We start from the raw sequence: 257,927 nt of genomic DNA on the forward strand, positions 1-257,927 counted from the left end.
AAAAACTACCTCAGATCTCAATCTCTCCTCCGTCAGTTTAAAGCCATTCCTCCTTGTCCTGTACATGTCCTGTGCCCATCCATAGTTTTTCCTGGGTCACTGTGTGGGATGAGTCACTGGGAGCTGCTCTCTGAGTGGTTCTTCAAAATGATGAAAGCAGGTAATGTATGACACTGTGTACCAGACAGCTTGAGTCATACCTGCTGCACTAACCTGCTACCCTGCTTTAACACAGGGAGAACTACAGCAGCCCAGTAAAGTAAAAAAAAGGCATTTTCCACTTACAGGCAATAAATCAGCTCAGTTGTGACCTGAGGGCACTGCTGCTTGGCAAACATAGAATCATAGAATAGGTAGGGTTGAAAAGGACCTTAAGATCATCTAGTTCCAACCCCCCTGCCATGGGCAGGGACACCTCACACTAAACCATGCCACCCAAGGCCTCATCCAACCTGGCCTTGAACACCACCAAGGATGGAGCACTCACAACCACCCTGGGCAACCCATTCCAGTGCCTCACCACCCTCTCAGTAAAGAATTTCTTCCTTATATCCAATCTAAACTTCCCCTGTTTAAGTTTGAACCTGTTACCCCTTGTCCTGTCACTACAGTCCCTGATGAATAGTCCATCCCCAGCATCCTTGCAGGCCCCCTTCAGATACTGGAAGGCTGCTATGAGGTCTCCACAGAGACTTCTCTTCTCCAGGCTGAACAGCCCCAACTTTCTCAGCCTATCTTCATACGGGAGGTGCTCCACTCCCCTGATCATCCTCGTGGCCCTCCTCTGGACTTGTTCCAACAGTTCCATGTCCTTTCTATGTTGAGGACACCAGAACTGCACACAATACTCCAAGTGAGGTCTCACTAGAGCAGAGTAGAGGGGCAGGATCACCTCCTTCGACCTGCTGGTCACGCTTCTTTTGATGCAGCCCAGGATACAGTCGGCTTTCTGGGCTGCGAGCGCACACTGAAGCCAGCTCATGTTCATTTTCTCACTGACCAGCATCCCCAAGTCCTTCTCTGCAGGGCTGCTCTGAATCTCTTCTTTGCCCAGCCTGTAGCTGTGCCTGGGATTGCTCTGACCCAGGTGTAGGACCTTGCACTTGGCATGGTTAAACTTCATCAGGTTGGCATCAGCCCACCTCACAAGTGTGTCGAGGTCCCTCTGGATGGCATCCCTTCTCTCCAGCGTATCAACTGAACCACAGAGCTTGGTGTCATCGGCAAACTTGCTGAGGGCGCACTCATTCCCACTGTCCATGTCACCGACAAAGATGTTGAACAAGACCGGTCCCAACACCGATCCTTGAGAGACACCATACTGGTTTTAATTTGACAAAAGCAAGCTTGTGTGGATTTTGCTTCCAGCATTGACTGCTGCAGTTCCTGTGCCGGTAGCAGAGGTCATGTCCTATCTGTTTCAGATCTGAAAGGTTTCAGGCAATGCTTTGAAGAGGTTTTAACCTCACTTTTCAGCTGAGGTACAACCTGCACACGAACAAACTCCAAAGTGTGAATTTTGGAATGAATTTTGTAGTTTTCTCCATCTGATCTGCTGATCAAGCAGGCTTTAGGACAGGCAGGTAAGCCTGAGTGGGGCTGAGACCCCAAGAGAGTCACCAGCACCACCACATGTTGCTTCTCAGCTTTCCATTAGTGCTCTGTGGCCGAGGCAGCCAACAGCACCTCCAGGAATTGGTGACAGACCCTTCACAACCAGTCCTCTTGTCCCCACCTCTGACCAAATCCCAGGTATTCACCACACAGTGCTTCAATAAGGAAGTTCTCACCCTCCAAGTCACAGCAGCAACAGGGCAGAAAGAAAGCTGGAGCAGCTCTGCTCTGGAGACAGGCTCAAAGAGCTGAGCTGGTTCAGCCTGGAGAAGAGAAGGTTTCTTGAGGGGATACCTTAGAGCAGCTCCAGTGCCTAAAGAGGCTACAAGAAACCTGAAAAGAGGCTTGGACAAGGGCCTGTAGGGACAGGACAAGGGGGAATGGCATTAACCTGCCAGAGGGGAGACTGAGAGATCTGAGGCAGAAGTTCCTCCCTGTGAGGGTGCTGAGGTGCTGGCACAGAGTGCCCAGAGAAGCTGTGGCTGCCCCATCCCTGGCAGTGTTCAAGGCCAGGTTGGACACAGGGGCTTGGAGCAACCTGCTCTAGTGGAAGGTGTCCATGCCTGTGGCAGGGGTTTGGAACTGGGTGAGCTTTATGGTCCCTTCCACCACAAAACACTCTGGTTCTCTGACAGGGCGCCGCGGGGTGGGACTGGCTGGGCTGGGCGGGACGGGGCGGCACCGGGAGCTACAGAGCGGTGGTGGAGCAGTGTCGCAGTCAGAGAGGCAGAAGGATGCGGGAGGCACGGTTCAGGGACCACTTCTGGGTGAGTGGGGTCTCAGCAGGTAGGGGGGCAGTGTGGTAGGACCCAGCCGGAGCCGGGGTGCTCACAGGAGGGCCGGGGGTTGCCACTTTGCTTTGGTCAGAGCTGCTTCAAAGCCACCTTCATGCTCCCGTGGTGTTGTTGCTGAAGGCTCGGGGCATTCCCAGGCAGGCATTCCCTATCCACGCATGTCCCAAGATCCCTGGCTTTGCAGCCCGGCCTGTCCAGCTAAAATACACTCGATGGAGCTGCCGAGCTGGGGGAAGTTGCTGCTGGATTTGAGGTTTGATAATATTAATTTGATGAACTTCTTAGAGACACTACGGCCAAAAAGTCTCCTTTGATGCAAACTAATCCTGGATAGGAACGAGTTCCTCAGTGTGCTGCTGCCAAATTGCAGAGGAAAAGCCACAGTTCAGGGAAAACCACAATTTATTCTTTTGATTCTGAGCATTGCCTTTGGAAATGGAGAAGTGCAGAATCCCCACTTAGCTGCTGCACAGCCCTGGCACTGTGGCTGCTCAGTTCCTCTTCATGTGTGAGCCTTCCAGGAAACAAATGACAAAATCTTATCTTTGCAAGGTTGAAAATCCCCACCTGTGAATGGCCCACAGGGTTTCCCAGATTTCTGGGAAGAAGCTCCCAGTCTTTCCAGGGCAGGGAGAAGGTGTGTGGGTCCTGGGAGGAGTGGGTGCCAGGTTTGGGGGTGCTGATGAGGGGTAAATGCAGAGCACCCAGCTTGTGGAGCATCATTAGCGCGTTATCTAGCACATCATCATCAGATACGCAAAGCCCAAATGAGTATTGACTTGGAGAATGAAGCCAGCTTTGTATCTGGCAGACGTTTCTCAGCTATTCCCACAGTGCTCACTTTGCTTCGCAAATGTGAGGGAGAGGAGGGATTTGAGGGTGGTGGCAGCACCCCCCAGGCTGGGGAGAATAACCATGATGCTATGAAGATGTGGATTGTCATGCTTTGTTGGAGCACTGGATTGAAGTAGAGGTCCTCGCTGCAGGGCTGGCTTTGGCTGGCGCTGCCCAGCTTGTTCCTCTCTAGCTGCAGCAGGGTGCTTTCTAAAGGAGAATCTTGGAGCAAGGAGAAAATACCAGGGCAAGAGGAGTCCCAAGCCCCCAGGATGAGGAGGAGCTGGAACATTGCATTGGACGCTTGCTTCTGCCTGACCCCCTGTATTGCAAACGTGGCTACATCCTGAATAATGCCCAGTGCTTGCTGAGCCCAAAGCTATTGGTGCTGACATGGATTTTGCTTGGCTTTTAGCGTTTTCCTTTCCGAAGCTTGTGTGCTTCAACAAGCCCCCCTCCCCCCAACAATGGAAATGTGCTTGGGGCAGAAGCTGGAGTGGAACATGATGGATGTGACTCAGTGGAGAGAGGGAGGCCCTGCTGTGGTTGATCTGCCCATGGAAACGGCAGTTACCACCCCATGCAGTCTTCACACCATGGGCCAGTGACTGTGCATCAGCTACAAGGGCTGCGGAGGGACTGGGGGGAAAAAGAGACGGACAGAAAACCCCAAATTTAGCTGAGGTGCAGAAGGCTGCTCATCCACCTTCTGTTTGCTGTTTAGTGCTGTGAGAGCACAAACTTCCTCCTGCAGTTTTTGCTCTTAAGTTACTTTGCTTAAGCAAAAATTCAAGGAGAATTCTTTGCTGAAGCAAGTGATTGTGCAGTGGTCAGGACAGTCCAATGGGAAAGCGGAGATTCTGGGGAGGGCTCCAGGGCTGGGATGCTCCAACTGATGGGACAAAGTCTGAAAAATAACCAAACCCTGCAAAAGCTGAGCAGGGTTTGGTGTCGTATCTCCCAGCTTTGAAACAAACCTGGTTGTGAATGGCAACAGCTGAATTTCTCTTGGCAATGAGCTGCAGCCTCCCTTGCTCTATCAGGGTGGCAGGGCTGTGCTTCAAGCCTATTTAGGACTGATTTAGCTTTAAACTTCATTAGTTCTGTTCTTTTCAGTGGTGTGCATGTGTCTGTCTTTTCCTGCACAGCAACCTAGTCCCCACCAAAGTCCATGGTGTGATGCTCATGATGTGCTGCATTGGGAAAGCACATGGCGACTTGGCTCCCTGCATACCAGTTTGCTCATGCCCTCAGGTCTCTGCACAAGACGATAAATTCCCTTAAATAAAAGGTTTTTTTCTTTTGCATCCTCCTGCAGCTCCTGCTTACCCAGGAGCCAAAGTCCAGAGATGCCTGCAGCTACACATGCATTGCCCTGAATGCCCCCGCTTGCATGATGCAGCCTGTGCTGCCTGCGAAAGAGCTGTGGACACACCAAAGACCGTGTTTGTTTCCTCTTGCCCTGCATGTAGTGATTGCCATGAGTTGAGCAAGTGTGGGCTTTTGTTTGCATTTGTTTTTGCAACCTGCTGTTCTTCTTTCAGTTTAATCATTTTCTTGGAAAGTGCCTGGTTTTCCACAAGCCTGCTCTTGCAGAGTATTTCGGGTAACCCAGCAGCAGAAATTTGGGTTTCATCAGAGGACTTTGGTCCTGTAATAAGAAAAATAGACATTATGATAACGCTAAAAAAACCTGCTTAAAGTCTGGTGTATTGGCTCACAACTTGCCACTTGGAGAGTGGATTTTTGGTCATTTTGCATTCAATGAGACAAAACCACTGCTCTGCTCTCTGCAGTGTATTTAGCAATGCTACAACAATCCATAGCTCAGGCAAGTCATCTGCAGTAAAAACTGCACTGACATATTTAGTTTTATAATAAAGCATATGTCAAAGTACCTGAAAATACTTATATGCTCCGAAATGCATAGGAAATAACTATAGCATCTCTTTTTGCAGTGGCACAAAGGAAACATGGGGGAAAGAAATGCTTTGCCCCTTGCTGCAGAGCAAGGGAGCATTGATGTGTGCAAAGGAGCCAGCAGTTCCTCCCTGTGGCCTCTCTACCATGGGCTATGGATGGTATTTTGTCAGTGCTGTGACAGTGCATGAGATTCTTTCAGCCCTGTTTAGCTGGCTGGGGATAAACTCCCTTTTCTTGTGTCCCCTCTGCTAGCCCCAGGCTCCTGGGTTCATCACCCTGCTGCTGAGCCCCAGTATGATGCTGGCTGCACCATTTCACTTCCCCTTGCTCCTGCCTGTGCTTCTTTAAATGGAGCCTGGCCTGGCAGAGTTTATCAGCAGTGTTATGAAACCCTCAGGTCGTTGTTTGAAAGGAACAAAGTGGGGTCTGTGAGAAGAAGCAGTTGCATCAAAGTGGAATGGTCCATTGCTCTCTGTGTCTCTGGGATGAGTAGGATGGGTGTGTTCCCCTATGGCAAGGAAATTTCAAATGAAAAATTATTAATCAAAAAGCTGCTTTTCGCTGTTCTGAGCTGGGTGACTTTACAGTCCTATTGCTGCCTGCGGTGAGTTTTGTCTGTCCTGTTGTACCCACCTAGTCATGGAACAGGGAAGAACTGCAACCTCTTGCACTCTGCACCCTGCAGGCACCAGCACAAGGTTTCATTTCATCCCAGCCGTATCTGCAGGACCCTGAGTGATTCTGAGGCTGTGCTGACTGTGAGCAAGAATAGCACAGCCATTTATTGCTGGACAGCACTTCTGGCTACTAAATTAGTCGCTCAGCTTCTGCTGCGTTTATCTAAGCAAGCGAGGCTGAGAAGAAAAGCTCTGGACCCCTCACTTCATTTCTGGGCCCCTCACTACAAGAGAGACATTGTATAAGAGAGACGGTGCTGGAGCGGGTCCAGAGAAGGAAAATGGAGCTGGTGAAGGGCCTGGAGCACAAGTGTGATGAGGGGTGACTGAGGGACCTAGGGTGTTCAGCCTGGAGAAGAGAAAGCTCAGGAGGGACCTTATTGCTCTCTACAACTGCCTGAAAGGAGGTTGTAGTGAGGTGGGGGTCGGTCTCTTCTTCCAAGGAACAAGCAATATGACAAGAGGAAATGGCTGCAAGCTGCACCAGGGGAGGTTTAGACCAGGTATTAGGAGAAATCCTTCCCTGAAAGGGTTGACAAGTCCTGGAACAGTCTGTCCAGGACAGTGGTGTTAGAGAGTAGTGTAGGGGAGAGGGACCTGGGGGTCCTAGTGGATGGCAGGATGACCATGAGCCAACACTGTGCCCTTGTGGCCAAGAAGGCCAATGGCATCCTGGGGTGTATTAGAAGGGGGGTGGTCAGTAGGTCGAGAGAGGTCCTCCTTCCCCTCTACTCTGCCCTGGTGAGACCGCATCTGGAATATTGTGTCCAGTTCTGGGCCCCTCAGTTCAAGAAGGACAGGGACCTGCTGGAGAGAGTCCAGCGCAGGGCAACTAAGATGATTAAGGGAGTGGAGCATCTCCCTTATGAGGAAAGGCTGAGGGAGCTGGGTCTCTATAGTTTGGAGAAGAGGAGACTGCGGGGGGACCTTATTAGTGTATATAAATATATAAAGGGGGAGTGTCATGAGGATGGAGCCAGGCTCTTCTCAATGGCAAACAATGATAGGACAAGGGGTAATGGGTATAAACTGGAACACAAGAGGTTCCACTTAAACTTGAGAAGAAACTTCTTCTCAGTGAGGGTGACAGAACACTGGAACGGGCTGCCCAGGGAGGTTGTGGAGTCTCCTTCTCTGGAGACATTCAAAACCCGCCTGGACACATTCCTATGTAACCTTATCTAGGTGTTCCTGCTCTGGCAGGGGGATTGGACTAGATGATCTTTTGAGGTCCCTTCCAATCTCTAACATACTGTGATACTGTGATACTGTGGTGGAGTCGCCATCTCTGGAGGTGTTTAAAAGAAGTGTAGATGTGGCATTTAGTGACATGGTTTAGTGGTGGATTTGGTAGTGCTGGGTTAAGGGTTAGACTCAATGATCTTAAAGGTCTTTTCCGATCTGAACTATTCTCTGATTCTTTGATTCTCCCATGTCACTAGCTTCATTGGGTATGTGTCTCGAGGAGGTTTTCCGTGTTGAAGATGAATGCCAAGCTCAGCAGCTAGCCCTTTAGCTGTGAATCATACAAGGTCAAAACATGACTTCAGGTCCCCACTAAAGCATTTTAGCTCTTTTGCCTGTAAGTACACCAAAATCCAGAACATTACAACAGGCACACAAATTCCTTCTCCTCGTCAAGTCCATTGGGAGGATGTTTCAATCCTAGGCAGTGGATTGGGAAGGGGGGCTCCTCCTGCTGAGCCCTGCAGGCTCAGGAAGCATCAGCTGCTGCTTTGTCACCTTGAAATCATCTGTTTGCTGTTTCCATGTAGTTTCCTCTAGAGAGCACGTGGGCACTGAGCTCTGCCCAGTGAGAAGCACCAGGACAGCCGTGTGCAGGGGCGCAGGGTGGGAGGAGAGATGCTCGTCCTCCTGGATCCCTCTGGTTGGGGAGGCTTGGTGCAACTCCCCATCCTCCATATCTGTCTTTGGCTCAGTTTATTATGTCTTTAAATCTTGTCCTCTGTCCCCATGGCTCTGTGCTTGCCACGTTGCCCTTCCTCTTTCATTGCTCCCTTCATGTCCTGCCTTTAGGATGTCCTATGGGCAGTCATGCTTTCATTCTTTCCATGCCAACATCTGCCCACAAGGGTGCTTGCTGTGAAGGCTGGTTTCAGGGCATATAAACCTGCCCTGCTCCTTCTAGGCCAGGAGCAACTTTACTTCCTGGAGGTAGCTTTTTTGGAAACTTTCACCGGCTCTGTTACCTCCCATGTTTCATCTAACACACTGCACTATGAGGGCTGGTCCAGCCTTGGGTGCTTAGGAAATAGAATCATAGAATCACAGACTGGTTTGGGTTGGAAGGTTCCTTAAAGCTCATCCAGCTCCAGCCACCTGCCTTTGAGCCTTTGGGTGCCCTGACACTCAGTGATGTGGATCTGACTGTTCTAGTCAGTGGTTCTCCACATCCATTTTATTTCCTGTGAAACCAGGGATAGGAAGACAAGTTAGGATGTTCCTGTACTTTGCAACTGGAATGAAGACTGATTTCAGTGTAGATGTGTTTCCTTTTTCTCAGGCCCCATTAGCAAAGACATGATGCAAGCTTGAGGACTGGTTGTGTGTTTATCAGCAATAAGCCCATTTTGGAAGGATGTTTGCAAAGAAACAGAAGCTGTTCTGGTTTCTGCTTAGGTCCTGCTCCACAGTTCTCTCTTCCCATGCATGCCACAGATGGAGAAAAGCTGATCTGGGATACGCGGGGATTTCCTGCAGGTCCCACTCCACCACATCTACATTTCACTTCTTGCTTTCTGGCCACTGGCATTCAAATCCTTGACTCCTTAGGGAAGTCCACATGATTAAATCCTTCATTTATTACAAATACCAGCCCTGTTCCTGCTCTTATCTTGCACCAGGTATAAACTCCTGATAAATCCCCCCTTCTGCTGTCCACACTTTCACACCAGTTCTCTGCATACTCTCACCCTAGCTTCAAAGCATTTCCTGAGTCTCTCTCTCCTGCATTATTCCTCTTTAGGTTTCTTAATAACTGTTTGTGGCTTTTGCTTCCTTTCCCTGAGTTTCGTATCTGCTTCTACCATTGCTTCCTTTCTGCAGCTTCTTTCCCTGTATTTTTTGTTACGATGTGTGCTGTTCTATGCAACATTGACTGCTGCTCTTTGCAGAACACTACAGGTAGCATCTGCTCAGCTCCTCATCTGCTTCAGGCTTCTTCCAGAGCATCTCTTTGTATTATTATAGCACTTAGGAAGCCTGCTCTTGCCCTAAAGTTTCCAGGTAAATCCTAAAAGGCATTTAGGACATAGGGCACAACCCCATTTTTTGTATTAAGGTGCTTCCAGGCATGGGTATGAGGAAAGAATGGGATAGAATTAGGCAACCTTCGTCCTAGCTCACCTACATCATTGCTGCATGTATATATATATATGTATATAAATAAGCATTAGTACAATATATGGTTTTAAGAAGTTTAACAATGCTTTCCTTCAAATTAGAAGGAAAGCATTGATCCGTCAGAAGTCTATATGAAGTGTGAGTGGCACTGTGGGGCTGAGACGGTTGGAAGATGGAACTTCTTCCATCTTGGAGATGGAGATATCTACATTTCACCAATCAAGTCCGTGGGTGGTGGAGGCAGGACCTCTCCATGGCTGTGATGTTCTGGGGGGAGTGAAGAAGCCATTTGTGATGTATTGGAGGGCTTACAGCAGTGGTGGGGGAGAACTTGTTACTTAGGGAAATGATCTTTGCAGTGGTGTTTTGAACTGATGTGTGGGTCAGTATTGCTTTTTGGAAGGCCAAAGAGAAAGCTGTTGCAGGACCAGCCATTGGGTGCATCCCTGCATTACTGTGAGGGCAGAGAGAGTGCAAGAAGCCCATAGCTCAGCAATCCTGAACTGAAAAGTCTGATAAATTAATCTCCAGCCCAGCTATATATATACATACATATATTTGTGTATGTATATTATTATATTATATATATACACATACATATGTATGTGTGTATATATATGTATATATTAAGATATAGCTATATATACATACATACATATATATATATATCTCTACATCTAAAGACTTGTGGGGCTTTTATTGTTTGATTTTATTAAGTTAAAGCTGACAGCTAAAGTCCTAGGAGGAGATGCCATGTCTCATGAGACCAGCTGTGCTTAGGCCAGGAGGAAGCAATGAGATGTGGTGGTAGAGAACCGAGCTCTTCTGTTTTCTTGAAGTCATAGAAGTGCCTTGTCTAATATTGCTACCATTGTTCTCATTCTGGAGCCTTTCCCACCCCTCAAAGAAACAGATCTTATTTCATAAAGAGGCACTTGCACACTTGCTCCCAGCTGAGCCATTGCTTGTGCAAATGCTGCTTGAGGTGGCAGCGCCCATGGGCTGCACTGACCAGGGTGTGACTGCTGTTCTTGTGTTTTCAGAGTACAGATCTGACAAGCACAGTTGGCTATGACAGCATAATTCAGCATCTAAATGATGGCAGGAAGAACTGCAAAGAGTTCGAAGACTTTCTGAAGGAAAGGTATGGAACTGTCTTCGACAACAGGCTGGGTTGAACCTGGGAAGTGGGTGGTGGCACTGCTTCTACTCATGTATTCCCAATCGGGTTTCTGTCGCTTTGTCATGTCCACTATTTTTTATGTTTTAACAAGTTTTAACATAAAACACCTCTGGTTTTTGACTGATGAGGAACTTAGGTTCTTATGCTGTCCTTTCACTGCATGGCTTGGTACTCTTGTATGAAGTCCATCCAGACATGGACTAGATGATCACATTTTGAACCGTCTATTAAAAAGAAAAGAGGAATCAGGAGCAGTTTAATAATTCAGTCTTACATGCTGGATGTGTTTGCAGCTGCTGGTGGCCTGCCCAAGGCCACACGCTCTCCAATGAAGTCCACCTTGCTGTTCAGCTTGCAGAAGATCCTTGACATAGGAGAGGCATGGCTTTGTTCTGGATTTGTACATCATAGACAGCCCATACAGTTTATGTTAAAAAGAAGTAGTAGACTAGTTAGTGCATTTATTAATCAGAGGATATGACCTAAGTAGAGGTTCTGTGGAAGGCATAACAGAGATGGTCTGGCCATGTATTTTGAGTTTATGGTTCCTCTGGTTAGCAACGGCTAATGAATAGTGTTGTAGAACAATCCTGAATTAATATAATTTTTATACTGAGAACTGGAGAAAACAAACCTCTAAATACAAGACTTCGTAGAAACCAAGCCTGGAACAAAGGTAAGGGGGATGAAGAGGAGAACCTGCTGTTAAAAGTGTCTAATGCACATACATTATCTAGGCTGTAATCCCACATTCCAGGAAAATTTTGGCTTTCAGGCTGTCTGGGGAACCATCCACTGAACTCCAGGAATTGTGTCCCACTCAACCATGGCAATGGAGAGAGTGCAAAAACTGTGCTGTGTTCCTCTTTGCTGTTGAAGGAGGTTCCCACTGAGGTGTCTAGCTAGGAGGAAGTTAGAGGCAGGCCTTGGACTTGCTACTGGCATCCCTCTCTGAACATGTACCAGCTCTTCATGTACAGCCCAGCTGTTACATGGTCCCACTCATGGAGAACACGGTTGTTAGATTTGATGCTTTGCCTCAAAAGGAAGTTCATGGGAATATTGTTAAATAGAGGAAAAAAATCAATTTAGAATATTTATTTTTTCCATTTTCCTACAAGCTTTTGTTTTTTTAAGAGTTAAGTTAGATGAAGCCCACTGCTGAACTCTAGAAATCAGTAACATAGGCATCTGCATCTGCGCTAGAGATACAGGCATTTTAGGAAACTACTTTATCCAGTAGACCTTGTAATGCAAGTCTTTAGCCATGCTTGTTTCTCTCCATTGACTGCAGACAGCTAGGGTAGCTTGACTAGATGGAGTTATCTGCATTTGACTAAGACCTGGTTGTCTGTACAGATTGCAGCACAACTGCAGAAAGCTGGTTGTTCTTAGACTTCAACACATAGGTTTTCTTTCCCACCAGCTCTTTCTTCCAAGAGAGGAGGACAATACAATCTCTTGAAGGTGTTATTTATGTTACTGCACAAGGTGTGGCCACTTTTTCGGGTGTTATTCCTAACAGGCAGAAGAGAGTACCTATTGTCTTGTTCTAAAAAGAGCTGAAATGGCCCAGCTGAGCTTTGGAGTGCATGTATGGTGTCTGAGTGGTATTTGAGGTGCCTAATCTCTTATGATTTAAACTACATTTGGTTTGAATCAACCAAATCAGATTCAAAAGCACTTTGTGAGGATGGAGCGACATACACTGATGGCCGAGACACGGAAAACTTGTGTTCACACAAGCCTAGCTCACATGGGAAACTGAGCTAAAAATTGCGGAGGCAGTGGCTCCATCTAGCCACTAGCTGCACTGGCTGCCTCATCCTCCACCTCCTGTGGAGGTGGTGCTTGCATCTATTGGCCATAGGGAGATGGGCAATGCATCGGGACCACAGACACAGCAAAGCAAAATGTTTTCACTAGAAGGCTGTTGTAGCAGGAAACAACAGTCTTCCTTCAGCCAACTGTCCACAGTTGGTTTGCAGCAGACGGAGAGGGTGTTAAGAGTGAGTCTTGGCTCGGCCTGCAAACAAGTATCACTTTCTGAAATAAGAACTTCCTCTCATTTCAATCTTTCCTCAACAGGGCAATAATAGAAGAAAAATATGGCAAAGAGCTCATTAACTTGTCAAAGAAGAAGCCCTGCGGACAGACAGAACTGAAGTAAGTTCACAGTCCCATATATGTTTTGCTTTTATGGGTGTCCTTATTTGGAAAAATGAAGGAAGGAGGCTGTGAGAGACAGAAGAGTGTTGAAATGTGATTGGAATTGCTATCAGAGGATGATCTGAAATTGGTCTGTGAATGAATGGTGCACAGTTGGGTTGCACTGTGCTGATGATTGAGTTGGGCTCCACCAAGTTTCCACCAGCCGTAGGCTAATCAAAGCAGTGTGGATACTCAGGCAAGATGTGGAGTGGTAGTTCAGCAAAGGGAAAAGGATCGTGAGACCTTGGGTTTGCTCCTGACTGTTTTGTGGTCAGAGGGAAGTACAGGTACTTCCTTGACTCAAACCATGTAAATCTGCAAAGCCCAGTGTTACCACGCCGCAGAGATCCTGTGGCCACTGCAGTCGGCTTCATGACTGTATCTCCATTTCCCCACCAACTCCTGGCACCTTCTACTTCCTGCTTTGTTTCTGTACTGTATACATGCCTTGTCTGATATTCTCTGATCATTTATTTACAGTTCTATATTGAGGTGTCACATAAAATGTTTCTAAAATCTTTATTGCACAATCTTAATAAGGAGAAAAGTTCCTACAGTTCCAACCACTGGCCAGTACACCATGCAGAAGGTGTTCGTATGTCCCAAATGATACTTTTAGGACATTGCCTGAAATATTTGTTATGAAACTCAGAACTGTCAATAGCATCCAATGTTCAGAAAGATCTAAGGCAGATCTCAAACCAAGTAAGATGTGTTGTATTTGGTGAGAGGGAAAAAGCCAGACGTATAAAGAGGCTAAATAAACCTGCTTCAAGCTGTCTTGGCCCATGTTAAATTGGGGACAGGCTATTTAGTTTGAGAGAGGTGCTCTGCTGATGCTTGAACCTGACTGTGCTTTCCCATTCTCTTTTATTTGTTTTTCAGCACGCTGAAGAGATCCCTGGATGTTTTCAAGCAATGTAAGTAATTCTTCATGTTTGCCAGGACACTTGGCAGTGCCAAAGCCTGCTAGTTTAATAAAAAATTAGCAGAGAAACTTTCAAATCTGTCTGATGCTGGAGTTAGGCGTAGGCTGGCCTTCTGGCCCAGATCATCCCTTTGGCTCCAGAGCATGTGTGGGAGAGGGACCCATAGAGCATCTTGCTGGGGATCTTTGTGTCCTTTTGGGGCAGGCTGCGCTCAGAAGTCACCCTTATGTTGTACATCAGAAGCTGTGCAACGGAAGCTCATCTGGAGTTTCCTGGATTGTCTTGCCTTTTCATCTTCCCAAGTAACGAGTGAAAGGACAAGAGGAAATGGCCTCAAGCTGCACCAGGGGAGGTTTAGATGGTTATTAGGAAAAATGTTTTCCCTGAAAGGATTTTCCACCACTGGAAGAGGCTGTCCAGGGCAGTGGTGGACTCACTGTCCCTGGAGATGTTTAGAAGATGCGTATTTAGAGGTATTTAGAAGATGTGGTGCTCAGTGACATGGTTTAGTGGTGAACTTGGCAGCGCTACAATAATGGCTGGATTCAGTGATCTTAAAGGCAGGTCTTTTCCACCCTAAATGATTCTACAATTCTAACTGGACCATCTACACGATGATGCTTTGGCCACCTTACATTGTCCCTCCATTTCCATGTACGCAAGGCGGGCAGCATCCCTGCGCCGAGGGCTGGCACTCTGCTCTCCTGTGCTGAGTCCACTCTGCCCCAGCCACATTTGCCTGCTGCCCTAACCATCAGTGAACCTCCCCAGCATGGCTCTGCTGTTGAAGCAGCTGGCTATTCATAGCTGTGGGTTTGAAAAAGCTCTGGGGCTTGAATCATGAGCTACACTTCACTTATGTCATTTGATGAGCTTGCTTGGTGCCCTTCTACAGTATGACTAATTCATTTTCAGCAGGATGAGCCTGAGATTTTTTTAGAGTGTTTCTGTGCCACAAGTTGACTGTCTGAAAACCTGGGGCAATGCTGCCCTCAGAAACCTGTTTCAGGGTGCTGTATGTTGAAGCCTACCTGAATTCACTGAGGTGAGGGGCAGATGTGGCTGTGCTTGCTTGATACCAGTTTTCTTACACTGAAAAGCAGGCCCCAGCAGGACTGACCCAGGAATGACCCAAGGCAATGTTGCTCAGATGCCGCTTCAAATGTCCTGCTCCTTTTATATATTTCTGCACAGCGATGTGTGATACGGGGTCAGTATGATGTCAGCTACAACAGTTGATTTGTGGAAAAGAGGTATATTTTGGATATGTATATACTCAAATTTCTTTTCTTTGCAGAGATAGACAATGTGGGACAAGGTCACATCCAGCTGGCACAAACCCTTCGGGAAGAAGCAAAGAAAATGGAGGAATTCAGGGAAAAGCAAAAACTGCATCGGAAGAAGGTCAGGGTGTTGATCCATCACTATCCCTGGTGATGGATCCTGGCTCATGTCTCCCAACATGCCCCAGCCCCCTGTGTGCCCCAATGCTTGCTGCTGCTGAGAAGTCCTGAGCTTCTTCCTCTATGTTGCCACCCCGCTGCTGAACCAGCAACCTCTGACTTCCTATTTCTGACTGCCACATCTTCTCATTAGAGCGCCTTTTGGGGCCAGCTATTGCAGGGGCTCAGTTCCAGAGACACCAGCCTCAACCACGAATGGTCTTAAAGCATATATATATAAACATATATATATCTCATATATATAGTGTTGCCTGATCTCCATAGGGTTTGCTAAAATTGGCAAGCCTTTTAACCTCTTCTGGCTTGAGATTCCTTTCTCTAGAAATTGAGGGAAAACTGCCAGAAGTTTGGACCTAACAGAAGGGAGTGGGCTTCCCAATTTTTCCAGATTCTATGGAGATGATATGGTACTATATATCGGTGGATTTCATTCGTAGAGTTCTTTGGCATACACAAGTGGATGCTTAGATAGAAGCATAAAAGGTAGGTTTTGTGAAGATGCTGTAGGTGGACATAGGTCCTTAAAGCCATCTCAGTTTGGCCTGTGCCTCTTCCTTTCCTAAGCCATATAGTCTGTCCTGGAGCTTTGATGGTCAGTGATATATTGACTCTGGCTCTGTTGTTTTCACAGATAGAGCTGATAATGGAGGCGATTCACAAAACCAGGAATCTGCAGTACAAGAAGACCATGGAGGTAAAGCAAACATGCTGCTCTTTCTTGCTATATGGTTTAACACTGCTAACACACCTGCACATTGCTGGGGCAGTCTTAAATATGAGGGTCTTCCTCTGCTGCAGCTCATGCAGACACGACATTAAGAGTTGCAGCAGAGGAAGACCGTCACATTTAAGTCTGCATAGCGTGCTGTGAAAAACTGAAGAGTACACCAGGGACAAGGCTGGTAGCAGCCTTGCAGTTGGATAAGAGTGATTAGATGTCAAGGACAAGATTGCTATGAGCTTTTCATGCGAGATGAAGAGCAGCTGGTCTTGTGAGGTCAGTTTTCCTCAAGCAGCAGGGCACTAGGGCCCTTGTGTGCTGTCCCTTGCTCTGCGGGCAGCCTGTGGCCACCTCTTCACTTGGAGGCTGTTTTCCTCCAGAGCTACCTGCATGAGCTGTAATAGGGATTCACTGCTTGCTAACATGCTCCTGCCCTTTATGCTGGCTTTCCTAGGCCAAGCGGCTCTATGAGCAGCGCTGCAGGGATAAGGATGAGGCAGAACAAGCTGTGCACCGCAACGCGAACATGGTTACACAGAAGCAGCAGGAGAAGGTATGGAGTGGTGGGTGGCCATGGGACAGGAGGAGGAAGGGTGTATGTTCTTGGAGCTGTCCTGCTCCATAACTCTTCTCTCAGCTCTGGCTTTGGGGGTGAGATGAATGAGCTGGTGATGTTCTCCAGCTGGGCTCTCCAATAGCTTTCTTCTCTCTCCCATTTTTGGCAGCTGTTCCTCAAGCTGGCTCAGACAAAATCATCTCTGGAAGACTCTGGTGAGTGTGGAAATGCAGGGTTTGGAGAGTGAGGGGAGTGGTTTCTGGCGCAGGGGTGTGTGAAGCCATGGCATGGCTCTTGAGTGAGCTCCAGCTCTTGGGTCAGGGCTGGCTCCTCAGAAACTCATGCTCAACATACCAGAGGTGGAGAAGCCTTCACAGCCCTACCAAGCCCGTTCCCACTGTTTCCCTGTGGCATGACCCTCCACCTTGCTGCGCAGCTCTGCATCTCCTTGCAGTGCACAACCATAGCTAAGCTCACACGTTACTGCTGCTTTCTTCCTGACGTCCCTGCCAATTCAGGCTTCATGTATGGTCTTCTAGCAAGGGTCTTTTTAATCAATGTTAATCAGATGAGAGTGCGATTTCTCTTGCAGACAGGAGTTACCAGCAGAGCGTTACCACACTGGAGAAGATCCGGGAAGAATGGCAGAAAGAGCACGTCAAAGCTTGTGAGGTAAAGGCCCCCAGACACCTTCACATGGCAGTGTGGTCATCTGGATGTCCACTCCTCACTGCAGGGGTCCGGGATGGTATAGATTTGCCTTCTGTGTGTTGCCCTGGCAGTGAACCAGCAGGATGTGTTGCAGCTAACCCTGTGTATGTCTCATGCTTGGCTTCTGGATTTAAGGTCCCACCACTTCAAAATTTCCACTCTTTTTTGTTTTAATTTTAATTCTACCATCTTTTAAAATTAACAGAGTCAAATTAGGGACATTTTACCCATTAACCTGCTTGCGCATCTGGTGTGGTCTTATACTGAACAGCCTTGGTCACCTCTTGGTACTCAGTGACTTATGTACTCAGTGACTTATGGCCAGTATGTCCTTACAGCCACACCACCACCTAGCAGACTCTGAAACTCTGAAAGACTTTAAATGAGTTTGCAGCGGAAGGTGCTGGCACACTGGGATGCAAGCTGGCTGAAGCAGTCTCCATGTGAACCCAGTGTGCCAGCAGCCCTTCACCATGTATCTCACATGGTAGCATGGGAACCCCTCTGAGCAGATGTATCAGCCTAAAGCAGACTGCCTCATAGCAAAATGGTATAGCCAGGACTTCCCGCAAGTGCTGGAGAATTCCAGAGCTAGTGGCGAGAGGACTATGATGCTGCTCTGCTGCTGACCTGTGTCTTGCAGCCGTCTGTGATATGTAACTGAGGGTTGAAGGAGGTGATCCTGCCCCTCTACTCTATTCTCATGAGACCTCACTTGGAATATTCTATACAGTTCTGGTGTCCTCAACATAAAAAGGACATAGAACTGTTGGAACAAGTCCAAAGAAGGATCACATGAATGACAAGGGGGCTGGAGCACCTCCCATATGAAGACAGCCTGAGAAAGTTGGGGCTGTTCAGCCTGGAAAAGAGAAGGCTGCATGCAGACCTCCTAGCAGATTCCAGTATCTGAAGGGGTTTTACAAGGATGCTGGAGAGGGACTCTTCATTAGGGACTGTAGTGACAGGACAAGGAGTAATGGGTTCAAACTTAAACAGAGGAAGTTTAAGTTAGATATAAGAAAGAAGTTCTTTACTGTGAAGGTGGTGAGGCACTGGAATGGGTTTCCCAAGGAAGTTGTGAATGCTCCATCCCTGACAGTGTTCTAGCCCAGTTTGGACTGGCCTAACTATTCTATGATTCTATAGACAGGGACTGCAGCGGTTTAGGATTTATGCCATGTCTTCTGCAAGCTTGCAGCCTTCCCACTCCCAGCTGTTCTGATACCTTCCCAAGCTACTTCTCCTTAGACCTCTATTTTAAATTTTTGTTTTGAAATGGAATTTGCTGTCTGTGTTGTGTGGTATGTCAGTGCCTCAGTGCTGGTGTGCTTTCCATGTCAGGAGTCTCTAGAAGCCTTTATGATAGCGGGGTGTAGAAAGCAGTTTTACTTCCACAGATGGATCTCATGGAGGTTTTCCCCTCAGTGTGTTGCAAAGGTTATAAATTATAACAATTGCATATATACACGTGGGATGAAAGGCTGTCTTTAAGGGAAATGTGTAAAGGTTTATGCAATGGAGCGATACCAGACAGCACATTTCAACAGACTTTGGTTTCAAGCTGCTTGGAAAAGGGATGGTAAGGAAAGGGAGAAAAGGCAAACCAGTCAAGATATTTTGCTTTCAGATATCCCCAATGCTTTTGTATTGCTCCACAGTTGTGGGAGAGAAGTCAGCTGGGACTGCAGGACCATGGGGTACCTAGGGAACATGCAGTGCCTTTAGGAAGCTGGCTTCGTCTCCACAGAGGTAGTGGTGTGCTGAGTGACCCCTTCCACATCGGTCCTGCAGACCTTCCTTGAGCTTAATGCTCATCTTTGAAATATCTGGTTGTGTAAAGGGATGACTTCTTCTCTGGACAAGGTCTTTTCCATCCTAGTTGGTTCTATGACCATGGCTACCGTGTTTCCTGTAGAAGAGCAACATCACTTGCTCCTTGCTGTTGATGGTTGATCAAAGATCAACCAGTGATCTTTGTAGTGGGATGAAAAGAGATCAGAATAGAAGACATATGTTTGCTTCTTAAAGATGTTAGGGCTGTTTTGTCTGTGTCGTTTCAGTTCTTTGAGACTCAGGAGTGTGAGCGGATCAACTATTTCCGCAATGCCCTCTGGCTTCATGTCAACCAGCTCTCCCAGGACTGCGTCCAGAATGATGAAGTATGTCAAAGGAAAATCTTCATATTTATTTTCAGAAAAGAAAACCCAGTTTGCTTTCCTGTGCTGTCTGATTTGAGTTGTGGCCTTTAATCAGCCACCAGACACCAGCATGAGTGTGCAGGCAGGTTTTGGCCAGAGCTCTTACAGATGAGGTTTCCTCTGGGATTCGCATATTTTTTGAGGGTTGTGAGGCCCTGGCACAGGTTGCCTAGAGAAACTGTGGCTGCCCCATCCCTGGCAGTGTTCAAGGCCAGGTTGGACGGGGCTTGGAGCAACTTGTTCTAGTGGAAGATGTCCCTGCCTGTGGCAGGGGGTTGGAACTGGATGAGCTTTAAATGTCTCTTCCAAACCAAACCAGTCTGGGATTCTATGATTCCCTTACCACTGGAGCTTCTGTCCATGTCCTGAGTGAGTACTGGGCTTTCTCCCATGTGTGAAAAACACTTGAAAAGACCCTCCTGTTTTTTGACCTCATGTGCAAAAATGCTTTTGATTTCCCTTTCATAGAAATACGAGGAAATCCGCAAGAGTTTAGAACTGTGCAGCATTGAAAAGGACATTGATTTTTTTGTAAATTTACGCAAAACTGGAAGTTTGGCACCAGGTAAGAGCTCAGTGCAATCTCACAGATTAGTGCTGTCTTCCTTGTACTTCTCTTGGAGCTGCTTCTCTGAAAAGCATCAGTTTGGATGCAAGAAACATTGATCTTGCAACATCCCTCCTTTCATTCTCTGACAGGCAACACTGATCTCTGCCACTCTTGACCAGCTCCTGAAGATAATCTCCTCTTCTTGTAACTTTAAATTCATTGATCAGACATTTTCACAGGAGGGGACTTAGCAGCTGAATGTTGGTATGACAAAAAATTAATGGCTTTAAAAGATCTGGACTTTACTATTGTTAACTTTTTTAGCTCCTGTTGTTTATGAAAACTACTACAATACGCAGAGAAATCCAACTCCTGTGAGAAGTCCAGTTCCCATGCCTATATCAAGGTAAGGGACACAACATGTACAATTATGTCGTGGTTTAAGCCCAGCCAGTAACTCAGAACCATGCAGTTGCTTTCTCACTCCCCCAGCTTCTTACTCCCCCCGCTCCCGGAGGGATGGGAAGGAGAATCGAAAGAATTCCGAGATAAGAACAGTCCAGTTAGTAAGGTATAATACAAAACCACTACTGCTACCATCAATAATAATAATGATAAGGGAAATAACAAGGGAAGAGAAAACAACCACTCACTACCTGCCTGCCGATACCGAGCCTGACCCGAGCAGCAATCTGGGCCTTCTGGGTAACTCCCCTCAGTTTACATACTGGGCACGATGTGCTGTGGTATGGAATACCTCTTTGGCTAGTTTGGGTCAGGTGTCCTGTCTCTGCTTCCTCCCGGCTTCCCCTCCTCCCTGGCAGAGCATGACACTCAGAAAGTCCTTGTTCAGAGTAAACATTACTTAGCAACAACTAAAAACATTGGTGTTATCAGCATTGTTCCCAGGCTGAAAGTCAAAAATACAGCACTGCACCAGCTACTAAGAATGAGAAAAATTACTGCTACTGCTGAACCCAGGACAAATTGCAATTGCTACTGGAAATAATACTCACCCAGAAAAAAAAAAAAAAAATAGCAGAAAAAAAAAAATAAAATAATGAAAAAAAAAAATAGCAGAGTTTGTTGCTTTCAGTCTATAGAGGCAGTTGCTTTCTCTTACCTGGTTTCATTTATGACAGTTGCAACTACACTTCCAGTTGCTTGAAGGCTTGAACTGGGGAGTATTAGAGGAAAATATTTCCCATGCTATCAGTTCACACAGCAGGAGTTATGCCAATGTGCTGCCTAACATAAGCTGCTTAAGAATCCCTTCCAGCCCAATCAAAGGATTTTGCTTCCCATTTGGGGGTCATTTCTCTCTTCTCATGATTGGGAATTTTATTCTGCAAGGGCTTTTGGTGAGGGTCTGCCCATTTTTTTCTTGTACTCAAGCTATTTTAGAAGTCCTTTGCATGGAGGTGAAGGACTGCAGTATTCAGACAGCTGAAAAGCAAGGCAGCCTGGGGAATACTGAATTTCATGTCTTGCTCTCTCTCGGAACTATCTGAGCTCCCTTGCAGAAGAGTTCAGTTTTTGGTGACAGAATGAAGCCTCCTGGTCTTCCCTGTATGGTTCTCCATGTGTTCTGTTTAACTGAGGAGACTGGATTAGTTAAAAGCGTATGTAAATAGAGGAAGGACAGGGTGAAGGATGCTTCTGCCCAAGGGGAAGGTGAGGAGTCAGGGCCAAAGAGTCATGCTAAAGATGAGTGTGTCAATTTGGCTGTGACATTTGGAGAAGACTAATGTCTAATTATGGCTTCATGATGTCTCACTCTGGGCAAAGGCATGTAAAAAGGCATGCCCTGAGGCTCACTTGTGAATGTGTCCCCAGCTTAGAGCTTTTTGGTCACTTCTTCCTCTCCCCTACCGTATCAGCTTTAATTCCTATGTCTGCCAATTTGGCTGTTGGTGGTGAGCCTACCATGATGTGCCTTGGTATCAGGTCTCCATAAAGCCCAGGCTGGCCAAACCTCTTGCCATCCAACCAGCTCTGGGAGGGCAGTTGAGGAGCCCAGAGCCAGGGCACTGGGAGTCCCACAGCCACGCAGATCATCAGCTCTGTGTTTTCTTCTGTGCAGGAGGGCACCTCTACCTACCCCAGCCAGTGCGTCAGGTGAGTTACTTGCTTTATGGGGTTTCTGGCTCCACAGAAGAACTCTGCTTTTGCTCTTCCCAATCAGATCATGAGCTTCAGCTGTCTAACGGGAATGGTTTAGGTTAAGCTCCTGCTCTAAGTCTGGTCCCCACTGAAAGATGCTGGGAAGTTGCACTCTGACTTTGGAGGCAAGGTTTCACTCGAGAAGTTCTGATCAAAGCCCTGTATGTCAGCATTTCTGAAGCTGAAGGATGTCCAAGCTTAGGATCCCACCAGTCTCTACAGTCTGGGCCCTCTGCTGGTTCAACACCATGAGATATATAATTCCCAGTGCCACTTTAGTAGTGGAACTTGGTAAAATGTTCAGCAAATCAAGACATCTCTTTCAGCCTCACCCACCATTGCCTCCCATCCATTTAACATGGGTAGCCAGTGTTTCTGTAATGTGTAGAGTCTTGTAATGAGCACTTCACATAAGCAGACCTAATTTTTTTGTGCTCTGTGTTTCAGGTGAGCCTGATTATGCCACAGTTGATGGCTACAGTTTGATTCATCACTAATGGCCACAGTAAGTACTCATACTTGATGAAGATAGCATTTAATATGAGATATAGCTACACAGAGGAGAGTCAATGGTGAAAGAAAGGCCACAGGTTAAGGTACGAAAATCTGAGGCGACCAGCTAGGAGTTATGAGCACGTCAGCCCTCCCATCTCTTACCTGAGCTAGAGCTGTGGTTTAGATACTGTTGATCCTGTTTGTAGGTACTCCAGGCAGAAGACACTGTTGGTCTGGCTAGTGTGGTGGTGTTTCCAGTTACTCCCAACCACGCAGAGCTGCTCCGTTTCAGCAAAGTATTTGAGGACTGTGATAATTATTTGTACATTCAGAATGTACCTATTAAAAATCTGTGCCTTTGATCAGCCAACTGTTTGGACAGATATCCCATCTTCACACTCAGGGGAAGAAAAGGAATCTAAGCGATGGACCCAGATGCAGGGGTGATCTGTGTCAGAAAAAGTATTTGATTTGAAATTCTTCTAAAGTGCAGCCACCTGGAAGGGGCTGGAGATAACCAAGAAATCATATGTGCTGAGGAAAGTGCTGCATGATGCTTTGGAAAATTGGTTTATGTTTAGGGCATATGTATCCCACTCATATCTCAGGTTAAGCTTTTCCCCGTTTCTCAAATTCTTCATTAATGGTGATTAAGCTTGTAATTTAGTTTTAATTTTGGCCATGTATCTCAGTGAGCTCACTTAAAGGAGCACTAACAATAGACTGTGTGTCTGGCTTAGCTGTAGATGTGCTCCAGGCTTAAGTGCTGATACTGGCAGCTGATGAGCATTTTGCCTGGTGCAGCAGTCCACAGCCCAGCTACCCAGTGAGAGGCTGGGCTGCCACAAACTTGCACCCTGCAGTGTTGCTGAGGATCTGGAGAAGTTGCTCAGCTCTTCAACCACCTCTCTAATGAGGCGCTTGAAGATTTTTAAGTTCATGATATAGCTTGTGCCTGGTAGTCTCTGCAGACCCTCACTTGATTGACATCTGGTAAAGAAGTCCCTTGGACTTGTTGTGACTATTTATCACTGGAGATAAACCTAGCTACTAATGTTGGGCTGGAGCCCTGAAATTCATTTTCTGACCATATCTCCTCAAAGTTCTTGCTTTTTTTCTTTCCCTACCCATGATCATGACTTTGATTCAGAAGCTCATATGCTGCTGGTCTCTCTCATATCCTCATGTGCAGTATTGCTTAAGAAACTCCTCAGTGCCTTATGACACAGGGACGTGGAAGAAGGGGAAAAGCATTTCGTTCAGCTGTTTAAACCTGGTGCCAGGTGGCTAACTTTGGAGCAACAGGATTTCCTGATATATGATGTTCTTCAAGCAGAATCTGCATGACTTCCGTCCATGTCTAAGACAAACAGTCCCTGGAGCTTTTACTGAATTTCCTTGTACAGAGAAGATGACACTGAGCTTAAACATCTCCCCTGCTGCATTACAATGGACCATGCAAAGTGCACATCCAAGGAATCAGCTGTCCATTTTCATTTCTGCAAGACCAAATGTACAAATATTCTGCTGAAGGACCCTGCTGTAGCCTTTGTTCTTCAATACATATTTTAAGGTTAAGTTTCAAGACTTGTGTGCTGGCTATCTTTCTTCTAAAGTATTTCATACTCACTTTTTGCCTGGGCTAGGGCTGGTACACTTTCAAAGCACCCTAGGATGTTCAGGTTCCTTCTCCTGAAATGAAGCCTACAAGAGCATATCCTTCCTATTTACTCAATACTGCAACAGCCCTGGGACAGAACACATCAAGACTTTAGCCTTGTCCTGGGCCCCTAGAGTCAGGCTGAGTTTCCTCACAGGCCTCTCTAGAGGGGTCTGTCCTCCTCCCAGGCACCCATAGAAGTGCATGGTCCCCCAACAAACCCTGATAACCAGCTGCACAGCTCCTGCCTTCCCCCTACAGACAGAGAGGCCACAGCTGCTTTAATAAGACAGAATAAGAAGAGGGATTCAGATAGCATGTAAATCTTATGTCCCTTCAGATGCTGGGCACCCTGCCTTTAGGCAGAGATAGAGATTTCCCTTTTTGGCCCTATGAGCTAATACATAAAGCATCACAAGAAAACAGCATTATTCATGAAGGAAGTTCACATGAGAATTTCTTGCTGCATTTCCAGTTACAAGCAGGGCCAGACGGCTGTGTAAGGGTCAGTACCAGGGAGGAACTGCCCGCAGACCCCTGTTACCATGAGATGGCCAAGCTCATCCTGCAGCCACAGGGCTTGTGCAGTGCAGACCAGCCCTGTGCCTGCTCAGGGGATCACCAGCTCCATAATGTGCGATGGGTTCCTGGTCAGGATCATCTCTGCCTTGACCCATGCACAATGTACCTTTCCCACAGGTATTATAAATTACAGATGATGTTGATAAAAAGAGTATTCTGAAGCCAAAAATATGAGGTCTAAGAGAGTGGACATTACCTGTTTAACATCATTAGGTCCTTCAATTCAATGTCTTCTGCAAGGAGGGACTGAGCTCTGCAGGGTCTCATCCATGTGGGGACTGGTTGAAATCACTTCTGCTCCAGTGGGGCTTGGCCTTGGCTCCAGTGGTGGCTCCCTGTGGACAGCAGAGCAGCAGGGCATGGATCAGAAGGGTCAGTGATGCCTGGTCCCCCAGGCTGAGCCAGGAGCCCCACTGTGGCTGGAGATGCCTCAGGCACTGCAGGCCAGGCTGCCCTGCTCCAATGGCATTTCCAGGTCCTGATACTGCAAAAGTAGAAAGAAGAGACCTCACACTCCCCAGCCTCAGTAGTAGGGGCTTGGTTTCTTACCTCACTTTCCCCCTAGAAACAGCTTGACCTCCCAACAGACCCTTATACAGCCACCTGGGCTCTTCCCAGTGTCCTATGGAGGAACCCCACCCCCGCCCTCTGGGGCCTTATAGGAGAATCAGGCCCCTCCACAGGTCTGTATAGGGGAATCGGGCCTCCTCCTAAGCTCGCATAGATGAGCCTCACCTCCCTGCCAGTCCTTATAGGGGAAGCCTGGCCACTCTCTTATAGAAAAGTTTGGTTTCTTCCCTGGCTCCTGTAGATGATCCTGGCCTCCCATCTGGTCCTCAACAGGGAAACCTAGCTTCCTCCCAGGCTCCCATGGAGGCGCTTTGCCTCCATACAGGTCCCCACTGGCACTTAAAGGATCGCCTGTCCTCATCCCAGACTCTTATAGAGGAGCCTGGCCTCCCCACAGGATCCTACGGAGAAGTCCAGCCTCCCCCGCGGCTCTTTCTGAGGAGCTTTGCCTTCCCATACAAGCCTATAAATGAGCCAATCCCAAGGCCACTCTGCTCCTGACAGGACATCCCGCCCCGCCCAGGCCGGGCCCCGTCGCCCATGGCTGCTTTGCATCCTGCGCCTTACGTAGCTGCTGCATTGCTGATTGGATGGGAGCTAGCGGGGGGGTGTGTCAGCATTGCATTGCCTGTTTCTCATTGCTGTGTCCTAATGCCTGTGTGACAGCTTGTTGTCCTCTGGGTGTCCTTCAGGAGTTGTGCCTCCAAAACCAGAGATTTTGGGATATTTTTTTTCCAAAAAAAATAGCCAGGCATGTTGTGGAGGTTGCTTAATGCCTTTAAACTGTTAGAGGGGAGACTGAGATGAGATCTTACGCAGTTCTTCCCTGTGAGGGTGCTGAGGTGCTGGCATAGGGTGCCCAGAGAAGCTGTGGCTGCCCCATCCCTGGCAGTGTTCAAGGCCAGGTTGGGTGGGGCTTGTAAAAGCGTGCTCTAGTGAAAGGTGTTCCTGCCCATGGCAGGGTGTTGGAACTGCATGAGCTTTAAGCTCCCTTCCAACCCAAACCAGGCTGTGATTTCATGATTTTACTTGATGGCAGCGAATGGCTGGAGCCATGCATAAGATCAGAGCAGACTCTCCCTAGAAAGGGCAGGTTTTATCTTTTCTTAAACACAGACTTCATTAGCACCGTGCTCATTCCCTCTTAAGCTGACACCACTGATACTGCACGCAGCAACGAGGATGATACTCCTGCAAAGGAAGTTTTTTTGCATGTTTGGTGACAAATTTATCTTGCAAACTACTGTTTGAAGACAGAATCTTGAAACCTTGGTACCTAGCTCTACTTCTACCTGAATCTCTTAAGCTTAATAATCCTCGCTGTGACACATTCTTCTGAGGTAGTGTATGATCTGTATTTCCCAAGTCAATGTACATGATTTGGGTGGTGGTGGGGTAGATGTGCAAATACATGTTCCTATATTATCAATCCTGTAACTGTGCGATCTGCCAGATGCTTGTCTGCCCTGCGATGCATGTTTAACACTTGAATTTCTCGGACTTTTCTAGGCCCTCGCCAGGATTTAGGGTCTTGCTGCAATGATTCTGCTACCTGATAGGAGGTTGTGAGGTGGGGGTCGGTCTCCTCTCCCAAGTACAAAGTGATAGAACAAGAGGAAACAGCCTCAAGCTGCACCAGGTGAGGTTTAGACTGGAGATTAGGAACAATTTCTTCCCCTAGAGGGTTGTCAAGGACTGGAACAGGCTGCCCAGGGCAGTGGTGGAGTCACCATCCCTGGAGGTGTTTAGAAGATGTGCAGATGTGGCACTCTGGGACACGGTTTAGTGGTGGATTTGGCAGCGTACGGAAAACGGTTGGACTCAGTGATCTTAAAGGTCTTTTCCAGCCTAAATGATTCTGAGATTCTAATCAGACCCTTTACAACATGGTGCTTTGGCCACCTTACATTGTCCCTTCATTTCCATGTACACATGGTGGGCAGCATCCCTACCCTAAGGGTTGGCAATCTGCTCTCCTGTGCTGAGTCCACTCTCTGCCTCAGCCATGTTTTTCTGCTGCCCTGACCCTCGGTCAACCTCCTTCAGCGCAGCTCTGCTGTCGAAGCAGCTGGCTATTCATAGCTGTGTGTTTGAAAGAGCTCTGGGGCTTGAATCATGAGCTACACTTTGCTTATGTCCTTTGATGAGCCTGCTGGGCTGCTGTGCTGTGGTACTGCCACTCACTTTCAGTAGGATGAGCCTGAGATATTTTTAGCATCACTTTTTCTGTGCCCCGGGCTGACTGTTGGCTAACATGGTGCGACTCTTTGCTTCAGGTTGCTGTGTGTTGAAACCTGTCTGAATTCATTGCTGTGAGGAACAGGTGTGACTGTGCTTGCTTGAATAAATTCCTGATACCAGTTTTCTTACACTGAAAGCTGGGCCCCAGCAGGACTGATCCTTACACAGACAATGCTGCTTGGATGCTGCTTCAAAAGTCCTGCTGCTTTTATATGTTTCTGTAAAGGGAAGTGTGATTTGGGGTCAGTTTGATGTCAGCTACAACAGTTGATTTGAGCAACGGAGTCTTTTAATGTATGTGTGTGTGTGTATATCTATATGTAAAGATTTCTTTTTTTGCAGAGATACACAATGTGGGACAAGGTCACATCCAGCTGGTGCAAATACTTTGGGAAGAAGCAAAGAAAATGGAGGAATTTAGGGGAAAGCAAAAACTGCATTGGAAGGTCAGAGTGTTGGCTCCTGGCCCGTGTCTCCCACCATGCCCCAGCCTGCTGCGTGCCCCTGCGTGCTTGCCGCTGCTGGGAAGTCCTGAGCTCCTTCCTCTACGTTGCCACCCCGCTGCTGAACTGTGCAGCAACCTCTGCCTTCCTTCTTCTGACTGCCACATCTTCTCCTTTGGGCACCTTTTGGGGTCAGGTATCGCAGGGGCTCAGCTCCAGAGACACCAGCCTCAACCATGAATGGTTTTAAAGCATATATACCTATCTCTCATATATATAGTGTTGCATGATCTCCATAGGGTTTGCTAAAATTGGCAAGCATTTTAACATCTCCTGGCTTGAGATTCCTTTGTCTGGAAATTGAGAGAAAACTGCTAGAAATCTGGACCTAGCAGAAGGGAGTGGGCTTCCCAATTTTTCCACGCATGTCTGCCAGAGTGTTATGAAACTGAACCATAAAAGGAAATAAATAAATAAGATGAATAGGTGTACAAAATCAAATACGGGGAGATGTAAACAGAGGCGGGATAGTTAGCATGTAGGATACATGTGTCAGGCTGTAAACCTTGGAGTACCCTACCAATGGGGAAACGAGGGAACTTGCTGACAGTATAGGAAATACAAATCATAGCTCAGCTTTTGCTGTGTGTGCCTACTTGCTAGGACACCCGTTTTTGCAAAAACGATAATTAAAAAAAACCCAAAACACGATAATAAGTAGCTGCTTCACTGCTGTGTCTACACTGAACTTGCACAGTAAAAGTTTTTATTTAGAGAGTATTTCCCACAATTCGGGGGCTTGTTCGGGATCAAGTCATTGTTGAGGGGACCTCTGCCTCCGAAGGACAGGGCTGAGGTAATACAAGTTTATCAGGCTTTAAATCTTTACGTAATTGTCAAGGGGTAATGGGTGTAAACTTAAACAGGGGAAGTTTAGTTTAGATATAAGGAAGAAGTTTTTTATTGTGAGGGTGGTGAGGCATTGGAACAGGTAAGTGTGGAAGGAAGGACGAAAGCGATAAGTGCTCCATTCCTGGCAGTGTTCAAGGCCAGGTTGGGCAGAGTCTTGGGTGACATAGTTTAGTGTGAGGTGTCCCTGCCCACAGCAGGGGGGGTGGAATTAGATGATCTTAAGGTCCTTTCCAACCCTAACTATTCTATGATTCTATGTTAAGGAACCTTTCTTACAAGAAGAGTCTGATTATGCAGCATGCTGAGTATGCCGGGAGTGTGAGAATTGTAAGAGGTCTCCCGAGGGACTGGGGTCGGGATCAACAGTGAAGCAGGAGGGAGAAATTCTACCCCTCCCCACAGTTCACTTGTTCCCCTTAAAACCAACAAACCAGAAAATTAAGGGAAATGCTGAGGAATGTAAGGCGTGGGATCCTATAAAGAGTTTACCCCCTCCATATGATTCCCCCCAAATAGTTTATAACGCCCCACCTGAAAATCCTGATGAGTGGGAGGTGCAGCATCTGCAGCTGTGGTGGATGCAGTGCCACTGGGCTCAGAGAAGCCTGCCCATGCTCAGATCACTGTTGTGGGTGTACACTCATGAGATGGTGCAAGGGCAATTGACACAGCCCTCTGGAAAGAAGCTAGCTCTGCACCACTGCTAGCACCCTGCTGGCACAGGAGTGCCAGGGTGAGGTGCACTGGGCAGAGGGGATGTCCAGGGCTGACATGGGATGGATGAATATGTCAGGTCAGATCCAAGATGCTTTGGCAGGGCTGACTGTGTGAGAGGTGCCTCCCTCTGCTGTGGCTGAGCCAAGCCAGCAGTCTGAATCCCTCACTTTCAGAAACAATAAATTCTCCCAAAGATCTTATGAAAAAGAGGGAAGCTATCAATGGCTTACAGTATTTCAGGAAATTTGGCTCTCCAGTAGAAAAGCCTGCTCCACAATTTGCTGTTTGTATTTTTGCAGTCAAGCTGTACCCCAGCCACAGCTCCAAAAATGCTGCTCACCAGCAGCTCCATGCAGGCACAGCACACTTTGCACACATAATCACACATACATGTGGAGCCATACATCTAATCACACGCATGTGCACGTGTAATCACACACTTAATCAGGCACACTGAAATTACTAAACCAAAGGATAACTGTTTCAGGAGTAAAAGGAGAGAGATTTTCAATGAGACGCGTTTTTAATTCACATTTTTGAAGACACTACCTTGAATTAAATAGTAAAACAATTCAAGAGCAATTGTTATACATTCCTGAAGCAGGAAGCAATTTGCTAGAGAAAGATCTAACTGTACCACTAGGTTAGAAATTAAAAATTACAGGGATCAAATTTTGGTTTCAATGGCTCTATTAATGGGAACAGGATGAAGAAAATACAGACCTAGATGTTTGAGTAAAAGAAGGAATTCAACCCTTGCCTAGAAAATCCTAGGTATATCCTCTTATGAAATGTTATTTGAACTACCTTACATGAGTGAGGTTGGTGAAGTTCCGCAGTTCAAAGCCAACGATGTTTTTCTTTAGAACTGTATGCTGGGATTGTTGTCTTCCTTCTATTTTCTCAGAAACAAAAGACTGAATTCCCAGCTCCACTGTTGGAATTCATGGTTCATATTGTCCAACCGGGAGAGTGGGTCCTGATCAAGACCTGGAAGGACTCAATAACAACCTCACTGGGAGGGCCCATTTCAGGTACTGATGACCACTGGAACTGCTGTGAGAACTGCCAAAAAAAGGTTAAACACATTACACTAGGATCAGAGGACCAGTGGAACTCCCATCTGAAGACAGGCAGTGGCAGGTACGATCAACTAAGAACTCCATGTGTATTAAGATAAAGAGACAATAAGCATACATGCCTGCTTCTGAAACTTTGCAAAAACCTGTATAAGAATATTTTGTATTTCCTGTATTTGCTGTGCTGAAAACAGGTTTTGGGGAATATGTGGAAGATCATAGTCATAATGAACTCTTATCTAGTAAGAATTCAAGGGAAAATTTGGAACAGGAAGCCCATTTTGACCAAATGAGAGGGATGCTCGGATACCCAGTCAAATTGTGGATAAATATTACTAATGAACAAAATTCACAAACTATCCAATTTGACACCTTTCAAGTACTTGAGTGTGAAGATCTAAAAGAGCCAAGAAAGATAAGCAGTTATGACAAATTTTTATGCCCAGAGTAATATCTCCAACCATACTGAGGATTGCCTTGTCCTGGATGGAGTGATGTTTGGTTTACAACTGCCTTTAATGGGTGGATCTCATCCCATGCTTAGGAACAATCTCTAAAAAAGTAAGATTACAATATTTAAAGGTCATTTAGAACCTGACTGTGGGGATTTAAAGCATGGTCCTGTAGCACTTGCCTTTGTAAGTGCTGGTGGGGAAGTAAGCCAAGTTGATGGCTTAGGGGCAGATGTGGCAGGAGGGGATCCAATGCTAGATTTAGAATTGTGGTTTAGGAGCCAAACAGGAAAGAATGTGGCCAGACTGTGGACATTACAGTTCCCCCCTTGGTAGGGGCGTGAACTCCACCAAATAATCCTAAAGTAGTGAAGATAATTAAAATTCAAGATTTGGAATACATGTTTGAAATAGAAACAGGGTACAAAAATACAAATGCCTGCGTAGAATGGGTCAAATATACAGTGAAAAGTTTAAATAGAAGCAATTGTTACGCATGTGCTTCAGGACAGCCTACAGCAGAGGTAGTCCCTTTTCCGTTACGATGGACTTGAGACCAACAGGCAATGGTATGCATAATCGCACTGTACCAGAGAAGGCTGCCTGGGGAAACGAAACCTGTCAGTCCGTCTCACTCTTATTCCCTGCTATGCGGGACAAGAACATCAGGGTGCCTCCTATTTTCTTCACAGCCTCTGGTAACCATACAGCTTGTGCCTCACAACAGGGTATGAATGCTACCAGGTATCTAGGAGAGTTAGAGACGTGCAGATCTACTAAATGTGACTGAGGACGTTGCAGGAGACTACTCAGCTATAAAAATTCCAAGAGCAGACTTATGGTAGTATTGTGGGGAAAAAAAATCTAAAGGCCACACTTCCTCTGAACTGAAAGGGATCCTGTGCAACTCTTCAACTGGCGATTCCATTTACTCTTGCATTTGAGAGGAAAACAAACTCCTCAGGGTATAAAGAGAAGTATTTTAGGAACAGCTTTTGACTAAAGAATCTATATTGACTCTATTGGACTCCCTCAGAGAGTTCCTGACGAACACAAAGCTAGGAATCAAATAACAGCAGCAGGGTTTGAAGCTTCTTTTTTTGTGTGTGTGTGTTTTGGTAGGTGTCCTGGGTTCAGCAGCAGCAGTCAATTTTCTCCTTCTTAGCAGCTGGTGCAGTGCTGTGTTTTTGACTATCAGCCCGGGAACAATGCTGATAACACCGATGTTTTCATTGTTGCTAAGTAATGATTACTCCGAGCAAGCACTTTCTCAGTCTTATGCTCTGCCAGGGAGGCGGGGAAGCCGGAAGGAAGCAGAGACAGGACACCTGACCCAAACTAGCCAAAGAGGTATTCCATACCACAGCACATCATGCCCAGTATGTAAACTGAGGGGAGTTACCCGGAAGGCCCAGATTGCTGCTCAGGTTGGGTATCAGTCAATGGGTGGTGAGTGGTTGTTTTCTCTTCCCTTGTTATTTCCCTTATCACTATTATTATTGATGGTAGCAGTAGTGGTTCTGTTTTATAACTTAGTTACTGGACTGTTCTTATCTCAGCCTGTGTGAGTTACATTCTTTTGATTCTCCTCCCCATCCCTTCGGGAGTGGGGGCAGGAAGAAGTGGGGGAGTGAGCGAGCAGCTGCGTGGTTCTGAGTTCTGGCTGGGCTTAAACCACGACAGTTCTTGTGGCACCCAATGGGAGGCACGAAGGGTTGAGATAATGACAGATCTGACCAGAGTATGTCTAATCGTATCTGTGATAAACATTCATTGTTTCGGATTAATAGTCACTCGTTCAATGCTGATTTATTAGCTCTCAAAGTTGTTGCTCTTAATCTCAGAGTTTCAGCATGTTGTACCTTACTAACAGCCGGTATTTGCTGTTTTTGTGTTTATCAGCTGGGAGGCTTGAGCTAAGGTTCTTGTTTCACCGTACTTCATGGTAATGACATGTAATACAATAGACTCACTGATCATGAAGCTTGTCTGGCTTGCATTCTTAGTGTGGTCATCACCTATGTACTTTGGGAGGTATATAATGGAAGTGTTTAGCAATTACATATCTTATTTTCCTCCTCGGGTGGTCAACCTGTGAAGGAGACGTTCCCTTACGCCCCCTGCTCCACTGCCAGATTATTTACAGACGCATTTGAGAGTTCTGAAGGCTTTGGATGGCCTTTGAATACCCTTGAGACCTGCCTGCTGATAATGATGGGCATCAGCATGTTGGCACACATACAAAGCGTGTTTTACCCACAGCCCTACCACGCTGGGAATGGTCCATTTTGTCTGACCTCGAGAGTTAAGCAGGTTCAGGTTTGCATCTGTTCTAGGGGTAGACAACGATATAGGAGGACCACCAAGAGATTTTTACCAAAGCTGGACAGTCATGAGTGGCAGGGTGTGTGGGACAGTAAGGGCACGTATCTAGTCCAGTGGGCCCCTGCAGTGCTTTGGAAGCATCAGAGATGGAAGGCAGCTATATGGAGTCCCTTATGACAAGCTGCAGAAACTGTTGAAGGACAGGGTGAATCAAGTCAGTTTGCTGAGGTGAAAGCCATCCAGCTGGCCTTGGACACTGCTGAACGAGAAAACGACCAGTACTTTATCTACGTAATGATTCATGGATAGTGGCAAATGCCCTGTGGGCGTGGTTGCAGCAATGTAAGCAGAGCAACTGGCAACACAGAGGTAAACCCATTTGGGCTGCTGCACTGTAGCAAGATATCACTGCCTGGGTGCAGAACCTGGTGGTGAAGGTACGCCATGTAGGTGCTCATGTACCAAGAGTCAGACCACTGAGGAGGACCAGAACAACCAACAGGTGGATAAAGCTGCTAAGATTGAAGTGGCTCAGATGGACTTAGATTGGGAACAAAAGGGTGAATTATTTTTAGCCTGGTGGGCCCATGACACCTCAGACCATCAAGGCAGACATGCAACATACAGATGGGCTCATGATCGAGGGGTGGACTTGACAATAGACGCTATTGCCCAGGTTAGTCACGACTGTGAAACGTGCTGCAATTAAGCAAGCTGAGTGGTTAAAGCCTCTCTGGTATGGAGGATGATGGCTGAAGTACAAATGTGGGGAGGCCTGGCAGATTGACTATATCACACTCCCACCAACCCGCCAAGGCAAGCGCCATGTGCTTACCATGGTGGAAGCAATCACCATCGAAACATATGCTGTGCCCCACGCCACTGCCCGTGACACTATCCTGGGCCTTGAGAAACAAATCTTGTGGCAACACAGCACCCCAGAGGGAACTGAGTCAGACAATGGGACTCATTTCCGGAACAAAATTATAGACACATGGGCCAAAGAGCATAGCATTGAGTGGGTATATCACATCCCCTACCACGCACCAGCCTTTGGGAAAATCAAACGGTACAATGGGTTGTTAAAAACTACACTGAGAGCAATGGGTGGTGGGACTTTCAAACATTGGGATACACATTTACCAGACGCCACCTGGCTGGTCAACACTAGGGGATCTGCCAACAGGGCTGGCACGGCCCAGTCAGAACTTTTACATACTGTAGAGGGGGATAAAGTTCCTGTGGTGCACATAAAGAATCTGCTGGGGAAGACAGTCTGGGTTATTCCTGCTTCTGGTAAAGGCATACCCACTCGTGGAATTGCTTTTGCTCAGGGACTCAGATATACTTGATGGGTAATGCGGGAAGATGGGGAAGTCTGATGTATACCTCAAGGGGATTTGATTTTATCAGAAAACAGCCAATGAACTCAATTGTATGCTACTGCCTGCTATGTAGCACTTCTATAGCCCACCAGCTAGATGTGTTTAGGTCACTAGTGACTGGCCCTGACTTCCCTCTGACCATCATCCCAACAAAGAATGAACTTCAATGAAACCAGACAAGTTCTGCAGTCATCAGCAGGCAACAATCTAACACTGCACACCGTCTCTCCTGCTCTGAAAAAGTGTTACAAGAGATGGAGCCCAATATCATGGAATGGATGAATTCAGCAGCTTTATCAGAATTGGTCCATGGACTAAGGAATGATACCTCTGTGTGTGTGTGTGTGTATATCTACATATACGAGACAAAAGCGGTGGTATATTGAAAAAATGTGGGATCTGGGCATGATATGAATGGTATGGAATAAGGGGTGGATATTGTCCTGGGTTCGGCAGTAGCAGTCATTTTTCTCCTTTGTAGCAGCTGGTGCAGTGCTGTTTTTTGGACTTTCAGCCTGGGAACAACACTGATAACACCAATGTTTTCATTGTTGCTAAGTAATGTTTACCCTGAACAAGGACTTTCTGAGTGTCATGCTCTGCCAGGGAGGAGGGGAAGCCGGGAGGAAGCAGAGACAGGACACCTGACCCAAACTAGCCAAAGAGGTATTCCATACCACAGCACGGCATGCCCAGTATATAAACTGAGGGGAGTTACCCAGAAGGGCTAGATTGCTGCTCAGGTTGGGCTGGGTGTCAGTCAGCAGGTGGTGAATGGTTGTTTTCTCTTCCCTTGTTATTTCCCTTATCATTATTATTATTGATGGTAGCAGTAGCAGTTTTGTGTTATACCTTAGTAACTGGACTGTTCTTATCTCAGCCCATGAGAGTTACAATGTTTTTATTCTCCTCCCCATCCAGCCAGGAGCTGGGGGAGGAAGAAGTGGGGGAGTGAGCGAGCAGCTGCGTGGTTCTGAGCTCCTGGCTGGGCTTAGACCACGACAGTAGGTTACAGTCAATAGAGATGTTGATTGGATAAATTATATGCATTCTAATCAGCAAAGATTTATAAATTATACCCGGGATGCAATAAAAGGAATTGTAGCAGCAGGATCACATGGAAAAATAGAATAGTTTTAGATTAGGTATAAGGAAGAAGTTCTTTACTGTAAGGGTGGTGAGGCACTGGAATTTGTTTCCCAAAAAAGTTATGAATGCTCCATCCCTGATGGTGTTCAACACCAGGTTGGACAGAGCCTTGGTTTGTGGGTAGTCAGGGTCCGGCGGACGGAAGATACCACGATGTACGGAAAGATAGGGCCCCTCCTCTAGTTAGAATAACGCTGTAAGCGGACGGAGGTGACGTCACATATCTCGGGTATATAATGCCATGTCACGTACCAATAAATGCCATTTGCCGTCCACCACATTGGTGTCTGCAAGCTAATGGTCCAGTCGGCCAGGGGTGGGCCGTTGCACCGTTCCTGAACCAGGTTGCCACGCCTACCAGAGGCAACAAGTGGTGCCGAAACCTGGGAAATTGCCTGGACGGGTGAACGACGGCCGGAGCGGCAGGACCAGCCTGGCGGGGAGGACGCTCCCGGACCCACAAGGAGTATGGAATCCATTGTGAAGGTCGTATCCAAAATACATAAGCAATGGGGTATTGATTGCAAGCCCAGAGATTTTACTCTCGCTGTTGCGAGGCTTTTACAACTCCGGGCCATCGACCAGCCGGTGGATATTCTCCACCCGGAGGTGTGGGACAAATGCACCAAGGCTTTAGCCGAGCAGACTATGTCCTCGGGCTGTGGCAGGTACCTTAAGTCGTGGGGGAAGGTTGTGCAAGCCCTGCGGAAAGCCATACATGAGCAGGACACCTGGAAGGTGGCAAAATCCTGCCTGCGAGACACCCCAAAACTGGGGGTTGGGGTGGCCACACAGACTTTACATCACACCCCCCCCGACAACTCCGGCTCTTTCGAGTCTGTAGAATTTCGAGAGGGCGACACACCTCCTCATTTTTCGAGCCCCGATCTGTTTCTGGATAAAAAGAAACCACCAGAATCCTTCTGGGGAGGGCTGCCTGAGGACGCTGGGGTTGCTGCGGGGAGAGCGGAGCCCGGAGAGGGTTGGGTCGTGCCGCTGCCCTATGCGCCACAAGATGGCGCCGAGCAAAAAGACGGAGGGCGGGGCGAGGACACCCTTGGCGGGAACAGGGAGGAGAACACGAAGGAGACCAAAGGCGGAGGCGGCTGGAGCGAAGGGGGAAGCGCAAGCAGAGGGGCAAGCGCGAGCGAAGGGCGGAGCGCGAGCGGAGTGGGGAGGGCGAGCGAAGGGCAGAGCGTAAGCAAAGGGCGGAGTGCGAGCGAAGGGCGGAAAGCCAATTAGAGTAGCTACCCGCAAAAATGCCCTTGTAGGGCAAGTACCCCCCCGATAGTGGGCGGGACGAACCAAGAGGGAGGAGCGGACCAGGAACGAGGGGCGGGCAAAGGCGGGGGGAACGGCCCGCCTGCAAGGGGAAGGAACGGCCCGCCCACAAGAGAAGCGGGTGGGGCCAAAGCCCGGCAAGGGGAAACCGGACACCGGATACAACCGGTCAGTCGAGTTCTGATTTCTGAATCAGACACTGGCTGGGGATCAGACAGTAGTTGGGATAAGTGGCTCACAACTGGCCCAAATTTAGAGTGGCCAGAAAAGGAGATAAACAGAATTAAGGGCCAAAATATCCCCATCCAAATTAAAAAGGAATCGCGAGGGGAGGGGGTGCCTCTCACGGACTGGAGGAAAATACAGATCGAGTGTGCCAACTGGACCCCATCAACCGCGTTAGCGTTTCCGGTCCGAGTGATGGAGGGGGGACAGAGGGTCCACTCACCAATAAACCCTAAGGATATACAAACAATTGTTAGAGCAATTGCAGATAAAGGCCTTAATTCTGCCATAGTCTCTACCCTTATGGACGGTGTCTTCGGGGGAGACGATATGCTCCCGTTTGATATAAAACAAACCTGTAGATTGATTTTTGACGGGGCGGGGATGATCATTTTCAAACAGGAATGGGAAGACAATTGTGCTAGACAGCTAGCCCAAGCAGTCAGGGCAGATCATCCGTTGCATGGCTCCAGCCTGCAGCGGCTGATGGGAACAGATCCAACAATGATTACCCCCAGGCGTAGGCCCAGGGCCTGCGGCCTCACGAGGTAATGATAACCACTCGTGCAGCAAGAGAAGCCATTCGCACAGCATCTAGAGTTATTGTCAAGCCATCGCCATGGGCCACAATAAAACAAAACGAAAGCGAAAGATTGTGGATCATCAAACATCCCAGTTTGTGGATCATCTCCAGGCCGCGGTTCACTCTTCAAACCTGCCGGTGGAAGCAAAAGGCCCGGTTGTGGCAGAATGTTTATGCCAACAGTGCAATTCAACAACAAAAGAGATTTTGCGATCACTCCCGGTGGGGTCAAGTATTGCAGATACGATCAAGCATGTCACTAAGGAAGAACATTTAGCCCCAATTCAGGCAGCTGTTCGTACCACAGTGACCAACATGATGGCATGTTTCAAATGTGGCCAGGCGGGCCACGTTGTAAGTAATTGCCCTCTGCCCCCCCCACGCCAGAACAGGCCCAGAGGACCTTGTTGGGTCTGTGGCAAGAAAGGACATTTTGCTAAGGACTGTAGATCCAAACAGGGAAACGGGAGGGGGAGAGGACACCCGGGCCGCAATCAGCCCTCTCCCACATGGAACGTGAGGCGGCCCCATTATGCCGACCCCAGATGGGGTGAAGCGCCCCTGAACCCGCTACCCCCTCGAGAGGCAATCAGCTTTGCGGTTCAACCAGTAACCCCACCAAACCCGTCTCAATCTCAGGAACAACAAAGACCACCCTCTGGGGGTGGGACCCCAGGGTGGCCCTGGCGGTAAAGTGTGACGATCCACCAGTGGTGTGGGGGATCTGCTCCCTCTTCAATGATATTGACAATACCACCATTAGTGTCCCCTTTTTGATTGACACTGGAGCAGATGTCACAGTCATTCCGGAGACAGCTTGGCCCCCACATTGGAAACTGGAGAATGCTCCCATGGTGGGCGGAGTCGGAGGACTATCCCAAGCTCGAAGGAGTGTTCGATTGATAGCAATTACACTTCATACCGAAAAAAGGACCAGAGAAAACTATTACCCTCTTCCCATATATTATGTCAGGGGTTCCATCCCTATTGGGAAGGGATGCCCTAACCCTATTAAATGCCAGGGTGACAAATTTACCGTGAGGGCCACTGCTGCACACCCACTCCCACCAATTAAACTGACTTGGAAATCATCTGACCCAGTATGGGTTGAGCAGTGGCCCTTGTCGAAGCCTCGAATGGATATTCTCCTTGAATTAATTGACCGTGAATTACAATGAGGGCACCTAGAGCCTTCGCCTAGCCCTTGGAACACTCCAGTTTTTGTTATACCCAAGCGCACGGGGGAGGGGTTTCGCCTCCTTCATGACCTGCGCGAGGTAAACAAAACAATTCAGCCACTGGGCCCAGTCCAGACGTTGTTGCCCATGAACTCAATGATACCCAAAGGGCAACCCTGTGCCATCCTTGATATTAAGGACTGTTTTTTTTGATACCCTTACATGAAGAGGACAAGGAATGGTTTGCTTTTTCGGTTGTGTTCCCAAACAGTCAACGCCCCAACCTACGTTTCCAGTGGAAGGTGTTGCCTCAAGGGATGATCAACTCACCCACCACCTGCCAAATCACAGTGGACCGAGCGCTGGCACCGGTTCGGCATAGTAATCCTACCGCCACCATCATCCAATATATGGATGATATTTTGATAGCCGCGCCATCAGGAGGTCAAGTAGATCAACTGATACCGTTTCCAAAACTTTACAAGCAAATGGATTTGAGATCGCAAGCACGAAGATAAAAAGGGGACCATGTGTGACCTTTCTGGGAGTGGAAATCACAAATTTCTATATAACTCCGCCCCAAATAAAGATTAATCGGGACATCAAAACACTCCATGATATGCAACAGCTAGTGGGGTCCCTACAATGGCTCCGTAACATTGTCCTGGTCCCCCCAAACATCATGGCCCCTCTGTATGATCTCCTGAAAGGAAAATACCCATGGGAACAAAAGGTTTTAACGCAAGAAGCGATGGACTCTCTTGACTTTATCGAGCAACAGATATCGTCAAGCACACTTGCCAGATGGAACCCGGATGTGCCACTTGAGTTGTACGCGCATTTCACAAAGGGAGGAGGAGTGGGGGCACTAGCCCAGGGACCCCCTGAAAAAGCTCACTCAATACAATGGGTAGTCCTGGGAAAACCGTCACGTGCATTCTCCCCAGGAGTCGAGTGCCTTGGAAACCTCATCATGAAAGGCAGAAGACTCGCCTTAAGACACCTAGGTATCGAACCCGCCAGGATATATCTACCCTTCTGCAAACAACTCTCAACGCAATCAGTGGCGATCTCAGAGCATCTAGCTATAGCCGTCGCCGGATTTGGCGGAGAAGTCCAATATGCCGCGAAGCCCCCCTGGACCCAAATGCTGGCGATTATTGACATCGACCTTCCGCAGAAAATCATGGATCGGCCTCAGCAGGGACCAACGGTCTTCACAGATGCATCCTCAATGACTTCAACCGCAGCGGCTGTATGGCAATCAAAAGAGGAATGGCACTGCATAAAAATGACCGACTACACACTTTCTGTTCAACAGCTAGAAGTGGCGGCCGTGGTGCTGGCGTGTGGACTGTTCCCGACGGAACATCTCAATGTAGTGACTGATTCAATGTTTGTAGCCAAACTCTGCCTAGCCATGTTGGGGCCCAGCATGTCAGTATCCTCAACAGCTCTTATGTTGGAAGAAGCACTTTTCTCCCGGAAAGGCACTATCTCAGTTGTCCACGTCAATAGTCATGACCCAGTTAAGGGGTTTTTTCAAATCGGCAGTGACAAAGCAGACACTGCTGCGAGAGGTCTATGGACACTAAGAGAGGCCCGTCAGTTACATGAGTCCCTCCATATCAGAGCCAGAGCGTTGGCAAAAAAATGTGGACTTTCAATCGCCGACGCGAAACACATAGTGGCGACGTGCCCCCATTGTCAAAAAGCACCACTGTGGCCCAGCAGAGTCAACCCCAGAGGCCTTAAGGCCTCCGAAATACGGCAAACAGATTACACATTTTGTCAATTGCTGAAACCTCGAGCATGGCTAGCAGTGACTGTGGACACATACAGCGGAGTAATCGTTGCCACGCAGCACCTTAAAACCAACTCCAAAGCCATTGGCTGACGGTCATGGCGTGGCTTGGCATTCCAAAACAGATCAAAACAGACAATGGCCTGAATTTTATTTCTAAATCAGTCCAAACATTCGTTCAAAAATGGGGTATTACCTTAACACACGGTATTCCATATAACAGCACAGGGCAGGCCATAGTCGAGCGAGCAAACCAAACTCTGAAATCCAAATTAGAGGTATTAGCAAAAACAGAAGGTTTTACTAACACCATCCCCCCAGGAGACCAAGCCCGTCTATTGGCAAGTGCTCTCTTAGCACTAAATCAATTCCCCAGGGGAAAGGAATTAAATAGCCCTACCCAAAAACACTGGATCACTCAAGCATTAGAAGACGGCCCATTAGTGATAATCAGAAATGAGTTGGGACAATGGGAACATGGGTGGAGATTAATCCTGACAGGATGGGGATATGCTGCCGTCAAAAAAGACGGCCAGGTCAAATGGTGTCCAATCAAATCGATTAAACCAGATCTGAAGGGCGAAACTAATGAAAACTGTGAGTTTTTGCTTGCAGGACCGGTTCATTGGGCACCCTCATGACCGGTACTTCCCGCTACCAGAAGGGGACGATGAGCTAACGAACTTCCCATCCACACCAAAGAGCCCTACAGCGACTGAACGCCCCGTGCCGCCAAGACGACGACACCACCGAACGGTCCCTCGCAGACGAGTGCCACGGTACTTTTGTGTGATTATAATCCTGGGACTTGTTACGATGGGAAAGACGGAATCAGGTCATAATCCCCACCAGCCGTTTGTATGGACATTGTACCAATTAAGACTCCAATGTTGCCATACAGAATGTGACAACGTCAGGGGCTCCTAGCTTTGTGACCACCCTGTGCCAACTGATACCTGCAATGTCCCGCTCAGAAAGGAAGACATATTATTTTTGCCCTAGTTCCAATCCAGGAAAAGGTTACTGCAACTACCCCGGGCACTATTATTGCGCGTATTGAGGCTGCGAGACGATTGCAAATGCGTGGATTCCAGAGCCAGGGAAGGACCCCTTTTTGAAGGTATCCTGGGCTCCTTATGGGTGCAAACCCCCACCAATAAGTGTAGGTGAAGGACTCACACTTCCCTCCCCCCACGCTAGATCGACATCTTATGGTACAGGATATTGTGAGCACCTCTATTTGAATGTAAGTAATCCCCAGCATCCGAATTGGCTCTTGGGAAAGATTTGGGGAGTTCGATATTACGAGTCAGGAAAAGATAGAGGTGCCCACATCCGTATTCAAAAGACACTGATCCCGAATGATCCACTGCCAGTAGGCCCTAACCCAACATTTGCTGGTGAAACGATTCTACCAACCCCTGATCGAAATCATATAACCGAAAAGATAAATGAACCAGACATACCAACAACAAAGTATGCTACCGCATCTACAACAATACGCACCACAGTGAGGACACACACCAGTAGAATCCCTTATGAAGATCCTTTTTGGAAAATGATACAAGCCAGCTATCAGGTAATGAACAAAACTAATCTGGCCCTTACAGGGCACTGCTGGCTATGTTTCTGGATAAGACCACCCTATTATGAGGCCGTAGGAATAAGTAGCAAACCCATACAAGCAAATGGCACTAACCCGCCTCAATGTATGTGGAGTACAGAAAAACAAGGCATAACGCTAACACACGTGGTAGGAAATGGCGTATGCCTGGGTGCTGTCCCGAACAACAAAAAACAGCTGTGTACTAGTAAAATACAAGATAATACCACGGCAAAGTGGTTAATACCAGTTAAAAACACCAAATGGGTCTGCTCCAATATCGGAGTTATGCCTTGCTTGTCCTTGGACAATTTTAACGCATCTGTGGAATACTGTATCCAAGTATCCATAATCCCCAAAATATTCTATCATCCTGAAGAGTCTGTTTACTGCACGCACACTGCCTCAGAACATCATCTGTCAAAACGAGAGCCCTTTACAGCAATAACAATAGCAACTCTATTACTTGTGGGAGGTGCGGGACTAGGTACAGGTGTAGCATCCCTAGTTCAGCAGAGTCCAGAATTTAATGCCTTAAGGATAGCGGTAGATAAAGATTTAGCTAGAATTGAACAATCGATAACTGCCTTGGAACAATCAATCAGGTCTTTATCTGAGGTAGTTCTACAGAACCATAGAGGTTTAGACCTAATGTTCTTACAACAAGGAGGAGTGTGCGTTGCGTTGCAAGAAGAATGTTGTGTATATGCGGATCATACTGGAGTAGCAAGAGACACCACGGCGAAATTGCGAGAGGGTTTAGAAAAGTGGAAAAAGGAACGAGAGGCACACCAAAACTGGTTCACATCCTCGTTTACTCAATCCCCATGGCTGACTTCTTTGTTATCTACCTTGATAGGTCCGATCGCTATGATACTACTGACACTGGTCTTCGGACCCTGTATATTAAATAAGCTCGTGTCGTTTGTTAGGAGCCGGCTTGAAACGGTTAACATTATGTTAGTAGAACGCCGGCAATTGCTTTGATGTTGTGTTTAGCTAATGTTACCTCAAGTTCTTTTACCTGAAGTTATTTATATCGACAAATCCAAACCCCCGGGGGACCTTCTCGGACTTCGTCACCCCTTCTTACCATGTGGCCTGGCCCCCTACGTGGTAACAAGCGTGTGCCTTTAAACATCGAAACACCCGAACCTTATGCTGGGTGAGGGAGACGAAAGACTCATCATAGTCAGGTCCACGTTGCCTGTGCGGGGACGCGCGCTAGGGTTGAGTCCGTCACCTCACACAGCAGTAATGCCTCTCAGAGTTAGTTTGTTGATGGTCTTCCCAGGGCCCATGGATTTGATCTGAGACACAAAACTTTCAAGAGATCCTGTTTTCAGCTATGCTTGTACTTAACATTTCCTTTAGTCATCCCCAATCTTACCTCATTGCTCCGATTTACCTCCCGGTTACCTCGCTTAATGTGCCTTATGTTTCCTATTCGAGTTTGTAATATATAGTATAACGTTATTTACGGTACAAAGTGATATTAGGTTCTTTAATACATTTTTATCCAATAGTACAATATATGTTCTTTAAGCTTGTTACATTTTAGTCAATATAGTTATGCATAGGGAGGGGGGAAATGTGGGTAGTCAGGGTCCGGCGGACGGAAGATACCACGATGTACGGAAAGATAGGGCCCCTCCTCTAGTTAGAATAACGCTGTAAGTGGACGGAGGTGACGTCACATATCTCGGGTATATAATGGATGTCACATACCAATAAACGCCATTTGCCGTCCACCACATTGGTGTCTGCAAGCTAATGGTCCAGTCGGCCAGGGGTGGGCCGTTGCACCGTTCCTGAACCAGGTCGCCACGCCTACCAGAGGCAACATTGGTTGACATAGTTTAATGCAAAGTGTCCCTGCCCATGGCAGGTAGGTTCGAGCTACATGAACTTAAGGTCCTTTCCAACTCTAACTATTCTATGATTCCATGATGTTAGTGGAAAAGGAGGAGTATACATAATGCTAGAGAACAGGTGTTGCACATTTATTCCAAATAATACAACACCAGATGGAACCATAACCAGAGCCTTACAAGGCCTCACTACCTTGGGAGAAGACTTGACTGAAAATTCGGGGATATTTGATTAACAGCTGGTTAGAATCCTGCTTTGGAAAATGGAGAGGAATAGTAATATCAATTTTTACTTCTCTAATTGTAGTAGCAGGTGTATTAATAGCTATAGGACACTGCAAAATTCCATATATAGGAGAACTTCTACAAGTTCTTTACTGTGAGGGTGTTAAGGCACTGGAATGGGTTGCCCAAGAAAGTTGTGAATGCTACATCCCTGGCAGTGTTCAAGGCTGATCTATGATTCTATGAGTGAAACAACTTTGTCAAAACAAATGCTCATGGGACCACCACTCTACTCTGATAAAATGCTTTAGATATTAAAAAAGAAAAATGAAGATTATTTGAACGACTTATCTTCAGAAGGAAAATGTGAAATTATGTTATCCAGTGTTGTTTTCGCGTAAGTGGGGATGGGTCTTTGCAATATTAAGGCTTTACAATGTTACAGCTTTAAGATCAATGTTAAGGCTTTGCAAGATTAAGATTTTTCAGAACTGGGGCTGGGACTAAGTTACTAAGGGAACAAAACAAGGGGTTTGAGATACCATAACTTAGAAAGACACACTCTGTGGTTAAAGACAATGTCATCTCTGCACAAAAGATAAACTCTGTGGTTAAAAAGAACACTTTTTTTGTATAACCTATAAAACTAAGCAGGTGCAGGTTGGTTAAACAGTAAGTTGGGGCACCACATGTCTGCCAGAGAGTTATGAAATCGAATCATAAAAGGAGATAAATAAATGAGAGGAAGGGGCCTACAAAATCGAGTAAGGGGAGATGTAAACAGAGGCGGGACACTTAGGATGCAGATTATATATGTCAGATAGGCTGTAAACCTTGAAGTACCCAACCAATCAGGAAACAAGGGAGGACACTTGCGGACGGGATAGGAAATATAAATCCTAGTTCTAATTTTGTTCTGTGTGTCTAATTGCTAGGACACCCCTTTGTGCAAAAACATTAATAAATAGCGGCTTCACTGGTGTGTCTAGCCTGAGCTTGAGTTTTTATTTAGAGACCATTTCTCACAACAAGTGCATATGCACATGTGGGATGAAAGGCTGTCTTTCAGGGAAATGTGTAAAGGCTCATAAAATTGAGCTATACCAGACACTATACTTTGAAGACTTGGGTTTAAAGCTGCTTAGAAAAGGGATGGGCAGGAAAGAGAGAGAAGACAAACCAATCAAGACACTTTGCTTTCAGATATCCCCAATGCTTTTTTATTGCTCTATAGTTGTGGGAAAGAAGTCAGCTGGGACTGCAGGACCATGGGGTACCTAGGGAACATGCAGTGCCTTTAGGAAGCTGGCTTGGTCTCCGCAGAGGTACTGATGTGCTGAGTAACCTCTTCAACATTGGTCCTGCAGACCACCTGAGCTTAACGCTCATCTTTGAAGTACCTGGGTGTGTAAAGGGATGACTTCTTCTCTGGACGAGGTCTTTTCCAACCCAGTTGGTTCTATGATTCTATGACTCATGGTTTCAATGCTTCTTGCAGAAGACCAACATCACCTGCTCCTCGCTGTGGACAGTGATCTTTGTACTGGGATGAGAAGAGATCAGAATAGAAGACATATGTTCACTTCTTAAAGATGTTAGGGCTGTTTTGTCTGTGTCATTTCAGTTCTTTGGGACTCAGGAGTGCAAGCGGATCAACTATTTCCGCAATGCCCTCTGGCTTCATGTCAACCAGCTCTCCCAGGACTGAGTCCAGAATGATGAAGTATGTCAAAGGAAAATCTTCATATTTATTTTCAGAAAAGAAAATGCAGTTTGCTTTCCCGTGCTGAGTTGGGTTGTGGCCTTTAATCAGCAACTAGACACCAGCATGAGTGTGCAGGCAGTGTTTGGCCACAGCTCTTACAGATGAGGCTTCCTCTGGGATTGCCATGACTTTTTTGAAGGTGGTGAGGCCCCAGCACAGGTTGCCCAGAGAAGCTGTGGCTGCCCCTTCCCTGGCAGTGTTTAAGGCCAGGTGGAAGGGACTTGGAGCAACGTGTTCTAGTGGAAGGTGTCCCTGCCTGTGGCAGGGGGTTGGACCTGGATGAGCTTTAAGGTCATCATTTTTTTAGCCTCCCATCCCTTTAACACAGCTGACCAGTATCTCTGTCCTGTGTAGAGTCTTGTAAGGAGCACTTCTCATAAGAAAACCTCATTTTTTTGTGCTCTCTCTTTCAAATAATAAAAGAGAGTCTGGTAATGCCACAGTTGATGGCTACATAACTAGATGCTGTTGATCCTGTCTGGAGGTTCTCCAGGCAGAAGACACTGTTGGTCTGGCCAGTGTGGTAGTTTTTCTATTTACTCCCAGCCACACAGAGCTGAAGTGCTTCGCTGTTTCAGCAAAGTATTTGAGGACTCAGATAATTATTTGCCTATTCAGAAAGTGCCTATTAAAAAACTGTCCTTCATTAATGGTGATTAAACTTGTAATTTAGGTTTAATTTTGGCCATGTCTCTCAGAGAGCTCACTTAGAGGAGCAGCAACAATATGCTGTGTGTCTGCCTTAGCTGTAGATGTGCTCCAGCTCTTCAACCACCTCTCCAATGAGGGGCTTTCAGATTTTTAGCTTCATGATATAGCTCGTGCCTGGTAGGCTCTACACACCCTCATTTGATTGACATCTGGTAAAGAAATCCCTTGGACTTGTTGTGTCTATGTACCACTGCAAATAAACTTAGCTACTAATGTTGGGCTGGAGCTCTAAAACTCATTTTCTGATCATATCTCCTCAAAGTTCATGCCTTTTTTTGTTACCATATACAGGATCATGGCTTTTATTCAGAAGCTCATGTGCTGCAGGGATGCTAGTCTCTCTGATGTCCCCACGTGCTGCATTGCTTAACAGCTCCTCAGTGCCTTATGACACAGGGATGCAAGATAATGGGACCAGCACACAGTTCAGCTGTTTAAACCTGGTGCCAGGTGACTAACTTTGGAGCAATGGGAGTTGCTGATGTCTGACGTTCTTCAAGCAGAATCTGCATGACCTCAGTGCATGTCTAAGCCAAACAGTCCCTGGAGCTTTTACTGTATTTCCTTGTACAGTGAAGATGACCGTGAGCTTAAACATCTGTCCTGCTGCATTACAACGGACTGTGCAAAGTGCACATGCCAAGGAATTGGCAGTCCATTTTCATTTCTGAAAGACCAAGTCTACAAATATTCTGCTGAAGGACCCTGCTGTAGCCTTTGTTCTTCAATATATATTTTAAGATCAAGTTTTGAGACTTGCGTGGTGGCTATCTTTCTTCTAAAGGATGTCATACTGACTTTTTGTCTGGGCTAGGGCTGGTACACCTTCAAAGCACCCTAGGATGTTCAGATTCATAAACTTACGAAGTTTAACCATGCCAAGTGCAAGGTCCTGCACCTTGGTCAGAGTAATCCGAGGCACGGCTACAGGTTGGGCAAAGAAGAGATTCAGAGCAGCCCTGCAGAGAAGGACTTGGGGGTGTTGGTTGATGAAAAGATGAACATCAGCCGGCAGTGTGCGCTCGCAGCCCAGAAAGCCAACTGTATCCTGGGCTGCATCAAAAGAAGCGTGACCAGCAGGTCGAAGGAGGTGATCCTGCCCCTCTACTCTGCTCTCGTGAGACCTCACTTGGAGTATTGTGTGCAGTTCTGGTGCCCTCAACATAAAAAGGACATGGAACTGTTGGAACAAGTCCAGAGGAGGGCCACGAGGATGATCAGGGGAGTGGAGCACCTCCCGTATGAAGACAGGCTGATAAAGTTGGGGCTGTTCAGCCTGGAGAAGAGAAGGCTGCGTGGAGACCTCATAGCAGCCTTCCAGTACCTGACGGGGGCCTACAAGGATGCTGGGGAGGGACTCTTCATCAGGGACTGTAGTGACAGGACAAGGGGTAATGGGTTCAAACTTAAACAGGGGAAGTTTAGATTGCATATAAGGAAGAAATTCTTTACTGAGAGGGTGGTGAGGCACTGGAATGGGTTGCCCAGGGAGGTTGTCAATGCTCCATCTTTGGGAGCTCATCAGCCAAACCCCCAAACTCTTTCTCAGGGCTGCACCATCTGGTCTCCCTCTATTTGTGTTTGTGCTTGGGATTCCTCTGACCCATGTGCAGGACCTTGCATTTGTCCTTGTTGAACTCCATGAGGTTCATATGGTCTCACCTCTCCAGCCTGTCTGGGTCGCTCTGGATCCCACCTCTTCCCTCCAGCCTGTCAATAGCACCATACAGCTCAGTGTCAACAGCAAATGTGCTGAGGGTGCACTCGATCCCACTGTTCATGTTGCTGACAAAGACATGAAACAGTGCTGGTCTCAGCACCAACCCATGAGGAGCATCACTTGTCACTGGTCTCCACTTGAACATCGAGCCCTTGTCTACCTTATCCTCTGAGTGGCCCATCCATCAAATTGGAGTTTCTCTCCAATTTAGAGACAAGGAATTAAGAGGAGTCCAGGTAGATGGTGTTAGTTGCTCTTCCCTTGTCCACAAATGCCATAACCCTTTCATAGAAGGCCACCAAATTGGTCGTGTGCAATTTGTAGGTCAGATTAGCTGTGTTTTCATGCATGTGGTGGTTGCCTTAAAGGGAATATACAGTCAGCTTCAGGAGAAAATGCTGCAAAAGCCATTGTTTAGTAACTTCAGTAAAACTCACTCTTGTAAGACTTCTTCCAAAAGCATGTGTAAGATTTTTGCATTGATGGACAAAACTAATTTTTTTTTATACTCTTACATATTTTATACTTATTCTATAGAAGATAAGTATACTTAGATAAGATACTTGTATCTTTTATACTCTTATATTTTTTTTATACTCTCCATTTTTAATTAAGGTGTTAATTTAAAATCTTGCTGACTCTGGTATTGAAGCCAGCCTGTGTCTTCTAATAAAATAAAATCCATCTTGTAATGAAATGCTAATTTGTGGAATTTCAGCATAAAATGTTAGCTATTTCAAGGCATGATTAACTGCACATTTCACTTTGATTAACTTGCAGGAATGCACAGAAGGTAGCAGGCAGGGTAAGAGGCAGTATTTTGCAGTATATGCTATTTCCTTAATCTCAGTGTAAAGGATTATTTTATTCATATGCATTCTGATTATGGAATCCACAGTCATGCTTACTGCCTGCCTCTGAAATAAAGGAGGTGATGTTGCTATCAAGCTTATGCTGTCAAAGCAGGTAACATGAACTTCTCGGTAAATTCTTGAATTTCAGTATTGTCTTTTAACACAATTTCTTATGTGGCATGACTTTAAAGCTGTCAAAGTACTTCAAGCTATTTTTTTATGAATACTTAAACACTTAATTTTCTTCACCCTGTTTGACTGTGAGACTAAGGAAAATTGGCAGGGGATTGCCAGGTGGAAACTAGCCTTCTCCAGCAGCTTGCAAACTGAATGGAGTTCTGTTTCTATCTCCTCTTTTCTTGTATCGTGTTGTTGAGAGAAGCTGCTGGGATGAAATTAAGGTGACATCTGCTGTTGGCCTCTTCTTGAGGTGAACCACTCAACACCTCATGAGATGCTGCTTTCATTGATAATTGCATCCGTGGTGCATTTATACATGAGGTGTTGGGGGAATACCAGACTGCTGGGATAGCTCCCTGATAGCTACTTGATAGAAGCATCACTGTTCCCAGACTGGCTGTCTAGAAATGTTGAAATAGGATGAACCTCATCCTGTCAGCAATACGGAAAGGGTGTGCCTCTTCAGAGTGCTGCCATAGTATTTTAGATGGTGGTCTTGATTTGTATGAATAATGTGGCCCTTGAAAAGGCTGCTTGCTCTTGCTGTCTAGTAATGGCACAAGAAGTTCTGGACAGGCTGGAGAGACGGGCTGTGGGTGATTGTAGGAGATTCAACAAGGCAAAGTGTCGGGTCTTGCACTTGAGCCACAACAACCCCATGCAATGCTCCAGGCTTGGAGAAGAGTGGCTGGAAAGCTGCTCATGGAAAAGGACCTGGTGGTGCTCATTGACAGAGCTGAACATGAGCAGCTTGTGTCCCAGCAGCCAAGAATGCCAATAGCATCCTGGCCTGTATCACCAATAGTGTGGCCACAGGGCCAGGGCAATGATCATCCCTCCTGTACTGGGCTGTACTGTAAGGCTGTACCTCTAATCCTGTTCAGTGACAGGCCCCTCACTACAAGAGAGACATTGATGTGCTAGAGCGGGGACAGAGAAGAGCAATGATGCTGGTGCAGGGCCTGGAGCACAGGAGTGATGAGGAGTGGCTGAGGGGCCTGAAGTGGTTTAGTCTGGAGAAGAGAAGGCTCAGGGGGACCTTACTGCTCTCTACAATGAGACAAGGAGGCTGTGTCTCTGAACCAACAACTACCAGAAAGGAGGTTGTGGTGATGTGGGGTCAGTATCTTCTCCCCAGTAGCAAGTGATAGGACAAGATATAATGGCGGTGAGCTGCACCAGGGAACATTTAGACAAGGGATCAGGAGAAATCCCTCCCTGAAAGGGTTGTGAAGCCCTGGAACAGGCTGTGCAAGACAGCAGAGGAGTGTATCATCCCTCGTGGTATTTAAAACCGTGTAGGTGAATCCCTTAATGATATGGCTTAGCGGAGTCCTTGGTAGTGCTGAGCAATGGTTGGACTTGATGATCTTATAGGTCTTTTCCAATGTCAATGATTACATGATTTGATAAGTGCATGGTCCCCCAACAAACCCTGATAACCAGCTGCACAGCTCCTGCCTTCCCCCTACGGACAGAGAGGCCACAGCTGCTTTAATAAGACAGAATAAGAAACAGATAACAAGATACAGATAGCATGTAAATCTTATGTCCCTTCAGATGCTGGGCACCCTGCCTTTAGGCAGAGATAGAGATTTCCCTTTTTGGTCCTATAAGCTAATACATAAAGCATCACAAGAAGACAGCATTATTCATGAAGTTTGCATGAGAACTTCTTGCTGCATTTCCAGATACAAGCAGGGCCAGACAGCTGTGTAAGGGTCAGTATCAGGCAGGAGCTGCCCATAAACCCCTTGTTACCATGAGATGGCCAAGCTCATCCTGCAGCCACAGGGCTTGTGCAGTGCAGACCAGTCCAGACCAGCTCAAGGGATCACCAGCTCCAGAATGTGCAATGGGTTCCTGATCAGGATCATCTCTGCCTTGACCCACACACAATTTACCTTTCCCACAGGTATTAGAAATGACAGATGATGTTGATAAAAAAGGGTCTTCTCAAGCTCAAAGTACAAGGTCTAATAGAGTGGACATTACCTGTTCAAGATTGTTAGTTCCTCAACTATGACGTCTTCTGCAAGGAGGGACTGAGCTCTGCAGAGTCTCATCCATGTGAGGACTGGTTGAAATCACTTCTGCTCCAGTGGGGCTTGGCCTCGGCTCCAGCAGTGGCTCCCTGGGAGAGCTCGGCACCAAGGCAGGGATCAGAAGGGTCAGTGATGCCTGGTCCCCCAGACTGAGCCAGGAGTCCTGCTGTGGCTGGAGGTGCCTCAGGCACTGCAGGACAGGCTGCTCCACTCCAATGGCATTTCCAGGTCCTGCTATGGTGCAAGTAGAAAGAAAAGACCTCACACTCCCCATCCTCAGTAGCAGGGGCTTGGTTTCTTACCTCGCATTCCCTCTAGCAATAGCTTGACCTCCCAACAGACCCTTATACAGCCACCTGGCCTCTTCCCAGGGTCTTATGGAGGAACTCCACCCCCATGCCCTCTGGGGCCTTATAGGAAAACCAGGCCCCTCCACAGGTCCATATAGGGGAACCGGGCCTCCTCCTAGGCTCCTAAAGATGAGTCTCACCTCCCTGCCAGTCCTTATAAGGAGAGCCTGGCCCCCCCCTACCCCCGCTGAGCCTTATATAAGAGCTTGGCCCCTCCACAGGCCCACATAGGGGAACCTGGCCTCCTCCCAGGTTCTAACAAATGAGTCTTGCCTCCCTGGTTGCCCTTGTTGAGACAGTCTGGCTTATATCCTTAGAGAGGAGATTGGATTCTTCCCTGCCTCCTATAGATGATCCTGGCCTCATATCCATTGCTCAATATAGGCACCTATCTCCCTACCAGGCTCCTATAGCGGAGCTTGGCCTCCACACAGATCTTCATAGAGGATGTTGTCAAACCACAGGGTCTCATAGGAGAACCGATCCTTATCCCAAACTCTTATAAAGGGCATGATCTCCCCACAGGACCCTACGGAGTAGTCCAGCCTCCCTCCCGGCTCTTCCCGAGGAGCCTGGCCTTTTCAGGAGAGTCTGCATATCAAATGACCCCACACCCGCCCCGCTCCCGGCTCGAGACCCCGCCCCGCCCAGGCCAGTTGCGTCCTTCCATGCATTACGTAACCTCCGCCCTGCTGTCTGGGCGGGAGCGCGCAGGGAGGGATATCAGCCCACCCCCTTCTTCTGCCCCAGGTGCCGTGCCCGCGGCGTGGTGGTGCCGCTGGGTGTTACCATGACAGAGGCCGTGAGGGGGCCCCCCCAAGGCCAGCGCCAAAAGTAGGCCCAAGCTACTGGATAGCGAGGTGACGGCAGGGAGTGGCTGCGGGGGAGGTTCCATTGGCTCTCGGCCAGGTTGGCACCAGTGCCTGCCGATTGTGGCGGGTCCGGTGAGCTTAGAGCAGCGCAGAGGGATCTGTGCGGTGGTTACACGCCGTGGGGCGTTCGTCAGGGCTTTATCTCGAGCTGGGGGCTATTCCTGAGTGGGTTTAAAGCCACGGAGAGGGTGTCAGCTCCAGGCCGTGTTTGTCTGTCTGCTGCTGGAAGCAGTTAGATCGGGGGGTGTGTGCCTATCTAAAAAGACATGTCCCATCCCTGATCTAAGTGTCAGGTAAGGCTGTGATTCCAGACCAAGTTTTATTTAGTGGGCAGGTAAAGACTGAAGGGACTACCCATCATAGAAGAGTAAGTGTGTCATTGTTTGTTTTGATTCAGCCCCATAGCATGCATGAGGCAGTCACATCCTAAGACTGCTACTTGGGAGAATCAGTTGCCTGCAGGAAAGGGGGGATTCACTGGTGACACCGCCGCCCATTTACACATGCATAGAATGACTTTGGTGGCAAAGAATGACTTTTCCCTGGCAATGTCATATGTGGAATCCATATTTCCTCAGTGTTACAATGACCCATTCCTGATATTTTTGTGGCTATTATTTTGCTCACCTCTGTTAATACTGTGTTTTGAGGGTGTCATTTGAGGCTCAGTCACATTAAAGGACTTTTGAATTCCCACACCTCAGAAACAGGCATAATCTGGTGAAAAGCTGAATTTCTTGTGAACTGTGAGGAAGGCTGCTCAGCTGCAGAGCTGCGAAGCAGTGGAACGAAGCCCAGGGCTTCCTGAAGATAGTAGCCCCAAAGTTAGCTAGTCTAGCATGAGTAACACAGGGAGGAGGCAAAACCAGTGAGCCCAGAACTGCTGAAGATAAGCCTGTGTGTATGTTGGTGGGAAGCACTCGGGTCATATAGAATCCCAGACTGGTCTGCACTGAAAGGGAGCTTAAAGCTTATCCAGTTCCACGTTCCTGCCATGGGCAGGGACACCTTCCACTAGAGCAGGCTGCTCCAAGCCGCATCCAACCTGGCCTTGAACACTGCCAGGGATGGGGCAGCCACAGCTTCTCTGGGCAACCTGTGCCAAGGCCTCAGCACCCTCACAGGGAAGAACTTCTGCCTAAGAGCTCATCTCAGTCTCCCCTCTAGCAGGTTAAAGCCATTCCCCCTTGTCCTGTCCCTACAGGCCCTTGTCCATTCAAATATTTGCAGATCACTAATGCCTTCCCACTTAGTTTACTAATTCTGCTTAGTTTACTAATTCCTGGTACCTAGGATAGTCAGAATGTCTTTCCTTTTCCTTTCTAATGCCTCCAGCCTGCTGGCTCCTTCCGCCGAGGCTCTTTGAGCTCCTTTCCATTTATCACTCTTGTTGCAAACGGAAGGCAGATGCTCACTCCCATCGCCTGTGTTATGTTTTCCTATACACTGCCCAAAACTGCATTGCCTGTTCCTCGGTGCTGTGTCCTAGTGCTTGTATGACAGCTTGTTGTCCTCTGGATGTCCTTCATGAGTTGTTCCTCCAAAAAAAGAGATTTTGGGATACTTTTTCCCCCCAGTAGTAGCCAGGCACGTTTTGGAGGTTGGTTAATGTCTTTAAACTCACAGAGGGGAGATTGAGATGAAATCTTAGGCAGTTCTTTCCTGTAAAGGTGGTGAGGCTCTAGCACAGGTTGCACAAAGAAGCTGTGGCTGCCCCATCCCTGGCAGTGTTCAAGGCCAGGTTGGAGGGGGCTTGAAGGAGCCTGCTGTAGTGGAAGGTGTCCCTGCCCGTGGCAGAGGGTTGGAACTGGATGAGCTTTAAGGCCCCTTTCAACCCAAACCAGGCTGTGGTTCCATGATTTTAGTTGATGGCAGGACGCGGCTGGAGCCATGCATAAATTCAGAGCAGACGCTCCCTACAAAGGGCAGATTTTATCTTTTCTTAAGCATGTACTTCGTTAGCGCCGTGCTCATTCCTTCTTAAGCTCACAGCACCGATAATGGATGCACCAACGAGGATGGTACTCCGGCAAAAGAAGTTTTTTTACATGTTTGGTGACAAATTTATCTTGCAAACTACTGTTTGAAGACAGAATCCTGAATCCCTGGGTACGTAGCTCTACTACCTGAATCTCTTAAGCTTAATAATCCTCGCTGTGACACATTCTTCTGAGGTAGTGTCTTATCTCTATTTCCCAAGTCCATGTATATGATTTGTGTGGTGCTGCTGTAGATGTGCAAATACACATTATCAACCCTATAACTGTGGTATCTGCCAGAGGTACTTCTGCTCTATGATGCATATTTAACACTGGAATTTCCCAGGCTTTTCTAGGCCCCGGCCAGGATTTAGGACTGCTATGATTCTGCTACCTGCAAGGAGGTTGTGGGATGGGGTCACCATTCCTGGAGGTGTTTAGAAGATGTGTAGATGTGGCACTTCAGGACATGGTTTAGTGGTGGATTTGGCAGCACAGGGTAAATGGTTTGACTAAATGATCTTAAACATCTTTTTCAACCTAAATGATTCTACGATTCTAATCAGAGCATCTACAAGATGATGCTTTGGCCACCTTACATTGTCCCTTCATTTCCATGTACACATGGCAGGCAGCATACCTTCCCCGAGGGCTGGCAGTCTGCTCTCCTGTGCTGAGTCCACTCTTTGCCGCAGCCACGTTTGTCTCCTGCCCTGACCCTTGGTGAACCTCCCCAGCACGGCTCTGCTGTTGAAGCAGCTGGCTATTCATAGCTGTGGGTTTGAAACAGCTCTGAGGCTTGAATTGTGAGCTATGCTTTGGTTATGTCTCTTTATGAGCTTGCTGGGGTGCTGTTCTGCAGTATGGCCACTTTCAGCAGGAAGAACTTGACTGGTTTTTAGCATCACTTTTTGTGTGCCCCAGCTTGACTGTCTGCTAACCTGGGGCAACTCTTTGCTTCAGGTTGCTGTGTGTTGAAACCTGCCTGAATTCATTTGTGTTAAGGGCAGATGTGGCTGTGCTTGCTTTAAGAACTTCTTGATATCAGTTTTCTCACACTGAAAGGTGGGCCCCAGCAGGACTGACCCTTACAGAGCTAATGCTGCTTGGATGCTGCTTCAGAAGTCCCGCTGCTCTTATATGTTCCTGCAAAGGTAGGTGTGCTATGGGGTCAGTTTGATGTCAGCTACAGCAGCTGATTTGAGCAACAGAGTTTCTTCATGTATGTGTATATTTCTGCAAGTAATAGAGGAGCCGAAAAGGAGAGGTGCCATGCTTGACCTCATGTTTACCAACAGGGAGGGGCTGGTTGGAAATGTGACACTCCAGGGCAGCTTTGGTTGGAGCGGTCATGAGATGGTTGAATTCGAGATCCTCAGGACAGTAAGAAGAGCTTGCAGCAAGCTTGCTGCCCTGGACTTCAAGAGGGCAGACTTTGGCCTCTTCTGGAACCTGCTTAATAAGGTTCCATGGGATATAGCTCTAGAGGGATGGGAGTCCCAAGGCTTTTGGTTTATATTCAAGGATCACCTGCTACAAGCTCAGGAGTGTTGTGACATGACTAGAAGAAAGTGCAGCAGGAGGGCCAGGAATAAGTCCACCTCCATGGATGCAATAATAAATCCACCTCCATGGATGAAAAAGGAGCTGCTGAGGAAACTTAGAGGGAAAAAAAGGCTTATAAATGGTGAAAGCAAGGACAGGTGGCCTGGGAGGTATACAAGGATGTTGTCTGGGAAGCTAGGGACCAGGTTAGGAAAGCTCAGGCCCAGTCAGAATTAAACTTGGCTAGGGATGTTAAGGGTTAACAGGAAGGGATTCTATAGGTACGCAGCAAATAAAAGACAGACCAGGGACAATGGAGGCCCCCTCCGGAAGCTGTCAGGAGAACTGGCTACCCTGGATTTGGAGACTGCTGAGGTTCTTAACTACTTCTTTGCCTCAGTCTTCACTGGCAAATGCTCCGACCACACCACCCAAGTCTTGGAAGACAGACGCAGGGAGTGTGAGAATGAAGACCTTAGGCCCACTGTAGGAGAGGATCTGGTTTGAGACCATCTTAAGAACCTGAAAGTGCACAAGTCCAGGGGACCTGATGAAATCCATTTGCGGGTCCTGGAGGAGATGAAGTTGCTAAGCCACTGTCCATCATATCTGAAAAATCATGGCAGTCCAGTGAAGTTCCCGATGACTGGAAAAAGGGTAATATAATTCCCCATTTTCAAGGAGAAAATGAATGATCTGGGGAATTACAGACCAGTCAGTCTCACCTCTGTGCCTGGCAAAATCTTGGAGCAGATTCTCCTGGAAGGAATGCTAAGGCACATGAAAAACAACAAGGTGGTTGGTGACAGCCAGCATGGCTTCACTAAGGGGAAATCCTGCCTGACCAATTTGATGGCCTTCTATGATGGGGCTACGAAACTGATGGACAGGGGCAGCACAGTTGATGTCATCTACCTGGGCTTGTGCAAAGCCTTCGACACTGTCCCACATGACACCCTTGTCTCTAAATTGGAGAGACATCAATTTGATGTGTGGACCACTCGGTGGATAAAGAACTGGCTGGATGGCCGCACGCAAAGAGTTGTGGTCAATGGCTCAATGTCCAGCTGGAGACCAGTAATGAGTGGTGTCCCTCAGAGACGAGTGTTGGGACTGGTCTTGTTCAGCATCTTTGTTGGAGACACGGCCAGTGGGATTGAGTGCACCCTCAGCAAGTTTGCTGATGACACCAAGCTGTGTGGTTCAGTTGATATGCTGGAGGGAAGGAATGCCATCCAGAGGGACCTTGACACGCTTGTGAAGTGGTCTGATACCAACCTTATGAAGTTTAACCATGCCAAGTGCAAGGTCCTACACCTGGGTCAGAGCAATCCCAGGCACAGCTACAGGTTGGACAGAGAAAAGATTCAGAGCAGCCCTGTGGAGAAGGATTTGGGGGTGTTGGTTGATGAGAAACTTAAAATGAGCTGGCAGCGTGCACTCGCAGCCCAGAAAGCCAACTGTATCTGGGGCTGCATCAAAAGGAGCATGACCAGCAGGTTGAAGGAGGTGATCCTGGCCCTCTACTCTGCTCTTGTGAGACCTCACTTGGAGTATTGTGTGCAGTTCTGGTGTCCTCAACATAAAAAGGACATGGAACTGTTGGAACAAGTCTGGAGGAGGGTTATGAAGATGATCAGGGGACTGGAGCACCTCCTGTATGAATGTAGGCTGAGAAAGTTGGGGCTGTTCATCCTGGAGAAGAGAAGGCTGTGTGGAGACCTCCTAGCAGCCTTCCAGTGTCTGAAGTGGGCCTATAAGGATGCTAGGGAGGGACTCTTCATAAGGGACTGTAGTGATAGTAAAAGGGATAACAGATTAAAACTTAAACAGGGGAAGTTTAGATTGGATATAAGAAGGAAGTTCTTTACTGTATGGTTCCCACTGGTATGGGTTTCCACAAAAGGAAGTTGTGAATGCTCCATCCCTGGCAGCGTTCAAGGGCAGGTTGGACACAGTCTTGGGTGACGTGGTTTAGTGCGAGATGTTCCTCCCAGGGAGGGTTGGCACTAGATAATGTCCTTTCCAACCCTAACTATTCTGTGATTCTACGGACAGGAACGGTAGATGCTGAGGTTTTATCCCATGTCTGCTACAAGCTTGGAAACAGCAAGTGATAACAAGTGCATATGTATATGCTGGATGAAAGGCTGTCTTTCACGGAAATGTGTAAAGGCTCACGAAATTGGGATATACTAAACATCAAAGTAACAACCAGACTGGAAGAGCCCGTTTCAAGTGCTGTTGACCACTGAAACTGCCATGAGGACTGCTGAAAAACGTTGGACACACTACACTCAGATCGAAAGAGCAGTGGAACTCCCATCTGAAGACAGGGAGTGGCATGTACAATCAACTAAGAACCTCATGTGTATTAAGAGAAAGAGACAACAAGCATACATGCCCGTTTCTGAAACTTTGCAAAAACCTTTGTAAGATTACTTTTTATTTTCTGTGCTGAAAACATAGATTTTGGGAAAATTTGGAAGATCATAGTGATAAATCTATTAGGAATTCAAGGGAAGATTTGGAACAGGAAGCCCATTTTGACCAAATGAGAGGAATGCTAGGATACCCAGTCAAATTGTGGTTAAATATTACTAAGGAACAAAATTCACAAACTATCCAATTTGATGCCTGTCAAGTACTTGAGTATGAAGATCTAACAGAGCAAAGAGTTGAGCAGTTAACAATAAAGACTTACGCTTTTAATGGGTGGATCTCACCCAATGCTTATCGAAAATCTCTAAAACATAAAATTATGATGCTTAAAGGTAATGTAGAACTTCGTAAAACCTATGAAGCTACGCAGGTGCAGATTATTTAACAGTAAGTTGGGGTACCACATGTCTGCCAGAAAGTTGTAAAATCAAACCATAAAGAAAATAAATAAATAAGAGGAAGGGGCATACAAAATCAAGTAAGGGGAGATGTAAACAGAGGTGGCACAGTTAGCACATGGATTATATGCGTCGGATAGGCTGTAATCCTTAGAGTACCCCACCAGTGGGAAAGCAAGGGAGGGAACTCTCTGTGTGCATAATTGCTAGGACACCTGGTTTTGCAAAAATGTTAATAAATAGTGCCTTCACTGCTGTGTCTAGCTTGCTTTTAAGTTTTTATCTGGAGACCATTTCTCTGAACAACTGCATGTGTACACATGGGATGAAAGGCTGTCTTTAAGGGAAATGTGTAAAGGTTTATGAAATTGAGCAATTATCAGGCTGCACATTTCAACAGACTTGGGCTTAAAGCTGCCTGGAAAAGGGATGGGCAGGAAAGAGAAAGAAGACAAACCAGTCAAGACACTTTGCTTTCATAGATCCCCAATGCTTTTTTATTGCTCCATAGATGTGGGAGAGAAGTCAGCTGGGACTGCAGGACCATGGGGTACCTAGGGAACATGCAGTGCCTTTACGAATCTGGCTTCGTCTCCGCAGAGGTAGCGGTGTGCTGAGTGACCACTTTGGCTCATCTTTGAAATACCTGGTTGTGTAAAGGGATGACTTCTTCTCTGGACGAGGTCTTTTCCAACCTAGTTGGTTCTATGATTCTGTTACTTGTGGTTTCAATGCTTCTTGCAGAAGACCAACATCACCTGCTCCTCGCTGTGGACAGTGATCTTTGTACTGGGATGAGAAGAGATCAGAATAGATCTGCTCTCTTCTTAAAACAGTTAGGGCTTTTTTGTCTTCGTTGTTTCAGTTCTTGGAGACTCAGGAGTGTGAGTGGATCAACTATTTCAGCTATGCCCTCTGCATGTCAACCAGCAATCCCAAGACTGCGTCCGGAATGATGAAGTACATCAAAGGAAAATCTTCATCCTTATTTTGAGAAAAGAAACCCCAGTTTGCTTCCATGTGCTGAGTTGGGTTGTGGCCTTCAAACAGCCACCAGACACCAGCATGAGTGTGCAGGCAGTGTTTGGCCACAGCTCTTGCAGACAAGGTTTCTTCTGAGATTCCCATGTTTTTTGAGGGTGGTAAGGCCCTGGCACAGGTTGCCCAGAGATGCTGTGGCTGCCCCATCCCTGGCAGTGTTCAAGGCCAGGTTGGACGGGGCTTGGAGCAACCAGCTCTAGTGGAAGGTGTCCCTGCCCGTGGCAGGGGGTTGGAACTGGATGAGCTTTAAATGCCTCTTCCAACACAAACCAGTCTGTGATTCAATTCCCATGTCTGCCAAGAAGGCTGTTGGTGGTGAGCGCACCGTGACATCCCTTGGTATCAGGTCTTCATAAAGCTCAGGCTGGCCAAACTTCTTGCCTTCCCACCAGCCCTGGGAGTGCAGCTGGGCAGCCCAGACCGAGGGCATTGGGGGTCCCAGAGCCATGCAGATCCTCAGCTCTGTCTTTTCTACTGTGCAGGAGGGCACCTCTACCCACCCTGACCAACGTGCTAGGTGAATTACTTGCTTTATGGAGTTGCTGGTTCCACAGAAGAACTCCTGCTTTTTCCTCTTCCTAATCAGATCATGAGCTTTAACTCTCTAATGGGAATGGTTTAGGTAAAGCTCCTGCTCTAAGTCCGGTCCCCACCAAAAGATCCTGGAAAGCTGGACTCTGACCTTGGAGACAAGGTTTCACTAAGGAGAAGTTCTGATCAAAGCCCTGTATGTAGGCATTTCTGGAGGTTAAGGATGTCCAAGCTTGGGATCCCACCAGTCTCTGCAGTTTGGGCCCTCCACTGATTCAGCAACATGAGCTATGTAATTCCCAGTGCCACCTTAGTGATGAAACTTGCTAAAATGCTTTGGTTGTTCAGCAAATCATAGAATCATAGAATCAAGACATCTCTTTCAGCCTCATCCACCATTGCCTCCCATCCTTTTAACACAGGTGGCCAGTGTTTCTGTCTTGTGTAGAGTCTTGTAATGAGCACTTCTCATAAGTAGACATAATTTTTTTGTGCTTCCTGTTTCAGGTGAGCCTGATTATGCCACAGCTGATGGCTACATCACTAGATGCTGTTGATCCTGTTTGTAGGTCCTCCAGGCAGAAGACACTGTTGGTCTGGCCACTGTGGTGGTGGTTCCCGTTACTCCCAGCTGTGGGAGAAACATTGTTGTTCTTGCATAATTGGGGATGGGGCTTTACAATATTAAGACTTTCCAATCTTAGAGCTTTACGATCAATATTAAGGCTTTCCAATATTACGAGTTTTCAATACTGGAGATGGGCCTAAGATACTAAGAGAACAAAACAAAGGGTTTGAGATCTAGTAACTCAAAAAGACACAATCTGTGGTTAAAGACAGTGTCATCTCTAGATGAAAGATACACTCTGTGGTTAAAAAGAATACTATCTATGTACAGTCTATGAAACTAAGCCAGCGCAGGCTGGTTAAACAGTAAGTTGGGGTACCACATGTCTGCCAAAGAGTTATGAAATTGAACAAGAAAAGGATTATGTAGTTAATACCGATGTGGTTCATAAATAAGAAGAAGAGGTGTACGAAGTCGAGTAAGGGGAGGTATAAACAGAGGGGGGACTGTCAGCATATAGATTACAAGCACTGAATAGGTTGTAAACCTTGGAGTACCCAACCTGTGGGGAAACAAGGGAGGGAACTTGTGGACGGGATAGGAAATGTAAATCATAGTTCTGCATTTGCTGTGTGTGTCTACTTTCTAGGACACCTGTTTTTGCAAAAACATTAATAAAGAGCTGCTTTACTGTGGTGTCTACCCTGAGCTTAATTTTTTACCTAGAGACCATTTCTCACAGCAGCTGCACAGAACTGAAGTGCTTCTCCGTTTCAGCAAAGTATTTGAGGACTCAGATAATTATTTGCACATTCAGAAAGTGCCTATTACAAATCTGTGTCTTTGATCAGCCAACTGCTTGGACAGATATCCCATCTTCACACTCAGGGGAAGAAAACGATTTAGGCGATGGACCTAGATGCAGGTGCCATCTGTGTCAGAATCTTTTGATTTGAAGTTCTTCTAAAGTGCAGCCATCTGGAAGAGGCTGGCGATAACCAAGAAGTCACACATGCTGAGGGGACTGCTGCACAATGCTTTGGGAATGCTGGCTTATGTTTAGGGCATATACATCCCACTCAGATCTCAGGTTAAGCTTTTCCCTGTTTCTAAAGTCCTTCATTAATGGTGATTAAACTTGCAATTTAGGTTTAATTTTGTCAATGTCTTTCAGGGAGCTCACTTAGATGAGCAGCCAACACACGCTGCGTGTCTGGCTTAGCTGTAGATGTGCTCCAGATTGAACTGCTGATACTGGAAGCTGATTTGCATCTTGCCTGGTGCAGCAGTCCACAGCGCAGCTACCCAGTGAGAGGCTGTGCTGTCACAAACTTGCACCCTGCAGTGTTGCTGAGGATCTGGAGAAGTTGCTCAGCTCTTCAACCACCTCTCCAGTGATGGGCTTGCAGATTTTTAGGTTCACGGTATAGCTCGTGCCCGCTAGACTCTGCACACACTCATTTGATTAACTTCTGGTAAAGAAGTCCCTTGGACTTCTTGTGACTATATACCACTGGAAATAAAGTATTATTTAAGGTATTATTAATGCTGGGTTCGAGCCCTGAAACTCCTTTTCTGACCATATCTCCTCAAAGTTCATGCTTTTTCTGTTACCATGTACATGATCATGGCTTTGATTCAGAAACTCATGCTGCAGGGCTGCTGGTCTCTCTCATATCCTCACGTGCAGCATTGCTTAAGAAGCTCCTCAGTGCCTTATGACACAGGGATGGAGGATAAGGAGACCAGCACACAGTTCAGCCATTTAAACTGTACTCGCTATCTTTCTTCTGAAAGATGTCATACTCACTTTTTTGTCTAGGCTAGGGCTGGTACACCTTCAAAGCACCCTAGGATGTTCAGGTTCCTTCTCCTGGGAGGAAGCCTACAAGAGCATACCCTTGCTCATCCTTTACTTCCTCTTTGCTCAACACCAGGACAGCTCTGAGACACCAAGACTTTAGGCTTCCCCTGGGCCCCTAGAGGCAAGCTGAGTTTCCTCACAGGCCTCTCTAGAGGGGTCTGTTCTCCTCACAGACACCCGCAGAAGTGAAGGGCCACCCAACAGACTCTGATAACCAGCTGCAGTGCTCCTGCCTTCCCCCCTAGGGACAGAGAGGCCACAGCTGCTTTAATAAGACAGAATAAGAAGAGGGATTCAGATAGCATGTAAATCTTATGTCCCTTCCGATGCTGGGCACCCTGCCTTCAGGCAGACTTAGAGCTCTTCCTTCTTGGTCCGATGAGCTAATACATAAAGCATCAAAAGTGAACAGCATTATTCATGAAGAAAGTTCACATGAGAACTTCTTGCTGCATTTCCAGTTACAAGCAGGGCCAGGCAGCTGGTGTAAGGGTCAGTATCAGGCAGGCACTGCCCATAAAACCCCCTGTTACTATGAAATGGCCAAGCTTATCCTGCAGCCACAGGGCTTGCACAGTGCAGACCAGCCCTGTGCCTGCTCAGGGAATCACCAGCTCCAGAATGTGCAATGGGCTCCTGGTCAGCATCATCTCTGCCTTGACCCACTCACAATTTACCTTTCCGACAGGTATTATAAATTACAGATGATGTTGATAACAAAAGGTCTTCTTAAGCCAAAAGTACAAGGCCTAAGAGAGTGGACATTACCTGTTCAAGATCATTACGTCCTTGACTACAATGTCTTCTGCAAGGAGGGACTGAGCTCTGCAGGGTCTCATCCATGTGGGGACTGGTTGAAATCACTTCTGCTCCAGTGGGGCTTGGCCTCGGCTCCATCGGTGGCTCCCTGGGGCAGCTGAGCACCTGGGTAGGGATCGGAAGGGTCAGTGATGCCTGGTCCCCAGGCTGAGCCAGAGTCCCGCTGTGGCTGGAGATGCCTCATGCACTGCAGGACAGGCTGCCCTGCTCCTGTGGCACTTCCAGTTCCTGCTACAGCACAATTAGAAAGAAGAGACCTCACACACCCCATCCTCAGTAGTAGGAGTTTAGTTTCTCACCTCACATTCCCTCTAGCAATATCTTGACCTCCCCACAGACCTGTATAGAAACTCCTGGCCTCCTCTCAGGCTTCTATGGAGGGACCTCTCACACACACACACCCACCTCCCCCAGGGTCTTCTAAGAGAGCCTGGTCCCTCCACAGGTCTGTATAGGGGAACCTGGCCTACTCCTAGGCTTCCACAGAGGAGCCTTGTCTCCCTCCCAGTGCTTATAGGAGGAACCTGGACACTCCCTTACAGAGGAGTTTGCATTTTTCCCCAGCTTCTAGGGATGATCCTGGCCTCTCATCTGGTCCTCAACAGGGGAACTTATTTTCCTCCCAGGCTCCTATAAAGGAGCTTGGCCTCCACACAGGATTTTATAGAGGATGCTATCCCCCAACAGGCTGTTATAGGAGAGCCAATCCTCATCCCAAACTCTTACAGAGGGTTTCATCTCCCCACAGGATCCTACGGAGCAATCCGACCTCTCACCCAGCCCTTATTGAGAAGCATGGCCTTCCCATAGGAGCCTATATCTAAACCTACTCGAAACCCGCTCCCCTCCTGAGAGGAGACTCAACCACGTCCAGGCCACGCCAGGCCGCGGCACCCATGGCTTTGTTGTGTCCTTCCTGTGTTGTGTCCTTCCTTACTTCACGTCACCTCCGTGCTGCAGACTCCAAAGCAGCGCGCGGGGGCAGTGTCACCCTCTACCTGCTTCCGTTTGCAGCCGACTTGGCCGCGGTGTGGTGGTGCTACAGCGCTTGGCCATGGTGGTGGCTGTGAGGAGGCTCTGCAAGGCCCGTGCCAAGTGCAGGCTCAAGGTGCGGGGGTAGGGAGGGGACGGTGGGGAGCGGCTCAGAGTGAGGTTCTTCCGGTCCTCGGCCGGACTGGCTCCGCTGCTCCCCGGTTGTGGTGGGTCCTGTGAGCTGAGAGCAGCGAGGAGAGGCCTCTGGGTTTGTTACACGCCGTGGGGGTGTTCGTCAGGGCTTTGTCTCGTGTTCAGGGCTATTCCTGAGTGGGTTAAAAGCGGCAGAGAGGGTGTCAGCTCCAGCCCGTGTTTGTCTCCGTGTTTGTTTGTGTGCTGTTGGAAGCAGTTTGATCGGGGGGTGTGTGCCTATCTAAAAAGACATGTCCCATCCCTGGCAGTGTTCAAGGCCAGGTTGGATGGGGCTTAAAGCACCCTGGTCTAGTGGAAAGTGTCCCTGCTCTGATTTCAATAGTTTGTGGAATGATCTGAACTGAACTATCTTGCCTCAGAGCCGGGTCGGATTGGAAATGTTTCTCTTTATTGCCTAACCTCTTCCATGTTGTACACTGCACCACGGAGAGTGGTGCCAGTGAAGTCCTGGCTGTCAAAGCCCTTTGAGAATAAACTGGTGAATTAATTGACCACTTCTGTAAAACAAGGGTCAGATCTAAGTGTCGGCTATGGCTGTGATTGCAGAACAAGTTTTATTTTGTGGCTGTGGTTCCATGATTTTAGTTGGTGGCAGGGCATGGCTGGAGCCACGCATGAAGTCAGAGCAGACTCTCCCCACACAGGGCAGGTTTTATCTTTTCTTAGACACGAACTTTGTTAGCACCGTGCTCATTCCATCTTAAGCTGACACCACTGATACTGCATGCAGCAACAAGGATGGTACTCCTGCAAAAGAAGTTTTTTTACGTTTGGTGACAAATTTATCATGCAAACTACTGTTTAAAGACAGAATCCTGAATCCCTGGGTACATAGCTCTACTTCTACCTGCATCTCTTAAACTTAATAACCCTCTCTGGGACACATTCTTCTGGGGTAGCGTATGAACTCTATTTCCCAAGTCCATGTACATAATTTGGATGGTGGTGGGGTAGATTTCTTTCTATATAGTCAATCCTGTAACTATAGGATCCACCAGAGATTTCTGTGCCCTGTGATGCATTTTTAACACTTGAATTTCTCAGACTTTTCTCGGCCCTGGCCAGGATTTAGGGACTATACTGCAATGCTTCTGCCACCTGAAAGGAGGTTGTGAGTTGTGGGTCCATCTCCTTTCCCAAGTACCAAATGACAGGAAAAGAGGAAACGACCTCAAGCTGCACCAGGTGAGGTTTAGACTGGATATGAGGAACAATTTCTTCCCCTAGAGGGTTGTCAAGCACTGGAACAGGCTGCCCAGGGCAGTGGTGCAGTCCCCATCCCTGGAGGTGTTTAGAAGATGTGCAGATGTGGCACTCTGGGACACGGATTAGTGGTGGATTTGGCAGCATAGGGTAGATGGTTTGACTCAATGATCTTAAAATTCTTTTCCAGCCTAAATGATTCTACATTTCTAACAGATCATTTGGCCACCTTACATTGTCCGTCCCTTCATTTCCATGTACACATGGTGGGCAGCATCCCTACCCTGAGGGCTGGCACTCTGCTCTCCTGTGCTGAGTCCACTCTCTGCCACAGCTATGTTTGTATGCTGCCCTGACACTTGGTGAAACTCCCCAGCGTGGGTCTGCTGTTGAAGCAGCTGGTTATTCACAGCTGTGGGTTTGAAACCTCTCTGGGGCTTGATTCGTCAGCTACACTTTGCATATGTCCCTCGATGAGCTTGCTGGGGTGCAGTGCTGTGGTATGGCCACTCACTTTCAGCAGGATGAGCCTGAGGGTTTCTTAGCATCACTTTTTGTGTGCCCCAACTTGACTGTGTGCTAACCTGGGACAACTCTTTGCTTCAGGTTGCTGTGTGTCCAAACCCGGCTGAATTCATCGGGGTGAGGGGCAGATGTGACTGTGCTTGCTTGAAGAACATGTTGCTATCAGTTTTCTTACACTGAAAGGTGGCCCCTAGCAGGACTGACCCTTACACAGCTGTCATGGTTTAAGCCCAGGCTGTAAATCAGAACCATGCAGTCCACTTCCCCCTCCACCTTTCTTCCCTCCGCTTCTGGAAGGACGGGGAGGAGAATCAAAAGAATGCAGCTCCCACGGGTTGAGATAAGAACAGTTTAATAACTAAAGTATAACACAAATCACTACTGCTACCACCATGATAATAATGATAAAGGAAATAACAAGGAAGAGAATACAACCGCTCACCAACCGGTATCTCGCCCCCACCCCACAGTGGTCCAGCCCTTCCGGGCCCTCTCCATTCTACATCCTGGGCATGACGTGCTATGGTATGGAATACCTCTTTGGCTAGTTTGGGTCAGGTGTCCTGTCCCTGCTTCCTCCCGGCTTCTCCTCCTCCCTGGCAGAGCAGGAGACTCACAAAGTCCTTGGTCAGGGTAAACATTCTGACCCACAACTGAAAACATCAGCTTTATCAGTATTATTCCCAGGTCGAAAGTCAAAACACAGCACTGCACCAGTAGAAAAAATGACTGCTACTGCTAAACCAGGACAATAGCTCATGCTGCTTAGATGCCGCTTCAAAAGTCCTGCTGCTTTTATATGTTCCTGCAAAGGTAGGTGTGCAATGGAGTCAGTTTGATGTCAGCTACAGCAGTTGATTTGAGCAACAGAGTGTTTTCCTGTACGTGTATATATATATCTATATTTGTATATATAGATATATATATATGAAAATTTCTTTTCTTTGCAGAGATATATAATGTGGGAGAAGGTCAGATCCAGGTGGCTCAAACCCTTTTGAAGAAGCAAAGAAAATGGAGGAATTCAGGGAAAAGCAGAAACTGAAACAGAAGAAGGTCAGCAGGCTGTTGATCCATCACCATCCTTGGTGATGGATCCTGGCTACTGGCTGGTGTCTCCCAGCATGCCCCAGCCCCCTGCGTGCTCCCAGTGCCTGCCACTTCTGGGAAGTCCTGAGCTCCTTCCTATATGTTGCAATCGTGCTGCTGAACTGTGCAGCAAACCTCTGACTTCCTTCTTCTGACCACCACATCTTCTCCTTTGGGTGTCTTTTGGGGCCGGCTATCGCAGGGGCTCAGCTCCAGAGACACCAGCCTCAACCAGGAATGTTCTTATCTCATATATATAGTGTTGCGTGATGTCCATAGGGTTTGCTAAAATTGGCAAGCCTTTTAACCTCTTCTGGCTCAAGATTCCTTTGTCTGGAAAATGAGGGAAAACTGCTGGAAGTTTGGACCTAGCAGAAGGGAGTGGGCTTCCCAATTTTCCTAGATTCTGTGGAGATGATACAGTACTATATATTGGTGGATTTCATTTGTAGAGTTCCTTTGCATAGACAGGTGGAGGCTTAGCTAGAAGTATAAAAGATGGGTTTTGTGAAGATGCTTTAGGTGGACATAGGTCCTTAAGGCCATCTGAATTTGCCCTGTGCCTCTTCCTTTCCTAAGCCACATAGTCCATCGTGAAGCTTTGATGGTCACTGATGTATTGACACTGGCTCTGTTGTCTTCACAGATAGAGCTGATAATGGAGGCGATTCACAAAACCAGGAATCTGCAGTACGACAAGACCATGGAGTTAAAGCAAACATGCTGCTCTTTCTTGCTACATGGTTCAACACCGCTAACACACACGCACAGTGCTGGCGCAGTCTTAAGTACGAGAGTGTTCCTCTGCTGCAACTCCTGCAGACACTACATCAAGAGTTGCAGCAGAGGAAGATCGTCACGTTTAAGTCTGCATAGCGTGCTGTGAAAAACTGAAGAGTACACCAGGGACACGGCTGGTAGCAGCCTTGCACGGTTGGACAAGAGTGATTTAGATGTGAAGGACTCTATTGCTATGAGCTTTTCATGCGAGATGAAGAGCAGCTGGTCTTGTGAGGTCAGTTTTCCTAAAGCAGCAGGGCACTGGGGGCCTTGTGTGCTGTCTCCTGCTCTGCGGGCAGCCTGTGGCCACCTCTTGGAGGTTGTGTTTTCCTCCAGAGCTACCTGCATGAGTTGTAATAGCAACTCATTGCTTGCTAACAGGCTCCTGCCCTGTTTGTTGGCTCTCCTAGGCCAAGCGGTTTTATCAGCACTGCTGCAAGGATAAGGATGAGGTGGAGCAAGTTGTGCCCCACAACCCAAATGTGGTTACACAGAAGCAGCAGGAGAATGTATAGAGAGGCGGGTTGCCTTGGGACAGGAGGAGGAAGGGTGTATGTTCTTGAAGCTCTCCTGCCCCGTAACTCTTCTCCCACCTCTGGGTTTGATGGTGAGATGGAATGGCTCACTACGATCTCTGGTTTGTCTTCAACAGTGTTAGCAATGCATATCATCTCTCCTGTAGCTTTCTTCTCTCTCCCATTTTGGGCAGCTGTTCCTCAAGCTGGCTCAGACAAAATCATCTCTGGAGAACTCTGGAGGTGAGTGTGGAAAAGCAGGCTTTGAAGGATGAGTGATTTTTTTGAGGGGAGTGTTTCCTGGGGCAGGGGATATGAAGCCATGTCATGGCACTTGAGTGAGCTCCAGCTGCTGGGTCAGGGCTGGCTCCTCAGGAGCTCATGCCCAACATACCAGAGGTAGAGAAGCCTGTGTAGCCCTACCAAGGTTGTTCCCACCATTTCCCTGTGGCATGACCCTCCACCTAGCTGCGCAGCTCTGCATTTCCTTGCAGTGCACATCCATAGCTGAGCTCACACATTACTGCTGCTTTCTCCCTGACGTCCCTGCCAATTCAGGTTTCATGTATGGTCTTCTAGCAAAGGGTCTTTTTAATCAATGTTAATCAGATGAGAGTGCGATTTCTCTCAAAGGCAGGAGCATTACCATACTGGAGAAGATCTGGAAAGAACTGCAGAAAAAGCACGTCCAGGCTTGTGACGTAAAAGCCCCCAGACAACTTCACGTGGCAGTGTGGTCCTGTGGATGCCCACTCCTTATTGCAGAGGTCTAGGATGGCACAGATCTGCCTTCTCTGTGCTGCCCTGGCAGTGATGCAGCAGGACGTGTTGCAGCTAACCCTGTGTGTGTGTCAGCTATCCGTGATTTGTAACCAAGGATTGAAGGAGGTGATTGGGCTCCTCAACTCTGCTCTCATGAGACCTCACTTGGAGTATTGCGTAGAGTTCTGGTGTCATCAACATAAAAAAAACGTGCAGCTGTTGGGGGTAGTCCAGAGGAGGGCAACGAGGATGACAAGGGGGCTGGAGCACCTCTCATATGAATGCAGGCTGAGAAAGTTGCAGAAGAGAAGGCTGTGTGGAGACCTCCTTTCAGCTTCAAGTATCTGAAGGGGCCTACAAGGATACTGGGGAGCGGACTCGTTGTTAGGGACTGTAGTGAAAGGACGAGGGGTAATGGCTTCAAACTTAATAAGGGGAAGATTAGGTTAGATATAAGGAAGAAGTTCTCTACTGTGAAGGTGGTGAGGCGCCGGAATGGGTTGCCCAAGGAAGTTGTGAATGCTCCGTCCCTGGCAGTGTTCAGGGCCAGGTTGGATGCAGTCTCACGTGGCATGGTGTAGTGCGAGGTGTCCCTGCCCATGGCAGGAGGCTTGGAACTAGATGATCTTAAGGTACATTCAAACCCTAACTGTTTTATGATTCTGTGATTCTATGGACAAGAACTGCAGAGGTTGCAGTTTTATCCCATCTCTGCTGCAAGCTTGCAAACAGCAAGTGATAACAAGGGCATATGTACATGTGGGATGAAAGGCTGTCTTTCAGACTTATGAAATTGAGCTATACCAGACAGCACCTTTCAAAAGATTTGGGCTTAAAGCTGCCTGGAAAAGGGATGGGCAGGAAAGAGAGAGAAGACAAACCAGTCAAGACACTTTGCTTTCATAGATCCCCAATGCTTTTTTATTGCTCCATAGTTGTGGGAGAGAAGTCAGCTGGGACTGCAGGACCATGGGGTACCTAGGGAACATGCAGTGCCTTCAGGAAGCTGGCTTTGTCTCCGCAGAGGTAGTGGTGTGCTGAGTGACCCCTTCCACATCGGTGCTGCAGACCTTCCTGAGCTTAAGGCTCACCTTTGAAATACCTGGGTGTGTAAAGGAATGACTTCTCTGGACGAGGTCTTTTCCAACCTAGTTGGTTCTATGATTCTATGACTCATGGTTACTGTGTTTCTTGCAGAAGACCAACATCACCTGTTCCTTGCTGTGGACAGAGATCTTTGTAGTGGGATGAGAAGATACCAGAATAGAGGAGACTTGCTATCTTCTTACAGGGCCGGTTTGTCTGTGTCGTTTCAGTTCTTTGAGACCCAGGAGTGTGAGCAGATCACCTATTTCCGCAATGCCCTCTGGCTTCGTGTCAGCCCACCATGACATGCCTTTGTATCAGGTCTCCATAAACCCCAGGCTGGCCTAACCTCTTGCCTTCCCACCAGCTCTGGGAGTGCAGCTGGGGAGCACAGAGCCAGGGCATTGGGAGTCCCAGAGCCACGCAGATCCTCAGCTCTATCTTTTCTGCTGTGTGGGAAGGCACCTCTACCCACCCCAACCAGCGTGCCAGAATTACTTGCTTTATGTTGCTTCTGGCTCCACAGAAAAACTCTGCTTTTGCTCTTCCCCATCAGATCACGAGCTTTAGCTGTCTAAAGGGAATGGTTTAGGCGAAGTCCGGTTCCCCCTGAAAGATCCTGGGAAGCTGGGCTCTGACCTTGGAGACAAGGTTTCACTAAGGAGAAGTTCTGATCAAAGCCCTGTATGTAGGCATTTCTGGAGGTTAAGGATGTCCAAGCTTGGGATCCAACCATTCTCTGCAGTTTGGGCCTTTCCCTGATTCAACAGCATGGGCTATATGATTCCCTGTGGCACATAGTGATGAAACTTGCTAAAATGCTTTGGTTGTTCGACAAATCATAGAATCATAGAATCAAGACATCTCTTTCAGCCTCATCCATCACTGCCTCCCATCCCTTTAACACAGGTGGCCAGTGTTTCTGTCGTGTGTAGAGTCTTGTAATGAGCTCTTCTCAAAAGCAGACCTAAGTTTTTTGTTCTCTCTGTTTCAGGTGAGCCTGATTATGGCATAGTTGACGGCTACATCACTAGATGCTGTTGATCCTGTTTGTAGGTTCTCCAGGCAGAAGACACTGTTGGTCTGGCCACTGTGGTGGTGTTTCCCGTTACTCCCAGCTGTGAGAGAAACAGTGTTGTTTTTGCGTAATTGGGCATGAGGCTTTACAATATTAATACTTTCCAATCTTAGAGCTTTAAGATCAATAGTAAGGCTTTGCAATAAGAAGAGTTTTCTCTTATTAAGGTCTGGGATTAAGTTCCTAAGGCAACGAAAGAAAGGGTTTGAGATATACTTACTTAAAAAGACATGCTCTCATGCTCTGTGGTTAAAGTCAGTGTCATTTCTAGATGAAAGATACACTCTGTGGTTAAAAAGAATACTATCTATGTACAACCTATGAAACTAAACCGGTGCAGGCTGGTGAAACAGTAAGTTGCGGGAAATATTTATACCCAGAGTATTATCTCCAACCATGCTGGGAATCACCTTGTCCTGGGTGGAGTGATGTTTGGTTTACAACTGCCTTTAATGGGTGGATCTCATCCAGTGCCTAGGGAAAATCGCTAGAAAGTAAAATTATGATGTTTAAAGGTCACATAGAACCTGACTGTGGGGGTTTAGAGTGTTGTCCCATAGCACTTGCTGTTGCAAGTGCTGGAGGGGAAGTAAGGCAAGTTCATGGCCTGGGGGCATATGTGACAGGAGGGGATTCAATTGCTAGGTTTAGAATAGTGGCTTGGGAGCCAAAGAGCAATGAATGTGGCCAGCCTGTGGACACTAGCATTTCTCCATCGGTGGGAACATGGACTCCACCAAAGAATCCTAAGATAGTAAGTGTAATTGCAGTTAAAGATTTGAAGTAGATGTTTGAAATAGAAACAGGATATAGGAATACAAATGCCTGGGTAGAATGGGTCAAATATACAGTGAAAATAGAATAGTTTTAGATATATTAGCTGAAAAAGGAGGAGTATGCATAATGCTAGGGAATACGTGTTGCACTTTTATTCCAAATAGTGCAGCACCAGAGGGAACCATAACCAGAGCCTTACAAGGCCTCACTACCTTGGCTGAAAATTCGAGAACAGATATTTCATTACAGGATGGTTAGAATCCTGGTTTGGAAAATGGAGAGGAATGGTGGTACCAGTTTTTACTTCTCTAATTGTAGTCGCAGGTGTATTAATAGCTATAAGGTGCTACATAATTCCGTATATAGGAAGACTTGTACAATTTCTTCTTGAAAAAACTTTGTCAAAGGAAATGCTCATGGGACCACCACCACCCTACTCTGATAAAATGCTTTAGAAAAAAAAAAAAAAAAAAGGAAAAAAGATGATTTGGATGACTTATCTTTATACCAAAACCGTGAAATTACGTTATCCAGACTGGAAGTGACATGTGGGGCAATTCTTTAAAGAAAGTACAAAACCCAAAACCAGTATAAATAAGAGAAAGAGGAATTGTGAGAGAAACAGTGTTGTTTTCACATAACTGGGGTTGGGGCTTTGTAGTAATAAGGCTTTCCAATCTTAGAGCTTTACGATCAATATTAAGGCTTTCCAATATTAAGAGTTTTCAATACTGGGGCTGGGGCTAAGATCCTAAGGGAAGAAAACAAAGGGTTTGAGGTCTAGTAAGTCAAAAAGACACACTCTGTGTTTAAAGCCAATATTATCTCTAGACGAAAGATTCACTCCGAGGTTAAAAAGAATACTCTCCATGTACAGCCTATGAAACTAAGCCAGCGCAGGCTGGTTAAACAGTAAGTTGGGGTACCACATGTTTGCCAAAGAGTTACAAAATTGAACCAGAAAAGGATTATGTGGTTAATAATGATGTGGTTAATAAATAAGAGGAAAGGGCGTACAAAGTCGAGTAAGGGGAGGTATAAACAGAGGGGGGACCGTCAGCATATAGATTACAAGCACTGAATAGGTTGTAAACCTTGGAGTACCCAACCTGTGGGGAAACAAGGGAGGGAACTTGTGGACGGGATAGGAAATGTAAATCATAGTTCTGCATTTGCTGTGTGTGTCTACTTTCTAGGACACCTGTTTTTGCAAAAACATTAATAAAGAGCTGTTTCACTGACGAGTCTACCTCGAGCTTAATTTTTTACCTAGAGACCATTTCTCACAGCAGCTGCACAGAGCTGAAGTGCTTCTCCGTTTCAGCAAAGTATTTGAGGACTCAGATAATTATTTGCACATTCAGAAAGTGCCTATTACAAATCTGTGCCTTTGATCAGCTAACTGCTTGGACAGATATCCCATCTTCACACTCGGGGGAAGAAAAGGAATCTAAGTGATGGACCCAGACGCAGAGGCTATCTGTGTCAGAAAAAGTTTTTGATTTGAAGTTCTTCCAATGTGCAGCCATCTGGAAGAGGCTGGAGATAACCAAGAAGTCATATGTCCTGAGAAATGTGCTGCACAAGGCTTTGGGGATGCAGGCTTATGTTTAGGGAACATATATCCCACTCAGGTCTCAGGTTAAGCTTTTCCCTGTTTCTAAAGTCCTTCATTAATGGTGATTAAACTTGTAATTTAGGTTTAATTTTGGCCATGTCTTTCAGGGAGCTCACTTAGAGGAGCACCAACAATACACTGCGTGTCTGGCTTAGCTGTAGATGTGCTCCAGATTGAACTGCTGATACTGGAAGCTGATTTGCATCTTGCCTGTTGTAGCAGTCCACAGCGCAGCTACTCAAGGAGAGGCTGTGCTGCCACAAACTTGCACCCTGCAGTGTTGCTGAGGATCTGGAGAAGTTGCTCAGCTCTTCAACCACCTGTCCAATGACGGGCTTGCAGATTTTTGGGTTCACGGTATAGCTCGTGCCCGCTAGACTCTGCACACCCTCATTTGATTAACTTCTGGTAAAGAAGTCCCTTGGACTTCTTGTGACTATATACCACTGGAAATAAACATAGTTATTAATGCTGGGTTCGAGCCCTGAAACTCCTTTTCTGACCATATCTCCTCAAAGTTCATGCTTTTTCTGTTACCATGTACATGATCATGGCTTTGATTCAGAAACTCATGTGCTGCAGGGCTGCTGGTTTCTCTCATATCCTCACGTGCAGCATTGCTTAAGAAGCTCCTCAGTGCCTTATGACACAGGGATGGAGGATAAGGAGACCAGCACACAGTTCAGCCATTTAAACCTGGTGCCAGGTGACTAATTTTGGAGCAACAGGAGCTGCTGATGTATGATATTCTTCAAGTTGAATCTGCGTGACTTTAGTGTATGTCTAAGCCAAACAGTCCCAGGAGATTTTACTGTATTTCCTGAAGCCATGAAGATGGCAGTGAACTTAAAGATCTCTCCTGCTGCATTACAACGGACTGTGCAAAGTGCACATGCCAAGGAATTGGCAGTCCATTTTCATTTCTGAAAGACCAAGTCTACAAATATTCTGCTGAAGGACCCTGCTGTACTTTTTCTTCTCACATATATATTTTAATATTAAGTTTTGAGACTTGCGTGGTGGCTATCTTTCTTCTAAAGGATGTCATATTCACTTTTTTGTCTAGGCTAGGGCTGGTACACCTTCAAAGCACCCTAGGATGTTCAGGTTCCTTCTCTTGGGAGGAAGCCTACAAGAGCATATACTTGCTCAGCCTTTACTTCCTACTTGCTCAATAGCACGACAGCTGTGAGACACCAAGACTTTAGCCTCCCCCTGGGCCCCTAGAGGCAGGCTGAGTTTCCTCACAGGCCTCTCTAGAGGGGTCTGTTCTCCTCTCAGACACCCACTCAGAAGTGAAGAGACTGAGAAGAGACCCTGATAATCAGCTGCAGAGCTCCTACCTTCCCCCCTAGGGACAGAGAGGCCACAGCTGCTTCAATAAGTCAGAATAAGTAGAGGGATTCAGATAGCATGTAAATCTTATGTCCCTTCCGATGCTGGGCACCCTGCCTTGAGGTAGAGTTAGAGCACTTCCTTCTTGGTCTGATGAGCTAATACATAAAGTATCACAAGAAAACAGCATTATTCATGAAGAAAGTTCACATGAGAACTTCTTGCTGCATTTCCAGTTACAGGCAGGGCCAGGCAGCTGGTGTAAGGGTCAGTAATTAGGCAGGAGTCACCCATAAACCCCCTGTTACCATGAGATGTCAAAGCTTATCCTGCAGCCACAGGGCTTGCGCAGTGCTGACCAGCCCTGTGCCTGCTCAGGGAATCACCAGCTCCAGAATGTGCAATGGGCTCCTGGTCAGGATCATCTCTGTCTTGACCCACTTCAGAATTTACCTTTCCCACAGGTGTTATAAATTACAGATGATGTTGATAACAAAGGGTCTTCTCAAGCTCAAAGTACAAGGCGTAAGAGAGTGAACATTACCTGTTTAACATCATTAGGTCCTTCAATTCAATGTCTTCTGCAAGGAGGGACTGAGCTCTGCAGGGTCTCATCCATGTGAGGACTGGTTGAAATCACTTCTGCTCCAGTGGGGCTTGGCCTCGGCTCCATCAGTGGCTCCCTGGGGCAGCTGAGCATTTGGGTAGGGAACAGAAGGGTCAGTGATGCCTGGTCTCTCAGGCTGAGCCTGGAGCCTCGCTGTGGCTGGAGATGCCTCAGGCACTGCAGGACAGGTTGCCCTACTCCAGTGGCATTTCCAGTTCCTGCTACAGCACAAGTAGAAAGAAGAGACATCAGACTTCCCAGCCTCAGTAGTAGGGGCTTGGTTTCTTACCTCACATTCCCTCTAGCAGCAGCTGGTCCTCCCAAAAGACTCTTATAGAGCCACCTGGCCTTCTCCCTGACTCCTATGAAGGAGCCTTTTCCTCCACCCCCCTCCACCCCTGCAGCATTATAAGAGAGCCTGGTCCCTCCACAGGTCTGTATAGGGGAATCTGGCCCCCTCCTAGGCTCCTATAGATGAGCCTTGCCTACCTTCCAGTCCTTTTAGGGGAGCTTGGCCTCCTCCCAGGCTTCTATGGAGCAGCCTGCCCCTCCTTACCCGCTGTGGGTCATTATATGACAGCTTGGTCACTCCACAGGTCCGTAGAAGGAAACTGGGCCTCCTCCAATGCTTCCATAGATGAGCCTTGCCTCCCTGGCCAGTCCTCATAGGGGGAGCCTGGCCACTCCCTTATAGAGAAGTTTGAACTCTTCCCCAGTTCCTAGAGATGATCCTGCCCTCCCATCCGGTCCTCAGTAGGGGAACCTATCTCCCTTCCAGGCTCCTATAGAGGAGCTTGGCCTCCCCACAGTACGTTATAAAGGATTCTGTTCCCCCACTGGCGCTTGTAGGAGGGCCGATCCTCATCTCAAACACTTATGGAGGGGCCTGGCCTCCCCACAGGATCCTAAGGAGTAGTTCTACCTCTCACCATGCCCTTATTAAGGAGGCTAGCTTTCCCCTATCTGAGCCTGTATCTGAGCCTACCCCAAGCCCGCTCCCCTCTGACACGAGACCTGCCTCACCCAGTCCTGGCGGCCATGCCCAGGCTCCCAGTTCTGTGTTCTGCGCAGGGTCCTTCCGTGCTCACGTAGCTGGCGCTCTGCTGACTGGAAGGGCGTGGATGTGGGCGGTGTCAGTCTCTCCCTGCTTCCGCCTGCAGTAGCCGTGGCCGCAGCATGGTGGTGCCGCAGAGCATGGCCATGGCGGAGGCTATGAGGGGGCCTCGCAAGCCGGCGCCAAGAGCAGGCCCAAGGTGCGGGGGGACGGCGGGGATAGGCTCCGGGTGAGATTCCCCCGGTCCTGGTCCTCGTCTGGGCTGGCTCTGCCGCCTCCAGGTTGTGGTGGCTCTGGTGAGCTTAGAGGTGCACGGAGGGGTCTGTGGGGTTGTTACACACCATGGGGGCATTCATCAGCACTTTGTCTCGTGTTTGGGACTATTCCTGAGTGGGTTTAAAGCGGCGGAGAGGGTGTCAGCTCTAGGCCATGTTTGTCTCCGTGTTTGTTTGTCTGCTGCTGGAAGCAGTTAGATCGGGGGGTGTGTGCCTATCTAAAAAGACACATCCCATCCCTGGCAGTGTTCAAGGCCAGGCTGGACAGGGCTGAGCGCAACCTGGTCTAGTGGAAGGTGTCCCTGCCTGGGTTTCAGTAGTTTGTGGAATGATCTGAACTGAACTGTCTTGCCTCAGAGCTGGGTCAAATTGGAAATGTTTCTCTTTATTGCCAAACCTCTTCCATGTTGTACACTGCACCACAGAGAGCGGTGCCAGTGAAGTCCTGGTTGTCAAAGCCCTTTGAGAATAAACTGGTGAATTAATTGACCTCTTCTGTAAAACAAGGGTCAGATCTAAGTGTCAGCTATGGCTGTGATTGCAGAACAAGTTTTATTTTGTGGCTGTGGTTCCATGATTTTAGTTGGTGGCAGGGCATGGCTGGAGCCACGCATGAAGTCAGAGCAGACTCTCCCCACACAGGGCAGGTTTTATCTTTTCTTCAACATGGACTTCGTTAGCACCGTGCTCGCTCCCTCCTAAGCTGACACCACTGATACTGCATGCAGCAACAAAGATGGTACTCCTGCAAAGTAAGTTGTTTTACATGTTTGGTGACAAATTGATCCTGCAAACTACTGTTTGAAGGCAGAATCTTGAATCCTTGAATACGTAGCTCTACTTCTATTTGAATACCTTAAGCTAAATGATCCTCGCTGTGACACATTCTTCTGAAGTAGGGTATTATCTCTATTTCCCAAGTCCATGTACAAGATTTGGGTGGTGGTGGGGTAGATGTGCAAATACATGTTCCTATATTATCAATCCTGTAACTGTGGGATCTTCCAGAGGTTCGTCTGCCCTGCAATGCATGTTTAACACTTGAATTTCTCAGACTTTTCTCGGCCCTGGCCAGGAGTTAGGGACTATACTGCAATGATTCTAGCACCTGAAAGGAGGATGTGAGGTGGGAGTCCATCTGCTGTCCCAAGTACCAAACGACAGGACAAGAGGAAACGACCTCAGGCTGCACCAGGTGAGGTTTAGTGAATATTAGGAACAATTTCTTCCCCAAGAGGGTTGTCAAGCACTGGAACAGGCTGCCCAGGGCAGTGGTGGAGTCACCATCCCTGGAGGTGTTTAGAAAAGGTGCAGATGTGGCACTTTGGGACACGGTTTAGTGGTGGATTTGGCAGCGTAGGGTAAATGGTTGGAGTTAATAATCTTAAAGGTCTTTTGCAGCCTAAATGATTCCACAGTTCTAGTCAGAGCATCTACAAGATGATGCTTTGGCCACCTTACATTGTCCGTCCCTTCATTTCCATGTACACATGGTGGGCAGCATCCCTACCCCGAGGGCTGGCACTCTGCTCTCCTGTGCTGAGTCCACTCTCTGCCGCAGCCACATTTGTCTGCTGCCCTGACCCTTGGTGAACCTCCCCAGCATGGCTCTGCTGTTGAAGCAGCTGGCTATTCATAGCTGTGTGTTTGAAACAGCTCTGGGGCTTGAATCGTGAACTACACTTTGCGTATGTCCATCGATGAGCTTGCTGGGGTGCTGTTTTGCAGTATCGCTGCTCACTTTCAGCAGGATGAGCCTGAGGGTTTTTTAGCATCTGTTTTTTTTGTGTGCTCCAACTTGACTGTGTGCTAACCTGGGACAACTCTTTGCTTCAGGTTGCTGTGTGTTGAAACCTGGCTGAATTCATCAGGGTGAGGGGCAGATGTGACTGTGCTTGCTTGAAGAACTTGTTGCTATCAGTTTTCTTACACTGAAAGGTGGCCCCTAGCAGGACTGACCCTTACATAGCTCATTCTGCTTAGATGCCGCTTCAGAAGTCCTGCTGCTTTTATATGTTCCTACAAAGATAGCTGTGCTGTGGGGTCAGTTTGATGTCAGCAACAGCAGTTAATTTGAGCAACAGAGTCTTTTCATATATGTGTGTGTGTATATATGTATGTATGTATATTTGTGTATATCTATCTATATTTCATGACACTTTCCTTTCTTTGCAGAGATAGACAGTGTGGGACAAAGTCACATCTAGGTGGCACAAACCCTTTGGGAAGAAGCAAAGAAAATGGAGGAATTCAGGGAAAAGCAAAAAATGCATCAGAAGAAGGTCAGCAGGGTGTTGATCCATCACCATCCTTGATGATGGATCCTGGCTCCTGGCTGGTGTCTCCCAGCATGCCCCAGCCCCTTGCATGCTCCCAGTGCCTGCCACTTCTGGGAAGTCCTGAGCTCCTTATTATATGTTGCAACCCTGCTGCTGAACCTCTGACTTCCTTCTTCTGACCACCACATCTTCTCCTTTGGGTGTCTTTTGGAGCCGGCTATCGCAGGGGCTCAGCTCCAGAGACACCAGCCTCAACCAGGAATGGTCTTAAGCCATATATACATATATCTCATATAGTGTTGCATGATGTCCATGGGGTTTTCTAAAATTGGCAAGCCTTTTAACCTCTTCTGGCTCGAGATTCCTTTGTCTGGAAAATGAGGGAAAACTGCTGGAAGTTTGGACCTAGCACAAGGGAGTGGGCTTCTCAATTTTCCTAGATTCTATGGAGATGATACAGTACTATATATTGGTGGATTTCATTTGTAGAGTTCCTTTGCATAGACAGGTGGAGGCTTATCTAGAAGTATAAAAGGTGGGTTTTGTGAAGATGCTTTAGGTGGACATAGGTCCTTAAGGCCATCTGAGTTTGGCCTGTGCCTCTTCCTTTCCTAAGCGACATGGTCCATCGTGAAGCTTTGATGGTCACTGATGTATTGACACTGGCTCTGTTGTCTTCACAGATAGAGCTGATAATGGAGGCGATTCACAAAACCAGGAATCTGCAGTACGACAAGACCATGGAGGTAAAGCAAACATGCTGCTCTTTCTTGCTACATGGTTCAACACTGCTAACACACGCACAGTGCTGGTGCAGTCTTAAGTACGAGAGTGTTCCTCTGCTGCAACTCCTGCAGACACTACATCAAGAGCTGCAGCAGAGGAAGACCGTCACATTTAAGTCTGCATAGCGTGCTGTGAAAAACTGAAGAGTACACCAGGGACATGGCTGGTAGCAGCCTTGCACAGTTGGACAAGAGTGATTTGGATGTCAAGGACTCGATTGCTATGAGCTTTTCATGCCAAATGAAGAGCAGCTGGTCTTGTGAGGTCAGTTTTACTCAAGCAGGAGGGCACTGGGGGCCTTGTGTGCTGTCCCCTGCTCTGCAGGCACCCTGTGGCCACCTCTTCACTTGGAGGCTGTTTTCCTCCAGAGCTACCTGCATGAGCTGTATTAGCAACTCATTGCTTGCTAACAGGCTCCTGTCCTGTTTGTTGGCTCTCCTAGGCCAAGCGCTTTTATGAGCACTGCTGCAGGCATAAGGATGAGGCAGAACAAGCTGTACCCCACAACACAAACGTGGTTACACAGAAGCAGCAGGAGAAGGTATAGAGAGGCGGGTTGCCTTGGGACAGGAGGAGGAAGGGTGTATATTCTTGAAGCTCTCCTGCCCCATAACTCTTCTCCTAGCTCTGGGTTTGGGGGTGAGATGGAACGGCTGGCAATGTTCTCTAGCTGGGCTTCAATATAGTTGGCTCTCCTGTAGCTTTCTTCTCTTTCCCATTTTTGGCAGCTGTTCCTTAATCTGGCTTGCACGAAATCATCTCTGGAAGACTCTGGTGAGTGTGGAAATGCACGGTTTGGAGGGTGAGGAGAGTGTTTCCTGGGGCAGGGGGTTGTGAAGTCATGTCATGGCTCTTGAGTGAGCTCCAGCTCTTGGGTCGGGGCTGGCTCCTCAGGAACTCATGCCCAACATACCAGAGGTGGAGCTCACTTGAGAGCCATGCCATGGCTTCACACCCCATTTCCTGCTTCTCACCATTTCCCTGTAGCATGACCCTCCACCTTGCTGCACAGCTCTGCATTTCCTTGCAGTGCACATCGATAGCTGAGCTCACACGTTACTGCTGCTTTCCTCCTGACGTCCCTGCCAATTCAGGTTTCATGTACTGCCTTCTAGCAAAGGGTCTTTTTAATCACTGTTAATCAGATGAGAGTGTGATTTCTCTCAAAGGCAGGAGTTACCAGCAGAGCGTTACCACAGTGGAAAAGATCCGGGAAGAACAGCAGACAGAGCAAGTCAAGGCACGTGACATAAAAGCTCACAGACACCTTCACGTGGCAGTGTGGTCCTCTGGATGTCCACTCCTGGCTGCAGAGGTCTAGGATGGCACAGATCTGCCTTCTCTCTGTTGCCCTGGCAGTGATGCAGCAGGACGTGTTGCAGCTAACCCTGTGTGTGTCTTCGGCTTGCCTTTTGCATTTAAGGCACCAGTACTTCAAGGTTTCCACTCTTTTTTTGTTTTTATTTTTCCTTCCACTACCTTTTCAAATTAACAGAATCAAAGCAGTGACATTTTTGCCCATTAACTTGCTAGCGCATTTGGTGTGGCCATTATCCTGAACATCCATGGTCACCTCTGGGTGCTCAGTGACTTAAGGCCAGTGTGTCCCACAGCCACGACACCACCTAGCAGACTCTGAGACTCTGAATGATGTTAAATGAGTTTGCAGAAGGCGGCGCTGGCACACTGGGGATGCAAGCTGGCTGAATCAGTCTCCATGTGACCCCAGTGTGCCAGCAGACCTTCACTATATATCCTACGTGGTAGCATGGGAAACACTCTGACCAGATGTATCAGTCTAAAGCAGACTGTCTCGTAGCAAAATGGTCTACCCAGGGCCAGCAAGTGCTAGGGACGTCAGAGCTGGTGGCAAGAGGACCATGATGCTGGCCTGCTGCTGACCTGTGTCTTGCAGCTGTCTGTGATGTGTAACCAAGGGTTGAAAGAGGTGATGCGGCTCCTCTACTCTATTCTCCTGAGACCTCACTTGGAGTACTGCATACAGTTCTGGTGTCCTCATCGTAAAAAAAACGTGCAGCTGTTGGGGCTAGTCCAGAGGAGGGCCACGAGGATGACAAGGGGGCTGGAGCACCTCTCATATGAATGCAGGCTGAGAAAGTTGCGGCTGTTCATCCTTGGAGAAGAGAAGGCTGCATGGAGACCTCCTAGCAGCTTCCAGTATCTGAAAGGGGCCTACAGGGATGCTGGGGAGGGGACTCTTCATTAGGGACTGTAGTGATAGGACAAGTGGTAATGGCTTCAAACTTAATAAGGGGAAGATTAGGTTAGATATAAGGAAGAAGTTCTCTACTGTGAAGGTGGTGAGGCACTGGAATGGGTTGCCCAAGGAAGTTGTGAATGCTCCGTCCCTGGCAGCGTCCAAGGCCAGGTTGAATGCAGTCTCACGTGGCATGGTGTAGTGCGAGGTGTCCCTGCCCATGGCAGGAGGCTTGGAACTAAATGATCTTCAGGTACTTTCCAACCCTAACTATTTCATGATTCTGAGATTCTATGGACAGGAACTGCAGAGATTGAGGTTTTATCCCATGTCTGCTGCAAGCTTGCAAACAGTAAGTGATAACAAGTACATATGTACATGTGGGATGAAAGGCTGTCTTTCAGGCTCATGAAATTGAGCTATACCAGACAGCACCTTTCAAAAGACTTGGGCTTAAAGCTGCTTGGAAAAGGGCAGGAAAGAGAGAGAAGACAAACCAGTCAAGACACTTTGCTTTCATAGATCCCCAATGCTTTTTTATTGCTCCATAGTTGTGGGAGAGAAGTCAGCTGGGACTGCAGGACCATGGGGTACCTAGGGAACATGCAGTGCCTTCAGGAAGCTGGCTTTGTCTCCGCAGAGGTAGTGGTGTGCTGAGTGACCCCTTCCACATCGGTGCTGCAGACCTTCCTGAGCTTAAGGCTCACCTTTGAAATACCTGGGTGTGTAAAGGAATGACTTCTCTGGACGAGGTCTTTTCCAACCTAGTTGGTTCTATGATTCTATGACTCATGGTTACTGTGTTTCTTGCAGAAGACCAACGTCACCTGTTCCTTGCTGTGGACAGAGATCTTTGTAGTGGGATGAGATCAGAATAAAGGAGATTTGCTCTCTTCTGACAGATATTAGGGCTGTTTTGTCTGTGTCGTTTCAGTACTTTGAGACCCAGGAGTGCGAGCGGATCACCTATTTCCGCAATGCCCTCTGGCTTCATGTCAGCCCACCATGACATGCCTTTGTATCAGGTCTCCATAAAGCCCAGGCTGGCCTAACCTCTTGCCTTCCCACCAGCTCTGGGAGTGCAGCTGGGGAGCACAGAGCCAGGGCATTGGGAGTCCCAGAGCCACGCAGATCCTCAGCTCTATCTTTTCTGCTGTGTGGGAAGGCACCTCTACCCACCCCAACCAGCGTGCCAGAATTACTTGCTTTATGTTGCTTCTGGCTCCACAGAAAAACTCTGCTTTTGCTCTTCCCCATCAGATCACGAGCTTTAGCTGTCTAAAGGGAATGGTTTAGGCGAAGTCCGGTTCCCCCTGAAAGATCCTGGGAAGCTGGGCTCTGACCTTGGAGACAAGGTTTCACTAAGGAGAAGTTCTGATCAAAGCCCTGTATGTAGGCATTTCTGGAGGTTAAGGATGTCCAAGCTTGGGATCCAACCATTCTCTGCAGTTTGGGCCTTTCCCTGATTCAACAGCATGGGCTATATGATTCCCTGTGGCACATAGTGATGAAACTTGCTAAAATGCTTTGGTTGTTCGACAAATCATAGAATCATAGAATCAAGACATCTCTTTCAGCCTCATCCACCACTGCCTCCCATCCCTTTAACACATGTGGCCAGTGTTTCTGTCGTGTGTAGAGTCTTGTAATGAGCTCTTCTCAAAAGCAGACCTAAGTTTTTTGTTCTCTCTGTTTCAGGTGAGCCTGATTATGGCATAGTTGACGGCTACATCACTAGATGCTGTTGATCCTGTTTGTAGGTTCTCCAGGCAGAAGACACTGTTGGTCTGGCCACTGTGGTGGTGTTTCCCGTTACTCCCAGCTGTGAGAGAAACAGTGTTGTTTTTGCGTAATTGGGCATGAGGCTTTACAATATTAATACTTTCCAATCTTAGAGCTTTAAGATCAATAGTAAGGCTTTGCAATAAGAAGAGTTTTCTCTTATTAAGGTCTGGGATTAAGTTCCTAAGGCAACGAAAGAAAGGGTTTGAGATATACTTACTTAAAAAGACATGCTCTCATGCTCTGTGGTTAAAGTCAGTGTCATTTCTAGATGAAAGATACACTCTGTGGTTAAAAAGAATACTATCTATGTACAACCTATGAAACTAAACCGGTGCAGGCTGGTGAAACAGTAAGTTGCGGGAAATATTTATACCCAGAGTATTATCTCCAACCATGCTGGGAATCACCTTGTCCTGGGTGGAGTGATGTTTGGTTTACAACTGCCTTTAATGGGTGGATCTCATCCAGTGCCTAGGGAAAATCGCTAGAAAGTAAAATTATGATGTTTAAAGGTCACATAGAACCTGACTGTGGGGGTTTAGAGTGTTGTCCCATAGCACTTGCTGTTGCAAGTGCTGGAGGGGAAGTAAGGCAAGTTCATGGCCTGGGGGCATATGTGACAGGAGGGGATTCAATTGCTAAGTTTAGAATAGTGGCTTGGGAGCCAAAGAGCAATGAATGTGGCCAGCCTGTGGACACTAGCATTTCTCCATCGGTGGGAACATGGACTCCACCAAAGAATCCTAAGATAGTAAGTGTAATTGCAGTTAAAGATTTGAAGTAGATGTTTGAAATAGAAACAGGATATAGGAATACAAATGCCTGGGTAGAATGGGTCAAATATACAGTGAAAATAGAATAGTTTTAGATATATTAGCTGAAAAAGGAGGAGTATGCATAATGCTAGGGAATACGTGTTGCACTTTTATTCCAAATAGTGCAGCACCAGAGGGAACCATAACCAGAGCCTTACAAGGCCTCACTACCTTGGCTGAAAATTCGAGAACAGATATTTCATTACAGGATGGTTAGAATCCTGGTTTGGAAAATGGAGAGGAATGGTGGTACCAGTTTTTACTTCTCTAATTGTAGTCGCAGGTGTATTAATAGCTATAAGGTGCTACATAATTCCGTATATAGGAAGACTTGTACAATTTCTTCTTGAAAAAACTTTGTCAAAGGAAATGCTCATGGGACCACCACCACCCTACTCTGATAAAATGCTTTAGAAAAAAAAAAAAAAAAAAGGAAAAAAGATGATTTGGATGACTTATCTTTATACCAAAACCGTGAAATTACGTTATCCAGACTGGAAGTGACATGTGGGGCAATTCTTTAAAGAAAGTACAAAACCCAAAACCAGTATAAATAAGAGAAAGAGGAATTGTGAGAGAAACAGTGTTGTTTTCACATAACTGGGGTTGGGGCTTTGTAGTAATAAGGCTTTCCAATCTTAGAGCTTTACGATCAATATTAAGGCTTTCCAATATTAAGAGTTTTCAATACTGGGGCTGGGGCTAAGATCCTAAGGGAAGAAAACAAAGGGTTTGAGGTCTAGTAAGTCAAAAAGACACACTCTGTGTTTAAAGCCAATATTATCTCTAGACGAAAGATTCACTCCGAGGTTAAAAAGAATACTCTCCATGTACAGCCTATGAAACTAAGCCAGCGCAGGCTGGTTAAACAGTAAGTTGGGGTACCACATGTTTGCCAAAGAGTTACAAAATTGAACCAGAAAAGGATTATGTGGTTAATAATGATGTGGTTAATAAATAAGAGGAAAGGGCGTACAAAGTCGAGTAAGGGGAGGTATAAACAGAGGGGGGACCGTCAGCATATAGATTACAAGCACTGAATAGGTTGTAAACCTTGGAGTACCCAACCTGTGGGGAAACAAGGGAGGGAACTTGTGGACGGGATAGGAAATGTAAATCATAGTTCTGCATTTGCTGTGTGTGTCTACTTTCTAGGACACCTGTTTTTGCAAAAACATTAATAAAGAGCTGTTTCACTGACGAGTCTACCTCGAGCTTAATTTTTTACCTAGAGACCATTTCTCACAGCAGCTGCACAGAGCTGAAGTGCTTCTCCGTTTCAGCAAAGTATTTGAGGACTCAGATAATTATTTGCACATTCAGAAAGTGCCTATTACAAATCTGTGCCTTTGATCAGCTAACTGCTTGGACAGATATCCCATCTTCACACTCGGGGGAAGAAAAGGAATCTAAGTGATGGACCCAGACGCAGAGGCTATCTGTGTCAGAAAAAGTTTTTGATTTGAAGTTCTTCCAATGTGCAGCCATCTGGAAGAGGCTGGAGATAGCCAAGAAGTCATCCGTCCTAAGAAAAGTGCTGCACAAGGCTTTGGGAAACTGGGTTATGTTTACGGCATGTACATCCCTCTCAGATCTCCGGTTAAGCTTTTCCCTGTTTCTAAAGTCCTTCATTAATGGTGATTAAACTTGTAATTTAGGTTTAATTTTGGCCACGTCTTTCAGGGAGCTCACTTAGAGGAGCACCAACAATACACTGCGTGTCTGGCTTAGCTGTAGATGTGCTCCAGGCTTAAGTGCTGATACTGGAAGCTGATTTGCATCTTGCCTGTTGTAGCAGTCCACAGCGCAGCTACTCAAGGAGAGGCTGTGCTGCCACAAACCTGCACCCTGCAGTGTTGCTGAGGATCTGGAGAAGCTGGTCAGCTCTTCAACCACCTCTCCAATGAGAAGCTTGCAGATTTTTAGGTTCATGGTATAGCTCGTGCCTGCTAGACTCTGCACACACTCATTTGATTAACTTCTGGTATAGAAGTCCCTTGGACATGTTGTAAATATGTACCACTGGAAACAAACATAGTTATTAATGCTGGGTTCGAGCCCTGAAACTCCTTTTCTGACCATATCTCCTCAACGTTCATACTTTTTCTGTTACCATGTACATGATCATGGCTTTGATTCAGAAACTCATGTGCTGCAGGGCTGCTGGTTTCTCTCATATCCTCACGTGCAGCATTGCTTAAGAAGCTCCTCAGTGCCTTATGACACAGGGATGGAGGATAAGGAGACCAGCACACAGTTCAGCCATTTAAACCTGGTGCCAGGTGACTAATTTTGGAGCAATGGGAGTTGCTGATGTATGATATTCTTCAAGTTGAATCTGCGTGACTTCAGTGCATGTCTAAGCCAAACAGTTCCTGGAGATTTTACTGTATTTCCTGGAGCCGAGAAGATGGCAGTGAGCTTAAAGATCTCTCCTGCTGCATTACAATGGACTGTGCAAAGTGCACATGCCAAGGAATTGGCAGTCCATTTTCATTTCTGAAAGACCAAGTCTACAAATATTCTGCTGAAGGACCCTGCTGTACTTTTTCTTCTCACATATATATTTTAATATTAAGTTTTGAGACTTGCGTGGTGGCTATCTTTCTTCTAAAGGATGTCATACTCACTTTTTTGTCTAGGCTAGGGCTGGTACACCTTCAAAGCACCCTAGGATGTTCAGGTTCCTTCTCTTGGGAGGAAGCCTACAAGAGCATATACTTGCTCAGCCTTTACTTCCTACTTGCTCAATAGCACGACAGCTGTGAGACACCAAGACTTTAGCCTCCCCCTGGGCCCCTAGAGGCAGGCTGAGTTTCCTCACAGGCCTCTCTAGAGGGGTCTGTTCTCCTCTCAGACACCCACTCAGAAGTGAAGAGACTGAGAAGAGACCCTGATAATCAGCTGCAGAGCTCCTACCTTCCCCCCTAGGGACAGAGAGGCCACAGCTGCTTCAATAAGTCAGAATAAGTAGAGGGATTCAGATAGCATGTAAATCTTATGTCCCTTCCGATGCTGGGCACCCTGCCTTGAGGTAGAGTTAGAGCACTTCCTTCTTGGTCTGATGAGCTAATACATAAAGCATCAAAAGTAAACAGCATTATTCATGAAGAAAGTTCACATGAGAACTTCTTGCTGCATTTCCAGATAGAGGCAGGGCCAGGAAGCTGGTTTAAAGGTCAGCATCAGGCAGGAGCCGCCCATAAAACCCCTGTTACCATGAGATGTCCAAGCTCCTCCTGCAGCCACAGGGTTTGCGTAGTGCTGACCAGCACTGTGCCTGCTCAGGGAATCACCAGCTCCAGAATGTGCAATGGACTCCTGGTCAGCATCATCTCTGTCTTGACCCACTTCACAATTTACCTTTCCCACAGGTGTTATAAATTACAGATGATGTTGACAACAAAGGGTTTTCTCAAGCCAAAAGTACAAGGCCTAAGACAGTGGACGTTACCTGTTCAAGATCATTACGTCCTTGACTTCAATGTCTTCTACAAGGAGAGACTGAGCTCTGCAGGGTCTCATCCATGTGGGGACTGGTTGAAATCACTTCTGCTCCAGTGGGGCTTGGCCTCGGCTCCATCAGTGGCTCCCTGGGGCAGCTGAGCACCTGGGTAGGGATCGGAAGGGTCAGTGATGCCTGGTCTCTCAGGCTGAGCCTGGACTCCTGCTGCGGCTAGAAGTGTGTCCGGCACTGCAGGACAGGCTGCTGCGTACCGGTGGCACTTCCAGGTCCTGCTATGGTGCAAGTAGAAAGAAGAGACCTCACACTCCCCATCCTCAGTAGCAGGGGCTTGGTTTCTTACCTCGCATTCCCTCTAGCAGCAGCTTCACCTCTCCAAAGACCCTTATAGAGCCACCTATCCTTGTCACAGACTCCTATGGAGGAGCCCCCTTCCCCAGCCTCCTATGACCCCGGGGCATTATAAGAGAGCCTGGCCCCTCCACAGGTCCCTATAGGGGAACCGGGCCTCCTTCTAGGCTCCTATAGATGAGCCTTGCCTACCTTCCAGTCCTTTTAGGGGAGCTTGGTCTCCTCCCAGGCTCCTATGGAGCAGCCTGCTCCTCCCTACCCCCCCACAGGGCATTATATGACAGCTTGGTCACTCCACAGGTCCGTAGAGGGGAACCTGGCCTCCTCCAATGCTTCCATAGATGGGCCTTGCCTCCCTGGCCAGTCCTCATAGGGGGAGCCTGGCCACTCCCTTATAGAGAGGTTTGGATTCTTCCCCTGTTCCTAGAGATGATCCTGGCCTGCCATCCGGTCCTCAGTAGGGCAACTTAGCTCCCTTCCAGGCTCCTATAGAGGAGCTTGGCCTCCCCACAGTACGTTATAAAGGATTCTGTTCCCCCACTGGCGCTTGTAGGAGGGCCGATCCTCATCTCAAACACTTATGGAGGGGCCTGGCCTCCCCACAGGATCCTAAGGAGTAGTTCTACCTCTCACCATGCCCTTATTAAGGAGGCTAGCTTTCCCCTATCTGAGCCTGTATCTGAGCCTACCCCAAGCCCGCTCCCCTCTGACACGAGACCTGCCTCACCCAGTCCTGGCGGCCATGCCCAGGCTCCCAGTTCTGTGTTCTGCGCAGGGTCCTTCCGTGCTCACGTAGCTGGCGCTCTGCTGACTGGAAGGGCGTGGATGTGGGCAGTGTCAGTCTCTCCCTGCTTCCGCCTGCAGTAGCCGTGGCCGCAGCATGGTGGTGCCGCAGAGCATGGCCATGGCGGAGGCTATGAGGGGGCCTCGCAAGCCGGCGCCAAGAGCAGGCCCAAGGTGCGGGGGGACGGCGGGGATAAGCTCCGGGTGAGATTCCCCCGGTCCTGGTCCTCGTCTGGGCTGGCTCTGCCGCCTCCAGGTTGTGGTGGCTCTGGTGAGCTTAGAGGTGCACGGAGGGGTCTGTGGGGTTGTTACACACCATGGGGGCATTCATCAGCACTTTGTCTCGTGTTTGGGACTATTCCTGAGTGGGTTTAAAGCGGCGGAGAGGGTGTCAGCTCCAGCCCGTGTTTGTCTCCATGTTTGTTTGTCTGCTGCTGGAAGCAGTTAGATCGGGGGGAGTGTGTGCCTATCTAAAAAGACACATCCCATCCCTGGCAGTGTTCAAGGCCAGGCTGGACAGGGCTGAGCGCAACCTGGTCTAGTGGAAGGTGTCCCTGCCTGGGTTTCAGTAGTTTGTGGAATGATCTGAACTGAACTGTCTTGCCTCAGAGCTGGGTCAAATTGGAAATGTTTCTCTTTATTGCCAAACCTCTTCCATGTTGTACACTGCACCACAGAGAGCGGTGCCAGTGAAGTCCTGGCTGTCAAAGCCCTTTGAGAATAAACTGGTGAATTAATTGACCTCTTCTGTAAAACAAGGGTCAGATCTAAGTGTCAGCTATGGCTGTGATTGCAGAAGAAGATTTATTTTGTGGCTGTGGTTCCATGATTTTAGTTGGTGGCAGGGCATGGCTGGAGCCACGCATGAAGTCAGAGCAGACTCTCCCCACACAGGGCAGGTTTTATCTTTTCTTCAACATGGACTTCGTTAGCACCGTGCTCGCTCCCTCCTAAGCTGACACCACTGATACTGCATGCAGCAACAAAGATGGTACTCCTGCAAAGTAAGTTGTTTTACATGTTTGGTGACAAATTGATCCTGCAAACTACTGTTTGAAGGCAGAATCTTGAATCCTTGAATACGTAGCTCTACTTCTATTTGAATACCTTAAGCTAAATGATCCTCGCTGTGACACATTCTTCTGAAGTAGGGTATTATCTCTATTTCCCAAGTCCATGTACAAGATTTGGGTGGTGGTGGGGTAGATGTGCAAATACATGTTCCTATATTATCAATCCTGTAACTGTGGGATCTTCCAGAGGTTCGTCTGCCCTGCAATGCATGTTTAACACTTGAATTTCTCAGACTTTTCTCGGCCCTGGCCAGGAGTTAGGGACTATACTGCAATGATTCTAGCACCTGAAAGGAGGATGTGAGGTGGGAGTCCATCTGCTGTCCCAAGTACCAAACGACAGGACAAGAGGAAACGACCTCAGGCTGCACCAGGTGAGGTTTAGTGAATATTAGGAACAATTTCTTCCCCAAGAGGGTTGTCAAGCACTGGAACAGGCTGCCCAGGGCAGTGGTGGAGTCACCATCCCTGGAGGTGTTTAGAAAAGGTGCAGATGTGGCACTTTGGGACACGGTTTAGTGGTGGATTTGGCAGCGTAGGGTAAATGGTTGGAGTTAATAATCTTAAAGGTCTTTTGCAGCCTAAATGATTCCACAGTTCTAGTCAGAGCATCTACAAGATGATGCTTTGGCCACCTTACATTGTCCGTCCCTTCATTTCCATGTACACATGGTGGGCAGCATCCCTACCCCGAGGGCTGGCACTCTGCTCTCCTGTGCTGAGTCCACTCTCTGCCGCAGCCACATTTGTCTGCTGCCCTGACCCTTGGTGAACCTCCCCAGCATGGCTCTGCTGTTGAAGCAGCTGGCTATTCATAGCTGTGTGTTTGAAACAGCTCTGGGGCTTGAATCGTGAACTACACTTTGCGTATGTCCATCGATGAGCTTGCTGGGGTGCTGTTTTGCAGTATCGCTGCTCACTTTCAGCAGGATGAGCCTGAGGGTTTTTTAGCATCTGTTTTTTTTGTGTGCTCCAACTTGACTGTGTGCTAACCTGGGACAACTCTTTGCTTCAGGTTGCTGTGTGTTGAAACCTGGCTGAATTCATCAGGGTGAGGGGCAGATGTGACTGTGCTTGCTTGAAGAACTTGTTGCTATCAGTTTTCTTACACTGAAAGGTGGCCCCTAGCACGACTGACCCTTACATAGCTCATGCTGCTTAGATGCCGCTTCAAAAGTCCTGCTGCTTTTATATGTTCCTACAAAGATAGCTGTGCTATGGGGTCAGTTTGATGTCAGCAACAGCAGTTAATTTGAGCAACAGAGTCTTTTCATATATGTGTGTGTGTATATATGTATGTATGTATATTTGTGTATATCTATCTATATTTCATGACACTTTCCTTTCTTTGCAGAGATAGACAGTGTGGGACAAAGTCACATCTAGGTGGCACAAACCCTTTGGGAAGAAGCAAAGAAAATGGAGGAATTCAAGGAAAAGCAAAAAATGCATCAGAAGGTCAGCAGGGTGTTGATCCATCACCATCCTTGATGATGGATCCTGGCTCCTGGCTGGTGTCTCCCAGCATGCCCCAGCCCCTTGCATGCTCCCAGTGCCTGCCACTTCTGGGAAGTCCTGAGCTCCTTATTATATGTTGCAACCCTGCTGCTGAACCTCTGACTTCCTTCTTCTGACCACCACATCTTCTCCTTTGGGTGTCTTTTGGGGCCGGCTATCGCAGGGGCTCAGCTCCAGAGACACCAGCCTCAACCAGGAATGGTTTTAAAGCATATATACCTATCTCTCATATAATAGTGTTGCATGATGTCCATAGGGTTTGCTAAAATTGCCAAGCCTTTTAACCTCTTCTGGCTCGAGATTCCTTTGTCTGGAAGATGAGGGAAAACTGCTGGAAGTTTGGACCTAGCAGAAGGGTGTGGGCTTCCCAATTTTCCTAGATTCTATGGAGATGATACAGCACTATATATTGGTTCCTTTGCATAGACAGGCGGAGGCTTAGCTAGATGAATAAAAGGTGGGTTTTGTGAAGATGCTTTAGGTGGACATAGGTCCTTAAGGCCATCTGAGTTTGGCCTGTGCCTCTTCCTTTCCTAAGCCACATACTCCATCGTGGAGCTTTGATGGTCACTGATGTGTTGACACTGGCTCTGTTGTCTTCACAGATAGAGCTGATAATGGAGGCGATTCACAAAACCAGGAATCTGCAGTACGACAAGACCATGGAGGTAAAGCAAACATGCTGCTCTTTCTTGCTATATGGTTTAACACTGCTAACACACACGCAGAGTGCTGGCGCAGTCTTAAATATGAGGGTCTTCCTCTGCTTCAACTCCTGCAGACACTACATCAAGAGCTGCAGCAGAGGAAGACCGTCACATTTAAGTCTGCATAGCGTGCTGTGAAAAACTGAAGAGTACACCAGGGACATGGCTGGTAGCAGCCTTGCACGGTTGGATAAGAGTGATTTGGATGTCAAGGACTCGATTGCTATGAGCTTTTCATGCGAGATGAAGAGCAGCTGGTCTTGTGAGGCCAGTTTTCCTCAAGCAGCAGGGCACTGGGGCCCTTGTGTGCTGTCCCCTGCTCTGCGGGCAGCCTGTGGCCACCTCTTCACTTGGAGACTGTGTTTTCCTCCTGTCCTGGGTTCAGCAGCAGCAGTCAGTTTTTCTCCTTTTTAGTAGCTGGTGCAGCGCTGTGGTTTTGACTTTCGGCCTGGGAATACTACTGATAAAGCTGATGTTTTCAGTTGCTGCTCAGAATGTTTACCCTGACCAAGGACTTTGTAAGTTTCATGCTGTGCCAGGGAGGAGGAGAAGCTGGGAGGATGCAGGGACAGGACACCTGACCCGAACTAGCCAAAGAGGTTTTCCATACCACAGCATGTCATGCCCGGGGATGTAACTGGGAGTTCCTCAGAAGGGCATGTCCTCTTCTCTGTCGGGCTCATTTCCGGCAGGTGGTATCGTATTCTCTTCCTTGTTATTTCTCTTATCATTATTATTATTGGTGGTAGCAGTAGTGATTTGTGTTATACCTTAGTTACTGGACTGGTTTTATCTCAACCCGTGGGAGTTACATTCTTTTGATTCTCCTCCCCATCCCTCTGGTTGGGGGGTGAGTAGAAACTGCATGGATGACTTGCCGACTGGCTTAAGCTACCAAGCAGCAGGGCACTGGGGGCCTTGTGTGCTGTCCCCTGCTCTGCAGGCAGCCTGTGGCCACCTCTTCACTTGGAGGCTGTGTTTTCCTCCAGAGCTACCTGCATGAGCTGTATTAGCAACTCATTGCTTGCTAACACGCTCCTGCCCTGTTTGTTGGCTCTCCTAGGCCAAGTGCCTTTATGAGTGCTACTGCAGGCATAAGGATGAGGCGGAACATGCTGTACCCCACAACACAAATGTGGTTACACAGAAGCAGCAGGAGAAGTTATAGAGACGTGGGTGGCTATGGGACAGGAAGGGTGTATGTTCTTGGAGCTGTCCTGCCCCATAACTCTTCTCCCAGCTCTGGCTTTGGGGGTTAGATGTAAGGGCTGGCAATGTTCTCTAGCTGGGCTTCAATATAGTTGGCTCTCCTGTAGCTTTCTTCTCTCTCCCATTTTTGGCAGCTGTTCCTCAAGCTGGCTCAAATGAAATTAACACCAGAGGATGCTGGTGAGTGTGGAAAGGCAGGCTTTGAAGGGTGACGAGAGTGTTTCCTGGGACATGGGGTGTGTGGCCATGGCATGGCTCTTGAGTGAGCAACAGCTCCTGCGTCAGGGCAGGCTCCTCAGAAACTCATGCCCAACATACCAGAGGTGGAGCTCACTTGAGAGCCATGCCATGGCTTCACACCCCATTTCCTGCTTCTCACCATTTCCCTGAAACATGACCCTCCACCTTGCTGCGCAGCTCTGCATTTCCTTGCAGTGCACATCCATAGCTGAGCTCACACGTTACTGCTTCTTTCTCCCCCATGTTCCTGACAATTCAGGTTTCATGTACTGCCTTCTAGCAAAGGATCTTTTTAATCAGTGTTAATCAGATGAGAGTGTGATTTCTCTCACAGGCAGCAGTTACCAGCAGAGCATTACCACAGTAGAAAAGATCCTAGAAGAACGGCAGAAAGAGCACATCAAAGCTTGTGACATAAAAGCTCACAGACACCTTCACATGGCAGTGTGATCCTCTGAATGTCCACTCCTGTCTGCAGGGGTCTAGGATGGCACAGATCTGCCTTCTCTCTGTTACCCTGGCAGTGAAGCAGCAGGACGTGTTGCAGCTAACCCTGTGTGTGTCTTAGGCATGCGTTCTGCATTTAAAGTCCCACCACTTCAAGGTTTCCACTATTCTTATGTTTTTATTTTTCCTTCCACTACCTTTTCAAATTAACAGAATCAAAGTAGTGACCTTTTTGCCCATTAACCTGCTTGTGCGTTTGGTGTGGCCATTATCCTGAACATCCGTGGTCATCCCTGGGTACTCAGTGACTTAAGGCCAGTGTGTCCTACAGCCATGATACCACCTAGCAGACTCTGAGACTCTGAACGACTTTAAATGAGTTTGCAGCAGAAGGTACTGGCACACTGGGGATGCAAACTGGCTGAAGCAGTCTCCATGTGACCCCAGTGTGCCAGCAGCCCTTCACCATGTATCTCACATGGTAGCATGGGAACCCCTCTGAGTGGATGTATCAGTCTAAAGCAGATTGTCTCATAGCAAAATGGTCTAGCGAGGACCAACAAGTGCTAAATAAAAGGAAGAAGTTCTCTACTGTGAAGGTGGTGAGGCGCCGGAATGGGTTGCCCAAGGAAGTTGTGAATGCTCCGTCCCTGGCAGCGTCCAAGGCCAGGTTGAATGCAGTCTCACGTGGCATGGTGTAGTGCGAGGTGTCCCTGCCCATGGCAGGAGGCTTGGAACTAAATGATCTTCAGGTACTTTCCAACCCTAACTATTTCATGATTCTGAGATTCTATGGACAGGAACTGCAGAGATTGAGGTTTTATCCCATGTCTGCTGCAAGCTTGCAAACAGTAAGTGATAACAAGTACATATGTACATGTGGGATGAAAGGCTGTCTTTCAGGCTCATGAAATTGAGCTATACCAGACAGCACCTTTCAAAAGACTTGGGCTTAAAGCTGCTTGGAAAAGGGCAGGAAAGAGAGAGAAGACAAACCAGTCAAGACACTTTGCTTTCATAGATCCCCAATGCTTTTTTATTGCTCCATAGTTGTGGGAGAGAAGTCAGCTGGGACTGCAGGACCATGGGGTACCTAGGGAACATGCAGTGCCTTCAGGAAGCTGGCTTTGTCTCCGCAGAGGTAGTGGTGTGCTGAGTGACCCCTTCCACATCGGTGCTGCAGACCTTCCTGAGCTTAAGGCTCACCTTTGAAATACCTGGGTGTGTAAAGGAATGACTTCTCTGGACGAGGTCTTTTCCAACCTAGTTGGTTCTATGATTCTATGACTCATGGTTACTGTGTTTCTTGCAGAAGACCAACGTCACCTGTTCCTTGCTGTGGACAGAGATCTTTGTAGTGGGATGAGATCAGAATAAAGGAGATTTGCTCTCTTCTGACAGATATTAGGGCTGTTTTGTCTGTGTCGTTTCAGTACTTTGAGACCCAGGAGTGCGAGCGGATCACCTATTTCCGCAATGCCCTCTGGCTTCATGTCAGCCCACCATGACATGCCTTTGTATCAGGTCTCCATAAAGCCCAGGCTGGCCTAACCTCTTGCCTTCCCACCAGCTCTGGGAGTGCAGCTGGGGAGCACAGAGCCAGGGCATTGGGAGTCCCAGAGCCACGCAGATCCTCAGCTCTATCTTTTCTGCTGTGTGGGAAGGCACCTCTACCCACCCCAACCAGCGTGCCAGAATTACTTGCTTTATGTTGCTTCTGGCTCCACAGAAAAACTCTGCTTTTGCTCTTCCCCATCAGATCACGAGCTTTAGCTGTCTAAAGGGAATGGTTTAGGCGAAGTCCGGTTCCCCCTGAAAGATCCTGGGAAGCTGGGCTCTGACCTTGGAGACAAGGTTTCACTAAGGAGAAGTTCTGATCAAAGCCCTGTATGTAGGCATTTCTGGAGGTTAAGGATGTCCAAGCTTGGGATCCAACCATTCTCTGCAGTTTGGGCCTTTCCCTGATTCAACAGCATGGGCTATATGATTCCCTGTGGCACATAGTGATGAAACTTGCTAAAATGCTTTGGTTGTTCGACAAATCATAGAATCATAGAATCAAGACATCTCTTTCAGCCTCATCCACCACTGCCTCCCATCCCTTTAACACATGTGGCCAGTGTTTCTGTCGTGTGTAGAGTCTTGTAATGAGCTCTTCTCAAAAGCAGACCTAAGTTTTTTGTTCTCTCTGTTTCAGGTGAGCCTGATTATGGCATAGTTGACGGCTACATCACTAGATGCTGTTGATCCTGTTTGTAGGTTCTCCAGGCAGAAGACACTGTTGGTCTGGCCACTGTGGTGGTGTTTCCCGTTACTCCCAGCTGTGAGAGAAACAGTGTTGTTTTTGCGTAATTGGGCATGAGGCTTTACAATATTAATACTTTCCAATCTTAGAGCTTTAAGATCAATAGTAAGGCTTTGCAATAAGAAGAGTTTTCTCTTATTAAGGTCTGGGATTAAGTTCCTAAGGCAACGAAAGAAAGGGTTTGAGATATACTTACTTAAAAAGACATGCTCTCATGCTCTGTGGTTAAAGTCAGTGTCATTTCTAGATGAAAGATACACTCTGTGGTTAAAAAGAATACTATCTATGTACAACCTATGAAACTAAACCGGTGCAGGCTGGTGAAACAGTAAGTTGCGGGAAATATTTATACCCAGAGTATTATCTCCAACCATGCTGGGAATCACCTTGTCCTGGGTGGAGTGATGTTTGGTTTACAACTGCCTTTAATGGGTGGATCTCATCCAGTGCTTAGGGAAAATCGCTAGAAAGTAAAATTATGATGTTTAATGGTCACATAGAACCTGACTGTAGGGGTTTAGAGTGTTGTCCCATAGCACTTGCTGTTGCAAGTGCTGGAGGGGAAGTAAGGCAAGTTCATGGCCGGGGGGCAGATGTGACAGGAGGGGATTCAATTGCTAGGTTTAGAATAATGGCTTGGGAGCCAAAGAGCAATGAATGTGGCCAGCCTGTGGACACTAGCATTTCTCCATCGGTGGGAACATGGACTCCACCAAAGAATCCTAAGATAGTAAGTGTAATTGCAGTTAAAGATTTGAAGTAGATGTTTGAAATAGAAACAGGATATAGGAATACAAATGCCTGGGTAGAATGGGTCAAATATACAGTGAAAATAGAATAGTTTTAGATATATTAGCTGAAAAAGGAGGAGTATGCATAATGCTAGGGAATACGTGTTGCACTTTTATTCCAAATAGTGCAGCACCAGAGGGAACCATAACCAGAGCCTTACAAGGCCTCACTACCTTGGCTGAAAATTCGAGAACAGATATTTCATTACAGGATGGTTAGAATCCTGGTTTGGAAAATGGAGAGGAATGGTGGTACCAGTTTTTACTTCTCTAATTGTAGTCGCAGGTGTATTAATAGCTATAAGGTGCTACATAATTCCGTATATAGGAAGACTTGTACAATTTCTTCTTGAAAAAACTTTGTCAAAGGAAATGCTCATGGGACCACCACCACCCTACTCTGATAAAATGCTTTAGAAAAAAAAAAAAAAAAAAGGAAAAAAGATGATTTGGATGACTTATCTTTATACCAAAACCGTGAAATTACGTTATCCAGACTGGAAGTGACATGTGGGGCAATTCTTTAAAGAAAGTACAAAACCCAAAACCAGTATAAATAAGAGAAAGAGGAATTGTGAGAGAAACAGTGTTGTTTTCACATAACTGGGGTTGGGGCTTTGTAGTAATAAGGCTTTCCAATCTTAGAGCTTTACGATCAATATTAAGGCTTTCCAATATTAAGAGTTTTCAATACTGGGGCTGGGGCTAAGATCCTAAGGGAAGAAAACAAAGGGTTTGAGGTCTAGTAAGTCAAAAAGACACACTCTGTGTTTAAAGCCAATATTATCTCTAGACGAAAGATTCACTCCGAGGTTAAAAAGAATACTCTCCATGTACAGCCTATGAAACTAAGCCAGCGCAGGCTGGTTAAACAGTAAGTTGGGGTACCACATGTTTGCCAAAGAGTTACAAAATTGAACCAGAAAAGGATTATGTGGTTAATAATGATGTGGTTAATAAATAAGAGGAAAGGGCGTACAAAGTCGAGTAAGGGGAGGTATAAACAGAGGGGGGACCGTCAGCATATAGATTACAAGCACTGAATAGGTTGTAAACCTTGGAGTACCCAACCTGTGGGGAAACAAGGGAGGGAACTTGTGGACGGGATAGGAAATGTAAATCATAGTTCTGCATTTGCTGTGTGTGTCTACTTTCTAGGACACCTGTTTTTGCAAAAACATTAATAAAGAGCTGTTTCACTGACGAGTCTACCTCGAGCTTAATTTTTTACCTAGAGACCATTTCTCACAGCAGCTGCACAGAGCTGAAGTGCTTCTCCGTTTCAGCAAAGTATTTGAGGACTCAGATAATTATTTGCACATTCAGAAAGTGCCTATTACAAATCTGTGCCTTTGATCAGCTAACTGCTTGGACAGATATCCCATCTTCACACTCGGGGGAAGAAAAGGAATCTAAGTGATGGACCCAGACGCAGAGGCTATCTGTGTCAGAAAAAGTTTTTGATTTGAAGTTCTTCCAATGTGCAGCCATCTGGAAGAGGCTGGAGATAACCAAGAAGTCATATGTCCTGAGAAATGTGCTGCACAAGGCTTTGGGGATGCAGGCTTATGTTTAGGGAACATATATCCCACTCAGATCTCCGGTTAAGCTTTTCCCTGTTTCTAAAGTCCTTCATTAATGGTGATTAAACTTGTAATTTAGGTTTAATTTTGGCCATGTCTTTCAGGGAGCTCACTTAGAGGAGCACCAACAATACACTGCGTGTCTGGCTTAGCTGTAGATGTGCTCCAGATTGAACTGCTGATACTGGAAGCTGATTTGCATCTTGCCTGTTATAGCAGTCCACAGCGCAGCTACTCAAGGAGAGGCTGTGCTGCCACAAACTTGCACCCTGCAGTGTTGCTGAGGATCTGGAGAAGTTGCTCAGCTCTTCAACCACCTGTCCAATGACGGGCTTGCAGATTTTTGGGTTCACGGTATAGCTCGTGCCCGCTAGACTCTGCACACCCTCATTTGATTAACTTCTGGTAAAGAAGTCCCTTGGACTTCTTGTGACTATATACCACTGGAAATAAACATAGTTATTAATGCTGGGTTCGAGCCCTGAAACTCCTTTTCTGACCATATCTCCTCAAAGTTCATGCTTTTTCTGTTACCATGTACATGATCATGGCTTTGATTCAGAAACTCATGTGCTGCAGGGCTGCTGGTTTCTCTCATATCCTCACGTGCAGCATTGCTTAAGAAGCTCCTCAGTGCCTTATGACACAGGGATGGAGGATAAGGAGACCAGCACACAGTTCAGCCATTTAAACCTGGTGCCAGGTGACTAATTTTGGAGCAACAGGAGCTGCTGATGTATGATATTCTTCAAGTTGAATCTGCGTGACTTTAGTGTATGTCTAAGCCAAACAGTTCCTGGAGATTTTACTGTATTTCCTGAAGCCATGAAGATGGCAGTGAACTTAAAGATCTCTCCTGCTGCATTACAACGGACTGTGCAAAGTGCACATGCCAAGGAATTGGCAGTCCATTTTCATTTCTGAAAGACCAAGTCTACAAATATTCCGCTGAAGGACCCTGCTGTAGTCTTAGTTCTCACATACATCTTTTAAGAGTAAGTTTTGAGACTTGCGTGGTGGCTATCTTTCTTCTGAAAGATGTCATACTCACTTTTTTGTCTAGGCTAGGGCTGGTACACCTTCAAAGCACCCTAGGATATTCAGGTTCCCTCTTTTGGGAGGAAGCCTACAAGAGCATATCCTTGCTCAGCCTTTACTTCCTACTTGCTCAATAGCACGACAGCTGTGAGACACCAAGACTTTAGCCTCCCCCTGGGCCCCTAGAGTCAGGCTGAGTTTCCTCACAGGCCTCTCTAGAGGGGTCTGTCCTCCTCCCAGACACCCATAGAAGTGAAGGGACTAAGAAGAGATCCTGATAACCATCTGCAGAGCTCCTGCCTTCCCCCCTACAGACAGAGAGGCCACAGCTGCTTTAATAAGACAGAATAAGAAGAGGGATACAGATAGCATGTAAATCTTACGTCCCTTCAGATGCTGGGCACCCTGCCTTGAGGTAGAGTTAGAGCACTTCCTTCTTGGTCTGATGAGCTAATACATAAAGCATCAAAAGTAAACAGCATTATTCATGAAGAAAGTTCACATGAGAACTTCTTGCTGCATTTCCAGATAGAGGCAGGGCCAGGAAGCTGGTTTAAAGGTCAGCATCAGGCAGGAGCCGCCCATAAAACCCCTGTTACCATGAGATATCCAAGCTCCTCCTGCAGCTACAGGGTTTGTGCAGTGCAGACCAGCCCTGTGCCTGCTCAGGGAATCACCAGCTCCAGAATGTGCAATGGACTCCTGGTCAGCATCATCTCTGCCTTGACCCATGCCTTGACCCATGCACAATTTACCTTTCCCACAGGTGTTATAAATTACAGATGATGTTGACAACAAAGGGTTTTCTCAAGCCAAAAGTACAAGGCCTAAGACAGTGGACGTTACCTGTTCAAGATCATTACGTCCTTGACTTCAATGTCTTCTACAAGGAGAGACTGAGCTTTGCAGGGTCTCATCCATGTGGGGACTGGTTGAAATCACTTCTGCTCCAGTGGGGCTTGGCCTCGGCTCCATCAGTGGCTCCCTGGGGCAGCTGAGCACCTGGGTAGGGATCGGAAGGGTCAGTGATGCCTGGTCCCCCAGGATGAGCCTGGACTCCTGCTGCGGCTAGAAGTGTGTCCGGCACTGCAGGACAGGCTGCTGCGTACCGGTGGCACTTCCAGGTCCTGCTATGGTGCAAGTAGAAAGAAGAGACCTCACACTCCCCATCCTCAGTAGCAGGGGCTTGGTTTCTTACCTCGCATTCCCTCTAGCAGCAGCTTCACCTCTCCAAAGACCCTTATAGAGCCACCTATCCTTGTCGCAGACTCCTATGGAGGAGCCCCCTTCCCCAGCCTCCTATGACCCCGGGGCATTATAAGAGAGCCTGGCCCCTCCACAGGTCCCTATAGGGGAACCGGGCCTTCTCCTAGGCTCCTATAGATGAGCCTTGCCTACCTTCCAGTCCTTTTAGGGGAGCTTGGTCTCCTCCCAGGCTCCTATGGAGCAGCCTGCTCCTCCCTACCCCCCACAGGGCATTATATGACAGCTTGGTCACTCCACAGGTCCGTAGAGGGGAACCTGGCCTCCTCCAATGCTTCCATAGATGGGCCTTGCCTCCCTGGCCAGTCCTCATAGGGGGAGCCTGGCCACTCCCTTATAGAGAGGTTTGGATTCTTCCCCTGTTCCTAGAGATGATCCTGGCCTGCCATCCGGTCCTCAGTAGGGCAACCTAGCTCCCTTCCAGGCTCCTATAGAGGAGCTTGGCCTCCCCACAGTACGTTATAAAGGATTCTGTTCCCCCACTGGCGCTTGTAGGAGGGCCGATCCTCATCTCAAACACTTATGGAGGGGCCTGGCCTCCCCACAGGATCCTAAGGAGTAGTTCTACCTCTCACCATGCCCTTATTAAGGAGGCTAGCTTTCCCCTATCTGAGCCTGTATCTGAGCCTACCCCAAGCCCGCTCCCCTCTGACACGAGACCTGCCTCACCCAGTCCTGGCGGCCATGCCCAGGCTCCCAGTTCTCTGTTCTGCGCAGGGTCCTTCCGTGCTCACGTGGCTGGCGCTCTGCTGACTGGAAGGGCGTGGATGTGGGCAGTGTCAGTCTCTCCCTGCTTCCGCCTGCAGTAGCCGTGGCCGCAGCATGGTGGTGCCGCAGAGCATGGCCATGGCGGAGGCTATGAGGGGGCCTCGCAAGCCGGCGCCAAGAGCAGGCCCAAGGTGCGGGGGGACGGCGGGGATAGGCTCCGGGTGAGATTCCCCCGGTCCTGGTCCTCGTCTGGGCTGGCTCTGCCGCCTCCAGGTTGTGGTGGCTCTGGTGAGCTTAGAGGTGCACGGAGGGGTCTGTGGGGTTGTTACACACCATGGGGGCATTCATCAGCACTTTGTCTCGTGTTTGGGACTATTCCTGAGTGGGTTTAAAGCGGCGGAGAGGGTGTCAGCTCCAGCCCATGTTTGTCTCCGTGTTTGTTTGTCTGCTGCTGGAAGCAGTTTGATCGGGGGGAGTGTGTGCCTATCTAAAAAGACATGTCCCATCCCTGGCAGTGTTCAAGGCCAGGCTGGACAGGGCTGAGCGCAACCTGGTCTAGTGGAAGGTGTCCCTGCCTGGGTTTCAGTAGTTTGCAGAATTATCTGAACTATCTTGCCTCAGAGCTGGGTCATATTTAACACTTGAATTTCCCAGACTTTTCTAGGCTCTGGCCAGGATTTAGGGACTATACTGCAATGATTCTAGCACCTGAAAGGAGGATGTGAGGTGGGGGTCCATCTCCTTTCCCAAGTACCAAATGACAGGAAAAGAGGAAACGACCTCACACTGCACCAGGTGAGGTTTAGCAAATACTAGAAACAATTTATTCCCCTAGAGGGTTGTCAAGCACTGGAACAGGCTGCCCAGGGCAGTGGTGGAGTCACCATCCCTGGAGGTGTTTAGAAAAGGTGCAGATGTGGCACTTTGGGACACGGTTTAGTGGTGGATTTGGCAGCGTAGGGTAAATGGTTGGAGTCAATAATCTTAAAGGTCTTTTGCAGCCTAAATGATTCCACAGTTCTAGTCAGAGCATCTACAAGATGATGCTTTGGCCACCTTACATTGTCCGTCTCTTCATTTCCATGTACACATGGTGGGCAGCATCCCTACCCCGAGGGCTGGCACTCTGCTCTCCTGTGCTGAGTCCACTCTCTGCCGCAGCCACATTTGTCTGCTGCCCTGACCCTTGGTGAACCTCCCCAGCATGGCTCTGCTGTTGAAACAGCTGGCTATTCATAGCTGTGTGTTTGAAACAGCTCTGGGGCTTGAATTGTGAACTACACTTTGCGTATGTCCATCGATGAGCTTGCTGGGGTGCTGTTCTGTGGTACAGCCACTCACTTTCAGCAGGATGAGCTGAGGGTTTTTTAGCATCTGTTTTTTTTGTGTGCTCCAGCTTGACTGTCTGCTAACCTGGGGCAACTCTTTGCTTCAGGTTGCTGTGTGTTGAAACCTGGCTGAATTCATCAGGGTGAGGGGCAGATGTGACTGTGCTTGCTTGAAGAACTTCTTGATGCCAGTTTTCTTACACTGAAAGGTGGCCCCTAGCAGGACTGACCCTTACATAGCTCATGCTGCTTAGATGCCGCTTCAAAAGTCCTGCTGCTTTTACATGTTCCTGCAAAGGTAGGTGTGCTATGGGGTCAATTTCATGTCAGCTACAGCAGTTGATTTGAGAAAAAAAGTCTTTTTATACATGTGTATGTGTATGTGTGCATATATATAAATGTATGTATATTTGTGTATATCTATATATATATATGAAACTTTCTTTTCTTTGCAGAGATAGACAGTGTGGGACAAGGTCAGATCTAGCTTTCACAAACCCTTTGAAAAGAAGCAAAGAAAATGAAGGAATCCAGGGAAAAGCAAAAACTGAATCGGAAGAAGATCAGCGTGTCGATCCGTCACCATCCTTAATGATGGATCCTGGCTCCTGGCTGGTGTCTCCCAGCATGCCCCAGCCCCCTGCATGCTCCCAGTGCCTGCCGCTGCTGGGAAGTCCTGGGCTCCTTCCTATGTGTTGCAACTCTGCTGCTTAACCTCTGACTTCCTTCTTCTGACCACCACATCTTCTTTGGATGTCTTTTGGGGCCGGCTATCACAGGGGCTCAGCTCCAGAGACACCAGCCTCAACCATGAATGGTCTTAAAGCATATTTTATATATGTCTCATATATATAGTGTTGCATGATGTCTATCGGGTTTGCTAAAATTGGCAAGCCTTTTAACTTCTTCTGGCTTGAGATTCCTTTGTCTGAAAGATGAGGGAAAACTGCTGGAAGTTTGGACCTAGCAGAAGGGTGTGGGCTTCCCAATTTTCCTAGATTCTATGGAGATGATACAGCACTATATACTGGTGGATTTCATTTATAGAGTTCCTTTGCATGGACAGGCGGAGGCTTAGCTAGAAGTATAAAAGGTGGGTTTTGTGAAGATGCTTTAGGTGGACATAGGTCCTTAAGGCCATCTGAGTTTGGCCTGTGCCTCTTCCTTTCCTAAGCCACATACTCCATCGTGGAGCTTTGATGGTCACTGATGTGTTGACACTGGCTCTGTTGCCTTCACAGATAGAGCTGATAATGGAGGCGATTCACAAAACCAGGAATCTGCAGTACGACAAGACCATGGAGGTAAAGCAAACATGCTGCTCTTTCTTGCTATATGGTTTAACACTGCTAACACACACGCAGAGTGCTGGCGCAGTCTTAAATATGAGGGTCTTCCTCTGCTGCAACTCCTGCAGACACTACATCAAGAGCTGCAGCAGAGGAAGATCGTCACATTTAAGTCTGCATAGTGTGCTCTGAAAAACTCAAGCAGCAGCGCACTGGGGCCCTTGTGTGCTGTCTCCTGCTCTGCGGGCAGCCTGTGGCCACCTCTTCACTTGGAGGCTGTTTTCCTCCAGAGCTAACTGCATGAGCTGTAATAGCAACTCATTGCTTGCTAACACGCTCCTGCCCTGTTTGTTGGCTCTCCTAGGGCAAGCGCTTTTATGAGCACTGCTGCAGGCATAAGGATGAGGCGGAACAAGCTGTACCCCACAACACAAACATGGTTACACAGAAGCAGCAGGAGAAGGTATAGAGAGGCAGGTGGCCATGGGAGAGGAAGGGTGTATGTTCTTGGAGCTCTCCTGCCTCATAACTCTTCTCCCAGCTCTGGGTTTGGGGGTGAGATGGAACAGCTGGCAATGTTCTCTAGCTGGGCCTCAATATAGTTGGTTCTTCTGTAGCCTTCTTCTCTGAAGACGCTACACACGGAGCCGCTCAGCGATCACGAGGTACAGAGAAGGAGTTGAGAGTTTTGATTTTGCGACCCAGAAGCCCCAGCAGCCCTTGTGAGAGCAGCTGACGTGGCATGGGCGTTACCATGGTGACGGCGGGAGATTTAAAAGCTTTAAAAGCAGTTGAAACTTGGAACTAGCAGTCAGTCTGCGAGATCAGCTGATCGGTGCTGACTCAGACGGAGCCGCTCAGCGATCACGAGGTACAGAGAAGGGGTTGAGAGTTTCGATTTTGCGACCCGGAAGCCCTGGCAGCCCTTGTGAGAGCAGCTGACTTGGCGTGGGTGTTACCACGGTGACGGTGATCACATCCCTGCCCCTCACCTTGAAAAACCTTCAAGAGGGCAGCGACGCAGAGACACCAGGCACTGGGAGGTGAGACCAGCTGGTGAAGCGGGTGAGTACCGCCCACACTGTGCTGCAGCAGTGGGTGTGGTAGTTCATGTATTAGGGTGCAGAGGTTGTCAGTAGTCGCTTGTTAGACCGTCTCAGTTGTTGGCACTGTCCCAGACTGCTGCTGACTATGGTCTCCTCCAGAAGGAGAGCTTGTCACAAAAAGTCTGCTGCAACACAAACAGAATTCCTGTCCCAGACCGTCTCTGTTCAGGTCTCCGGCTGCAGGGAGTGCCAGAACCTGCTGCAGCCGGGGGAGGGAGGCAAGCATTCCACCTGCGTGAGGTGTGAGCAGATGCAAGATCTGCTTAGCATGGTGGTGAAACTTAAGGAGGAGGTCCAGACACTGAGGTCCATCAGGGAATGTGAAAAGGAGACTTACTGGTGGAGCAACTCCCTGATGTGCCACTCAGAAAGGCCAAAGGGGAATACCCCCCAAAAAGTGATGGAGGACCTGAGACAGCCCCAGTCCTGTTGCTGTCGGGCACAGGTAGGGGACCAAAGAGATGACAAGGGTTGGAAGCAAGTTCCAGTTCGGTGTCACAGGCAACTCCTTTCCGTACCTGCTTTGCTTCCCCAGGTGCCCCTCTGTAATAGGTTTGATGCCCTGAATCTTGAAGAAAAGGTAGGTGAGGATGTGGTACAAAGCCTGCCTACAAGGGCACATAGGAAGAGGCAGTTGCCTCCACACCTCAAGACTGCCTCTGATAAGAAAGAAGGGTAATTGTGGTAGGTGATTCCCTTCTGAGAGGGACAGAGCACCCAATATGCAGAGCTGACCCTCATCATAGGGAAGTTTGTAGTCTACCTGGAGCCCGAGTCAGGGATATCACCAGGGCACTCCCCAACCTGGTGCACCCAACAGACTATTACCCACTGCTGATCTTCCAGACAGGTGAGGAGGAAGCTGCATCCCATAGTCTGAGGGGAATGAAGAAAGATTTCAAGGCCTTGGGATGGATGGTGAAAGATTCAGGGGCTCAAGTGATTTTCTCTGCACTCCTTCCATTTTCAGATGATGGTGTGGGATCAATTAGAAAAATTCAGTCCATAAATGATTGGCTTCAAGACTGGTGCTACAGGCAAGGTTTTGGATTCTTTGATAATGGCTGGTTTTATAAGACACCAGTCCAGACAGTGATACGTGGGAAAGGTTTATCTCGCAGGGGTAGAAGGATGCTGGGACAGGAATTGGCAGGGCTAGTTTGGAGGGCTTTAAACTAGATTTGAAGGGGGATGGGGTTGTAGCTGGGCTGGCAACAGTGAGGCAGCACTCTAGAATTGATGAAGATTGGGAGTCCCCCCATCCCCATAGGGTGAAATCGATGTGCTCAGCTCACGTCCTGAAATGCCTGTACACCAATGCGTGCAGCATGGGGAATAAGCAGGAGGAGTTAGAAACCTGTGTTCGGTCAGTAGATTATGATCTGGTGGCAATTACAGAGGCATGGTGGGGCAGTTCACATGACTGGAACGTGCTCATAGATGGCTATGTCCTTTTCAGGAAAGACAGGCCAACCAGGCAAGGTGGCGGCGGAGTTGCTCTTTACGTGAGAGAGCATCTACAATGTACTGAGTACTGTCCTGGCGAAGATGAGGAGCAGGTTGAGAGTCTATGGGTGAGAATTAAGGGGCAGGCTGGGAGGGGTGATACTGTTGTAGGTGTCTATTACAGGCCACCAGATCAGGGTGAGGAAGTTGATGAGGCAGGCAGCTGAGAGCGGCCTCAGAGTCACAGGCCCTGGTCGTCGTGGGGGATTTTAACTTCCCTGATGTTTGCTGGAAAGACTACTCAGCCTGCCGTCCACAGAGCAGGAGGTTCCTCCAGTGCACTGATGATAACTTTCTGATGCAAATGGTGGAGGAACCGACTAGGAGAGGAGCACTGCTGGATCTCATCCTCACTAACAAGGAGGGTCTGGTCGAAGCAGTAAAGGTTGAGGGCTGCCTCGGTTGTAGTGACCATGAAATAGTGGAGTTCAGGATCTTGTGCGGCATGAACAGAATAGCAAGCAGAATCGCAACCCTGGACTTCAGCAGGGCAAACTTTGGCCTTTTCAAACAACTGCTGGGGGAAATCCCATGAGCAAGGCTGTTCAAAGGTAAAGGGGCCCAAGATAGTTGCTAGCATTCAAGGACTGCTTCTACCAAGCTCAAGATCAAAGCATCCCGACACGTAGGAAGTCAAGGAAGGGAGCCAGGAGACCTGCGTGGTTAGACAAGGAACTGCTGGGTAAGCTCAAGTGGAAGAGGAGAGTTTACAGATCATGGAAGGAGGGGCTGGCCACTTGGGAAGAATACAAGGGTGTTGTCAGAGGATGTAGGGAGGCAACTAGGAAAGATAAGGCCTCCTTAGAATTAAACCTGGCGAGAGGGGTCAAGGACAACAGAAAGAGTTTTTTCAAATATATGGCAGATAAAACCAACACCAGAGGTAATGTAGGCCCACTGATGAATGGGGTGGGTGCCCTGATGACAGAAGATACAGAGAAGGCAAAGTTGCTGAATGCCTTCTTTGTCTCTGTCTACTCTGCTGGAGGCTGTCCTGAGGAGCCCTGTACCCCTGAGGACCCAGAGGAAGTGGGAAATTGGAGGAGTTTGCCTTAGTTGATGAGGACTGGGTTAGGGAGCAGTTAAGCAATCTGGACATCCATAAATCCATGGGTCCCGATGGGATGCACCCCCTGGTACTGAGGGAGCTGGCTGAAGTCATTGCTGGACCACTCTCCATCATCTTTGCCAAGTCTTGGGAAACGGGAGAGGTGCCTGAGGACTGGAGGAAAGCAAATGTCACTCCAATCTTCAAAAAGGGCAAGAAGGAGGATCCGAGTAACTATAGACCGGTCAGCCTCACCTCCATCCCTGGAAAACTGATGGAACACCTTATTCTTGGTGCCATCTCAAGGCATATCAAGGATAAGAGGGTCATTAGGGGCAGTCAACATGGGTTCACCAAGGGGAAGTCATGCTTGACCAACCTCATAGCCTTTTATGAAGACATAACAAGGTGGTTGGATTACGGCAGAGCAGTGGATGTGGTCTACCTTGACTTCAGTAAAGCGTTTGACACAGTCTCCCACAGCATCCTCACAGCTAAACTGAGGAAGCGTAGACTGGATGGTCGGGTGGTGAGGTGGACTGCAAACTGGCTGAAGGACAGAAGACAGAGAGTTGTGGTCAATGGGGCGGAGTCTAGTTGGAGGCCAGTATCTAGTGGGGTGCCTCAGGGATCAGTGCTGGGGCCAGTATTATTCAGTATCTTCATCAATGACCTGGATGAGGGAATTGAGTGTACTATCAGCAAGTTTGCTGATGACACTAAGCTGGGAGGAGTGATTGACACGCCAGAAGGCTGTGCTGCCATCCAGCGAGACCTGGACTGGCTGGAGAGTTGGGCTGTGAAAAATGGGATGAAATATAACAACGGGAAGTGTAGAGTCCTGCATCTGGGCAGGAACAACCCGAGGTTCCAGTACAGGTTGGGGAATAACCTATTAGAGAGCAGTGAAGGGGAAAGGGACCTGGGGGTCCTGGTTAATAGGAGGATGACCATGAGCCAGAACTGTGCCCTTGTGGCCAGGAAGGCCAATGGCATCCTGGGGTGTATTAGAAGGGGGGTGGTCAGTAAGTCAAGAGAGGTTCTCCTTCCTCTCTACTCTGCCCTGGTGAGACCACAGCTGGAATATTGTGTCCAGTTCTGGGCCCCTCAGTTCAAGAAGGACAGGGAACTGCTGGAGAGAGTCCAACGTCGGGCGATGACAAAGATGATAAAGGGAGTGGAGCATCTCCCTTATGAGGAAAGGCTGAGGGAGCTGGGTCTCTTTAGTTTGGAAAAGAGGAGACTGAGGGGTGACCTCATTAATGTTTATAAATATATAAAGGGTGAGTGTCACAAGCATGGAGGCAGGCTCTTCTCGGTGACAATCAATGGTAAGACGAGGGGTAATGGGCTCAAACTGGAACACAAGAGGTTCCACTTAAATTTGAGAAGAAACTTCTTCTCAGTGAGGGTGACAGAACACTGGAACAGGCTGCCCAGGGGGGTTGTGGAGTCTCCTTCTCTGGAGACATTCAAAACTCGCCTGGACGCCTTCGTGTGTAACCTCATCTAGGTATTCCTGCTACGGCAGGGGGGATTGGACTAGATGATCTTTTGAGGTCCCTTCCAATTCCTAATGTTCTTTGATTCTGTTCTGTGATTCTGTGATTCTCTCCCATTTTAGGCAGCTGCTCCTCAGTCTGGTTCGGAGGAAATCATCTCTGGAAGACTCTGGTGAGTGTGGAAATGCACGCTTTGGAGGGTGAGGGAAGTGTTTCCTGTGGGAAGGGACTGTGAAGCCATGGCATGGCTCTTGAGTGAGTTCCAGCTCTTGGGTCAGGGCTGGCTCCTCAGAAACTCATGCCCAACATACCAGAGGTGGAGCTCACTTGAGAGCCATGCCATGGCTTCACACCTCATTTCCCATTTCTCACCATTTCCCTGTGGCATGAACGTCGTCCTTGTTGCGCAGCTCTGCACTTCCTTGCAGTGCACATCCATAGCTGAGCTCACACATTACTGCTGCTTTCTCCCTGACGTCCCTGTCAATTCAGGTTTCATGTACTGCCTTCCAGCAAAGGGTCTTTTTAATCACTGTTAATCAGATGAGAGTGTGATTTCTCTCAAAGGCAGGAGTTACCAGCAGAGTGTTACCACACTGGAAAAGATCCGGGAAGAACAGCAGACAGAGCAAGTCAAGGCACGTGACATAAAAGCCCCCAGACACCTTCACGTGGCAGTATGGTACTCTGGATGTCCACTCCTGGCTGCAGGGGTCCGGGATGGCACAGATCTGCCTTCTCTGTGCTGCCCTGGCAGTGATGCAGCAGGACGTGTTGCAGCTAACCCGGTGTGTGTCTTCAGCTTGCCTTCTGCATTTAAGGTTCCAGCACTTCAAGGTTTCCACTATTTTTTTTGGTCTTATTTTTCCTTCCACTACCTTTTCAAATTAACAGAATCAAAGTAGTGACCTTTTTTCCCCATTAACCTGCTTGTGCGTTTGGTGTGGCCATTATCTTGAACATCCGTGGTCATCCCTGGGTACTCAGTGACTTAAGGCCAGGGTATCCTACAGCCACGACACCTAGCAGACTCTGAGACTCTGAAGGACTTTAAATGAGTTTGCAGTGGAAGGTGCTGGCACACTGAGGATGCAGACTGGCTGAAGCAGTCTCCACGTGAACCCAGTGTGCCAGCAGCCCTTCACCATGTATCTCACATGGTAGCATGGGAACCCCTCTGAGTGGATGTATCAGTCTAAAGCAGACTGTCACATAGCAAAATGGTCTGAACAGGACTTCCAGCAAGTGCTAGGGAAGTCCAGAGTTGGTGGCGAGAGGACCACAATGCTGCTCTGCTGCTGACACGTGTCTCGTTATCTGTCTGTGATGCGTAACCAAGGGTCGAAGGAGGTGATCCGGCTCCTCTACTCTGCTCTCGTGAGACCTCACTTGGAGTACTGCATACAGTTCTGTTGTCCTCATCATAAAAAGGACGTGGAGCTGTTGGGGCTAGTCCAGAGGAGGACCATGAGGATGACAAGGGGGCTTCCCATAGGAAGACAGGCTGAGAGAGTAGCAGCTGTTCATCCTTGGAGAAGAGAAGGCTGTGTGGAGAGCTCCTATCAGCTTCCAGTATCTGAAAAGGGCATACAAGGATGCTGGGGAGGGGACTCTTCATTAGGGACTGTAGTAACAGGACAAGGGGTAATGGCTTCAAACTTACACAGGAGAAGTTTAGGTTAGATACAAGGAAGAATTTCTCTACTGTGAAGGTGGTGAGGCACTGGAATGGGTTGCCAAAGGAAGTTGTGAATGCTCCATCCCTGGCAGCGTTCAAGGCCAGGCTGGACGCAGTCTTGGGTGGCATGGTTTAGTGTGAGGTGTCCCTGCCCATGGCAGGAGGGTTGGAACTAGATGATCTTATGGTACTTTCCAACACTAACTATTCTATGATTCTCTTATTCTACGGACAGGAACTGCAGAGGTTGCAGTTTTATCCCATATCTGCTGCAAGCTTGCAAACAGTAAGTGATAACAAGTGCATATGTACATGTAGGATGGAAGGCTGTCTTTCAGGGAGATGTGTAAAGACTCATGAAATTGAGCTATACCAGACAACACCTTTCAAAAGATTTGGGCTTAAAGCTGCCTGGAAAAGGGATGGGCAGGAAAGAGAGAGAAGACAAACCAGTCAAGACACTTTGCTTTCACAGATCCCCAATGCTTTCTTATTGCTCCATAGTTGTGGGAGAGAAGTCAGCTGGGACTGCAGGACCATGGGGTACCTGGGGAACATGCAGTGCCTTCAGGAAGCTGGCTTCGTCTCCGCAGAGGTAGTGGTGTGCTGAGTGACCTCTTCCACATCGGTCCTGCAGACTTTCCTGACCTAAACACTCATCTTTGAAGTACCTGGGTGTGTAAAGGGATGACTTCTTCTCTGGACGAGGTCTTTTCCAACCTAGTTGGTTCTATGATTCTATGACTCATGGTTACCGTGTTTCTTGCAGAAGACCAACATCACCTGCTCCTTGCTGTGGACAGAGATCTTTGTAGTGGGATGAGAAGAGATCAGAATAGAGGAGACTTGCTATCTTCTTACAGGGCTGGTTTGTCTGTGTCGTTTCAGTTCTTTGAGACCCAGGAGTGCGAGCGGATCAACTATTTCCGCAATGCCCTCTGGCTTCGTGTCAGCCCACCATGACGTGCCTTGGTATCAGGTCTCCATAAAGCCCAGGCTGGCCTAACCTCTTGCCTTCCCACCAGCTCTGGGAGTGCAGCTGGGAAGCACAGAGCCAGGGCACTGGGAGTCCCAGAGCCACGCAGATCCTCAGCTCTGTCTTTTCTACTGTGCAGGAGGGCACCTCTACCCACCCCGACCAGTGTGCCAGAATTACTTGCTTTATGTTGCTTCTGGCTCCACAGAAGAACTCTGCTTTTGCTCTTCCCCATCAGATCACGAGCTTTAGCTGTCTAAAGGGAATGGTTTAGGTGAAGTCCGGTCCCCCCTGAAATCTCCTGGGAAGCTGGACTCTGACTTTGGAGATAAGGTTTCAATAAGAAGTTCTGATCGAAACCCTGTATGTAGGCATTTCTGGAGGTTAAGGATGCCCAAGCTTGGGATCCCACCATTCTCTGCAGTTTGGGCCTTTCCCTGATTCAGCACCATGGGCTATATGATTCCCTGTGGCACTTAGTGACGGAACTTGCTAAAATGCTTTGGTTGTTCAGCAAATCATAGAATCATAGAATCAAGACATCTCTTTCAGCCTCATCCACCACTGCCTCCCATCCCTTTAACACAGGTGGCCAGTGTTTCTGTCGTGTGTAGAGTCTTGTAATGAGCACTTCTCAGAAGCAGACCTAATTTTTTTGTGCTCTCTGTTTCAGGTGAGCCTGATAATGCCACAGTTGACAGCTACATCACTAGATGCTGTTGATCCTGTTTGTAGGTTCTCCAGGCAGAAGACACTGTTGGTCTGGCCACTGTGGTGGTGTTTCCCGTTACTCCCAGCTGTGAGAGAAACAATGTTGTTTTCACATAATTGGGGATGGGGCTTTACAATATTAAGCTTTAAGATCAAGAGTAAGGCCTTGCAATAAGAAGGGTTTTCAATATTAGGTCTGGGGTTAAGTTCCTAAGGCAATGAAGGAAATGTTTCGAGGTATACTTATTCCAAAAGACACGCTCTGTGGTTACAGACAGTGTCATCTCTAGATGAAAGACACACCCTGTGGTTAAAAAGAATACTATCTACGTACAACCTATGCAACTAAACTAGTGCAGGCTGGTTAAACAGTAAGTTGCGGGAAATATTTATACCCAGAGTATTATCTCCAACCATACTGGGAATCACCTTGTCCTGGGTGGAGTGATGTTTGGTTTACAACTGCCTTTAATGGGTGGATCTCACCCAGTGCTTAGGGAAAATCGCTAGAAAGTAAAATTATGATGTTTAATGGTCACACGGAACCTGACTGTGGGGGTTTAGAGTGTTGTCGCGTAGCACTTGCTGTTGCAAGTGCTGGTGGGGAAGTAAGGCAAGTTCATGGCCTGGGGGCAGATGTGACAGGAGGGGATTCAATTGCTAGGTTTAGAATAGTGGCTTGGGAGCCAAAGAGCAATGAATGGCCAGCCTGTGGACACCAGCATTCCTCCATCGGTGGGGACATGGACTGCACCAAAGAATCCTAAGATAGTGAATGTAATTGCAGTTAGAGATTTGAAGTAGATGTTTGAAATAGAAACAGGATATAGGAATACAAATGCCTGGGTAGAATGGGTCAAATATACAGTGAACAGTTTGAATAGAAGCAATTGTTATGCATGTGCTTCAGGGCGACCTGTGGCACAGGTAGTTCCTTTTCCATTAGGTAATTCCTTTTCCATTGAGACTGACAAGCAAAGATTTACATAATCGCACTGTACCAGGAGAAGGCTTCCTGGCGAAACAAAACCTGTTAAGTCCCTCTTCACCCTTATTCTCTGCTCTGTGGTACAAAGACATCAGGGTGCCTCCTGATTTTGCTCCGCAGCATCTGGTAACCGTAAAGCTTGTCTCTCGTGACAGGCTGTGAATGCTACCAGGAGAATTCTAGAAGAATTAAAACCACAGGCAGATCTCACTGAGGACAATGCAGGAAACTACTCAGCGATAAAAATTCCCAGAGCAGAGTTAGGTTGGTACTGTGGGAAAAAAAAAAATCCCAAGGTCTGCACATGCTCCAAACTGGATGAGATCCTGCGCAATTGTTCAATTGGCAATTCCATTTACCCTGGCATTTCAGAGGGAAACAAACTCCTCAAGGCATAGAGTAAAGAGAAGTATTTTAGGAACAGCCTTTGAGGAAAGAATCTCTGTTGATTCAATCGGAGTCCCTCGAGGAGTTCCTGATGAATACAAAGCTAGTGAAGAATGTGGTTGATTGACGTATAGGGTTGTAAATAAATAATTTCAAGAACTTTAGGCTTTGTTAGCAACTATAGAGAAAAGGAAATTAGTAAGGTAAGCTTTTCCTGAACCACCTGGTAGTTACTGTTATGACTGATATGACAACCATCCTAAAACAAAGTAATGAAGACATAACCACCAGGGGTCCGAAAGCCCACTACCACTTTTTTGTATGTGTACATGAGGCATTCTCTGAAAAGTATGATATAATGTATGTAATCTAATGAATATGTATGTGTAAGCACAATATAATCACAGCCTGGTTGATGCTTGGGAGAGACACGCTTGGAGGAGTGATTCCCCATATCTCCCACAGCCACAATAAAGAATGCCTGCTTGTCAACTTGAGACTTTGTTGGTGAGTTTGTTCCTGGAGTTTTCTCTGAATCAATTTTGTACGTCAGATGGGACACTCTCTGCTCTGCTGCAAGACCCGCTGAGGACAGGGCTCCCTAGGGCCCTCGGGAGTTTTTCCCTAAGGGACCCCTCGACTCATTCGGATCACTGCAGGAGCAGAAAAGGACTATCTTTTTAAAAGGTAGTCTTTTCTTTTGTATAGTCTGTAAGATGCAGGGGGCATCTTGGTTTGGTAAATTGGTTTGGTAAGCGTACGCAAGGTTTAGAAGCCTTCTGTAAATCAAGATAGGAAATCTCGTGGGTAAAGGTGTATACCCTGCTGCTAGCGTCCATTTGGTATGCACCCACAAGAAGCAGGGGGCATCTTGTAGTTTGGGTCCTACAAGATGCAGTGGATGTCTTGTAGAAAAGATTTTGGATTTTACTGGTATTTGAATTATGGTGTGCCTTGTTATAGTCATGATTTTGGTCTTGTGATTTTGGTATTGGTGACAGACTGTTATAACTGCATTATTAAGTGTTGTCTCTGTTTCAAGTGTTGTTAACTGTGTGGAGTGTGTCTATTTTGTGGCTTGTTATAGTGATGATTTTGGTCTTGTGATTTTGGTATTGGTGACAGACTGTTATAACTGTTAATTGCTGTTCGTTTGATACAATTTTAGTCTCTGTCTCAAGTGTTGTAACTGTGTGGAGTGTGTCTGTGGGATCCCGTGTGTGTGTGTGAATGTGAGATTGATAATGGGAAATCAGCAGAGTGGAGAGATCTTGAAAAAGAGTCCTTTAGTGTGCATTTTGGCACATTGGAAAGAACTGGGAGGTTTCCTGAAAATGTTGGTGAAATATTGTAACCAATGGTGGCAGTTGTATACTCTGGAGGATCAGGAGAAATGGCCTAAAGATGGAACTCTGAATTATAATACACTGTTGCAATTAATGTTATTTTTAAGACAACAAGGAAAATGGGATGAAGTAATGTATGCAGATATGTTTTTCACATTGCGAAACCACCTGGAATGGCAGAAAGGATGTGGAATTAATATAGCACCTTCAGATCCTTTAATTTCAGCTTTAGAAAAAGAAAGGAAGCAGGGTGGGAATAGATTGGAAAGATGTTGTTCTGGTTGTGATATTGGGGAAATGTGTTTGAAACTTAAGAAGAGCTGAGGATAACATGGTTGGGAAAAGAATGGAGGATTATGTTTCTCCAGAGGTACCAGATCAGAGATAACCTCTGATTCAGGAGGAATCCTCTGATTCAGATGAAGAGCAAGAACAAAATGTGAAAAAAATTTCTTCCACTCCTGTTGCCACTCATGTCTGTAATAAAGCTATGACTGTCCTGCAAGCCCTTCTTAGGGAAGCAATGGGACAGGAGGGGCGTACCAGGATAAAAGTAAATTTCTCTTTAGGAGATTTGGGTAATTGGAAGCAGATTGCAAAAAACTATCGAAATGACCCTGTAGGGGTAGCTAAGAAATTTGAGATGCTGGTAAAAACTCAGGATCCTGATTGGAAGGATATAGATGTAATATTGGATGCATTAACAGAGACACAAAAACAATTGGTTATAAAAACTGCTTGTACTCAGGTAAATGCTCAAATTACTGCAGGGGCGAGAGATGGGAGGGTTGAAGATCACATCCCCCTTACAGCTCCAGACTAGGATTATTGAGACAAGAAGGCACAAAAGCACAAAATGTAATCAGTTCTAAGTAAGGTTAAGTTTGATGGCTTTGCAATGGAAAAGAACTGTGGTGCTTGAAGGTAGTTGACATAGTTTTAGGTCCTTAGGACCTTAGTACAAGATGTGTAAGAAAAGCAGAATAGAAAACCAGGACCTGAGGATGGATAGTATCTGGGACTAGCAGATGTCCAGGATGGGCACAGTTAAACTAACTGAGAAATAAAAGGACAGGATGATTGCTATGTCTGTAATGTTAATTAAGCTAGTGCTATAAAGACTGACAGAAGTTATGAAGATTACTGGGAGAAGTAAATGAATCTCGAAGACCGCCATCACATTTTTGTATGTGTGTGGGAAATTTTCTGGAAAATGATGGAATTCATGTGTAGCCTCATGAATATGTATGTATGCCCAGTGACTATATAAGGATGGCCTGAGTAGCAATACGGGGATACATGTTAGGAGGAGCTATCTCCCGTGTCTCCCAATGCCGCAATAAAGAATACCTGCTTGTCAACTTGAAACTTTGTTGACGAGTTTGTTCCTGGAGTTTTCTCTGAATCATTATAATGATGCTGGAGGTTATGCATCTCTAAAGAGATATCAACATTAGATTAAATGTGGGCTGGAAAATGCTATACCTAAAGCAGTAAATTGATCTGTGCTGTTTGAAATAAGACAGGGGCCAAAGGAGTCACCGACAGAGTTTCTGGACAAGCTCAGAGAAACTATGCGAAAATGAACCACAATGGATCCTTCCTCAGAGGAAGGTAAATTACAGCTTGCAAATTCCTTCGCGAGGCAGTCATCGGAGGACATGAGGTGAAAGCTACAGAAATTATCTGTGACTGAAATAAGAGATATAGAAAAATTATTGGATGTGGCTTGGAAAGTACACAGGAATAGAGAACAAGTAAAAGAAAGGAAATTAAGAAAGGTTTTGACAACCGCCACAATCGTAGCATTGGAACAAGCAAATGGGGGATAGAGTGGAATGAGAGGTAGAGGTCGTGGCCGGAGAATGGTGATGAGAGGTAGAGGTGGGGGGTTATAGAAGGACTTCCCGTAGTCTAGATCAATGTGCAAACTGTAAAGGGTTTGAACACTGGAAACGGGAATGTCCACAAGGAAAATAACAAACTCAACTGACTACTGAACTAGAATTAGATTTGTGGGGAACTGGAGAATCTACCCTAGCAGATCCACTGGTTAAAATCAAGCTAGGGACCACAGAAAAAGAAGTGGAATTTCTTATAGATACTGGGGCAAGTTATTTGGTCCTTAATCAAGATCTAACGTTAAAAGGAAAAGAGTCTGTAATGGTTGTGGCAGCTACTGCCCGTCAAGAAAAAGCATCCTTTCTAAAACCTTTAAAATATAAGATAGAAAAACAGATTGGTGTGCATAAATTCTCATATATGCCAAATTCACCGAAATCCTTATTGGGACGAGATTTATTAGAACATTCGGAGGCAATAATAACATTTAAAGAAATAGAAATGGAATTGAAGGTAAAAGATGATCAGTTGCTTAAAATTCTGAGCTTATCTTTAATCCAACAGAAAATTAATGAGAACCTTCCTGAAACAGAAGAACAAGTCTTTAACCAAGTATATCCAGGAGTATGGGCATCTGAAATTCCAGGTAAGAAAAAAATGCTTTGCCTATTAAAGTAGAAATAAAAAGGGAGGCCCAAGCAGTTAGAATAAAACAATATCCCTCAAAATTGGAGGATTGGAAGGGAATCAAAGAAATCATTGATAATTTTTTAAAATATGGATTATTAATTGAATGTGAATCGGAATATAGTACTCCTATCTTGCCGGTAAAGAAATTTGATGGGAAAAGTTACAGATTAGTTCAAGATCTCAGATCAATCAACAAAATTGTGAGAGATATTCATCCAGTAGTAGCTAAACCATATACCTTATTAACTCAATTGAATAATAATTAGAAGTGGTTTAACATTCTGTACTTAAAAGACGCATTTTTCTGTCTGCCCCTAGCCCAAGAACGTCAAAATTTATTTGCTTTTGAATGAGAAAACCCTGAAACAAGAAGAAGGACACAGCTCACTTTGACGGTGTTACCTCAGGGATTTAAAAACAGTCCAGCCATTTTCAGAAATCAATTGGCACGAGAATTAGAATCCTGGGAAGCACCCACCCAGACAGGCACTTTACTACAATATGTTGACGACTTGTTAATTGCTACCAAAAATGAGACAGAATGTGTACAATGGACTGTAGAATTGTTACATTTTCTAGGGCTTAAATGGATAATGGGCATCTAAATTGAAGGCTCAACTAATTCAAACTAGAGTATCTTATTTAGGATATGAAATAACAGGAGGACAGTGAGAACTTGGAGCAGCTCAGAAGGAAGCAATCTGCCAAACACCACGACCATCCACTGTTAAAGATCTCTGGATATTTCTGAGAATGACAGGATGGTGTCAACTCTGGATCCATCATCATGGTGTTCTGGTAAGACCCTTACATGAGCTGCTAAAAGAAAATCCAACCTTTCTAAAATGGACAGATCAAGCTGAAGAAGCATTTAAAAGTTTGAAGACAGAACTCATGAGAGCTCCAGCTCCAGGGCTCCCAGACATAACTAAACTCTTTTGGCTATATTCTTACGAGAAACGGAATTGCCTTGGGGATTTTGGCTCAAAGATTGGGATCTTATAAAAGAGGAGTGGCCTATTTTTCAAAACAACTGTATGAACAAAGTAAAGGCTGGCCTGGACGCTTGAGAGCAGTGGCAGCAGTTATCTTAAACATCCAAGAGGCCCGAAAATTTGCACTGGGACAAAAGATCACCATGTTAGTATCACATGCAGTATCAACAGTCCTAGAACAAAAAGGTACACATTGGCTATCGCCATCACGTTTCTTGAAGTATCAAGCCATCCTAGTAGAACTGGATGATGTGGAAATTGTGATCACTCATGTTGTGAATCCAGCATCTTTCCTTCAGGAAACCCCTACTGATCTGTTGACTCACGATTGCTTGGCCACTATAGAGACAGTGTATTCGAGCCGACCAGATCTGAAGGACAAGCCTCTGGAGGGTGCAGATTCCTGGTTCACCAACGGCGACAGCTGTGTTAAAGATGGTAAATGAAGAGCAGGATATGCCATAACTACAACTTCAAAGGTAATAGAAGCTAAACCATTACCTTCTAACACCTCAGCACAAAAGGCAGAAATAATAGCCCTGACTAGAGCCTTGGAGTTGGCAAAGGAAAAGCGGATAAATGTATGGACTGATTCCAAATATGTCTTTGGTGTAGTTTGTGCACATGGAGCAATTTGGAAAGAAGGAGGACTTTTAAATACCCAGGGAAGACAAATTAAACATGCAACGGAAATTCTACAATTGTTAGAAGCAGTACAATTACCCAATGAAGTGGCTATCATACATTGTAAAGGACATCAAAGAGGTAACTCTGATCAAGAGATTGGAAATAATTCGGCTGATCATGAGGCTAAACGGGCAGCAGAAACAGAAAGAGTTGAGGTGATGTCCTTAATTCCTGATGGTAAACTGGTAATTGAGCAAAATAAACTTAGGTACTCTAAAGAAGATATGAAAGTAATTGAAGACTTGGAAGGATAGGAAAATGAAAAGGGTTGGATAAAAATACCTGATGGGCAAGTAGTGATCCCCTATAATCAATTATGGAAGTTGAAACAAGAAGAACATAACAAAACTCATTGAGGAAGTAATGCCTTGTATAAACATTTAAACAAACAGATCATAGGAAGAAATTTATATACCATAGTTCAATTAGTGATAAAACAATGTCAACTATGTCTGAAAAATAACCCTAAGACTGAAAACAGGAATCAGGTAGCGACAATTGGAAAAGGGAATTATCCGGGCCAACAGTGGCAAATAGATTTTTCTGAATTACCTAGAAAAGGAGGTTATTGATATTTGTTGGTATTGACAGATACTTTTTCAGGGTGGCCAGAAGCATTTCCTTGCAGGACAAATAATGCAAAACAAGTGATTAAGGTGCTATTAAGTGAAATAATACCTCGTTTTGGGGTACCAGCAACTATCCCCTCTGACTGCGGTACACATTTCAGTGCAAAATTATTACAAGAAATCAGCAAGAAATTGGAAATAGATTGGAAATTGCATGTTCCATATAGGCCTCAGGCCAGTGGGCAAGTGGAAAAAATGAATCACTTAATTAAACAACAGCTTGGGAAGATTTGTCAAGAGACTAAGTTGTATTGGTATCAAGCATTACCATTGGCCTTATTGAGAATCAGAACAAAACCTCGGTCAAAGGAGGGAATTAGCCCATTTGAGATTCTATATGGAAGGCCATATCAATCTCAGTTTAAGGAGAGAGCCTTCAAGAAGTAGGAGAAGGAAACCTTCAACAGTTCTTGGTAAACTTGAGAAAACAGTTAGAAGAAAAAAATGGCAGAGTGTTAGGGACCAGGGCCGGAGGTTTAGATTACCCTATTCATCCTTTTAAGCCAGGAGATTGGGTTTTTATTAAGAATTTTGCAGGTGATCCCTGAGAAGAGAAGTGGACCATACCAGATATTACTGACTAGCTTTACAGCAGTGAAGATAAAGGAACAGCCTACTTGGATACATTACTCAAGAATCAAGAAGGCACCAGAACCAGAAACACATCAGAACCGAGAAAAAGTATGGCGTGTTGAATCTTCAGGACCCACACATATCAGACTACATCAATCATAATTTGGACTTGTATAATAATAGGTGTAGAAACATGGAATCAAAATTTATATCTGAGATTGATACAAAATGTTACTAATGTCTTAAACAAGAGTGATTGTTGGATCTGTACTCAGCTACCTAAATCAAGAGAGACACTGGGTATTCCTTTAATTGGCCTCCCTATCCCCTTTAAGACAAATTAGAATAGATTATGAAGAAATCCTGTTTATACCGACAAGAGCCATACAAATTTACAAGCCTCAAATATGTCAGAAGTTAAATGTGTAACCACTAACAAAACTCTTATTCAAGGCAACATGTCAGTAGGAAATTACCCATATTGCAGCTGGGCAATGCAACTTCACCTTCGAAAACCTTTAACTGGTTATTGGAATGTTCCTGAAGGGAAAGGGTGGTATTGGTTATGTGGAGAAAATGCCTATAAGGCTTTGCCTCCTAACTGGAAAGGGACGTGGATGCTAGGAGTAGTGGTTCCAAACTTTACAGTAATTGACATTCAGCTCGCTGGAACCTGGGTTCGGAGTTTTATTAAAAGAATCAAATGAGGATATAATCCCATACAGAATGAAATACTGCTTTCCATAGCTTTGTTAGATGGCTAATTCCATCTCTAGGTGTTAGTGAATTAGAAAAAGCAATTGTAAATATCTCAGCTGCAATTGAGGAAATGGAAAACCAAACTGCTGATGCTATTCTAGCATTACAAGAAGAAATAACCAGCCAGTCTAAAGTAGTGCTCCAAAATTGAATGGCATTAGATACACTGTTAGCATCTCAAGGAAGAGTTTGTTCTGTAATCAGTGATAGCTGTTGTTCCTATATAGATCAAAATGGAAGAATTACTACTGATCTAAAGGAAATGTGGAAACAAGTTAAAATATTTCATGAGGTGGCGCAGAAAAACACCTCATGGGGATTTGAGGAAATTTGGGAAAAATTAACATCATGAGTACCCAATCGCTCCTGGTTGAGACAGTTGGTTTTTACTGTACTTGTAATAATAGGAATGGTTGTAATTACATGTATAGTGGTCCAATGGTCCTTTTGGTGCTGCAAACAAACCATGATGAACTATGACGACTGGAAAAGAAACAAAATTCAGCATTAAGTAGAAACAGGGAAATATTTCAGGAAACTTTAAATAAAAATGAAATAACTCAGTTGCAAAAGAATTTGCAATAGGACAAGAACAGTGGGATTGAGTGCGCCCTCAGCAAGTTTGCCGATAACACCAAGCTGTGTGGTTTGGTTGATACGCTGGAGGGAAGGAATGCCATCCAGAGGGACCTTGGCACACTTGTGAGGTGGGCTGATGCCAGCCTTATGAAGTTTAACCCTGACAAGTGCAAGGTCCTACACCTGGGTCGGAGCAATCCCAGGCACAGCTACGGGTTGGGCAGAGAAGAGATTCAGAGCAGCCCTGTGGAGAAGGATTTGGGGGTGTTGGTCGATGAGAAACTGAACACGAGCCGGCAGTGTGCACTCGCAGCCCAGAAAGCCAACCATATCCTGGGCTGCACCAAAAGGAGCGTGACCAGCAGGTCGAAGGAGGTGATCCTGCCCATCTACTCTGCTCTTGTGAGACCTCACTTGGAGTATTGAGTGCAGTTCTGGTGTCCTCAACATAAAAGGGACATGGAACTGTTGGAAAAAGTCCAGAGGAGGGCCACGAGGATGATTAGGAGAGTGGAGCACCTCCTGTATGAAGATAGGCTGAGAAAGTGGGGGCTGTTTAGACTGGAGAAGAGAAGGGTGCGTGGAGACCTCATAGCAGCCTTCCAGTATGTGAAGGGGGCCTACAAGGATGCTGGGGAGGTACTCTTCACTAGGGACTGTAGTGACAGGACAAGGGGTAATGGGTTCAAACTTAAACAGGGGAAGTTTAGATTGGATATAAGGAAGAAATTCTTTACTGTTAGGGTGGTGAGGCACTGGAATGGGTTGTCCAGGGTGGTTGTGAGTGCTCCATCCTTGGCGGTGTTCAAGGCCAGGTTGGATGAGGCCTTGGGTGACATGGTTTAGTGTGAGATGTCCCTGCCCATGGCAGGGAGGTTGGAACTAGATGATCTTAAGGTCCTTTCCAACCCTAACTATTCTATGATTCTATGATTCTATGATAATGTGCAATGGGCTCCTGGTCAGGATCACCTCTGCCTTGACCCACGCACAATGTACCTTTCCCACAGGTATTATAAATTACAGATGATGTTGATAACAAAGGGTCTTCTCAAGGCAAAAGTATAAGGCCTAAGAGAATGGACATTACCTGTTCAAGATCATTAGGTCCTCACATTCAATGTCTTCTGCAAGGAGGGACTGACCTATGCAGGGTCTCATCCATGTGAGGACTGGTTGAAATCACTTCTGCTCTGGTGGGCGTTGGCCTCAGCTCCAGTGCTGACTCCCTGAGGCAGCTGAGCATGTGGGTACGGATCTGAAGGATCAGTGACACCTGGTCTCCCAGGCTGAGCCTGGAGCCTCGCTGTGGCTGGAGATGCCTCAGGCACTGCAGGACAGGCTGCCCTACTCCAGTGGCACTTCCAGGTCCTGCTACGGCACAAGTAGAAAGAAGAGACCTCACACTCCCCATCCTCGGTAGCAGGGGCTTGATTTCTCACCTCGCATTCCCTCTAGCAGCAGCTTGTCCTCCCGACAGACTCTTAGAGAGCCACATGGCCTTCTCCCAGACTCCTATGAAGGAGCCTGCCTCCCCACCCCCCTCCACCCCCCTCCACCCCTGCGGCATTATAGCAGAGCCTGGCCCCTCTACAGGTCACTGTAGGGGAACCGGGCCTCCTCCTACGCTCCTATAGCTGAGCCTTGCCTCCCTGCCAGTCCTTTTAGGGGAGCTTGGCCTCCTCCCAGGCTCCTATGGAGCAGCCTGCTCCTCCCTACCCTCCGCAGGGCATTATATGACAGCTTGGTCACTCCACAGGTCCGTAGAGGGGAACCTGGCCTCTCCTAGGCTTCCATAGATGAGCCTTGCCTCCCTGCCAGTCCTTATAGGGGGAGCCTGGCCACTCCCTTATAGAGAAGTTTGGATTCTTCCCCTGTTCCTAGAGATGATCCTGGCCTGTGAGAGAAACAGTGTTGTTTTCACATAATTGGGGATGGGGCTTTACAGTATTAAGCTTTAAGATCAATAGTAAGGCTTTGCAATAAGAAGGGTTTTCAATACTAGGTCTGGGGTTAAGTTCCTAAGGAAACGAAGGAAATGGTTCGAGGTATACTTATTCCAAAAGACACGCTCTGTGGTTAAAGACAGTGTCATCTCTAGATGAAAGACACACCCTGTGGTGAAAAAGAATGCTATCTACGTACAACCTATGCAACTAAACTAGTGCAGGCTGGTTAAACAGTAAGTTGCGGGAAATATTTATACCCAGAGTATTATGTCCAACCATACTGGCAATCACCTTGTCCTGGGTGGAGTGATGTTTGGTTTACAACTGCCTTTAATGGGTGGATCTCACCCAGTGCTTAGGGAAAATTGCTAGAAAGTAAAATTATGATGTTTAATGGTCACACGGAACCTGACTGTGGGGGTTTAGAGTGTGGTTGCGTAGCACTTGCTGTTGCAAGTGCTGGTGGGGAAGTAAGGCAAGTTCATGGCCTGGGGGCAGATGTGACAGGAGGGGATTCAATTGCTAGGTTTAGAATAGTGGCTTGGGAGCCAAAGAGCAACAAATATGGCCAGGCTGTGGACACCAGCATTCCTCCATCAGTGGGGACATGGACTGCACCAAAGAATCCTAAGATAGTGAATGTAATTGCAGTTAGAGATTTGAAGTAGATGTTTGAAATAGAAACAGGATATAGGAATACAAATGCCTGGGTAGAATGGGTCAAATATACAGTGAACAGTTTGAATAGAAGCAATTGTTATGCATGTGCTTCAGGGCGACCTGTGGCACAGGTAGTTCCTTTTCCATTAGGATGGACTTGAGACCGACAAGCAAAGATGTACATAATCGCACTGTACCAGGAAAAGGCTGCCTGGTGAAACAAAAACTGTAAGTCCCTCTTCACCCTTATTCCCTGCTCTGTGGTACAAAGACATCAGGGTGCCTCCTGATTTTGCTCCGCAGCATCTGGTAACCGTAAAGCTTGTCTCTCGTGACAGGCTGTGAATGCTACCAGGAGAATTCTAGGAGAATTAAAACCACAGGCAGATCTCACTGAGGACAATGCAGGAAACTACTCAGCGATAAAAATTTCCAGAGCAGAGTTAGGTTGGTACTGTGGGAAAAAAAAAAATCCCAAGGTCTGCACATGCTCCAAACTGGATGAGATCCTGCGCAATTGTTCAATTGGCAATTCCGTTTACCCTGGCATTTCAGAGGGAAACAAACTCCTCAAGGCATAGAGTAAAGAGAAGTATTTTAGGAACAGCCTATCTTTAGATAAAAAATGTGAAACTATGTTATTCGGAATGGAAGCGACATACAGGGCAATTCTTTACAGAAAGTGCAAAAACCAAAACGAGTGTAAATAAGAGAAAGGGGGAATTGTGAGAGAAACAGTGTTGTTTTCGCATAACTGGGGATGGGCCTTTGCAATATTAAGGCTTTCCAATATTAGAGCTTTAAGATCAAGATTTGTCCTGGGTTCAGCAGTAGCAGTCATTTTTTTCCTTCTTAGTAGCTGGTGCAGCGCTGATGTTTTTGACTTTCGTCCTGGGAACAGCACTGATAACACCGATGGTTTTAGTTACTGCTCAAATGTTTAGTCTGACCAAGGACATTGTGAGTCTCATGCTCTGCCAGGGAGGAGGGGAAGCCGGGAGGAAGCAGAGACAGGACACTTGACCCAAAAAACTAGCCAAAGAGGTATTTCATACCACAGCACATCATGCCCGGGATGTAACTGGGAGTTACCCGGAAGGGCTGGCTCACTGCTTGGTCAGGCTGGTTTCTGACGAGTGGTATTGTATTCTCTTCCCTTGTTATTTCCCTTATTATTATTATTATTGGTGGTAGCAGTAGTGGTTTGTGTTATACCTTAGTTACTGGGCTGTTCCTTCCTCAACCCGTGGCAGTTACATTCTTTCCATTCTCCTCCCCATCCCTCCGGGAGCGGGGGAGGGGGGGAAGAAAGGGTGGGGCTGGCGGGGAGTGGACTGTGTGGCTAACTTGACAACAAGGTTTAAACCACGACATGTTAAGGCTTTGCAATATTAAGAGTTTTCAATCCTGGGGCTGGCGCTAAGTTACTGAGGGAACGAAACAAAGGGTTTGAGATCTAGTAACTCAAAAAGACACACTCTGTGGTTAAAGCCAATGTCATCTCTAGACGAAAGATTCACTCCGAGGTTAAAAAGAATACTCTCCATGTACAAACTAAGCCAGTGCAGGCTGGTTAAACAGTAAGTTGGGGTACCATATGTCTGCCACAGAGTTACAAAATTGAACCAGAAAAGGATTATGTGGTTAATAATGATGTGGTTAACAAGTGAGAGGAAAGGGAGTATAAAGTCGAGTACATGGAGGTATAAACAGAGGCGGGACAATTAGCATATAGATTATAAGCACTGAATAGGCTGTAAACCTTGGAGTACCCAACCAATGAGGAAACAAGGGAGGGAACTTGTGGATGGAATAGGAAATATAAATCATAGTTCTGCTTCTGCTGTGTGTGCCTACTTACTAGGATACCTGTTTTTGCAAAAACATTAATAAAGAGCTGTTTCACTGACGTGTCTACCTCGAGCTTAATTTTTTACCTAGAGACCATTTCTCACAGCAGCCACACAGAGCTGAAGTGCTTCTCCGTTCCAGCAAAGTATTTGAGGACTCAGATAATTATTCGCACATTCAGAAAGTGCCTATTACAAATCTGTGCCTTTGATCAGCTAACTGCTTGGACAGATATCCCATCTTCACACTCGGGGGAAGAAAAGGAATCTAAGTGATGGACCCAGACGCAGAGGCTATCTGTGTCAGAAAAAGTTTTTGATTTGAAGTTCTTCCAATGTGCAGCCATCTGGAAGAGGCTGGAGATAACCAAGAAGTCATACGTGCTGAGGGGACTGCTGCACAATGCTTTGGGAAACTGGCTTATGTTTAGGGCATATACATCCCACTCAGATCTCAGGTTAAGCTTTTCCCTGTTTCTAAAGTCCTTCATTAATGGTGATTAAACTTGCAATTTAGGGTCAATTTTGTCAATGTCTTCCAGGGAGCTTACTTAGAGGAGCACTAACAATACACTGCGTGCCTGGCCTAGCTGTAGATGTGCTCCAGGTTTAAGTGCTGATACTGGAAGCTGATTTGCATCTTGCCTGGTGCAGCAGTCCACAGCGTAGCTACCCAATGAGAGGCTGTGCTGCCACAAACCTGCACCCTGCAGTGTTGCTGAGGATCTGGAGAAGTTGCTCAGCTCTTTAACCACCTCTCCAATGAGAGGCTTGCAGATTTTTAGGTTCATGGTATCGCTCGTGCCTGGTAGGCTCTGCACACCCTCATTTGATTAACTTCTGGAAAAGAAGTCCCTTGGACTTGTTGTGACTATGTACCACTGGAAATAAACTTAGTTATTAATGTTGGGCTGCAGCCCTGAAACTCATTTTCTGTCTGTATCTCCTCAAATTTCTTGGTTTTTTTGTTACCATGTACATGATCATGGCTTTGATTCAGAAGCTCATGTGCTGCAGGGCTGCTGGTCTCTCTCATCTCCTCATGTGCAGCATTGCTAAAGAAGCTCTTCAGTACCTTATGACACAGGGATGGAGGATAAGGGGACCAGCACACAGTTCAGCTGTTTAAACCTGGTGCCAGGTGACTAACTCTGGAGCAGCAGGAGCTGCTAATGTATGCGTTCTTCAAGTTGAATCTGCGTGACTTCAGTGCATGTCTAAGCCAATGCGTGTCTTTCCTTGTGCGGAGAAGATGACAGTGAGCTTAAAGATCTCTCCTGCTGCATTACAACGGACTGTGCAAAGTGCACATGCCAAGGAATCGGTGTCAATTTTCAGTTCTGAAAGACCAAGTGTACAAATATTCCGCTGAAGGACCCTGCTGTAGTCTTAGTTCTCACATACATCTTTTAAGAGTAAGTTTTGAGACTTGCGTGGTGGCTATCTTTCTTCTGAAAGATGTCATACTCACTTTTTTTGTCTAGGCTAGGGCTGGTACGCCTTCAAAGCACCCTAGGATGTTCAAGTTCCTTCTCCTGAGGGGAAGCCTACCAGAGCATATCCTTGCTCAGCCTTTACTTCCTACTTGCTCAATAGCAGGACAGGCTTGGGACAGAACACGCCAAGACTTTAGCCTCCCCCTGGGCCCCTAGAGTCAGGCTGAGTTTCCTCACAGGCCTCTCTAGAGGGGTCTGTCCTCCTCCCAGACACCCATAGAAGTGAAGGGCCTAACAAGAGACTCTGATAACCAGCTGCACAGCTCCTGCCTTCCCCCTACAGACACAGAGGCCGCAGCTGCTTTAATAAGAGAGAATAAGAAGTGGGATACAGGTAGCATGTAAATCTTATGTCCCTTCAGATGCTGGGCACCCTGCCTTCAGGCAAAATTACAGCTCTTCCTTCTTGGTCTTACGAGCTAACACATAAAGCATCACAAGAAAACGGCATTATTCATGAAGGAAGTTCACATGAGAACTTGCTGCATTTCCAGATACAGGCAGGGCCAGGCAGCTGGTACAAGGGTCAGTATCACGATGGCACTGCCTATAAACCCCCTGTTACCATGAGATGGCCAAGCTCCTCCTGCAGCCACAGGGCTTGCACAGTGCAGACCAGCCCTGTGCCTGCTCAGGGGATCACCAGCTCCATAACGTGCAATGGGCTCCTGGTCAGGATCACCTCTGCCTTGACCCATGCACAATGTACCTTTCCCACAGGTATTATAAATTACAGATGATGTTGATAACAAAGGGTCTTCTCAAGGCAAAAGTACAAGGCCTAAGAGAATGGACATTACCTGTTCAAGATCATTAGGTCCTCAAATTCAATGTCTTCTGCAAGGAGGGACTGGGCTCTGCGGGGTCTCATCCATCCGTCAGCGACGCCTGGTTTCCCAGGCTGAGCCTGGAGCCTCGCTGTGGCTGGAGATGCCTCAGGCAGTGCAGGACAGGCTGCCTCGCTCCAATGGCACTTCCAGGTCCTGCTACGGCACAAGTAGAAAGAAGAGACCTCACACTCCCCATCCTCGGTAGCAGGGGCTTGATTTCTCACCTCGCATTCCCTCTAGCAGCAGCTTGTCCTCCCGACAGACTCTTAGAGAGCCACCTGGCCTTCTCCCAGACTCCTATGAAGGAGCCTGCCTCCCCACCCCCCTCCACCCCCCTCCACCCCTGCGGCATTATAGCAGAGCCTGGCCCCTCTACAGGTCCCTGTAGGGGAACCGGGCCTCCTCCTACGCTCCTATAGCTGAGCCTTGCCTCCCTGCCAGTCCTTTTAGGGGAGCTTGGCCTCCTCCCAGGCTCCTATGGAGCAGCCTGCTCCTCCCTACCCCCCGCAGGGCATTATATGACAGCTTGGTCACTCCACAGGTCCGTAGAGGGGAACCTGGCCTCCTCCAATGCTTCCATAGATGGGCCTTGCCTCCCTGCCAGTCCTTATAGGGGGAGCCTGGCCACTCCCTTATAGAGAAGTTTGGATTCTTCCCCTGTTCCTAGAGATGATCCTGGCCTCCCATCCAGTCCTCAGCAGGGGAACCTAGCTCCCTTGCAGGCTCCTGTAGAGGAGCCCGGCTTCCACACAGCACTTTATAAAGGATTCTGTTCCCCCACTGGCGCTTGTAGGAGGGCCGATCCTCATCTCAAACACTTCCGGAACGGCCTGGCCTCCCAGCAAGATCCTACCGTGTAGTCCGACCTCCCCCCAGGCCCTTACTAAGGAGCCTAGCCGCCCCATGTCTGAGCCCATATCTGAGCCTACCCCAAGCCCGCTCCCCTCCTGACAGGAGACCTGCCTCACCCAGGCCGGGCCGGGCCGGGCTGGGCCAGGCCAGGCCAGGCCAGGCCAAGCGGCCAGGCCCTGCCGCCCAGGGCTGCGTTCTGCGTTGCTTCCTTCCAAGCTTCACGTCACTTCCGTGCTGCTGACTGGAAGGGAGCGGGTGGGGGTGGTGTCAGCATCTCCCCCCACTTCCGCCTGCATCCGCCGTTGCCGCGGCTTGGTGGTGCTGCAGAGCAGGCCCAAGGTGTGGGGAGACGGTGGGGATCGGCTCTGGGTGAGGTTCCTCCGGTCCTCGTCCGGGCTGGCCCTGCGGCCTCCGAGCTGTGGTGGTCCAGTGAGCTTAGAGAGGGGGAAGGAGTCTGTGGGGTTGTTACACGCCATGGGGGCGTTCATCAGCACTTTGTCTTGTGTTCGGGGCTTTTCCTGAGTGGGTTTAAAGCAGCAGAGAGGGTGTCAGCTCTAGGCCATGTTTGTCTCCGTGTTTGTTTGTCTGCTGCTGGAAGCAGTTAGATCGGGGGGTGTGTGCCTATCTAAAAAGACACATCCCATCCCTGGCAGTGTTCAAGGCCAGGCTGGACAGGGCTGAGCGCAACCTGGTCTAGTGGAAGGTGTCCCTGCCTGGGTTTCAGTAGTTTGTGGAATGATCTGAACTGAACTATCTTGCCTCAGAGCCGGGTCAAATTGGAAATGTTTCTCTTTATTGCCAAACCTCTTCCGTGTTGTACACTGCACCACAGAGAGCGGTGCCAGTGAAGTCCTGGCTGTCAAAGCCCTTTGAGAATAAACTGGTGAATTAATTGACCACTCTTCTGTAAAACAAGGGTCAGATCTAAGTGTCAGCTATGGCTGCGATTGCAGAACAAGTTTTATTTTGTGGCTGTGGTTCCATGATTTTAGTTGGTGGCAGGGCATGGCTGGAGCCACGCATGAAGTGACTGTGCTTGCTTGAAGAACTTCTTGATACTAGATTTTTTACAGTGAAAAGTGGCCCCCAGCAGGACTGACCCTCACATAGGCAATGCTGCTTGGATGCCGCTTCAGAAGTCCTGCTGCTTTTTTATGTTTCTGGAAATGGAGGCGTGCTATGGGATCACTTTGATGCAGCTACAACAGTTGATTTGTGCAATGGAGTCTTTTCATGTATGTGTGTATGTGTATATATATATATTCACATATATATTTGTATATATAAATCTCTCTCTATACAGGAAACTTTCTTTTCTTCGCAGAGATAGACAGTGCGAGACAAGGTTTCACAAACCCTTTGAAAAGAAGCAAAGAAAATGAAGGAATTCAGGGAAAAGCAAAAACTGAATCGAAAGAAGGTCAGGGTGTCAATCCATCACCATCCTTGGTGATGGATCCTGGTTCCTGGCTCGTGCTTCCCACCATGCCCCAGTCCCCTGCTGGAAGGCGCCGCTGCTTCAAGGATGCCTGCTGCTGCTGGGAAGTCCTGAGCTCCTTCCTATGTGTTGCAACTCTGCTGCTGAACCTCTGACTTCCTTCTTCTGACCGTCATATCTTCTCCTTTGGGTGTCTTTTGGGGCCGGCTATTGCAGGGGCTCAGCTCCAGAGACTCCAGCCTCAACCACGAATGGTCTTAAAGCATATATGCATATATCTCATATATAGAGTGTTGCATGATGTCCATAGGGTTTTCTAAAAATGGCAAGCCTTTTAACCTCTTCTGGCTTGAGATTCCTTTGTCTGGAAGATGAGGGAAAACTGCTGTAATTTTGGACCTAGCAGAAGGGAGTGGGCTTCCCAATTTTCCTAGATTATATGGAGATGATACAGCACTATATATTGGTTCCTTTGCATAGACAGGTGGAGGCTTATCTAGAAGTATAAAAGGTGGGTTTTGTGAAGATGCTTTAGGTGGACATAGGTCCTTACGGCCATCTGAGTTTGGCTTGTGCCTCTTCCTTTCCTAAGCCACATGGTCCATCGTGGAGCTTTGATGGTCACTGATGTGTTGACACTGGCTCTGTTGTCTTCACAGATAGAGCTGATAATGGAGGCGATTCACAAAACCAGGAATCTGCAGTACGACAAGACCATGGAGGTAAAGCAAACATGCTGCTCTTTCTTGCTATATGGTTTAACACTGCTAACACACACGCAGAGTGCTGGCGCAGTCTTAAATATGAGAGTCTTCCTCTGCTGCAACTCCTGCAGACACTACATCAAGAGTTGCAGCAGAGGAAGACCGTCACATTTAAGTCTGCATAGCGTGCTGTGAAAAACTGAAGAGTACACCAGGGACATGGCTGGTAGCAGCCTTGCACGGTTGGATAAGAGTGATTTGGATGTCAAGGACTCGATTGCTATGAGCTTTTCATGCCAAATGAAGAGCAGCTTGTCTTGTGAGGTCTGTTTTACCCAAGCAGCAGGGCACTGGGGGCCTTGTGTGCTGTCCCCTGCTCTGCAGGCACCCTGTGGCCACCTCTTCACTTGGAGGCTGTTTTCCTCCAGAGCTACCTGCATGAGCTGTATTAGCAACTCATTGCTTGCTAACAGGCTCCTGTCCTGTTTGTTGGCTCTCCTAGGCCAAGCGCTTTTATGAGCACTGCTGCAGGCATAAGGATGAGGCGGAACAAGCCGTACTCCACAACACAAACGTGGTTACACAGAAGCAGCAGGAGAAGGTATAGAGAGATGGGTGGCCATGGGGCAGGATGAGGAAGGGTGTATGTTCTTGGAGCTCTCCTGCTCCATAACTCTTCTCCCAGCTCTGGCTTTGGGGGTTAGATGGGGTTGGGCTGGCAATGTTCTCTAGCTGGGCTTCAATACCATTGGCGATGAAGGTCGTATCTCCTCTAGCTTTCTTCTCTCTCCCATTTTTGGCAGCTGTTCCTCAAGCTGGCTCAAACGAATTCAACACCAGAGGACTCTGGTGAGTGTGGAAAGGCAGGATTTGAAGGGTGACGGGAGTGTTTCCTGGGGCAGGGGGTGTGAAGTCATGGCATGGCTCTTGAGTGAGCTCCAGCTCCTGCGTCAGGGCTGGCTCCTCAGGAGCTCATGCCCAACATAGCAGAAGTGGAGAAGCCTGCATAGCCCTACCAAGGTTGTTCCCACCATTTCCCTGTGGCATGACCCTCCATCTTGCTGCGCAGCTCTGCACTTCCTTGCAGTGCACATCCATAGCTGAGCTCACACATTACTGCTGCTTTCCTCCTGACGTCCCTGCCGATTCAGGTTTCATGTACTGCCTTCTAGCAAAGGGTCTTTTTAATCACTGTTAATCAGATGAGAGTGTGATTTCTCTCAAAGGCAGGAGTTACCAGCAGAGCGTTACCACACTGGAGAAGATCCGGGAAGAATGGCAGAAAGAGCATGTCAAAGCTTGTGAGGTAAAAGCCCCCAAAAGCTTTCACATAGCAGTGTGGTCCTCTCGACGTCCACTCCTGACTGCAGAGGTCCGGGATGGCACAGATCTGCCTTCTCTGTGCTGCCCTGGCAGTGATGCAGCAGGACGTGTTGCAGCTAACCCGGTGTGTGTCTTCAGCTTGCCTTCTGCATTTAAGGTTCCAGCACTTCAAGGTTTCCACTATTTTTTTTGGTCTTGTTTTTCCTTCCACTACCTTTTCAAATTAACAGAATCAAAGTAGTGACCTTTTGGCCCATTAACCTGCTTGTGCGTTTGGTGTGGCCATTATCCTGAACATCCGTGGTCATCCCTGGGTACTCAGTGACTTAAGGCCAGGGTATCCTACAGCCACGACACCACCTAGCAGACTCTGAGACTCTGAAGGACTTTAAATGAGTTTGCAGTGGAAGGTGCTGGCACACTGGGATGCAAGCTGGCTGAAGCAGTCTCCACGTGAAGCCAGTGTGCCAGCAGCCCTTCACCATGTATCTCACATGGTAGCATGGGAACCCCTCTGAGTGGATGTATCAGTCTAAAGCAGACTGTCACATAGCAAAATGATCTGAACAGGACTTCCAGCAAGTGCTAGGGAAGTCCAGAGTTGGTGGCGAGAGGACCACAATGCTGCTTTGCTGCTGACACGTGTCTCGTTATCTGTCTGTGATGCGTAACCAAGGGTCGAAGGAGGTGATCCGGCTCCTCTACTCTGCTCTCGTGAGACCTCACTTGGAGTACTGCATACAGTTCTGTTGTCCTCATCATAAAAAGGACGTGGATCTGTTGGGGCTAGTCCAGAGGAGGACCATGAGGATGACAAGGGGGCTGGAGCACCTCCCATAGGAAGACAGGCTGAGAGAGTAGCAGCTGTTCATCCTTGGAGAAGAAAAGGCTGCGTGGAGGCCTCCTAGCAGCTTCCAGTTTCTCAAAGGGGCCTACGAGGATGCTGGGGAGGGACTCTTCATTAGGGACTGTAGTGAAAGGACAAGGGGTAATGGCTTCAAACTTACACAGGAGAAGTTTAGGTTAGATACAAGGAAGAATTTCTCTACTGTGAAGGTGGTGAGGCACTGGAATGGGTTGCCCAAGGAAGTTGTGAATGCTCCATCCCTGGCAGCGTTCAAGGCCAGGTAGGAAGCAGTCTTGGGTGGCATGGTTTAGTGTGAGGTGTCCCTGCCCATGGCAGGAGGGTTGGAACTAGATGATCTTATGGTACTTTCCAACCCTAACTGTTTTATGATTCTGTGATTCTACGGACAGGGACGGCAAAAATGTCTGCTGTAAGCTTGCAAACAGTAAGTGATAACAAGTGCATATGTACATGTGGGATGGAAGGCTGTCTTTCAGGGAAATGTGTAAAGACTCATGAAATCGAGCTACACCAGGCAGCACCTTTCAAAAGATTTGGGCTTAAAGCTGCCTGGAAAAGGGATGGGCAGGAAAGAGAAAGAAGACAACCAGTCAAGACACGTTGCTTTCATAGATCCCCAATGCTTTTTTATTACTCCGTAGTTGTGGGAGAGAAGTCAGCTGGGACTGCAGGACCATGGGGTACCTAGGGAACATGCAGTGCCTTCAGGAAGCTGGCTTCGTCTCCGCAGAGGTAGTGGTGTGCTGAGTGACCTCTTCCACATCGGTCCTGCAGACCTTCCTGAGCTTAACACTCATCTTTGAAGTACCTGGGTGTGTAAAGGGATGACTTCTTCTCTGGACGAGGTCTTTTCCATCCTAGTTGGTTCTATGAATCTATGACTCATGGTTACTGTGTTTCTTGCAAAAGACCAACATCATCTGCTCCTTGCTGTGGACAGAGATCTTTGTAGTGGGATGAGAAGAGATCAGAATAGAGGAGACTTGCTATCTTCTTACAGGGCCGGTTTGTCTGTGTCGTTTCAGTTCTTTGAGACCCAGGAGTGTGAGCGGATCACCTATTTCCGCAGTGCCCTCTGGCTTCGTGTCAGCCCACCATGACGTGCCTTGGTATCAGGTCTCCATAAAGCCCAGGCTGGCCTAACCTCTTGCCTTCCCACCAGCTCTGGGAGTGCAGCTGGGAAGCACAGAGCCAGGGCACTGGGAGTCCCAGAGCCACGCAGATCCTCAGCTCTGTCTTTTCTACTGTGCAGGAGGGCACCTCTACCCACCCCGACCAGTGTGCCAGAATTACTTGCTTTATGTTGCTTCTGGCTCCACAGAAGAACTCTGCTTTTGCTCTTCCCCATCAGATCACGAGCTTTAGCTGTCTAAAGGGAATGGTTTAGGTGAAGTCCGGTCCCCCCTGAAATCTCCTGGGAAGCTGGACTCTGACTTTGGAGATAAAGTTTCACTAAGGAGAAGTTCTGATCGAAACCCTGTATGTAGGCATTTCTGGAGGTTAAGGATGTCCAAGCTTGGGATCCCACCATTCTCTGCAGTTGGGGCCTTTCCCTGATTCAGCACCATGGGCTATATGATTCCCTGTGGCACTTAGTGACGGAACTTGCTAAAATGCTTTGGTTGTTCAGCAAATCATAGAATCATAGAATCAAGACATCTCTTGCAGCCTCATCCACCACTGCCTCCCATCCCTTTAACACAGGTGGCCAGTGTTTCTGTCGTGTGTAGAGTCTTGTAATGAGCACTTCTCAGAAGCAGACCTAATTTTTTTGTGCTCTCTGTTTCAGGTGAGCCTGATAATGCCACAGTTGACAGCTACATCACTAGATGCTGTTGATCCTGTTTGTAGGTTCTCCAGGCAGAAGACACTGTTGGTCTGGCCACTGTGGTGGTGTTTCCCGTTACTCCCAGCTGTGAGAGAAACAGTGTTGTTTTCACATAATTGGGGATGGGGCTTTACAGTATTAAGCTTTAAGATCAATAGTAAGGCTTTGCAATAAGAAGGGTTTTCAATACTAGGTCTGGGGTTAAGTTCCTAAGGAAACGAAGGAAATGGTTCGAGGTATACTTATTCCAAAAGACACGCTCTGTGGTTAAAGACAGTGTCATCTCTAGATGAAAGACACACCCTGTGGTGAAAAAGAATGCTATCTACGTACAACCTATGCAACTAAACTAGTGCAGGCTGGTTAAACAGTAAGTTGCGGGAAATATTTATACCCAGAGTATTATGTCCAACCATACTGGCAATCACCTTGTCCTGGGTGGAGTGATGTTTGGTTTACAACTGCCTTTAATGGGTGGATCTCACCCAGTGCTTAGGGAAAATTGCTAGAAAGTAAAATTATGATGTTTAATGGTCACACGGAACCTGACTGTGGGGGTTTAGAGTGTGGTTGCGTAGCACTTGCTGTTGCAAGTGCTGGTGGGGAAGTAAGGCAAGTTCATGGCCTGGGGGCAGATGTGACAGGAGGGGATTCAATTGCTAGGTTTAGAATAGTGGCTTGGGAGCCAAAGAGCAACAAATATGGCCAGGCTGTGGACACCAGCATTCCTCCATCAGTGGGGACATGGACTGCACCAAAGAATCCTAAGACAGTGAATGTAATTGCAGTTAGAGATTTGAAGTAGATGTTTGAAATAGAAACAGGATATAGGAATACAAATGCCTGGGTAGAATGGGTCAAATATACAGTGAACAGTTTGAATAGAAGCAATTGTTATGCATGTGCTTCAGGGCGACCTGTGGCACAGGTAGTTCCTTTTCCATTAGGATGGACTTGAGACCGACAAGCAAAGATGTACATAATCGCACTGTACCAGGAAAAGGCTGCCTGGTGAAACAAAAACTGTAAGTCCCTCTTCACCCTTATTCCCTGCTCTGTGGTACAAAGACATCAGGGTGCCTCCTGATTTTGCTCCGCAGCATCTGGTAACCGTAAAGCTTGTCTCTCGTGACAGGCTGTGAATGCTACCAGGAGAATTCTAGGAGAATTAAAACCACAGGCAGATCTCACTGAGGACAATGCAGGAAACTACTCAGCGATAAAAATTTCCAGAGCAGAGTTAGGTTGGTACTGTGGGAAAAAAAAAAATCCCAAGGTCTGCACATGCTCCAAACTGGATGAGATCCTGCGCAATTGTTCAATTGGCAATTCCGTTTACCCTGGCATTTCAGAGGGAAACAAACTCCTCAAGGCATAGAGTAAAGAGAAGTATTTTAGGAACAGCCTATCTTTAGATAAAAAATGTGAAACTATGTTATTCGGAATGGAAGCGACATACAGGGCAATTCTTTACAGAAAGTGCAAAAACCAAAACGAGTGTAAATAAGAGAAAGGGGGAATTGTGAGAGAAACAGTGTTGTTTTCGCATAACTGGGGATGGGCCTTTGCAATATTAAGGCTTTCCAATATTAGAGCTTTAAGATCAAGATTTGTCCTGGGTTCAGCAGTAGCAGTCATTTTTTTCCTTCTTAGTAGCTGGTGCAGCGCTGATGTTTTTGACTTTCGTCCTGGGAACAGCACTGATAACACCGATGGTTTTAGTTACTGCTCAAATGTTTAGTCTGACCAAGGACATTGTGAGTCTCATGCTCTGCCAGGGAGGAGGGGAAGCCGGGAGGAAGCAGAGACAGGACACTTGACCCAAAAAACTAGCCAAAGAGGTATTTCATACCACAGCACATCATGCCCGGGATGTAACTGGGAGTTACCCGGAAGGGCTGGCTCACTGCTTGGTCAGGCTGGTTTCTGACGAGTGGTATTGTATTCTCTTCCCTTGTTATTTCCCTTATTATTATTATTATTGGTGGTAGCAGTAGCGGTTTGTGTTATACCTTAGTTACTCGGCTGTTCTTTCCTCAACCCGTGGCAGTTACATTCTTTCCATTCTCCTCCCCATCCCTCCGGGAGCGGGGGAGGGGGGGAAGAAAGGGTGGGGCTGGCGGGGAGTGGACTGTGTGGCTAACTTGACAACAAGGTTTAAACCACGACATGTTAAGGCTTTGCAATATTAAGAGTTTTCAATCCTGGGGCTGGCGCTAAGTTACTGAGGGAACGAAACAAAGGGTTTGAGATCTAGTAACTCAAAAAGACACACTCTGTGGTTAAAGCCAATGTCATCTCTAGACGAAAGATTCACTCCGAGGTTAAAAAGAATACTCTCCATGTACAAACTAAGCCAGTGCAGGCTGGTTAAACAGTAAGTTGGGGTACCATATGTCTGCCACAGAGTTACAAAATTGAACCAGAAAAGGATTATGTGGTTAATAATGATGTGGTTAACAAGTGAGAGGAAAGGGAGTATAAAGTCGAGTACATGGAGGTATAAACAGAGGCGGGACAATTAGCATATAGATTATAAGCACTGAATAGGCTGTAAACCTTGGAGTACCCAACCAATGAGGAAACAAGGGAGGGAACTTGTGGATGGGATAGGAAATATAAATCATAGTTCTGCTTCTGCTGTGTGTGCCTACTTACTAGGATACCTGTTTTTGCAAAAACATTAATAAAGAGCTGTTTCACTGACGTGTCTACCTCGAGCTTAATTTTTTACCTAGAGACCATTTCTCACAGCAGCCACACAGAGCTGAAGTGCTTCTCCGTTCCAGCAAAGTATTTGAGGACTCAGATAATTATTCGCACATTCAGAAAGTGCCTATTACAAATCTGTGCCTTTGATCAGCTAACTGCTTGGACAGATATCCCATCTTCACACTCGGGGGAAGAAAAGGAATCTAAGTGATGGACCCAGACGCAGAGGCTATCTGTGTCAGAAAAAGTTTTTGATTTGAAGTTCTTCCAATGTGCAGCCATCTGGAAGAGGCTGGAGATAACCAAGAAGTCATACGTGCTGAGGGGACTGCTGCACAATGCTTTGGGAAACTGGCTTATGTTTAGGGCATATACATCCCACTCAGATCTCAGGTTAAGCTTTTCCCTGTTTCTAAAGTCCTTCATTAATGGTGATTAAACTTGCAATTTAGGGTCAATTTTGTCAATGTCTTCCAGGGAGCTTACTTAGAGGAGCACTAACAATACACTGCGTGCCTGGCCTAGCTGTAGATGTGCTCCAGGTTTAAGTGCTGATACTGGAAGCTGATTTGCATCTTGCCTGGTGCAGCAGTCCACAGCGCAGCTACCCAATGAGAGGCTGTGCTGCCACAAACCTTAACCCTGCAGTGTTGCTGAGGATCTGGAGAAGTTGCTCAGCTCTTCAACCACCTCTCCAATGAGGAGCTTGCAGATTTTTAGGTTCATGGTATCGCTCGTGCCTGGTAGGCTCTGCACACCCTCATTTGATTAACTTCTGGAAAAGAAGTCCCTTGGACTTGTTGTGACTATGTACCACTGGAAATAAACATAGTTATTAATGTTGGGCTGCAGCCCTGAAACTCATTTTCTGTCTGTATCTCCTCAAATTTCTTGGTTTTTTTGTTACCATGTACATGATCATGGCTTTGATTCAGAAGCTCATGTGCTGCAGGGCTGCTGGTCTCTCTCATCTCCTCATGTGCAGCATTGCTAAAGAAGCTCTTCAGTACCTTATGACACAGGGATGGAGGATAAGGGGACCAGCACACAGTTCAGCTGTTTAAACCTGGTGCCAGGTGACTAACTCTGGAGCAGCAGGAGCTGCTAATGTATGCGTTCTTCAAGTTGAATCTGCGTGACTTCAGTGCATGTCTAAGCCAATGCGTGTCTTTCCTTGTGCGGAGAAGATGACAGTGAGCTTAAAGATCTCTCCTGCTGCATTACAACGGACTGTGCAAAGTGCACATGCCAAGGAATCGGTGTCAATTTTCAGTTCTGAAAGACCAAGTGTACAAATATTCCGCTGAAGGACCCTGCTGTAGTCTTAGTTCTCACATACATCTTTTAAGAGTAAGTTTTGAGACTTGCGTGGTGGCTATCTTTCTTCTGAAAGATGTCATACTCACTTTTTTGTCTAGGCTAGGGCTGGTACGCCTTCAAAGCACCCTAAGATGTTCAAGTTCCTTCTCCTGAGGGGAAGCCTACAAGAGCATATCCTTGCTCAGCCTTTACTTCCTACTTGCTCAATAGCAGGACAGGCTTGGGACAGAACACGCCAAGACTTTAGCCTCCCCCTGGGCCCCTAGAGTCAGGCTGAGTTTCCTCACAGGCCTCTCTAGAGGGGTCTGTCCTCCTCCCAGACACCCATAGAAGTGAAGGGCCTAACAAGAGACTCTGATAACCAGCTGCACAGCTCCTGCCTTCCCCCTACAGACACAGAGGCCGCAGCTGCTTTAATAAGAGAGAATAAGAAGTGGGATACAGGTAGCATGTAAATCTTATGTCCCTTCAGATGCTGGGCACCCTGCCTTCAGGCAAAATTACAGCTCTTCCTTCTTGGTCTTATGAGCTAACACATAAAGTACCACAAGAAAACAGCATTATTCATGAAGGAAGTTCACATGAGAACTTGCTGCATTTCCAGATACAGGCAGGGCCAGGCAGCTGGTACAAGGGTCAGTATCACGATGGCACTGCCTATAAACCCCCTGTTACCATGAGATGGCCAAGCTCCTCCTGCAGCCACAGGGCTTGCACAGTGCAGACCAGCCCTGTGCCTGCTCAGGGGATCACCAGCTCCATAACGTGCAATGGGCTCCTGGTCAGGATCACCTCTGCCTTGACCCACGCACAATGTACCTTTCCCACAGGTATTATAAATTACAGATGATGTTGATAACAAAGGGTCTTCTCAAGGCAAAAGTACAAGGCCTAAGAGAATGGACATTACCTGTTCAAGATCATTAGGTCCTCAAATTCAATGTCTTCTGCAAGGAGGGACTGGGCTCTGCAGGGTCTCATCCATCCGTCAGTGACGCCTGGTCTCCCAGGCTGAGCCTGGAGCCTCGCTGTGGCTGGAGATGCCTCAGGCAGTGCAGGACAGGCTGCCTCGCTCCAATGGCACTTCCAGGTCCTGCTACGGCACAAGTAGAAAGAAGAGACCTCACACTCCCCATCCTCGGTAGCAGGGGCTTGATTTCTCACCTCGCATTCCCTCTAGCAGCAGCTTGTCCTCCCGACAGACTCTTAGAGAGCCACCTGGCCTTCTCCCAGACTCCTATGAAGGAGCCTGCCTCCCCACCCCCCTCCACCCCTGCGGCATTATAGCAGAGCCTGGCCCCTCTACAGGTCCCTGTAGGGGAACCGGGCCTCCTCCTACGCTCCTATAGCTGAGCCTTGCCTCCCTGCCAGTCCTTTTAGGGGAGCTTGGCCTCCTCCCAGGCTCCTATGGAGCAGCCTGCTCCTCCCTACCCCCCGCAGGGCATTATATGACAGCTTGGTCACTCCACAGGTCCGTGGAGGGGAACCTGGCCTCTCCTAGGCTTCCATAGATGAGCCTTGCCTCCCTGCCAGTCCTTATAGGGGGAGCCTGGCCACTCCCTTATAGAGAAGTTTGGATTCTTCCCCTGTTCCTAGAGATGATCCTGGCCTCCCATCCAGTCCTCAGCAGGGGAACCTAGCTTCCTTGCAGGCTCCTGTAGAGGAGCCCGGCTTCCACACAGCACTTTATAAAGGATTCTGTTCCCCCACTGGCGCTTGTAGGAGGGCCGATCCTCATCTCAAACACTTCCGGAACGGCCTGGCCTCCCAGCAAGATCCTACCGTGTAGTCCGACCTCCCCCCAGGCCCTTACTAAGGAGCCTAGCCGCCCCATGTCTGAGCCCATATCTGAGCCTACCCCAAGCCCGCTCCCCTCCTGACAGGAGACCTGCCTCACCCAGGCCGGGCCGGGCCGGGCCGGGCCAGGCCAGGCCAGGCCAGGCCAAGCGGCCAGGCCCTGCCGCCCAGGGCTGCGTTCTGCGTTGCTTCCTTCCAAGCTTCACGTCACTTCCGTGCTGCTGACTGGAAGGGAGCGGGTGGGGGTGGTGTCAGCATCTCCCCCCACTTCCGCCTGCATCCGCCGTTGCCGCGGCTTGGTGGTGCTGCAGAGCAGGCCCAAGGTGTGGGGAGACGGTGGGGATCGGCTCTGGGTGAGGTTCCTCCGGTCCTCGTCCGGGCTGGCCCTGCGGCCTCCGAGCTGTGGTGGTCCAGTGAGCTTAGAGAGGGGGAAGGAGTCTGTGGGGTTGTTACACGCCATGGGGGCGTTCATCAGCACTTTGTCTTGTGTTCGGGGCTTTTCCTGAGTGGGTTTAAAGCGGCAGAGAGGGTGTCAGCTCTAGGCCATGTTTGTCTCCGTGTTTGTTTGTCTGCTGCTGGAAGCAGTTAGATCGGGGGGTGTGTGCCTATCTAAAAAGACACATCCCATCCCTGGCAGTGTTCAAGGCCAGGCTGGACAGGGCTGAGCGCAACCTGGTCTAGTGGAAGGTGTCCCTGCCTGGGTTTCAGTAGTTTGTGGAATGATCTGAACTGAACTATCTTGCCTCAGAGCCGGGTCAAATTGGAAATGTTTCTCTTTATTGCCAAACCTCTTCCGTGTTGTACACTGCACCACAGAGAGCGGTGCCAGTGAAGTCCTGGCTGTCAAAGCCCTTTGAGAATAAACTGGTGAATTAATTGACCACTCTTCTGTAAAACAAGGGTCAGATCTAAGTGTCAGCTATGGCTGCGATTGCAGAACAAGTTTTATTTTGTGGCTGTGGTTCCATGATTTTAGTTGGTGGCAGGGCATGGCTGGAGCCACGCATGAAGTGACTGTGCTTGCTTGAAGAACTTCTTGATACTAGATTTTTTACAGTGAAAAGTGGCCCCCAGCAGGACTGACCCTCACATAGGCAATGCTGCTTGGATGCCGCTTCAGAAGTCCTGCTGCTTTTTTATGTTTCTGGAAATGGAGGCGTGCTATGGGATCACTTTGATGCAGCTACAACAGTTGATTTGTGCAATGGAGTCTTTTCATGTATGTGTGTATGTGTATATATATATATTCACATATATATTTGTATATATAAATCTCTCTCTATACAGGAAACTTTCTTTTCTTCGCAGAGATAGACAGTGCGAGACAAGGTTTCACAAACCCTTTGAAAAGAAGCAAAGAAAATGAAGGAATTCAGGGAAAAGCAAAAACTGAATCGAAAGAAGGTCAGGGTGTCAATCCATCACCATCCTTGGTGATGGATCCTGGTTCCTGGCTCGTGCTTCCCACCATGCCCCAGTCCCCTGCTGGAAGGCGCCGCTGCTTCAAGGATGCCTGCTGCTGCTGGGAAGTCCTGAGCTCCTTCCTATGTGTTGCAACTCTGCTGCTGAACCTCTGACTTCCTTCTTCTGACCGTCATATCTTCTCCTTTGGGTGTCTTTTGGGGCCGGCTATCGCAGGGGCTCAGCTCCAGAGACTCCAGCCTCAACCACGAATGGTCTTAAAGCATATATGCATATATCTCATATATAGAGTGTTGCATGATGTCCATAGGGTTTTCTAAAAATGGCAAGCCTTTTAACCTCTTCTGGCTTGAGATTCCTTTGTCTGGAAGATGAGGGAAAACTGCTGTAATTTTGGACCTAGCAGAAGGGAGTGGGCTTCCCAATTTTCCTAGATTATATGGAGATGATACTGCACTATATATTGGTTCCTTTGCATAGACAGGTGGAGGCTTATCTAGAAGTATAAAAGGTGGGTTTTGTGAAGATGCTTTAGGTGGACATAGGTCCTTACGGCCATCTGAGTTTGGCTTGTGCCTCTTCCTTTCCTAAGCCACATGGTCCATCGTGGAGCTTTGATGGTCACTGATGTGTTGACACTGGCTCTGTTGTCTTCACAGATAGAGCTGATAATGGAGGCGATTCACAAAACCAGGAATCTGCAGTACGACAAGACCATGGAGGTAAAGCAAACATGCTGCTCTTTCTTGCTATATGGTTTAACACTGCTAACACACACGCAGAGTGCTGGCGCAGTCTTAAATATGAGAGTCTTCCTCTGCTGCAACTCCTGCAGACACTACATCAAGAGTTGCAGCAGAGGAAGACCGTCACATTTAAGTCTGCATAGCGTGCTGTGAAAAACTGAAGAGTACACCAGGGACATGGCTGGTAGCAGCCTTGCACGGTTGGATAAGAGTGATTTGGATGTCAAGGACTCGATTGCTATGAGCTTTTCATGCCAAATGAAGAGCAGCTTGTCTTGTGAGGTCTGTTTTACCCAAGCAGCAGGGCACTGGGGGCCTTGTGTGCTGTCCCCTGCTCTGCAGGCACCCTGTGGCCACCTCTTCACTTGGAGGCTGTTTTCCTCCAGAGCTACCTGCATGAGCTGTATTAGCAACTCATTGCTTGCTAACAGGCTCCTGTCCTGTTTGTTGGCTCTCCTAGGCCAAGCGCTTTTATGAGCACTGCTGCAGGCATAAGGATGAGGCGGAACAAGCCGTACTCCACAACACAAACGTGGTTACACAGAAGCAGCAGGAGAAGGTATAGAGAGATGGGTGGCCATGGGGCAGGATGAGGAAGGGTGTATGTTCTTGGAGCTCTCCTGCTCCATAACTCTTCTCCCAGCTCTGGCTTTGGGGGTTAGATGGGGTTGGGCTGGCAATGTTCTCTAGCTGGGCTTCAATACCATTGGCGATGAAGGTCGTATCTCCTCTAGCTTTCTTCTCTCTCCCATTTTTGGCAGCTGTTCCTCAAGCTGGCTCAAACGAATTCAACACCAGAGGACTCTGGTGAGTGTGGAAAGGCAGGATTTGAAGGGTGACGGGAGTGTTTCCTGGGGCAGGGGGTGTGAAGTCATGGCATGGCTCTTGAGTGAGCTCCAGCTCCTGCGTCAGGGCTGGCTCCTCAGGAGCTCATGCCCAACATAGCAGAAGTGGAGAAGCCTGCATAGCCCTACCAAGGTTGTTCCCACCATTTCCCTGTGGCATGACCCTCCATCTTGCTGCGCAGCTCTGCACTTCCTTGCAGTGCACATCCATAGCTGAGCTCACACATTACTGCTGCTTTCCTCCTGACGTCCCTGCCAATTCAGGTTTCATGTACTGCCTTCTAGCAAAGGGTCTTTTTAATCACTGTTAATCAGATGAGAGTGTGATTTCTCTCAAAGGCAGGAGTTACCAGCAGAGCGTTACCACACTGGAGAAGATCCGGGAAGAATGGCAGAAAGAGCATGTCAAAGCTTGTGAGGTAAAAGCCCCCAAAAGCTTTCACATAGCAGTGTGGTCCTCTCGACGTCCACTCCTGACTGCAGAGGTCCGGGATGGCACAGATCTGCCTTCTCTGTGCTGCCCTGGCAGTGATGCAGCAGGACGTGTTGCAGCTAACCCGGTGTGTGTCTTCAGCTTGCCTTCTGCATTTAAGGTTCCAGCACTTCAAGGTTTCCACTATTTTTTTTGGTCTTGTTTTTCCTTCCACTACCTTTTCAAATTAACAGAATCAAAGTAGTGACCTTTTGGCCCATTAACCTGCTTGTGCGTTTGGTGTGGCCATTATCCTGAACATCCGTGGTCATCCCTGGGTACTCAGTGACTTAAGGCCAGGGTATCCTACAGCCACGACACCACCTAGCAGACTCTGAGACTCTGAAGGACTTTAAATGAGTTTGCAGTGGAAGGTGCTGGCACACTGGGATGCAAGCTGGCTGAAGCAGTCTCCATGTGAAGCCAGTGTGCCAGCAGCCCTTCACCATGTATCTCACATGGTAGCATGGGAACCCCTCTGAGTGGATGTATCAGTCTAAAGCAGACTGTCACATAGCAAAATGATCTGAACAGGACTTCCAGCAAGTGCTAGGGAAGTCCAGAGTTGGTGGCGAGAGGACCACAATGCTGCTTTGCTGCTGACACGTGTCTCGTTATCTGTCTGTGATGCGTAACCAAGGGTCGAAGGAGGTGATCCGGCTCCTCTACTCTGCTCTCGTGAGACCTCACTTGGAGTACTGCATACAGTTCTGTTGTCCTCATCATAAAAAGGACGTGGATCTGTTGGGGCTAGTCCAGAGGAGGACCATGAGGATGACAAGGGGGCTGGAGCACCTCCCATAGGAAGACAGGCTGAGAGAGTAGCAGCTGTTCATCCTTGGAGAAGAAAAGGCTGCGTGGAGGCCTCCTAGCAGCTTCCAGTTTCTCAAAGGGGCCTACAAGGATGCTGGGGAGGGACTCTTCATTAGGGACTGTAGTGAAAGGACAAGGGGTAATGGCTTCAAACTTACACAGGAGAAGTTTAGGTTAGATACAAGGAAGAATTTCTCTACTGTGAAGGTGGTGAGGCACTGGAATGGGTTGCCCAAGGAAGTTGTGAATGCTCCATCCCTGGCAGCGTTCAAGGCCAGGTAGGAAGCAGTCTTGGGTGGCATGGTTTAGTGTGAGGTGTCCCTGCCCATGGCAGGAGGGTTGGAACTAGATGATCTTATGGTACTTTCCAACCCTAACTGTTTTATGATTCTGTGATTCTACGGACAGGGACGGCAAAAATGTCTGCTGTAAGCTTGCAAACAGTAAGTGATAACAAGTGCATATGTACATGTGGGATGGAAGGCTGTCTTTCAGGGAAATGTGTAAAGACTCATGAAATCGAGCTACACCAGGCAGCACCTTTCAAAAGATTTGGGCTTAAAGCTGCCTGGAAAAGGGATGGGCAGGAAAGAGAAAGAAGACAACCAGTCAAGACACGTTGCTTTCATAGATCCCCAATGCTTTTTTATTACTCCATAGTTGTGGGAGAGAAGTCAGCTGGGACTGCAGGACCATGGGGTACCTAGGGAACATGCAGTGCCTTCAGGAAGCTGGCTTCGTCTCCGCAGAGGTAGTGGTGTGCTGAGTGACCTCTTCCACATCAGTCCTGCAGACCTTCCTGACCTAAACACTCATCTTTGAAGTACCTGGGTGTGTAAAGGGATGACTTCTTCTCTGGACGAGGTCTTTTCCATCCTAGTTGGTTCTATGATTCTATGACTCATGGTTACTGTGTTTCTTGCAAAAGACCAACATCATCTGCTCCTTGCTGTGGACAGAGATCTTTGTAGTGGGATGAGAAGAGATCAGAATAGAGGAGACTTGCTATCTTCTTACAGGGCCGGTTTGTCTGTGTCGTTTCAGTTCTTTGAGACCCAGGAGTGCGAGCGGATCACCTATTTCCGCAGTGCCTTCTGGCTTCGTGTCAGCCCACCATGACGTGCCTTGGTATCAGGTCTCCATAAAGCCCAGGCTGGCCTAACCTCTTGCCTTCCCACCAGCTCTGGGAGTGCAGCTGGGAAGCACAGAGCCAGGGCACTGGGAGTCCCAGAGCCACGCAGATCCTCAGCTCTGTCTTTTCTACTGTGCAGGAGGGCACCTCTACCCACCCCGACCAGTGTGCCAGAATTACTTGCTTTATGTTGCTTCTGGCTCCACAGAAGAACTCTGCTTTTGCTCTTCCCCATCAGATCACGAGCTTTAGCTGTCTAAAGGGAATGGTTTAGGTGAAGTCCGGTCCCCCCTGAAATCTCCTGGGAAGCTGGACTCTGACTTTGGAGATAAAGTTTCACTAAGGAGAAGTTCTGATCGAAACCCTGTATGTAGGCATTTCTGGAGGTTAAGGATGTCCAAGCTTGGGATCCCACCATTCTCTGCAGTTGGGGCCTTTCCCTGATTCAGCACCATGGGCTATATGATTCCCTGTGGCACTTAGTGATGGAACTTGCTAAAATGCTTTGGTTGTTCAGCAAATCATAGAATCATAGAATCAAGACATCTCTTGCAGCCTCATCCACCACTGCCTCCCATCCCTTTAACACAGGTGGCCAGTGTTTCTGTCGTGTGTAGAGTCTTGTAATGAGCACTTCTCAGAAGCAGACCTAATTTTTTTGTGCTCTCTGTTTCAGGTGAGCCTGATAATGCCACAGTTGACAGCTACATCACTAGATGCTGTTGATCCTGTTTGTAGGTTCTCCAGGCAGAAGACACTGTTGGTCTGGCCACTGTGGTGGTGTTTCCCGTTACTCCCAGCTGTGAGAGAAACAGTGTTGTTTTCACATAATTGGGGATGGGGCTTTACAGTATTAAGCTTTAAGATCAATAGTAAGGCTTTGCAATAAGAAGGGTTTTCAATACTAGGTCTGGGGTTAAGTTCCTAAGGAAACGAAGGAAATGGTTCGAGGTATACTTATTCCAAAAGACACGCTCTGTGGTTAAAGACAGTGTCATCTCTAGATGAAAGACACACCCTGTGGTGAAAAAGAATGCTATCTACGTACAACCTATGCAACTAAACTAGTGCAGGCTGGTTAAACAGTAAGTTGCGGGAAATATTTATACCCAGAGTATTATGTCCAACCATACTGGCAATCACCTTGTCCTGGGTGGAGTGATGTTTGGTTTACAACTGCCTTTAATGGGTGGATCTCACCCAGTGCTTAGGGAAAATTGCTAGAAAGTAAAATTACGATGTTTAATGGTCACACGGAACCTGACTGTGGGGGTTTAGAGTGTGGTTGCGTAGCACTTGCTGTTGCAAGTGCTGGTGGGGAAGTAAGGCAAGTTCATGGCCTGGGGGCAGATGTGACAGGAGGGGATTCAATTGCTAGGTTTAGAATAGTGGCTTGGGAGCCAAAGAGCAACAAATATGGCCAGGCTGTGGACACCAGCATTCCTCCATCGGTGGGGACATGGACTGCACCAAAGAATCCTAAGATAGTGAATGTAATTGCAGTTAAAGATTTGAAGTAGATGTTTGAAATAGAAACAGGATATAGGAATACAAATGCCTGGGTAGAATGGGTCAAATATACAGTGAACAGTTTGAATAGAAGCAATTGTTATGCATGTGCTTCAGGGCGACCTGTGGCACAGGTAGTTCCTTTTCCATTAGGATGGACTTGAGACCGACAAGCAAAGATGTACATTATCGCACTGTACCAGGAAAAGGCTGCCTGGTGAAACAAAAACTGTAAGTCCCTCTTCACCCTTATTCCCTGCTCTGTGGTACAAAGACATCAGGGTGCCTCCTGATTTTGCTCCGCAGCATCTGGTAACCGTAAAGCTTGTCTCTCGTGACAGGCTGTGAATGCTACCAGGAGAATTCTAGGAGAATTAAAACCACAGGCAGATCTCACTGAGGACAATGCAGGAAACTACTCAGCGATAAAAATTCCCAGAGCAGAGTTAGGTTGGTACTGTGGGAAAAAAAAAAATCCCAAGGTCTGCACATGCTCCAAACTGGATGAGATCCTGCGCAATTGTTCAATTGGCAATTCCGTTTACCCTGGCATTTCAGAGGGAAACAAACTCCTCAAGGCATAGAGTAAAGAGAAGTATTTTAGGAACAGCCTATCTTTAGATAAAAAATGTGAAACTATGTTATTCGGAATGGAAGCGACATACAGGGCAATTCTTTACAGAAAGTGCAAAAACCAAAACGAGTGTAAATAAGAGAAAGGGGGAATTGTGAGAGAAACAGTGTTGTTTTCACATAACTGGGGATGGGCCTTTGCAATATTAAGGCTTTCCAATATTAGAGCTTTAAGATCAAGATTTGTCCTGGGTTCAGCAGTAGCAGTCATTTTTCTCCTTCTTAGTAGCTGGTGCAGCGCTGATGTTTTTGACTTTCGTCCTGGGAACAGCACTGATAACACCGATGGTTTTAGTTACTGCTCAAATGTTTAGTCCGACCAAGGACATTGTGAATCTCATGCTCTGCCAGGGAGGAGGGGAAGCCGGGAGGAAGCAGAGACAGGACACTTGACCCAAAAAACTAGCCAAAGAGGTATTCCATACCACAGCACATCATGCCCGGGATGTAACTGGGAGTTACCCGGAAGGGCTGGCTCACTGCTCGGTCAGGCTGGTTTCTGACGAGTGGTATTGTATTCTCTTCCCTTGTTATTTCCCTTATTATTATTATTATTGGTGGTAGCAGTAGTGGTTTGTGTTATACCTTAGTTACTGGGCTGTTCCTTCCTCAACCCGTGGCAGTTACATTCTTTCCATTCTCCTCCCCATCCCTCCGGGAGCGGGGGAGGGGGGGAAGAAAGGGCGGGGCTGGCGGGGAGTGGACTGTGTGGCTAACTGACAACAGGGTTTAAACCATGACATGTTAAGGCTTTGCAATATTAAGAGTTTTCAATCCTGGGGCTGGCGCTAAGTTACTGAGGGAACGAAACAAAGGGTTTGAGATCTAGTAACTCAAAAAGACACACTCTGTGGTTAAAGCCAATGTCATCTCTAGACGAAAGATTCACTCCGAGGTTAAAAAGAATACTCTCCATGTACAAACTAAGCCAGTGCAGGCTGGTTAAACAGTAAGTTGGGGTACCATATGTCTGCCACAGAGTTACAAAATTGAACCAGAAAAGGATTATGTGGTTAATAATGATGTGGTTAACAAGTGAGAGGAAAGGGAGTATAAAGTCGAGTACATGGAGGTATAAACAGAGGCGGGACAATTAGCATATAGATTATAAGCACTGAATAGGCTGTAAACCTTGGAGTACCCAACCAATGAGGAAACAAGGGAGGGAACTTGTGGATGGGATAGGAAATATAAATCATAGTTCTGCTTCTGCTGTGTGTGCCTACTTACTAGGATACCTGTTTTTGCAAAAACATTAATAAAGAGCTGTTTCACTGACGTGTCTACCTCGAGCTTAATTTTTTACCTAGAGACCATTTCTCACAGCAGCCACACAGAGCTGAAGTGCTTCTCCGTTCCAGCAAAGTATTTGAGGACTCAGATAATTATTCGCACATTCAGAAAGTGCCTATTACAAATCTGTGCCTTTGATCAGCTAACTGCTTGGACAGATATCCCATCTTCACACTCGGGGGAAGAAAAGGAATCTAAGTGATGGACCCAGACGCAGAGGCTATCTGTGTCAGAAAAAGTTTTTGATTTGAAGTTCTTCCAATGTGCAGCCATCTGGAAGAGGCTGGAGATAACCAAGAAGTCATACGTGCTGAGGGGACTGCTGCACAATGCTTTGGGAAACTGGCTTATGTTTAGGGCATATACATCCCACTCAGATCTCAGGTTAAGCTTTTCCCTGTTTCTAAAGTCCTTCATTAATGGTGATTAAACTTGCAATTTAGGGTCAATTTTGTCAATGTCTTCCAGGGAGCTTACTTAGAGGAGCACTAACAATACACTGCGTGCCTGGCCTAGCTGTAGATGTGCTCCAGGTTTAAGTGCTGATACTGGAAGCTGATTTGCATCTTGCCTGGTGCAGCAGTCCACAGCGCAGCTACCCAATGAGAGGCTGTGCTGCCACAAACCTTAACCCTGCAGTGTTGCTGAGGATCTGGAGAAGTTGCTCAGCTCTTCAACCACCTCTCCAATGAGGGGCTTGCAGATTTTTAGGTTCATGGTATCGCTCGTGCCTGGTAGGCTCTGCACACCCTCATTTGATTAACTTCTGGAAAAGAAGTCCCTTGGACTTGTTGTGACTATGTACCACTGGAAATAAACATAGTTATTAATGTTGGGCTGCAGCCCTGAAACTCATTTTCTGTCTGTATCTCCTCAAATTTCTTGGTTTTTTTGTTACCATGTACATGATCATGGCTTTGATTCAGAAGCTCATGTGCTGCAGGACTGCTGGTCTCTCTCATCTCCTCATGTGCAGCATTGCTAAAGAAGCTCTTCAGTACCTTATGACACAGGGATGGAGGATAAGGGGACCAGCACACAGTTCAGCTGTTTAAACCTGGTGCCAGGTGACTAACTCTGGAGCAGCAGGAGCTGCTAATGTATGCGTTCTTCAAGTTGAATCTGCGTGACTTCAGTGCATGTCTAAGCCAATGCGTGTCTTTCCTTGTGCGGAGAAGATGACAGTGAGCTTAAAGATCTCTCCTGCTGCATTACAACGGACTGTGCAAAGTGTACATGCCAAGGAATTGGCAGTCCATTTTCATTTCTGAAAGACCAAGTGTACAAATATTCCGCTGAAGGACCCTGCTGTAGTCTTAGTTCTCACATACATCTTTTAAGAGTAAGTTTTGAGACTTGCGTGGTGGCTATCTTTCTTCTGAAAGATGTCATACTCACTTTTTTGTCTAGGCTAGGGCTGGTACGCCTTCAAAGCACCCTAGGATGTTCAAGTTCCTTCTCCTGAGGGGAAGCCTACAAGAGCATATCCTTGCTCAGCCTTTACTTCCTACTTGCTCAATAGCAGGACAGGCTTGGGACAGAACACGCCAAGACTTTAGCCTCCCCCTGGGCCCCTAGAGTCAGGCTGAGTTTCCTCACAGGCCTCTCTAGAGGGGTCTGTCCTCCTCCCAGACACCCATAGAAGTGAAGGGCCTAACAAGAGACTCTGATAACCAGCTGCACAGCTCCTGCCTTCCCCCTACAGACACAGAGGCCGCAGCTGCTTTAATAAGAGAGAATAAGAAGTGGGATACAGGTAGCATGTAAATCTTATGTCCCTTCAGATGCTGGGCACCCTGCCTTCAGGCAAAATTACAGCTCTTCCTTCTTGGTCTTATGAGCTAACACATAAAGCACCACAAGAAAACAGCATTATTCATGAAGGAAGTTCACATGAGAACTTGCTGCATTTCCAGATACAGGCAGGGCCAGGCAGCTGGTACAAGGGTCAGTATCACGATGGCACTGCCTATAAACCCCCTGGTACCATGAGATGGCCAAGCTCCTCCTGCAGCCACAGGGCTTGCACAGTGCAGACCAGCCCTGTGCCTGCTCAGGGGATCACCAGCTCCATAACGTGCAATGGGCTCCTGGTCAGGATCACCTCTGCCTTGACCCATGCACAATGTACCTTTCCCACAGGTATTATAAATTACAGATGATGTTGATAACAAAGGGTCTTCTCAAGGCAAAAGTACAAGGCCTAAGAGAATGGACATTACCTGTTCAAGATCATTAGGTCCTCAAATTCAATGTCTTCTGCAAGGAGGGACTGGGCTCTGCAGGGTCTCATCCATCCGTCAGTGACGCCTGGTCTCCCAGGCTGAGCCTGGAGCCTCGCTGTGGCTGGAGATGCCTCAGGCAGTGCAGGACAGGCTGCCTCGCTCCAATGGCACTTCCAGGTCCTGCTACGGCACAAGTAGAAAGAAGAGACCTCACACTCCCCATCCTCGGTAGCAGGGGCTTGATTTCTCACCTCGCATTCACTCTAGCAGCAGCTTGTCCTCCCGACAGACTCTTAGAGAGCCACCTGGCCTTCTCCCAGACTCCTATGAAGGAGCCTGCCTCCCCACCCCCCTCCACCCCTGCGGCATTATAGCAGAGCCTGGCCCCTCTACAGGTCCCTGTAGGGGAACCGGGCCTCCTCCTACGCTCCTATAGCTGAGCCTTGCCTCCCTGCCAGTCCTTTTAGGGGAGCTTGGCCTCCTCCCAGGCTCCTATGGAGCAGCCTGCTCCTCCCTACCCCCCGCAGGGCATTATATGACAGCTTGGCCACTCCACAGGTCCGTGGAGGGGAACCTGGCCTCTCCTAGGCTTCCATAGATGAGCCTTGCCTCCCTGCCAGTCCTTATAGGGGGAGCCTGGCCACTCCCTTATAGAGAAGTTTGGATTCTTCCCCTGTTCCTAGAGATGATCCTGGCCTCCCATCCAGTCCTCAGCAGGGGAACCTAGCTTCCTTGCAGGCTCCTGTAGAGGAGCCCGGCTTCCACACAGCACTTTATAAAGGATTCTGTTCCCCCACTGGCGCTTGTAGGAGGGCCGATCCTCATCTCAAACACTTCCGGAACGGCCTGGCCTCCCAGCAAGATCCTACCGTGTAGTCCGACCTCCCCCCAGGCCCTTACTAAGGAGCCTAGCCGCCCCATGTCTGAGCCCATATCTGAGCCTACCCCAAGCCCGCTCCCCTCCTGACAGGAGACCTGCCTCACCCAGGCCGGGCCGGGCCGGGCCGGGCCAGGCCAGGCCAGGCCAGGCCAAGCGGCCAGGCCCTGCCGCCCAGGGCTGTGTTCTGCGTTGCTTCCTTCCAAGCTTCACGTCACTTCCGTGCTGCTGACTGGAAGGGAGCGGGTAGGGGTGGTGTCAGCATCTCCCCCCACTTCCGCCTGCATCCGCCGTTGCCGCGGCTTGGTGGTGCTGCAGAGCAGGCCCAAGGTGTGGGGAGACGGTGGGGATCGGCTCTGGGTGAGGTTCCTCCGGTCCTCGTCCGGGCTGGCCCTGCGGCCTCCGAGCTGTGGTGGTCCAGTGAGCTTAGAGAGGGGGAAGGAGTCTGTGGGGTTGTTACACGCCATGGGGGCGTTCATCAGCACTTTGTCTTGTGTTCGGGGCTTTTCCTGAGTGGGTTTAAAGCAGCAGAGAGGGTGTCAGCTCTAGGCCATGTTTGTCTCCGTGTTTGTTTGTCTGCTGCTGGAAGCAGTTAGATCGGGGGGTGTGTGCCTATCTAAAAAGACACATCCCATCCCTGGCAGTGTTCAAGGCCAGGCTGGACAGGGCTGAGCGCAACCTGGTCTAGTGGAAGGTGTCCCTGCCTGGGTTTCAGTAGTTTGTGGAATGATCTGAACTGAACTATCTTGCCTCAGAGCCGGGTCAAATTGGAAATGTTTCTCTTTATTGCCAAACCTCTTCCGTGTTGTACACTGCACCACAGAGAGCGGTGCCAGTGAAGTCCTGGCTGTCAAAGCCCTTTGAGAATAAACTGGTGAATTAATTGACCACTCTTCTGTAAAACAAGGGTCAGATCTAAGTGTCAGCTATGGCTGCGATTGCAGAACAAGTTTTATTTTGTGGCTGTGGTTCCATGATTTTAGTTGGTGGCAGGGCATGGCTGGAGCCACGCATGAAGTCAGAGCAGACTCTCCCCACACAGGGCAGGTTTTATCTTTTCTTCAACATGGACTTCATTAGCACCGTGCTCATTCCCTCTTAAGCTGACACCACTGATACTGCATGCAGCAACGAGGATGGTACTCCTGCAAAGGAAGATGTTTTACATGTTTGGTGACAAATTGATCCTGCAAACTACTGTTTGAAGGCAGAATCTTAAATCCTTGAATACGTAGCTCTACTTCTATTCGAATACCTTAAGCTAAATGATCCTTGCTGTGACACATTCTTCTGAGGTATTGTGTGGTCTCTATTTCCCAAGTCCATGTACATGATTTGGGTGGTGGTGGGGTAGATGTGCAAATACATGTTCTTATATTATCAACCCTGTAACTGTGGGATCTTCCAGAGGTTCGTCTGCCCTGCGATGCATGTTTAACACTTGAATTTCTCAGACTTTTCTCGGCCCTGGCCAGGATTTAGGGACTATACTGCAATGCTTCTGCCACCTGAAAGGAGGTTGTGAGGTGGGTTTTGGTCTTGTTTCCTAAGTACCAAGAGACAGGACAACAGTAAATGACCTCAAGCTGCACCAGGTGTGGTTTAGACTCGATATGAGGAACAATTTCTTCCCCTAGAGGGTTGTCAAGCACTGGAACAGGCTGCCCAGGGCAGTGGTGCAGTCCCCATCCCTGGAGGTGTTTAGAAGATGTGCAGATGTGGCACTTTGGGACACGGTTTAGTGGTGGATTTGGCAGCACAGGGTAAACGGTTGGAGTCAATAATCTTAAAGGTCTTTTCCAGCCTAAATGATTCCACAGTTCTAATCAAAGCATCTACAAGACAATGCTTTGGACACCTTACATTGTCCGTCCCTTCATTTCCATGTACACATGGTGGGCAGCATCCCTACTCCGAGGGCTGGCACTCTGCTCTCCTGTGCTGAGTCCACTCTCTGCCGCAGCCACATTTGTCTGCTGCCCTGACCCTTGGTGAACCTCCCCAGCATGGCTCTGCTGTTGAAGCAGCTGGCTATTCATAGCTGTGGGTTTGAAACAGCTCTGGGGCTTGAATTGTGAACTACACTTCTCATTTTTCCCTCAGTGATCTTCCTGGGATGCTGTTCTGTGGTACGGCCACTCACTTTCAGCAGGGTGAGCTGAGGGTTTTTTAGCATCAGTTTTTCTGTGCCCCAGCTTGACTGTCTGCTAACCTGGGGCAACTCTTTGCTTCAGGTTGCTGTGTGTTGAAACCCGGCTGAATTCATTGGGGTGAGGGGCAGATGTGACTGTGCTTGCTTGAAGAACTTCCTGATACTAGATTTTTTACAGTGAAAGGTGGCCCCCAGCAGGACTGACCCTCACATAGGCAATGCTGCTTGGATGCCGCTTCAGAAGTCCTGCTGCTTTTTATGTTTCTGGAAATGGAGGCGTGCTATGGGATCACTTTGATGTCAGCTACAACAGTTGATTTGAGCAACGGAGTCTTTTCATGTATGTGTGTATGTATATATATATGCATATATTTATATTCGTATATATAAATCTCTCTCTATATAGGAAACTTTCTTTTCTTTGCAGAGATAGACAGTGTGGGACAAGGTCAGATCTAGCTTTCACAAACCCTTTGAAAAGAAGCAAAGAAAATGAAAGAATTCAGGGAAAAGCAAAAACTGAATCAGAAGAAGGTCAGGGTGTCGATCCATCACCATCCTTGGTGATGGATCCTGGCTCGTGCTTCCCACCATGCCCCAGGCCCCTGCTGGAAGGGGCCACTGCTTCAAGGATGCCTGCCGCTGCTGGGAAGTCCTGAGCTCCTTCCTATGTGCAGCAACTCTGCTGCTGAACCTCTGACTTCCTTCTTCTGACCGCCACATCTTCTCCTTTGGGTGTCTTTTGGGGCTGGCTATCGCAGGGGCTCAGCTCCAGAGACTCCAGCCTCAACCACGAATGGTCTTAAAGCATATATGCATATATCTCATATATAGAGTGTTGCATGATGTCCATAGGGTTTTCTAAAAATGGCAAGCCTTTTAACCTCTTCTGGCTTGAGATTCCTTTGTCTGGAAGATGAGGGAAAACTGCTGTAATTTTGGACCTAGCAGAAGGGAGTGGGCTTCCCAATTTTCCTAGATTATATGGAGATGATACTGCACTATATATTGGTTCCTTTGCATAGACAGGTGGAGGCTTATCTAGAAGTATAAAAGGTGGGTTTTGTGAAGATGCTTTAGGTGGACATAGGTCCTTACGGCCATCTGAGTTTGGCTTGTGCCTCTTCCTTTCCTAAGCCACATGGTCCATCGTGGAGCTTTGATGGTCACTGATGTGTTGACACTGGCTCTGTTGTCTTCACAGATACAGCTGATAATGGAGGCGATTCAAAAAACCAGGAATCTGCAGTACGACAAGACCATGGAGGTAAAGCAAACATGCTGCTCTTTCTTGCTATATGGTTTAACACTGCTAACACACACGCAGAGTGCTGGCACAGTCTTAAATATGAGGGTCTTCCTCTGCTGCAACTCCTGCAGACACTACATCAAGAGCTGCAGCAGAGGAAGACCGTCACATTTAAGTCTGCATAGCGTGCTGTGAAAAACTGAAGAGTACACCAGGGACATGGCTGGTAGCAGCCTTGCACGGTTGGATAAGAGTGATTTGGATGTCAAGGACTCGATTGCTATGAGCTTTTCATGCCAAATGAAGAGCAGCTTGTCTTGTGAGGTCTGTTTTACCCAAGCAGCAGGGCACTGGGGGCCTTGTGTGCTGTCCCCTGCTCTGCAGGCACCCTATGGCCACCTCTTCACTTGGAGGCTGTTTTCCTCCAGAGCTACCTGCATGAGCTGTATTAGCAACTCATTGCTTGCTAACAGGCTCCTGTCCTGTTTGTTGGCTCTCCTAGGCCAAGCGCTTTTATGAGCACTGCTGCAGGCATAAGGATGAGGCGGAACAAGCCGTACCCCACAACACAAACGTGGTTACACAGAAGCAGCAGGAGAAGGTATAGAGAGATGGGTGGCCATGGGGCAGGAGGATGAAGGGTGTATGTTCTTGGAGCTGTCCTGCTCCATAACTCTTCTCCCAGCTCTGGCTTTGGGGGTGAGATGGAAGGGCTGGCAATGTTCTCTAGTTGAGCTTCAATACCGTTGGCAATGAAGGTCGTATCTCCTCTAGCTTTCTTCTCTTTCCCATTTTTGGCAGCTGTTCCTCAAGCTGGCTCAAACGAAATCAACACCAGAGGACTCTGGTGAGTGTGGAAAGGCAGGATTTGAAGGATGAGGGGAGTGTTTCTTGGGGAGGCAGTGGCATGGCTCTTGAGTGAGCTCCAGCTCCTGCGTCAGGGCTGGCTCCACAGAAACTCATGCCCAACATAGCAGAAGTGGAGAAGCCTGCATAGCCCTACCAAGGTTGTTCCCACCATTTCCCTGTGGCATGACCCTCCACCTTGCTGCACAGCTCTGCACTTCCTTACAGTGCACATCCATAGCTGAGCTCACACATTACTGCTGCTTTCTCCCTGATGTCCCTGTCAATTCAGGTTTCATGTACTGCCTTCCAGCAAAGGGTCTTTTTAATCAGTGTTAATCAGATGAGAGTGTGATTTCTCTCAAAGGCAGGAGTTACCAGCAGAGCATTACCACACTGGAGAAGATCCGGGAAGAATGGCAGAAAGAGCATGTCAAAGCTTGTGAGGTAAAAGCCCCCAAAAGCTTTCACATAGCAGTGTGGTCCTCTCGACGTGCACTCCTGACTGCAGAGGTCCGGGATGGCACAGATCTGCCTTCTCTGTGCTGCCCTGGCAGTGATGCAGCAGGACGTGTTGCAGCTAACCCGGTGTGTGTCTTCAGCTTGCCTTCTGCATTTAAGGTTCCAGCACTTCAAGGTTTCCACTATTTTTTTTGGTCTTGTTTTTCCTTCCACTACCTTTTCAAATTAACAGAATCAAAGTAGTGACCTTTTGGCCCATTAACCTGCTTGTGCGTTTGGTGTGGCCATTATCCTGAACATCCGTGGTCATCCCTGGGTACTCAGTGACTTAAGGCCAGTGTGTCCTACAGCCACGACACCACCTAGCAGACTCTGAGACTCTGAAGGACTTTAAATGAGTTTGCAGTGGAAGGTGCTGGCACACTGGGATGCAAGCTGGCTGAAGCAGTCTCCATGTGAAGCCAGTGTGCCAGCAGCCCTTCACCATGTATCTCACATGGTAGCATGGGAACCCCTCTGAGTGGATGTATCAGTCCAAACAGACTGTCACATAGCAAAATGGTCTAAACAGGACTTCCAGCAAGTGCTAGGGAAGTCCAGAGTTGGTGGCGAGAGGACCAAAATGCTGCTCTGCTGCTGACACGTGTCTCATTATCTGTCTGTGATGCGTAACCAAGGGTCAAAGGAGGTGATCCGGCTCCTCTACCATGCTCTCGTGAGACCTCACTTGGAGTACTGCATACAGTTCTGTTGTCCTCATCATAAAAAGGACGTGGAGCTGTTGGGGCTAGTCCAGAGAAGGACCATGAGGATGACAAGGGGGCTGGAGCACCTCCCATAGGAAGACAGGCTGAGAAAGTTGCAGCTGTTCATTCTGGAGAAGAGAAGGCTGCGTGGAGGCCTCCTAGCAGCTTCCAGTATCTGAAAAGGGCCTACAAGGATGCTGGGGAGGGACTCTTCATTAGGGACTGTAGTGAAAGGACAAGGGGTAATGGCTTCAAACTTACACAGGAGAAGTTTAGGTTAGATACAAGGAAGAATTTCTCTACTGTGAAGGTGGTGAGGCACTGGAATGGGTGGCCCAAGGAAGTTGTGAATGCTCCATCCCTGGCAGCGTTCAAGGCCAGGCTGGACGCAGTCTTGGGTGGCATGGTTTAGTGTGAGGTGTCCCTGCCCATGGCAGGAGGGTTGGAACTAGATGATCTTATGGTACTTTCCAACACTAACTATTCTATGATTCTCTTATTCTACGGACAGGAACTGCAGAGGTTGCGGTTTTATCCCATGTCTGCTGCAAGCTTGCAAACAGTAAGTGATAACAAGTGCATATGTACATGTGGGATGAAAGGACGTCTTTCAGGCTCATGAAATTGAGCTATACCAGACAGCACATTTCAAAAGATATGGGCTTAAAGCTGCTTGGAAAAGGGATGGGCAGGAAAGAGAGAGAAGACAAACCAGTCAAGACACTTTGCTTTCATAGATCCCCAATGCTTTTTTATTGCTCCATAGTTGTGGGAGAGAAGTCAGCTGGGACTGCAGGACCATGGGGTACCTAGGGAACATGCAGTGCCTTCAGGAAGCTGGCTTCGTCTCCGCAGAGGTAGTGGTGTGCTGAGTGACCTCTTCCACATCGGTCCTGCAGACTTTCCTGACCTAAACACTCATCTTTGAAGTACCTGGGTGTGTAAAGGGATGACTTCTTCTCTGGACGAGGTCTTTTCCAACCTAGTTGGTTCTATGATTCTATGACTCATGGTTACTGTGTTTCTTGCAGAAGACCAACATCATCTGCTCCTTGCTGTGGACAGAGATCTTTGTAGTGGGATGAGAAGAGATCAGAATAGAGGAGACTTGCTATCTTCTTACAGGGCCGGTTTGTCTGTGTCGTTTCAGTACTTTGAGACCCAGGAGTGCGAGCAGATCAACTATTTCTGCAATGCCCTCTGGCTTCGTGTCAGCCCACCATGACGTGCCTTGGTATCAGGTCTCCATAAAGCCCAGGCTGGCCTAACCTCTTGCCTTCCCACCAGCTCTGGGAGTGCAGCTGGGAAGCACAGAGCCAGGGCACTGGGAGTCCCAGAGCCACGCAGATCCTCAGCTCTGTCTTTTCTACTGTGCAGGAGGGCACCTCTACCCACCCCGACCAGTGTGCCAGAATTACTTGCTTTATGTTGCTTCTGGCTCCACAGAAGAACTCTGCTTTTGCTCTTCCCCATCAGATCACGAGCTTTAGCTGTCTAACGGGAATGGTTTAGGTGAAGTCCGGTTCCCCCTGAAATCTCCTGGGAAGCTGGACTCTGACTTTGGAGATAAGGTTTCAATAAGAAGTTCTGATCGAAACCCTGTATGTAGGCATTTCTGGAGGTTAAGGATGCCCAAGCTTGGGATCCCACCATTCTCTGCAGTTTGGGCCTTTCCCTGAATCAGCACCATGGGCTATATGATTCCCTGTGGCACTTAGTGACGGAACTTGCTAAAATGCTTTGGTTGTTCAGCAAATCATAGAATCATAGAATCAAGACATCTCTTGCAGCCTCATCCACCACTGCCTCCCATCCCTTTAACACAGGTGGCCAGTGTTTCTGTCGTGTGTAGGGTCTTGTAATGAGCACTTCTCAGAAGCAGACCTAATTTTTTTGTGCTCTCTGTTTCAGGTGAGCCTGATAATGCCACAGTTGACAGCTACATCACTAGATGCTGTTGATCCTGTTTGTAGGTTCTCCAGGCAGAAGACACTGTTGGTCTGGCCACTGTGGTGGTGTTTCCCGTTACTCCCAGCTGTGAGAGAAACAGTGTTGTTTTCACATAATTGGGGATGGGGCTTTACAGTATTAAGCTTTAAGATCAATAGTAAGGCTTTGCAATAAGAAGGGTTTTCAATACTAGGTCTGGGGTTAAGTTCCTAAGGAAACGAAGGAAATGGTTCGAGGTATACTTATTCCAAAAGACACGCTCTGTGGTTAAAGACAGTGTCATCTCTAGATGAAAGACACACCCTGTGGTGAAAAAGAATGCTATCTACGTACAACCTATGCAACTAAACTAGTGCAGGCTGGTTAAACAGTAAGTTGCGGGAAATATTTATACCCAGAGTATTATGTCCAACCATACTGGCAATCACCTTGTCCTGGGTGGAGTGATGTTTGGTTTACAACTGCCTTTAATGGGTGGATCTCACCCAGTGCTTAGGGAAAATTGCTAGAAAGTAAAATTACGATGTTTAATGGTCACACGGAACCTGACTGTGGGGGTTTAGAGTGTGGTTGCGTAGCACTTGCTGTTGCAAGTGCTGGTGGGGAAGTAAGGCAAGTTCATGGCCTGGGGGCAGATGTGACAGGAGGGGATTCAATTGCTAGGTTTAGAATAGTGGCTTGGGAGCCAAAGAGCAACAAATATGGCCAGGCTGTGGACACCAGCATTCCTCCATCGGTGGGGACATGGACTGCACCAAAGAATCCTAAGATAGTGAATGTAATTGCAGTTAAAGATTTGAAGTAGATGTTTGAAATAGAAACAGGATATAGGAATACAAATGCCTGGGTAGAATGGGTCAAATATACAGTGAACAGTTTGAATAGAAGCAATTGTTATGCATGTGCTTCAGGGCGACCTGTGGCACAGGTAGTTCCTTTTCCATTAGGATGGACTTGAGACCGACAAGCAAAGATGTACATTATCGCACTGTACCAGGAAAAGGCTGCCTGGTGAAACAAAACCTGTTAGTCCCTCTTCACCCTTATTCCCTGCTCTGTGGTACAAAGACATCAGGGTGCCTCCTGATTTTGCTCCGCAGCATCTGGTAACCGTAAAGCTTGTCTCTCGTGACAGGCTGTGAATGCTACCAGGAGAATTCTAGGAGAATTAAAACCACAGGCAGATCTCACTGAGGACAATGCAGGAAACTACTCAGCGATAAAAATTCCCAGAGCAGAGTTAGGTTGGTACTGTGGGAAAAAAAAAAATCCCAAGGTCTGCACATGCTCCAAACTGGATGAGATCCTGCGCAATTGTTCAATTGGCAATTCCGTTTACCCTGGCATTTCAGAGGGAAACAAACTCCTCAAGGCATAGAGTAAAGAGAAGTATTTTAGGAACAGCCTATCTTTAGATAAAAAATGTGAAACTATGTTATTCGGAATGGAAGCGACATACAGGGCAATTCTTTACAGAAAGTGCAAAAACCAAAACGAGTGTAAATAAGAGAAAGGGGGAATTGTGAGAGAAACAGTGTTGTTTTCACATAACTGGGGATGGGCCTTTGCAATATTAAGGCTTTCCAATATTAGAGCTTTAAGATCAAGATTTGTCCTGGGTTCAGCAGTAGCAGTCATTTTTCTCCTTCTTAGTAGCTGGTGCAGCGCTGATGTTTTTGACTTTCGTCCTGGGAACAGCACTGATAACACCGATGGTTTTAGTTACTGCTCAAATGTTTAGTCCGACCAAGGACATTGTGAATCTCATGCTCTGCCAGGGAGGAGGGGAAGCCGGGAGGAAGCAGAGACAGGACACTTGACCCAAAAAACTAGCCAAAGAGGTATTCCATACCACAGCACATCATGCCCGGGATGTAACTGGGAGTTACCCGGAAGGGCTGGCTCACTGCTCGGTCAGGCTGGTTTCTGACGAGTGGTATTGTATTCTCTTCCCTTGTTATTTCCCTTATTATTATTATTATTGGTGGTAGCAGTAGTGGTTTGTGTTATACCTTAGTTACTGGGCTGTTCCTTCCTCAACCCGTGGCAGTTACATTCTTTCCATTCTCCTCCCCATCCCTCCGGGAGCGGGGGAGGGGGGGAAGAAAGGGCGGGGCTGGCGGGGAGTGGACTGTGTGGCTAACTGACAACAGGGTTTAAACCATGACATGTTAAGGCTTTGCAATATTAAGAGTTTTCAATCCTGGGGCTGGCGCTAAGTTACTGAGGGAACGAAACAAAGGGTTTGAGATCTAGTAACTCAAAAAGACACACTCTGTGGTTAAAGCCAATGTCATCTCTAGACGAAAGATTCACTCCGAGGTTAAAAAGAATACTCTCCATGTACAAACTAAGCCAGTGCAGGCTGGTTAAACAGTAAGTTGGGGTACCATATGTCTGCCACAGAGTTACAAAATTGAACCAGAAAAGGATTATGTGGTTAATAATGATGTGGTTAACAAGTGAGAGGAAAGGGAGTATAAAGTCGAGTACATGGAGGTATAAACAGAGGCGGGACAATTAGCATATAGATTATAAGCACTGAATAGGCTGTAAACCTTGGAGTACCCAACCAATGAGGAAACAAGGGAGGGAACTTGTGGATGGGATAGGAAATATAAATCATAGTTCTGCTTCTGCTGTGTGTGCCTACTTACTAGGATACCTGTTTTTGCAAAAACATTAATAAAGAGCTGTTTCACTGACGTGTCTACCTCGAGCTTAATTTTTTACCTAGAGACCATTTCTCACAGCAGCCACACAGAGCTGAAGTGCTTCTCCGTTCCAGCAAAGTATTTGAGGACTCAGATAATTATTCGCACATTCAGAAAGTGCCTATTACAAATCTGTGCTTTTGATCAGCTAACTGCTTGGACAGATATCCCATCTTCACACTCGGGGGAAGAAAAGGAATCTAAGTGATGGACCCAGACGCAGAGGCTATCTGTGTCAGAAAAAGTTTTTGATTTGAAGTTCTTCCAATGTGCAGCCATCTGGAAGAGGCTGGAGATAACCAAGAAGTCATACGTGCTGAGGGGACTGCTGCACAATGCTTTGGGAAACTGGCTTATGTTTAGGGCATATACATCCCACTCAGATCTCAGGTTAAGCTTTTCCCTGTTTCTAAAGTCCTTCATTAATGGTGATTAAACTTGCAATTTAGGGTCAATTTTGTCAATGTCTTCCAGGGAGCTTACTTAGAGGAGCACTAACAATACACTGCGTGCCTGGCCTAGCTGTAGATGTGCTCCAGGTTTAAGTGCTGATACTGGAAGCTGATTTGCATCTTGCCTGGTGCAGCAGTCCACAGCGCAGCTACCCAATGAGAGGCTGTGCTGCCACAAACCTTAACCCTGCAGTGTTGCTGAGGATCTGGAGAAGTTGCTCAGCTCTTCAACCACCTCTCCAATGAGGGGCTTGCAGATTTTTAGGTTCATGGTATCGCTCGTGCCTGGTAGGCTCTGCACACCCTCATTTGATTAACTTCTGGAAAAGAAGTCCCTTGGACTTGTTGTGACTATGTACCACTGGAAATAAACATAGTTATTAATGTTGGGCTGCAGCCCTGAAACTCATTTTCTGTCTGTATCTCCTCAAATTTCTTGGTTTTTTTGTTACCATGTACATGATCATGGCTTTGATTCAGAAGCTCATGTGCTGCAGGGCTGCTGGTCTCTCTCATCTCCTCATGTGCAGCATTGCTAAAGAAGCTCTTCAGTACCTTATGACACAGGGATGGAGGATAAGGGGACCAGCACACAGTTCAGCTGTTTAAACCTGGTGCCAGGTGACTAACTCTGGAGCAGCAGGAGCTGCTAATGTATGCGTTCTTCAAGTTGAATCTGCGTGACTTCAGTGCATGTCTAAGCCAATGCGTGTCTTTCCTTGTGCGGAGAAGATGACAGTGAGCTTAAAGATCTCTCCTGCTGCATTACAACGGACTGTGCAAAGTGCACATGCCAAGGAATCGGTGTCAATTTTCAGTTCTGAAAGACCAAGTGTACAAATATTCCGCTGAAGGACCCTGCTGTAGTCTTAGTTCTCACATACATCTTTTAAGAGTAAGTTTTGAGACTTGCGTGGTGGCTATCTTTCTTCTGAAAGATGTCATACTCACTTTTTTGTCTAGGCTAGGGCTGGTACGCCTTCAAAGCACCCTAGGATGTTCAAGTTCCTTCTCCTGAGGGGAAGCCTACAAGAGCATATCCTTGCTCAGCCTTTACTTCCTACTTGCTCAATAGCAGGACAGGCTTGGGACAGAACACGCCAAGACTTTAGCCTCCCCCTGGGCCCCTAGAGTCAGGCTGAGTTTCCTCACAGGCCTCTCTAGAGGGGTCTGTCCTCCTCCCAGACACCCATAGAAGTGAAGGGCCTAACAAGAGACTCTGATAACCAGCTGCACAGCTCCTGCCTTCCCCCTACAGACACAGAGGCCGCAGCTGCTTTAATAAGAGAGAATAAGAAGTGGGATACAGGTAGCATGTAAATCTTATGTCCCTTCAGATGCTGGGCACCCTGCCTTCAGGCAAAATTACAGCTCTTCCTTCTTGGTCTTATGAGCTAACACATAAAGCACCACAAGAAAACAGCATTATTCATGAAGGAAGTTCACATGAGAACTTGCTGCATTTCCAGATACAGGCAGGGCCAGGCAGCTGGTACAAGGGTCAGTATCACGATGGCACTGCCTATAAACCCCCTGGTACCATGAGATGGCCAAGCTCCTCCTGCAGCCACAGGGCTTGCACAGTGCAGACCAGCCCTGTGCCTGCTCAGGGGATCACCAGCTCCATAACGTGCAATGGGCTCCTGGTCAGGATCACCTCTGCCTTGACCCATGCACAATGTACCTTTCCCACAGGTATTATAAATTACAGATGATGTTGATAACAAAGGGTCTTCTCAAGGCAAAAGTACAAGGCCTAAGAGAATGGACATTACCTGTTCAAGATCATTAGGTCCTCAAATTCAATGTCTTCTGCAAGGAGGGACTGGGCTCTGCAGGGTCTCATCCATCCGTCAGTGACGCCTGGTCTCCCAGGCTGAGCCTGGAGCCTCGCTGTGGCTGGAGATGCCTCAGGCAGTGCAGGACAGGCTGCCTCGCTCCAATGGCACTTCCAGGTCCTGCTACGGCACAAGTAGAAAGAAGAGACCTCACACTCCCCATCCTCGGTAGCAGGGGCTTGATTTCTCACCTCGCATTCACTCTAGCAGCAGCTTGTCCTCCCGACAGACTCTTAGAGAGCCACCTGGCCTTCTCCCAGACTCCTATGAAGGAGCCTGCCTCCCCACCCCCCTCCACCCCTGCGGCATTATAGCAGAGCCTGGCCCCTCTACAGGTCCCTGTAGGGGAACCGGGCCTCCTCCTACGCTCCTATAGCTGAGCCTTGCCTCCCTGCCAGTCCTTTTAGGGGAGCTTGGCCTCCTCCCAGGCTCCTATGGAGCAGCCTGCTCCTCCCTACCCCCCGCAGGGCATTATATGACAGCTTGGCCACTCCACAGGTCCGTGGAGGGGAACCTGGCCTCTCCTAGGCTTCCATAGATGAGCCTTGCCTCCCTGCCAGTCCTTATAGGGGGAGCCTGGCCACTCCCTTATAGAGAAGTTTGGATTCTTCCCCTGTTCCTAGAGATGATCCTGGCCTCCCATCCAGTCCTCAGCAGGGGAACCTAGCTTCCTTGCAGGCTCCTGTAGAGGAGCCCGGCTTCCACACAGCACTTTATAAAGGATTCTGTTCCCCCACTGGCGCTTGTAGGAGGGCCGATCCTCATCTCAAACACTTCCGGAACGGCCTGGCCTCCCAGCAAGATCCTACCGTGTAGTCCGACCTCCCCCCAGGCCCTTACTAAGGAGCCTAGCCGCCCCATGTCTGAGCCCATATCTGAGCCTACCCCAAGCCCGCTCCCCTCCTGACAGGAGACCTGCCTCACCCAGGCCGGGCCGGGCCGGGCCGGGCCAGGCCAGGCCAGGCCAGGCCAAGCGGCCAGGCCCTGCCGCCCAGGGCTGTGTTCTGCGTTGCTTCCTTCCAAGCTTCACGTCACTTCCGTGCTGCTGACTGGAAGGGAGCGGGTAGGGGTGGTGTCAGCATCTCCCCCCACTTCCGCCTGCATCCGCCGTTGCCGCGGCTTGGTGGTGCTGCAGAGCAGGCCCAAGGTGTGGGGAGACGGTGGGGATCGGCTCTGGGTGAGGTTCCTCCGGTCCTCGTCCGGGCTGGCCCTGCGGCCTCCGAGCTGTGGTGGTCCAGTGAGCTTAGAGAGGGGGAAGGAGTCTGTGGGGTTGTTACACGCCATGGGGGCGTTCATCAGCACTTTGTCTTGTGTTCGGGGCTTTTCCTGAGTGGGTTTAAAGCAGCAGAGAGGGTGTCAGCTCTAGGCCATGTTTGTCTCCGTGTTTGTTTGTCTGCTGCTGGAAGCAGTTAGATCGGGGGGTGTGTGCCTATCTAAAAAGACACATCCCATCCCTGGCAGTGTTCAAGGCCAGGCTGGACAGGGCTGAGCGCAACCTGGTCTAGTGGAAGGTGTCCCTGCCTGGGTTTCAGTAGTTTGTGGAATGATCTGAACTGAACTATCTTGCCTCAGAGCCGGGTCAAATTGGAAATGTTTCTCTTTATTGCCAAACCTCTTCCGTGTTGTACACTGCACCACAGAGAGCGGTGCCAGTGAAGTCCTGGCTGTCAAAGCCCTTTGAGAATAAACTGGTGAATTAATTGACCACTCTTCTGTAAAACAAGGGTCAGATCTAAGTGTCAGCTATGGCTGCGATTGCAGAACAAGTTTTATTTTGTGGCTGTGGTTCCATGATTTTAGTTGGTGGCAGGGCATGGCTGGAGCCACGCATGAAGTCAGAGCAGACTCTCCCCACACAGGGCAGGTTTTATCTTTTCTTCAACATGGACTTCATTAGCACCGTGCTCATTCCCTCTTAAGCTGACACCACTGATACTGCATGCAGCAACGAGGATGGTACTCCTGCAAAGGAAGATGTTTTACATGTTTGGTGACAAATTGATCCTGCAAACTACTGTTTGAAGGCAGAATCTTAAATCCTTGAATACGTAGCTCTACTTCTATTCGAATACCTTAAGCTAAATGATCCTTGCTGTGACACATTCTTCTGAGGTATTGTGTGGTCTCTATTTCCCAAGTCCATGTACATGATTTGGGTGGTGGTGGGGTAGATGTGCAAATACATGTTCTTATATTATCAACCCTGTAACTGTGGGATCTTCCAGAGGTTCGTCTGCCCTGCGATGCATGTTTAACACTTGAATTTCTCAGACTTTTCTCGGCCCTGGCCAGGATTTAGGGACTATACTGCAATGCTTCTGCCACCTGAAAGGAGGTTGTGAGGTGGGTTTTGGTCTTGTTTCCTAAGTACCAAGAGACAGGACAACAGTAAATGACCTCAAGCTGCACCAGGTGTGGTTTAGACTCGATATGAGGAACAATTTCTTCCCCTAGAGGGTTGTCAAGCACTGGAACAGGCTGCCCAGGGCAGTGGTGCAGTCCCCATCCCTGGAGGTGTTTAGAAGATGTGCAGATGTGGCACTTTGGGACACGGTTTAGTGGTGGATTTGGCAGCACAGGGTAAACGGTTGGAGTCAATAATCTTAAAGGTCTTTTCCAGCCTAAATGATTCCACAGTTCTAATCAAAGCATCTACAAGACAATGCTTTGGCCACCTTACATTGTCCGTCCCTTCATTTCCATGTACACATGGTGGGCAGCATCCCTACCCCGAGGGCTGGCACTCTGCTCTCCTGTGCTGAGTCCACTCTCTGCCGCAGCCACATTTGTCTGCTGCCCTGACCCTTGGTGAACCTCCCCAGCATGGCTCTGCTGTTGAAGCAGCTGGCTATTCATAGCTGTGGGTTTGAAACAGCTCTGGGGCTTGAATTGTGAACTACACTTCTCATTTTTCCCTCAGTGATCTTCCTGGGATGCTGTTCTGTGGTACGGCCACTCACTTTCAGCAGGATGAGCTGAGGGTTTTTTAGCATCTGTTTTTTTTGTGTGCTCCAGCTTGACTGTCTGCTAACCTGGGGCAACTCTTTGCTTCAGGTTGCTGTGTGTTGAAACCCGGCTGAATTCATCAGGGTGAGGGGCAGATGTGACTGTGCTTGCTTGAAGAACTTCCTGATACTAGATTTTTTACAGTGAAAGGTGGCCCCCAGCAGGACTGACCCTCACATAGGCAATGCTGCTTGGATGCCGCTTCAGAAGTCCTGCTGCTTTTTATGTTTCTGGAAATGGAGGCGTGCTATGGGATCACTTTGATGTCAGCTACAACAGTTGATTTGAGCAACGGAGTCTTTTCATGTATGTGTGTATGTATATATATATGCATATATTTATATTCGTATATATAAATCTCTCTCTATATAGGAAACTTTCTTTTCTTTGCAGAGATAGACAGTGTGGGACAAGGTCAGATCTAGCTTTCACAAACCCTTTGAAAAGAAGCAAAGAAAATGAAAGAATTCAGGGAAAAGCAAAAACTGAATCAGAAGAAGGTCAGGGTGTCGATCCATCACCATCCTTGGTGATGGATCCTGGCTCGTGCTTCCCACCATGCCCCAGGCCCCTGCTGGAAGGGGCCACTGCTTCAAGGATGCCTGCCGCTGCTGGGAAGTCCTGAGCTCCTTCCTATGTGCAGCAACTCTGCTGCTGAACCTCTGACTTCCTTCTTCTGACCGCCACATCTTCTCCTTTGGGTGTCTTTTGGGGCCGGCTACCGCAGGGGCTCAGCTCCAGAGACTCCAGCCTCAACCACGAATGGTCTTAAAGCATATATGCATATATCTCATATATAGAGTGTTGCATGATGTCCATAGGGTTTTCTAAAAATGGCAAGCCTTTTAACCTCTTCTGGCTTGAGATTCCTTTGTCTGGAAGATGAGGGAAAACTGCTGTAATTTTGGACCTAGCAGAAGGGAGTGGGCTTCCCAATTTTCCTAGATTATATGGAGATGATACTGCACTATATATTGGTTCCTTTGCATAGACAGGTGGAGGCTTATCTAGAAGTATAAAAGGTGGGTTTTGTGAAGATGCTTTAGGTGGACATAGGTCCTTACGGCCATCTGAGTTTGGCTTGTGCCTCTTCCTTTCCTAAGCCACATGGTCCATCGTGGAGCTTTGATGGTCACTGATGTGTTGACACTGGCTCTGTTGTCTTCACAGATAGAGCTGATAATGGAGGCGATTCACAAAACCAGGAATCTGCAGTACGACAAGACCATGGAGGTAAAGCAAACATGCTGCTCTTTCTTGCTATATGGTTTAACACTGCTAACACACACGCAGAGTGCTGGCGCAGTCTTAAATATGAGAGTCTTCCTCTGCTGCAACTCCTGCAGACACTACATCAAGAGCTGCAGCAGAGGAAGACCGTCACATTTAAGTCTGCATAGCGTGCTGTGAAAAACTGAAGAGTACACCAGGGACATGGCTGGTAGCAGCCTTGCACGGTTGGATAAGAGTGATTTGGATGTCAAGGACTCGATTGCTATGAGCTTTTCATGCCAAATGAAGAGCAGCTTGTCTTGTGAGGTCTGTTTTACCCAAGCAGCAGGGCACTGGGGGCCTTGTGTGCTGTCCCCTGCTCTGCAGGCACCCTATGGCCACCTCTTCACTTGGAGGCTGTTTTCCTCCAGAGCTACCTGCATGAGCTGTATTAGCAACTCATTGCTTGCTAACACGCTCCTGCCCTGTTTGTTGGCTCTCCTAGGCCAAGCGCTTTTATGAGCACTGCTGCAGGCATAAGGATGAGGCGGAACAAGCCGTACCCCACAACACAAACGTGGTTACACAGAAGCAGCAGGAGAAGGTATAGAGAGATGGGTGGCCATGGGGCAGGAGGATGAAGGGTGTATGTTCTTGGAGCTGTCCTGCTCCATAACTCTTCTCCCAGCTCTGGCTTTGGGGGTGAGATGGAAGGGCTGGCAATGTTCTCTAGTTGAGCTTCAATACCGTTGGCAATGAAGGTCGTATCTCCTCTAGCTTTCTTCTCTTTCCCATTTTTGGCAGCTGTTCCTCAAGCTGGCTCAAACGAAATCAACACCAGAGGACTCTGGTGAGTGTGGAAAGGCAGGATTTGAAGGATGAGGGGAGTGTTTCTTGGGGAGGCAGTGGCATGGCTCTTGAGTGAGCTCCAGCTCCTGCGTCAGGGCTGGCTCCACAGAAACTCATGCCCAACATAGCAGAAGTGGAGAAGCCTGCATAGCCCTACCAAGGTTGTTCCCACCATTTCCCTGTGGCATGACCCTCCACCTTGCTGCACAGCTCTGCACTTCCTTACAGTGCACATCCATAGCTGAGCTCACACATTACTGCTGCTTTCTCCCTGATGTCCCTGTCAATTCAGGTTTCATGTACTGCCTTCCAGCAAAGGGTCTTTTTAATCAGTGTTAATCAGATGAGAGTGTGATTTCTCTCAAAGGCAGGAGTTACCAGCAGAGCATTACCACACTGGAGAAGATCCGGGAAGAATGGCAGAAAGAGCATGTCAAAGCTTGTGAGGTAAAAGCCCCCAAAAGCTTTCACATAGCAGTGTGGTCCTCTCGACGTCCACTCCTGACTGCAGAGGTCCGGGATGGCACAGATCTGCCTTCTCTGTGCTGCCCTGGCAGTGATGCAGCAGGATGTGTTGCAGCTAACCCGGTGTGTGTCTTCAGCTTGCCTTCTGCATTTAAGGTTCCAGCACTTCAAGGTTTCCACTATTTTTTTTGGTCTTGTTTTTCCTTCCACTACCTTTTCAAATTAACAGAATCAAAGTAGTGACCTTTTGGCCCATTAACCTGCTTGTGCGTTTGGTGTGGCCATTATCCTGAACATCCGTGGTCATCCCTGGGTACTCAGTGACTTAAGGCCAGTGTGTCCTACAGCCACGACACCACCTAGCAGACTCTGAGACTTAAAATGAGTTTGCAGTGGAAGGTGCTGGCACACTGGGATGCAAGCTGGCTGAAGCAGTCTCCACGTGAAGCCAGTGTGCCAGCAGCCCTTCACCATGTATCTCACATGGTAGCATGGGAACCCCTCTGAGTGGATGTATCAGTCTAAAGCAGACTGTCACATAGCAAAATGATCTGAACAGGACTTCCAGCAAGTGCTAGGGAAGTCCAGAGTTGGTGGCGAGAGGACCAAAATGCTGCTCTGCTGCTGACACGTGTCTCATTATCTGTCTGTGATGCGTAACCAAGGGTTGAAGGAGGTGATCCGGCTCCTCTACCATGCTCTCGTGAGACCTCACTTGGAGTACTGCATACAGTTCTGTTGTCCTCATCATAAAAAGGACGTGGAGCTGTTGGGGCTAGTCCAGAGAAGGACCATGAGGATGACAAGGGGGCTGGAGCACCTCCCATAGGAAGACAGGCTGAGAAAGTTGCAGCTGTTCATTCTGGAGAAGAGAAGGCTGCGTGGAGGCCTCCTAGCAGCTTCCAGTATCTGAAAAGGGCCTACAAGGATGCTGGGGAGGGGACTCTTCATTAGGGACTGTAGTGAAAGGACAAGGGGTAATGGCTTCAAACTTACACAGGAGAAGTTTAGGTTAGATACAAGGAAGAATTTCTCTACTGTGAAGGTGGTGAGGCACTGGAATGGGTGGCCCAAGGAAGTTGTGAATGCTCCATCCCTGGCAGCGTTCAAGGCCAGGCTGGACGCAGTCTTGGGTGGCATGGTTTAGTGTGAGGTGTCCCTGCCCATGGCAGGAGGGTTGGAACTAGATGATCTTATGGTACTTTCCAACACTAACTATTCTATGATTCTCTTATTCTACGGACAGGAACTGCAGAGGTTGCAGTTTTATCCCATGTCTGCTGCAAGCTTGCAAACAGTAAGTGATAACAAGTGCATATGTACATGTGGGATGAAAGGACGTCTTTCAGGCTCATGAAATTGAGCTATACCAGACAGCACATTTCAAAAGATATGGGCTTAAAGCTGCTTGGAAAAGGGATGGGCAGGAAAGAGAGAGAAGACAAACCAGTCAAGACACTTTGCTTTCATAGATCCCCAATGCTTTTTTATTGCTCCATAGTTGTGGGAGAGAAGTCAGCTGGGACTGCAGGACCATGGGGTACCTAGGGAACATGCAGTGCCTTCAGGAAGCTGGCTTCGTCTCCGCAGAGGTAGTGGTGTGCTGAGTGACCTCTTCCACATCGGTCCTGCAGACTTTCCTGACCTAAACACTCATCTTTGAAGTACCTGGGTGTGTAAAGGGATGACTTCTTCTATGGACGAGGTCTTTTCCAACCTAGTTGGTTCTATGATTCTATGACTCATGGTTACTGTGTTTCTTGCAAAAGACCAACATCATCTGCTCCTTGCTGTGGACAGAGATCTTTGTAGTGGGATGAGAAGAGATCAGAATAGAGGAGACTTGCTATCTTCTTACAGGGCTGGTTTGTCTGTGTCGTTTCAGTTCTTTGAGACCCAGGAGTGCGAGCGGATCAACTATTTCTGCAATGCCCTCTGGCTTTGTGTCAGCCCACCATGACGTGCCTTGGTATCAGGTCTCCATAAAGCCCAGGCTGGCCTAACCTCTTGCCTTCCCACCAGCTCTGGGAGTGCAGCTGGGAAGCACAGAGCCAGGGCACTGGGAGTCCCAGAGCCACGCAGATCCTCAGCTCTGTCTTTTCTACTGTGCAGGAGGGCACCTCTACCCACCCCGACCAGTGTGCCAGAATTACTTGCTTTATGTTGCTTCTGGCTCCACAGAAGAACTCTGCTTTTGCTCTTCCCCATCAGATCACGAGCTTTAGCTGTCTAACGGGAATCGGTTTAGGTGAAGTCCGGTTCCCCCTGAAATCTCCTGGGAAGCTGGACTCTGACTTTGGAGATAAGGTTTCAATAAGAAATTCTGATCGAAATCCTGTATGTAGGCATTTCTGGAGGTTAAGGATGCCCAAGCTTGGGATCCCACCATTCTCTGCAGTTTGGGCCTTTCCCTGATTCAGCACCATGGGCTATATGATTCCCTGTGGCACTTAGTGACGGAACTTGCTAAAATGCTTTGGTTGTTCAGCAAATCATAGAATCATAGAATCAAGACATCTCTTGCAGCCTCATCCACCACTGCCTCCCATCCCTTTAACACAGGTGGCCAGTGTTTCTGTCGTGTGTAGGGTCTTGTAATGAGCACTTCTCAGAAGCAGACCTAATTTTTTTGTGCTCTCTGTTTCAGGTGAGCCTGATAATGCCACAGTTGACAGCTACATCACTAGATGCTGTTGATCCTGTTTGTAGGTTCTCCAGGCAGAAGACACTGTTGGTCTGGCCACTGTGGTGGTGTTTCCAGCTACTCCCAGCTGTGAGAGAAACAGTGTTGTTTTCGCATAATTGGGGATGGGGCTTTACAATATTAAGCTTTAAGATCAATAGTAAGGCTTTGCAATAAGAAGGGTTTTCAATACTAGGTCTGGGGTTAAGTTCCTAAGGCAATGAAGGAAATGGTTCGAGGTATACTTATTCCAAAAGACACGCTCTGTGGTTAAAGACAGTGTCATCTCTAGATGAAAGACACACCCTGTGGTGAAAAAGAATGCTATCTACGTACAACCTATGCAACTAAACTAGTGCAGGCTGGTTAAACAGTAAGTTGCGGGAAATATTTATACCCAGAGTATTATGTCCAACCATACTGGGAATCACCTTGTCCTGGGTGGAGTGATGTTTGGTTTACAACTGCCTTTAATGGGTGGATCTCACCCAGTGCTTAGGGAAAATCGCTAGAAAGTAAAATTATGATGTTTAATGGTCACACGGAACCTGACTGTGGGGGTTTAGAGTGTGGTTCCGTAGCACTTGTTGCAAGTGCTGGTGGGGAAGTAAGGCAAGTTCATGGCCTGGGGGCAGATGTGACAGGAGGGGATTCAATTGCTAGGTTTAGAATAGTGGCTTGGGAGCCAAAGAGCAACAAATATGGCCAGGCTGTGGACACCAGCATTCCTCCATCAGTGGGGACATGGACTGCACCAAAGAATCCTAAGATAGTGAATGTAATTGCAGTTAAAGATTTGAAGTAGATGTTTGAAATAGAAACAGGATATAGGAATACGAATGCCTGGGTAGAATGGGTCAAATATACAGTGAACAGTTTGAATAGAAGCAATTGTTATGCATGTGCTTCAGGGCGACCTGTGGCACAGGTAGTTCCTTTTCCATTAGGATGGACTTGAGACCGACAAGCAAAGATGTACATAATCGCACTGTACCAGGAAAAGGCTGCCTGGTGAAACAAAACCTGTAAGTCCCTCTTCACCCTTATTCCCTGCTCTGTGGTACAAAGACATCAGGGTGCCTCCTGATTTTGCTCCGCAGCATCTGGTAACCGTAAAGCTTGTCTCTCGTGACAGGCTGTGAATGCTACCAGGAGAATTCTAGGAGAATTAAAACCACAGGCAGATCTCACTGAGGACAATGCAGGAAACTACTCAGCGATAAAAATTCCCAGAGCAGAGTTAGGTTGGTACTGTGGGAAAAAAAAAAAATCCCAAGGTCTGCACATGCTCCAAACTGGATGGGATCCTGCGCAATTGTTCAATTGGCAATTCCATTTACCCTGGCATTTCAGAGGGAAACAAACTCCTCAAGGCATAGAGTAAAGAGAAGTATTTTAGGAACAGCCTATCTTTAGATAAAAAATGTGAAACTATGTTATTCGGAATGGAAGCGACATACAGGGCAATTCTTTACAGAAAGTGCGAAAACAAAAACGAGTGTAAATAAGAGAAAGGGGGAATTGTGAGAGAAACAGTGTTGTTTTCGCATAACTGGGGATGAGCCTTTGCAATATTAAGGCTTTCCAATATTAGAGCTTTAAGATCAAGATTTGTCCTGGGTTCAGCAGTAGCAGTCATTTTTCTCCTTCTTAGTAGCTGGTGCAGTGCTGATGTTTTTGACTTTCGTCCTGGGAACAGCACTGATAACACCGATGGTTTTAGTTACTGCTCAAATATTTAGTCTGACCAAGGACATTGTGAGTCTCATGCTCTGCCAGGGAGGAGGGGAAGCCGGGAGGAAGCAGAGACAGGACACTTGACCCAAAAAACTAGCCAAAGAGGTATTCCATACCACAGCACATCATGCCCGGGATGTAACTGGGAGTTACCCGGAAGGGCTGGCTCACTGCTCGGTCAGGCTGGTTTCTGACGAGTGGTATTGTATTCTCTTCCCTTGTTATTTCCCTTATTATTATTATTATTATTATTGGTGGTAGCAGTAGTGGTTTGTGTTATACCTTAGTTACTGGGCTGTTCTTTCCTCAACCCGTGGCAGTTACATTCTTTCCATTCTCCTCCCCATCCCTCCGGGAGCGGGGGAGGGGGGGAAGAAAGGGCGGAGCTGGCGGGGAGTGGACTGTGTGGCTAACTTGACAACAGGGTTTAAACCACGACATGTTAAGGCTTTGCAATATTAAGAGTTTTCAATCCTGGGGCTGGCGCTAAGTTACTGAGGGAACGAAACAAAGGGTTTGAGATCTAGTAACTCAAAAAGACACACTCTGTGGTTAAAGCCAATGTCATCTCTAGACGAAAGATTCACTCCGAGGTTAAAAAGAATACTCTCCATGTACAAACTAAGCCAGTGCAGGCTGGTTAAACAGTAAGTTGGGGTACCATATGTCTGCCACAGAGTTACAAAATTGAACCAGAAAAGGATTATGTGGTTAATAATGATGTGGTTAACAAGTGAGAGGAAAGGGAGTATAAAGTCGAGTACATGGAGGTATAAACAGAGGCGGGACAATTAGCATATAGATTATAAGCACTGAATAGGCTGTAAACCTTGGAGTACCCAACCAATGAGGAAACAAGGGAGGGAACTTGTGGATGGGATAGGAAATATAAATCATAGTTCCGCTTCTGCTGTGTGTGCCTACTTACTAGGATACCTGTTTTTGCAAAAACATTAATAAGAGCTGTTTCACTGACGTGTCTACCTCGAGCTTAATTTTTTACCTAGAGACCATTTCTCACAGCAGCCACACAGAGCTGAAGTGCTTCTCCGTTCCAGCAAAGTATTTGAGGACTCAGATAATTATTCGCACATTCAGAAAGTGCCTATTACAAATCTGTGCCTTTGATCAGCTAACTGCTTGGACAGATATCCCATCTTCACACTCGGGGGAAGAAAAGGAATCTAAGTGATGGACCCAGACGCAGAGGCTATCTGTGTCAGAAAAAGTTTTTGATTTGAAGTTCTTCCAATGTGCAGCCATCTGGAAGAGGCTGGAGATAACCAAGAAGTCATACGTGCTGAGGGGACTGCTGCACAATGCTTTGGGAAACTGGCTTATGTTTAGGGCATATACATCCCACTCAGATCTCAGGTTAAGCTTTTCCCTGTTTCTAAAGTCCTTCATTAATGGTGATTAAACTTGCAATTTAGGGTCAATTTTGTCAATGTCTTCCAGGGAGCTTACTTAGAGGAGCACTAACAATACACTGCGTGCCTGGCCTAGCTGTAGATGTGCTCCAGGTTTAAGTGCTGATACTGGAAGCTGATTTGCATCTTGCCTGGTGCAGCAGTCCACAGCGCAGCTACCCAATGAGAGGCTGTGCTGCCACAAACCTGCACCCTGCAGTGTTGCTGAGGATCTGGAGAAGTTGCTCAGCTCTTTAACCACCTCTCCAATGAGAGGCTTGCAGATTTTTAGGTTCATGGTATCGCTCGTGCCTGGTAGGCTCTGCACACCCTCATTTGATTAACTTCTGGAAAAGAAGTCCCTTGGACTTGTTGTGACTATGTACCACTGGAAATAAACTTAGTTATTAATGTTGGGCTGCAGCCCTGAAACTCATTTTCTGTCTGTATCTCCTCAAATTTCTTGGTTTTTTTGTTACCATGTACATGATCATGGCTTTGATTCAGAAGCTCATGTGCTGCAGGGCTGCTGGTCTCTCTCATCTCCTCATGTGCAGCATTGCTAAAGAAGCTCTTCAGTACCTTATGACACAGGGATGGAGGATAAGGGGACCAGCACACAGTTCAGCTGTTTAAACCTGGTGCCAGGTGACTAACTCTGGAGCAGCAGGAGCTGCTAATGTATGCGTTCTTCAAGTTGAATCTGCGTGACTTCAGTGCATGTCTAAGCCAATGCGTGTCTTTCCTTGTGCGGAGAAGATGACAGTGAGCTTAAAGATCTCTCCTGCTGCATTACAACGGACTGTGCAAAGTGCACATGCCAAGGAATCGGTGTCAATTTTCAGTTCTGAAAGACCAAGTGTACAAATATTCCGCTGAAGGACCCTGCTGTAGTCTTAGTTCTCACATACATCTTTTAAGAGTAAGTTTTGAGACTTGCGTGGTGGCTATCTTTCTTCTGAAAGATGTCATACTCACTTTTTTTGTCTAGGCTAGGGCTGGTACGCCTTCAAAGCACCCTAGGATGTTCAAGTTCCTTCTCCTGAGGGGAAGCCTACAAGAGCATATCCTTGCTCAGCCTTTACTTCCTACTTGCTCAATAGCAGGACAGGCTTGGGACAGAACACGCCAAGACTTTAGCCTCCCCCTGGGCCCCTAGAGTCAGGCTGAGTTTCCTCACAGGCCTCTCTAGAGGGGTCTGTCCTCCTCCCAGACACCCATAGAAGTGAAGGGCCTAACAAGAGACTCTGATAACCAGCTGCACAGCTCCTGCCTTCCCCCTACAGACACAGAGGCCGCAGCTGCTTTAATAAGAGAGAATAAGAAGTGGGATACAGGTAGCATGTAAATCTTATGTCCCTTCAGATGCTGGGCACCCTGCCTTCAGGCAAAATTACAGCTCTTCCTTCTTGGTCTTACGAGCTAACACATAAAGCATCACAAGAAAACGGCATTATTCATGAAGGAAGTTCACATGAGAACTTGCTGCATTTCCAGATACAGGCAGGGCCAGGCAGCTGGTACAAGGGTCAGTATCACGATGGCACTGCCTATAAACCCCCTGTTACCATGAGATGGCCAAGCTCCTCCTGCAGCCACAGGGCTTGCACAGTGCAGACCAGCCCTGTGCCTGCTCAGGGGATCACCAGCTCCATAACGTGCAATGGGCTCCTGGTCAGGATCACCTCTGCCTTGACCCATGCACAATGTACCTTTCCCACAGGTATTATAAATTACAGATGATGTTGATAACAAAGGGTCTTCTCAAGGCAAAAGTACAAGGCCTAAGAGAATGGACATTACCTGTTCAAGATCATTAGGTCCTCAAATTCAATGTCTTCTGCAAGGAGGGACTGGGCTCTGCAGGGTCTCATCCATCCGTCAGCGACGCCTGGTTTCCCAGGCTGAGCCTGGAGCCTCGCTGTGGCTGGAGATGCCTCAGGCAGTGCAGGACAGGCTGCCTCGCTCCAATGGCACTTCCAGGTCCTGCTACGGCACAAGTAGAAAGAAGAGACCTCACACTCCCCATCCTCGGTAGCAGGGGCTTGATTTCTCACCTCGCATTCACTCTAGCAGCAGCTTGTCCTCCCGACAGACTCTTAGAGAGCCACCTGGCCTTCTCCCAGACTCCTATGAAGGAGCCTGCCTCTCCACCCCCCTCCACCCCTGCGGCATTATAGCAGAGCCTGGCCCCTCTACAGGTCACTGTAGGGGAACCGGGCCTCCTCCTACGCTCCTATAGCTGAGCCTTGCCTCCCTGCCAGTCCTTTTAGGGGAGCTTGGCCTCCTCCCAGGCTCCTATGGAGCAGCCTGCTCCTCCCTACCCCCCGCAGGGCATTATATGACAGCTTGGTCACTCCACAGGTCTGTAGAGGGGAACCTGGCCTCTCCTAGGCTTCCATAGATGAGCCTTGCCTCCCTGCCAGTCCTTATAGGGGGAGCCTGGCCACTCCCTTATAGAGAAGTTTGGATTCTTCCCCTGTTCCTAGAGATGATCCTGGCCTCCCATCCAGTCCTCAGCAGGGGAACCTAGCTCCCTTGCAGGCTCCTGTAGAGGAGCCCGGCTTCCACACAGCACTTTATAAAGGATTCTGTTCCCCCACTGGCGCTTGTAGGAGGGCCGATCCTCATCTCAAACACTTCCGGAACGGCCTGGCCTCCCAGCAAGATCCTACCGTGTAGTCCGACCTCCCCCCAGGCCCTTACTAAGGAGCCTAGCCGCCCCATGTCTGAGCCCATATCTGAGCCTACCCCAAGCCCGCTCCCCTCCTGACAGGAGACCTGCCTCACCCAGGCCGGGCCGGGCCGGGCTGGGCCAGGCCAGGCCAGGCCAGGCCAAGCGGCCAGGCCCTGCCGCCCAGGGCTGCGTTCTGCGTTGCTTCCTTCCAAGCTTCACGTCACTTCCGTGCTGCTGACTGGAAGGGAGCGGGTGGGGGTGGTGTCAGCATCTCCCCCCACTTCCGCCTGCATCCGCCGTTGCCGCGGCTTGGTGGTGCTGCAGAGCAGGCCCAAGGTGTGGGGAGACGGTGGGGATCGGCTCTGGGTGAGGTTCCTCCGGTCCTCGTCCGGGCTGGCCCTGCGGCCTCCGAGCTGTGGTGGTCTAGTGAGCTTAGAGAGGGGGAAGGAGTCTGTGGGGTTGTTACACGCCATGGGGGCGTTCATCAGCACTTTGTCTTGTGTTCGGGGCTTTTCCTGAGTGGGTTTAAAGCGGCAGAGAGGGTGTCAGCTCTAGGCCATGTTTGTCTCCGTGTTTGTTTGTCTGCTGCTGGAAGCAGTTAGATCGGGGGGTGTGTGCCTATCTAAAAAGACACATCCCATCCCTGGCAGTGTTCAAGGCCAGGCTGGACAGGGCTGAGCGCAACCTGGTCTAGTGGAAGGTGTCCCTGCCTGGGTTTCAGTAGTTTGTGGAATGATCTGAACTGAACTATCTTGCCTCAGAGCCGGGTCAAATTGGAAATGTTTCTCTTTATTGCCAAACCTCTTCCGTGTTGTACACTGCACCACAGAGAGCGGTGCCAGTGAAGTCCTGGCTGTCAAAGCCCTTTGAGAATAAACTGGTGAATTAATTGACCACTCTTCTGTAAAACAAGGGTCAGATCTAAGTGTCAGCTATGGCTGCGATTGCAGAACAAGTTTTATTTTGTGGCTGTGGTTCCATGATTTTAGTTGGTGGCAGGGCATGGCTGGAGCCACGCATGAAGTCAGAGCAGACTCTCCCCACACAGGGCAGGTTTTATCAACATGTTTTCTTCAACATGGACTTCATTAGCACCGTGCTCATTCCCTCTTAAGCTGACACCACTGATACTGCATGCAGCAACGAGGATGGTACTCCTGCAAAGGAAGATGTTTTACATGTTTGGTGACAAATTGATCCTGCAAACTACTGTTTGAAGGCAGAATCTTAAATCCTTGAACACGTAGCTCTACTTCTATTCGAATACCTTAAGCTAAATGATCCTTGCTGTGACACATTCTTCTGAGGTATTGTGTGGTCTCTATTTCCCAAGTCCATGTACATGATTTGGGTGGTGGTGGGGTAGATGTGCAAATACATGTTCTTATATTATCAACCCTGTAACTGTGGGATCTTCCAGAGGTTCGTCTGCCCTGCGATGCATGTTTAACACTTGAATTTCTCAGACTTTTCTCGGCCCTGGCCAGGATTTAGGGACTATACTGCAATGCTTCTGCCACCTGAAAGGAGGTTGTGAGGTGGGTTTTGGTCTTGTTTCCTAAGTACCAAGAGACAGGACAACAGTAAATGACCTCAAGCTGCACCAGGTGTGGTTTAGACTCGATATGAGGAACAATTTCTTCCCCTAGAGGGTTGTCAAGCACTGGAACAGGCTGCCCAGGGCAGTGGTGCAGTCCCCATCCCTGGAGGTGTTTAGAAGATGTGCAGATGTGGCACTTTGGGACACGGTTTAGTGGTGGATTTGGCAGCACAGGGTAAACGGTTGGAGTCAATAATCTTAAAGGTCTTTTCCAGCCTAAATGATTCCACAGTTCTAATCAAAGCATCTACAAGACAATGCTTTGGCCACCTTACATTGTCCGTCCCTTCATTTCCATGTACACATGGTGGGCAGCATCCCTACCCCGAGGGCTGGCACTCTGCTCTCCTGTGCTGAGTCCACTCTCTGCCGCAGCCACATTTGTCTGCTGCCCTGACCCTTGGTGAACCTCCCCAGCATGGCTCTGCTGTTGAAGCAGCTGGCTATTCATAGCTGTGGGTTTGAAACAGCTCTGGGGCTTGAATTGTGAACTACACTTCTCATTTTTCCCTCAGTGATCTTCCTGGGATGCTGTTCTGTGGTACGGCCACTCACTTTCAGCAGGGTGAGCTGAGGGTTTTTTAGCATCAGTTTTTCTGTGCCCCAGCTTGACTGTCTGCTAACCTGGGGCAACTCTTTGCTTCAGGTTGCTGTGTGTTGAAACCCGGCTGAATTCATCGGGGTGAGGGGCAGATGTGACTGTGCTTGCTTGAAGAACTTCTTGATACTAGATTTTTTACAGTGAAAGGTGGCCCCCAGCAGGACTGACCCTCACATAGGCAATGCTGCTTGGATGCCGCTTCAGAAGTCCTGCTGCTTTTTTTGTTTCTGGAAATGGAGGCGTGCTATGGGATCACTTTGATGTCAGCTACAACAGTTGATTTGAGCAACGGAGTCTTTTCATGTATGTGTGTATGTATATATATATGCATATATTTATATTCGTATATATAAATCTCTCTCTATATAGGAAACTTTCTTTTCTTTGCAGAGATAGACAGTGTGGGACAAGGTCAGATCTAGCTTTCACAAACCCTTTGAAAAGAAGCAAAGAAAATGAAAGAATTCAGGGAAAAGCAAAAACTGAATCAGAAGAAGGTCAGGGTGTCGATCCATCACCATCCTTGGTGATGGATCCTGGCTCGTGCTTCCCACCATGCCCCAGGCCCCTGCTGGAAGGGGCCACTGCTTCAAGGATGCCTGCCGCTGCTGGGAAGTCCTGAGCTCCTTCCTATGTGCAGCAACTCTGCTGCTGAACCTCTGACTTCCTTCTTCTGACCGCCACATCTTCTCCTTTGGGTGTCTTTTGGGGCCGGCTATCGCAGGGGCTCAGCTCCAGAGACTCCAGCCTCAACCACGAATGGTCTTAAAGCATATATGCATATATCTCATATATAGAATGTTGCATGATGTCCATAGGGTTTTCTAAAAATGGCAAGCCTTTTAACCTCTTCTGGCTTGAGATTCCTTTGTCTGGAAGATGAGGGAAAACTGCTGTAATTTTGGACCTAGCAGAAGGGAGTGGGCTTCCCAATTTTCCTAGATTATATGGAGATGATACTGCACTATATATTGGTTCCTTTGCATAGACAGGTGGAGGCTTATCTAGAAGTATAAAAGGTGGGTTTTGTGAAGATGCTTTAGTTGGACATAGGTCCTTACGGCCATCTGAGTTTGGCTTGTGCCTCTTCCTTTCCTAAGCCACATGGTCCATCGTGGAGCTTTGATGGTCACTGATGTGTTGACACTGGCTCTGTTGTCTTCACAGATACAGCTGATAATGGAGGCGATTCAAAAAACCAGGAATCTGCAGTACGACAAGACCATGGAGGTAAAGCAAACATGCTGCTCTTTCTTGCTATATGGTTTAACACTGCTAACACACACGCAGAGTGCTGGCGCAGTCTTAAATATGAGAGTCTTCCTCTGCTGCAACTCCTGCAGACACTACATCAAGAGCTGCAGCAGAGGAAGACCGTCACATTTAAGTCTGCATAGCGTGCTGTGAAAAACTGAAGAGTACACCAGGGACATGGCTGGTAGCAGCCTTGCACGGTTGGATAAGAGTGATTTGGATGTCAAGGACTCGATTGCTATGAGCTTTTCATGCCAAATGAAGAGCAGCTTGTCTTGTGAGGTCTGTTTTACCCAAGCAGCAGGGCACTGGGGGCCTTGTGTGCTGTCCCCTGCTCTGCAGGCACCCTATGGCCACCTCTTCACTTGGAGGCTGTTTTCCTCCAGAGCTACCTGCATGAGCTGTATTAGCAACTCATTGCTTGCTAACGCGCTCCTGCCCTGTTTGTTGGCTCTCCTAGGCCAAGCGCTTTTATGAGCACTGCTGCAGGCATAAGGATGAGGCGGAACAAGCCGTACCCCACAACACAAACATGGTTACACAGAAGCAGCAGGAGAAGGTATAGAGAGATGGGTGGCCATGGGGCAGGAGGAGGAAGGGTGTATGTTCTTGGAGCTGTCCTGCTCCATAACTCTTCTCCCAGCTCTGGCTTTGGGGGTGAGATGGAAGGGCTGGCAATGTTCTCTAGTTGAGCTTCAATACCGTTGGCAATGAAGGTCGTATCTCCTCTAGCTTTCTTCTCTTTCCCATTTTTGGCAGCTGTTCCTCAAGCTGGCTCAAACGAAATCAACACCAGAGGACTCTGGTGAGTGTGGAAAGGCAGGATTTGAAGGATGAGGGGAGTGTTTCTTGGGGAGGCAGTGGCATGGCTCTTGAGTGAGCTCCAGCTCCTGCGTCAGGGCTGGCTCCACAGAAACTCATGCCCAACATAGCAGAAGTGGAGAAGCCTGCATAGCCCTACCAAGGTTGTTCCCACCATTTCCCTGTGGCATGACCCTCCACCTTGCTGCACAGCTCTGCACTTCCTTACAGTGCACATCCATAGCTGAGCTCACACATTACTGCTGCTTTCTCCCTGATGTCCCTGTCAATTCAGGTTTCATGTACTGCCTTCCAGCAAAGGGTCTTTTTAATCAGTGTTAATCAGATGAGAGTGTGATTTCTCTCAAAGGCAGGAGTTACCAGCAGAGCATTACCACACTGGAGAAGATCCGGGAAGAATGGCAGAAAGAGCATGTCAAAGCTTGTGAGGTAAAAGCCCCCAAAAGCTTTCACATAGCAGTGTGGTCCTCTCGACGTCCACTCCTGACTGCAGAGGTCCGGGATGGCACAGATCTGCCTTCTCTGTGCTGCCCTGGCAGTGATGCAGCAGGATGTGTTGCAGCTAACCCGGTGTGTGTCTTCAGCTTGCCTTCTGCATTTAAGGTTCCAGCACTTCAAGGTTTCCACTATTTTTTTTGGTCTTGTTTTTCCTTCCACTACCTTTTCAAATTAACAGAATCAAAGTAGTGACCTTTTGGCCCATTAACCTGCTTGTGCGTTTGGTGTGGCCATTATCCTGAACATCCGTGGTCATCCCTGGGTACTCAGTGACTTAAGGCCAGTGTGTCCTACAGCCACGACACCACCTAGCAGACTCTGAGACTCTGAAGGACTTTAAATGAGTTTGCAGTGGAAGGTGCTGGCACACTGGGATGCAAGCTGGCTGAAGCAGTCTCCATGTGAAGCCAGTGTGCCAGCAGCCCTTCACCATGTATCTCACATGGTAGCATGGGAACCCCTCTGAGTGGATGTATCAGTCCAAACAGACTGTCACATAGCAAAATGGTCTAAACAGGACTTCCAGCAAGTGCTAGGGAAGTCCAGAGTTGGTGGCGAGAGGACCACAATGCTGCTCTGCTGCTGACAAGTGTCTCGTTATCTGTCTGTGATGCGTAACCAAGGGTCGAAGGAGGTGATCCGGCTCCTCTACTCTGCTCTCGTGAGACCTCACTTGGAGTACTGCATACAGTTCTGTTGTCCTCATCATAAAAAGGACGTGGAGCTGTTGGGGCTAGTCCAGAGAAGGACCATGAGGATGACAAGGGGGCTGGAGCACCTCCCATAGGAAGACAGGCTGAGAAAGTTGCAGCTGTTCATTCTGGAGAAGAGAAGGCTGCGTGGAGGCCTCCTAGCAGCTTCCAGTATCTGAAAAGGGCCTACAAGGATGCTGGGGAGGGACTCTTCATTAGGGACTGTAGTGAAAGGACAAGGGGTAATGGCTTCAAACTTACACAGGAGAAGTTTAGGTTAGATACAAGGAAGAATTTCTCTACTGTGAAGGTGATGAGGCACTGGAATGGGTTGCCCAAGGAAGCTGTGAATGCTCCGTCCCTGGCAATGTTCAAGGCCAGGCTGGACGCAGTCTTGGGTGGCATGGTTTAGTGTGAGGTGTCCCTGCCCATGGCAGGAGGGTTGGAACTAGATGATCTTAAGGTACTTTCCAACACTAACTATTCTATGATTCTCTTATTCTACGGACAGGAACTGCAGAGGTTGCAGTTTTATCCCATGTCTGCTGCAAGCTTGCAAACAGTAAGTGATAACAAGTGCATATGTACATGTGGGATGAAAGGACGTCTTTCAGGCTCATGAAATTGAGCTATACCAGACAGCACATTTCAAAAGATATGGGCTTAAAGCTGCTTGGAAAAGGGATGGGCAGGAAAGAGAGAGAAGACAAACCAGTCAAGACACTTTGCTTTCATAGATCCCCAATGCTTTTTTATTGCTCCATAGTTGTGGGAGAGAAGTCAGCTGGGACTGCAGGACCATGGGGTACCTAGGGAACATGCAGTGCCTTCAGGAAGCTGGCTTCGTCTCCGCAGAGGTAGTGGTGTGCTGAGTGACCTCTTCCACATCGGTCCTGTAGACTTTCCTGACCTAAACACTCATCTTTGAAGTACCTGGGTGTGTAAAGGGATGACTTCTTCTCTGGAAGAGAGAGTCCCAGAGCCTAGCAGATCCTCAGCTCTGTCTTTTCTACTGTGCAGGAGGGCACCTCTACCCACCCTGACCAGTGTGCCAGAATTACTTGCTTTATGTTGCTTCTGGCTCCACAGAAGAACTCTGCTTTTGCTCTTCCCCATCAGATCACGAGCTTTAGCTGTCTAACGGGAATGGTTTAGGTGAAGTCCGGTCCCCCCTGAAATCTCCTGGGAAGCTGGACTCTGACTTTGGAGACAAGGTTTCAATAAGAAGTTCTGATCGAAACCCTGTATGTAGGCATTTCTGGAGGTTAAGGATGCCCAAGCTTGGGATCCCACCATTCTCTGCAGTTTGGGCCTTTCCCTGATTCAGCACCATGGGCTATATGATTCCCTGTGGCACTTAGTGACGGAACTTGCTAAAATGCTTTGGTTGTTCAGCAAATCATAGAATCATAGAATCAAGACATCTCTTGCAGCCTCATCCACCACTGCCTCCCATCCCTTTAACACAGGTGGCCAGTGTTTCTGTCGTGTGTAGGGTCTTGTAATGAGCACTTCTCAGAAGCAGACCTAATTTTTTTGTGCTCTCTGTTTCAGGTGAGCCTGATAATGCCACAGTTGACAGCTACATCACTAGATGCTGTTGATCCTGTTTGTAGGTTCTCCAGGCAGAAGACACTGTTGGTCTGGCCACTGTGGTGGTGTTTCCAGCTACTCCCAGCTGTGAGAGAAACAGTGTTGTTTTCGCATAATTGGGGATGGGGCTTTACAATATTAAGCTTTAAGATCAATAGTAAGGCTTTGCAATAAGAAGGGTTTTCAATACTAGGTCTGGGGTTAAGTTCCTAAGGCAATGAAGGAAATGGTTCGAGGTATACTTATTCCAAAAGACACGCTCTGTGGTTAAAGACAGTGTCATCTCTAGATGAAAGACACACCCTGTGGTGAAAAAGAATGCTATCTACGTACAACCTATGCAACTAAACTAGTGCAGGCTGGTTAAACAGTAAGTTGCGGGAAATATTTATACCCAGAGTATTATGTCCAACCATACTGGGAATCACCTTGTCCTGGGTGGAGTGATGTTTGGTTTACAACTGCCTTTAATGGGTGGATCTCACCCAGTGCTTAGGGAAAATCGCTAGAAAGTAAAATTATGATGTTTAATGGTCACACGGAACCTGACTGTGGGGGTTTAGAGTGTGGTTCCGTAGCACTTGTTGCAAGTGCTGGTGGGGAAGTAAGGCAAGTTCATGGCCTGGGGGCAGATGTGACAGGAGGGGATTCAATTGCTAGGTTTAGAATAGTGGCTTGGGAGCCAAAGAGCAACAAATATGGCCAGGCTGTGGACACCAGCATTCCTCCATCAGTGGGGACATGGACTGCACCAAAGAATCCTAAGATAGTGAATGTAATTGCAGTTAAAGATTTGAAGTAGATGTTTGAAATAGAAACAGGATATAGGAATACGAATGCCTGGGTAGAATGGGTCAAATATACAGTGAACAGTTTGAATAGAAGCAATTGTTATGCATGTGCTTCAGGGCGACCTGTGGCACAGGTAGTTCCTTTTCCATTAGGATGGACTTGAGACCGACAAGCAAAGATCACAATATCACAGTATCACAGTATGTTAGAGATTGGAAGCGACCTCAGAAGATCATCTAGTCCAATCCCCCTGCCAGAGCAGGAACACCTAGATAAGATTACACAGGAATGTGTCCAGGCGGGTTTTGAATGTCTCCAGAGAAGGAGACTCCACAACCTCCCTGGGCAGCCTGTTCCAATGTTCTGTCACCCTCACTGAGAAGAAGTTTCTTCTCAAGTTTAAGTGGAACCTCTTGTGTTCCAGTTTATACCCATTACCCCTTGTCTTATCATTGTTTGCCATTGAGAAGAGCCTGGCTCCATCCTCATGACACTCCCCCTTTATATATTTATATACACTAATAAGGTCCCCCCGCAGTCTCCTCCTCTCCAAACTATAGAGACCCAGCTCCCTCAGCCTTTCCTCATAAGGGAGATGCTCCACTCCCTTAATCATCTTTGTCGCCCTGCGCTGGACTCTCTCCAGCAGGTCCCTGTCCTTCTTGAACTGAGGGGCCCAGAACTGGACACAATATTCCAGATGCGGTCTCACCAGGGCAGAGTAGAGGGGAAGGAGGACCTCTCTCGACCTACTGACCACCCCCCTTCTAATACACCCCCGGATGCCATTGGCCTTCTTGGCCACAAGGGCACAGTGTTGGCTCATGGTCATCCTGCTGTCCACTAGGACCCCCAGGTCCCTCTCCCCTACACTACTCTCTAACAGGTCGTTCCCCAACCTATACTGGAACCTGGGGTTGTTCCTGCCCAGATGCAGGACTCTACACTTTCCCTTGTTATATTTCATCAAGTTTCTCCCTGCCCAACTCTCCAGCCTGTCCAGGTCTCGCTGGATGGCAGCACAGCCTGCTGGCGTGTCAGCCACTCCTCCCAGCTTAGTGTCATTAGCAAACTTGCTGACAGTACACTCAATTCCCTCATCTAAATCATTGATGAATATATTAAATAATACTGGTCCCAATACTGACCCTTGAGGCACTCCACTAGATACAGGCCTCCAACTGGACTCCGCCCCATAGACTACAACTCTCTGGCTTCTGTCCTTCAGCCAGTTCGCAGTCCACCTCACTACCTGATCATCCAGGCCACACTTCCTCAGTTTAGCTATGAGGATGCTGTGGGAGACTGTGTCAAATGCTTTGCTGAAGTCAAGGTAGACCACATCCACCGCTCTGCCATCATCCATCCACAATGTTATTTCCTCATAAAAGGCTAGGAGGTTGGTCAAGCATGACTTCCCCTTGGTAAAGCCATGTTGACTGCCCCTCATAACCCTCTTATCCTTGACATGCCTTAAGATGGCATCAAGGATAAGGTGTTCCATCACTTTCCCAGGGATGGAGGTGAGGCTGACCGGTCTATAGTTACCCGGGTTCTCCTTCTTGCCCTTTTTGAAGACTGGAGTGACATTTGCTTTCCTCCAGTCCTCAGGCACCTCTCCCGTTTCCCAAGACTTGGTAAAGATGATGGAGAGTGGTCTAGCAATGACTTCCGCCAGTTCCTTCAGCACCCGCGGGTGCATCCCATCTGGACCCATGGATTTATGGATGTCCAGATTGCTCAACTGGTCCCTAACCCATTCCTCATGGACTAAGGCAAACCGCTCCAGTGATCTGACTTCATCTGAGGTCTCAGGAGTACAGTGCTCTTCAGGACTGCCTCCGGCAGAGTAGACTGACACAAAGAAGGCATTCAATAACTCTGCCATCTCAGTATCTTCTGTCACCAGGGCACCCATCCCATTCAGCAGTGGGCCAACCTTGCCTCTGGTGTTAGTTTTATCAGCTATGTATTTGAAAAAGCTCTTTCTGTTGTCCTTGACCCCTCTGGCCAGATTTAATTCTAAGGAGGCCTTAGCCATCCTAGCTGCCTTCCTACATCCTCTAGCAGCAGCCTTATATTCCTCCCGAGTGGCCAGCCCCTCCTTCCATGACCTATAAACTCTGCTCTTCCACTTGAGCATACCCAGCAGTTCCTTATTCAGCCACGCAGGTCTCCTGGCCCTCTTCCTTGACTTCCTACGTGTCGGGATGCTCAGCTCTTGAGCTTGGAATAAGCAATTCTTGAATGTCAACCAACTATCTTGGGCCCCTTTACCTTCAAGCAGCCTTGCCCATGGGACTTCCCCTAGCAATTGCTTGAAAAGGCCAAAGTTTGCCCTGCTGAAGTCCAGGGTTGCAATTCTACTTGCTATTGTACTGGTCCTACCACACAAGATCCTGAATTCCACCATCTCGTGGTCGCTGCAACCAAGGCAGCCCTCAACCCTTACTGCTTTGACCAGACCCTCTTTTGTTAGTGAGGATGAGATCCAGCAGTGCTCCTCTCCTGGTTGGCTGATCCACCATTTGGATGAGGAAGTTATCATCCATACACTGGAGGAACCTCCTGGACTGTGGCTGGGTTGCTGAGTAGTCCTTCCAGCAAACATCAGGGAAATTAAAATCCCCCACGACGACCATGGCCTGTGAGTGTGAGGCTGCTCTCAGCTGCTTGTAGAAGGCCTCATCAACTTCCTCACCCTGATCTGGTGGCCTGTAACAGACACCCACAACAGTATCGCCCCTGCCAGCCTGCCCCTTAATTCTCACCCACAGACTCTCAACTCGCTCATCCCCTGTTCCTGGACAGAGCTCAGTACATTGAAGCTGCTCTCGCACATAAAGAGCAACCCCACCACCCCGCCTGGCTGGCCTGTCTTTCCTGAAAAGGACATAGCCCTCCATGAGTATATTCCAGTCATGCGAGCTGTCCCACCACGTCTCTGTAATTGCCATCAGATCATAATCTCCTGACTTAACACAGGTCTCCAACTCCTCCTGCTTATTTCCCATGCTGCACGCATTGGTGTACAGGCATTTCAAGGAGGGAGCTGAGCTCACCAATTTCACCCTAGGATTATAGGAGGCCTCCCGGTCTTCATCAATCCTAGAGTGCTGCCCCACTGGGGCAAGCCCAGTTACAACCCCATCCCCCTTCGAATCTAGTTTAAAGCTCTCCAAATGAGCCCTGCTAATTCATGCCCCAGCATCCTTTTGCCTCTGTGAGTTAAACCTTTCCCACGTGCCATCATCCAGACTGGAGCCTTATAAAACCAGCCGTTATCAAAGAACCCAAAGCCCTGCCTAAAGCACCAGTCTCGTAGCCAATTGTTTACGGACTGAATTTTCCCATTCAATCCCACATCATCACCGGAAGATGGAAGAAGTGAGGAGAAGATCACTTGAGCCCCAGACTCTTTCACCATCCGCCCCAAGGCCCTGTAGTCTTTCTTCATCCCCCTCAGACTGCGGGAAGCAGCTTCCCCCCCACCTGTCTGGAAGATCAGCAGTGGGTAGTAGTCTGTCGGGTGCACCAGGCTGGGGAGCACCTTGGTGATATCCCTGATCCGGGCTCCAGGCAGACTACACACTTCCCTATGATGAGGGTCAACTCTGCATATCGGGCCCTCTGTTCCTCTCAGAAGGGAATCGCCTACGACAATGACTTTTCTTTCATTCTTGTCAGAGGCAGTCTTGAGGTGCGAAGTCGACCGCCTTTTCCTATGTGACCTTGTAGTCTGGCCTTGCACCACATCCTCACTTACCTCTCCATCAAGATCCAGGGCCTCAAACCAATTACTGAGGGGCACCTGGGGAAGCAGGGCAGGAAGGGAGGAAGGTTGCCCACGGTTCCGAACTGGAACTCCCTTCCAGCCCTCATCGTCTTTTTGGTCCCTTACCTCTGCGCAACAGCTACAGAGCAGGGGCTGTCTCGGGTCATCCCCCTCTGTCTGAGAGGACAGGGGGTCCATCCCCTTTTGGGGGGTACCTCCCTGGAACCGTTCCTGCTGACATGCTAGGGAGTTACTCCACCAGTCGATCTCCCTTTCACAGTCCCTGATGGTCCGCAGCGTCTCGACCTCCTCCTTAAGTTCTGCCACCAATCTAAGCAGATCTTCTACCTGCTCACACCTCACACAGGTGGAATGCTGGCCTCCCTCCCTCGGCAGCAGCAGGCTCTGGCACTCCCTGCAGCCAGAGACCTGAACAGCCACGGTTTGGGGCAGGGTCTCTGTCTGAGTTGCTACAGTCTCCTTACTGCAGGCTCTCCTTCTGGAGGCGACCATATTGGTCAGCAGTCTGGGACACCAGCAAGAGAGTCCGCAAGACAACCTGCTTGTTCCTCCCTGCGCCCGGTGGAACAGGGTGAGGCTCTTTCAAGGCAAGGGGCAGGGGTGCGGTCGCCGTTACCGCGGGAACGCCCCCTGCCACGTCAGCCGCTCTCTCGCAAGGGCTGCTGGGGCTTCGGGGATCGGGAGATGTCGGGAATCGCGATGTCAAGATGTACATAATCGCACTGTACCAGGAAAAGGCTGCCTGGTGAAACAAAACCTGTAAGTCCCTCTTCACCCTTATTCCCTGCTCTGTGGTACAAAGACATCAGGGTGCCTCCTGATTTTGCTCCGCAGCATCTGGTAACCGTAAAGCTTGTCTCTCGTGACAGGCTGTGAATGCTACCAGGAGAATTCTAGGAGAATTAAAACCACAGGCAGATCTCACTGAGGACAATGCAGGAAACTACTCAGCGATAAAAATTCCCAGAGCAGAGTTAGGTTGGTACTGTGGGAAAAAAAAAAATCCCAAGGTCTGCACATGCTCCAAACTGGATGAGATCCTGCGCAATTGTTCAATTGGCAATTCCATTTACCCTGGCATTTCAGAGGGAAACAAACTCCTCAAGGCATAGAGTAAAGAGAAGTATTTTAGGAACAGCCTATCTTTAGATAAAAAATGTGAAACTATGTTATTCGGAATGGAAGCGACATACAGGGCAATTCTTTACAGAAAGTGCAAAAACCAAAACGAGTGTAAATAAGAGAAAGGGGGAATTGTGAGAGAAACAGTGTTGTTTTCGCATAACTGGGGATGAGCCTTTGCAATATTAAGGCTTTCCAATATTAGAGCTTTAAGATCAAGATTTGTCCTGGGTTCAGCAGTAGCAGTCATTTTTCTCCTTCTTAGTAGCTGGTGCAGCGCTGATGTTTTTGACTTTCGTCCTGGGAACAGCACTGATAACACCGATGGTTTTAGTTACTGCTCAAATATTTAGTCTGACCAAGGACATTGTGAGTCTCATGCTCTGCCAGGGAGGAGGGGAAGCCGGGAGGAAGCAGAGACAGGACACTTGACCCAAAAAACTAGCCAAAGAGGTATTCCATACCACAGCACATCATGCCCGGGATGTAACTGGGAGTTACCTGGAAGGGCTGGCTCACTGCTCGGTCAGGCTGGTTTCTGACGAGTGGTATTGTATTCTCTTCCCTTGTTATTTCCCTTATTATTATTATTATTGGTGGTAGCAGTAGTGGTTTGTGTTATACCTTAGTTACTGGGCTGTTCTTTCCTCAACCCGTGGCAGTTACATTCTTTCCATTCTCCTCCCCATCCCTCCGGGAGCGGGGGAGGGGGGGAAGAAAGGGCGGAGCTGGCGGGGAGTGGACTGTGTGGCTAACTTGACAACAGGGTTTAAACCACGACATGTTAAGGCTTTGCAATATTAAGAGTTTTCAATCCTGGGGCTGGCGCTAAGTTACTGAGGGAACGAAACAAAGGGTTTGAGATCTAGTAACTCAAAAAGACACACTCTGTGGTTAAAGCCAATGTCATCTCTAGACGAAAGATTCACTCCGAGGTTAAAAAGAATACTCTCCATGTACAAACTAAGCCAGTGCAGGCTGGTTAAACAGTAAGTTGGGGTACCATATGTCTGCCACAGACTTACAAAATTGAACCAGAAAAGGATTATGTGGTTAATAATGATGTGGTTAACAAGTGAGAGGAAAGGGAGTATAAAGTCGAGTACATGGAGGTATAAACAGAGGCGGGACAATTAGCATATAGATTATAAGCACTGAATAGGCTGTAAACCTTGGAGTACCCAACCAATGAGGAAACAAGGGAGGGAACTTGTGGATGGGATAGGAAATATAAATCATAGTTCCGCTTCTGCTGTGTGTGCCTACTTACTAGGATACCTGTTTTTGCAAAAACATTAATAAGAGCTGTTTCACTGACGTGTCTACCTCGAGCTTAATTTTTTACCTAGAGACCATTTCTCACAGCAGCCACACAGAGCTGAAGTGCTTCTCCGTTCCAGCAAAGTATTTGAGGACTCAGATAATTATTCGCACATTCAGAAAGTGCCTATTACAAATCTGTGCCTTTGATCAGCTAACTGCTTGGACAGATATCCCATCTTCACACTCGGGGGAAGAAAAGGAATCTAAGTGATGGACCCAGACGCAGAGGCTATCTGTGTCAGAAAAAGTTTTTGATTTGAAGTTCTTCCAATGTGCAGCCATCTGGAAGAGGCTGGAGATAACCAAGAAGTCATACGTGCTGAGGGGACTGCTGCACAATGCTTTGGGAAACTGGCTTATGTTTAGGGCATATACATCCCACTCAGATCTCAGGTTAAGCTTTTCCCTGTTTCTAAAGTCCTTCATTAATGGTGATTAAACTTGCAATTTAGGGTCAATTTTGTCAATGTCTTCCAGGGAGCTTACTTAGAGGAGCACTAACAATACACTGCGTGCCTGGCCTAGCTGTAGATGTGCTCCAGGTTTAAGTGCTGATACTGGAAGCTGATTTGCATCTTGCCTGGTGCAGCAGTCCACAGCGCAGCTACCCAATGAGAGGCTGTGCTGCCACAAACCTGCACCCTGCAGTGTTGCTGAGGATCTGGAGAAGTTGCTCAGCTCTTTAACCACCTCTCCAATGAGAGGCTTGCAGATTTTTAGGTTCATGGTATCGCTCGTGCCTGGTAGGCTCTGCACACCCTCATTTGATTAACTTCTGGAAAAGAAGTCCCTTGGACTTGTTGTGACTATGTACCACTGGAAATAAACTTAGTTATTAATGTTGGGCTGCAGCCCTGAAACTCATTTTCTGTCTGTATCTCCTCAAATTTCTTGGTTTTTTTGTTACCATGTACATGATCATGGCTTTGATTCAGAAGCTCATGTGCTGCAGGGCTGCTGGTCTCTCTCATCTCCTCATGTGCAGCATTGCTAAAGAAGCTCTTCAGTACCTTATGACACAGGGATGGAGGATAAGGGGACCAGCACACAGTTCAGCTGTTTAAACCTGGTGCCAGGTGACTAACTCTGGAGCAGCAGGAGCTGCTAATGTATGCGTTCTTCAAGTTGAATCTGCGTGACTTCAGTGCATGTCTAAGCCAATGCGTGTCTTTCCTTGTGCGGAGAAGATGACAGTGAGCTTAAAGATCTCTCCTGCTGCATTACAACGGACTGTGCAAAGTGCACATGCCAAGGAATCGGTGTCAATTTTCAGTTCTGAAAGACCAAGTGTACAAATATTCCGCTGAAGGACCCTGCTGTAGTCTTAGTTCTCACATACATCTTTTAAGAGTAAGTTTTGAGACTTGCGTGGTGGCTATCTTTCTTCTGAAAGATGTCATACTCACTTTTTTTGTCTAGGCTAGGGCTGGTACGCCTTCAAAGCACCCTAGGATGTTCAAGTTCCTTCTCCTGAGGGGAAGCCTACCAGAGCATATCCTTGCTCAGCCTTCACTTCCTACTTGCTCAATAGCAGGACAGGCTTGGGACAGAACACGCCAAGACTTTAGCCTCCCCCTGGGCCCCTAGAGTCAGGCTGAGTTTCCTCACAGGCCTCTCTAGAGGGGTCTGTCCTCCTCCCAGACACCCATAGAAGTGAAGGGCCTAACAAGAGACTCTGATAACCAGCTGCACAGCTCCTGCCTTCCCCCTACAGACACAGAGGCCGCAGCTGCTTTAATAAGAGAGAATAAGAAGTGGGATACAGGTAGCATGTAAATCTTATGTCCCTTCAGATGCTGGGCACCCTGCCTTCAGGCAAAATTACAGCTCTTCCTTCTTGGTCTTACGAGCTAACACATAAAGCATCACAAGAAAACGGCATTATTCATGAAGGAAGTTCACATGAGAACTTGCTGCATTTCCAGATACAGGCAGGGCCAGGCAGCTGGTACAAGGGTCAGTATCACGATGGCACTGCCTATAAACCCCCTGTTACCATGAGATGGCCAAGCTCCTCCTGCAGCCACAGGGCTTGCACAGTGCAGACCAGCCCTGTGCCTGCTCAGGGGATCACCAGCTCCATAACGTGCAATGGGCTCCTGGTCAGGATCACCTCTGCCTTGACCCACGCACAATGTACCTTTCCCACAGGTATTATAAATTACAGATGATGTTGATAACAAAGGGTCTTCTCAAGGCAAAAGTACAAGGCCTAAGAGAATGGACATTACCTGTTCAAGATCATTAGGTCCTCAAATTCCATGTCTTCTGCAAGGAGGGACTGGGCTCTGCAGGGTCTCATCCATCCGTCAGTGACGCCTGGTTTCCCAGGCTGAGCCTGGAGCCTCGCTGTGGCTGAAGATGCCTCAGGCACTGCAGGACAGGCTGCCCTACTCCAGTGGCACTTCCAGGTCCTGCTACGGCACAAGTAGAAAGAAGAGACCTCACACTCCCCATCCTCGGTAGCAGGGGCTTGATTTCTCACCTCGCATTCACTCTAGCAGCAGCTTGTCCTCCCGACAGACTCTTAGAGAGCCACCTGGCCTTCTCCCAGACTCCTATGAAGGAGCCTGCCTCCCCACCCCCCTCCACCCCTGCAGCATTATAGCAGAGCCTGGCCCCTCTACAGGTCCCTGTAGGGGAACCGGGCCTCCTCCTAGGCTCCTATAGCTGAGCCTTGCCTCCCTGCCAGTCCTTTTAGGGGAGCTTGGCCTCCTCCCAGGCTCCTATGGAGCAGCCTGCTCCTCCCTACCCCCCGCAGGGCATTATATGACAGCTTGGTCACTCCACAGGTCCGTAGAGGGGAACCTGGCCTCTCCTAGGCTTCCATAGATGAGCCTTGCCTCCCTGCCAGTCCTTATAGGGGGAGCCTGGCCACTCCCTTATAGAGAAGTTTGGATTCTTCCCCTGTTCCTAGAGATGATCCTGGCCTCCCATCCAGTCCTCAGCAGGGGAACCTAGCTCCCTTGCAGGCTCCTGTAGAGGAGCCCGGCTTCCACACAGCACTTTATAAAGGATTCTGTTCCCCCACTGGCGCTTGTAGGAGGGCCGATCCTCATCTCAAACACTTCCGGAACGGCCTGGCCTCCCAGCAAGATCCTACCGTGTAGTCCGACCTCCCCCCAGGCCCTTACTAAGGAGCCTAGCCGCCCCATGTCTGAGCCCATATCTGAGCCTACCCCAAGCCCGCTCCCCTCCTGACAGGAGACCTGCCTCACCCAGGCCGGGCCGGGCCGGGCTGGGCCAGGCCAGGCCAGGCCAGGCCAAGCGGCCAGGCCCTGCCGCCCAGGGCTGCGTTCTGCGTTGCTTCCTTCCAAGCTTCACGTCACTTCCGTGCTGCTGACTGGAAGGGAGCGGGTGGGGGTGGTGTCAGTATCTCCCCCCACTTCCGCCTGCATCTGCCGTTGCCGCGACTTGGTGGTGCTGCAGAGCAGGCCCAAGGTGTGGGGAGACGGTGGGGATCGGCTCTGGGTGAGGTTCCTCCGGTCCTTGTCCGGGCTGGCCCTGCGGCCTCCGGGCTGTGGTGGTCCAGTGAGCTTAGAGAGGGGGAAGGAGTCTGTGGGGTTGTTACACGCCATGGGGGCGTTCATCAGCAGTTTGTCTTGTGTTCGGGGCTTTTCCTGAGTGGGTTTAAAGCGGCAGAGAGGGTGTCAGCTCTAGGCCATGTTTGTCTCCGTGTTTGTTTGTCTGCTGCTGGAAGCAGTTAGATCGGGGGGTGTGTGCCTATCTAAAAAGACACATCCCATCCCTGGCAGTGTTCAAGGCCAGGCTGGACAGGGCTGAGCGCAACCTGGTTTAGTGGAAGGTGTCCCTGCCTGGGTTTCAGTAGTTTGTGGAATGATCTGAACTGAACTATCTTGCCTCAGAGCCGGGTCAAATTGGAAATGTTTCTCTTTATTGCCAAACCTCTTCCGTGTTGTACACTGCACCACAGAGAGCGGTGCCAGTGAAGTCCTGGCTGTCAAAGCCCTTTGAGAATAAACTGGTGAATTAATTGACCACTCTTCTGTAAAACAAGGGTCAGATCTAAGTGTCAGCTATGGCTGCGATTGCAGAACAAGTTTTATTTTGTGGCTGTGGTTCCATGATTTTGGTTGGTGGCAGGGCATGGCTGGAGCCACGCATGAAGTCAGAGCAGACTCTCCCCACACAGGGCAGGTTTTATCTTTTCTTCAACATGGACTTCATTAGCACTGTGCTCATTCCCTCTTAAGCTGACACCACTGATACTGCATGCAGCAACGAGGATGGTACTCCTGCAAAGGAAGATGTTTTACATGTTTGGTGACAAATTGATCCTGCAAACTACTGTTTGAAGGCAGAATCTTGAATCCTTGAATACGTAGCTCTACTTCTATTCGAATTCCTTAAGCTAAATGATCCTTGCTGTGACACATTCTTCTGAGGTATTTTGTGGTCTCTATTTCCCAAGTCCATGTACATGATTTGGGTGGTGGTGGGGTAGATGTGCAAATACATGTTCTTATATTATCAACCCTGTAACTGTGGGATCTTCCAGAGGTTTGTCTGCCCTGCGATGCATGTTTAACACTTGAATTTCTCAGACTTTTCTCGGCCCTGGCCAGGATTTAGGGACTATACTGCAATGCTTCTGCCACCTGAAAGGAGGTTGTGAGGTGGGTTTTGGTCTTGTTTCCTAAGTACCAAGTGACAGGACAACAGTAAATGACCTCAAGCTGCACCAGGTGTGGTTTAGACTCGATATGAGGAACAATTTCTTCCCCTAGAGGGTTGTCAAGCACTGGAACAGGCTGCCCAGGGCAGTGGTGCAGTCCCCATCCCTGGAGGTGTTTAGAAGATGTGCAGATGTGGCACTTTGGGACACGGTTTAGTGGTGGATTTGGCAGCACAGGGTAAACGGTTGGAGTCAATAATCTTAAAGGTCTTTTCCAGCCTAAATGATTCCACAGTTCTAATCAAAGCATCTACAAGACAATGCTTTGGCCACCTTACATTGTCCGTCCCTTCATTTCCATGTACACATGGTGGGCAGCATCCCTACCCCGAGGGCTGGCACTCTGCTCTCCTGTGCTGAGTCCACTCTCTGCCGCAGCCACATTTGTCTGCTGCCCTGACCCTTGGTGAACCTCCCCAGCATGGCTCTGCTGTTGAAGCAGCTGGCTATTCATAGCTGTGGGTTTGAAACAGCTCTGGGGCTTGAATTGTGAACTACACTTCTCATTTTTCCCTCAGTGATCTTCCTGGGATGCTGTTCTGTGGTACGGCCACTCACTTTCAGCAGGGTGAGCTGAGGGTTTTTTAGCATCAGTTTTTCTGTGCCCCAGCTTGACTGTCTGCTAACCTGGGGCAACTCTTTGCTTCAGGTTGCTGTGTGTTGAAACCCGGCTGAATTCATCGGGGTGAGGGGCAGATGTGACTGTGCTTGCTTGAAGAACTTCTTGATACTAGATTTTTTACAGTGAAAGGTGGCCCCCAGCAGGACTGACCCTCACATAGGCAATGCTGCTTGGATGCCGCTTCAGAAGTCCTGCTGCTTTTTTATGTTTCTGGAAATGGAGGCGTGCTATGGGATCACTTTGATGTCAGCTACAAGAGTTATTTGAGCAACGGAGTCTTTTCATGTATGTGTGTATGTATATATATATATGCATACATTTATATTCGTATATATAAATCTCTCTATATATAGGAAACTTTCTTTTCTTTGCAGAGATAGACAGTGTGGGACAAGGTCAGATCTAGCTTTCACAAACCCTTTGAAAAGAAGCAAAGAAAATGAAGGAATTCAGGGAAAAGCAAAAACTGAATCAGAAGAAGGTCAGGGTGTCGATCCATCACCATCCTTGGTGATGGATCCTGGCTCGTGCTTCCCACCATGCCCCAGGCCCCTGCTGGAAGGGGCCACTGCTTCAAGGATGCCTGCCGCTGCTGGGAAGTCCTGAGCTCCTTCCTATGTGCAGCAACTCTGCTGCTGAACCTCTGACTTCCTTCTTCTGACCGCCACATCTTCTCCTTTGGGTGTCTTTTGGGGCCAGCTATCGCAGGGGCTCAGCTCCAGAGACACCAGCCTCAACCACGAATGGTCTTAAAGCATATATGCATATATCTCATATATAGAATGTTGCATGATGTCCATAGGGTTTTCTAAAGTTGGCAAGCCTTTTAACCTCTTCTGACTTGAGATTCCTTTATCTGGAAGATGAGGGAAAACTGCTGGAAGTTTGGACCTAGCAGAAGGGAGTGGGCTTCCCAATTTTCCTAGATTATATGGAGATGATACAGTACTATATATTGGTGGATTTCATTCATACAGTTCCTTTGCATAGACAGGTGGAGGCTTAGCTAGAAGTATAAAAGGTGGGTTTTGTGAAGATGCTTTAGGTGGACATAGGTCCTTACGGCCATCTGAGTTGGCCTGTGCCTCTTCCTCTCCTAAGCCACATAGTCCATCGTGGAGCTTTGATGGTCACTGATGTGTTGACACTGGCTCTGTTGTCTTCACAGATACAGCTGATAATGGAGGCGATTCACAAAACCAGGAATCTGCAGTACGACAAGACCATGGAGGTAAAGCAAACATGCTGCTCTTTCTTGCTATATGGTTTAACACTGCTAACACACACGCAGAGTGCTGGCGCAGTCTTAAATATGAGGGTCTTCCTCTGCTGCAACTCCTGCAGACACTACATCAAGAGCTGCAGCAGAGGAAGACCGTCACTTGTAAGTCTGCATAGTGTGCTCTGAAAAACTGAAGAGTACACCAGGGACATGGCTGGTAGCAGCCTTGCATGGTTGGACAAGAGTGATTTAGATGTCAAGGACTCGATTGCTATGAGCTTTTCATGCCAAATGAAGAGCAGCTTGTCTTGTGAGGTCAGTTTTACTCAAGCAGGAGGGCACTGGGGGCCTTGTGTGCTGTCCCCTGCTCTGCAGGCACCCTGTGGCCACCTCTTCACTTGGAGGCTGTTTTCCTCCAGAGCTACCTGCATGAGCTGTATTAGCAACTCATTGCCTGCTAACACGCTCCTGTCCTGTTTGTTGGCTCTCCTAGGCCAAGCGCTTTTATGAGCACTGCTGCAGACATAAGGATGAGGCGGAACAAGCCGTACCCCACAACACAAACGTGGTTACACAGAAGCAGCAGGAGAAGGTATAGAGAGATGGGTGGCCATGGGGCAGGAGGAGGAAGGGTGTATGTTCTTGGAGCTGTCCTGCTCCATAACTCTTCTCCCAGCTCTGGGTTTGGGGGTGAGATGGAAGGGCTGGCAATGTTCTCTAGTTCAGCTTCAATACCATTGGCGATGAAGGTCATATCTCCTCTAGCTTTCTTCTCTTTCCCAGTTTTGGCAGCTGTTCCTCAAGCTGGCTCAAATGAAATCAACACCAGAGGACTCTGGTGAGTGTGGAAAGGCAGGATTTGAAGGATGAGGGGAGTGTTTCCTGGGGCAGGGGGTGTGAAGTCATGGCATGGCTCTTGAGTGAGCTCCAGCTCCTGCGTCAGGGCTGGCTCCTCAGGAGCTCATGCCCAACATAGCAGAAGTGCAGAAGCCTGCATAGCCCTACCAAGGTTGTTCCCACCATTTCCCTGTGGCATGACCCTCCATCTTGCTGCGCAGCTCTGCACTTCTTTGCAGTGCACATCCATAGCTGAGCCCACACATTACTGCTGCTTTCTCCCTGATGTCCCTGTCAATTCAGGTTTCATGTACTGCCTTCCAGCAAAGGGTCTTTTTAATCAGTGTTAATCAGATGAGAGTGTGATTTCTCTCAAAGGCAGGAGTTACCAGCAGAGCGTTACCACACTGGAGAAGATCCGGGAAGAATGGCAGAAAGAGCATGTCAAAGCTTGTGAGGTAAAAGCCCCCAAAAGCTTTCACATAGCAGTGTGGTCCTCTTGACGTCCACTCCTGGCTGCAGGGGTCCGGGATGGCACAGATCTGCCTTCTCTGTGCTGCCCTGGCAGTGATGCAGCAGGATGTGTTGCAGCTAACCCGGTGTGTGTCTTCAGCTTGCCTTCTGCATTTAAGGTTCCAGCACTTCAAGGTTTCCACTATTTTTTTTGGTCTTATTTTTCCTTCCACTACCTTTTCAAATTAACAGAATCAAAGTAGTGACCTTTTTTCCCCATTAACCTGCTTGTGCGTTTGGTGTGGCCATTATCCTGAATATCCGTGGTCATCCCTGGGTACTCAGTGACTTAAGGCCAGTGTGTCCTACAGCCACGACACCACCTAGCAGACTCTGAAACTGTGAAGGACTTTAAATGAGTTTGCAGTGGAAGGTGCTGGCACACTGGGATGCAAGCTGGCTGAAGCAGTCTCCACATGAAGCCAGTGTGCCAGCAGCCCTTCACCATGTATCTCACATGGTAGCATGGGAACCCCTCTGAGTGGATGTATCAGTCTAAAGCAGACTGTCACATAGCAAAATGATCTGAACAGGACTTCCAGCAAGTGCTAGGGAAGTCCAGAGTTGGTGGCGAGAGGACCAAAATGCTGCTCTGCTGCTGACACGTGTCTCATTATCTGTCTGTGATGCGTAACCAAGGGTCGAAGGAGGTGATCCGGCTCCTCTACCATGCTCTCGTGAGACCTCACTTGGAGTACTGCATACAGTTCTGTTGTCCTCATCATAAAAAGGACGTGGAGCTGTTGGGGCTAGTCCAGAGGAGGACCATGAGGATGACAAGGAGGCTGGAGCACCTCCCATAGGAGGACAGGCTGAGAAAGTTGCAGCTGTTCATTCTGGAGAAGAGAAGGCTGCGTGGAGGCCTCCTAGCAGCTTCCAGTATCTGAAAAGGGCCTACAAGGATGCTGGGGAGGGACTCTTCATTAGGGACTGTAGTGAAAGGACAAGGGGTAATGGCTTCAAACTTACACAGGAGAAGTTTAGGTTAGATACAAGGAAGAATTTCTCTACTGTGAAGGTGGTGAGGCACTGGAATGGGTTGCCCAAGGAAGTTGTGAATGCTCCATCCCTGGCAGCGTTCAAGGCCAGGCTGGACGCAGTCTTGGGTGGCATGGTTTAGTGTGAGGTGTCCCTGCCCATGGCAGGAGGGTTGGAACTAGATGATCTTAAGGTACTTTCCAACACTAACTATTCTATGATTCTCTTATTCTATGGACAGGAACTGCAGAGGTTGCGGTTTTATCCCATGTCTGCTGCAAGCTTGCAAACAGTAAGTGATAACAAGTGCATATGTACATGTGGGATGAAAGGACGTCTTTCAGGCTCATGAAATTGAGCTATACCAGACAGCACATTTCAAAAGATATGGGCTTAAAGCTGCTTGCAAAAGGGATGGGCAGGAAAGAGAGAGAAGACAAACCAGTCAAGACACTTTGCTTTCATAGATCCCCAATGCTTTTTTATTGCTCCATAGTTGTGGGAGAGAAGTCAGCTGGGACTGCAGGACCATGGGGTACCTAGGGAACATGCAGTGCCTTCAGGAAGCTGGCTTCGTCTCCGCAGAGGTAGTGGTGTGCTGAGTGACCTCTTCCACATCGGTCCTGCAGACTTTCCTGACCTAAACACTCATCTTTGAAGTACCTGGGTGTGTAAAGGGATGACTTCTTCTCTGGACGAGGTCTTTTCCAACCTAGTTGGTTCTATGATTCTATGACTCATGGTTACCGTGTTTCGTGCAGAAGACTAACATCACCTGTTCCTTGCTGTGGACAGAGATCTTTGTAGTGGGATGAGAAGAGATCAGAATAGAGGAGACTTGCTATCTTCTTACAGGGCCGGTTTGTCTGTGTCGTTTCAGTTCTTTGAGACCCAGGAGTGTGAGCGGATCAACTATTTCCGCAATGCCCTCTGGCTTTGTGTCAGCCCACCATGACGTGCCTTGGTATCAGGTCTCCGTAAAGCCCAGGCTGGCCTAACCTCTTGCCTTCCCACCAGCTCTGGGAGTGCAGCTGGGGAGCACAGAGCCAGGGCATTGGGAGTCCCAGAGCCACGCAGATCCTCAGCTCTGTCTTTTCTACTGTGCAGGAGGGCACCTCTACCCACCCCGACCAGTGTGCCAGAATTACTTGCTTTATGTTGCTTCTGGCTCCACAGAAGAACTCTGCTTTTGCTCTTCCCCATCAGATCACGAGCTTTAGCTGTCTAACGGGAATCGGTTTAGGTGAAGTCCGGTTCCCCCTGAAATCTCCTGGGAAGCTGGACTCTGACTTTGGAGATAAGGTTTCAATAAGAAATTCTGATCGAAACCCTGTATGTAGGCATTTCTGGAGGTTAAGGATGCCCAAGCTTGGGATCCCACCATTCTCTGCAGTTTGGGCCTTTCCCTGATTCAGCACCATGGGCTATATGATTCCCTGTGGCACTTAGTGATGGAACTTGCTAAAATGCTTTGGTTGTTCAGCAAATCATAGAATCATAGAATCAAGACATCTCTTGCAGCCTCATCCACCACTGCCTCCCATCCCTTTAACACAGGTGGCCAGTGTTTCTGTCGTGTGTAGGGTCTTGTAATGAGCACTTCTCAGAAGCAGACCTAATTTTTTTGTGCTCTCTGTTTCAGGTGAGCCTGATAATGCCACAGTTGACAGCTACATCACTAGATGCTGTTGATCCTGTTTGTAGGTTCTCCAGGCAGAAGACACTGTTGGTCTGGCCACTGTGGTGGTGTTTCCAGCTACTCCCAGCTGTGAGAGAAACAGTGTTGTTTTCGCATAATTGGGGATGGGGCTTTACAATATTAAGCTTTAAGATCAATAGTAAGGCTTTGCAATAAGAAGGGTTTTCAATACTAGGTCTGGGGTTAAGTTCCTAAGGCAATGAAGGAAATGGTTTGAGATATACTTACTTAAAAAGACATGCTCTGTGGTTAAAGACAGTGTCATCTCTAGATGAAAGACACACCCTGTGGTGAAAAAGAATGCTATCTACGTACAACCTATGCAACTAAACTAGTGCAGGCTGGTTAAACAGTAAGTTGCGGGAAATATTTATACCCAGAGTATTATCTCCAACCATACTGGGAATCACCTTGTCCTGGGTGGAGTGATGTTTGGTTTACAACTGCCTTTAATGAGTGGATCTCACCCAGTGCTTAGGGAAAATCGCTAGAAAGTAAAATTATGATGTTTAATGGTCACACGGAACCTGACTGTGGGGGTTTAGAGTGTGGTTGCATAGCACTTGCTGTTGCAAGTGCTGGTGGGGAAGTAAGGCAAGTTCATGGCCTGGGGGCAGATGTGACAGGAGGGGATTCAATTGCTAGGTTTAGAATAGTGGCTTGGGAGCCAAAGAGCAACAAATATGGCCAGGCTGTGGACACCAGCATTTCTCCATCAGTGGGGACATGGACTGCTCCAAAGAATCCTAAGATAGTGAATGTAATTGCAGTTAAAGATTTGAAGTAGATGTTTGAAATAGAAACAGGATATAGGAATACGAATGCCTGGGTAGAATGGGTCAAATATACAGTGAACAGTTTGAATAGAAGCAATTGTTATGCATGTGCTTCAGGGCGACCTGTGGCACAGGTAGTTCCTTTTCCATTAGGATGGACTTGAGACCGACAAGCAAAGATGTACATAATCACACTGTACCAGGAAAAGGCTGCCTGGCAAAACAAAACCTGTTATGTCCCTCTTCAGCCTTATTCCCTGCTCTGTGGTACAAAGACATCAGGGTGCCTCCTGATTTTGCTCCGCAGCATCTGGTAACCGTAAAGCTTGTCTCTCGTGACAGGCTGTGAATGCTACCAGGAGAATTCTAGGAGAATTAAAACCACAGGCAGATCTCACTGAGGACAATGCAGGAAACTACTCAGCGATAAAAATTCCCAGAGCAGAGTTAAGTTGGTACTGTGGGAAAAAAAAAATCCCAAGGTCTGCACATGCTCCAAACTGGATGAGATCCTGCACAATTGTTCAATTGGCAATTCCATTTACCCTGGCATTTCAGAGGGAAACAAACTCCTCAAGGCATAGAGTAAAGAGAAGTATTTTAGGAACAGCCTATCTTTAGATAAAAAATGTGAAACTATGTTATTCGGAATGGAAGCGACATACAGGGCAATTCTTTACAGAAAGTGCGAAAACCAAAACCGGTGTAAATAAGAGAAAGGGGGAATTGTGAGAGAAACAGTGTTGTTTTCACATAACTGGGGATGGGCCTTTGCAATACTAAGGCTTTCCAATATTAGAGCTTTAAGATCAAGATTTGTCCTGGGTTCAGCAGTAGCAGTCATTTTTCTCCTTCTTAGTAGCTGCTGCAGCGCTGTGTTTTTGACTTTCGTCCTGGGAACAGCACTGATAACACCGATGGTTTTAGTTACTGCTCAAATATTTAGTCTGACCAAGGACATTGTGAGTCTCATGCTCTGCCAGGGAGGAGGGGAAGCCGGGAGGAAGCAGAGACAAGACACTTGACCCAAACTAGCCAAAGAGGTATTCCATACCACAGCACATCATGCCCGGGATGTAACTGGGAGTTACCCGGAAGGGCTGGCTCACTGCTCAGTCGGGCAGGTTTTTGACGAGTGGTATTGTATTCTCTTCCCTTGTTATTTCCCTTATCATTATTATTATTGGTAGCAGCAGTAGTGGTTTGTGTTATACCTTAGTTACCGGGCTGTTCTTACCTCAATCCATGGCAGTTACATTCTTTCCATTCTCCTCCCCATCCCTCCGGGAGCAGGGGAGGGGGGGAAGAAAGGGTGGGGCTGGCGGGGAGTGGACTGTGTGGCTAACTCGACAACAGGGTTTAAACCACGACATGTTAAGGCTTTGCAATATTAAGAGTTTTCAATCCTGGGGCTGGTGCTAAGTTACTGAGGGAACGAAACAAAGGGTTTGAGATCTAGTAACTCAAAAAGACACACTCTGTGGTTAAAGCCAATGTCATCTCTAGACGAAAGATTCACTCCGAGGTTAAAAAGAATACTCTCCATGTACAAACTAAGCCAGTGCAGGCTGGTTAAACAGTAAGTTGGGGTACCACATGTCTGCCACAGAGTTACGAAATGGAACCAGAAAAGGATTATGTGGTTAATAATGATGTGGTTAACAAGTGAGAGGAAAGGGAGTACAAAGTTGAGTAAGGGGAGGTATAAACAGAGGCGGGACAGTTAGCATATAGATTATAAGCACTGAATAGGCTGTAAACCTTGGAGTACCCAACCAATGAGGAAACAAGGGAGGGAACTTGTGGATGGGATAGGAAATATAAATCATAGTTCTGCTTTTGCTGTGTGTGCCTACTTGCTAGGATACCTGTTTTTGCAAAAACATTAATAAAGAGCTGTTTCACTGACGTGTCGACCTCGAGCTTAATTTTTTACCTAGAGACCATTTCTCACAGCAGCCACACAGAGCTGAAGTGCTTCTCCGTTTCAGCAAAGTATTTGAGGACTCAGATAATTATTTGCACATTCAGAAAGTGCCTATTACAAATCTGTGCCTTTGATCAGCTAACTGCTTGGACAGATATCCCATCTTCACACTTGGGGGAAGAAAAGGAATCTAAGTGATGGACCCAGACGCAGAGGCTATCTGTGTCAGAAAAAGTTTTTGATTTGAAGTTCTTCCAATGTGCAGCCATCTGGAAGAGGCTGGAGATAACCAAGAAGTCATACGTGCTGAGGGGACTGCTGCACAATGCTTTGGGAAACTGGCTTATGTTTAGGGCATATACATCCCACTCAGATCTCAGGTTAAGCTTTTCCCTGTTTCTAATGTCCTTCATTAATGGTGATTAAACTTGCAATTTAGGGTCAATTTTGTCAATGTCTTCCAGGGAGCTTACTTAGAGGAGCAGCAACAATACACTGCGTGCCTGGCCTAGCTGTAGATGTGCTCCAGGTTTAAGTGCTGATACTGGAAGCTGATTTGCATCTTGCCTGGTGCAGCAGTCCACAGCGCAGCTACCCAATGAGAGGCTGTGCTGCCACAAACCTGCACCCTGCAGTGCTGCTGAGGATCTGGAGAAGTTGCTCAGCTCTTCAACCACCTCTCCAATGAGAGGCTTGCAGATTTTTAGGTTCATGGTATCGCTCGTGCCTGGTAGGCTCTGCACACCCTCATTTGATTAACTTCTGGAAAAGAAGTCCCTTGGACTTGTTGTGACTATGTACCACTGGAAATAAACTTAGTTATTAATGTTGGGCTGCAGCCCTGAAACTCATTTTCTGTCTGTATCTCCTCAAATTTCTTGGTTTTTTTGTTACCATGTACATGATCATGGCTTTGATTCAGAAGCTCATGTGCTGCAGGGCTGCTGGTCTCTCTCATCTCCTCATGTGCAGCATTGCTAAAGAAGCTCTTCAGTACCTTATGACACAGGGATGGAGGATAAGGGGACCAGCACACAGTTCAGCTGTTTAAACCTGGTGCCAGGTGACTAACTCTGGAGCAGCAGGAGCTGCTAATGTATGCGTTCTTCAAGTTGAATCTGCGTGACTTCAGTGCATGTCTAAGCCAATGCGTGTCTTTCCTTGTGCGGAGAAGATGACAGTGAGCTTAAAGATCTCTCCTGCTGCATTACAACGGACTGTGCAAAGTGCACATGCCAAGGAATCGGTGTCAATTTTCAGTTCTGAAAGACCAAGTGTACAAATATTCCGCTGAAGGACCCTGCTGTAGTCTTAGTTCTCACATACATCTTTTAAGAGTAAGTTTTGAGACTTGCGTGGTGGCTATCTTTCTTCTGAAAGATGTCATACTCACTTTTTTTGTCTAGGCTAGGGCTGGTACGCCTTCAAAGCACCCTAGGATGTTCAAGTTCCTTCTCCTGAGGGGAAGCCTACAAGAGCATATCCTTGCTCAGCCTTTACTTCCTACTTGCTCAATAGCAGGACAGGCTTGGGACAGAACACGCCAAGACTTTAGCCTCCCCCTGGGACCCTAGAGTCAGGCTGAGTTTCCTCACAGGCCTCTCTAGAGGGGTCTGTCCTCCTCCCAGACACCCATAGAAGTGAAGGGCCTAACAAGAGACTCTGATAACCAGCTGCACAGCTCCTGCCTTCCCCCTACAGACACAGAGGCCGCAGCTGCTTTAATAAGAGAGAATAAGAAGTGGGATACAGGTAGCATGTAAATCTTATGTCCCTTCAGATGCTGGGCACCCTGCCTTCAGGCAAAATTACAGCTCTTCCTTCTTGGTCTTACGAGCTAACACATAAAGCATCACAAGAAAACGGCATTATTCATGAAGGAAGTTCACATGAGAACTTGCTGCATTTCCAGATACAGGCAGGGCCAGGCAGCTGGTACAAGGGTCAGTATCACGATGGCACTGCCTATAAACCCCCTGTTACCATGAGATGGCCAAGCTCCTCCTGCAGCCACAGGGCTTGCACAGTGCAGACCAGCCCTGTGCCTGCTCAGGGGATCACCAGCTCCATAACGTGCAATGGGCTCCTGGTCAGGATCACCTCTGCCTTGACCCACGCACAATGTACCTTTCCCACAGGTATTATAAATTACAGATGATGTTGATAACAAAGGGTCTTCTCAAGGCAAAAGTACAAGGCCTAAGAGAATGGACATTACCTGTTCAAGATCATTAGGTCCTCAAATTCCATGTCTTCTGCAAGGAGGGACTGGGCTCTGCAGGGTCTCATCCATCCGTCAGTGACGCCTGGTCTCCCAGGCTGAGCCTGGAGCCTCGCTGTGGCTGGAGATGCCTCAGGCAGTGCAGGACAGGCTGCCCTACTCCAGTGGCACTTCCAGGTCCTGCTACGGCACAAGTAGAAAGAAGAGACCTCACACTCCCCATCCTCGGTAGCAGGGGCTTGATTTCTCACCTTGCATTCCCTCTAGCAGCAGCTTGTCCTCCCGACAGACTCTTAGAGAGCCACCTGGCCTTCTCCCAGACTCCTATGAAGGAGCCTGCCTCCCCACCCCCCTCCACCCCCCTCCACCCCTGCGGCATTATAGCAGAGCCTGGCCCCTCTACAGGTCCCTGTAGGGGAACCGGGCCTCCTCCTAGGCTCCTATAGCTGAGCCTTGCCTCCCTGCCAGTCCTTTTAGGGGAGCTTGGCCTCCTCCCAGGCTCCTATGGAGCAGCCTGCTCCTCCCTACCCCCCGCAGGGCATTATATGACAGCTTGGTCACTCCACAGGTCCGTAGAGGGGAACCTGGCCTCTCCTAGGCTTCCATAGATGAGCCTTGCCTCCCTGCCAGTCCTTATAGGGGGAGCCTGGCCACTCCCTTATAGAGAAGTTTGGATTCTTCCCCTGTTCCTAGAGATGATCCTGGCCTCCCATCCGGTCCTCAGCAGGGGAACCTAGCTCCCTTGCAGGCTCCTGTAGAGGAGCCCGGCTTCCACACAGCACTTTATAAAGGATTCTGTTCCTCCACTGGCGCTTGTAGGAGGGCCGATCCTCATCTCAAACACTTCCGGAACGGCCTGGCCTCCCAGCAAGATCCTACCGTGTAGTCCGACCTCCCCCCAGGCCCTTACTAAGGAGCCTAGCCGCCCCATGTCTGAGCCCATATCTGAGCCTACCCCAAGCCCGCTCCCCTCCTGACAGGAGACCTGCCTCACCCAGGCCGGGCCGGGCCAGGCCAGGCCAGGCCAGGCCAAGCGGCCAGGCTCTGCCGCCCAGGGCTGCGTTCTGCGTTGCTTCCTTCCAAGCTTCACGTCACTTCCGTGCTGCTGACTGGAAGGGAGCGGGTGGGGGTGGTGTCAGTATCTCCCCCCACTTCCGCCTGCATCTGCCGTTGCCGCGACTTGGTGGTGCTGCAGAGCAGGCCCAAGGTGTGGGGAGACGGTGGGGATCGGCTCTGGGTGAGGTTCCTCCGGTCCTCGTCCGGGCTGGCCCTGCGGCCTCCGAGCTGTGGTGGTCCAGTGAGCTTAGAGAGGGGGAAGGAGTCTGTGGGGTTGTTACACGCCATGGGGGCGTTCATCAGCACTTTGTCTTGTGTTCGGGGCTTTTCCTGAGTGGGTTTAAAGCGGCAGAGAGGGTGTCAGCTCTAGGCCATGTTTGTCTCCGTGTTTGTTTGTCTGCTGCTGGAAGCAGTTAGATCGGGGGGTGTGTGCCTATCTAAAAAGACACATCCCATCCCTGGCAGTGCTCAAGGCCAGGCTGGACAGGGCTGAGCGCAACCTGGTTTAGTGGAAGGTGTCCCTGCCTGGGTTTCAGTAGTTTGTGGAATGATCTGAACTGAACTATCTTGCCTCAGAGCCGGGTCAAATTGGAAATGTTTCTCTTTATTGCCAAACCTCTTCCGTGTTGTACACTGCACCACAGAGAGCGGTGCCAGTGAAGTCCTGGCTGTCAAAGCCCTTTGAGAATAAACTGGTGAATTAATTGACCACTCTTCTGTAAAACAAGGGTCAGATCTAAGTGTCAGCTATGGCTGCGATTGCAGAACAAGTTTTATTTTGTGGCTGTGGTTCCATGATTTTAGTTGGTGGCAGGGCATGGCTGGAGCCACGCATGAAGTCAGAGCAGACTCTCCCCACACAGGGCAGGTTTTATCAACATGTTTTCTTCAACATGGACTTCATTAGCACCGTGCTCATTCCCTCTTAAGCTGACACCACTGATACTGCATGCAGCAACGAGGATGGTACTCCTGCAAAGGAAGTTGTTTTACATGTTTGGTGACAAATTGATCCTGCAAACTACTGTTTGAAGGCAGAATCTTGAATCCTTGAATACGTAGCTCTACTTCTATTCGAATTCCTTAAGCTAAATGATCCTTGCTGTGACACATTCTTCTGAGGTAATGTGTGGTCTCTATTTCCCAAGTCCATGTACATGATTTGGGTGGTGGTGGGGTAGATGTGCAAATACATGTTCTTATATTATCAACCCTGTAACTGTGGGATCTTCCAGAGGTTCGTCTGCCCTGCGATGCATGTTTAACACTTGAATTTCTCAGACTTTTCTCGGCCCTGGCCAGGATTTAGGGACTATACTGCAATGCTTCTGCCACCTGAAAGGAGGTTGTGAGGTGGGTTTTGGTCTTGTTTCCTAAGTACCAAGTGACAGGACAACAGTAAATGACCTCAAGCTGCACCAGGTGTGGTTTAGACTCGATATGAGGAACAATTTCTTCCCCTAGAGGGTTGTCAAGCACTGGAACAGGCTGCCCAGGGCAGTGGTGCAGTCCCCATCCCTGGAGGTGTTTAGAAGATGTGCAGATGTGGCACTTTGGGACACGGTTTAGTGGTGGATTTGGCAGCATAGGGTAAACGGTTGGAGTCAATAATCTTAAAGGTCTTTTCCAGCCTAAATGATTCCACAGTTCTAATCAAAGCATCTACAAGACAATGCTTTGGCCACCTTACATTGTCCGTCCCTTCATTTCCATGTACACATGGTGGGCAGCATCCCTACCCCGAGGGCTGGCACTCTGCTCTCCTGTGCTGAGTCCACTCTCTGCCGCAGCCACATTTGTCTGCTGCCCTGACCCTTGGTGAACCTCCCCAGCATGGCTCTGCTGTTGAAGCAGCTGGCTATTCATAGCTGTGGGTTTGAAACAGCTCTGGGGCTTGAATTGTGAACTACACTTCTCATTTTTCCCTCAGTGATCTTCCTGGGATGCTGTTCTGTGGTACGGCCACTCACTTTCAGCAGGGTGAGCTGAGGGTTTTTTAGCATCAGTTTTTCTGTGCCCCAGCTTGACTGTCTGCTAACCTGGGGCAACTCTTTGCTTCAGGTTGCTGTGTGTTGAAACCCGGCTGAATTCATCGGGGTGAGGGGCAGATGTGACTGTGCTTGCTTGAAGAACTTCTTGATACTAGATTTTTTACAGTGAAAGGTGGCCCCCAGCAGGACTGACCCTCACATAGGCAATGCTGCTTGGATGCCGCTTCAGAAGTCCTGCTGCTTTTTTATGTTTCTGGAAATGGAGGCGTGCTATGGGATCACTTTGATGTCAGCTACAACAGTTGATTTGAGCAACGGAGTCTTTTCATGTATGTGTGTATGGATATATATATGTATATATTTATATTTGTATATATAAATCTCTATATATAGGAAACTTTCTTTTCTTTGCAGAGATAGACAGTGTGGGACAAGGTCAGATCTAGCTTTCACAAACCCTTTGAAAAGAAGCAAAGAAAATGAAGGAATTCAGGGAAAAGCAAAAACTGAATCAGAAGAAGGTCAGGGTGTCGATCCATCACCATCCTTGGTGATGGATCCTGGCTCGCGCTTCCCACCATGCCCCAGGCCCCTGCTGGAAGGGGCCACTGCTTCAAGGATGCCTGCCGCTGCTGGGAAGTCCTGAGCTCCTTCCTATGTGCTGCAACTCTGCTGCTGAACCTCTGACTTCCTTCTTCTGACCGCCACATCTTCTCCTTTGGGTGTCTTTTGGGGCCAGCTATCGCAGGGGCTCAGCTCCAGAGACACCAGCCTCAACCACGAATGGTCTTAAAGCATATGTGCATATATCTCATATATAGAATGTTGCATGATGTCCATAGGGTTTTCTAAAGTTGGCAAGCCTTTTAACCTCTTCTGGCTTGAGATTCCTTTGTCTAGAAGATGAGGGAAAACTGCTGGAAGTTTGGACCTAGCAGAAGGGAGTGGGCTTCCCAATTTTCCTAGTTTCTATGGAGATGATACAGTACTATATATTGGTGGATTTCATTCATAGAGTTCCTTTGCATAGACAGGCGGAGGCTTATCTAGAAGTATAAAAGGTGGGTTTTGTGAAGATGCTTTAGGTGGACATAGGTCCTTACGGCCATCTGAGTTGGCCTGTGCCTCTTCCTCTCCTAAGCCACATAGTCCATCGTGGAGCTTTGATGGTCACTGATGTGTTGACACTGGCTCTGTTGTCTTCACAGATACAGCTGATAATGGAGGCGATTCACAAAACCAGGAATCTGCAGTACTACAAGACCATGGAGGTAAAGCAAACATGCTGCTCTTTCTTGCTATATGGTTTAACACTGCTAACACACACGCAGAGCGCTGGTGCAGTCTTAAATATGAGGGTCTTCCTCTGCTGCAACTCCTGCAGACACTACATCAAGAGCTGCAGAAGAAGAAGACCGTCACTTGTAAGTCTGTATAGTGTGCTCTGAAAAACTGAAGAGTACACCAGGGACATGGCTGGTAGCAGCCTTGCATGGTTGGACAAGAGTGATTTGGATGTCAAGGACTCGATTGCTATGAGCTTTTCATGCCAAATGAAGAAGTCAGTTTTACTCAAGCAGGAGGGCACTGGGGGCCTTGTGTGCTGTCCCCTGCTCTGCAGGCACCCTGTGGCCACCTCTTCACTTGGAGGCTGTTTTCCTCCAGAGCTACCTGCATGAGCTGTATTAGCAACTCATTGCTTGCTAACACGCTCCTGCCCTGTTTGTTGGCTCTCCTAGGCCAAGCGCTTTTATGAGCACTGCTGCAGACATAAGGATGAGGCGGAACAAGCCGTACCTCACAACACAAACGTGGTTACACAGAAGCAGCAGGAGAAGGTATAGAGAGATGGGTGGCCATGGGACAGGAGGAGGAAGGATGTATGTTCTTGAAGCTCTCCTGCTTCATAACTCTTCTCCCAGCTCTGGCTTTGGGGGTGAGATGGAAGGGCTGGCAATGTTCTCTAGTTCAGCTTCAATACCATTGGCGATGAAGGTCATATCTCCTCTAGCTTTCTTCTCTTTCCCAGTTTTGGCAGCTGTTCCTCAAGCTGGCTCAAACGAAATCAACACCAGAGGGCTCTGGTGAGTGTGGAAAGGCAGGATTTGAAGGATGAGGGGAATGTTTCCTGGGGCAGGGGGGTGTGTGGCCATGGCCTGGCTCTTGAGTGAGCTTCAGGTCCTGTGTCAGGGCTGGCTCCTCAGAAACTTATGCCCAACATAGCAGAAGTGCAGAAGCCTGCATAGCCCTACCAAGGTTGTTCCCACCATTTCCCTGTGGCATGACCCTCCACCTTGCTGCGCAGCTCTGCACTTCTTTGCAGTGCACATCCATAGCTGAGCCCAAACATTACTGCTGCTTTCTCCCTGACGTCCCTGTCAATTCAGGTTTCATGTACTGCCTTCCAGCAAAGGGTCTTTTTAATCAGTGTTAATCAGATGAGAGTGTGATTTCTCTCAAAGGCAGGAGTTACCAGCAGAGCGTTACCACACTGGAGAAGATCCGGGAAGAATGGCAGAAAGAGCATGTCAAAGCTTGTGAGGTAAAAGCCCCCAAAAGCTTTCACATAGCAGTGTGGTCCTCTTGACGTCCACTCCTGACTGCAGAGGTCCGGGATGGCACAGATCTGCCTTCTCTGTGCTGCCCTGGCAGTGATGCAGCAGGACGTGTTGCAGCTAACCCGGTGTGTGTCTTCAGCTTGCCTTCTGCATTTAAGGTTCCAGCACTTCAAGGTTTCCACTAATTTTTTTTGTCTTATTTTTCCTTCCACTACCTTTTCAAATTAACAGAATCAAAGTAGTGACCTTTTGGCCCATTAACCTGCTTGTGCGTTTGGTGTGGTCATTATCCTGGATATCCGTTGTCATCCCTGGGTACTCAGTGACTTAAGGCCAGTGTGTCCTACAGCCACGACACCACCTAGCAGACTCTGAAACTGTGAAGGACTTTAAATGAGTTTGCAGTGGAAGGTGCTGGCACACTGGGGTGCAAGCTGGCTGAAGCAGTCTCCACGTGAAGCCAGTGTGCCAGCAGCCCTTCACCATGTATCTCACATGGTAGCATGGGAACCCCTCTGAGTGGATGTATCAGTCTAAAGCAGACTGTCACATAGCAAAATGGTCTAAACAGGACTTCCAGCAAGTGCTAGGGAAGTCCAGAGTTGGTGGCGAGAGGACCAAAATGCTGCTCTGCTGCCGACACGTGTCTCATTATCTGTCTGTGATGCGTAACCAAGGGTCGAAGGAGGTGATCCGGCACCTCTACTTTGCTCTCGTGAGACCTCACTTGGAGTACTGCATACAGTTCTGTTGTCCTCATCATAAAAAGGACGTGGAGCTGTTGGGGCTAGTCCAGAGGAGGACTATGAGGATGACAAGGAGGCTGGAGCACCTCCCATAGGAAGACAGGCTGAGAAAGTTGCAGCTGTTCATTCTGGAGAAGAGAAGGCTGCGTGGAGGCCTCCTAGCAGCTTCCAGTATCTGAAAAGGGCCTACAAGGATGCTGGGGAGGGACTCTTCATTAGGGACTGTAGTGAAAGGACAAGGGGTAATGGCTTCAAACTTACACAGGAGAAGTTTAGGTTAGATACAAGGAAGAATTTCTCTACTGTGAAGGTGATGAGGCACTGGAATGGGTTGCCCAAGGAAGCTGTGAATGCTCCGTCCCTGGCAGCGTTCAAGGCCAGGTTGGACGCAGTCTTGGGTGACATGGTTTAGTGTGAGGTGTCCCTGCCCATGGCAGGAGGGTTGGAACTAGATGATCTTAAGGTACTTTCCAACACTAACTATTCTATGATTCTCTTATTCTATGGACAGGAACTGCAGAGGTTGCGGTTTTATCCCATGTCTGCTGCAAGCTTGCAAACAGTAAGTGATAACAAGTGCATATGTACATGTGGGATGAAAGGACGTCTTTCAGGCTCATGAAATTGAGCTATACCAGACAGCACATTTCAAAAGATATGGGCTTAAAGCTGCTTGGAAAAGGGATGGGCAGGAAAGAGAGAGAAGACAAACCAGTCAAGACACTTTGCTTTCATAGATCCCCAATGCTTTTTTATTGCTCCATAGTTGTGGGAGAGAAGTCAGCTGGGACTGCAGGACCATGGGGTACCTAGGGAACATGCAGTGCCTTCAGGAAGCTGGCTTCGTCTCCGCAGAGGTAGTGGTGTGCTGAGTGACCTCTTCCACATCGGTCCTGCAGACTTTCCTGACCTAAACACTCATCTTTGAAGTACCTGGGTGTGTAAAGGGATGACTTCTTCTCTGGACGAGGTCTTTTCCAACCTAGTTGGTTCTATGATTCTATGACTCATGGTTACCGTGTTTCGTGCAGAAGACTAACATCACCTGTTCCTTGCTGTGGACAGAGATCTTTGTAGTGGGATGAGAAGAGATCAGAATAGAGGAGACTTGCTATCTTCTTACAGGGCCGGTTTGTCTGTGTCGTTTCAGTTCTTTGAGACCCAGGAGTGCGAGCGGATCAACTATTTCCGCAATGCCCTCTGGCTTTGTGTCAGCCCACCATGACGTGCCTTGGTATCAGGTCTCCGTAAAGCCCAGGCTGGCCTAACCTCTTGCCTTCCCACCAGCTCTGGGAGTGCAGCTGGGGAGCACAGAGCCAGGGCATTGGGAGTCCCAGAGCCACGCAGATCCTCAGCTCTGTCTTTTCTACTGTGCAGGAGGGCACCTCTACCCACCCCGACCAGTGTGCCAGAATTACTTGCTTTATGTTGCTTCTGGCTCCACAGAAGAACTCTGCTTCTGCTCTTCCTCATCAGATCACGAGCTTTAGCTGTCTAACGGGAATCGGTTTAGGTGAAGTCCGGTCCCCCCTGAAATCTCCTGGGAAGCTGGACTCTGACTTTGGAGATAAGGTTTCAATAAGAAGTTCTGATCGAAACCCTGTATGTAGGCATTTCTGGAGGTTAAGGATGCCCAAGCTTGGGATCCCACCATTCTCTGCAGTTTGGGCCTTTCCCTGATTCAGCACCATGGGCTATATGATTCCCTGTGGCACTTAGTGACGGAACTTGCTAAAATGCTTTGGTTGTTCGACAAATCATAGAATCATAGAATCAAGACATCTCTTGCAGCCTCATCCACCACTGCCTCCCATCCCTTTAACACAGGTGGCCAGTGTTTCTGTCATGTGTAGAGTCTTGTATATGAGCACTTCTCAGAAGCAGATCTAATTTGTTTGTGCTCTCTGTTTCAGGTGAGCCTGATAATGCCACAGTTGACAGCTACATCACTAGATGCTGTTGATCCTGTTTGTAGGTTCTCCAGGCAGAAGACACTGTTGGTCTGGCCACTGTGGTGGTGTTTCCAGCTACTCCCAGCTGTGAGAGAAACAGTGTTGTTTTCGCATAATTGGGGATGGGGCTTTACAATATTAAGCTTTAAGATCAATAGTAAGGCTTTGCAATAAGAAGGGTTTTCAATACTAGGTCTGGGGTTAAGTTCCTAAGGCAATGAAGGAAATGGTTCGAGGTATACTTATTCCAAAAGACACGCTCTGTGGTTAAAGACAGTGTCATCTCTAGATGAAAGACACACCCTGTGGTGAAAAAGAATGCTATCTACGTACAACCTATGCAACTAAACTAGTGCAGGCTGGTTAAACAGTAAGTTGCGGGAAATATTCATACCCAGAGTATTATCTCCAACCATACTGGGAATCACCTTGTCCTGGGTAGAGTGATGTTTGGTTTACAACTGCCTTTAATGGGTGGATCTCACCCAGTGCTTAGGGAAAATCGCTAGAAAGTAAAATTATGATGTTTAATGGTCACATGGAACCTGACTGTGGGGGTTTAGAGTGTGGTTCCGTAGCACTTGTTGCAAGTGCTGGTGGGGAAGTAAGGCAAGTTCATGGCCTGGGGGCATATGTGACAGGAGGGGATTCAATTGCTACGTTTAGAATAGTGGCTTGGGAGCCAAAGAGCAACAAATATGGCCAGGCTGTGGACACTAGCATTCCTCCATCGGTGGGAACATGGACTCCACCAAAGAATCCTAAGATAGTGAATGTTATTGCAGTTAAAGATTTGAAGTAGATGTTTGAAATAGAAACAGGATATAGGAATACAAATGCCTGGGTAGAATGGGTCAAATATACAGTGAACAGTTTGAATAGAAGCAATTGTTATGCATGTGCTTCAGGGCGACCTGTGGCACAGGTAGTTCCTTTTCCATTAGGATGGACTTGAGACCGACAAGCAAAGATGTACATAATCACACTGTACCAGGAAAAGGCTGCCTGGCAAAACAAAACCTGTTATGTCCCTCTTCAGCCTTATTCCCTGCTCTGTGGTACAAAGACATCAGGGTGCCTCCTGATTTTGCTCCGCAGCATCTGGTAACCGTAAAGCTTGTCTCTCGTGACAGGCTGTGAATGCTATCAGGAGAATTCTAGGAGAATTAAAACCACAGGCAGATCTCACTGAGGACAATGCAGGAAACTACTCAGCGATAAAAATTCCCAGAGCAGAGTTAAGTTGGTACTGTGGGAAAAAAAAATCCCAAGGTCTGCACATGCTCCAAACTGGATGAGATCCTGCACAATTGTTCAATTGGCAATTCCGTTTACCCTGGCATTTCAGAGGGAAACAAACTCCTCAAGGCATAGAGTAAAGAGAAGTATTTTAGGAACAGCCTATCTTTAGATAAAAAATGTGAAACTATGTTATTCGGAATGGAAGCGACATACAGGGCAATTCTTTACAGAAAGTGCGAAAACCAAAACCGGTGTAAATAAGAGAAAGGGGGAATTGTGAGAGAAACAGTGTTGTTTTCGCATAACTGGGGATGGGCCTTTGCAATATTAAGGCTTTCCAATATTAGAGCTTTAAGATCAAGATTTGTCCTGGGTTCAGCAGTAGCAGTCATTTTTCTCCTTCTTAGTAGCTGCTGCAGCGCTGTGTTTTTGACTTTTGTCCTGGGAACAGCACTGATAACACCGATGGTTTTAGTTACTGCTCAAATATTTAGTCTGACCAAGGACATTGTGAGTCTCATGCTCTGCCAGGGAGGAGGGGAAGCTGGGAGGAAGCAGAGACAAGACACTTGACCCAAACTAGCCAAAGAGGTATTCCATACCACAGCACATCATGCCCGGGATGTAACTGGGAGTTACCCGGAAGAGCTGGCTCACTGCTCGGTCAGGCTGGTTTCTGACGAGTGGTATTGTATTCTCTTCCCTTGTTATTTCCCTTATTATTATTATTATTGGTGGTAGCAGTAGTGGTTTGTGTTATACCTTAGTTACTGGGCTGTTCTTTCCTCAAGCCGTGGCAGTTACATTCTTTCCATTCTCCTCCCCATCCCTCTGGGAGCGGGGGAGGCGGGAAGAAAGGGCGGGGCTGGGGGGGAGTGGACTGTGTGGCTAACTTGACAACAGGGTTTAAACCACGACATGTTAAGGCTTTGCAATATTAAGAGTTTTCAATCCTGGGGCTGGCGCTAAGTTACTGAGGGAACGAAACAAAGGGTTTGAGATCTAGTAACTCAAAAAGACATACTCTGTGGTTAAAGCCAATGTCATCTCTAGACGAAAGATTCACTCCGAGGTTAAAAAGAATACTCTCCATGTACAAACTAAGCCAGTGCAGGCTGGTTAAACAGTAAGTTGGGGTACCACATGTCTGCCACAGAGTTACGAAATGGAACCAGAAAAGGATTATGTGGTTAATAATGATGTGATTAACAAGTGAGAGGAAAGGGAGTACAAAGTCGAGTAAGGGGAGGTATAAACAGAGGCGGGACAGTTAGCATATAGATTATAAGCACTGAATAGGCTGTAAACCTTGGAGTACCCAACCAATGAGGAAACAAGGGAGGGAACTTGTGGATGGGATAGGAAATATAAATCATAGTTCTGCTTTTGCTGTGTGTGCCTACTTGCTAGGATACCTGTTTTTGCAAAAACATTAATAAAGAGCTGTTTCACTGACGTGTCTACCTCGAGCTAATTTTTTACCTAGAGACCATTTCTCACAGCAGCCACACAGAGCTGAAGTGCTTCTCCGTTTCAGCAAAGTATTTGAGGACTCAGATAATTATTTGCACATTCAGAAAGTGCCTATTACAAATCTGTGCCTTTGATCAGCTAACTGCTTGGACAGATATCCCATCTTCACACTTGGGGGAAGAAAAGGAATCTAAGTGATGGACCCAGACGCAGAGGCTATCTGTGTCAGAAAAAGTTTTTGATTTGAAGTTCTTCCAATGTGCAGCCATCTGGAAGAGGCTGGAGATAACCAAGAAGTCATACGTGCTGAGGGGACTGCTGCACAATGCTTTGGGAAACTGGCTTATGTTTAGGGCATATACATCCCACTCAGATCTCAGGTTAAGCTTTTCCCTGTTTCTAATGTCCTTCATTAATGGTGATTAAACTTGCAATTTAGGGTCAATTTTGTCAATGTCTTCCAGGGAGCTTACTTAGAGGAGCAGCAACAATACACTGCGTGCCTGGCCTAGCTGTAGATGTGCTCCAGGTTTAAGTGCTGATACTGGAAGCTGATTTGCATCTTGCCTGGTGCAGCAGTCCACAGCGCAGCTACCCAATGAGAGGCTGTGCTGCCACAAACCTGCACCCTGCAGTGCTGCTGAGGATCTGGAGAAGTTGCTCAGCTCTTCAACCACCTCTCCAATGAGAGGCTTGCAGATTTTTAGGTTCATGGTATCGCTCGTGCCTGGTAGGCTCTGCACACCCTCATTTGATTAACTTCTGGAAAAGAAGTCCCTTGGACTTGTTGTGACTATGTACCACTGGAAATAAACTTAGTTATTAATGTTGGGCTGCAGCCCTGAAACTCATTTTCTGTCTGTATCTCCTCAAATTTCTTGGTTTTTTTGTTACCATGTACATGATCATGGCTTTGATTCAGAAGCTCATGTGCTGCAGGGCTGCTGGTCTCTCTCATCTCCTCATGTGCAGCATTGCTAAAGAAGCTCTTCAGTACCTTATGACACAGGGATGGAGGATAAGGGGACCAGCACACAGTTCAGCTGTTTAAACCTGGTGCCAGGTGACTAACTCTGGAGCAGCAGGAGCTGCTAATGTATGCGTTCTTCAAGTTGAATCTGCGTGACTTCAGTGCATGTCTAAGCCAATGCGTGTCTTTCCTTGTGCGGAGAAGATGACAGTGAGCTTAAAGATCTCTCCTGCTGCATTACAACGGACTGTGCAAAGTGCACATGCCAAGGAATCGGTGTCAATTTTCAGTTCTGAAAGACCAAGTGTACAAATATTCCGCTGAAGGACCCTGCTGTAGTCTTAGTTCTCACATACATCTTTTAAGAGTAAGTTTTGAGACTTGCGTGGTGGCTATCTTTCTTCTGAAAGATGTCATACTCACTTTTTTGTCTAGGCTAGGGCTGGTACGCCTTCAAAGCACCCTAGGATGTTCAAGTTCCTTCTCCTGAGGGGAAGCCTACAAGAGCATATCCTTGCTCAGCCTTTACTTCCTACTTGCTCAATAGCAGGACAGGCTTGGGACAGAACATGCCAAGACTTTAGCCTCCCCCTGGGCCCCTAGAGTCAGGCTGAGTTTCCTCACAGGCCTCTCTAGAGGGGTCTGTCCTCCTCCCAGACACCCATAGAAGTGAAGGGCCTAACAAGAGACTCTGATAACCAGCTGCACAGCTCCTGCCTTCCCCCTACAGACACAGAGGCCGCAGCTGCTTTAATAAGAGAGAATAAGAAGTGGGATACAGGTAGCATGTAAATCTTATGTCCCTTCAGATGCTGGGCACCCTGCCTTCAGGCAAAATTACAGCTCTTCCTTCTTGGTCTTACGAGCTAACACATAAAGCATCACAAGAAAACGGCATTATTCATGAAGGAAGTTCACATGAGAACTTGCTGCATTTCCAGATACAGGCAGGGCCAGGCAGCTGGTACAAGGGTCAGTATCACGATGGCACTGCCTATAAACCCCCTGTTACCATGAGATGGCCAAGCTCCTCCTGCAGCCACAGGGCTTGCACAGTGCAGACCAGCCCTGTGCCTGCTCAGGGGATCACCAGCTCCATAACGTGCAATGGGCTCCTGGTCAGGATCACCTCTGCCTTGACCCACGCACAATGTACCTTTCCCACAGGTATTATAAATTACAGATGATGTTGATAACAAAGGGTCTTCTCAAGGCAAAAGTACAAGGCCTAAGAGAATGGACATTACCTGTTCAAGATCATTAGGTCCTCAAATTCAATGTCTTCTGCAAGGAGGGACTGGGCTCTGCAGGGTCTCATCCATCCGTCAGTGACGCCTGGTTTCCCAGGCTGAGCCTGGAGCCTCGCTGTGGCTGAAGATGCCTCAGGCAGTGCAGGACAGGCTGCCTCGCTCCAATGGCACTTCCAGGTCCTGCTACGGCACAAGTAGAAAGAAGAGACCTCACACTCCCCATCCTTGGTAGCAGGGGCTTGATTTCTCACCTCGCATTCCCTCTAGCAGCAGCTTGTCCTCCCGACAGACTCTTAGAGAGCCACCTGGCCTTCTCCCAGACTCCTACGAAGGAGCCTGCCTCCCCACCCCCCTCCACCCCTGCAGCATTATAGCAGAGCCTGGCCCCTCTACAGGTCCCTGTAGGGGAACCGGGCCTCCTCCTAGGCTCCTATAGCTGAGCCTTGCCTCCCTGCCAGTCCTTTTAGGGGAGCTTGGCCTCCTCCCAGGCTCCTATGGAGCAGCCTGCTCCTCCCTACCCCCCGCAGGGCATTATATGACAGCTTGGTCACTCCACAGGTCCGTGGAGGGGAACCTGGCCTCTCCTAGGCTTCCATAGATGAGCCTTGCCTCCCTGCCAGTCCTTATAGGGGGAGCCTGGCCACTCCCTTATAGAGAAGTTTGGATTCTTCCCCTGTTCCTAGAGATGATCCTGGCCTCCCATCCAGTCCTCAGCAGGGGAACCTAGCTCCCTTGCAGGCTCCTGTAGAGGAGCCCGGCTTCCACACAGCACTTTATAAAGGATTCTGTTCCTCCACTGGCGCTTGTAGGAGGGCCGATCCTCATCTCAAACACTTCCGGAACGGCCTGGCCTCCCAGCAAGATCCTACCGTGTAGTCCGACCTCCCCCCAGGCCCTTACTAAGGAGCCTAGCCGCCCCATGTCTGAGCCCATATCTGAGCCTACCCCAAGCCCGCTCCCCTCCTGACAGGAGACCTGCCTCACCCAGGCCGGGCCGGGCCAGGCCAGGCCAGGCCAGGCCAAGCGGCCAGGCTCTGCCGCCCAGGGCTGCGTTCTGCGTTGCTTCCTTCCAAGCTTCACGTCACTTCCGTGCTGCTGACTGGAAGGGAGCGGGTGGGGGTGGTGTCAGTATCTCCCCCCACTTCCGCCTGCATCTGCCGTTGCCCCGACTTGGTGGTGCTGCAGAGCAGGCCCAAGGTGTGGGGAGACGGTGGGGATCGGCTCTGGGTGAGGTTCCTCCGGTCCTCGTCCGGGCTGGCCCTGCGGCCTCCGAGCTGTGGTGGTCCAGTGAGCTTAGAGAGGGGGAAGGAGTCTGTGGGGTTGTTACACGCCATGGGGGCGTTCATCAGCACTTTGTCTTGTGTTCGGGGCTTTTCCTGAGTGGGTTTAAAGCGGCAGAGAGGGTGTCAGCTCTAGGCCATGTTTGTCTCCGTGTTTGTTTGTCTGCTGCTGGAAGCAGTTAGATCGGGGGGTGTGTGCCTATCTAAAAAGACACATCCCATCCCTGGCAGTGCTCAAGGCCAGGCTGGACAGGGCTGAGCGCAACCTGGTCTAGTGGAAGGTGTCCCTGCCTGGGTTTCAGTAGTTTGTGGAATGATCTGAACTGAACTATCTTGCCTCAGAGCCGGGTCAAATTGGAAATGTTTCTCTTTATTGCCAAACCTCTTCCGTGTTGTACACTGCACCACAGAGAGCGGTGCCAGTGAAGTCCTGGCTGTCAAAGCCCTTTGAGAATAAACTGGTGAATTAATTGACCACTCTTCTGTAAAACAAGGGTCAGATCTAAGTGTCAGCTATGGCTGCGATTGCAGAACAAGTTTTATTTTGTGGCTGTGGTTCCATGATTTTAGTTGGTGGCAGGGCATGGCTGGAGCCACGCATGAAGTCAGAGCAGACTCTCCCCACACAGGGCAGGTTTTATCAACATGTTTTCTTCAACATGGACTTCATTAGCACCGTGCTCATTCCCTCTTAAGCTGACACCACTGATACTGCATGCAGCAACGAGGATGGTACTCCTGCAAAGGAAGTTGTTTTACATGTTTGGTGACAAATTGATCCTGCAAACTACTGTTTGAAGGCAGAATCTTGAATCCTTGAATACGTAGCTCTACTTCTATTCGAATACCTTAAGCTAAATGATCCTTGCTGTGACACATTCTTCTGAGGTAATGTGTGGTCTCTATTTCCCAAGTCCATGTACATGATTTGGGTGGTGGTGGGGTAGATGTGCAAATACATGTTCTTATATTATCAACCCTGTAACTGTGGGATCTTCCAGAGGTTCGTCTGCCCTGCGATGCATGTTTAACACTTGAATTTCTCAGACTTTTCTCGGCCCTGGCCAGGATTTAGGGACTATACTGCAATGCTTCTGCCACCTGAAAGGAGGTTGTGAGGTGGGTTTTGGTCTTGTTTCCTAAGTACCAAGTGACAGGACAACAGTAAATGACCTCAAGCTGCACCAGGTGTGGTTTAGACTCGATATGAGGAACAATTTCTTCCCCTAGAGGGTTGTCAAGCACTGGAACAGGCTGCCCAGGGCAGTGGTGCAGTCCCCATCCCTGGAGGTGTTTAGAAGATGTGCAGATGTGGCACTTTGGGACACGGTTTAGTGGTGGATTTGGCAGCACAGGGTAAACGGTTGGAGTCAATAATCTTAAAGGTCTTTTCCAGCCTAAATGATTCCACAGTTCTAATCAAAGCATCTACAAGACAATGCTTTGGCCACCTTACATTGTCCGTCCCTTCATTTCCATGTACACATGGTGGGCAGCATCCCTACCCCGAGGGCTGGCACTCTGCTCTCCTGTGCTGAGTCCACTCTCTGCCGCAGCCACATTTGTCTGCTGCCCTGACCCTTGGTGAACCTCCCCAGCATGGCTCTGCTGTTGAAGCAGCTGGCTATTCATAGCTGTGGGTTTGAAACAGCTCTGGGGCTTGAATTGTGAACTACACTTCTCATTTTTCCCTCAGTGATCTTCCTGGGATGCTGTTCTGTGGTACGGCCACTCACTTTCAGCAGGGTGAGCTGAGGGTTTTTTAGCATCAGTTTTTCTGTGCCCCAGCTTGACTGTCTGCTAACCTGGGGCAACTCTTTGCTTCAGGTTGCTGTGTGTTGAAACCCGGCTGAATTCATCGGGGTGAGGGGCAGATGTGACTGTGCTTGCTTGAAGAACTTCTTGATACTAGATTTTTTACAGTGAAAGGTGGCCCCCAGCAGGACTGACCCTCACATAGGCAATGCTGCTTGGATGCTGCTTCAGAAGTCCTGCTGCTTTTTTATGTTTCTGGAAATGGAGGCGTGCTATGGGATCACTTTGATGTCAGCTACAACAGTTGATTTGAGCAACGGAGTCTTTTCATGTATGTGTGTATGGATATATATATGTATATATTTATATTTGTATATATAAATCTCTCTATATAGGAAACTTTCTTTTCTTTGCAGAGATAGACAGTGTGGGACAAGGTCAGATCTAGCTTTCACAAACCCTTTGAAAAGAAGCAAAGAAAATGAAGGAATTCAGGGAAAAGCAAAAACTGAATCAGAAGAAGGTCAGGGTGTCGATCCATCACCATCCTTGGTGATGGATCCTGGCTCGCGCTTCCCACCATGCCCCAGGCCCCTGCTGGAAGGGGCCACTGCTTCAAGGATGCCTGCCGCTGCTGGGAAGTCCTGAGCTCCTTCCTATGTGCTGCAACTCTGCTGCTGAACCTCTGACTTCCTTCTTCTGACCGCCACATCTTCTCCTTTGGGTGTCTTTTGGGGCCAGCTATCGCAGGGGCTCAGCTCCAGAGACACCAGCCTCAACCACGAATGGTCTTAAAGCATATGTGCATATATCTCATATATAGAATGTTGCATGATGTCCATAGGGTTTTCTAAAGTTGGCAAGCCTTTTAACCTCTTCTGGCTTGAGATTCCTTTGTCTAGAAGATGAGGGAAAACTGCTGGAAGTTTGGACCTAGCAGAAGGGAGTGGGCTTCCCAATTTTCCTAGATTCTATGGAGATGATACAGTACTATATATTGGTGGATTTCATTCATAGAGTTCCTTTGCATAGACAGGCGGAGGCTTATCTAGAAGTATAAAAGGTGGGTTTTGTGAAGATGCTTTAGGTGGACATAGGTCCTTACTGCCATCTGAGTTTGGCTTGTGCCTCTTCCTTTCCTAAGCCACATAGTCCATCGTGGAGCTTTGATGGTCACTGATGTGTTGACACTGGCTCTGTTGTCTTCACAGATACAGCTGATAATGGAGGAGATTCACAAAACCAGGAATCTGCAGTACTACAAGACCATGGAGGTAAAGCAAACATGCTGCTCTTTCTTGCTATATGGTTTAACACTGCTAACACACACGCAGAGCGCTGGTGCAGTCTTAAATATGAGGGTCTTCCTCTGCTGCAACTCCTGCAGACACTACATGAAGAGCTGCAGAAGAAGAAGACCGTCACTTTTAAGTCTGCATAGTGTGCTCTGAAAAACTGAAGAGTACACCAGGGACATGGCTGGTAGCAGCCTTGCACGGTTGGATAAGAGTGATTTGGATGTCAAGGACTCGATTGCTATGAGCTTTTCATGCCAAATGAAGAGCAGCTTGTCTTGTGAGGTCAGTTTTACCCAAGCAGCAGGGCACTGGGGGCCTTGTGTGCTGTCCCCTGCTCTGCAGGCACCTTATGGCCACCTCTTCACTTGGAGGCTGTTTTCCTCCAGAGCTACCTGCATGAGCTGTATTAGCAACTCATTGCTTGCTAACACGCTCCTGCCCTGTTTGTTGGCTCTCCTAGGCCAAGCGCTTTTATGAGCACTGCTGCAGACATAAGGATGAGGCGGAACAAGTCGTACCCCACAACACAAACGTGGTTACACAGAAGCAGCAGGAGAAGGTATAGAGAGGTGGGTGGCCATGGGGCAGGAGGAGGAAGGGTGTATGTTCTTGGAGCTCTCCTGTTTCATAACTCTTCTCCCAGCTCTGGCTTTGGGGGTGAGATGGAAGGGCTGGCAATGTTCTCTAGTTGAGCTTCAATACCGTTGGCAATGAAGGTCGTATCTCCTCTAGCTTTCTTTTCTTTCCCATTTTTGGCAGCTGTTCCTCAAGCTGGCTCAAACGAAATCAACACCAGAGGGCTCTGGTGAGTGTGGAAAGGCAGGATTTGGAGGGTAAGGGGAGTGTTTCCTGGGGCAGGGGGTGTGGCCATGGCCTGGCTCTTGAGTGAGCTTCAGGTCCTGTGTCAGGGCTGGCTCCTCAGGAGCTCATGCCCAACATACCAGAAGTGGAGAAGCCTGCATAGCCCTACCAAGGTTGTTCCCACCATTTCCCTATGGCATGACCCTCCACCTTGCTGTGCAGCTCTGCATTTCCTTGCAGTGCACATCCATAGCTGAGCCCACACATTACTGCTGCTTTCTCCCTGATGTCCCTGTCAATTCAGGTTTCATGTACTGCCTTCCAGCAAAGGGTCTTTTTAATCAGTGTTAATCAGATGAGAGTGTGATTTCTCTCAAAGGCAGGAGTTACCAGCAGAGTGTTACCACACTGGAGAAGATCCAGGAAGAATGGCAGAAAGAGCATGTCAAAACTTGTGAGGTAAAAGCCCCCAAAAGCTTTCACATAGCAGTGTGGAGTCTCGACGTCCACTCCTGGCTGAAGCAGTCTCCACGTGAAGCCAGTGTGCCAGCAGCCCTTCACCATGTATCTCACATGGTAGCATGGAAACCCCTCTGAGTGGATGTATCAGTCTAAAGCAGACTGTCACATAGCAAAATGGTCTAAACAGGACTTCCAGCAAGTGCTAGGGAAGTCCAGAGTTGGTGGCGAGAGGACCATGGTGCTGCTCTGCTGTAAGAGTCTTGTATATGAGCACTTCTCAGAAGCAGATCTAATTTGTTTGTGCTCTCTGTTTCAGGTGAGCCTGATTATGCCATAGTTGACAGCTACATCACTAGATGCTGTTGATCCTGTTTGTAGGTTCTCCAGGCAGAAGACACTGTTGGTCTGGCCACTGTGGTGGTGTTTCCAGCTACTCCCAGCTGTGAGAGAAACAGTGTTGTTTTCGCATAATTGGGGATGGGGCTTTACAATATTAAGCTTTAAGATCAATAGTAAGGCTTTGCAATAAGAAGGGTTTTCAATACTAGGTCTGGGGTTAAGTTCCTAAGGCAATGAAGGAAATGGTTCGAGGTATACTTATTCCAAAAGATACGCTCTGTGGTTAAAGACAGTGTCATCTCTAGATGAAAGACACACCCTGTGGTGAAAAAGAATGCTATCTACGTACAACCTATGCAACTAAACTAGTGCAGGCTGGTTAAACAGTAAGTTGCGGGAAATATTTATACCCAGAGTATTATCTCCAACCATACTGGGAATCACCTTGTCCTGGGTGGAGTGATGTTTGGTTTACAACTGCCTTTAATGGGTGGATCTCACCCAGTGCTTAGGGAAAATCGCTAGAAAGTAAAATTATGATGTTTAATGGTCACATGGAACCTGACTGTGGGGGTTTAGAGTGTGATCCCGTGGCACTTGTTGTTGCAAGTGCTGGTGGGGAAGTAAGGCAAGTTCATGGCCTGGGGGCAGATGTGACAGGAGGGGATTCAATTGCTAGGTTTAGAATAGTGGCTTGGGAGCCAAAGAGCAACAAATATGGCCAGGCTGTGGACACCAGCATTCCTCCATCGGTGGGGACATGGACTGCACCAAAGAATCCTAAGATAGTGAATGTAATTGCAGTTAAAGATTTGAAGTAGATGTTTGAAATAGAAACAGGATATAGGAATACAAATGCCTGGGTAGAATGGGTCAAATATACAGTGAACAGTTTGAATAGAAGCAATTGTTATGCATGTGCTTCAGGGCGACCTGTGGCACAGGTAGTTCCTTTTCCATTAGGATGGACTTGAGACCGACAAGCAAAGATGTACATAATCACACTGTACCAGGAAAAGGCTGCCTGGTGAAACAAAGACATCAGGGTTCCTCCTGATTTTGCTCCGCAGCATCTGGTAACCGTAAAGCTTGTCTCTCGTGACAGGCTGTGAATGCTACCAGGAGAATTCTAGGAGAATTAAAACCACAGGCAGATCTCACTGAGGACAATGCAGGAAACTACTCAGCGATAAAAATTCCCAGAGCAGAGTTAGGTTGGTACTGTGGGAAAAAAAAATCCCAAGGTCTGCACATGCTCCAAACTGGATGAGATCCTGTGCAAGTGTTCAATTGGCAATTCCATTTACCCTGGCATTTCAGAGGGAAACAAACTCCTCAAGGCACAGAGTAAAGAGAAGTATTTTAGGAACAGCCTTTGAGGAAAGAATCTCTGTTGATTCAGTCGGAGTTCCTCGAGGAGACCCGGATGAACACAAAGCTAGTAACCAAGTAGCAACAGGGTTTGAATCTTTCTCTTTTTTATGTGTGTGTGTTTTGGTAGGTTACAATCAATATAAATATTGATTGGATAAATTATGTTTATTCTAATCAACAGAAGTTTATAAGTCATTCTAGGGATGCAATTAAAGGAACTGCAAAACAATTAGATGCTACCAGCAGGATGGCATGAGAAAATAGAATAGTTTTAGATATATTAGCTGAAAAAGGAGGAGTATGCATAATGCTACGAGTTGCACATTTATTTCAAATAATACACCACCAGATGGAACCATAACCAGAGCCTTACAAGGCCTCACTACCTTGGCAGAAGAATTGGGTGAAAATTCGAGACCAGGATGGTTAGAATCCTGGTTTGGAAAATGGAGAGGAATGGTGGTATCAGCTTTTACTTCTCTAATTGTAGTAGCAGGTATATTAATAGCTATAAGGTGCTACATAATACCATATATAGGAAGACTTGTACAACTTCTTCTTCAAACAACTTTGTCAAAAGAAATGCTCATGGGACCATCACCCACACTGATAAAATGCCTTAGATGAAAAAAAAAAAAGTGAAGGTGATTGGGTCAACGTATCTTTAGACAAAAAATGTGAAACTATGTTATCCAGAATGGAAGTGACATATGGGGTCATTTCTTAAAGAGAGTGTGAAAACCAAAACCAGTATAAATAAGAGAAAGGGGGTATTGTGAGAGAAACAGTGTTGTTTTCGCATAACTGGGGATGGGCCTTTGCAATATTAAGGCTTTCCAATATTAGAGCTTTAAGATCAAGATTTGTCCTGGGTTCAGCAGTAGCAGTCATTTTTCTCCTTCTTAGTAGCTGCTGCAGCGCTGTGTTTTTGACTTTCGTCCTGGGAACAGCACTGATAACACCGATGGTTTTAGTTACTGCTCAAATGTTTAGTCTGACCCAGGACATTGTGAGTCGGAAGCCAGGAGGAAGCAGAGACAAGACACTTGACCCAAACTAGCCAAAGAGGTATTCCATACCACAGCACATCATGCCCGGGATGTAACTGGGAGTTACCTGGAAGGGCTGGCTCACTGCTCGGTCAGGCTGGTTTCTGACGAGTGGTATTGTATTCTCTTCCCTTGTTATTTCCCTTATCATTATTATTATTGGTAGCAGCAGTAGAGTTTGTGTTATACCTTAGTTACTGGGCTGTTCTTTCCTCAACCCATGGCAGTTACATTCTTTCCATTCTCCTCCCCATCCCTCCGGGAGCGGGGGAGGGGGGGAAGAAAGGGCGGGGCTGGCGGGGAGTGGACTGTGTGGCTAACTCGACAACAGGGTTTAAACCACGACATGTTAAGGCTTTGCAATATTAAGAGTTTTCAATCCTGGGGCTGGCGCTAAGTTACTGAGGGAACGAAACAAAGGGTTTGAGATCTAGTAACTCAAAAAGACACACTCTGTGGTTAAAGCCAATGTCATCTCTAGACGAAAGATTCACTCCGAGGTTAAAAAGAATACTCTCCATGTACAAACTAAGCCAGTGCAGGCTGGTTAAACAGTAAGTTGGGGTACCACATGTCTGCCACAGAGTTACGAAATGGAACCAGAAAAGGATTATGTGGTTAATAATGATGTGGTTAACAAGTGAGAGGAAAGGGAGTACAAAGTTGAGTAAGGGGAGGTATAAACAGAGGCGGGACAGTTAGCATATAGATTATAAGCACTGAATAGGCTGTAAACCTTGGAGTACCCAACCAATGAGGAAACAAGGGAGGGAACTTGTGGATGGGATAGGAAATATAAATGATAGTTCTGCTTTTGCTGTGTGTGCCTACTTGCTAGGATACCTGTTTTTGCAAAAACATTAATAACGAGCTGCTTCACTGTTTTGTCTACCCTGCACTTAATTTTTACCTTGAGACCATTTCTCACAGCAGCCACACAGAGCTGAAGTGCTTCTCCGTTTCAGCAAAGTATTTGAGGACTCAGATAATTATTTGCACATTCAGAAAGTGCCTATTACAAATCTGTGCCTTTGATCAGCTAACTGCTTGGACAGATATCCCATCTTCACACTTGGGGGAAGAAAAGGAATCTAAGTGATGGACCCAGACGCAGAGGCTATCTGTGTCAGAAAAAGTTTTTGATTTGAAGTTCCTCCAATGTGCAGCCATCTGGAAGAGGCTGGAGATAACCAAGAAGTCATACGTGCTGAGGGGACTGCTGCACAATGCTTTGGGAAACTGGCTTATGTTTAGGGCATATACATCCCACTCAGATCTCAGGTTAAGCTTTTCCCTGTTTCTAATGTCCTTCATTAATAGTGATTAAACTTGTAATTTAGGGTCAATTTTGTCAATGTCTTCCAGGGAGCTTACTTAGAGGAGCACCAACAACACACTGTGTGCCTGGCCTAGCTGTAGATGTGCTCCAGGTTTAAGTGCTGATACTGGAAGCTGATTTGCATCTTGCCTGGTGCAAAGACCATCAAAGATCATCTAGTTCCAACACCCCTGCCATGGGCAGGGACACCTCACACTAAACGATGCCACCCAAGGCCTCATCCAATCCGGCCTTGAACAACACCAGGGATGGAGCATTCACAACTTTCCTGGGCAACCCATTCCAGTGCCTGACCACCCTCTCAGTAAAGAATTTCTTCCTTACATCCAATCTAAACTTCCCTTGTTGAAGTTTTAACCCATTACCCCTTGTCCTGTCACTACAGTCCCTAATGAATAGTCCATCCCCAGCATCCTTGTAGGCCCCCTTCAGGTACTGGAAGGCTGCTCTGAGGTCTCCACGCACCCTTCTCTTCTCCAGGCTGAACAGCCCCAACTTTCTCAGTCTGCCTTCATACAGGAGGTGCTCCAGCCCCCTGATCATCCTTGTTGCCCTCCTCTGGACTTGTTTCAACAGTTCCACGTCCTTTTTATGTTGAGGACACCAGAACTGCACACAATACTCCAAGTGAGGTCTTACAAGAGCAGAGTAGAGGGGCAGGATCACCTCCTTTGACCTGCTGGTCACACTCCTTTTGATGCAGCTCAGGATACGGTTGGCCTTCTGAGCTGCGAGAGCACACTGCCAGCTCATGTTCATTTTCTCATCAGCCAACACCCCCAAGTCCTTCTCCGCAGGGCTGCTCTGAATCCCTTCTTTGCCCAACCTGTAGCCGTGCCTGGGATTGCTCCGACCCAGGTGTAGGACCTTGTACTTGGCATGGTTAAACTTCATAAGGTTGGCATCAGCCCACCTCTCAAGCGTGCCAAGGTCCCTCTGGATGGCATCCCTTCCCTCCAGCGTATCAACCGCACCACACAGCTTGCTCTCATCGGCAAAGTTGCTGAGGGCACACTCAATCACACTGTTCCTGTCACCAACAAAGGTGTTGAACAAGACCGGTCCCAACACCGATCCCTGAGGGACACCACTCGTTACCAGTCTCCAGCTGGACATCGAGCCATTGACCACAACTCTTTGTATATTAGAAGACCTGCACAACTTCATCTTGAAACAAGTTTGTCATTTGCGCACTGGGGCAAATGCTGGACCCCATGACCTTTTGAGCCCCCTTCTCATTTTCTATTTGGGTGTGGTACGGCAGGAAGATAATTGGCCAGATGGTAAACACATTTCTTGCCGAGATTGATGCTGAGTAAGGAGTAGTGATTCAAGTGATGACGGGGTCTCAGGCTGCACAACTATGCAAAGGTATCACATGAAAGCTGGGAAAGAGTAGAAAGAATGAAGTTACTGCACTATCTTTTCTATGGAGCGTCAGCCAAGTATATTGATAGGAGGGGAGTAGGAGAAAGAGGAGATGAAAAATGAGTCAAAGATAGCAAGTGTAAATTCACAGTTGTGTTCAATATGATGAAATTGTTTCTATGAAACCTATTGTAGCACTGAATGTCACTGTGTATTCACTCACAAAGTCAAAAGTATGTCTTTTGCAGACTAGCTATAATAGAGATCTTCATGTCTCTACTCTAAACGGACAATGCCAAGGGGGTCGGCAGAAGCAAGGAGAAGCAATTTACTCCAGCTAGTCTGCAGGTGAAGTGGAAAGGAAAGAAGAGCCAACCACAAAACAAAGGAATCAGGTATTGGAACACACACACAAAGACACTCACTGAGATGGCAGCAAGAAAGGGTTTAAAGAGAAGGGACAAAAAGATGTGCCTTTGTAATAGGAAAACCCTCTTTATTGACAAGATCAACTGTTCTAAAGTTAGCTGAATGAAACTTTAGGTTTAACAGACATTTCATTGTTGCACAGAAAATAATTTCTCTTTTCCTAAATGGCTCTGAATGAAGCCCAAAGGCTACATCCAGAATGAGGAGGAAATCAAGGTAGTAGAATTGCATGGAGGCTTTATGGCTTTATTAATCTTACCTCGTTCACATGTTTCTTGTATTATTTAGATAAGTCAAGTTGTAGACTTTTAAGCAAACTCTGTGTGTTTGTGTACATGTACATATGCAGAGATTTATGGTTTTTTTTACCTGATTTATCATGCGCCCTTGAAGAAACAAAATGTAAACCACATGAACACTGATATTCCTTCAGTGGGATACAGAGGGACATACCAACTGTGAGAAGAACTGGGCAGAGAAGGTCCCAGTTCCAGAGCTAGACTGTAAGACTGAGGAATCCCTCCTGGTACTGGGCATGAGGTTTGCTCCTGAAATGTGGGGTAGATGTTTAAATCCAGGAACAGGGTTTAGCCTATTCTCAGCCCTGGTAAGATGAGGACTTACAGCCTCCAGAGTCTGGACACTGGCATGACCATCTGGTGAGAATCCAGCCATGTTCCTTTGCCAAGGAGCCCAAGGAACTCATACTGGTAATGGATAAGGAAGGAAAATAAAAGACAAAAATAGAATCCAGTTGATATAAAGCTGAGTTTAAGTTCAAGAGAACACCATATCAATATAAAAGCCATGGAAGAAGATTAGAATGTCCAGACAGTGCGTCAAGGATAAAGAGATGGCCATGTGAGCTATCAGAATGGACAGGGGAATGGACTGCCAAGGGATTACCACAGAATGAAAATGAGAACAGGCTAAAGACAGAGTCAAAATAACAAAGAATCACTGAAAGAGTGGTCATAAAGGAAGGGCTGAGAAGGGGGGAAGTACAGTCAAAGATGTCTGGGAAGAGAATAATCAATGAGAAATTGATTATTTATCGTTGGTAACTCGGTAGTCACAGACATGAAAATTGCAAGAAGCCTTGGTAGCAGCCAGAGAAGGTCACGTTGGCCTTGAAAAACACTTGTTAATGGATGAAGGAGCCTTATTTCAGCTCCATAGCAGAGTAACGGATGGGAGATTCAATGGAAGTTAAGTGGTGGCAGTAGGAGGCACCTTCACAAAGTCTGAAGTCAAAGATAGACAGAAGATGCTGAGAAGAACAAAAATGGGGTTAGATTTTAAAAAGACTGAGGGGACAAGGGGCAGGTCAGATGACAGAGGGAAAAGAAATGTAAATGGTGGGAAAGTAAAATATCTGTGATCTGGAGGATAGGGATGAGCCAAACACTTTTTAGATATATCTACTGGCATTCCTAAAACTGAAAACCTTCTCACTCTGAGTAGCAATAACCTGTAAAGGCTGATGAACAGATGACAGGAGAATTCAGGGCTATCATTACTGAAAGGAAGCTCCTGGCACAACTACCCAGTCACAGAAGACCTCTACTGCTAGAGCACAATTACCGTTTAGGTGCTTAGCTTCCACATCCTTCCACATAGCTTCAAAAAAGTATCCAAAGTCCATTCAGAGTGACTTTGAAACTGCATGAAAATTATGTCTGTGCTTCTATGCTGGTATCTTTTGTTATACAGGAAGGAAGGATCACAGTTTTACGTTAGTGACTCACCACCCATACTTGGATGTTATTTCAGCTAGTTTCTCTGCCTCCATTTTGCCCAGCAGTAGGGAAGTGCTAAGCTTCCTGATAACCAGTAGGAACTCTCAGACAGAGCTAAAAATCACAGATCTCATTCTTCCATTTGACAGCAGCAAATTTGCTATGCTGCGCATGTGAGTGTGAGTATGTGTATGTATAGATATATATATACATGAATCACAAATGATCACTATTAATTCATTAGATATTCATTGTAATTACCCTGCTTGTGATTGATTCATTTGGTATTAACTTAGATGTCATATTTACAGTAGTTTTGTAATGACTGCCATATGATTCAGCCTTAATTAATCTATCTCTAAAGCAAAATGCTAACAATCAATTCACATTTCTGGGATGCTTAGGCTGTTGGCAGGAGCACGTTTATTATGATTATTATTATTTATGGACATAAGGAAGAAGACATTACAATATTTGCAGTCATCTATGTGTTCCATAGAGTAGGATATTTTAGTTCCAGTATAGTTATATATCTGCATGGCCCTGCTTAACTGATTTGTCTAATCGATTTGTGAATGCCCTTATCTTTAAAGAGGTCACCTTGTATTTACAATCATTGGCAGGTCATTATCCATAAAGATATCTCAACTTACTTTTTTCTTCAGCAGTGAATCCTATTACTTATCTGCTGTAAACCAAAATCTCTTTTAACTCTCTTACGCTTCTTTTTGGAGGTGGAGGAATTCATAAGGAAGTATCAAAGGTTTAAAAACAGTCCATGAGACATTTGTATTCCAGAATGGGACTTACGTAAGTAATGAAGTGACACTCAATTTAGAGAAGGCTTCGTTAGAAAAGCAGGAAAACTTATTTTATTCACATCTCGATTCAGCTAAACTCCAGTTCAGTTTTCTCAGTGAAGTAGCAAGAACACCAAGTGAAAACATTGATTACGGTAAGATATACAGAAGCATCAAATATTTCTGTTTAAATGCACCTCACCCTTCACTATAAGAAAGCACTATCAAAATTGAGGCACTTTTAGAATAGGAAAGAACTATGAACTCTATTTAAATTAAATGTAAATAACTAAAACCAAAGTAAAGCTGCAATACCTAAGGAATATATTGCATGAAACAATGAGATATGGAATTTCTGTTATGCATATACTTCCATATTATTCTTACAATAATTTTGGATACATGGGTATTCCTTGTAGCCGTCATTAAATTTCCGAATCCTGGGAACACGATACTTATGCTTGCTGAAGTCTTTTTTCCGAAGTTTTGTTTTCATTTTCCTCTGATGCAATGTTACATTTTGTGTAGAGGCAGTGAATAGCTTATTGTAAAATAGATGATTAATATTAATGCACATTCCTAACAGCTTTTATCAGGAATACAGTGTTAGCCTCCTTGAAAGATTTTTTTTGTCCTTTTCTTGGGGTATGACAGCATGATGTATATGATCTATCATGCTTATTTCCTTCAGCATTCTTAGCCCTACTGGAGCAGCCTCGGAGCAATGGTAATCTTATGAAAACTCAAAATTATTTGTTTATTACAGAAGGTTTATTTAAGGCTGTCACCACGACCTATATCCACTAGTAACCTCAAGAATTCTTAAAGGGACGCCGGTCCCACCACCTGCTATTTTCAGCCTACTCCATGATAGTAGAAAGCTAAGCCTGCTGCTCTAAGAGCTTTTTATGAATTATATTGCTATCCTTCCCTCCCCATCAACCTTCTATGTGCTATAGATCTCTTGCCTGGAAAAATGTTTAATCCCTGCTGTATCACTCAAGCAGCACACACAAGGGCACTGAAGGAAGGGAAATGAGGTAGCTACGTCCATGTGTTCTTGTGTATTTCAGCAATCGGGCTCTACAGGTGAATTGTTTTGAACAAAAAAGCATGAGCCCAGATTCACTCAGAGGACGCAACGACCTAGCTTAGCACTGAAGTCCACTATCTATGTGGCCTTCATACTTAGAAGTTTCCACTTTAATTCACTTAGAGACAAGTCAACAAAGGTACCCCCTTTTCTTCGAAGGGGGCTGCACAGCTATAGGAAAAACCCCTGTCCTGCCTCTCTAAGGTCTGCAAAGCCCAGAGCACAATCACAGTAGGGCTTTGTGCAGCAAAGGTGGAAGGGAAAGTGACAGTTCCTTGCCATCTCTAGGCTTCGCATGTAGTACCCTATTTGTCATTCAGAAAAGTGTACATATTTTTCACCCTGTTTTGAAGAGCTTCATTCTTCACTCTTTTTTCTCATATGAAGCCTTTAGTTATGATCCCTCACCACTGTAGCCAGTTCTGTCAAAGACATTACACTTTGCATTTCACTTACATTCAGATGGGAGCCAGGGCTACATCCTGCCTAGCTGCTACATAATCCCTCTGGCACACCTTTAGGCTGAATGACTATTCCAATCCATGACATCCAAGGCGCAAGTGAGGCAGCAGTTTCAGTTTTGCCAGAAAAGGGCAGTCACTAACCCAGAGAAGACATGTGCCCATGAGTTCTGCTGGTGAGAGTACAGTCAGCAGCTATTTAGGATCTGCTCTAAGGATGTACAAGGGTGGGCCTATCTTACAACGTATTACAGCTATATTACATGTAACTATATTACAACAAAGCAATACAGATGCCATCTGCCCTCAGGGAGTAACAGACTTGGGTTTAGGCTCTTTTTGGCCTGAGAGGCATCAAACCCGTGTCTCAAGAAAAAGCCCTAACAACCAAGCCTACAGAATCAGAATGGCAGTGTTTTCTCCTTGCATACAGACAGATATAATTTTTCCAGAAAGAAACCCCAGTTATCTATTCACAAGAATACTGAATTTCATAAGGCTCCTGTTGACCCATTCCTTCAGTCTGCCTGTGTCCCTCTGTATCATGACCCTGACCTCAAGCATACCAGTGGGTCCCCATTCTCTTCCCTGCCCCCAGTTTTGGTGTCGTTTGCAAATGCGATACATGCAGTCTGTCATCTCCTCCAGATCACTGATAAAGATGTTTAACAAATCCGAGTACAGTCCTCTGTAATTATCACTTGTTACCAGCCTCCAGGTAATGTACGATTCATTAGCCTCTGCCTTCTGAGCCCAACCATCTTCTGAGCAGCCCAGTGCTATAACCACTTTGTGGTTTGTGTTCCCACCAGCATTGCATACACAGGTGCACAGTGACTCAACTTTGAAAGAAAAAGAAATCAAAACTGCAAAGTGCTGTCACACCAGGTACCCCACAGTCTGGTGTTTATTATGCCCTTCTAAGTCTGAGTTCAGTCCTCATAAAGCTAATGAAAACTTTCTTGTTATGCCCTTGTGGCAGGAAATTATGTAAAAGATGGGCACCACCAGAGATAGTCATAGCCTTATGCACACCTAGCTTTCCATGATTCCCCAGAGACTTCTAAATGGACTTCATACGCCCATCTGCTGTAAGTCTGGTCCAGGCTAAAGCTTCATGCCGTAGGGAGGAGATCATCTCCACAGAATAAACTCTTCTGAGAAGATGTGAAAATCAGAAATCTTTCAAGATAAGGATAGGCAAAATGTACTGGCATTTTCCAGAGATGCACCTCCACAGCTTCCTGTTCAGCATGCTGCTTTCTGTATTTCCTATTCTCAGGCATCTAGTTTTTCTGCATTAGATATGGGAGTCTGTCATCTAATCTGGGATATGAATTTTCCAAGATGACAGGACATAAAAGAGTAAAGGTTTACTGTATGAGTTCACTTCATGATGTAGTTCGAAATTACAGGGTTTACCTCAATAACCCAGACTATCTCAATTAGCACATATGATTTTCCTATCTGGCTAAATCAACATATTTCCCTCAGTAATTTCTCCTTCCACAATGTGTTTTCCATCTGAAATCTCCCAGTTTATTTTACCTTATCCATGGACCTGGCTATGTTGAGCTTTGCATAAAATCTGCTGAGGAATGAAATAAGTGCTATTAAGGTGTATTTAATGTTCTAAGATGGGAGAAAACAGAAACCTTCTTCTTTAGTCTTCTTTCTGGTGAAAGAAGAGAAAAATCTGTTGCCCTTTCAGAACCTGACATCACATAATGTAACTTTTTACACTTAAGCCTGGGTTCAGATCACAGGCTTGAATCATCCCCTTGCTTGGTCTGTGAACTTACACGTCTCGTACAAGACAGACATGAACAGGCTGTGGCACAAATTCAATCCCCAGAGTCAAGAGGCTGGATCAGTTCAACTCTGTAGACTGTAAAGCTGTATGTAAGGCCTGAGACACTGTGGATGATTTTCTGGCAAAGAATGGCCACATACCCAGATCAGCAAGTGCCTACGTGGAGTTCGACATGAACCAAGGGACAACTAAAGGTGAAGGAGGACGGGAGGGAGGAGCTGGGAGTAACAATCCCAGCAAGATAAGAAGGAGCTGGAATTTACTGAGTTGCTAAATTGTGGACTGTGGGCAAGCTTTGAAGGTCAGGTTCTCACATTTGTGCTTAACCAATTATATGTTAGTTTTTAAGGGCCTTAAAGATATGTATCCAATCACAATGTGCCAAGTTATTGTAAGCAACTTTAAGCAATAGTATATAGAGTTAGTTTTCTAGAATAAATGGCTTTTGCCTGATCACATTGATCTCAGACTGAGTTCATTCCGTGACAAGACACCTGTAAAAAGTGGAGAATATAACTTCTCAGCCGCAGCTGAGGACTGAAAGCTACAGATCAGATTCAGGGTCCTATAAATCCACAAGGTCTTCAAATTTACATCATGTCCCTAGCCATGGCAGGGGAGTTGGAACTACATGATGTTAGAGGTCCTTTCCAACCCTAAATATTCTATGATTCTAAAACAAATGCTCATGGGACCACCACCCCACTCTGATAAAATGCTTTAGAGAAAAAAAAAAAAAAAAAAAAAAGAATAAGATGATTTGCATGACTTATCTTTAGGAAAAAAATGTGAAATTATGTTATCCAGACTGGAAGCGACATATGGGGCAATTCTTTAAAGAAAGCGCAAAAACCAAAACCAGTATAAATAAGAGAAAGGGAACTCTGAGAGAAAGTGTTGTTTTCGAAGAACTGGGGATGAGCCTTAGCAATATTAAGGCTTTCCAATATTAGAGCTTTAAAATCAATATTAAGGCTTTGCAATATTAAGAGTTTTCAATGCTGAGGCTAAGTTGCTGAGGGAACGAAACAGAGGCTCTGAGATACAGTAACTCAAAAAGACAAACTCTGTGGTAAAAGCCAATGTCATCTCTAGACGAAAGATTCACTCCGAGGTTAAAAAGAATACTCTCCATGTACAAACCAAGCCAGTGCAGGCTGGTTAAACAGTAAGTTGGGGTATCACGTCTGCCACAGTTACAAAATTGAACCAGAAAAGGATTATGTAGATAAGAATGATGTGTTTAACAAATAAGAGGAAGGGGCGTACAAAGTTGAGAAAGGGGAAGTGTAAACAGAGGCGGGACAGTTACCATATAGACTAAAAGCACTTGAATAGGCTGTAAACCTTGGAGTACCCAACCAATGAGGAAACAAGGGAGGGAACTTGTGGATGGGATAGGAATATAGTTCTGCTTTTGCTGTGTGTGCCTACTTGCTAGGGTACCTGTTTTTGCAAAAACATTAATAAAGAGCTGTTTCACTGACGTGTCTACCTCGAGCTTAACTTTTTACCTAGAGACCATTTCTCACAGCAGCCACACAGAGCTGAAGTGCTTCTCCGTTTCAACAAAGTATTTGAGGACTCAGATAATTATTTGCACATTCAGAAAGTACCTATTACAAATCTGTGCCTTTGATCAGCTAACTGCTTGGACAGATAAACCATCTACACGGGGGAAGAAAATGAATCTAAGTGATGGACCCAGACACAGAGGCTATCTGTGTCAGAAGAAGATTTTGATGTGAAGTTCTTCCAAAGTGCAGCCATCTGGAAGAGGCTGGAGATAACCAAGAAGTCATACGTGCTGAGGGGACTGCTGCACAATGCTTTGGGAAACTGGCTTATGTTTAGGGCATATATAACCCACTCAGATCTCAGGTTAAGCTTTTCCTTGTTTCTAAAGTCCTTCATTAATGGTGATTAAGCTTGCATTTTAGGTTTAATTTTGGCCATGTCTTTCAAGGAGCTCACTCAGAGGAACATCAACAATACATTGCTGTCCTGGGTTCAGCAGAAGCAGTTATTTTTTCTCCTTCTTAGTAGCTGGTGCAGCGCTGTGTTTTTGACTTTCAGCCTGGGAACAGCACTGATAACACTGATGTTTTTAATTTCTGCTCAAATGTTTACCCTGACCAAGGACTTTGTGAGTCTCATGCTCTGCCAGGGAGGATAGGAAGCTGGGATGAAGCAGAGACAGGACACCTGACCCAAACTAGCCGAAGAGGTATTCCATACCACAGCACATCATGCCCAGGAGGTAACTGGGAGTTACCAGGAAGGGCTGATTCACTGCTCGGTCGGGCTGGATATTATCGGTCAGCAGGTGGTATTGTATTCTCTTCCCTTGTTATTTCCCTTATCATTATTATTATTGGTGGTAGCAGTAGTGATTTGTGATATACGTTAGTTACTGGACTGTTCTTATCTCAAACCGTGGGAGTTACATTCTTCCGATTCTCCTCCCCATTCCTCCGGAAGAAGGGGGGGAGGGAAGAAGGGGGCGGAGTGAGTGAATGAGCTGCGTTGCTGGGTTTAAACTACGACAACTGTGTGTCTGGCTTAGCTGTAGATGTGCTCCAGGTTTAAGTGCTGATACTGGAAGCTAATTAGCATCTTGCCTGGTGCAGCAGTCCACAGCGCAGCTACCCAATGAGAGGCTGTGCTGCCACAAACCTGCACCCTGCAGTGCTGCTGAGGATCTGGAGAAGTTGCTCAGCTCTTCAACCACCTCTCCAATGAGGGGCTTGCAGATTTTTAGGTTCATGGTATCGCTCGTGCCTGGTAGGCTCTGCACACCCTCAATTTGATTAACTTCTGGAAAAGAAGTCCCTTGGACTTGTTGTGACTATGTACCACTGGAAATAAACTTAGTTATTAATGTTGGGCTGCAGCCCTGAAACTCATTTTCTGTCTGTATCTCCTCAAATTTCTTGGTTTTTTTGTTACCATGTACATGATCATGGCTTTGATTCAGAAGCTCATGTGCTGCAGGGCTGCTGGTCTCTCTCATCTCCTCATGTGCAGCATTGCTAAAGAAGCTCTTCAGTACCTTATGACACAGGGATGGAGGATAAGGGGACCAGCACACAGTTCAGCTGTTTAAACCTGGTGCCAGGTGACTAACTCTGGAGCAGCAGGAGCTGCTAATGTATGCGTTCTTCAAGTTGAATCTGCGTGACTTCAGTGCATGTCTAAGCCAATGCGTGTCTTTCCTTGTGCGGAGAAGATGACAGTGAGCTTAAAGATCTCTCCTGCTGCATTACAACGGACTGTGCAAAGTGCACATGCCAAGGAATCGGTGTCAATTTTCAGTTCTGAAAGACCAGGTGTACAAATATTCCGCTGAAGGACCCTGCTGTAGTCTTAGTTCTCACATACATCTTTTAAGAGTAAGTTTTGAGACTTGAGTGGTGGCTATCTTTCTTCTGAAAGATGTCATACTCACTTTTTTTGTCTAGGCTAGGGCTGGTACGCCTTCAAAGCACCCTAGGATGTTCAAGTTCCTTCTCCTGAGGGGAAGCCTACAAGAGCATATCCTTGCTCAGCCTTTACTTCCTACTTGCTCAATAGCAGGACAGGCTTGGGACAGAACACGCCAAGACTTTAGCCTCCCCCTGGGCCCCTAGAGTCAGGCTGAGTTTCCTCACAGGCCTCTCTAGAGGGGTCTGTCCTCCTCCCAGACACCCATAGAAGTGAAGGGCCTAACAAGAGACTCTGATAACCAGCTGCACAGCTCCTGCCTTCCCCCTACAGACACAGAGGCCGCAGCTGCTTTAATAAGAGAGAATAAGAAGTGGGATACAGGTAGCATGTAAATCTTATGTCCCTTCAGATGCTGGGCACCCTGCCTTCAGGCAAAATTACAGCTCTTCCTTCTTGGTCTTACGAGCTAACACATAAAGCATCACAAGAAAACGGCATTATTCATGAAGGAAGTTCACATGAGAACTTGCTGCATTTCCAGATACAGGCAGGGCCAGGCAGCTGGTACAAGGGTCAGTATCACGATGGCACTGCCTATAAACCCCCTGTTACCATGAGATGGCCAAGCTCCTCCTGCAGCCACAGGGCTTGCACAGTGCAGACCAGCCCTGTGCCTGCTCAGGGGATCACCAGCTCCATAACGTGCAATGGGCTCCTGGTCAGGATCACCTCTGCCTTGACCCACGCACAATGTACCTTTCCCACAGGTATTATAAATTACAGATGATGTTGATAACAAAGGGTCTTCTCAAGGCAAAAGTACAAGGCCTAAGAGAATGGACATTACCTGTTCAAGATCATTAGGTCCTCAAATTCAATGTCTTCTGCAAGGAGGGACTGGGCTCTGCAGGGTCTCATCCATCCGTCAGTGACGCCTGGTCTCCCAGGCTGAGCCTGGAGCCTCGCTGTGGCTGAAGATGCCTCAGGCACTGCAGGACAGGCTGCCCTACTCCAGTGGCACTTCCAGGTCCTGCTACGGCACAAGTAGAAAGAAGAGACCTCACACTCCCCATCCTCAGTAGCAGGGGCTTGGTTTCTTGCCTCGCATTCCCTCTAGCAGCAGCTTGTCCTCCCGACAGACTCTTAGAGAGCCACCTGGCCTTCTCCCAGACTCCTACGAAGGAGCCTGCCTCCCCACCCCCCTCCACCCCTGCAGCATTATAGCAGAGCCTGGCCCCTCCCCGGGGAACCGGGCCTCCTCCTAGGCTCCTATAGCTGAGCCTTGCCTCCCTGCCAGTCCTTTTAGGGGAGCTTGGCCTCCTCCCAGGCTCCTATGGAGCAGCCTGCTCCTCCCTACCCCCCGCAGGGCATTATATGACAGCTTGGTCACTCCACAGGTCCGTAGAGGGGAACCTGGCCTCTCCTAGGCTTCCACAGATGAGCCTTGCCTCCCTGCCAGTCCGTATAGGGGGAGCCTGGCCACTCCCTTATAGAGAAGTTTGGGTTCTTCCCTTGTTTCTAGAGATGATCCTGGCCTCCCATCCGGTCCTCAGCAGGGGAACCTAGCTCCCTCCCAGGCTCCTACAGAGGAGCTTGGCCTCCACACAGCACTTTATAAAGGATTCTGTTCCCCTACAGGCCTTCATAGGAGGGCTGATCCTCATTTCAAACATTTATGGAACGGCCTGGCCTCCCAGCAAGATCCTACCGTGTAGTCCGACCTCCCCCCAGGCCCTTACTAAGGAGCCTAGCCTTCCGATAGGAGCCTATACCTGAGCCTACCAGAAGCCCGCTCCCCTCCTGACAGGAGACCTGTCTCACCGAGTCCTGGCGGCCATGCCCTGGCTCCCAGTTCTGGGCTATGCTTAGGGTCCTTCCATGCTTTACGTCGCCGCCCCGCGGCTGACTGAAAAGCAGTAGGTGGGGGCGGTGTCAGTCTCCCCCCCCCTTCCGCCTGCAGCCGACGTGGCCGCAGCGTGGTGGTGCCGCAGAACATGGCCATGGCGTGAGGGGGTCCCATAAAGCGCGCGCCAAGAGCAGGCCCGATGTGCGGGGGAAAGGCGGGGATTGGCTCCGGGTGAGGTTCCTCCGGTCCTCCTCCGGGCTGGCTCCGCCACCTCACGGTTGTGGTGGCTCTGGCGAGCTTAGAGGTGCAGGGAGGGGTCTTCGGGGTTGTTACACGCCGCGGTGTTCAGGGCTATTCCTGAGTGGGTTTAAAGCATCAGAGAGGGTGCTACCTCCAGGCCGTGTTTGTGTCCGTGTTGGTTTGTCTGCTGCTGGAGGCAGTTTGATCGGAGGGTGTGTGCCTATCTATAAAGACATTACCTGTCCCTTCAAGGCCAGGCTGGATGGGGTTTAGCACAACCTGGTCTAGTAGAAGGTGTCCCTGCCCTGATTTCAGTAGTTTGTGAATGATGTGAACTGAACTATCTTGCCTCAGAGCGGGTCGGATGCTTCTCTTAATTGCCTAACCTCTTCCGTGTTGTACACTGCACCACAGAGAGCGGTGCCAGTGAAGTCCTGGCTGTCAAAGCCCTTTGAGAATAAACTGGTGAATTAATTGACCACTTCTGTAAAACAAGGGTCAGATCTAAGTGTCAGCTATGGCTGTGATTGCAGAACAAGTTTTATTTTGTGGCTGTGGTTCCATGATTTTAGTTGGTGGCAGGGCATGGCTGGAGCCACGCATGAAGTCAGAGCAGACTCTCCCCACACAGGGCAGGTTTTATCTTTTCTTAAACACGAACTTTGTTAGCACCGTGCTCATTCCCTCTTAAGCTGACACCACTGATACTGCATGCAGCAACAAGGATGGTACTCCTGCAAAAGAAGTTTTTTTACATGTTTGGTGGCAAATTTATCTTGCAAACTACTGTTTGAAGACAGAATCCTGAATCCCTGGGTACATAGCTCTACTTCTTCCTCAATCACTTAAGCTAAATAATCCTCGCTGTGACACGTTCTTCTGAGGTAGGGCATGATCTCTGTTTCCCAAGTTCATGTACATGATTTGGATGGTGGTGAGGTAGATGTGCAAAGACACATTTCTGTATTATCAACCCTATAAGTGGGATCTTCCAGAGGTTCGTCTGCCCTGCGATGCATGTTTAACACTTGAATTTCTCAGACTTTTCTAGGCCCTGGCCAGGATTTAGGGACTATACTGCAATGATTCTACCCCCTGAAAGGAGGTTGTGAGGTGGGGGTCGGTCTCCTTTCCCAAGTACCAAGTGATAGGACAAGAGGAAATGACCTAAATCTGCACCAGGTGAGGTTTAGACTCGATATGAGGAACAATTTCTTCCCCAAGAGGGTTGTCAAGCACTGGAAGGGGCTGCCCAGGGTAGTGGTGGAGTCCTGTCACGCTTTAATCACATGCCATAAATCAGAATCACACAGTATGCTCCCCCCCCTCTCCTTTCTTCCCCCTGCTCCTGAAGGCATGGGAAGGAGAATTGAAAAAATGTTACCTCCCACGGGTTGAGATAAGAACAGTTTAGTAACTAAGGTATAACACAAATCACTGCTGCTGCCACCAATAATAATAATGATAAGGGAAATAACAAGGGAAGTGAATACAAATCTACCCATAAAAAACCAGCCCGACTGAGCAGTGAACTAGAACTTCCAGGTAACTTTTAATTTAAATCCTGGGCATGACGTGCTGTGGTATGGAATACCTCTTTGGCTAGTATGGGTCAAGTGTCCTGTCTCTGCTTCCTCCCGGCTTCCTCTCCTCCCTGGCAGAGCATGAGATTCACAATGTCCTTGGTCAGACTAAACATTTGAGCAGTAACTAAAACCATCGGTGTTATCAGTGCTGTTCCCAGGACGAAAGTCAAAAACATCAGCGCTGCACCAGCTACTAAGAAGGAGAAAAAATGTCTTTTACTGCTGAACCCAAGACAAGTCACCATCCCTGGAGGTGTTTAGAAAAGGTACAGTTGTGGCAGTTCAGGACACAATTTAATGGTGGATTTGGCAGCATAGGCTAAACGGTTGGACTCAATAATCTTAATGGTCTTTTCCAGGCTATAGGATTCCACAATTCTAATCAGAGCATCTACAAGATGATACTTTGGCCACCTTACATTGTCCGTCCCTTCATTTCCATGTACACATGGTGGGCAGCATCCCTACCCCGAGGGCTGGCACTCTGCTCTCCTGTGCTGAGTCCACTCTCTGCCGCAGCCACGTTTGTCTGCTGCCCTGACCCTTGGTGAACCTCCCCAGCATGGCTCTGCTGTTGAAGCAGCTGGCTATTCATAGCTGTGGGTTTGAAACAGCTCTGGGGTTGAATCGTGAACTACACTTCTCATTTTTCCCTCAGTGATCTTCCTGGGATGCTGTTCTGTGGTACGGCCACTCACTTTCAGCAGGATGAACCTGAGGGTTTTTTAGCATCAGTTTTTCTGTGCCCCAGCTTGACTGTCTGCTAAGCTGGGACAACTCTGCTTCAGGTTGCTGTGTGTTGAAACCCGGCTGAATTCATTGGGGTGAGGGGCAGATGTGACTGTGCTTGCTTGAAGAACTTCTTGATACTAGATTTTTTACAGTGAAAGGTGGCCCCCAGCAGGACTGACCCTCACATAGGCAATGCTGCTTGGATGCCGCTTCCGAACTCCTGCTGCTCTTATATGTTTCTGCAAAAGGAGTACTGCTATGAGTTCAGTTTGATGTCAGCTACAACAGTTGATTCGAGCAACGGAGTCTTTTCATGTATGTGTGTGTGTGTATGTGTATATGTATATATATATACATGAAAAATTCTTTTCTTTGCAGAGAGAGACAATGTGGGACAAGGTCACATCAATCTGATGTAAACCCTTTGAGAAGCAGCAAAGAAAATGGAGGAATTCAGGGAAAAGCAAAAAGTGCATCAGAAAGGTCGAGGTGTTCATCCATCACCATTCTTCGTGATGGATCCTGGTTCCTGGCTCATGCTTCCCACCATGCCCCAGCCCTCTGTATGCTCCCAGTGCCTGCTGCTGATGGATAGTCCTGAGCTCCTTCCTATGTGTAGAAGCCCTGCAGCTGAACCTCTGACTTCCTTCTTCTGACCGCCACATCTTCTCCTTTGGGTGCCTTTTGGGGCCGGCTATCGCAGGGGCTCAGCTCCAGAGACACCAGCCTTAACCACGAATGGTCTTAAAGCATATATACATATATCTCATATATAGAATGTTGCATGATGTCCATAGGGTTTTCTAAAGTTGGCAAGCCTTTTAACCTCTTCTGGCTTGAGATTCCTTTGTCTGGAGAGGGAAAACTGCTGGAAGTTTGGACCTAGCAGAAGGGAGTGGGCTTCCCAGTTTTCCTAGATTCTATGGAGATGATACAGCACTATATTTTGGTGGATTTCATTCGTAGAGTTCCTTTGCATAGACAGGCGGAGGCTTATCTAGAAGTATAAAAGGTGGGTTTTGTGAAAATGCTTTAGGTGACAAAAGTCCCTAAAGCCATCTGAGTTTGGCCTGTGCTTCTTCCTTTCCTAAGGCACATAGTCCATTGTGGAGCTTTGATGGTCACTGATGTGTTGACTCCAGCTCTGTTGTCTTCACAGATAGAGCTGATAATGGAGGCGATTCACAAAACCAGGAATCTGCAGTACAACAAGACCATGGAGGTAAAGCAAACATGCTGCTCTTTCTTGCTATATGGTTTAACACTGCTAACACACACGCAGAGTGCTGGCGCAGTCTTAAATATGAGGGTCTTCCTCTGCTGCAACTCCTGCAGACACTACATCAAGAGCTGCAGAAGAAGAAGACCGTCACTTTTAAGTCTGCATAGTGTGCTCTGAAAAAGAGATCAGGGACATGGCTGGTAGCAGCCTTGCACGGTTGGACAAGAGTGATTTAGATGTCAAGGACTCGATTGCTATGAGCTTTTCATGCCAAATGAAGAGCAGCTTGTCTTGTGAGGTCAGTTTTACCCAAGCAGTAGGGCACTGGGGGCCTTGTGTGCTGTCCCCTGCCCTGCGGGCAGCCTGTGGCCACCTCGTCACTTGGAGGCTGTGTTTTCCTCCAGAGCTACCTGCATGAGCTCTAATAGCAACTCATTGCTTGCTAACACGCTCCTGCCCTGTTTGTTGGCTCTCCTAGGCCAAGCGCTTTTATGAGCACTGCTTCAGGCATAAGGATGAGGCAGAACAAAATGTGCCCCACAACACAAACGTGGTTACACAGAAGCAGCAGGAGAAGGTATAGAGAGGTGGGTGGCCATGGGACAGGAGGAGGAAGGGTGTATGTTCTTGAAGCTCTCCTGCTCCATAACTCTTCTCCCAGCTCTGGCTTTGGGGGTGAGATGGAAGGGCTGGCAATGTTCTCTAGTTCAGCTTCAATACCATTGGCGATGAAGGTCGTATCTCCTCTAGCTTTCTTCTCTTTCCCATTTTTGGCAGCTGTTCCTCAAGCTGGCTCAAACGAAATCGACACCAGAGGGCTCTGGTGAGTGTGGAAAGGCAGGATTTGGAGGGTAAGGGGAGTGTTTCCTGGGGCAGGGGGTGTGGCCATGGCCTGGCTCTTGAGTGAGCTCCAGGTCCTGTGTCAGTGCTGGCTCCTCAGGAGCTCATGCCCAACATAGCAGAAGTGCAGAAGCCTGCATAGCCCTACCAAGGTTGTTCCCACCATTTCCCTGTGGCATGACCCTCCACCTTGCTGTGCAGCTCTGCATTTCCTTGCAGTGCACATCCATAGCTGAGCTCACACACTACTGCTGCTTTCTCCCTGACGTCCCTGTCAATTCAGGTTTCATGTACTGCCTTCCAGCAAAGGGTCTTTTTAATCAGTGTTAATCAGATGAGAGTGTGATTTCTCTCAAAGGCAGGAGTTACCAGCAGAGTGTTACCACACTGGAGAAGATCCGGGAAGAATGGCAGAAAGAGCATGTCAAAGCTTGTGAGGTAAAAGCCCCCAAAAGCTTTCACATAGCAGTGAGGTCCCCTGGATATCCACTCCTGACTGCAGGGGTCTGGGATGGCACAGATCTGCCTTCTCTGTGCTGCCCTGGCAGTGATGCAGCAGGACGTGTTGCAGCTAACCCGGTGTGTGTCTTCGGCTTGCCTTCTGCATTTAAGGTTCCAGCACTTCAAGGTTTCCACTATTTTTTTTGTTCTTATTTTTCCTTCCACTACCTTTTCAAATTAACAGAATCAAAGCAGTGACCTTTTGGCCCATTAACCTGCTTGTGCGTTTGGTGTGGCCATTATCCTGAATATCCATGGTCATCCCTGGGTACTCAGTGACTTAAGGCCAGGGTATCCTACAGCCACACCACCACCTAGCAGACTCTGGGACTCTGAAGGACTTTAAATGAGTTTGCAGCAGAAGGTGCTGGCACACTGGGGATGCAGGCTGGGTGAAGCCATCTCCATTTGAATCCAGTGTGCCAGCAGTCCTTCACCATGTATCTCACATGGTAGCATGGGAACCCCTCTGAGTGGATGTATCAGTCTAAAGCAGACTGTCACATAGCAAAATGGTCTAAACAGGACTTCCAGCAAGTGCTAGGGAAGTCCAGAGTTGGTGGTGAGAGGACCAAAATGCTGCTCTGCTGCCGACACGTGTCTCATTATCTGTCTGTGATGTGTAACCAAGGGTCGAAGGAGGTGATCCGGCACCTCTACTCTGCTCTCGTGAGACCTCACTTGGAGTACTGCATACAGTTCTGTTGTCCTCATCATAAAAAGGACGTGGAGCTGTTGGGGCTAGTCCAGAGAAGGACTATGAGGATGACAAGGGGGCTGGAGCACATCCCTCATGAAGACAGGCTGAGAAAGTTGCAGCTGTTCATTCTGGAGAAGAGAAGGCTGCGTGGAGACCTCCTAGCAGCTGTCCAGTATCTGAAAAGGGCCTACAAGGATGCTGGGGAGGGACTCTTCATTAGGGACTGTAGTGAAAGGACAAGGGGTAACGGGTTAAAACTTAAACAGGGGAAGTTTAGGTTTGATACAAGGAAGAAGTTCTCTACTGTGAAGGTGGTGAGGCACTGGAATGGGTTGCCCAAGGAAGTTGTGAATGCTCCATCCCTGGCAGTGTTCAAGGCTAGGTTGGACGCAGTCTTGGGTGGCATGGTTTAGTGTGAGGTGTCCCTGCCCATGGCAGGGGGGTTGGTACTAGATGATCTTAAGGTCCCTTCCAACCCCAGCTATTCTATGATTCTGTGATTCTATGTTAAGGAACCTTTCTAAGAAGGGTCTGATTATGCAGCATGGCTAGACATGCTGGGAGTGTGAGAATTTTAAGAGGTCTCCTGGAGGACTTGGTATGGGATCAACAGTGAAGCAGGAGGGAGAAATTCTACCCCTCCCTGCAGTTCACTTGTTCCCGTTAGAAACAAGAATATTACAGGAAATACTGAGGAAACTAAGGTATGGGATCCTCTGAAGTGCTTACCCCCTCCATATGTTTCCACCTAAACAGTTTATAAACTACCCTCTGAAAATCCTGATGAGCAGGAGTTACAGCATCTACAGCCATGGTGGGTGCAGTGCCACTGAACTCAGAGAAGCCTGTCCATGCTCAGATCGCTGCTGTGTGCGTACAGTCATGATAATGGTGACAAGGGCGGTTGACACAGGCCTCTGGAAAGAGGCCAGCTCTGCACTGCTGCGAGCACCACACTAGCACAGGAGTGCCAGGGTGAGATGCATTGGGCAGGTAGGATGTCCTGGGCTGGTGCGGGATGGCTGCATATGCCAGATCAGATCCAAGCTGCTTTGATAGGGCTGACTGTGTGAGGCTCACATGGTGCCTCCTGCTGCTGTGGCCGTGCTAAGCCAGCTGTGTTAATCCCTCACTTCCAGAAAAAATAAATTCTCCCACTGCTCTTATTAAAAAGAAGACGGGGTGGGGGAAGCTAGCAATGTCTTTCAGTATTTCATGAAAATTGTTTGGCTCATGAATGACCATTTCTAACAGCTCATAACTAATACCAACTGCATATGTACACGTGGGATGAAAGGCTGTCTTTCAGGGAAATGTGTAAAGGCTCATGAAATTGAGCTATACCAGACAGTACATTTCAGAAGACTTGGGCTTAAAGCTGCTTGCAAAAGGGATGGGCAGGAAAGAGAGAGAAGACAAACCAGTCAAGACACTTTGCTTTCATAGATCCCCAATGCTTTTTTATTGCTTCATAGCTGTGGGAGAGAAGTCAGCTGGGACTGCAGGACCATGGGGTACCTAGGGAACATGCAGTGCCTTCAGGAAGCTGGCTTCGTCTCCGCAGAGGTAGTGGTGTGCTGAGTGACCTCTTCCACATCAGTCTTGCAGACCTTCCTGAGCTTAACGTTCATCTTTGAAGTACCTGGGTGTGTAAACAGATGACTTCTTCTCTGTACTGATCTTTGTAGTGGGATGAGAAGAGATCAGAACAGATTTGCTCTTTTCTTAAAGATGTTAGGGCTGTTTTGTCTGTGTTGTTTCAGTTCTTTGTGACTCAGAAGTGCGAGTGGATCAACTATTTCTGCAATGCCCTCTGGCTTCATGTCAGACAGCTCTCCCAGGGCTGCGTCCAGAATGATGAAGTATGTCAAAGGAAAATCTTTATGGTGAGGAAAGAAAACCCAGTTTGCTTCCCTGTGCTGTCTGAGTTGGGTTGTGGCCTTTAATCAACCACCAGACACCAGCATGAGTGTGCAGGCAGGTTTTGGCCAGAGCTGTGGCAGATGAGGTTTCCTCTGGGATTCCCATGTTTTTTGAGAGTAATGAGGCCCTGGCACAGGTTGCCCAGAGAAGCCGTGGCTGCTGCATCCCTAACAATGTCCAAGGCCAAGTTGGACGGGGCTTGGAGCAACCTGCTGTAGTGGAAGGTGTCCTTGCGCCTGGCAGGAGCTTGGAACTGGATGAGCTTTAAATATCTCTTCCAACCCAAACCAGTCTGTGATTCTATGATTCCCCTACCATTGAAGCTTGTGTACTCGGTGAGCACTGGGCTTTCACCTATGTGTGATAAACAATTGGAAAAGCTCCTATTGTTTATGAAAATTACTAAAATACACAGAGAAATCGAACTCCTTTAAGAAGTCCCGTTCCTGTGCCATTATCAAGGTAAGGGACATCACATGGACAACTTCAATTGGGATTGGAAATTATACTCTTCCCCCCCCAAAAAAAAAAAAAAGAAAAAAAAAAGAGCACATTTTGTTGCTTTCAGTCTATGGAGGCAGTTGCTTTCTCTTGCAACTTTGGTTGCAACTATGGCAGTTGCAACTATGCTTTCAGTTGCTTGAAGACTTGAACTGGGGAGCATTAGAGGAAAATATTTCCCGTGCTGTCAGTTCACGCAGCAGGAGTTACACCAATCTGCTGCCTAGTATAACCTGTTCAAGAATCCTCTCAAGCCCAGTTAAAGGGTTTTGCTCCTCATTTGTGAGTCAGTTCTTTCTTCTCATGATTGGGAATCTTATTCTGAAAGGGCTTGTGATGAGGGTCTGCCCACTTTTTTCTTGTACTCAAGCTATTCCGGAAGTCCATTGCATGGAGGTGAAGGGCTGCATCGTTCAGACAGCTGGAAAGCAAGGCAGCCTGGGGAATACTGAATTTTCTCTTGCTCTCTCTCAGAGCTTTCTGAGCTCCTTTGTAGAAGAGTTCAGTTTTTGGTGACAGAATGAAACCTGCTGGGCTTCCCTGCATAGTTCTCCATGTGTTCTGTCTATCTGTGGAGATTGGATCAGGTAAAAGCATATTTAAGTAGAGGAAGGACAGGGGAAGGATGCTTCTGTCCAAGGGGCAGTGAGGATTCAGAGGCAAAGAGTCATGCTAAAGATGCTGTCTGCCAAGCAGGTTGTTGGTGGTGAGCCCACCATGACGTGCCTTGGTATCAGGTCTCCATAAACCCCAGACTGGCCAAACCTCTTGCCCTCCTGCCAGCTCTGGGAGGGCAGCTGGAGAACACCAACTGAGCCAGGGCACTGGGAGTCCCAGAGCCATGCAAATCCTCAGCATTGTGTTTTCTTCTGTGCAGGAGGGCACCTGTACCCACCCAAACCACTGCAGCAGGTGAGTTACTTTATGGGGATTCTGGCTCCACAGAAGAACTCTGCTTTTGTTTTTCCAGATTTGTTTACCAGATCATGAGCTTTAGCTTTCTAAAGGGAATGATTTAGCTGAAGCTCCTGCTGTAAGTCGGGTCCCCACTGAAAGGTCCTGGGAAGTTGCACTTTGCCTTTGGAGGCAAGGCAAAACTTGTCACTCAGGACAAGTTCTGATCAAAGCACCTGTATGTAGGCATTTCTGAAGCTTAAGGATGTCCAAGCTTGGGATTCCACCAGTCTGCAGTCTGGGCCTTTCCCTGATTCAACACCATGAGCTATATAATTTCCAGTGGCACTTTAGTGATGGAACTTGCTAAAATGCTTTGGTTGTTCGGCAAATCAAGACATCTCTTTCCGCCTCATGCACTATTGCCTCCCATTCCTTTAACACAGGTGGGCAGTATTTCTGTCCTGTTTATAGAGTCTTGTAATGAGCACTTCTCAGAAGCAGACCTAATTTCTTTGTGCTCTGTGTTTGAGGTGAGCTTGATTATGCCATAGTTGATGGCTATGGTTTGATACATCACTAGTAGCCGCAGTAAGTACTCATACTTGATGAATAGGATTTAATATGAGATGCAGCTACACATTGACCAGGGTCAATGGAGAAAAAAAGGCCACTGATTAAGGGATGACAATTTGAGGTGACCAGCTTGGAGTGATGATCATGTCAGCATTCTGGTCTCTTGTGTGAGATGAAGCTGTGGTTTAGATGCTGTTGATCCTGTTCTGTAGGCTCTCGAGGCAGAAGATGTTGTTTTGGCCAGCATGGTGGTGTTTCCACTTGCTCACAGCCACAGAGCTGAAGTGCTTCTCCATTTCAGCAAAATACTTGAGGACTCAGATAAGTATTTGCACATTCAGAAAGTGGCTATTATAAAGCTGTGCCTTTGATCAACAACTCCTTGAACAGATATCCCAGCTTCACACTCGGGGGAAGAAAAGGAATCTAAGCTTTGCACCCAGGCACCGG

The 257,927-nt window shown here is 47.7% G+C and overlaps 6 protein-coding genes and 13 long non-coding RNA genes across 53 annotated transcripts; 9 read left to right on the plus strand and 10 right to left on the minus strand.

Moving 5' to 3' along the window:
- Positions 1 to 2,347: 2,347 nt before the first annotated feature.
- On the plus strand, positions 2,348 to 23,818 carry PSTPIP2 (proline-serine-threonine phosphatase interacting protein 2). The gene is given in 14 exon segments (XM_080637618.1): positions 2,348 to 2,381; positions 10,249 to 10,349; positions 12,477 to 12,554; positions 13,485 to 13,518; positions 14,828 to 14,932; positions 15,623 to 15,685; positions 16,438 to 16,483; positions 16,861 to 16,940; positions 19,043 to 19,141; positions 19,649 to 19,745; positions 20,055 to 20,136; positions 21,814 to 21,848; positions 22,341 to 22,398; positions 23,539 to 23,818. Coding segments are annotated over 13 exon segments (903 nt in total). The 5' UTR covers position 2,348; the 3' UTR covers positions 22,391 to 22,398; positions 23,539 to 23,818.
- Positions 23,819 to 45,917: 22,099 nt separating this feature from the next.
- Positions 45,918 to 52,888, minus strand: LOC308232082. The gene is made up of 3 exons (XR_013958796.1): positions 52,699 to 52,888; positions 51,899 to 52,182; positions 45,918 to 46,216 (listed from the first exon to the last, which is right to left on the minus strand). It is a non-coding gene; the product is annotated as an uncharacterized lncRNA (long non-coding RNA).
- An 18,421-nt stretch (positions 52,889 to 71,309) lies between these two features.
- Positions 71,310 to 78,007, minus strand: LOC308231897. 2 transcript variants are annotated; one of them, XR_013958746.1, is made up of 3 exons: positions 77,941 to 78,007; positions 76,855 to 77,138; positions 71,310 to 72,620 (listed from the first exon to the last, which is right to left on the minus strand). It is a non-coding gene; the product is annotated as an uncharacterized lncRNA (long non-coding RNA). The 2 variants fall into 2 exon arrangements; XR_013958747.1 differs by having other exon boundaries at positions 76,855 to 77,135; positions 77,932 to 77,976.
- A 97-nt stretch (positions 78,008 to 78,104) lies between these two features.
- On the plus strand, positions 78,105 to 82,632 carry LOC308231676 (proline-serine-threonine phosphatase-interacting protein 2-like; the record flags this gene model as incomplete). Its single annotated transcript, XM_080637338.1, has 6 exons — positions 78,105 to 78,170; positions 78,889 to 79,441; positions 80,422 to 80,528; positions 81,209 to 81,271; positions 82,040 to 82,085; positions 82,481 to 82,632. Exons 3-6 carry the CDS (start codon positions 80,487 to 80,489, stop codon positions 82,630 to 82,632), a joined length of 303 nt encoding a protein of 100 aa, XP_080493464.1. The 5' UTR covers positions 78,105 to 78,170; positions 78,889 to 79,441; positions 80,422 to 80,486.
- Positions 82,633 to 83,253: 621 nt separating this feature from the next.
- Positions 83,254 to 90,784, minus strand: LOC308232433. The gene is made up of 3 exons (XR_013958829.1): positions 90,671 to 90,784; positions 89,584 to 89,739; positions 83,254 to 85,351 (listed from the first exon to the last, which is right to left on the minus strand). It is a non-coding gene; the product is annotated as an uncharacterized lncRNA (long non-coding RNA).
- Positions 90,785 to 91,573: 789 nt separating this feature from the next.
- On the plus strand, positions 91,574 to 98,230 carry LOC308231640. 2 transcript variants are annotated; one of them, XR_013958722.1, is made up of 5 exons: positions 91,574 to 91,730; positions 92,033 to 92,173; positions 93,154 to 93,257; positions 93,923 to 93,985; positions 98,118 to 98,230. It is a non-coding gene; the product is annotated as an uncharacterized lncRNA (long non-coding RNA). The 2 variants fall into 2 exon arrangements; XR_013958721.1 differs by having other exon boundaries at positions 91,574 to 92,173.
- LOC308231638 lies at positions 98,107 to 104,207 on the minus strand. 3 transcript variants are annotated; one of them, XR_013958718.1, is made up of 3 exons: positions 103,570 to 104,207; positions 102,484 to 102,639; positions 98,107 to 98,241 (listed from the first exon to the last, which is right to left on the minus strand). It is a non-coding gene; the product is annotated as an uncharacterized lncRNA (long non-coding RNA). The 3 variants fall into 3 exon arrangements; XR_013958719.1 differs by having other exon boundaries at positions 102,836 to 104,207; XR_013958720.1 differs by having other exon boundaries at positions 102,747 to 104,207.
- Positions 104,208 to 113,374: 9,167 nt separating this feature from the next.
- Positions 113,375 to 144,066, minus strand: LOC308231358. 9 transcript variants are annotated; one of them, XR_013958651.1, is made up of 7 exons: positions 143,916 to 144,066; positions 142,968 to 143,153; positions 131,942 to 138,110; positions 130,983 to 131,168; positions 125,318 to 125,601; positions 124,072 to 124,131; positions 113,375 to 114,838 (listed from the first exon to the last, which is right to left on the minus strand). It is a non-coding gene; the product is annotated as an uncharacterized lncRNA (long non-coding RNA). The 9 variants fall into 9 exon arrangements; XR_013958646.1 differs by lacking the exon at positions 124,072 to 124,131 and having other exon boundaries at positions 131,981 to 138,110; XR_013958647.1 differs by lacking the exon at positions 124,072 to 124,131 and having other exon boundaries at positions 130,983 to 131,165.
- LOC308231355 (proline-serine-threonine phosphatase-interacting protein 2-like) lies at positions 132,106 to 135,570 on the plus strand (the record flags this gene model as incomplete). 7 transcript variants are annotated; one of them, XM_080636659.1, is made up of 6 exons in its annotated part: positions 132,106 to 132,203; positions 133,168 to 133,284; positions 133,962 to 134,024; positions 134,509 to 134,607; positions 134,810 to 134,855; positions 135,233 to 135,570. In XM_080636659.1, 5 exons carry the CDS (start codon positions 133,243 to 133,245, stop codon positions 135,568 to 135,570), a joined length of 588 nt encoding a protein of 195 aa, XP_080492785.1. The 7 variants fall into 7 exon arrangements, with proteins under 7 accessions (XP_080492785.1, XP_080492787.1, XP_080492784.1 ...); XM_080636661.1 differs by having other exon boundaries at positions 132,172 to 132,233; positions 133,189 to 133,284; XM_080636658.1 differs by having other exon boundaries at positions 132,180 to 132,233.
- A 194-nt stretch (positions 144,067 to 144,260) lies between the features above and the next one.
- On the plus strand, positions 144,261 to 154,932 carry LOC308231363. 2 transcript variants are annotated; one of them, XR_013958660.1, is made up of 3 exons: positions 144,261 to 145,998; positions 146,483 to 147,286; positions 149,961 to 154,932. It is a non-coding gene; the product is annotated as an uncharacterized lncRNA (long non-coding RNA). The 2 variants fall into 2 exon arrangements; XR_013958661.1 differs by having other exon boundaries at positions 144,261 to 145,073; positions 145,163 to 147,286.
- LOC308231359 lies at positions 147,302 to 156,029 on the minus strand. Its single transcript, XR_013958655.1, has 3 exons — positions 155,890 to 156,029; positions 154,942 to 155,127; positions 147,302 to 150,084 (listed from the first exon to the last, which is right to left on the minus strand). It is a non-coding gene; the product is annotated as an uncharacterized lncRNA (long non-coding RNA).
- Positions 156,030 to 156,048: 19 nt separating this feature from the next.
- Positions 156,049 to 168,158, plus strand: LOC308231352 (proline-serine-threonine phosphatase-interacting protein 2-like). Of its 10 annotated transcripts, none has more exons than XM_080636646.1 (9): positions 156,109 to 156,151; positions 156,925 to 157,347; positions 158,152 to 158,321; positions 159,178 to 159,240; positions 159,725 to 159,823; positions 160,024 to 160,069; positions 160,436 to 160,515; positions 161,788 to 161,838; positions 163,188 to 168,158. In XM_080636646.1, the coding sequence occupies exons 3-9, from the start codon at positions 158,232 to 158,234 to the stop codon at positions 163,398 to 163,400; spliced, it is 642 nt and encodes a 213-aa protein (XP_080492772.1). In that variant the 5' UTR covers positions 156,109 to 156,151; positions 156,925 to 157,347; positions 158,152 to 158,231; the 3' UTR covers positions 163,401 to 168,158. The 10 variants fall into 10 exon arrangements, with proteins under 10 accessions (XP_080492776.1, XP_080492772.1, XP_080492774.1 ...); XM_080636648.1 differs by having other exon boundaries at positions 156,122 to 156,151; positions 157,230 to 157,347; XM_080636644.1 differs by lacking the exon at positions 156,109 to 156,151 and having other exon boundaries at positions 156,220 to 157,116; positions 157,230 to 157,347.
- On the minus strand, positions 162,206 to 169,256 carry LOC308231360. Of its 2 annotated transcripts, none has more exons than XR_013958656.1 (3): positions 169,116 to 169,256; positions 168,168 to 168,353; positions 162,206 to 163,311 (listed from the first exon to the last, which is right to left on the minus strand). It is a non-coding gene; the product is annotated as an uncharacterized lncRNA (long non-coding RNA). The 2 variants fall into 2 exon arrangements; XR_013958657.1 differs by having other exon boundaries at positions 168,168 to 168,350; positions 169,116 to 169,254.
- A 975-nt stretch (positions 169,257 to 170,231) lies between these two features.
- On the plus strand, positions 170,232 to 173,379 carry LOC308231366. The gene is made up of 3 exons (XR_013958664.1): positions 170,232 to 170,573; positions 171,381 to 173,052; positions 173,253 to 173,379. It is a non-coding gene; the product is annotated as an uncharacterized lncRNA (long non-coding RNA).
- Positions 173,380 to 176,397: 3,018 nt separating this feature from the next.
- LOC308231361 lies at positions 176,398 to 182,482 on the minus strand. The gene is made up of 3 exons (XR_013958658.1): positions 182,343 to 182,482; positions 181,395 to 181,580; positions 176,398 to 176,533 (listed from the first exon to the last, which is right to left on the minus strand). It is a non-coding gene; the product is annotated as an uncharacterized lncRNA (long non-coding RNA).
- Positions 182,483 to 186,304: 3,822 nt separating this feature from the next.
- LOC308231362 lies at positions 186,305 to 199,669 on the minus strand. The gene is made up of 3 exons (XR_013958659.1): positions 199,541 to 199,669; positions 198,593 to 198,778; positions 186,305 to 189,413 (listed from the first exon to the last, which is right to left on the minus strand). It is a non-coding gene; the product is annotated as an uncharacterized lncRNA (long non-coding RNA).
- Positions 199,670 to 199,760: 91 nt separating this feature from the next.
- Positions 199,761 to 211,839, plus strand: LOC308231356 (proline-serine-threonine phosphatase-interacting protein 2-like). Of its 5 annotated transcripts, none has more exons than XM_080636664.1 (8): positions 199,761 to 199,832; positions 200,576 to 200,767; positions 202,848 to 202,910; positions 203,395 to 203,493; positions 203,685 to 203,739; positions 204,117 to 204,196; positions 205,471 to 205,521; positions 206,872 to 211,839. In XM_080636664.1, the coding sequence occupies exons 2-8, from the start codon at positions 200,738 to 200,740 to the stop codon at positions 207,082 to 207,084; spliced, it is 591 nt and encodes a 196-aa protein (XP_080492790.1). In that variant the 5' UTR covers positions 199,761 to 199,832; positions 200,576 to 200,737; the 3' UTR covers positions 207,085 to 211,839. The 5 variants fall into 5 exon arrangements, with proteins under 5 accessions (XP_080492790.1, XP_080492792.1, XP_080492793.1 ...); XM_080636666.1 differs by adding an exon at positions 201,707 to 201,964 and having other exon boundaries at positions 199,822 to 201,625; XM_080636667.1 differs by adding an exon at positions 201,803 to 201,964 and having other exon boundaries at positions 199,822 to 200,767.
- On the minus strand, positions 206,861 to 212,947 carry LOC308231364. Of its 2 annotated transcripts, none has more exons than XR_013958662.1 (3): positions 212,847 to 212,947; positions 211,850 to 212,035; positions 206,861 to 206,995 (listed from the first exon to the last, which is right to left on the minus strand). It is a non-coding gene; the product is annotated as an uncharacterized lncRNA (long non-coding RNA). The 2 variants fall into 2 exon arrangements; XR_013958663.1 differs by having other exon boundaries at positions 212,808 to 212,925.
- Positions 212,948 to 215,936: 2,989 nt separating this feature from the next.
- LOC308231677 (uncharacterized protein) lies at positions 215,937 to 220,251 on the plus strand. Its single transcript, XM_080637339.1, has 6 exons — positions 215,937 to 216,170; positions 216,639 to 216,737; positions 216,929 to 216,983; positions 217,362 to 217,441; positions 217,960 to 218,145; positions 219,243 to 220,251. Exons 1-6 carry the CDS (start codon positions 216,066 to 216,068, stop codon positions 219,426 to 219,428), a joined length of 711 nt encoding a protein of 236 aa, XP_080493465.1. The 5' UTR covers positions 215,937 to 216,065; the 3' UTR covers positions 219,429 to 220,251.
- The last annotated feature ends 37,676 nt before the right edge of the window (positions 220,252 to 257,927 follow it).

The sequence above is a fragment of the Psittacula echo genome (assembly GCF_963264785.1).
Source record: "Psittacula echo genome assembly, chromosome: Z".
NCBI classification, from domain to species: domain Eukaryota; kingdom Metazoa; phylum Chordata; class Aves; order Psittaciformes; family Psittacidae; genus Psittacula; species Psittacula echo.

Coding starts and splice junctions, on each gene's coding strand:
- LOC308231356 (XM_080636664.1), top strand. CDS start 200,738: ATGATCCTTGCTGTGACACATTCTTCTGAG. Junction 203,740..204,116: donor ATCAACACCAGAGGACTCTG/GTGAGTGTGGAA, acceptor TTTCTCTCAAAG/GCAGGAGTTACCAGCAGAGC. Junction 205,522..206,871: donor CTGCTGCAAGCTTGCAAACA/GTAAGTGATAAC, acceptor TCTCTGTTTCAG/GTGAGCCTGATAATGCCACA.
- LOC308231677 (XM_080637339.1), top strand. CDS start 216,066: ATGGTCACTGATGTGTTGACACTGGCTCTGTTGTCTTCACAGATACAG. Junction 217,442..217,959: donor AGCATGTCAAAGCTTGTGAG/GTAAAAGCCCCC, acceptor CTCACATGGTAG/CATGGGAACCCCTCTGAGTG. Junction 218,146..219,242: donor GTAACCAAGGGTCGAAGGAG/GTGATCCGGCAC, acceptor GCAGAAGACTAA/CATCACCTGTTCCTTGCTGT.
- LOC308231352 (XM_080636650.1), top strand. CDS start 158,232: ATGTTTCTGGAAATGGAGGCGTGCTATGGGATCACTTTGATGTCAGCT. Junction 158,322..159,177: donor GAGTCTTTTCATGTATGTGT/GTATGTATATAT, acceptor TTGTCTTCACAG/ATACAGCTGATAATGGAGGC. Junction 159,824..160,023: donor CACAGAAGCAGCAGGAGAAG/GTATAGAGAGAT, acceptor CATTTTTGGCAG/CTGTTCCTCAAGCTGGCTCA.